This window comes from Miniopterus schreibersii, assembly GCF_964146895.1.
Source record: "Miniopterus schreibersii genome assembly, chromosome: 7".
Taxonomy (NCBI): domain Eukaryota; kingdom Metazoa; phylum Chordata; class Mammalia; order Chiroptera; family Miniopteridae; genus Miniopterus; species Miniopterus schreibersii.
The window spans coordinates 49532077-49820434 of record NC_138108.1 but is presented as its reverse complement, the minus strand read 5'-3'; the positions used below and the strand labels follow the sequence as shown (position 1 = coordinate 49820434).

At 37.2% G+C, this 288358-nt stretch overlaps 3 protein-coding genes and 2 pseudogenes across 10 annotated transcripts; 4 read left to right on the top strand and 1 right to left on the bottom strand.

Annotated features, from left to right (window-relative positions):
- Positions 1-48055: 48055 nt before the first annotated feature.
- LOC308559408 (nascent polypeptide-associated complex subunit alpha pseudogene) lies at positions 48056-48745 on the top strand (annotated as a pseudogene). Its single transcript has one exon. The product of its transcript is annotated as a nascent polypeptide-associated complex subunit alpha pseudogene (transcript).
- An 11136-nt stretch (positions 48746-59881) lies between these two features.
- On the top strand, positions 59882-133293 carry TANK (TRAF family member associated NFKB activator). 6 transcript variants are annotated; one of them, XM_081142264.1, is made up of 8 exons: positions 59882-60118; positions 91239-91386; positions 102845-102953; positions 103902-104020; positions 122649-122725; positions 123364-123479; positions 128790-129370; positions 132778-133293. In XM_081142264.1, exons 2-8 carry the CDS (start codon positions 91288-91290, stop codon positions 132955-132957), a joined length of 1281 nt encoding a protein of 426 aa, XP_080998390.1. In that variant the 5' UTR covers positions 59882-60118; positions 91239-91287; the 3' UTR covers positions 132958-133293. The 6 variants fall into 6 exon arrangements, with proteins under 6 accessions (XP_080998390.1, XP_080998388.1, XP_080998389.1 ...); XM_081142262.1 differs by having other exon boundaries at positions 59946-60118; positions 102842-102953; XM_081142263.1 differs by lacking the exon at positions 59882-60118 and adding an exon at positions 75063-75211.
- On the bottom strand, positions 64951-65686 carry LOC308559407 (thioredoxin domain-containing protein 9 pseudogene; annotated as a pseudogene). The gene is made up of 2 exons: positions 65256-65686; positions 64951-65173 (listed from the first exon to the last, which is right to left on the bottom strand). The product of its transcript is annotated as a thioredoxin domain-containing protein 9 pseudogene (transcript).
- Positions 133294-185047: 51754 nt separating the features above from the next.
- On the top strand, positions 185048-260720 carry PSMD14 (proteasome 26S subunit, non-ATPase 14). Its single transcript, XM_081142443.1, has 12 exons — positions 185048-185373; positions 190724-190852; positions 193379-193430; positions 225846-225917; positions 226144-226263; positions 228968-229038; positions 230024-230174; positions 240819-240926; positions 245958-246032; positions 249012-249137; positions 257420-257482; positions 260305-260720. Exons 3-12 carry the CDS (start codon positions 193383-193385, stop codon positions 260401-260403), a joined length of 933 nt encoding a protein of 310 aa, XP_080998569.1. The 5' UTR covers positions 185048-185373; positions 190724-190852; positions 193379-193382; the 3' UTR covers positions 260404-260720.
- A 4595-nt stretch (positions 260721-265315) lies between these two features.
- On the top strand, positions 265316-274869 carry TBR1 (T-box brain transcription factor 1). Its single transcript, XM_081142479.1, has 6 exons — positions 265316-266216; positions 266766-266920; positions 267282-267403; positions 267999-268157; positions 269204-269265; positions 272303-274869. The coding sequence occupies exons 1-6, from the start codon at positions 265525-265527 to the stop codon at positions 273159-273161; spliced, it is 2049 nt and encodes a 682-aa protein (XP_080998605.1). The 5' UTR covers positions 265316-265524; the 3' UTR covers positions 273162-274869.
- Positions 274870-288358: the final 13489 nt, after the last annotated feature.

Below are 288358 nucleotides of genomic sequence, written 5' to 3'. Positions count from 1 at the left end.
AGAGGAAGGGAGAGAGACAGAAATATAAATGATGACAGAGTCATTGATCAGCTGCCTCCTGCACACCCCTGACTGGGGATCGAGCCCACAACTAGGGCATGTGCCCTGACAGGGAATCAAACCGCGATCTCCTGGATCCTAGGTCAACGCTCAACCACTGAGGCACACCAGCTGGGCAGGGAAACTCAAAACATATGTTGAGTTGTGTTGCAAGAAGGATAGATGGAGGGAGACAACACTATGGCTGATGAGCACACAGTGCAATATACAGATGATGTATTATAGATTTCTGCACTTGAAACTTATATATTTCACTCCCCCAAATTTATTTTTTTTTTAAAGACCAAGACTCAAAGCCTCAGGCATCCTGAGGCTAATGAGCCAGGACCCAATATGACCCTTTCTTTGAGCCTGCAATGACAACTATAAAAACAGGTATAAGCTCCCCTAATTTCATTAACTTTACGAGGAGCACTTTTCACTTTTCAAAAGAGAAGTGTATTTGCCCTGGCCGTGGCTTAGCGGTGGAGCGTCGACCTAGGATCCAGGCGATCCGGATTGATTCCCAGTCAGGACACGTGCCCAGGTTGCGGGCTCGATCAATGACTCTCATCATTGATGTTTCTGTCTCTCTCTCCCTCTCTTTTCCTCTCTCTGAAATCAATAAAGACATATTTTTTTAAAAAAACAAAACAAGAGACAAGTGTACCATTTAAAAAACAGGAGGAGAATTTCAATTCCTGAAAGCCCTTTTTCTTTTTTAAAATGAATAAATATTGGCTCTCTAACCCAAAACAAGTTTCATCCTAACCAGTGTTCTATAAAATAAACATCCAGAAATATAGTAATTGGATTAAAGCTTGAGGGAATCCAATTGATCAGAAACTCCTGTCAAAAATCTGACACATAGTCGGGTCCGTGTGGCTCATACACCAGGAGGTCACCCGTTTGATGCCCCTCAGGACACTTGCCTGGGTTTCAGGCTCGACCCCCAGTTGGGTGGGTGCAGGAGGCAGCCAATTGATGCTGATGCTTCTCCTCTACATTGATGTTTCTATCTCTCTCCCTCTCCCTCTCTCCCTCTCTAAAATCAATAAAAACATATTTCTAAGAAAACTCAGACATACATTCATTGATAACTCATTTCTGCTGTTTTGCTGATCTTATACAGAGGAAGATATTGCCCAGGACATAGATACTTTTTATTTCTATATGCATGTACATATGTGGATATGTGCAAGGAACATCATATTGTTTAGTCTATAAAGCACATAATAGCTTTCTTTTAAAAAAAAAAAAAATCTTCATTGATTTCAGAGAGAGAAAGGGAGAGAGAGAGAGAAACATCAATGATGAGAGAGTCATCATTGATTAGCAGCCTCCTGCATGCCCCCGACTGGGGATCGAGAGCCCGCAACCCGGGCATGTGTTCTGACCGGGAATTGAACCGCAATCTCCTGGATCCTAGGTCGATGCTCAACAGCTAAGCCACCCCGGCTGACCTAATAGCTTTCTTTTATATCTTCTTGTCCTCAACCATCTATTACAGTTATTTATCCTCAAAAAATATAATAATTAAAGTGTTATCCATATATGTAAATATATATTATATGTAACCTAAATTTTTAAAAATTATTGGGGAAAACTTTATTATGCCTTTAAAATCTTTATTATTTTGACACATTTTATTGCTAAATAAAACTGTTTTAATTTAAGCTAAGAAAACTAATTGGTATCAGATACTAAAATTCTTGTAAGTTGTTGAAAGTGTTAGTTCTGGGAATAGCATTTTTATATTTTTCTTATTGATTTGCCTTTGAGACAAACTACAACCAGAAAACAGGTGATAAGCCTTTGTTAATGCCTCCGGGAGAAAATGCTGTAGCTACTACTGTTGATAAACAGATTTTGCATTAATTAGTTCCACATAATTATATGAGTCATCAAATCTCTTAAACCAAATGCAACTGGTTTTATATTGCTTTATATGTAAAGAAGAAAAAAACTTGTTTATAACTTGCCTCTTTTTAAGTACAATTTTAATGTTTTAAAAACAATGATAGAAATTTTTAAATGGCATATGTTCAGGCATATTAAGCATTACTTTTAGATTTATAAAATGAGATAGGAAGGTACTCACTTTTTATACAGTGTTATCATTCGTAGCAGAACTGGGACTCAGAGTGTGTACTGTTCCTGCCTCATACTTAGTGGAAATTATATTTTGTTATCAGAAAATGCCAAAGTGAACATCTTCAGAAAAATTACCTGACAATTAATGGACAGAGCTTTCACTAAGGTGCTTTTAAGAATTTTGCCCACATATCTGCAATAGCAACAAAAAAATTTTTTAAGAAAAGCAGAAGAAAATGCTTAAAAAGTAATGAGCAGAAAAAAAATCTGCAAATATTTCTGACATAAAAGAAGCCTCAATAAATAGAGAGATAATACAAGGAAATAACATAAAGAGATTCAGTAGTGTAGAGATGTTAATTATTATGAAATCAATATATACATTTAATACAATTTAATCAAAAATTTAATTAGAGTTTTTGGAATTTTGGCCAATTTTCAAAGAAATTATCTAGGAGAAAAATATAAGGATAAAAACACTTAAAAGAAGATATGAATGAGGTAACTTGCTCTATTAGAAACTGACATTATCAACTATAATAATTTTTTAAAAGTGATACTGACTAATGTAAGAATAGGCAGAAAAATCAATGAAGCAAATTAGATGGCCCAAAGACAAACTAGTATAAATTAATATTTACCCTAAGGACATAATCCAAGGTTTGTACCTCCCAAAATATGTTTTAACATTTTCTTAAATAACAAAAATCTTAAGAAACCCCTGAAATAACCCACCAAAGAGAGTGATTAAACAATGATAGCACATCTATCTGGGAGATGGAGTATTATATAATCATTTAAAAGCACAGTTTTGACAAATAAATAATTAATTGCATGGGAAAATGTTCATGAAAAAATATTAAATGAAAAACATGATTCAAGGCTATGTGTATACTTATACATTTTGATGTATGAGTATATATAAATAAAAATAAATATATATTCATTTATATTATATATATTTCATTTTTAAATGATTTAAAGGAAATACATCAATGTATTAAAATTAGCTGTGTATAATAAATTATATGTTACTTTTTACTTTCATTTTTTACATTTGTTTGTATTTTTTTTAATTTCCTGCAATTGTTGGCATCTAGGAGACTTATTCTGTCTCTGCCTTAATAAAACAATGAGACACATAAAATATTTTAAAAGCTGTTTTATTATATTTAATTTTATTTTTATACTTAGCTTATCCAACCCAGTTGATGCCAACTTCAGCAACTTAAAATGCAAAGTCTGGTTTCTTTGTTGCCTCAAACACCCCAAAAATCACATGCCATGTTTTTCTTTGGGTACAATATCAACCACCAAACAACCCAACAAGAGCATATAAATAAGATCTACACCAATGTAAGGCAAAAATAACTTGCCATTCCAGATCTGACTGTTATACAATTATATTAAGTTTAATGTTATACTTCTCAGTAGAACAAAGCCTACTCTTTTATACCAGAATAATAATTCTCAGTAGAACAAGGCCTATTTATAATTCATCTTTGAATCATTTCATATGTATTTGGCTGCAAATAACAGAGATTCCTAACAAATTTATTCAAACAATGAGGAAATTTATTATCCCACATAAGAAGTCTGGAGCTTGGGTAGACTCCAGGCTGGTTCCCTTCATGGGAACAAAAGGCTACAGTAGTTTTAGTCATAAAAATGTCAAGAGGAATAAAATGGATCATCCCTTCTTGCATCTCTTTCTTGGAAGCAAGGAAACCTTTCACAGAAGTCCTCATCAGACTACTCCACAAACTCCTTGGCCAGAAGAGGATCCAAGATTGTGGTAGAGTAGGTGGACATTGCACTCACCTCCTTCCATGAACAAACTAGAATTACAACTAAAATACAGAGCAATCAACCTGAATAACCAACTGAAGACTAGCTGAAGGAAAATTTTATAACCACGGATTTACAGAAGAAGTCACATTAAGACTAGTAGAAAGGGTGGAGATGAAAAGAAGGTTATGCACTCTCCCAGAGGCAGCAGCTGAGATTCAGAAGAATTTCTCAGCTGCAGTGGTTCCCCCTGATAAACATGGGGTCTCAACCCCAAGCAGGGCTCCTCATCCCTGAGCACCAGAGCTGGGAAGAGGTGCCTACATAGCATTTGACTGTGAAAATCAGCAGGGATTTTTTGTCTGCCAGGAAGAGACAAAAGTCTGCTAGAGACACAGGCCAACCCTTAAAGGGCCAATGCACAAAATCTCATTCACAACCACTCACCATGAGCTCTAGTGGAGGGAGGGTGGAGTGGACTAGAGTTATGCAAGGAGAGACTGGGGTTTGTGACTCTGGGGAGAGAGCTAAGAAGATAGCCACTGGGATCCCTGTGTTGAGTCACTTTCCCGCACCACATCCAAATTTGGAAGGAGGAAGTAAAACTGTGATTATTTGCAGATGACATGATATTGCGTATAAAGAACCCTAAAGATTCCACTAAAAACCTACTAGAACTGATAAATGAATTCAGTAAAATAGCAGGATACAAAATAACTATACAGGAATCAGTTCCATTTCTATACACCAATAACAAACTATCAGAAAGGGAAACTAAGAAAGCAACCTTATTCACAATTGCTTCAAAAAGCATAAAACACCTAGAAATAAATTTAACCAAGGATGTAAAAGACCTGCACTCAGAAAATTATAAGATGCTGAAGAAAGAAATTGAAGAATATACAAATAAGTGGAAGTATATACTGTGTTCATGGATAGAAGAATTAACATCATTAAAATGTACATATTACCCAAAGCAATCTACAGATTCAATGCAATTCCTATCAAGATACAAATAGTGTATTTCATAGAACTAGAACAAATATTCATAGAACTAGAACAAATATTCCAAAAATTTGTATGGAACCATGAAAGACCCTGAATAACTACAGCAATCTTGAGAAAGAAGAACAAAGTTGGAGGCATCATGCTACCTGATATCAAAATATACTACAAGGCCATAGTAATCAAACAGCTTGGTAATGGCATAAAAACAGACATATAAATCAATGGAGCAGAATAGAGAGCCCAGAAATAAACTCATGTCTTTATGGTGAATTAATATTTGACAGAGGCAGCTAAAACATACAATGGAGTAAGGATAGTCTGTTCAATAAATGGTGCTGGGAAAATTGGACAGACACATGCAAGAAAATGAAACTAGACCACCTTCTTACACCATACACAAGAATAAACTCAAAATAGATTAAGGACTTAAATGCTAAACTCAAAACCATAAAAATCCTAGAAGAAAATATAGGCAGTAAATCTCAGACATTTCTCATAGTAATAAATATATATCTTCAGGCAAGGGAAGCAAAAGAAAAAATAAACAAATGGGACTACATCAAATTAAAAAGCTTTTGCACAGCAAATAAAACCATCAACAAAATGAAAAGGAAGACAACTCACTGAATGGGAGAACATATATTCACCAATGATACATCTGATAAGGGGTTAATATCCAAAATTATAAATAACTTATACACCTCGACACCAAAACAAACAAAAAACAACAACAAATAATCAGATTACAAAATGGGCGAAGGACCTAAATAGACACTTCTCCAAAGAGGACATACAGAGTAGCAATAGACATATGAAAAAATGCTCAATGTCACTAATCATCAGAGAAATGCAAATTTAAACCATGAGATATCACTTTACACCTGTCACAATGGCTATCATCAATAAATCAACAAACAACAGGTGTTGGCGAGGGTGTGGAGAAAAGGGAACCCTCATGTGCTATTGGTGGGAATGCTGATTGGTACAGCCACTGTAGAAAGCAGTATGGAGTTACCTCAGAAAATTAAAAATTGAACTGCTTTATGACCCAGTGATTCCACTTCTGGGAATATATCTAAAAAAACTCGAAACACTAATTCAAAAGAATATATACACCCCTATGTTCACTGCAGCATTATTTGCAATAGCCAACATTGGAAGCAGCCCAAGTGCCCATCAGTAGATGCATGGATAATAAAGCTGTGGTACATTTACACAATGAAATACTACTTGGCCATAAAAAAGAAGGAAATCTTACCTTTTGTGACAGCGCGGATGGACCTGGAGAGTATTGTGCTAAGTGAAATAAACCAGTCAGAGAAAGACAAGCACCATATGATCTCACTTATATGTGAAATCCAATAAACAAAATTAACTAACAAAATAGAAACAGACTCATAGGTACAGTGAACAGACTGACAGCTGTCAGATGGGAGGGAGTTGAGGGGCTGGGTAAAAAAAGGTAAGGTGATTAAGGAAAAAAAAACCCTTATAGACAACTGTATGGTGATTACCAGAGGGAAAGGGGGATGGGAGGAAGTAGAAGTGGGTGAAGGGGGTATAAACGGTGATAGAAGAAGACTTGACTTGGGATGGTGAACACACAATACAATATTCAGGTGATGTATTATAGAATTGTACACCTGAAACATATAATTTTATTAACCAATGTCACCTAAATAAATTCAATAAAATTAATTTAATTTAAAAACCCTTTTTGGCCAGAACTGGGTCATGTGGCCATGTGGCCATTCTTTTTTTTCTTTTTTTTTTTTTAATATATTTTTATTGATTTTTTTTTTAGAGACAGAGGAAGGAAGAGGGATACAGAGAAACACCAACATCGATCGGCTGCCTCCTGCATGTTCCCTGTTGGGAACTGAGCCCACAACCCAGGCACGTGCCCTGACTGGGAATCGGACTAGTGACCTCTTGGTTCATGGGTCAACACTCAACCACTGCACTACACTAGCCAGGGATGCATCCATTCTTAAATGAAGGGCCATGAGAAGAGGATTGACATAATTGTCAAATCAGGCTTGGGATTAGTTTCCCCTGAAATACTTGGAGGATGGATGTGTTAACACAGTCTGGATTGTGCTGTGAAAAAGGAAGGCTGGGTGCGAAGGCAGGGGCAGGGGTGGGGGTAAGGATGGGATGTGGCACGAATGTTTCTGCTCCAATCCTCCATGTTGTTAATGACATGAGAAGAAAGGTTCTTTTTAAATTAAAGATAGTAACAGACACCGTGACTGATGCTGAGAATCTAATAATGAACTAGACCTCACTCTCTCCTTCAGGAGTTTAAAGTTTTAAGAGAAAATACACAAGTAAACTGGCAAATACAACATAGAACGTTACATCATAGTGGCAAGGAAACTCCTTGGGACTTAACCAGCCTTGATAGCTACATGTAAATTAGGTCCTGAAATCAGGGAGTAAGTCCTGTGGTAATTGAGAACATGGCATATCTGAAAACTAGAAAACATTACAGCTAAATATGTAAGCAGACTAGAGATCATATAGAGACTTGAAGGCCATGCTGAGAAGCTTATATTTTATCTTGAAGGCAATGGGATTCCAATAAAGTGTTATAAACAAGAAATAACATAACCTGATTTTTTACAGAATTCACTCTAACTGCAGAGGGGAGAACAAATTGGAAGGGTCAAGCGGAGATCTAGAGAGACCATTTAGATGCTTTTATAGTAATCTAGGCCAAAAATACATAAATTAGAGGATGATTTGAGTTCATGGTTTAGGCAACTAAATGGTTACGGGTACTATATACAGAGATGGGGAACACAGAGGGTAAAACAAGTAAGGGGAAAGATTGAGTTTAGTTTGGGACATAAGTGCTTATGGAACATCTAAATGGTAATGTGCAATAGGTAATACTGTGTGGTTAGGCTTTTTATGATTATAACCAATATTATTAAATTGCTATTAAATATCTCCATGAAAATTTCATCAAATAATATTTAGTAACTGCCAGATTATCCAGGCATTTTTTTCTTTCTAGCTGTGACATGATTTGAGTGATACGATGAGAAAAAGTCATAGCAAATGTTTTACATGCTGACAATTTAAACTAATAGATATTTTTGGATGTTGTGTAAGAAAAGAGCTCTGGGCTAAAAATGATGCTGACATTTAAAGGCTCTCTGTAAACTTCAGAAATGTGTAGCCTTAGACACCAAGGCTAGTAGCTTAGAAATAATGCTTAGCATCTAAACTTAAAGCTTTTCTTACTTCACTTTCTGTCTTAGGCTCAGATGCTCCCTCTTCCCCCACCAGCTCCATGGACTTTTAAGATGTTTACTCTTTCTGGGCCCTAAGGGCCTCACTTATATTGAGTTCAAACCTGTATTTCTGGCATATCTGTCCTTTATAACAAGGTCTTTTGTCCCTCTTTTCAAATCTCTCTGGAGGGCAGAAGGTACCCATGTGAGACAAATGTTTCTCTGTCAAAAGATATATAGATATAAATCTTTTTAAAGGTTCATCTAAACTATAGTTTCAATAATATTTTTGTTTTACGTATTTATGTTATTGTACAGGTTCATGGTAGAAATTTGGAAAATATCAAAAAGTATAAAATAAGTAGAAATTTGGAAAATAATGAAAGTGTAAAGTAAGTAAAATTGAATTATAATGGTACCACCCAGAGATAACAATGGTTAACATTTTATTATCTATCTTTATAATCTTCTTTCTATGTCTATATATAAATATATTGTTTTCTTACAAATTGGGATTATAAACTGCATAATATGTTGTAAACCTGATTTTTACTTACCTTCATTCATCATGACCATCTTTCAATATCTTTAAATAGGCTTCAAGAACATGATTTTTTAAATGGCTGATCATATTATATGATCATATTATATATTTCATCATATTATATGATAGAAACAATATTTTACCAAGCAATCCCCACTTCTGAGGACATTTAGGCAATTTCCAAGTTTTTATAATATAAATACATGTTAGGTGAACATTTATAGCCATAAGTCTTTGTGACTTTCTCTGATTAGGAAAACTCCCCAAAATTGAATTACTGTGAACATTTTTAAAGCTTTTGGTGTATATTGCAAAATGCTTACTTCCAGGAAGCCTGTACAAATCTGTATTCACACCACTAGTTTATAAAACCATTTTTTATTTTTTTTGTTAATGCTCACCTGAGGATATTTTTTCCATTGATTTTTTTTTTTTAAATATATCTTTATTGATTTCAGAGAGAGGAAAGGAGAAGGAGAGAGAGAGACAGAAACATCAATGATGAGAGAGTCATTGATCGAGCCCGCAACCAGGGCATGTGCCCTGACCGGGAATCGAACCCCAATCGCCTGGATCCTAGGTCGACGCTCAACCGCTGAGCCACGCCCGGCCAGGCTCCATTGATTTTTAAGAGAGAATGGAAGGGAGGAAAAGAGGGGGAGAGAGAGAGAGAAAAAAAACATTTATGCTAGAGAGACACATCAATTGGCTGCCTCCTGCACGCACCCCAACCAGAGCCTGAGAATGAACCCACAACCCAGGTATGAGTCCTTCACCAGACCCCTCAGTCCACAGGCCAATGCTCTAACCACAGAGCAACACTGGCCAGAGCTAAAACCATTTAGTTCAGAGTAAATTACTTGTGTGTTTTCCTCTCTAATAAATACCATATGGACAAGTCTTCTTTGATATTTTCATAGGTACCCATCGGCTTTCCTAAACTGTGAGATTGACCAGTGAGGTTCTTCATCTTATTCTGAAACTACAACAACCTGGGAGGAGGAAAGAGCCATGGGTTTGGGACTGGAGAGCCAGGTTCTAGCCTTAGTTCTTTTACAAACTCACGGTGTTGATTCTAGCACCGTAACTGCCTAGGGCCTGGTTTTCTTTGTCCAAATGACAAGACTGAACTAAACATCCCTATGGTCCCTTTCAACTAAGTAGAAAAACAATAACAACAAAATGTTTATAAGTAGAACAACAAGAATTTTGCAAACAGATAAATGGTCTCCGTAAGTAATGTTGTAGAATCTGATCTGTGAACATAGCATAATGGTGTTCACTGAGTACATTCTTCTTGCTTTGACAAGCTAATATCCTTCCTCTACAGCAGAGTCTGAGGCTTAGACAGAGCTGAACTTGGAAGAAATGGGGTGATCAGTTACCTAGGTGATGTGATACAGGTAGCCCCCTAAATCTCCACTGCACTTCAGTTATTCCACCATTACAACTTTACTCCAGTGAGAGAACATAGGATTACAGCAAGGGTTTGGGGCGAAGAGCAGTCCTGGCTACCCAGACTGGACTGCAGAGAGAACCTGCCCCTGGGTTGTTACTAAGTTTCACACATGCACTACGAAACTCTTAAATCTTGGTAGCCATTGAACCTCAAAATGCTAGCACAAAGGTAAATTATGTTTTTCTTTTTACCTTCTTAGAGAAGGTGACAGTCAATGTTTTTACCTAAATGGACCCAGTGAAGGTGAAGTGGTGGTTTTCAACATTGGCTGTCCATTAGAACCACCTGGAGAGCTTTTATAACTCCCAAAGTCTGTGCTGCACTCTTAACCAATTAAATCAGTATTTCAAAGAGTAGGACCCAGGCATCAGTAATTTTTAGGGTTTCCCAGTTGATTCTAATATGTAGCCAAGGCTGAGACCCACTGATATAAGATTTATCCCAAGTAATTATAATTATGTTATGCACTTGAGTTTATTTTGTTTGACTAACATAGAGCCAGAAATTATGGGAATAATTAATGAAGTGACTCCCACCACCCCAGGAAACACAACTACTTTTGGCTCTTACCTTTGTCATGGGGTATCATCAGCTGTGGTGTTTGTCATATCCCAACCTAAATCCTCAATCTCCTGCTTGGGACTCCTGAGGCTATCGCTGACACAACTTATCATAACATCTTTTATCTTTTTCTCAGCCTACTCCCAAACCACTTAGCTTGGAATTCCTGAGAGGGCCAGAGCCATCTCTACTCCTGAGATGCTAGTCGGTTAAGGTGGATGAATGTAATTGAATGTGAAATCTTCTGGGCAAGTTTAGTTCTATGAAGCCTTTGGAAAAGACTAGGACATGGCAGCTTCAAGGAATGATTGGAGGAGAGGGGAGAATTAGAGAGAATCGCTAGACCCTCCTCAATTTTCACCCTCTGTTCTTTGATATGGACAATTTACATTTTCTCTGCATCTTATATATCATTTATAAGGTGCCATAAGAGCACAACTTCAAAGAGCTAGAATGATTCCCATGGCAAAAAGATAAGCACCCACTCGACCTCTCCATTTAGTCACCTGTGTTCTCTCCTTGGTTGTACATAGGTGTCACAGTACCAAAAAAAAAAAAAAAAAAAAAGTATATTTGAATTATCCTATTAGGATTTTTCTCATGACCAATTTATAAATACTCACTATGATTGATTTCTGTAAAATTGGCCTTCCAAACTCAAGGCCAGAATTTTTAAATGTTCTGGGTTATTTTTTAACTTAGAATGACTACATTTACACCTACACATTTAGGAATCAGATAAATGTTGTTTGTGTGCTGCAATCGTGATGAGCATATTAAATACAATGATTGCAAGCAAAATTTCCATGTGCAATTTCAGACAGACCCCAAATTGTGACCATATCTAACCACTCCTTTTCTATTGAGTTATGACAAAGTAGGTAGTTTTTAAAAAATTATGTTTAGTCCCATCTCTTTACTTCAGACAATAAAAATCTTCTTAGCAAAAATCTGTTTTGTTTAACAAATAACTTCCGTTTCCTCAGAGTTGCTAAACCCAAATTTGTAGTTCAAGCACAGCAGTTCTCTAACTGTCTAGCCTTTCATTATTCCTAGCTTTGCTTGCAGGCTGAGGTTGCTGCAGTTAGGTCTCCTCACTTCACCCTTTAGTTCTATACATTGTACACAGTCCGGTTCACCTGATGAAGGGCCGAGTTAGTCCAGTTTCTGACAGTTTACCTATTATGCCTTTGTGTTGAATTTCGTTATCTCTGGGACTGCATTGTGCTTCCATGATTATGACCCAATAAAATTATGGCTCAGTTCAGATTTCAACAATATAGAAATAGGTTTACCGGGTTTGTTTATAGATAAGGAGGCCATATGCTCCTCTAAAAAAATATATGCCAATTACCAAAGAAGAAATGAGATATGAAAACACAGACTTACTGCAGACCTACTAAGTAAACAAGCGAGATACTTCCTGTGCAATGGGAACAAATATGGTGAATCCACCCTCTTGTGTTTTCTTGTTTTGTTGAATATACAGAGAAAAGATTAAAGAGCAAGAAAAAGCCACTTTCTGGTGGTTACGTAGTATATGTGTAGATGGACATGGTTCATATTTTAAGACCAAACTGCCTCACATCCTTGTTTTGGTCCTGCTAAGGTTAAATAGAAGTAAATAATGATTCCAAAAATCTGTGTAAAGAACAACCTGAACTGAGTAATTACAAATGACCAAACAAAAGTATCTTTTTCTCCCCTGCTTTGTGCTACTTGAACTTGCCACTCTTTAAGGTTTTGTCTTCACACTAGAACTGGATGCTGAGGGAAAATGTTAAGTTCAGTTCATCACTGATCTGCAAAATAACTGCTAGTGTTTGAATTCAACTCTTCAGGCTTTTTTTTTCTTTCCTTCATCTGATTTGTGATTATAAGGAAGAGCTTTGTTTAGGGGGGGAAGAAAGAAGATACACAGCTTTTTTACTCAACATATTGGCAGAAAATTCTGGCACAGTGAACTATGCCTTCAAGCAGAGCTTTCATGCCAAGGCACCTTGCTCCATGCTACATGCACCACCCACGTCTCTCTCTTCAAACACAGGCGTCTGCACAGACTTTCTCCAGATGAAAACTCAGACACTGTGTCTAATAACCATTTGTAACTTGGTATCCCCACAGGGTAGGATCTGCACTGGCAATCTGTAACAGGGGCCAGCCCTCAGCAATTATGTAAAGTAGGCAAACAAGCAAGTAGGTTTTGTCCTATTTGCTGACAGAACTAAAATAAGGAAAAATACAGGCAAGCCTTTAGCAAGTGGCCCCTTAATGAGGCAAAAACTTCTGGGGACTAACTCTGCTTCCAGTTGGTTTAGCCTAATATTATAAGAATTCCAAAGGAGCAAACACCTAGCTTTGAACTATGGGTTTTCTCAGGAGGCACGAAGCTCTCCATCTCCTGAGCTCTCAATATGTTATCCACCGTGGGGTCAGGAAGATGCACAGCCTTGGAACCCGACAGACCTGAGTTCAAGTCCTCTAAGTTGAGTAGCACAGATAAATCTCAGCCTCAGTTTCCTCATCTTCAAAATGAAGATGATAATTTTGCAGTAGCAGCATGAGTATTTGTGGGATATTTTCTCACCACTTACTTGCCTCTGTCCAGAGGGTGGATGTGACACCCACCACACTCTCTATCTCCAGCAGGGGAGTGAGAGTTGGATGGAACAAATATTGTTTTCCTGTTTACAGATTCAACAACAGCATATGGGGTCTCCTGCATGGAAAATTTCAGTAGGCTCAGTGACAGAGTGAGAAATAAAACATAAAAGTGGATAACTGTAGTAGAGCAAGACTTGGTTTTATACGGGGATAGAGTGGAGCCTTAAGGGCTATCATGAGGTTTTTCCTCAATGCCATCTTAAACTGGGACAGAGAACCCACAGTTCTGGGTTACTTTGACCTTGTGGCATCTTTACTCTACCCAGACTCCTGAGACCACCAAACCATCTGTTTGTCAGATAATAAAACAAAGCAAAAGTGACCTTAAGCAAATCCAAGTCATCATTCTTGATAATTCTCAAAACTGGCTGGATTTTGCGGTTGGGAGTCACTCTCCATGAAATTCTCTGTCCCAGTAGGCAACAAAGTGGCTTTATAAGTGTCCCTTTTACACAGGAAAATGTGGCAGAAATCGAGAGGTCCAAGGGAGATTTGACACTCACTAGACTGTAAGTTCTTTAAGAACAAGAACCATACGCTATTTACCATTGCATTTCCTATGTATACCACAGTGCCTGGACATAGTAGGTGTTCAATAAATAGTTTTTAAATAATGAATTAATGATTGAATGAACAAACTGTCAAGGCTCTCTCTCTTCTAATCTTGGGAAGGGTGGGTACCAGTAGAGTCTAAGGAAAGGACACTGGACATCCTGGGTTCCACATTTCTTTCTTTTTTTTTTTTGGATACCTAATGCCTCAAAAATTATGGGGAGTTTTTGTAAAATAAAATGTATACCTATCCTATGGCCCAGCAATTTCACTCCTAGGTATTTACCCAAAGTAAATTAAAACATATATCCACAAAAACACTTGTACAAGAATGTTCATAACAGTTTTGTGAAATATGTTTATTTAAAATAGCCAAAAACTGGAAACAAGCCACATGTTCATCAACAGGTGAATAGATACACATAGTGTGGTCTATTTATACAAAGGAATACTACTCAGCAATCTGAAGGAACATACTTCTATTGTATGCAATACGATGTTTTGATCTTCGTATAAATGAAATAATACAGTGTGTACCTTGGCTTCTTTTGCTTAACATAATGATTTTGACATATGTCCAGGGATCACTAGAGTTGGTGTGGAACAGTTCACAACAGCTGACTTTGTACATTTCTTCCCAAATCTACATTCAGGGTTGTCATATTGGTGGTTTGAAATTGCCAATGGTGGGAGTATTTATGTCAAGGAAATTGGCAAATATTATGCAAACCTGGGTTGAGGTTTTGTTTTGGTTTTTGGTTTTCGGGGATTTTTTGGTTCGTTTGGTTGGCTGGTTTTTGGTCTGGTTTGGGAGTTGTTGTTGTTTCGGTTTTTTGTTGTTTTTTTTGAGAACCAGAAAAAACTAACATTTTATTTCAGTCTTTTTAAGTAAAAAAGAAAAATGATTCAGATGTCCTGAAATCTTTCTACTAACTCATCCTCTGATGGTTGCACATTCAAACCATCACTGAAATACAGCACCTCACTTGGGATCCAGTGAGTACTCTTAGGCGCCTTTTGCATAGTGGACTTACAGTCTATATAAACTCAGCTCAGCCAAGGTGCCCATCTGGGATAAGTGCCTGGTCTACAACACCACACTCCTGAAGACACCTAAAAACCTAAAGACACAGATGTTCCAGACACTAGTTTCTAGTTGTATGTGCCAGTCCCCTCTAGAAGCAGCTTTTGTGTTATGCCACTGGGACCAGTAGTGGAAACTTCTTCGTGATAAAGGAAATCATCTTCCTCACTGCTTTGTCTTATCAGCTTTCACTTTGATCTCTTCTTACCTTGGTGCTCAAATCCTTGATTCCATAACTTCAACCTGGACCCAAACTCTGTTCCCAGACTTGATGTTTACCCTACCATCGGCCCTTTGATTCTGGAGACTGGATTTCTCTAGAGAGCTGTGGCTTGGCTCACACCAGGCATCCACCTATGGAGAGAGCTTTCTTTTTCCCTTGAATAATTTATTCAATAAGTCATATAATCAGCCACAGTACAACTTTCTACACTATTGCTCTAAATAATAAGAAAAACTTCCATTTGTGTGATTCGTAAGTCATTGTTTTTATTAATGATTAATAGTTAAATGTCATTTCACAGCATAGAGAATGCTTTAATATTGACATCTTTTAGCCCTCGTAGCAACTCAGAGAAATAAGTATTATTATTACTCTCACTTAACAACTGAGAAAACTGAGGCTGAAAAAGAGAGCCACCATCTCAGAATCATTTAACTAGTAGGAGGTGGACCTATGAGCAAGGCACTCAACATAGTTCCTTCTACTGACCATGTATCTGATCTTCAAGAATGTATGGTAGCTTCAACCTTGTGACTTTAAAGTGTCTCCAAGGCTTAAAGTCATCTGGATATTTAAGATGATCTGATGACAGGTAATACACATTGCTATGACATATTGAAATGGAATTGTGGGGAGGTGATGGATATGTTCCTTGTTCCTTTATTCAACAATTTTTATTATAAAATAATGTATATTTATCATTATAAAATAAGGTTTATAGAACTTCCTACTTCAGTTACCTTTCTGTGTATCCTTCCAGAAAATGTATTTGCAGATTCAAGTGTATATATAAGAAGACTGTCCCTGGCCAGGCCTGCTGAAGTACATGTGCTAGGCTTTTCCTTCCTGACTTTCTGTGTCTTCTGGACATCAAAGGCTTTGCACTACATTTCTAGAAGGGAGGAAACCACAAGAGGCAATCAGATGGGTCTAGACAGAGTACCAGGTCATAGCTAGGGGCACAAATGCTGAACAATTCACAGGCCATGTACAGGCAACTTTCCATGCAAGACCCTCACCGGAAGGATAATACAGAAAGAGTGGATCAAGTCTTCAGCACATGCTCTGGGCTGTGTTCTCTGGATGGTGACAGATGGTCGGCACTGTCTGGCTCCTGTGGGAGTCCCTGCTGTCTGTCACTGACAGTACTCAGCTGTCTGATGATGGTGACTCTGGTACTCTCTCTGATTCACTAAAGTTCAATTGTCTCACCTTGGGTCCCACCAACCTATCTTATAGTCCTTTCCTACCCAGTTTTCTCCCATCTTTCCCATCCCAGGTGACTCTCCACTGTTCATGTTCATTGTCTGCTTTTATACTGGGCATCTTTCTCATATTGATTTGTAAGCATTCTTTGTATATTAAAGGAATTAGTTCCTTATTTGCCACAGGTACTCAAGTTATTTTTTTCCAGTAGTTGTTTCTTAACTTTTTTAACAGTGTGGTTTTTTTCTATTCAAAAGTCTTAAATATTACTCATCAAATGTATGTCTTTTCCTTTATGATTTCTAGATATTGTGTCATGCTTAGAAAGGCCTTCTCTGCTCCAAGATTTTTTAATTGCCCATGCTTTTGTCCAGTGTTATTTATAATTTCAATTTTTACATTCAATATTTGATTTGTCTGCAATTTATTTCAGCTATGAAATAAGTTAATGATACAACCTTATATTTTTCAGATGGCTAGCCAGAGCCCCCAACATTTTTGCTGAATAATGGATATTTGCTCTTCTAATTTGAAAGACCAACATACTAAATTCCTTACATACTTGGGTACACTTCTGGACTATCATTTCTATTTCACTGATCTGTAGAGTTTCAAAGTTTTTTAATTGCTGTAACCTTGCAAAATATTTTTTCATGTGGCTGTTCTCCACTCCTGGCCCCAACCCCCACTATTACTCTTTTGTTTCACAATTTGCCTGGTTCTTTCCCTAACCCAACCTTGAGATGAACTTTAGTATCATTTTGCATGATGTCTGACCTCAGGAATGCAGCAAGAAATGGAAAATGAGAGGCCAGTGCCTGCTGGTGAAGTATCACGTAGACCAGTGGCTTTTAAACTTTTTCATCTCAAGGCACACATACACTGATTACTAAAATTCTGCAGCACACCAAAAAATTTATTATATTTTTCACTCACCTGACAAAAAATAGGTATAATTTTTATTCATTCACACTGGTCAGCTATTGTTTTATTGGCTGCTGTCATTTTTTTATTTGACAATCTGAAGGAAAAGAGGTCAGTGCCCCTGACTAAATACTCAGGTGGTGCATGTTTTAAAAATTCTTGTGAGATACCAATTGAAAATTGCTGGTGTAGGCTGTAGACTTTTACCTCAGATCCTAATTAGTTTCCTTTATTTTTATAGTTTCTGTAGAATAGCATGGCTAGCACTCAAAACTGAACCTGGCCAATTCTTCACTGGCCAGTCCAAGCATGTAATATAATTGCTCTTACAGTTGCTGACAAACAAAGAGGCTATACTGAAATCAGGGCTTAGCTAGACTACAGGCTGCAGGTGAGTCTGAGTAATTTGCTCCCTCCACTGCAATGCTGGTGGGAGGGGATAGGTAATGAAGAATACATTTGCCATTCAAAGACCATAGAATTAAGAGAAACTGTGTTCCTGTTCTTACCTCCAACACAAGGAACCAAAGTTATTGCCTTGCTTCCTACAGCAAAGAACAAATAGATGGGCCATCTTATGGATTCAGAATGGTATAAACCAAGTTGGAGTGGAGGAAGTGGAGAATTTGACTTTCACACCACTGTGCAGGTCTGATGTATATTTTCTAGGACTTGCAACCCTGCTAAAAAGTCTCCTGCTTTCTAGCATCTACAGTCATCAGAGTAATACAGTCTTACTACCAACACTTTTTTAGAAAAAAATTAAAAATATTTTTTAAAAAGCTTTTGTTAAATGTAGTTGGAAAACCACATTGAATTTAATTCTGAAAATTATAATCTAAAATACAAAAACATTAATTAGAGTAGGAGCAAATGGCAATCTGTGTAGTGGAAGCAATAGTATCTTCCCCAGCCTATAGGCTTCATCTGTGAAACTGAAGCCTCCAGGCACTAATGTTGTTTTGAGCTACCAGAACTAGGGCTGCTTCCCTCACACTGAGTTAAGTTTTACTTAGGTTTTCTCATCACAGTGAAACAGAAATTTTAAGCCAAATGCTTCTATTCTCCATTTATTCCCTAACATATACAACACTAAACAATATTCAAACAATACCTCACAACCTGCAGGCCTCTGTGGAAGATAGGATGCGCTGCAGCCTAAGGCCTCCTCTGGACTGCCACTCGCTTTTAGGAATGGCTGCCAGGGAAGCATTTGACCTCAGGTCACAGCCAAGCTCCAAGGTGGCGAGTGGGCAATTGCTTCCAATGGGGGGACAATTATTTCCCCTTTCATCACCTCCACTGGAGATTGCAGGAGTCTTATGTTACCTAAACCAAGATCCAAAGTGATATCAACCTCAAATTTCTTTATTTATTCAATGTACTGAAGGGAAATTGCCATTCTATTCTCTAATGGAAACATTAGAATGTAAACAAGCATCATTTTTTATAATGAGGGGCTTTACGTGACCCTTGTACAAATATTACATGATCCCTTTCCTTGCTGTGTATGTATAATTTATCTTTTGGGAAAAGACACAGATCCATCCCGAGCACCTCACACTTGTGATCACAGCTTCAGAACCCCAAAATATGTCAGGGATCTTTAAACTGCATATACCCTTTGACTATTTTTTCCAAAGTACAAAATTATTAAGTCAAAATAAACAAAAAATTTATATGTATCAAAAATTAATTCTAATAAAATTGAAAACAACTAAAATGCTCAATAAATAACTATTGATCCATATGATAAATTATGATATAACTGTTAAAGAGCATAGAGATATGTACAAAAATTAATATAGAGTATTAAAATGTGTACAGAGAATTTATAAATGTATAAGTATTCATAAAAATATTAATATATAAATCCAAATTTCCCCTAAGTCCCATTAGCTTATTTGTAAGTAAGATCACTAAATCCAAGGGATCATTAGCTCTTAACTTCCAAGTTACAAGCCCTCAAGATTCTTTCTAGCTTCCAAAGGGCACATGGGTTCTCCAAGATGGGTAAGACCCAGGCTGTGGTGGGTACATGTGCCATTTCCCATTACCCTGGAATTCCTGCCCCCTCCTGACAATTAAGACCTGTGAAAGGGATTGAAACAGAGAACCAGGACCCCAGCAATCACCTTACAGAAAATGACTCAAAATTGCACATGTTATTTCTGCTCCTGTCTCATCAGTGAGAACTTTGTCACATGACCATACTCAGCCTCAGGGAACCTGTCAAAGGTGAATTTTAGTTGGATGGCCATGAATCCAGGAAAAAGAGCAGAATGAATTTTGAAGTCAAGCAGTAGACTACCACATCACATCATACACACTAAAAAAAAAAAAAAAACTTAGAAAGAAATATGCCCAAATGTTCACAGTGGCCATCTCTAACTAGTGGAATTTGGTGTGATTTTTCTCTTTGCTCATTCCGAATTGTTTAAGCTTTCTACAATGACTATTCTCTTCATAAGATAATGAGAAACATTATTAATTTACAGAAAAAAGACTAGAGATGAATATTCTAAAATATCAGCAGTTGTCTTTGGAAGATAAAACTACATGTAATTTTTTCTTTTTCTTTTCTTATTTTTTTGTAATTTATTTGACATTTTATAAAATGGTTCACCCCATGTCTTAGTTCCTGCAAGGGCAGGTAGAAATAGTGTTATGGCCTATATTTGGGTTTCAACACATGGTCACAATTACAGCATGTTTCTGTCAGAACCCTCTCTTTTCTTTGTTTTAAAATAGAAAGCAAGCCCTGCTGGGCGTGGCTCAGCGGTTGAGCGTCAGCCTAGGATACAGGCGATCGGGGTTTGATTCCCGATCAGGGCACATGCCCGGGTTGCGGGCTACAGCCGATCAATGACTCTTTCATCATTGATGTTTCTATCTCTCTCTCTCCCTCTCCTGTCTTCTCTCTGAAATCAATACAGATATATTAAAAAAAAAAAAAATAGAAAGCCAGCCTGTTTATATATGACTCTCAGTAACACTGTATTATGAGATGAAATTCTTCAACCTGCCTCCCAAAGCAACCATTTTAAATAACTCTTCTGTCCAATTCTAGAATGGAAGTTACATTCAGCTGCTAACTAGTTCTCTTCATAGCAAGTTACAACTCTCCCTACTTACATGACAACTGCTCACGTCGCTGCTCAGCTACCCTCTTGAAGCACCACTGCCCCTTCTATTCTCACACTTAACCTATATTACATTCAAACAGACTTATCTACTGAACTAAGTCCATCCACACCCACTCACCTTGATTTCCCCTTTGGGGAGGTTAAGGTGTTATCTTCCCCAGGATAATTAAATTTTTTTTGAAGACCTGAAAAAATCAATTCTGAATAGCTAGACCACAGAGACTGAAAAAAATAGGAGACTAAAATATTTGGAAGGATTAGAATTCTCCCAGTAACTCTTAAATCCTGCCATAAGGTAACAACTCACTCAAGGATAGCTCTGTTCAGGAGCATGTACAACAGAGAGAAATCAATCAAAACAAACTTTAAAAAAAGTAGGCGCCAGTACTCTGAAAATGTTACAAAATTATAAAACGTTTTTCCTATCTTTTCCCCTTCTCGCCTGTCTTTCCATCTATCTTTCTACCCCTGGATTACTCAGTATCTGAACATCACACAGAAGGCAAATACTATTGTAAAAAAAGTATTAGAAATACTTATCATTTATCAGTAGTTACAAGCATAAAAACCCACCTTCACTTTTTAAGGGGAAAAGTGATATGGTTCAATAATGTGAAATTTTACCCTGTGACTTACACCAAGTGATTTAGTTGAAACAGGACTATGTATTTATTTGAGCATACGTATCAGCGTCACTCTGAGTAGGGACACTGCCACCCCACATGGCTGCAGGCATCTTCATGAGACACCAGCCCAGGCTGAGGTCTCCCTGGCCTTCAAGGTGCCCACTTGGTGGGGAGGAAGGCAGTGAGGAGAGAATGACAGAAAAGAACGCGGCTCTGTTTCACTTCTCATTCTACATTCAGGTTCCAAAATGTTTTCTTTTTTTCTCACCTACCCACTTTCAAAACCTGCTTTACTCTCAGTAGCTTATTTTCTTGTTCAGTTGTTCTCCTGATACTCCAGTTCTTTAAAACTTCACAGCGTTGTGATTTCTTAGTCGTTCGCCCTGACACGGTCCTTCTTTCCTCCCATTTTCCTCTTTCTCCCGAGACACAAAGATTACAGCGATTCCTTGCAGCCGTTCTGCATCTCTCTTTGCAAAGACTAGTTAGGTCTGATGAATTTGTCAGTCAGATTATCCTGGGATTTTTACTTATAACTACTATTTCATTTATAACATAAAAAAATAAGCTTTTATTTATTTCCCTATTTCCAGCTCCCATTTTCCTGACCTGGACTATCATTTATGAAACACAATAGACAACTAAGACATAGGTAAATTTTTTCACTTATTTTTTTTTAAAGAAACAGATGAGGAAGAGGAGGAGGAGGGGGAACTTACTTGAAACATCAAGCAACTCAGGCCTTTGTAGAATAATCCAAAGATTATTGATGTGTTAGCAGACATAGCTTTTTATAATCCCCAGCCCTTTATACATTACAGGTCTTAGACCTTTTGACTTTCTGAATTAAAAATTATACTGTTTGCATCCATACCAATAAATTCCCTTTAAAATGATGGTCTAGGTAACTGTGCTAGTTAAAGTCATCATTGTCTAGAAAATATTTTTAAAAGAGCCTTTCTTAGTTGCAGTCTATTTTTAACATAAGCTGACATACTAAGTCACCACCCATTTTTGACTGAACTGGGAACTCTTTCTCTATAGCAAATGGATCTTCCAGAAGACAATGGCACATCCAGAATGAAGTGCTTGATGCTAATGAAACATTTTTTGTTTTAATAGAGCCAACTTCCATTGACTCCCCAGAAGGAGAACAGTGCCCACCGATTTCAGGACAGCAGAAGGACAGAGAGCTAAGACATGGAATAAAGCTAAGTCACTTAGTGGTGGGCCCCTTTCTAAAACAGAAAGCATCATTGCTATTTGCTATGCAATGGGGAGGAAGAGCATTCTTGATGTAAATTTTGCAAATCTGTGAACTGATAAGAAATTGTTAATCAGGGCTTAGAGATTTTTTTAGAGACTTTTTTAAAGATAAGTCCTATGAAACCATGAATACAGAACATGTAGAGAAAAGTTAGTTGCTACTGCCCTCTGAAAGGCAAACTAGGTAGGTCAAAGATATCTAAGGGCTGGAGAAACTTAGATGAACCAATAAGATGAAAAGCTGCTCCTTTTGAGGAAGTTGTTGATTGTCTCAACAATCAGCAATTCTAGACTTTTTTATAAGATGCTTTATTAATTATTATTTATAGCAGCATACCATGAAAGAATATAAGTATGCAGGCAGGTCCTGAACAGAGAATTGAAGGGGGGAAATGTCAAATTTTAAAAATAAATCTGAACTGGGAACATGAATGGAATAATCCATTTTGACATCCAAAACTAATTTCATGTTATTAAAATAAAATTCACATTTGCATTCATGTAATAAATGCTGCCCAAATTTGCATGGCCCTAATACAATAAGATTAAGAATATTCTCTCATTGTTTATCCTTTGTGATCAGTTGTTTATCCTGTGTTAAACAAATATTGTGAGAAGAATACATGGGAACAGGCTCCAAAGTATTCCTTGGATGCTCATCAACAGAAACAGAGAGACAGCAGAGCTCAGATCTTGGACAGATAAAATCCAACAGGAAAACCAAAAGAAAACTGACTAGAATTTTAAATCTTTAACACAAACAGAGTCGTGGGATTACCGGTATAAGTGCAAACCTGATGCTGCAGAAAATAACTTTGGATTTTTTATTCCAAAAAATAAATATACCAACTTGCCTTTCCAAGGAGATCCTTAATGATGCATGTGCCAGGGCAATGTATGCTCTCTCTATATATAATGTGTGTATGTTATATATAGTCTTTTTTGAAAAAAGCATGTGAAAAAAAAGCCTGAAGAACATATAACATATGGCATTCCCTATCGCCTCAGCTGGTGTTTGCCATTTCCTGCTTGTAACTTTCTTAATTTTGCATCTTCTCCTCAATTTCAATATACTAGACATTTTAATCAGATTTGCAATTTGGCCTTCCCGGTTTCTCCATTTGCTGCCCCTGCTCCTATTAATCTTTCCAGTTATATGACTAAGCCTATTTGATTTGAAGAAAAACTAATAATTACAATGCCTAGGGTGTCTTCATGAATAATCAATAATGCACTCATTGTGCTGTGGCTGTCTGGGTAAGCTATGCTTAGATGCAAGAGGCAATAAAATAAAAACGTATTCTAATATTCTAATTGAATTTTATGGGATGGACATACGTAATGTTAGAGAGAATAATAATCAGGGAGGGGCATGGAGGCAACCTATGAAACAAGAAAATATAACTTACTTTGTATAGCTCAAGCATCGCCCCTCAAAATTGAGCATCAATTTTATTATCTTCTAGCCCTGCCCAAAGCTAGGCTACATAATAAAGCAGTTCTCTTTGCAAAAGACAGGACAACAAAACTGGCTGCTTACCCTAAGGCAAATGGGTTGAATACTGGCTGCCCCAAAGCAACTAACTAGGACACTGGGCCATTAGGATCCTGTCCATGCCTGGCAAAACCTTCCTCACCAATCCCAAGCTCAAAAGTGAAAGCAAAGCAAAACAGAACAAAAAGTGAAAGCCATTCAGCAGATTCTAAAATAAATGCCCAGTTTTTCTTAACTAGAAATCAGAGTTACTGGGAAATGCTAACAACTCAGGATGATCCCCATTTCCAAACTTCATGCTGAAACTCTAACATTATAGTTCTCAGAGTTCTAGTTTTCTTTAGCAATTACCTCTGTGCCTCTGGACACCCCAAGGTCCATTGCTGACAAATGCAAAGAGTAACCCATCCAAAACACATTCTTTCACATGCTGGCAGCAATTCCTAAGATTAGACAATATCAGTTAAAGGAATTAATGTGACCGGCCAGGGCTCAATGATAACATCTTAGATGCTGAGGTTTTCCTGAGGGATCCTGAGCTAATTTCCTAAAAGTGTACATACATATGCATGGATTCCATCACATTTTCTCGGTTTCACAAATCAAGGTGGTTAATAGAGAGCTGGGACCTCACATTATCCTAAATTTTCCAGCATGTGTGATTGCAAATTCTCCCCAGCACCTTCCTGTGTACCTCCTCACAAGGTTCTCTAATGGTTACCTCTTTACAGGCCCTTCTCCCCATGAGGAAGATCGGGTTTTAAAGAAATTCTTAAAGATACTAGTAGAGGAAACCATAAAATGTGAGAAGTGGGAGATTAGAGAAAAAAAGATACACTCTCTAGGCAACAAGTCCTGATGTGGTGCTGTCAATAGTCACTTCCCATTTATTATCTAACTCTTGATATAAAAAGCTCATAGGCCAAACTGTGAGCCCACAAATACAGAACCAGGACATAAAATAGTATAGACATACTCCCTCAGCTATAGAAAATAAAACTCTTTTTTTGATCATAAGCATCCAATTTAGAATTTTAAAATTTATTTACAAAGATCCTTCATTACCTTGTATCAATGTAAAATTAATTTTTTCTACCAAACAAAATCAACAGACAAATTCAAACTTAAAACATTTCAGAATCTCACATGGGAAAAAAATTCGAAAACTGGCAGCTGTAATTAAGATAGAAGTGTCAGAATGAAATTTTAAGGCAAGAAAAATCTTCAAATCTGTAAGAACTTATGTCTAAATAATGGTAGATATAAGAATTTACATTAGCAAGTGAAACAGGCACAAGAGTAAAAATTATACAGTTAAAGAAAGGCCAAAACTTAACCAGTCCTCACATAAAATGTAACATGTCTATTTCTTACCCTCATGCCTTAGTCTAGCCTACAGAATTCATAGGAGACTAAGGCCTAAGGCAATTAGGTACAACCATCTGCAAATCACCCAGAAAATGATTGAAAGTATAGTATCAAAAGACTGACAAGAAGGAAACTCTTATGATGAGAATTTACAGCATTTGGGGGGGGGGAGGGAGCAGTGAAGCCAGATGTCAAAATATGTATTTAGTAACTCATACAATTTCATTGCCCCAAAGTGAAAACAAAAAGAAAAGAATACCACACTTGGGAACATTTTCATCTGATGCCCCTAAAATACTTCTAACTTTAAAATAGTTCTTTAAACCTTCTTGAAGTGCTTTGCATTCATTGATATTTCTCTTATTTTATTGAGATTTTTCTGACTACAGGATTAGGAGTGGATCCAGCAGCAGAAAATCAAGATAAACCAAAAGTCAAGTCTCCCATACTCTGCTTATGCACATTTAGCTCAAACATGAAGTCTAGTGAGACGGGATAAGCTGGGGGATAAACCGAGGGAAGGAAATGGATCCACTGTAATCATATTCCTCTCTTCCATCCTCATAAAAGGCAGTCTACGAGACATATCTTTCATATTTAATTCTTTAACGTTGTTTAAAAACCTCAAAAAGAGAATAGGACTGAATACTTTACACCGGAGAAACTGAAGAAAATGCCAGGCATGAGAAGCATTTCCCCAAATCCGTCAGCCCCAGAAGACTTTATACTCAGGTAAAATTGCAGACCCAAGGGCCAAATCTGTCCACAGATGTGTTTTGTTACTAGAGTGCCTTTCAAGAGAGCTTCACTCTCCAATTTGCTACAATTCCCACCACTACCTCTTATATTTTACAGAGACACTTCACACACTCACCTTACCAATTAGTCTCTGGGTACATTACAGATTCTGACCCCTGCAAATGAAGATTTATCTTCATACACTCATATAAACTCAATATCTGTAGGGCCTTTAAAGTTCATCTTCTAAGACAATCTTTCATTAGATAATTAAATCCTTCAGTACATTTTTGCCTAGATTTTTGCAAAGCAGAAACAGCAGAAAAACTTATTACAAATCTCCGACCTACTGAATTAAATTTCCAAGGGTGGAAGTGAGGTTGGGGGTGGGAGGATCCTAAGCACCTGTGCAGGCAAATCTGATGAGCAGCTGAGGTTACAAACGATTTCTTTATTGCATCCATTAAGAAGAATTCACTGCCTCCCAACAGTTTTTTTGAGTAAGAATGTAAAAAAGTTCTTTCCTCAGGCAAGTCTTAGTGTTCAAACTAGAGACAAAGAAGCGTTACCTGCCTCTCAGCCCTGGGGTAGTTTGACAGTATATCAGAGAGCCTTGTCAAAACTCTGCAGAGGTTTGTTATAGAAACTAGACTTCACGTCTTCTGCTTCCTGCCATATGTTTCATCCCCTGCTGGCTCCATTCTGAGAAAATTTTCCATCTCTATGTCCATGTGAAAGCTAAAGCTACCTATTCAGGTGTTACAGCTGTCACCAACAATATCCTGGTGATGGATGAAATAGATTTTGCTTCAGGAACTATAAAAAAAGTTGGTGCGCAGAAATGACACGTTATGAAATGATGAAGTACAACAGCTGGCTCAAAACTGAGTCATACAGGTGTCATTAACAAGACAAACAGGAAGCTTCTTTGTTAAATAGCAAAGTTAAATTTCCAGGCTATTTTAGACTTTCTCAACACAGGCCTATTAATCAATTCAGTCAATATAATATTACAGTGGATATGACCAAATGTTTAGCTGAATTAGGTAAAATGGCTGATTATTATAATATAACAAAGAGTCATCCACATAATTGCCTAACTGAAATTTGATAGCTGTAGGTCAAAAAACTACATCATCATAATACCAAGTCAAAACTGTATACACTGATATCTTTCAAAGCACTTGCTCACAAATTATCTCTTTGAAATTTTAAAGAAACCCTTTTGTCAGGTGAGAATGATATCATTGTATTAGTTAGTTATTTATAATAGGAAAGGAGCAAAGGGGAGGCCAGACATTATAGTCACAGTCATTTGGGCAGCTGCACCAGGAAGCTGCAACTTTGCACTCCTCAGGGCACCACCAGCCCATACCCCACAGATCACTGGGCAAAAGGATCCAACAAAGAGGAGATGGCTGCATGTTCAGTGAAGTTGGGGTAACTAGGGAATGTGCTTATCAGTCACACCTGGGGACAGAAGAGATTGGCCAGAATGTGTGGGGCCACTGCAAGCCCTCAAAAATTTGGGAATACATAATCCCCTAAACAAAGAAGTTTGCTCGTAGGGCTCTCTTGTTCCTGCTTCCTTGCATTTTGCCATATTTCCTCCATAGCCATGTGGCCCTGCAGACCCCACATGCATGGACTGATGGACTGCAGCAGGGAGAACAAATTATGCCTGATGCTGGACTGGACTCTGCTACAACATGAAAAGGAAACTCTGGACACTAGCTCTGATTTTAGCTCTGCTGAAGCCCCAACTGCACTTCTATGATTGGACAAAGGGAAATGGGACCTTGGAAACTCAGGGATTTAATTCCACAGAAATAAAGCTTTCTACAATATTTCATTCTCCCATACTAGTCTCAGAAAATTCTGTTTCTAGGGGTATTAAAAGAATTCCACTCCCAGAAGAAACAGGTGGGGATGAGGGCCTCTCCCTACCAGTAACAATAATAAACCCATATAATACGTGAAGAAACAAAGACTTCTGTCAAAGCACTTACCCAATTTACTCAATTAAGATCCGAGCCTGCACAGATCCCAGATTCCCCAAATCTAAGATCATGCTCAAATTCTGAGGACCTTCAGATTTTTAGATTAGAAGAGAAAGCTTAAAAATAAATAACAATAGATGATAGATGATGATAGATAGATGATAGATGATAGATAGATGATGATAGATAGATAGATGATAGATAGATAGATGATAGATGATAGATAGATAGATAGATGATAGATAGATAGATAGATGATAGATAGATAGATAGATAGATAGATAGATAGATAGATGATAGATAGATAGATAGATAGATAGATAGATAGATTAGATAGATAGATAGATAGATGATAGATGATCGATAGATGATAGATAGATAGATAGATAGATAGATAGATAGATAGATAGATAGATGATAGATGATAGATAGATGATAGATGATGATAGATAGATAGATAGATAGATAGATAGATAGATAGATAGATAGATGATGATAGATAGATGATAGATGATAGATAGATAGATAGATAGATAGATAGATAGATAGATAGATAGATGATAGATAGATAGATAGATAGATAGATAGATAGATAGATAGATAGATAGATGATAGATAGATATAGATAGATGATAGATAGATGATAGATGATAGATAGATAGATAGATAGATAGATAGATAGATAGATAGATAGATAGATAGATAGATATAGATAGATGATAGATATAGATAGATAACCAACATAAACCTAACCATAATTCTGGAAAACACATGACCAAACAGGAAGAAATGCAGTAAAAAAAGTGTGAGAAACATCCATCCCTGGCTGCCAAGAGGCATGTCAGTTTTCAAACTGAGCCCTAAGGTACTACTGGTGACAAACATCTGCAACTGATTCCCAGTCACACTGAGAACCAGCTGTGAAAGGCACAGATACAGAACAGAGAACAGAAGAATACCACCACATTATGATTGTGCAAAACTTTACACAGTTATGCAGAGGAGGTGAGACCCATTTTGCTGCCAGGTAAATCCTGGCTGTGGAATACTGGGGCACAGGAACTTTGGGGAGAAGAACACGTGCAGTGCAGCTGAACAGCCTTGTTGAACTTCAGCCATGACACAGTGCTTTCTGATAGTCAACAATGATAAGGGGTGAAACTGAGGTCCAAGGCAGTAAATAAATAACTTTGAAAATATCATTTATTATGTGTTACTTGATTCTGTCATATTTGGTTTAGCACACAAAGTTAAGTCATGGTGAAATGAGGAAGGATGTCTCTTAAATATCAAGAACTTAAAGCCCTAAATGATTAATTCCCTGGATCATTAATCTGAGACAAGAAGTTGAGTGAAAACAGTAGGGTCCTAGGGCCCTCTCTATTAAAATATATGGGGGTGAAATTAAATGTGGAATAATTCCTTGCTATTTAGGGCATTTTGTTAGAACTCTGCTATGAAATTACTAGCAGACTGAAACTATGTGAGATATGAGGATGCAAAGATGAGTAATACAGGACCCTGCCCTCAAGAGGCTTACTATAGGCAAAGCAATTCAATACTAAGAGTGGGGGGGGGAAGGTATCAGGGTATGGTAGAGACACAAACCAGTAATCAAAACTCAGATGCTAAGCAACCTTATATTCTTCTCTAAGGAATCTAGACTTTTTATTGTAGGCAAGGAGAGCCATTAAAAAGTTTTAAACAGTAATTGTCAAAATTGTGTTTTATAAATAGCAACACTCCTGAAGCAGGACACAGGATAGCATGAAAGGATCAAGATCAAAGATAGGATAACTAAATAGAAGATTGTGTGAGAGTTCATGTAAAAAAATTATATGGGCTTCAACTAGAATCATAGCAGGGAAGATGGGGCTAAGTGGAGTTGATGGAGAGCAGGAAATGAGCACCATAAGGCACCCTATTGAATATTCTTTTCCAAGAACCAGAGTGTAGGGGAGATAAAATAATTAACAATGGGAGCTTCCTGACCCTGGAAAGGGGGACCTCTTCCACAAGGTGAGAGGAGATGTCAACAAAAGGAAGAAAAGGAAAATCGGCAAAGACTAGAATAAATAGATATTTCTCCAAAGAAGATATGCAAATGACCAACATGCGTATGAAAAGATGCAAAACAGCACAAATCATCAAAAAAATGCAAATCAAGGCCACAATGAGATATCACCTTACACCCATCAGGATGGCTACTATTGGAAAAAAAAAAAAAAAAAGGCCTGGCCTGTGTTGCTCAGTGGCTGAGTGTCAACCAATGAATCTGGAGGTCACAGTTGGATAAATGCCCAGGTTGCAGCTCAATCTCCGGTGGGGGGCGTGCAGGAGGCAGCCCATCAATGACTCTCTCTCCCTTCTTCTCTCTGAAATCAATAAAAAATATATTAAAAAAAAAGAGAATAAGCATTGGAAAGAATATGGAGAAACTGGAACTCCTGTGCACTGTTGGTGGGACTGTAAAACGGTACAAACTGTTATGAAAAACAATATAGAAGTTCCTCAAAAAATTTACAAATAGAACTACCATATGATCCAGCAACCCTACCTCTGGGTATATATCCAAAAGGATTGAAAGCAACTTCAAAGAGACATTTGTACACCCATGTTCATAGCAGCACTGTTCACAATAGCTAAGATGTGGAATCAACTCAAATGTCCAATGCAGATGAATGGATAAGCAAAATGTGATCTTTCACACAATAGCCAAATATTCAGCCTTAAAAAGGAAGAAAAACTTGTCACATACTATGACATGGATGAGCCTTGAGAACATTATGCTAAGTAAAATAAGCTCAATCCAGAAACATACTTCCATCTGTAGGAGGTAACTGGAGCAGTCAAATTTATAGAGGCAGAAAGTAGAATGACGGTTGCTAGATGGTTGCGGGGCAGAAAAAGGGAGTTGTGATTTATGGGTACATAGTCTCCAGTTTGCAAGATGAAAAAAATCTGTAGATCTATTAACACTACTGACCTGTACATGTCAAAAATAGTTAGATAGTTAAGATAGCGGGGGAGGAGAACAAGAGATCCGGTCCAATGCTCTCACTTCCCCTTTACCTCCTCAGGGTTGAACTTTACATGGGCTGTGTAGTAAAATTACTCAGATTGGTTGAGGAGAGCAGTTCCCCAGAGCAGGAGCATTTCTCCAGGACAGGCTATAAGCCTCTCAGAGAAGCTCTGCAATCGCATAGGGCATTGCCCAACTAGCAGGGCACCTGAGCAATAGAGAAGCAACTGGACAAGGTGCCTGACCAGATGGGCTAGGAGAATACCTTTACCCCAGGGCCTGCAGGTGTCTGGGTGGTCACAGAGGTTGTTCAGGCTGTCAAGCTCATGAGAAGTTCACCAAGACCGTGGGTGAGGGGGCTATAGTGGATTGCAGCCAGATCCCAGAAGGTTTTGCTCACTGAGGCTAAAGGTGAGGGCCAAGTCAGCAAAGAAAGGCATCAGACCATAGTTACTGGGGCCATGTACACTACAGCATCTCGTCCAGCAGGAATGCAGAGTGCAGCACAAGCTCAGGCATTCCTCTCCCATTGCCAGGAGGGTGATCAGCATTTCCTCTCACCTAGATACTATCTTGAGAAGAAGAAAGGAAATGGGAGATGCTTGAGAAGGGAAAGAGAGGGGCAACTTCAGATTTTGCAGTGCCTGAAGCTTATACAATTTAAGGATTGCTTCAGGAAAAAAACAAAATTATAAATAGAAAATTGCTAGGGTTCCTCCCAGAAACTTGTAAGGGTCCCAGGCAAGTGAGGGGCCCTGAAGCATAAGCTTCCCTTAATTCCCCTCTGGGAGGAGACCCTGAAAATCTCAGTAATTGCCCAAAACAGACTGTTCTGAACCTGCAGAAATGAAGATATGTGTTATTGGCATGGCCAGTACGCTCTGCTGTCAGCTGGAAATGGGGTCTCCAGAGTACAGTGAAATCAGTTGTAGAAAATAAAGTGAAAATATGAGTCTTGATGTGTAAATTTCTACCACCTGCCACATTTTCTATGTTCAGAGATTGAAAAGTCACTCTGTAAATTATTCAAAAAGGAATAAGCTGCTGGAAATCAGATTTGAGTTCTATTGCTTTCTGAGTTTAACCTCATGCATGCCCATAACAATGAGGGATGTAACCCCCTTGAAACTAATAAATGTGGGGATGATAAGATCACTGGATATCTATGTACCGTGAATATTTTTCACTTTTCCTGGCATTGTCATATAGACAAACTGAGATAAAAGCTACTCTGTGACAGAGGGCTCTCAGAGGGCACACGAGGTCCTTCCTTTTCCAACTTACAAAGTTGTGTGTGGCTGGATTTTTTCAAATATACACTTCAAGCAAAACAACATTTCACAACAGATTGAATGCAGGAGCAGACATGTGAATCCAGCTGTCTTCTACTCAGCCAAAAAAAGATGGAGATTTGCAAAAATGTAAAACAATGCCACTCTCTTCACTAAATTTTTTGTTTAAAAATAATAAAATTTATACATGAATGTATAATATATAACATAAATTATGTTACCCATGTTAAAAAAAAAAAAGTAAACTCATCACACGTTATTTTTAAATAAATTAATAAATTTATTTTAAAATTAATAAATATGTTCACATTTTTCTAACTACTAATATGGCAAATATTAATATAATCCACATAACCCAAATCTCTTTGGGATCCTCAACAATTGTTAAGAATGTAAAGGGATTCTGAGAACCACTGGTCTATGAGAACCAAGATATGTATTGTGTAGCAAGCTTTATTCCAAAGAAATCAATAATGAAATACTGTTCTACTTTCATAGCACAGGGGAACCAGTAAAAGTTAAGAAACACATAAATAACACGTATTATATTAACAGTGTCTTTAAACCTCAGCTTCAATGTCACTCTCTCAGAAAAGTCTTTTCTGACCACCTTGTCCAAAAGGGCCTCTCCCAGTCTCTCTCTCTCTCAATCGGGGGGGGGGGGGGGGGGCCAGGTATGTGTGTGTGTGTGTGTGGGAGGGTGGATGTGTGTGGGTATGGGTGGGTTGGTGGGTGTGGCCTTTGGGGGGTGTGGATGTGGGTATGTGGGTGGGGGAGTGTGGTTGTGGGGGGGGTGGCAGGGGGGGTGCCCATCCTTATCCTTCTTCCTTCAGGACACTTTTTAAAAATCTCTAATTATCTCATCTCTTTGCTTGGTTTTCTATGTGTTCATTTTCTGTAGTCCCCACTCCTTTCTTATTATCCATCTCTCCTCTGGAATATTAATTTCTTGCAAACCTTGGATGTCTCATTCAATGCTCTGTCCCCTGCACCTACATAAAGATCTGACATATAGTAGGAGTTTAATACTTGTTGACTGAACAAACGAACTACATCTGTTAAATACTTGCTTCCAGAGCTATAAAATGAAAAGAACTGAGAAGTCTAGAAATCATTTTTTAGAGAACATTTTTTTAAAAAAATATATCATTATTGACTTCAGAGAGAGGAAGGGAGAGGCAGAGAGAGAGAAACATCAATGATGAGAGAGTCACTGATCGGCTGCCTCCTGCACGCCCCCCACTGGGATCGAGCCCGCAACCGGGGCATGTGCCCTGACGGGAAATCAAACTGCAATCTCCTGGATCCTAGATCTATGCTCAACCACTGAGCCACGCCCAGCCGGGCAAGAACATTTTTTAAATGTGATCCTAGCTCTTCTTTTCTGAAATAGTAAATGTTTCTTAAATATTAAAGGAGCTGCTCTTCTCCTTATAGTTTTTCTTATGAAGCAAGGTCTTGTCGATAGTCAAGTCTACTTGGACCTCCAACTAGGAATATTTTCCATCAGGGGAAGATAACACCCACATGCAAACCCTGGGGAAACCTGCTAGGGTGCTTCTAGGATTGACAGAATTTTGTTTCATATTTATCTCTGGCCAGATTTACTGCTGCTTTTTGTCTATATTTGTTCTAATAACAGTAGCTCAGATCGAACCAGCATATCAAAAAGTTCCACACCTAAACACACACACACCACACACACACACACACACAGAACTCAACTCAGGCTATGATAAACATATATTTCTATCAAAAGGACAACCTGTCCCAGAGAAAGTCCTTTAAGTGTTTTCACTCAGGCAATGGACATTTATTACATTACAAAAACATACATCACTGTGTGTTTCCTTAACCTGCATTTCCCTCAAGCAGGGACTCTGATCTTTAGCTTACAGACAGTGCTATTCAGACCATCACATTCCATCTAGTCTGGGGCTGCATAGCTCTGAACCGTGTAGCTGCAGTGAAGCCACAGCATAGTTAAAGCATGTCTTTATCTGTCCTGGCTAACAGCGTGACCTTGCTTAAATCACTAAGCCCTGTGCCCTGGTGTAACTATTTGTAAAACGCAGATGATAGTGCCTGTCCCAGGCACTCATCCTGTAAGGCTGTTGTAAAGATAGGTGAGATTAGTGATGGTAAAGCTCTTTGTTTGAAAAGTGTTATTTAAATCGCAAGTACTATTATTAGGGCTCTCTGCAATTTCTCAGCTAATGGACTATGCAACAGATGGGGCCTAGAAGACATTTGATATTATTGATGTGTCCCCTGAATTTTTTTTCCCTCTTTCCACTTGTCTTGTTTATTATTTATTAAAATTCTAACTCTCATCTACATAACAAGAAGAAAAAAAAACAGAAGGCTTCTGTGTTTGGGCTGAGTTTGTGAAGATCACCTTATCCAGACAGTTTAAAATGTATTACTCCTGTCATGTGTAAATGCACGAAGGTCTTACCAGCAGGAACAACTGACACAGTTGGATTAAGCAGTTACGAATGTGTTAGGATTTAATGCAGGCAAGTGGATGGACTGTGAGTTCTTTTTCTTTCTTTTAAAACATTCTTTTTTGGTGTTTGATGTTTGGAAAATAAAAATTGATGGAAAAAAATGTGTTTTTTTACCTATACTAAAGATGTTTGTCTGGAAGGTCTAACATGAACACTTTAGACTAAACTAATAGAGTAGCGTTAACTACCGACGGAGATAACACCAGTTATTTACAATTCCACAAAGGAGGGCGATCAGGAAGACTCAGTGATGGAGGGCACTGGCCACTCAGAGACAGGAGAAGAGGGCAGTGTGGTGGATTAGATCTGGCAGGTGGAGGAGTGACAGTAGGAATAAAAAAGGTTTCAGAAAACAGCCTGATTCATAAACCTAACATAATCACAATCTCAGGCCCAGCAGCCTCCACCACCAACTTCCTTTCTGCTTTAAATCACCTCTGACCAAATCAACTCCATTTTAGTATGTGTTTTTGTCTCCCCTCTAATACAAATTATTCCAACAATTAACTCACTGCCATGACGCAAGTTTAGGTTGAAAAACACACTTAAGATTTGAGAGGGAAATGCCCAGTAGGATACTATATTTGACCCCGATGTGGTTTAACCCACTCACCTAAAGGCTGCTGCTGCTGCTGCTGCTGAAGTCTCCAATGAGCAGACTGCTGCTGGGCAGAATAAGAGAGAAAGGAGCAGGTTGTGCCTGTTTAGTGCTCCTTGGTATTGTTCTCAAGTAAGTGGATGCTAATTGAGAGGGAGGGTGGCTTCAGATTTTATGACACCCAGGGTATATGTTAGGAAGTCTCAGGAGGGCTGCTTTAAATTAAAGCTAATGTTAAACTCTGCTTAATTAGCATCGCTATAACGAACTTCACTTTTCCCTGTTAGAAGAACGTGCTATATTCCAGTTTTCCTGTTGCAAAATACTAAACTATAAACTCTATGGAGGTGAAGAAGTGATTTGGGAACTGAATGACTTGCTGGCAAGGGAACCCAAACAGGATGGCATTTTACTAATTAAGATGAGTGGTGTGCTATTCATATGGGAGGAATACAGAGTGGGACAATGGAAAGAAATTCTCAGAATGCCACTATTATTTTGAAAACTATTATATATCAGATGGGACTGAGGAGGTAGAAGCAATTCCCAGTAACAAATGAGCCAGTCACTCTTGAACAGTCTGTGGTAAAAAGCGTTAAAGATGCTGAAGACTAAAGTCCTGAATTCCATGTAAATCATTCATACCTGATGAGTGTATGATAGAAACAGCAGAGCTAGGAATAGCCTCTAATTTTGCCAAATATCACTGCCCATCAGCACACCAATTGCTCTGTCTTTGACTTTTCTTAATCTTATCTCTGACACTGGTTTTTGCTTGGTTCCCATTCACACACAAGCTGTGCATCCTCTGTGCACTAGTGTAAGCTCCTTCCTTGAGTGCCAGAGCCAGAGTGCCACATGGGCTGCCAGTCCCCCAATCTCTTGATGATTTCATCTGCAGCAGATGTGGAAGTATCAGGTTGGGTGTTTCTGGACTGGCCACCAGACACTAAGCTCTGACCATTGCATAAGGCACAACCAGACCAGAGGAACTTTTACAGATTGATAGAGCAATAAGTTGCCCAGAAAAAGAAATCCAAGCTTGTAGTTAAACAAAAAATGATTTACCAAGTGAACTGTCCTGCTCACAGTCTCAGGAGAAAATGTCTGAGGATGACCACGACTCAGTCCACCAAAGAGGACCATTGTCATCTGAGAATAAAGAGATGATTATTCGGCTCTCTGATGCAAGTCAGAACACATCTCCTGCTCACAAGGAGCCAGCATAAAATGGGTACTGAGCAGGGAGAACAGGTGTGTTTGCACTTGGGGGAAGCAGCTAGGGATATGAAAATGACTTAGCAGCTGGTGAAAAAGAAGATTGAAGTTGTGCCAGGAAAAGGGTGTTTTTTCCCCCTAATTATGCAAAAGCCTTAAATTCATTGATCATGTTGTTCTTGTCTTTCTCCATCTAAATAATATGAAGTCTGTGCAACAATTCATTTGGGAAGTCAAAAACATGGCCAGGGATGCTTATTAAGGGAGTGAGGGTCAAGAAACACTCTTTAGTAGATAACCTTGCTATTTTTGCAGGGTTGATGAACCAGAGGAGCTTAATTAGAAAAAAAATAAAAGATGTAATAAAATGAGATGCAGTCATTAGAGCTGACAGAAATGGCATGGAAAGAGTGACCTCAGAAAACATAACCCAGTAAACCTGAAAGTCTCTTTTTTGTGTGTGCAGCTATTTAATTTTTGGCACTTATTCCTTCACTCTTTTGACAAAAATTTATGAGACATGTATTTTGTGCCAGGCACTGAGCTAAACTTTTAGAATACAAAGATGAAAAATGTGTTTTCTCCTTCTGCAATGGTTCACAATCCAGGGGGTAAAAAATATTTCACCCTAATTCAGTCAAGGTGGCTGTTGAAGCAGCTGCTTAGATAGAACTTTATTCTAATTAAAATTAGTCTAACCTTTCATGTCAGGTGCAAATTCCATTTTTAAAAGTTGAATCTTAGTTGAAGTCTTCAGATGATTTGTGAGAAAATTAGCAAGTGATTTGATTGAGGGCAAGGACCTCCCTCACCCACATATGACAATGAGACTCAGAAGGCCCCGGTCTCCCCCTTGACTTGCCCTGTGATCCTATAAATGATCCTACATGAGCATGTAACCCAGATACAGTCATCTTTTCCAAACCCAAATAAAGTAAGACCAAAACCAACAAAATTTTTTAAAAAAACCAACATTCACACAAAAAGGAACAACAAAAACTGTCGGTGGCGACATCACTGCCCTTTGCCTCCGTTCTCCCTCACTCAGGGAAGCAACGTGTACCAAGCGGCCAAGGAGTTGAGGCAAACTTCTGACTCCACAGCTTGTGGTTGTGAACCAACATTGCACATCTCTCGGCACTGTCAGAAACTGTAGCAGCAGTCCTCAGAGCTGGAAACAGCAGTCACAGAATGAGGTTCCATGTCTCTCTGTTTGACTTATAAAGTGTCAATCATTGTGTGGTCTCAGATACATTGACTTGCTCACTGTTTGGTAACATTGCAATGACAATGTGTTTTAAATATATGCTGGAAGGACAATTTAAACACTTGACAGAAGTGAGAGTCAAGACAGACCATATTTTCCTCTCTGAATCTAGTATGCAAGAGAATCTGCACATACTGCCAGTGTTTTATTGTCATTTACATAGTCTTCAAATGTAGAAGTGTTGGCTAAGCAGGCATTTTGCTGGTTGGTTTTACCTTGAGACCCTGATAGAAGGAGGAAAAGTTACTAGTTAAAGAGAACACAGAGGTCAGGAGCCTAAGGCACCAACCTCCAGGTTTCCTATTCATTCTGTGGCTCTCTGGATGTGGCACCTTTTTCCTTAAGACCACACTTACCCCCAGGCTACCGTCCTGGAATTTACAACCTTAAAATGCAACACTCTAAAAATGGTCATCCACTTTTATTAGGGCAAAGAGTCTAAGGAGAATGTAAGAAAGAAAAGATATAAAACACAGTGTAGCAGGGTAATTCATTGAGATACTAAATCATGCTTTATTCTTAAATTACTTTTTCATCTTCAGCCCCTTTCCAGGAAAAGAGCCATGCCTTTGGACTCCTTTGCTCCAGGTGTCCAAATAAATTCTTCCCGACTTTGTTTCCCAAACATTGTAAGCTCCTTGAAGATATTATGTTATAATGATGATAAGAAAGAAGTTGGCCTGACAGAGAGAGAAGGTTTCACCTCATCTGTAAAGAGAGTGAGGAGCCTGTGACCTTCACCTTCTTCCCCAGGTGGGGCTTCAGCAGAGATGTCCATGGTCAGGTCGTCAGAGAAGAAGCAGGGTCAGCTGCTTCAAGGGGACTTCACTTTCTCAGACAAAGAGCCTATCAGTGGTGACCAGAATGGACCATACTGGCTCTTCCCCCACGTTCTGGGCAAAATTTAATCCTTGGGAAGGAAAGGGAGCACAATAATAGCCAAGTTTGGATTTCCTACCTCTTTACAGAAAATAAAGTAATATGACATTTATTGATCACACAAATTTATGACTCCAAATTCAACAGTTTTAAATACAAGCCAGGTAGACTAACCACATTTGTTAGCAGTTCGTTCTGCTAGGTGTCTTCTTCTCCCAGGGAAAGTGTATCTCCTGTTATTTCTTCTTTGGCTATACTTTGAAGAAAAATGCTGACTTCTCCAAGAGTCATAAATTATGGTCAGAAGCCCCAGAGTCTGTTATTTGGATCTTGATTCTATTCCATAATTTTTAATTGAATGCCATTTTGTGGTTGTCAAGAACTGTTAGTGTTATTGTATTGATTAGGTAACAAGTTAGCCTGCCACAGTTTCATGGATTTTGGCTGATGACTCTTGGGTTAAAAACAAAGGACTTTATTACTCACAGCACAGTAAGCAGCATGAGTAGCATATTTCTGTCTGTTCTCCCTTGTCTTCAAGTCCCACAGAGGCAACATAGATGGGCCCATATGGGTGCCTGCACGTGCAGTGGCTTGCATTTCAGGAATGGAACCTTGAATTTAGAGAACTTGAATCTTTTATACTGGACAGCAAGCATGCCTATCTTTTGCTCTGGAGGGAAATGCTATTTCAAAAACTGTTTGCTATGCTTGTCTCCTTGAAAAGACATTACAGGGCAAAGGACAGTCCATGTCTCTGCTCCCAAGACATGCAGAAATGTGAGAAACACGTGGAAAATTATCTCCCAACAGTGCTAAGCCTTCTGTAGAACTTATAAAAGCTAAAGAAACGTGACCTCAGCCCTCAGAGAATCTAGTGAAAGAGATCAATTAGCAAGTGTGGGACTATAAGCAGAGAAATCCAATTTCCAGTGCTTCTCTTTCTGTGATTATAAAATAGGAATGAAATCTTCCCACTCACTGCTTATTTTGAGAAATAAAGGAAAAAGAACAGTCTGACAAATGCTTTGAGTTTCATGATGGACACTCTAAAATAGAAGACATTATATAAAAAACATACTGGGTTCTAATCACACTTTTATTCTCTGATGTCTTTGGAGGAAGTGTGATAAACATACAGATATTTATTCTGATAAGGAAGAGATACTTATTTTTTAAAGGGTAAATATAAGTTTAAGCCATTAGTTTCATCAAACTGTAAAGCTGACTAGATATATTTAAATACTCTGTTCTTATTAAAATCACTGTTAAGATTTCTTAAGAAATCAAGTAGATTTGCTCTTTTTTGCTTTGTTTTGTTTTTGTCTTTGTTTTTTTTGTTAATCCCCACCCAAGGATATTTTTTCCATTGATTTTTAGAGTGGAAGGGAGGGAGGAAGGGGAAAAATGGGGGGGGGGGAGAGAGGGAGAGAGAGAGAGACATCGATTGGTTGCCTCCCACACTCACCCCAACCGGGGTAGGGATTGAACCTGCAACCCAGGTACGTGCCCTTGACCAGGACTCGAACCCTCAACCTTTCAGGGTGTGAGAGTCAATGCTCTAACCACTGAGCAACACAGGCCAGGGCAGTTTGCTCTCTTTTGATCGCATCACTTTCTAGCTGGAAAAAAGTACCAATGTATGATCCCGGAGTCCTCACAATGTCTTCCCATACCTCTCATGATCTCACACACACAGTTGGCAGGACTGCCTCCCTATCTGTCTCCCAGCTAAGGGGTAGCTAATCTCTTCATTCCCCCAGTCTTAACTCCCTCTCTGCTGCCCAGTGAGTTTTGACATAAAGTCAAAACTACACTATATACTTACAGCTACAACAATCGTTAGACAACCCAGGCTGTATTTCAAAGTTTACCTAGCCCCACCAGTGTGGCTCAGTGACCAAGCGTCAACCCATGGACCAGGAGATCATGGTTTAATTCCCGGTCAGGGCACATGCCTGGGTTGTGGACTCGATCCCCAGTGGGGGATATGCGGTAGGCAGCCAACCAATAACTCTCTCATCACTGATGTTTCTGTCTCTCTCTCTCTCTCCCTTCCTCTCTCTGAAATCAATAAAAGAACTTTTTTTTTTTAAAGTTTACCTAAATTCAAATATAAAACCTCCAGCATTCTATGGTTAATTCTACAGCAATTGTGTTAAAAGACATCCTAGCCCTGGACCAGGTGGTTCAGTAGGTTGGAGCATCGTCCTGTGCACTAAAAAGGTTGTGGGCCTGATTCCCCTTAGGGCACATACTTGGGTTCGGTTTGATCCCCAGTTTGGGGCGCCTATGGGAGGCAACCAATCAATGTTTCTCCTTCACATGGATGTTTCTCATTTCCTCTCTCTCTCTCTCACTCACTCATTCATACGTGGAACTTAATGAACAAACTGAACTACCAAGCAGGCTGACAGCTCTGGTGAGGGGTGGAGTTTGGGCAGGGGAGGAAGACTGAGCAAAAAAGAAATATGAAAGAGCCCATGGGCATGGACAACACTGTGGTGACTGGCGGCAGGGCATAGAGGGGATAAATGGTGATGGGAAAATTTTTTTTAAAAAATCAATAAACATCCTCAGATGAGGGTTAAAAAAAAAAAAGACGTCCTAAATTTCCCTGAAGACATTGCTTATCATGTGTTCTATAACCCTTACAAGAGAATGCCTAGGCCTACACTCCAGATCTGGTTAATCAGAACATCTGAGGAGAGAGCCCAGAAATATGCATTTTAACAGGTACCACAGGTGATTCTCATAGCCACTAAAGTTTGAGAACCTCCTTTAATATAACCACCAATAGAACTGGTGGTTCAATAATTATGTTTATCTTCTAAATTTTCGAATATAAGACAGAAGCAGAGGCCACCCCTTGAAAGGCAAAAAAGGCAAGAGACAAAAGATATTTTTTAATGAAATTAGAAGATTTAAAGACCAAATAATTTTTAAAGACCAGACTTAATTATAGACATAAGTAGCCTGATTTCCTTTATTAAAAGGCAAAGAATCTGAAAGGGTTAAATATCCAAAAATAAGAAAAAAGTTAACTAAATAGTACATCTACTGGGTGAAATATTCTGCAGTTGTTATAAACGATTATTATGAAAATTATTAAGCAATATAAAAATCTGTAAGAAAATAAACAATACAGTAGAGCACAAAATTGCAACTAAATCTATGTATGATTTTGGAAAAAATAAGAGAGAAAAAGTCAGATTATGGGTAAGTCCACTCCCTTCATTTTGGGAGGTTTTTTTTTTTTTTGAGGGGGTGGTTGTTTTTTTCTCAAAAATACACTTAATGTTTTATTTCCCTAAAATTTTAAATAAAATTTAGATTGTGATAGAAGTGGGACTCCAAATGCAGCCTCTAACAATTCTACTAAGTAGATTAGCACTAATTAGGCAAGTATTATGAAACAAGGAAGTAGGTGAAAATGTTTCACTCTAACATATTAAGATCTTTTTATTTCCTATCATCTTCCCACTACATCCAGCCACTTATCATCAAGACTTTTTTACTCACTTCTCAAAGGAGAAATCAAATAACTCTCCTCCTTCCTCCCCTAACAGTTTCATGTGCCTGCATCTGCTCTCTGTCTCAAGGGGGTAGCCCAAAGATCCGCTGTCCAGAAAGTACCTACATTTCCCCTCTCTGGAAATCCATGGGTCAACTGGCCAAACTTAGAATTCACAATAAATTTTGCCCTGCAGTACAAAAGCCACTGACTGACCTGCTAAAATTGGACACATTTGTTTTTATATTGCAGTTGTTTTTCTTAGAGTTTCAATTTAGGAAGAGAGAATTCTTCCCCCTCTACTGACGAATTGAAAATGATATTGAGAATCCAAGATGAAATACTCTTCTTAAAACATCCCCTTAATTTATAAGCAGTAAAATAATACAAATAAAATAAAATCTTGTGTCAGAGACGCCATGAAAGGTTTTGCAGGAGGTGCACTACACAAGGGCTCAGGCAAGAAGCTGAGTGGCAGCCAATAGCCAGCAGAGCTCTGCTCAAGCGGGAAGTGTACATTTCTCTGCTGGGAGAAAAAAATCTGCTATATGTTTGTTTATTTTTAAAGCTTATATTTTTCTTGCTCTTTTAACTATACTGGGACAAAAAGAAGTTGGATCTCACGCTACCAAGACTGCTCCTAATGCTCAATTTCTTCAGGGCACACAGACTTCTGAACAGAGTCTGACTTGTACATATTTCCCTGACATAAGGGAGAAAACCCTCAACTCTAGCATCTGTTCCATCCAAGCACAATTCCAGAGAAGCTCAATAATAATGATGCTGGTGTCCCTGAAAATGGCATAGCTCTTTCAGGATGTGGAATAAAAAATGTAAGCTGACACTATGTACCTACCGTAAGTCCTCCCTATTTATGAGCGTTTAACTTCACAGCTAATGTATACAAGTGCTTAACACAATACCTATGACAGTTGTGTACCTAATGAATCATAATATTATTATCACTATTATTGTTTCTCCCATCTAAGCTCTGAGTGAAGGGGAAATCAGTCAAACATTAAACTGGAGGTGGGGAGATCCCAAACTCATGCACTGGGTAAGTTTCAGATTAGTTATAAAACTGCATTTTCCGCTTAGCTAACCCTTACCAAGATTAGTGAATATTTGTACCACGCTTAGCAGTGAAACCATTCCTTGTGACAGTCATGTGCCCAAACAGCTGTCCTAAACCACCATGAGACTGTTTTTATCACGAAACCCATCTTACAATTGTTATTAATTTTTAGTCACTGGTATTTTTCTTTTTACAGAATTGCTCATTTTTAGCACTTTCCAATCCAACAATTTCCAATCCAACAAAAACTACAGCTTTCAGTTTCATTATTCAATATTTAGTGTCCATTTGTAGAGTTGTCATCAAAAACTTTTCCCTATGAGTTCAGCCTTAAGTGATTCAGACAGTCTTGATTACGTCAAATTATAAAGAGGCAGCCTAAGAATTAACCTTTAATTAATAATTCAGAAATTCCCAGGGTCTCAGAAACCCGTAATGCTAACTACTGAGTGTTACACCTAATTAATCTCTAAATTGGAGTGCTTGAGACTATAAGTCTTTCCCAGTTCTACCTGGCTCTACCTCAAGTCAAGGCTCCAACACCCGGCAGCTCATTGAATTCTCTTGGGTACCTCCAGGCTTGGGCTAAACTGATCCTTCACCTAAACTTGCAGACTGCCAGGCCACAATCAGCAACAACAGAATTTTTAGAGAATCTGGGAGTTAGGCTGACATTTGGCTCTTTGGCTCCACAGAGAGAGAAGGGTCATATCATAGGATAGGAATAGTCAAAGATTCACCGGAAAAATTGAAGGGAGGTGACGAAAAGTGAGGGGAGCCAGATCACAGCTCACTCAGGTGTAAAACAGAGCTGTTCACATCTACCTAATATGTTTCACATGCAAGGCGGTTGTTGATTCTTAAAGAAATAATTTTTAGCCATCTATCATGTGTAGAAAATATATTCATGGATATAGAGAAACATGATCTAACAGGCCCTTCTGGGAAACACAGCATGTGTGCCATACAAAGACCCTAGACCCTGGAGACAAACCTCCCTGAGTTCAAATCCTGATCTGCCATTAACTATCTATACCCAGGTTACTTAGTCTCTCTGAGCCTGCTTAATCCTCCAAAAAATACCTAATTTACAAGGTAGTTGTAAATGAAATGAGAAAACCTAGCTAGCACAGAGCAGGCACCCAATGAGAGTTAGCTCCTTGCTTCTTATTTTCATAAGAATTTGCAAACTTGGTGTTAAGGTAATAAAAATAATCTCCTTGTTTCCAAGATTGGCCTTTTGTGGAGCTGCTCCACTTCAAGACAATCTAATTAACACCCATTCTTCACCTTCACCCACAGTTCATCAGTTTCAAGAACAGTTAATGGCTAGCAGGAGGTCACAGAGCAGATCCTGCCTCCCGATTCTTAATCCTGATTGATACCTCTGAGTATCTGTTTGTGACAAAGAACCTCAATCAAATGAAAACACAATACTTTGGAGTTTAAAAATATATATACAGGGCTTCAAATTCATGCTCCCATCATCCTTCTAGGCTCCAACACAATAACAAGATATTCCTAAGTACATGTTTACTTTAGTTTTTATATTCATTTATAAAGCAGATATTTATGCTGTAAGTATAGCTGCCTTTTTATGGAGTGTAAATACTCTTTTTTTTTTTCTCTGCAGGTCTTTATTTTTAAAGTCTTTAAAGAAATAAAATATGGACTTTGCAATGACATTTGCACATAACCAGGAACATTTTTTTAAATGCTGAGGCTTGGGACAAACCTCAGATTAATTAAATCAGAATCTCTGGGGTGGTACCCAGGCACTGGGGGGGTTTCTGGGGCTCCCCAGATGATTTTAATGAGCAGCCTGAGGGAAGTAGGATGGAGTAAACATGACTACTTCTTTCCCACTTTGTTTATTATACCTCAGAGCCCTATTCCCCACTGATTAATCTCTGAGTGCCAACTCTTGCCAAGACACCAGTTGGGATTTTAGAAGAGGCACATCATCTTTCCCAGGAAGGAGTCCTGTGAGTTTGCAATGACTTTCTGGTCCAGCCTGGAAGCATTTTCTATGATGCAACTGTTCCTTTCAACCCTCCAGATGACTTGGCCTGGTCCTGTGTCACTCCTGCACTTGGCTCTCTCCTAATCTCCTATCTTGTGCTAATAGATTTTGTTCTTTCTGCTAGTTGTCCAGGTCTGGTTTCCTGGACAGAGCAAGAATCACCTGGGGATCTTGTTAAAATGCAGATTCATTAGATTCAGGCTGAGAAATGCAAAGGCAGGGCCCAGACATTCTGCATTTCTCATAATCTAATGGTGCTGATGCTCCTGAGCTGCCAACCACACTTAGGTAGCAAGGACATAGATGGTATCAGAGTGAGGTGGGGATTGAGGAGTGTAAGAGTAAGTCAGGAGGAGAGTGAAGAGGTCCACTATGCCCCCTTTGTGCCCCTTTCCTCACTGCAGGTTCTGAGCCCATCTTAGTTCTAGGGTAGATTATGTTGTTTCAAGGCCTTTTTCCTTCTGTGAGACATTCTTTGTTTGCCATTTCTGGTATATTTAATGTTGAGTCTTTCGGCAAAAATGCATCACTCATCAGGAAAAACACAATCCATGTTATGAAAACCCACTTTCACATTCAGCTCACAGGAAGCACCATGTTCAGGAAAAGGGAGAATTTCCTGTCTAAATAAGTTGATAAATACACCTGGAGCAGTATATACTGACTATCAAATGAAGGCATTGACCTGAAATGGGAAATACACAACAACCACAAGTATGCCCCACTGTCTTCCCTCTGGAGCCCTTGGCAGATATCAATGACTATTCTTAACATTCTTTTTCTTTGAGCTTGTAGGTGGCCTTAGAATCCCTCCCAACACAGAGACCTACCCAATAGCCAACATTGGCATCCCTGATATGGATATGATAAGAGCTCAGAGAAGGAAACAAACAACTCCAAGTAGGAGCACTTCCCTAAGGGAATTAATTTTGATTCAGGCCAGACAATTTTCTTTCTTTGTGATGCCAACCTGCCAGTGATAACAAATTAGAATGTTTAAGTGTTCACACACTTAAAATAACATTAAAATTCATCTTGTTTGCAACTATGTAATTATGTGCGTTTTATCTATCCTTGATTTTCATCTTCTTGATATACTATTAATACTAACAAAACAACAACAATTTCATATGGTACCCAGAAGTAGCATTGATAGAAAATTCATAGGCAACATTTATGATGGGCTTAGCTCCTGCTGCTGACTTGGAGAACTGGTCTGCAATTTGCTACCACTTTTGCTCCACAATCTGTTTATCACTATCCAAAGAACATGCTCCCTTCCTGATTAAGTTATCTGTTTCTTTGCCAATTGGTATATCACTGTATAGTGAGTGGCTTAAATGAGAACTTCGAAAATGTTTGGATTTTATAAACTAGTACTATTTTAAAAAACATTTTGGAGAACAGTGCAAAGTTGTTAATCTTTAATTTGCTAAGCAAAGATATAAAATCAAATAACTACCATCCACTAACACTGTTGTTTTATTTTTAAAAACCACATATTAAAACAAAGCAAAAAAGAGAAAACCGTAATCTCTAAATAAAAAGCAGTTCTTTTTTCCCTTTTTATTGAATTTATTGGGGTGACACTGGTTAACAAAATTACACAGGTTTCAGGTGCACAATTCTACACCACATCATTGGAACACTGTATTGTGTGCTCACAAACCTAAGTCAAGCCTCTGTCCATCACTATTTTAAAAATCAGCTCATTAAAATGAATAAATTTCATTTTAGAGAAAAAAATCACTGCATTATTCTTTTCATTTCCCATGGTCTGATTAAAACTTTATCATAGACAATAATCCATACACTCTTCTTTGGGTACCACAGTCTTAAGTAACTGGAAATTTTGACCGCAGGTAATGTTTCCCTTGTCAACAACAAGGACCAGGGGCTTTGCTCAGAAAATGAATGGGATCTTTTTAAACAAGGTTGAAAAACAGTATCGGCTAAATTTTATCTGCATATATCCTGCATTTTGTGCTCTATGCTGTCCCTGGAAAGCCAGTTTCTATTTCCAGTTGTTCCACCTCAGCTTCCTTCTTCTACCTGCTAATCCATATTGGCCTATCAAGGCCAACCAGTGTTAATCCTCTCTTATCTATTGAAGAAAGTCCAGAATATGAGTTGCTGATTTCACTCGAGTTGCCACATACTGCATTACACCACGCAAGCTGCATTAGTGAACCCATTTATGAGCAGCCCACACAGTGTAATTACCTAGAACAGGAACAAATTTCTGAGTCTCTGTCAGGATTTAATTCTGCCACCATTTTTAAGAAGCTGTGATAGCTTTCAAAAGAAGGCAAAACTATGTTTCTCCCATGTTTTAAAAGTGACTTCAGTAACAGTAAAGATTAAGTCAAAGGAAAGATTTTGTAGTTAGAGATATATTAACTTTTGAAATCTTTATTAGTCATCAAGCAGTGAAAACAGTGATAGAATCCTTCCTTCTGAGTCATAACAATGGGATGAACCATAATGAAATAAATTCAAGGCCACAGACACCAGAACTCAAGCAAGGGAGAAGCAGAAATCCAGTCCAGGTTGTAAATTCAGAATTGGAAATATGATCATTGAAATCGAGAGTAAAGCTTCCAGGCTTCCTTCTATGACAGACATGGGTCATGCTACCTCTGTCTCTTTCTGCCATCATCTTGGTTCTGCGTTCTCCGCACAAAGAACCCAGTGAAAGCACAGAAATCATCCCTGCTACAGAGCAGGAATTGCCACAGCCCCAGGCTGACACAGGGCCTGGAACAGAATCAGACAGCGATGAATCAGTACCAGAGCTCGAGGAACACAATTCCACACAAGCAACCACACAACAAGCCCAGCTGGCAGCAGCTGAAATCCATGAAGAACCAGTCAGTGAAGCAAAGAGAACCGAAGTGAAAAGAAGACACAGAAGGCTATGTCCTAACTGGGTCTTCAGACAGGTTTCAGGGGTTACTAGGGTCACTATCCAGAAATCTAAGAATATCCTCTTTATCATCACAAAACCAGATGTCTACAAGAGCCCAGCTTCAGATACCTACATAGTTTGAGGGGAAGCCAAGATATAGAATTTATCTCAGCAAACACAGCTAGCAGCTGTTGAGAAATTCAAAGTTCAAGGTGAAGCTGTCACAAACATTCAAGAAAACACACAGATGCCAACTCTACAAAAGAAGAGTGAAGAGGAAGAGGTTGATTAAGCAGGTGTGGAAGTTAAGGACATATAATTGGTAGTGTCACAAGCAAATGTGTCGAAAGCAAAGGCAATCCGAGCCCAGAGGAACAACAATGACATTGTAAATGTAACCATCTGCAAATGAGGATTTTTATTTTATTTTTTTTTTTATTTAGTGTTTCAAAAGAGTAACTGAAGCTTGATTTAAAATTTGTACTGTTTCTATCATTAATAAAGTTATGGCTTCTTGTGGACTGAAAAAAAAAAAAGAAAAGAAATCAAGAATAAAGCAGAAATAACCAGGCTGTTAGAGTCTGGTGACCATGCCCAAATTAGGAATACAGCAGATTAGAACTAGGTCATTATATGAGGAGCAGGAACACAAAAGACCAGAGATGGATGAATGTTAAGTGAAGTCTTGATTCAGATTTTCTGGGGAAGAAGACTGACGAGATCTTAAATCTACCTCTCAGAAATCTTTTCCTCTGTCATCTCTAGCCTACAAAATAACTCCCATTTGCTCTGTCTATTCATTTGCCTGTCTGTAGGAACCACCCTGAAAGAATGATGAAAGTCTCTGAGACTAATTCTACACACCAAACTGGTCCAACGGTATCAACTAAAGCAATACCTTGAGAAAACAAGTCTGTAAATTAAGTCATCTAGTTCTGTTTATAAATATTGCCCCTCAGCCCTTGCTTCAACTGTATATGCTATCCAGACTCTTTGTTTGGAAACAAATTGTGCTAATTGTGCTTAAATTGTGTCAATAGTGAAATTATTGATGAGTAGAGCACTATAAGTAGACTTGTTCCTGTTGCCTCTGATTTTCGCCTGAAGCCCCAGAGCAAACAGTGTTAAGAGTTCACATTATCCGTAAACTTGCTTAGGGGTCACACAAAAAGGTGATCCAGAAATTCAACCCAGAGAGAGTAATCAGAGCAGAAGTCATTTTCTCTATGTATCTCATTGGAGGATTGGGGAGAATACTCACAAGCCCACAATGCATCCAGTTAGATGAAAGGGAGAGGGAGCCTGGCTGTGTCCACTAAAGTGGGTTGGGTACAGAGACTCTTACTTGGAAAAGTTTAAAGGCCAGAGGCTGGCCTAGACCTGACTTTGAAGACAGAGCAAGGAGAGAGGGTTGCTGCAGAAGTAGCCCACACTTCTACAGTTGACCAGAGCAATGTCATGGGTTTTCTGGTGGACGCTATGGGAGGGAACCATGTCTAAGTCAAGGTTCCAAAACAAAGAGTCTGGGTAGCATATACTGTTGAAGTAGGGGCTGAAGGTCAATAGTAAAAAGTCAAAGAGCACATTGTTCATGCCAGGGACAAGTGTCTCACAAACAATTGGGCATGTGCCCTACACAGAGGCCTTCCAAGTCAAATTTACACTCCAGCGATACATCTTCTGTTGCATACCTCTCCTCCATTCTCACAACCCTACACCTATATCTGGAAGACACAGAGTTTCTGTCTGCTGGTCCTGAAGGTCCTGGTTTCCTGGACAGAGCAAGAATCACCTGGGGATCTTGTTAAAATGCAGATTCATCAGATTCAGGTTGAGAAATTCAGAAGCAGAGCCATGTCATTCTGCATTTCTAATCATCTAATGGTGCTGCTGCTGATCTGCCAAACACACTTAGGTAGCAAGGACATAGATGGCATCATAGTAAGGTGGAGGCTGAGGAGTGTAAGAGTGAGAAGAGAAGACTGAAGAGGCCTACCACGCCCCCTTTGTGCCCTTTTCCTCACTGCAGGTTCTCAGCCCAAGGCAGGCCAAAGCTGGGGAGAAATCAGTACTTATTTAGATGGAACAATACTTTTTAAAATCATGATACTTGTATCAATTCACATTATGAGACAGTAAATAAAAATATACCAAGGAATAAAGGACAACAACAAAAAACATATAGCCTCACCATGTGCTCTGCATTTTATATGTTTTACATATATTAATTCATTCATTCTATTCTCAAACTACCATAAGATTTAGGCAAGGAGGTATTCAAGGATGGAGTCAGGATTTGGAACCTAGACAATATGGCTCCAACACCTTCTGCTGGACTAACCACTTTCTGCTGGAATGGCTAACCTTCTGCTAGACTGCTTCTCAATAGAGAAGTAATGTTTAAATCTGTTTAATGTCTCTGATGAGCTACAAAAAGTGCCGTGGAGCTTGGTTCTACAGCACCCTCTGCCCAGAGGTGATCAACCTAGAGCAAAATGAATAAATGAAAGACATGGAAAAGAAGTATTCCTAGAGAGTTTGTTTTTTTCCCCACTCAAACAATATTTTAAAATATGAAGCCCAATGAAAAGGGAAGAGATGGGCCTTTCACTAATAGGATAATCAGAAAAAGTTCTCCAGTCACACCCCACTCAGCTTCCAAACCTTAACAGCATCCTCAAATTATAAAGTCAGAGTTGACTGAATACTTTGGAGCCAGGATCTCGAATGCCACTGGAAATCTATCAACACCATCAGTGAGATATTTAATATTGAGAAAAATCTCTCTCCTCAAGTCTCAGTTTCTTCCTCTTTGAAGTGAAAGAATTCAACCAGATAATCTAAAAAATAGTATGTGCACACACACATACAATTATTCCCACTCTTCTAACACTGCCTAAATTTTTCTCCCTCAAACAATAGCTTGTGATTTTACTTAAGATCCACATTTATTGAATCTTTCATTATGGCTCTGACATCCCCCCCAAATATGATCAAATTAAAAGGAAACTTAACTGGTAAACCAAACAATAAATAACAGAAGGAATCTTGAAATCTCTCTGCAAGCTTCAGCTACTCAACCCTCCCAGTCTCCCCCTGGAGTCAAGCTAAACAGTTTTCAAAGGTCAGATCTCTTTGGAAGTCTGACTTTTTTATTAATGTCACTGACAAACTCTGAGTTTACAGATTATCTTTTCTGTCTTTCCCTCTTTTTTCTTCTCTCTAGTTTCTCTCTCACTGTTATGCTATGCATGGGCTCGAATGTTTTTTATCTCCTCATTTATAGAGAATTACGAGTATGAACTATTAATCCCACTAATATTAGAACCTGTATCAGACATAAGTTACTGTACTGTGCGTGCTCACACAGAAAATTATTGATGACCTTACGCACCTCACAGCAACTGCAATTTCATGAATTTGTAAATCCAAAAGAAATATGTTTTAGGTAACGCAAACTTGTTTTCTACCATTTATAAATTCTGGACCTCTGTGAGGGAGCCAAGTAATTTCTATTTTCTTTATTCTTATACGTAAACCACTTTTCTGAGTTTCTCAGTTTAGAAAGAAAATGCCTGTAAGACTCATTCTTTTGGTTGGTGGTTCTCATTAACCTTAGACAGGAGAAATCTCAGTACATAGATCAAAATAAAAGGGTTATTTGGCAATAGACTAAATATATTGCTACCTTGGCCACTGAGAGAGAAAGTAGACTGTGTAATACCTTTCTATGGAGAGGTGCCTTCATTCCCTAATGAATTTCTGTCAACTCATAGAAATTTTTTATGGAGCCTTAGATAGTTCACCTTGTACGCTGAAGAAAGTACCATGGATTTTTTATGAGGCTTACTAAGCTATACATAACAGAAAGGAAAAACTGAAGGATAAGTAATTCTGCAGAAACAAATTGTGCACTGTCATCCTCCTTAACTAATGGCACTGACTCTGCTTCAAGGCTACCTGGTTTCCCTAAATTGGCATTTGAGAAATAGCAGCAAGTCTAGTTCCCTCCACTTCTCAACTAAGGCCCCACTTCTGCACCACCCTCCTTTTCCTTTCCCATCCTCCTGCTGTCTCCAATGATATTATCCTTACATGCCCATCCCAACACCAAACTAGTGGATGCTGAACAGGGATTGGAGGTGGCATACTAGAGGAAGGATCTAGTGGAAGGATCTCAATTCATCAACTTCTTGTCAGGTTGGAGGCTTTCAAAATTGGGCATAAGAAGGAATAAAAAGTGGTAGAGTAAACATTTATTTTTACCTCCTCTGATATTCCATGCTATCAGTGAATAAGGAAACCTATATTTGATAAAGCTCATTATAATGAACATCCCCACTGCACTGTAGTAAAGTTGTTAAGAGAATGGACTTTGGAGACAGATGCCTATCTCCACTTACTAGCTACATGTACTTGATTGAGTTAGTTAACTTCTTTATGCCTCAGTTTTGTATCTATAAAAGAGCACCTCCCTCACAGGGTACTTTCAAGGATTAAACGAAGTGATTCATGTGAAGTACTTAGAATCGTGCCAGGACCAGAGTAAATGCTGTACAGTCATTATTATCTCATGTTAGATGTTAACACCCTTTCAACATTCCCAAGAAGTGGTCACTTATCTTATGCTTGACTTTTCCCAGGAAAAGGGAACTCATTATCTCCCAGGGTGACTTACTATTATTTTTACTATTAGAACGTTGATCTCTCGATAGTGAAACAAAATTTATTTTCAGATGGAACTGCCATTTGACCCAGTGATCCCACTTCTAGGAAGATATCCTAAGAAGCCTGAAATACCAATCAGAAAAAATATATGCACCCCTGTGTTCACAGCAGTGTTATTTACAATAGCTAAGATCTGGAAACAGCCCATCAGTAACTGAGTGGATTAAAAAAACGTGGTACATTTAGGGGGAAACAAGATGGTGGTGTATGTAACAGCTGCACCCGCCGCCTCCCGCAACCACATCAAAATTACAACTAAAACACAGAACCACCATCACTCAGAGCCTCCTGAGATCTGGCTGAACAGAAGCCCCACAACCAGGGAGCTGACGGAGCACCAAGACTGGTAGGAGGGGCGCAGACGCGGGCGGATGGCGACTGAATCGGGGCTGAATCAGAGACACGACCGTGGCCCACACCCGGTGCTGTGGTTGAAACCCTGGAGGGAATCTCGGCGGTGGGGGTTTCCCGGAGGAGTGAGGGGTCCAAGCCCCAGAGCAGGCCCCCAGCCCAGGGCTCCAGGGCCGGGAAGAGACGTCCCCACAGCTTTGGGCTGTGAAACCCGCGGGGACTGTCTCTGAGGGTCGCTGAGGCTGCAGGAGCCCCAGCAGCTCCTCTCAAAGGGCCCCGCACGGACTCACTCGGACGCTCCCTCTGAGCCCAGCGCCGGGCAGCAGCTCGAAAGGACCCGGGACACTCGGGGAGGAACTAACCTGCCTGGAATCCGGGCGAGAGCTGGAGGGGCGGCTTCCTCCTGGACAGAAGGGCTGTGAAGGCCATTGTGACTTAGGCGAGTCCTCCCTGCACAGCCGGCAAGCAGGCGCCATATTTGAATCGCCAGCACCTGACTCACCTTTGGCCCCGCCCCGTGATTCCCGGAGGCCCCGCCCCTCCCCACCTGCAGCTCATCCAGGCCATTTCCAGGGGCTTTTCTGTGCAAGTGGCCTCTCGAGCCTCATGCTTAGGACTTTCCTAAAATCTCTCAAACAAGCAGCAGTGTGCCCCATATGGCTTGATAAGTGGCCCCAGGCCTGGCACTAGCAGCAGCCTGCATTGGCTCATAGCTGGGCCTCTCCTGGACAACGCAAAGCCCAGCACAAGTAGCAGCCAACTATGGTTTGCTGTGTAGCTCATGCTGGGTGGCCCTGGGCAAGGCACTGGCACAGGCTTACTTTGCACCTCCAGGGAGGCCCCAGAGACAGTGCACCAGGTGGTCAGACTCGACCACACTGGATTACAACCCTACTACATCCACGAGTGACACACTCAAGGGGCGCACTTGGTGAACACCAAAGCTCCATTGAAGTAAATCCTGCACCATAGGGGTGTCTCCAGCCCAGCAGCTCTTTGGCTGTAGTTGCAGCTGGTCCTCACAGCTGATTGGCCTGGGGGTCAGTTCCTCCCAGGGACGCCAACAGCAACCAAGGCTCAACTACAACAGGACAGTGCACACAGCCCACACAGGGGAGCACCTAGAAGGCCCAGCTCAGGTGACTGGGGAGGCTGAGCCACTGGACCCTACAGAACACCTACTCCACAAAGCCACTCTACAAATTCCAGGAGACATAGCAGCTCTACCTAATACATAGAAACAAACACCTGGAAGCAGCCAAAATGTGGAGGCAAAGGCACATGTCACAAAGGAAAGAACAGAAGAAGTCTCTAGAAGAGGAACTAAATGAAATAGATAAAAGCAAGCTAACAGATAGAGAGTTCAGAATTTTGTTTAAGAGGATGTTTAAGCAGACTATTGGGGAAATAACTGAGAAAATCGATAGCATAATAAAGTACCAATTTGAAATGAAGGCTACAGGAACTGAAATAAAGAATAATTTACAGGGACTCAACAGTAGAATAGAGAATGCTGAGAATCAAATCAGCAATTTGGAACATGAGGAAACAAAAAACACCCAACCAGAAGAGCAAAAAGATAAAAGAATCCAGAAATATGAAGATAGTATAAGGAGCCTCTGGGACAACTTCAAGAGGCCCAACACTTGTATTATTGGGGTGCCAGAGGGGAAGAAAGAGACCAAGGAATTGAAAACTGATTTCAAAAAATAATTACAGAAAACTTCCCCTACCTGGAGAAAGAAATAGACTTACAAGTCCAGGAAGCACAGAGGTCCCCAAACAATAGGAACCCAAAGAGGCCCACAGCAAGACACATCATAATTAAAATGGCAAAGGTTAAAGACAAAGAGAGAATCTTAAAAGCAGCAAGAGAAAAGCAGTTAGTTACTTACAGGGAGCACCCATATGACTGTCAGCTGATTTCTCAACAGAAACTTTGCAGGCAGAAGGGAGTGGCAAGAAATATTCAAAGTGATGAAAAACATAGAACTACAACTAAGATTGCTCTACCCAGCAAAGCTATCATTTAGAACTGAAGGTGAAATAAAGAGCTTCACAGATAAGAAAAAGCTAAAGGAGTTCATCACCACCAGACCAGCACTACAGGAAAAGTTGAAGGGTCTTCTTTAAGAAGAAGTTAATGAACAAAAGAATCTGACGAACTAAATAAATCCAGAGACATTGACGCATGCAACAGATGATCATATTTCAGAGGAAAGAGGGAAAGGGGGTGGAGGGTAGGAAGGGATTAACCAAAGAAGTTATATGCATAACCCATGGACACAGTTAATAACGGGGTGAAGACCTGGGAAGGGGGTGGGAGCAAAGTGGAGGGGATCAATTGGGAGGGAAAATGGGATACCTGTAATACTCTCAACAATAATAAAAAGAAAAATCATGGTACATTTATACCATGGAATACTACGCAACTGTAAAAAAGAAGGATCTCTTACCCTTTGAGACAGCATGGAGGGCCCTGGAGAGTATTATGCTAAGCAAAATAAGCCAGTCAGAGAAAGGCAAGTATCATATGATCTCACTTTTATGTGGAATCTAATGAATGAAATAAACTGATGAACAAAATAGATCCAGAGACACTGAAGCATTCAACAGACCGATGTATTTCAAAGGGAAGGTGGGGGACAGGGAGGACAGGAAGAAAACAACCAAAGAACTTATATGCATATATGCATAGCCCATGGACAGACAGTAGTGTGGGGAAGGCCTGGGGAGGGGGCGGGAACAGAGTGGAGGGGGTCAGTGAGGAGAAAAAGGGGGATATCTGTAATACTTTCAGTAATAAAGATAATTTTTTTTAAAAATCATTTTCCTTTTAGTTCTTACTTGTCTGAGATCCATCATGGAGAGATATAGAAAAATTTCATTGATATTTGAATTGATATTTTTTTCTCATTTTTCTCTAAGTTAAACATCCGCCATTCCTACAGTCACACACATATAATATGGATAAGTATTTAACTAGTTTGTCCATGGTCTTCTTAAAAAGTGGTACCCAGAAAGAGGGTCTGAAAGAAGTGTTTCCCTCATTTTAGAGGAACTTCTAAGTTCCTGTTCATTTTGGAATTTTTAAAATATCCCCACAACATTACCTCATGTAAAACTCTTAAGTCATTTTTGTATGACTGCAACTAAACTGCATCTCATCATCACCTTTCTGGACTTGTGCAATTTTTTCCTGTCTTTTGTTTGTAGGATGGTGGATGTTTGTGGGATGGTTGTAGGATGGTATAGAATGCATGGTAGTAACTGGACAACTTTATAATTACTCTTGTGAAAGTTCATGCTGGGATCAACCTACAACTTGAGTTTGTCAAGTTATTTTTGGATTTTAGTTCTAGTAACCTTCTTTTCATCATACATCACTAAGTGTCCTCTTTCTTTTGATAACCAAAAACATGTAGCCATCATACAATGAGGATGACAGAGTGCTGAGAAAAGTAAAACCAGCATCTTACTTTTATCCCTAGTCTCCAAAATAATAGGTCTAAGGTACTTCTTAACTGCTCAGGGTACCTGTGTACTTCACAGATTTGTTTAAACCTCTACAATGTAAAAACAAAAAAAAAAAACAACTAAGATTTTTAGAAATTATTTACTTATGAAGTTTTAGAAATGAGCAAAAAGCCACAAGTTTAGCTTAAAGAAATCAAAGTGAATTTCCTGAGAATATGGGAAAATGTAGGAAGATATCCTTTGCCTGTTTGCTTCTTCCTTAAGATCATGAGCTCCTCAAGTGCAAGAAAAAGCATTTTAATAATCCCTACACCCAGCACAGAATGTAATACATATTAGATAATAAATGTTTGTTGGATAAATAATTGAGCAAGCTTGCTAACTGCATGTCCCTATTGATATAAGGCCAGTCATTAACTTAGGTTGCACTTTAAGTAGAAGAATTGTAAGAAGTAAAGCATTTCTCTTTCCCTACCCTGTCTCTACCTCCACTAAATCCCCTTTCCTCATTCACTGTGGCCAGAAATTCTATTAAATAATTCTACAACTCTCTAAGACATAAACTGCAAGTATCCCCGCTGGAGAAGCAATACTTTGGCATAAATCCATGTTAGGTTGCAAATTAGTGATATCAGCTACATCCCCAGTGCAGTTTATAGAGATTGGGTGGTATTACGAAAAGAGTATCCATCATCCCCACAGGTCCCAGCCCTGCTGTGACCATGGGCCAATAAAATCTTGGAACATTAGCCCCCTAGCAAGTAGAGGCTAGAAAATTCTACTGCTCCCACAAAGACCGTGCCTAGAACACAGATTCATTCTGGACCAAGTCTCAAACACCTACCCCATGCAGCCTAACTAGTTTCTTGGCCAGAGTTGTAGGCACCTGGGTTTCCCCTGAAGGAGTAAGCCTATCTCTGAATCCCAGCCAGCAATTTAGAGCCCTGGCTTTCTTGCCCTCCACTGTCCCCAAGGAAGACTTTGCTTTCCAGGTATTCTTAGGGAGGCCTTTCATCCCGACCTGCCCTGAGACCCTGCTGCCTGTGGTGGTGATCTCTTCAACCTTTGATTAGCAACCCCTTAGCTACAACCCTGGACTTGAATGGGAATCTGACTTTTGCCTTCCATCCCCTAATTTGGGCTTGAAGCACCCCCAAGTCCCTTCCTGCTCTAGTCATTGTGCCATAACTCTTGCCAATTCTGGCTTAGTACTGGTTTATTCCTCCCTCCCCTACAGGGATCTGCATTTCTGTTTGCCCTGGTTACATGATTTATGACCCTGAGAGGAAAAAGGAAGGGGAGGGAATAGAAAAAGGAACCACTAGAAACAACAAAGATAAAAAGTTCCATCTGCCTCGCATGTTTTGCCAAGAGCCAAAACTGCTCGGTGGCATAGGTTTTAAATTCCATGCACTCAGACAGCATTTCCTCAAAAAGATCTCTAACTCTGGCTTCTGTGTTTTGGCCTGAGGACCCTCTTGCAAGCAGTGCCCCTCCAGGGTCGAGGCCAAATACCCAGGAATGGCCAGTTCCGCTGGAGCTTGGGCATCAGCCAAGCTCAAATGCCAAAGCAAATAGAAGAGGAAAGGGGCACAGATGGAGAGACCAAAGGGGCATTTCCCCAGTTAGGACATCAGCACTGCTTTTTTTAAAACAGCTTTGTCTTTAAAATCCTGCTCATTCAAAAATGTAACTACTTAAGAAGCATGTTTTCCTTCCACCAGTGGCTACCTCACCTTTTTGTTTTTCTATATTTACAGTATTAGTTAGGTCTTATTTTTCCATCACACACAAGAAAGTATAATGTTTGATATCAGTAAGGTAGTTATAAAGCACAAGGCACAGAAGGAAATTAATTCTTCATTCTATGTCAGATGAGTAAATGGAACATTTTAAATCATAAGCATATTCATCATTTTAGATACTTTCAAAATTATTTCCTTTTTATAGAATAATTTCATCATGAGTAGAAACATCTCAGGCTTATCTAACCTCTAATTTAAGAGAGGGCAGTGTTTTAACATGGACAGGACACTAGACTGAGAATCAGAAGTTCTAAATTCTAATCCTTTTACTGATGGAGGACCTTCGGGTAAGGTCTCCGACTCCTCATCTGAAAAATGGTGGAACTGAACCAGGAGACTCTAAACCTTTTTTTGGTTATAGCTTTTTTCCTGTTTAATAACTTGAGAGGCTGAGAGGATAGTACAGTAAAAAAAGACATGCACTCGGATTAAAAAGATTCCGGTTTTAATCTGAGTTTTGCCTCTGACTTTCTTTGTGACTTTGAGCATTCACCCTCTCCTGTTTCCTCACCTGAATAAAAAGGAAATAGAACAGATGGTGTCTAAGGACATATCCAGCTCTAAAAGTTTATAACAAAGAAAAACATCCGTGGCGCCTGCGCTGCCTTCCATCCAAGGAGCCTAAGGACACAAGCATTTGTAAAGCATCTCCCCACTGTGCTGGCACATACACTCTTCCACAGGAGCAGCGAACCTCAGCTCCCAAGGAGAAAAGCTGTCTTGAGAGCTTCTTTGCTTCACCTCTCTTCTAAGTACCTGAGGTCAGGCTCTGGAATCCAGCAGAAACATTATTATTACTGGGCTTCATTCAAGTAACCCCTGTAGACAACTATACTTAAATCTAGTCTTTGCCTTATGTTTACAAATACACTTTTAGGGTGGAAGGTAACTTCTTAAAAGCTAAAAAATTTAAAAAGCTATTTATCCAATAAACTTACTTTTACATCCTCTTACATGATAATCCCAAAATATTTTTGTGTTTATAATTTCTGGATTTTTGTTAAAATGCCCTAACCGTTCCAGTAAAATGCCTTTGCTTCAAAAGGAAGTCAGAGCTACAGTCCCGGGTGGTTTGCAGCACAATTTGTGGTAGTCTTTGCTTCATTTCAATATGTTGCCACGATTGGCCGTTGAGAGCTACAAATAAGGAAGTTTTCAAGTCAGGGGATTTCTCAGTGGAAGTTCCCAGTTCAACACGAGGGAGAGCCCAGGGAGGTTTGGGCAGCATTCTAGAGCCTGTGCATGAGGCTTCCAGACTCTGTAACTGCCCACATCTTTAAAGGGCACTGGTCTGTGAGGAAGACTTGTAATCTGAAGAAGAGGCGACCAAAGCTGCAGCAGTTCCTCCTGACTCAACCGAGCAAGGTGGCCTGGATGTCTTAAACTGAAGTGTGGCCGGTTTGTTCTTCTCTTGCTTCTGCTAAGTGAGTAATTTATGACATGATTCAAGAAAGTCTTTGTATTCATTGCCATAATTAGAAATTTGATGTTTAAAAATGAGGTCCTTAGCTAAGACTAAAGGAAAATTTAAAATACTGTGGAGTTTTTTTACATTCTTCCCAATGTTTAAGATAAAATTTATGTTTCTATTTGAAATGATTTTTTTAGTTTCTATCTGAAACATACACCTGCTCTGAGTGGTTTTTATAACATAATCTAAGACTTAAAAGATATGTATTTGTCATAAGTTAAGATGTATATAGCTTACTAGTTTGAAAAATACACTAATACTGTATATATTGGTTCATCTTTTGGGTTAAAATTTTAAAGATCAATTCTGGTCTGATCCAGTGTGTTCGTTCAGACATTAACTAAAGTTTATATTTTTCCGTTTTCTAAGAAGTACATGTTAATGAATATATCTTTATAGTAAAGTATTAACCTCATAGAAAACTTTCCATTTCCTATCTTAAAATATTTAAACTTACATAATTAGAGTAATCTAGTCTTATTCTATTACCAATTGGCTTTTATGTTCATAACCAAAAATGAATACTAAAGACAGTATAATATTTTCTTAAATATTTTCTTAACAATAATCCTAGGAAATGTGGATAGTTCAAAAAGATTAAACATCAAGAGTCATTATCACCATTGTTATATTAATAGCTGCCATTTATTGAGTGTCTTCTGGAGGAAAATAATCACAAGATCTTCCAGCTCATGGCAGAGCCAGGGCTTAAACATGATCTCGTATCACTTTTTCCATGGCTCTCTGTTTCCACTGCCCTGCCCTCTTACAACATTAAATAATATTTTGAGATGTCTTATCCAAACTGTAAAATGATGGGAAAGAAAGGAAGGTGACCTAGCCAAGGCCACAGAGCAGCCAGGTCATTCATAGAAGCTTAGAAGTCATTTCTAGGTCTCCCTTCTCTTCACTCGCCCACCACATTCCCTCACGCCCTCCAGAGTGCACTTTTACCTGTGCACAGGAGCACACGTGAGTCTGCCTCCACACAGGGGGACATGGGCTGTGTGTCAGGTCCGACCTGACTGAGGTTCCAGCTTGCAGCTGACTAGCGCCCTAAAGGAATGCCCAGTTACATCTTTTGTGACAGTGAAAGAGATGGCCAACTGGAAGATTTAAAACAAATCTGTTAAATTCCTCCAAAAAGTTCTGGTTGGAACTTCATAAAACTCATGCACTAATTTTTATGTAGAGAACCTGCCTGTTTGCAAACATTCTTTCTCTCCACGTACTTAGGGCCTCGAGAAATATATAAGTTTTTGTTCATAATAAAATATATTCCAACATATTTTGTTTGTGTGGAATAGGGATTTAGGAACGTTTTTTATTTCATAATTTTATCTTGCATCCAGCCATTGTATTAAGCCTTTATTTATTCCAAATTATTTTAGGTAATTTTCATGTGATTCCTAGATAAGAAAAATATAATTTTGTATTCTCTTTTTTTTTCTTCTCACCACATTGTGCAGAACTTCTAGAACAGTGTTTAATAGCAGAGGAGATAGTAGCCAACCTTGTCTCATTCTGATCTCAGTGGGAATTTCCCAAGTGGTTAACATTAAAAATGACGTTGGCTTTTGGTTTGAAGTAAACCAAAAGTTTTGTTATAAAAACCAAATATACTTCTAACCCTAGTTTACTAAAGGTGTATTAAGACTCCAGGTTACGGTTGAGCATCGACCTAGGATCCAGGCGATCAGGGTTCGATTCCCGGTCAGGGCACATGCCCAGGTTGCGGGCTGCAGCTGATCAATGACTCTCTCATCATTGGTGTTTCTATCTCTCTCTCCCTCTCCCTTCCTCTCTCTGAAATCAATAAAGATATATTTAAAAAAAAAAAAAAAAAAAGACTCCAGGTAAAGCTACATTCTATGTCTTTTTGGTATCATTAGAGACAATTGTCTCATTTCTCTACTTTAAACTTTACAGTGCTCTGCTGTTATATAATACAGTAATTTCCTTTTTAAAAAATTCCATGTTATCAAAAATCATGACTTAGTAATAAAGATAGGTTTATAGTTATAAAATATATTTTGTTTTTCCTCAGATTAAAATAATAAATTGATTGATCAAAACCAACCAAACCAAACCTACACGTTTCCTCATTTTCTCTTCAGCCCACATGCTTAGACGCCTCTCCTCTAATGTTTTGGCTTCACAATTTAGTTCACAACTCAAATTAACAGGAAAGAATGAAAACAATGTGACATAGCCAAGGAGCCCTATCCAGGCAGAGCACCCAGATACTCAAATAAAGCAGCTGTTCCTGTGCTTTGTGCAAATAGCTTTCTCCCTATTATGACAGTGTGAGTCGCAGACCACAATTCAGTTACAACAGTGGTATACAAAATGTGTCCAAACTGACTAATCTTATACCAATTTAAATTAAGAAAATGTACGCTGAAAAAGAAATGTCTGTAATTTTCTGAGAATTTTTGCTTTTTACTCTTAAATGAAATTAATCTGTATTTTTAATTTTCTGAAAAAAATAATGAAGTTTTCCATGTTCTAAAAAAGTTTAATGGGTATTATTTGCTCTTTGAAATGTTTAAAGAGCAAACCTAAGACTGCTTGTCCTTGGCACCCACTTCTGGTTGTTTTGTTCCTGTGACTCTTTTAATCAATTTTTTCAAATGTATTAGCATACATGGTATTTTCTTGTACTTTTTAAAAATCATCTCCATAACTATGTGGATAAATAACCCTTTTCCATTACTTATTTTGACCATTTATGTTTTCTCTCTCTCTTTTTTTTTTCCTGATCAGACATGTCAAAGAGTTAATCTCTTGGATGTATCACTTTTATGGTTAACTTTTTTTTAAAAAAAGTTTTTGTTTTTATATTTATTAATATTTATTAATGCTTTATTTTAGAATATTTTACTTTTCCCTTTCTGTTTTTTGAGTTGATTAGTTCATTCATTTTTATTCTTTCTTGTTTTGTAATGGAAGTATTTAAGGCTAGGAAGTTTCTTTGAGTACCATTTTTTTAATTTATTTTTCTTTTTAAATATATCTTTATTGATTTCAGAGACAGGAAGGGAGAGGGAGAGAGAGAGATAGAAACATCAATGATGAGAGAGAGTCATTGATCGGCTGCCTCCTGCACGCCCCCCACTGGGAATCAAGCCTGAAACCTGGGCATGTGCCCTGACCAGGAATCAAACTGCAATCTCCTGGATCATATAGGTCGATGCTCAACCGCTGAGCCACGCCGGCCAGAGTTGAATACCATTTTAACTACATCTCACTTTGATGTGGCACTTTCACATGGCCATTATTTTATGTTTTTTAATTGCAGTTTTATTTCCTCTTTGATCCAAGAGTTATTTAGGACAATAAAGTTTCTTTTAATTAATAGGCTTTTTTTTAAGAATAATTTTAGATTTAGAGAAAAATTGAGTAAACATTACAGTTTCCATATACCCCATCACACACGGTTTCCTCTATTATTAACATCTTACATTAGTATGATACATTTGTTACAGTTAGGGAACAAATATTGATACATTTTTATTAACTCAGTTCATAGTTTATTCAGACTTCCTTAATTTTCCCTTTTTTCCCTTTTTAAAAAAATTGAGGTAAAATTCACATAGCATAAAATTATTTTGAATGCTATTGTAAATGGAATTGTTTCCTTAATTTCATTTTTGGATTGTTCATTGATGATGCATAGAAACACAACTGACTTTTGGGTGTTGATCTTGTATCCTGCAACTTTGGTAAATTAATTTATTAGCTCTAGCAGCATACTTGTGGATTCTTTGGGATTTTTTATATATTGAATAATATCTGCAGAGATATTTTCACTTATTCCTTTCTAATTTGGATGCCTTTAATTTCTTTCTCTTGTTTAAGGACTAGAACTTCAGGACAGTGTTGAACTGCAGTGGTGAAATAATTATCCTTGTCTTGTTCCTGGTCTGAAGGGGAAACCTTTAGTTTTTCACCATTGAGCAAGACGTTAGCTATGGATTTCTCATAAATTCTCTTTATCATATCGAGGAAGTTCCCTTCTATTTCTAGTTGTTTGCATCTTTTTTTTTAATCATGAAAGGGTGTTGGATTTTGTCAAATGTTTTTTCTGCATCAAGGGAGATAATCATGTAGGATTTTTTTCTTTATACGATAATGTGGTGTATTGAATTGAATGATTTTCTTATGTTTAACCACCCTTGCATTCCAGTGATAAATCACACTTGGTCATGATGTAAGGTCTACTTAATATGCTATCAATTTAGTTTGCTAGTATTTTGTGGAGAATTTTTGCATCTTTATCCATAAGGTATATTGGTTGTCTTTTTTTACAGTTCTTTAATAGTTAGGTAAATATATTCCAGAAGTGAAGAGTGTTTATAATTCATTTGCAAGTGCAGTCTGTTACACCAGTAAATGTTACTTGACCTGTTGTATAAAGTAAATAATGCATGAGAATTAATCCTGAAACTGTTCACTGAGTTTCTATTTCCAATCCAGTGGATTAAAAACACAACTGTGAATGGTATAAAGACATAAAAATCATATTGTGATAAAATCAATTGCAAAAATAGAGAATCCAGATTTTGCCCAGATAATTTAAGAACTCAGCAGTTTTCCTCAACTTAAACATGAGCTCCACACAGAAAATATTAAAGATGTCTTTCAATGTGATGCAACTGTATAAAGCTAGAATACGACCATTAGATGACCAATGTATCAAAAGTCAACAAAATCTAGAAAACACATCTAATTCTAAAGTAAGCATAAGTAAAAAGGCAATTTACAAAGAATTAAAACCACTCTCTAATCATCGTCAGAGTCCAAATCATATTTTTCTTTGGATAGTTTTCTTTTCCAGCTTTGTGAAGTTTGTTCCAAATTTCTTTTGTCTCTGAAATGGTGTCTCCATTAAATTCCCATTGTAATTAAGAATATCAGAACCACCAAGCCTCCCTTCTAAAGTTTCTGTGGTGAAGTCATCTATATTTCCTAGGTCAGTAAATCCAAAGACATAATCTTGTGTTTTTCCATTTTCAAAAGTCCTGGAGAATCGGTTTGCTTCAGACCACCAAACTAGTGGAAGAACATTTGGATGCTTCCACTTTTACCAGTGTCAGTGTGAAAATTATTCTGATCCTCAGACTCTCAAAAAAGGAAAGGTGCTTTTCCCACATCCAGCTTCAAAAATTTGGTCCCCAGATGTTTTTTGGACAATATCACCAAATGCCTGTCTAGTATTTTTGCATCTGAATGTGGAGTCTCTGTAGAAATGGCAAACTACTTTTTTACCCTCCTTGACCTCTGTCACTGGGGACTGCTCTGTATTCCCCACGTCCTTTTGAAAGCCTCTTGTTTCCGCTGTTGGGCTTTCCTTAGTGCCTCAAGTCTTGTTTCTGTGAGGTGTTCCAGTTCATTTTCACCCATCTGATCCAATTTCTGAATGTCAGCATCCAAATATTCTTCCACTAGTTTGGTGGTCTGAAGCAAACTGATTCTCCAGGATTTCTGAAAATATGTCAACAGGTGCATTAGCGTCCATTCTTTACAACTCGGCCTTGCTGAGCTCTCGGTGATACCTGAGAAGTGATGGACCAGGGGCCCCAGAAGACCAGGGCACTCTGGCATCAGCCTGGCAGCAGCTGCTGGTGGCTACAAACTGGTTGTCACTTTCCCCTCCAGATTTGCTGAGGCCCTTCTATGCTTTACAGCCTGAGACACCAAGGAAGTGAGGAGGAGAGGATTATTGGGTTTTAGTCTTCTTTTATTGCAGTGTTTTGTCTGGCTTTGGTATCATAGTAATCTTGGCTTCCTAGAATGAGTTAGGAAGTGTTTCCTGCTCCTCTGTAGTTTTAGATTTCGAGAAGGATTGGTGTTAATTCTTCTTTAGAGAGTTGATAGAATTCACCAGTGAAACCAACTGGTCCTGGACCTTTCTTTGTTGGAAAGTTTTTGCTTACTGATTCGATCTCTTTGTTTATTACAAGTATGTTTATATTTTCTATTTCTTCTAGATTCAGTTTGGGTAATTTGTGTGTTTCTGGGAGTTTGTATATTGCATTTAGGTAATCTAATTCATTGGCATATAATTATTCATAGTATTTTCTTATAATCCTTGTTACTTCTGTTTGGTTGGTGGTAATGTCCACACTTTCATTTCTGATTTTGGTTATTTGTTGTTTTCTCCCATTTTCTTATGAGACTAGCTAAAGATTTGTCAGTTTTGTTAAGCTTTTCAAAAACATGATTTCAACTTCATTGATTCTATTGTTTTTCCATTCTCTATTTCATTTATCTCTGCTCTGATCTCTATTGTTTCCATTCGTCTGCTAGCTTTGTGTTTGTTCTCTTTCTAGTTCCTTGACATGTCAACTTAGGTTATTGACTTCAGATTTTTCTCTTTATTTAAAATGTAGATGCTTACAGCTATTAAATTCCCTCTGAGCACTGCTTTCACTGCATCCCATGAGTTTTGGCATGGTGCGATTTATCTCTAAGTAAATCTTAATTTCCCTTGTGATTTCTTTTTTGATCCATTGGTTAGAATGTGTTGTTTAATTTGCCCATATTTGTGAATTTTCCAGTTTTTCGATTGTATTGATTTCCAGCTTCATTTCATTTTGGTTGGAGAAGATACTCTGTATGATTTCAATATTTTAAAATATATCGAGACATTTTGTGGCCTAACATTTAATCTATCCTGGAGAAGTTTTATATTCACTTGAGAAGAATGTGTTATTCTACCGTTGTTGGGTAGAATGTTCTATATATATCTGTCAGGTCTAGCTGTTTATACTATTTTTCAAGTCCTCTATTTCCTTTTTGAACTTCTGTTTTTTCTATCATTTATTAAAAGTGGTATAGAATGTCTCCAACTATTACTGTAGTACTGTTTATTTCTCCCTTCTGTTCTTTCAATATTTGCTTCACGTATGGAGAGGGGGATGTTTGATGCCTATATATGTATAACTGTTATATTTTCTTGATAAATGACTCTTCTATTACTATATAATGCCCTTCTTTGTTCTTTGTTCTTTTAAGTTTTTTACTTAAAAGCTATTTTATCTGATATTAGTAGAGCTACTCCATCTGTCCTTTCATAATTATTTGCATGGAGAATTTTTTCATTCTTTTACTTTTAACTTATTTGTGTCTTTTTATCTAAAGTAAGTCTCTTGTAAACAGCATATAGTTTGATGATGTTGTATTATCCATGCTGCCAAGCTCTGCCTTTTGGTTGGAGAGGTTAATCCATTTATATTTAAAGTAATTATTGATAAGGAAGACTTACTTCTGCTATTTTGCTATTGATTTCTGTATGCCTTATACCATTTTTCTGTTCCTCACTTACTTCCCCCATTACTGCCTTCTTTTGTGTTTAATTAACTCTTTGATGTATATCATTTTATTCCATTCTTATTTGCTTTTAATATTTTCTAAGACATTGTCTTAGTAGTTATCATGAGGACTAAAATTAGCAACTTCAATTTATAACAATCTAATTTGAATTAATTCTAACTAAACTTCAATAATATACAAACACTCTTCTCCTGTACATCTTGGTTCCTTCCCTTATGTTGTTGTAATAACAAATTTCATCTTTATACACTGTGTGCTCATTAATATAGATTTATAATTGTTTTTAAGCATTTGTCTTCAAAATTATGTTGGAAATAAAAATAGGAGTTCAAACCAAAAATGTAGTCATGCTAGATTTTATATTTACCTATGTAGTTGTGTTTGCCAGCTTTAATTTTTTGGTAGAGCTTTAAATTACCATCTAGTAGCCTTTTATTTGAGCCTGAAGGACTCTATCATTTTTCATGGGGTAAGTTTACTAATAACAAACTCCCTTACTTTTTTTTATTTTTGTCTCAGACTATCTCAATTTCCCCTTCATTTTTGAAGAATAGTTTTTCCAGACATAGACTTCTTGGTTGAGACCTATTTTTTTCCAGCAATTTAAATATGTCATTCCACTGCCTTCTTTCCCTCATGATTTCAAAGTGAAATCATTTGTATTCTTACTGAGGATCCCTCATTCATAATGAGTCATTTCTTTCTACTTTCAAGATTCTTTCATATTTGACTCTCAACAGTTTGGTTATTATGTACCTCAGTATGAATCTCTTTGTGCTTATCCTACTGTAGTTTATTGAGCTTCTTGAATGTGCAGATTCAGTCTTTCATCAAATTGGGGAGTTTGGGGCCATTATATTTTCAAATATTTTTTTCTGTTCCTTTTCTCTCACTTCTCCTTCAGAACTTTCATAATGTGTATGTTGGTTCACTGGATGTTGTCTCAGAGGTCTTTTAAGCTCTTTTCTCTTTTCTTTATTCTTTTTTCTTTATGCTCCTCCAACTAGATAATTTCCATTGTCTTATCATCATATTTGCTGCCTCCTCAAATCCACTGCCAAACTCCTCTAGTAAATGTTTTGTTTCACTTATAGTATTGTTCAGCTCCAAATTTTCTATTTTTTTTTCTTTTTATAATTTCTATATCTTTATTAATATTCTCTTTTTTTCATTTATAATTTTTCTGATTTTCTTTGGTTCTTTGCCCATGGTTTCCTTAGCTCTTTCAGCATATTTAAGATAGTTGATTTAGTTTTTTTTTTAGTAAGTCCGATGTCTAGGTTTTCTCAGAGAGAGCTTTTAAAGACATTTTAAATGATAATTACGACTATTTACTTAAATTAAAAATAACTGCATGTAGATCCACATACCTGAATTACAGAAATTATCTATATTAGTTAATATTATTGAGTTCCTTCTGTAGGCCAGTCCCTGTTTATATATTATCTCATTGTACATACACACATACACACACAAACTTTGAGGTAAGTACTAACACAATCTGCATTTGACAGATGAAGAAATTGAGGCACAGAGCTAATAAAGTCATATTGCTAGTAAATGGCAATACCAACATATGAATGAGACCGTTTTAACTCAGAATTCTGTTATTACCAGTATGAGTTAGCCTATCTCAGCTTGGGTTTGGATTTGGGAGGGAGGGAGGGCAATAACCACCTAGGCCTCAGACTGGTGGTTGCGCATATCCTTAATGTCATGTAATAGCCATCCTAACTTCAAAATCATCTAAATGTACATATTGAAATTTTAAGTGCAGTGCATGTCAAAAAGTGGAAAGGACAGAGTGAAATAGAAATCCATAGCTAAGCCCACAGTTCTAACCTGGAAGGGGAGTCAAGTGAGGTCCTGCTTAGAATCAGTCCATTTAGCTAAGTCCTCAACAGACCAAGTAAAACATGAGGGAAACATGTTCTGGGAAGAGAAAACCACATTTAGCAAACACCTGAAAAAGATAGAACCCAGAACATTTGAAGTATTAAAAGAAGCCCCAAATCAGCAAGAGAAAGTGGGAAGATACGAATCTAGAGAAGTAAGAAGCCTCATACCATGCTTAGAGTTTGGATTTTATCCTAAGGATAATATGAAACCAGTGAGTGATTTTAGGTGATACAGGAACATAATAACATTTAGAATTTGACAAGAGTAAAATTAAGGAGAATAGTGAGAAGGCTACTATGGTAAATATGAATTGGTGACTTGAACAGAGGTGGCAATAGAGATACAGTGGCAATGAAGCCAGAGTGTGACAATAGGGGCACAGAGTATACACGTGTAAGAAATGTCACAGGGGAGTACTTACGTGAGTTACCTTACTGGGTGATTGATGAAATGTTGGAAAGTAAGAGTTTTATATCTTTGTTATATAAGCACTGTTTTCTTTCTTCTCCTATTTACATGAAAAAATGAACATATAATTTTTTATTCTACTTGTATTTATTTACCTTCACATTTTTAAAATGTTAACATAATATATGTTCAATTATCACAGTTAGAATGAGATCCTATCTACCATTTACTTATTTCCACATACAAAAGATAAGAAATTAATAAATTAGAAATTTTTACTTCCTGCCACCTCTCTTTCACCACTTGAGTTTTTATTGCTATAATCAGGAGGTTCAGAACACATTATTATTAAATTATTTATTAATATTTATATCTTATGTCTTAAAAATTCCTTTTAATATTCTCATTATATTTGCAACAAGTTTTTACTTAATCCAATATTTAAATTATTTCAAATATTTATAAATATTTCTTTTATATCAGAATTTCACCATTGGTTTTTTAATTTTGATTCCCTTCTCAACCAATCAAAGTGTATCTTCAATTATTTCAGGAAATGAGTGATATATTTCTGAACCTTGAAGTATCTAAGAATGTCTTTGTTTTCCTTTCCTATATGAATAACTTGAGTGGGTATAGACTTTGTAAGTGAAACCTTTCCCAAGCAACTGTAAATGTTATTCTATTCAGCTTTTGAAACTTAATGATGAAGATAAGGTGACTTTTCTTCCTTTGCAAGTAATTTATTTCTTTTCTGATTAAATTCTTGTTGACTATTTTTCCATACTTTAGATACAGGCAGTCTTCCCTCACCCTCCCAACCCTGAGCTAAAGCCTTTCCAATGTGTTTTCAGAGTATCCTACCCTATTGTAATGTTGTAATACCACATTGTGTAGTAATTGCCTGTTTCTTATATGTAGGTCAACCACAATACACTCCAAGTTATTCAAGGTAGGAATGTGCCTTGGTCTTCTTTGTATCCCTAACTTTTAGCACATATCAAGTACTCACAAAAATTTGCTGAATGAATAAATTGATAAATCATTAATATCAATTTTTTTATCAGGATAGGTCAAAATGCTTGGCCTCTTTTCTTTAATATTTTTCAAAATTCATTGAGTCCTTTTCATCTCTACTTTGGACCAAAGTATTACTTCAGATACCTTTTGATATATCTTTGGTTGCTGTTTCTGTTCCATTTACTCTGATCTCTTCTGAAGAAGTTGGAGTACTAGCTTTTCACTACTTCATGTAATGGTTTTCATCTATTTGTCCTTTCCATTCACATTTTAATAGTTTTTCAAGCTTTTACTCTACTCATTTATTTAATATCCTGCAATATTGATTCCATCCTTGATTATGTCTAAATAGTATTTTAATTTTGCCTTTGCATATACTATGGCCATATAGCCTTAACTTATTCAATGTTTTTATTTCTCCCTGTCTCTTAACTAGGTCTCTCCTTATCTTAGTCTAATATCTTATATTTCATCTCCTGTTTCATAAAAACGGCAAAGTGGATTGTTTCCATTTACTTATGCTTCTGGTACCATTTCCAAAGTGTTCACTTTCTCTGTGTTTTGAGAATTCTGTCCTTCCTTTATGCAGCATAATTTTTAAAAAAGGAATACTTTGTCTTGAATTTACTCATTCCAAGCCTTGGGTATCCTTTACTACCCAGATATATAGATTTTCCTTAATTCTCCTCATTATCTGCCTGATTTCTACTAGTTCCTCAGCACAGATTTTTGGGCTCAGAGACTGGTATACATGCACAGTTCACAGCCAAATTTTTGGCCTGAAACTAACATTTATCAGTTTTGTCACCATGGGTATTGGCTTTCAGTGAGATCCCTCACCCTTATTGCCTATTTATTTTACTATGAAGAGACAAATTTCTGGCTAATCAGAAACCATCATCAGTCTTTTCCTTGTTTGGAACCGGTATGAAAAATTAAACTCTGGGTGAGAGTCAAACACACAGCTCTGTCTGCCCAGCCCCTTTTGTTATTGGCTTCATATACCCTTAAATACAGAGCATCGTATCTCTCTACTCCCATGGGATCATATTGGTATAATCCAAACCATAGCTCCGAAATGGATAATAGAGAGAAGTACTCATGGGGAATACTGGGGTAAGGAGGTGTAAAATGCTACTTGTAGGTAACACATAGTAGTGGGGTTACTGTCAATTCATTCGGCAGGTAGGTTTTTATTGTCCTTCAGGCCAGCAGATTTAGTCACCTTCAAACAACAAAGTTCATGTCCATTCCAGCCCCACAATTCTTGCAAATGGTGGAAAATCCTGTCAAATTTTGTCACTAGGATGCTTGTCAGCAGGGTTACAGCTATTCTTTTGATGCCTTTTGTGACTTAGGAAAAAGTACCCCTCTAGGGGTGATTCAAGCCCAAGGGGGTAAGTGAGCACCTATGTCAGCTGGGTACCCTGAACAGAGCACAGACTGCTCAGCCGTACACCTAGTTAGCAATCCTGCCTTTCAATGCTATTATGAGTTCTCATGTTTTTCTGATTTCTCATTTAGTTTAGAGAATTTGAGACACCAACAGCTATTCCAGATGTCATCTTAAATCAGAATTCAACCATATTCTATTAATAGTGATATTTCACATCAAAGATTTGAGTGAGATCATTGATGCTTACCTGACATTCCAAGTTGTAGTATTTATACTGGCAGCTTTCCTTGTCCCTAGATTTATATTCAGAACGCTCAATAAAATATTAAGCAGTTTTGAAAATACCTCCTAAAATACTTTTAATAAGCCTGCAATTCTCATTTTCATCCCACCCTACCACACAGTACTGCTTGCTAACCTAAGATATGAAATAATATGAGTAACAAAAAATTGGAGTAAAATTATGTCATTCATTTTAAAGATTATTTTCCAAAGAAATGTCTCAACTGAATTCCTAACCTTAATAAGATATACTGTATGTCAATTCTAAAAAAGTCATCATCATTATAGAAAAAGGAAAATGTTTTACACTGTTGTAGAACAGAACTCATCCATCTACTCCAGCATTCCTGTTTCACACATTGGAGAAGTATGCAGCCACTTCTCTTCATAAATACAACATCATAGGAGTGGAAAGAGGGAAAAGTATGTATTTCAGAAATGTGTATGTTTAATTTTTCTCCCTTATTCAAAGTTTTTAGCACTTCAATATTTCAAAACGCTTATGCATTCAGTTTTAAATTCTAAGTGTATTATTAAATTCTACTACTTCAATTAGAAATCATCAAACAGCTTCTTTAATTTTCTCCAACCAGTGCTGGATAAGTTAGATTTCATTAAAATTAAATTTTTCTGCCCTGTATAAGACACTGTTAAGGGAATAAAAAGGAAAGCCACAGACTGGGAGAAAATATTTGCAAAAGATACATCTGATTACCCATTGACTTTGAATGATAATGATACGTCAATGTAGGTTTATCTATTGTGGGAGATGTTGATAACGGAAGAGGCTTGTGCATATGTCAATGTAAGGAGTATTGGGAAATCTCTCTACCTTCCTCTCAGTTTTGCTGTAAACGGAAAACTTCTCTAAAAAAATAAATTCTTTTAAAAAAGTTTTGTATTGTCATGTTTAACTCAATAACTTATTACAAGAAAACTGTTCAACTGGTCACAATGTTATACACAAGAAGTTTCTGTTTGTTTAAAAAGAGTTTTTTAAACTATGTTTTGCCTTTGACTTTTAAAAGTAAGCCCAATATTTTAAAATGCATTGCAGCTGGCAAGTTTTTAAATCCTTGGACTTACCTGCTTAAGGGAAGAAGGGCAAGCATGCAGGAGCACAGGGAGAGGCTGAGGCAGCTAGCACCTGATCCTCCAGCTCTAACGGAGAAAAAATTCTATCACAGGAGGAGCAAGATGCTGGACTCCCCTGGGGAGATAGCAGCTTCTAAGTTATGTGGACCCCATGACCAGAAAAAAGGGGGAACTCCAGAACTCCAGAGCTAGGCTTGAAACTCTCAGGATGAAGATAAACGCACGGGCTGAAGACCTGTTGTGGCATGCCTTGGCCAAGATCACCGGGACAGGAGATTTCGCGACTTTCACAATTTTGTCAAGCCTATGGATATAAAGTGATGTTCTAGAGCCTGACAAAAAGACATCGCCTTCATGGTCCTTTTTTCTTGCCTGTCAAGTTGCTACTTCAACGTCCTTAGTACGCTTGTGTTAATTGGTGGGGTCTTTTTCAAACGCCCTTATTAACCCATGCCAAATACATGCAAGAGCAGTGAAAGTTTTAAAAAATGTTTTTAATTAAATAAATACTAGGCCATCACCATGGAAGCTTTCTGAGAGTGCTCCCCGCAGTCCTCCAGATTCAATCACTCTGCTGGCACACACAGAGAATCCAGGCCTTAAAAAAAGAGAGAGAGAAAAAAAGAGAGCGAGCGAGAGCGCCCAGGCCTCAGTGCTCTGGGCACGCCGCACCCGCGCGGTGGCTCCGCCTGCTCGCTCCTCCTGCACCGAGCCCGAGAAACCCCAGGCGACGGCAGGAGCCAGCGCCCTGTGAGGGACCCAGGCCCCGCTTCCACCGGCAGGTTCCGAGCCTCACCGAGCGCTGTGGCTTACCCCATCGGGCGGATCCTGCAACCTTCCTCCCAGGAAAGGAGGTCAGCACTGTCCTCCTTTGTCAGATAAAAAAAAATTAAGGTCCCTGAGGTGAAACATTGCCTTAGCCAGCAGGTGCCAGAGCTAAAACTGGGAGGACACACACTCTTCTCGAGTTCTCTGCCCCGAATTTTTATCTTGGAGAATATTCAAGCATGGCTGAGAAATGGCAAAACTGGCAAGACTTAATTCGTGGGAAACTTTCTAAGAAGTCTATTTGCATTTACCAACCACTCAAAGTTTAGCAAGTGTATTTAATGGAAGGTGTTCCTAGTTGGGGGAAAAACCAAATGTGTGTGCGTGCGTGCGTGTGTAATGATCCTCAGAGTGTGGACCTTAATCACATCCGCATGAAGATCTGTCGAAAATGCAGGTTCCTGGGCTGTGCCCAGCTGCTCTGAATTCTAGGAATCCCTGTGGGTGAGCTGTCAGAACCTACAGCGTTAATCAGCCTTGCAGGTGATGCTGTATGCGAAAAAATCTAGTCAAGACCCCCGGGTGACCTTCTAACTGTGTTTGGCAAAAATCTAGCCAGGACCCTCAGGTGACTTTTAAACTTTTGCCACAGTTGTTTTCTGTGGGGGGCGGGGCGGGGCTCCGCGGGGCGGGGCGGGGCCGGGTGAAGGGCGAGGAGTTAGTGGCTCCGAGCGCAGGCGCCGCCCTCCCAACAGGAACGGAAAGCAACTTCCGGTCGGAGCCACTCGGCCAGGTGCCGCCGACCCGAGGCGTGGAAGATCCACTCGGAATCCCTCAACGGTGAGTAAGAAACGTGGTGAGCGAGTAGGTGTGTCCGAACCCGTCGAGCGCGGCGACGGAGAACTTGTGCGTGTGACTGAGAGGGCGACGCCGGCAGTATGGCCGCCGCGGGGAGAGAAGCGGAGGAGCCGCGGAGACCTCGGGTTCTCAGAACGGGGAGGGACCCGTGCGAGAGAAACCGTCTGGTCTCCGTTCCGGAGCGGACCGGGAGGGGCCTTCCGGGCCCGCGACGTCGGCGCAAGTGCGACGTCGCCCGCCGCTACGTTGCAGGGGAGGGATTGTGTCCGACGCCGACTTCTTCGCTTGGCAACTGGGGAGCGGGGCTTGGGGTGTCGGGGCGAGCGGGGCACCCCGTCGGTCGCGCGGACTTCCTTCGGGACGGGCGCTCTAGCATGGTTACGCTTTCGAAAACTTTTCCGCAGGCTGTTGCACAGCTCCGTCCTCTGCTTTCCCGTGGGGTGTCATCACAGTCTTGTCAATGAGAAGTTGGGTAACTTCCCCGAGGGTCACGGGGGGAATGGGTGGCCGAGGCGGAACGAGCCAAAGCAAACCCTGCGGGTGCCGGGAACCTAGCGTGAGGTAGAGTCCCCGCCCGGTGATGTAAACCCACTAGCCGCGGGTTACAGCCCGAGAAGGGGGAATATGCTCAGGCCAAAGGGCAGTTGTCTCTCTCTTTTTGTTATGGGGTAACAACCAGAAATAGAGCAGCCTTGCTATCTAGTGTCATCATCTCAGATGCTTTTGACACAGTTTTATCGTAAGGGAGAAACGGTAGAAAAGGAAGTGAAGTGACATGAAAATGAAAGGAAATGAATAGGTCTTTCTCCCTACCGCGGTTGGAATATACATTTCAAACGAGATGTAGCAGACAAGCAGGCACTATATTCTGTTGAAAAATTATGTCGTCCCTATCGTTTGGGACAGGAGGAAAACCCTGAAATGATACAAACGTGTATAAAGCAGAAAATGAAACTCCTCCTCAGCCCTGCCCTCCACCATAGGTCCCCAAGGCCGTTTACCTGTCTTATAGGTACATAAACATGTTATTTCACTTTCTCATGAGAATGAGATTTTTATATGCATACTATTCTATTATCTGCTTTCTCAAGATAAAAAATACATGCCATATGTAGGGCTACTTAAGGGCAGCATGGTATTCCTCGGTCTCAGTGTACCATAACCTAACCATCTCTTTAAATGGCCTGTCTATACATTTTATCTTTTATTCTTCAAAAGTATATTTTATTAGGATACAGATATATTAACTCTTTGTGAAAATATGGCAAATATTTTCAAAAACTATCAGTCTTTTGGTTTAAAATACCCAGGTTTTGTATTGCCTAAGGTGGTCCCCACTTAAAAATTATTAAAATATTTTCCTATGTTGTCTGTTAATTTTTTAGTAGTTATGCTTTACTCGTTAAAACATCTGAGTTATTTTTGTACATTGTTTAAGATAGGTATTTATCCATTTTTTCCTGAAATCATGTGTTGAAATCAATTCCTTCCTCCAACTGACTAGAAATAATACTACTTTAAAATAGTAAAAATGTGTACATGGGTCTTTTTCGCCTTAAAAAAGAATTATTTTAGTAGATTTCCAGTTTGTGAACCAAGGTTACACCTGGTTATGGTATAATATTTAAACATATAGGTTCCTTTTGGTAACATGTTTATTGAAAAATCAATAATTGAGTTTTATCTGTAGTCTTCTTTTCCTGTGTTCTTTGCCAAAGTTCAGTATTAAGGTTATGCTGGTTTCCTAAAAAGAACTGTGAAGAGTTCCTTCTTTCTGTGCTCTAAAGTAGTGTAGATAGCATAAGAGCTTCTGTTCTTTGAAAGTCTGAAAGAATTCATTCATGAAATCATCTTGACTTGAAAGTACATTCTTAAAACAGCAACAATATTTAACAAACAGGTCTAGAACTTTAAAAAGCAAACAAAAACTCCTTAAGATAAGTGAAAGGGTCTGAAATTCCCCCCCTTTTTAAAAAAAATTTTTTTAAGTTTCTTTATTGCTGAAAATATTACAGTTGTCCCCTTTTTACTCCCATTGATCCCCTCCACCCTGCATCCACCCCACCCCCAGGCCTTCCCCATACCAATGTGTGTGTCCATGGGTTATGCTTATAAACATATAAGTTCTTTGATTAATCTCTTCCCGTCCACTCTTCCATCCCCTCTTTCCCTTTGAGATCCCTCAGTCTGTTCCATGCTTTTATGTCTCTGGATCCATTTTGTTCATCAGTTTATTTTGTTTATTACATTCCACATATGAGTGAGATCATGTGGTACTTGTCTTTCTCTGACTGGCTCATTTCACTTAGCATAATAATTTCTGGTTCCCTCCATACTTTTCCAAAGGATAAAAGATCCTTCTTCTTTACAGCTGTATAGTATTCCATGGTGTAAATGTACCACAACTTTTTTATCCACTCATCTACTGATGGGCACTTGGGCTGTTTCCAGATCTTAGCTATTGTAAATTGAGCTGCTATGAACATAGGGGTACATAAGTTCTTTGTGCTTGGTGTTTTGGGTTTCTAAGGATATATTCCTAGAAGTGGGATCACTGGGTCAAATGGCAGGTCAATTTTTAACTTTTTGAGGAAACTCTATACTGCTTTCCATAGTGGCTGCACCAGTCTCCATTCCCACCAGCAATGTACTCGGGTGCCCTTTTCTCCACACCCTTGCCAGCACTTGTCGTTCGTTGATTTGTTGATGGAGCCATTCTGACAGATGTGAAGTGATACCTCATTGTGGTTTTAATTTGCATCTCTCTGATGATTAGTGACGTTGAGCATTTTTTTCATATGTCTCTTAGCCATCTGTATGTCTTTTTTGGAGAATTGTCTGTTTAGGTCCTTTGCTCATTTTTTTAACTGGATTGTTTGTCTTCCTTTTGTTAAGTTGTATGAGTTCCTTATATATTTTGAATATTAACCCTTTATCAGATATATCATTGGCAAATATGTTCTCCCATACAGTGGGCTCCCTTTTCGTTTTATTGATGGTTTCTTTTGCTGTGTAGGTTCCCTTTCTTTATGGTCAAGGAAAATGCTATAAGGTAGACTGAAGTTGATAGTAAAATGTATTACTTCTCATCTCTATTCCAGGTATAGTATAAAAGAAAGGATATTGCGTCTACATGGGTAAGTTCTTCTATGCCCTGAAAGAAACCAAGAGTGAAACTCAATTGAAAGAGCATCAGTTTCAGTTTGTTGTCATCAGCTTCCCATTTTTGCTGGGAAATTTATTCCTTTAGACGTAATAACCAAGCTGACATTCTACTGTAGGCAGATCCCATAGGGTGGTTTCACAGTGAGTGGGTGAGAAAATACAGAAGCTCAGCATTCTTGTTCTTATTTAAATATGAAGTGGAAATCATCTCACAGTCCAGGTATGTGTGTGGCATGTGCACATACGGAACAGGGCTGGCTTCTAAGAAATGCAAACCATCTAACCAAAGCCTACCTTTCTACTCCACTGATAGTTTATTGTTAATATGTGGATAATAGTATATTATATAATCTTTGGTAGAGTCATTAACTTTTGTAAATTATTATTTTTAAATACTTTTTGATTACTTTCAAGGATGTTACCTTAGGCAGGTAATGTCATTTGGCAGTGTACATCTGTGAACTGTGGAGAATACCTCAAGACACTCATAAATGTTATTTGCAGATGGATGCAGGCAATATTCAATAGCCATTTTTAAACTGCATACCTCACCCCATCTCCAGATTCTGACATGGCACCTACTCAGAGGAGAGGATACCCTTTACATAGCTGAGCAAGCTACCTGAACAGTGCCATGTTTATGTTTACCTCAGAGGGGTAGAACATAACATGCCCAGTTTCTCTTTTGGTTTTATGTTGTTTAGTTGTGTATTTCAACCCATAGAATTTGATAAACAGTCTGAGAGAAAGTACAACTGGAGAGAAGAAGAAAGTGAGGCAAAGGTGTCGTCTCTGACTGTGAAGTCGTCTTTTAAGAAGATAGCGCAAAAAGTTTCACCAATTTCTAACATCCAGCAAAGTGGAGAACCTGGTCTGGGGAGCTTTTGGTTTGATAAGTGAGGTTGTCTTAACCTTGTTTATCCTGATGCATTTAGCCAAACAGCTTATGGAAAAAATACAGAATCCAGATTCTGACAATGCTAGATCTCTATTTAAGTTTCTGTTATTGCAGCTGTCTGATTGGGACACAGTAACAATATAGTTCAGTGTGCTATGGGTATATCCATAACTGAAGCACAAGTTTACATAACTGAAGTTTACAACCTAAAAAGTGAGACTAGAAATGCAAGCTGTCATTTGAGGAAATTGGCTGCCAGTGCCATGGAGTTCTCTTAAAAGTGGGAAATGATCATAAATAAATGCTACAAGTGACAGTTTTCATCCATTTCCTTTCTTCAAATAAGGAAAACACACATACTTTTGAGTCTCTTTCAAGGGTTACCTTAGCTAACCCTTTTATTAATGTGCATGTACTGCATTATTGACTTACTTTCTGCGTTTTGCTTCTGATGCTTTTTGTGGGTGAGGAGGCCAACGTAAAACTAAGATACAGAAAAGATAGGATGTATCTCTCACTTATTTACCTCTTTGTTTGCTCAGGTGGTAACTTTACTTAAATAGAATGGGAACTCTTATTCATACTCTAAGGGGTTGGGAAAAGCAGATGACTTTCTTTTCTAGGACAGAGTGGAAGAGGTAACAGTTACTTAAGGTGATTTCTTTCCTCCATCCTGAAACTGCTTTAGATTTAAACTGGCCTTTCACCTCAAGTGTGAACACTTAGAATAGTCTCAGCAGTGGGGGAAACCCAGAGGGGCCTTTCCTACCTCCCAAATCACTCATGCTATCTACCACCCCACAGAAAGTAGACCTTATTAAAGAATTATAGATCATTCTGGGGTGAAGGTGGTGGGAATCTACCTTTAAGCCTGTGTTTCTTTTCAGTCTTGAAATTGTGTGTGTGTGTGTGTGTGTGTGTGTAAATAATCAAAGTTGAACTGCTCTGGTTGAACTGGACAATTGGTAGTGGAACATAGTTTTGCTCACACAGTTCCGGCCTCAGTGGAGCTCCACAAGCGCCATTACATACCTTGATTATCACTTTTATTTATTCAGGACTGGTTACCTATTGATTGGCAGCATAATACTGATTGCCAAAGGCAACAGGCTTAAGATATTTTATCTATAAAATAAGAAAAGAAGTTCATTTAAAAAGGAAAAGGAAGGTGGGAGGAATTAGAATACCATGTCACAAGATTCAACATCCATATAGTAGGAGTCCCAGAAAGGGACACAGAAGGAATGAAATTGCTCAAAAAACAATTCAAGAAATTTTCCAAGAACTGAAGGACAAACTTCTAAATGGGTTAAGTACAAAATCAGGAATCAAAATGGCTCTGAATTCCAACAAAAACAAATGGAAGCTAGAAGAGATCATAGCAAAGCTTTCCAAATTCTGAGGAATAATTACTTCCAACCTGGAACACTTAACCTGACAAACTATCAGTTAAATCTGAGGGTGGAGTAAAGATATTTTCAGTTATGCAAGGTCTCAAAAAATTTACTTCACAAACACTCAGGAAGCTACTGGAGAGATAACTCCACCAAATGGACAACTAAACAAGAAGAATGAAGATTTGGGATACTGAAAATGAGGGATTCGACTAGAGAGGGAGATGAACAAAGGGAATCTTCAAATTCAAGGTGAAAGAACGTCTCAAGATGAAGACTTTTCTTTAGGCATAGAGATCAACAAGTCTAGGCTGGAGCAAGTCAGAAAGCTCAAAATGAGCTGCTTTTAAAAAGATGAAATTGATAAAATAAGTGTTTGAGTGGATTGAGGAGTTGTATTAGTAATAATAAGAAATAAAGCAAACAAGAAGTTTTTCAGGGGAAAAGGTTTTTCAGAAAAGGAAAAAGAGCCATAGTATACAGGGTGGGCAAAAGGAGGTTTACAGTTGTAATACAAATAAATAATACAATAATTATAAATAATACTACACTATAAACTCTGTATTTTGCATATTCACGACTCTAAACATACTTTTGCCCACCCCTGTATTATATGGCTCAGCAGTGAGTAGCATTATGTAGTTGTAATAAAATAAAAGCTAAATGCTACTCTAACCAAAAATAGGAGAACAGGGAGGGTATAAAGTGTCTGTGTGTGGCAGGGGAGGCGGGGGAAGGATGTAAAAAAGAGCTTAATCCTTATTTTGCATGGTGGGAAGATAGGTAAAACTGAAAAATTAATAGTGGCAATATAGTATGTTATTTAGAGTACAGAAATACCAGAAAGAACCAAAAGAGCTGAAAACTGTTGCCAGGATGAAACAGGAATGGGGAGAGGAGAGCAAGGAACTATTGTTTTTCTTAAGCCTTGTGAAGCTATTTAATTTATATATATATATATATCTTTGATTTAAAAAAATAAAAACTAAATTAGAGTGAAAAGAACCAGAGATTGGATTTTTACCTCAGAGAGAACTGGATTTATCTGGGTCTTCCATTTTCTAATTCTGTGACCTTAGTTAATGTATTTAAATTTTTGGTGCTCTGTTTCCCTATCTAAAGAGGGAAGATAATATATGCTCCTGCAGAGGAAAGATTAAAATAAGGTAGTTTATGTAAAAGTAATATGGCAAGTAATTTTAACTCAGTAGGTGGTGTTCCCTGCCTCTGTCCCTAATGTTTCCCATGAGAAAATAGGGAACCTCCTCCTTCATTGTTGGGATGCCTGACATTCAAACACAAGACTAAGATTTTCCTTCTGTTCCATGGCTGTGTGCCTCTTTGGGATTGAAGACATGATATTGGTATGTATGTCTTTTCTCAATTATCTGTAGGTAGTTTGAGAATTTCAGTATAATTGAGATGATTAGAGTGTTGGAAAGGGGAGCATCATATTAAAAGGGCCACTGCTGCTTGTTGGGAGAAGAGCTGTGGTCACACTCAAATACATAAACTTCAGTGCAAATGCCATTATTAGAGTCTCTTCCATTCATAGAGAAAATACTTGTATGGACTGATGAGTTGTAGAAATTTTATGGAACTGCCCGGCCGGGCGTGGCTCAGCGGTTGAGTGTCGACCTAGGATCCAGGCAATCAGGGTTCGATTCCCAGTCAGGGCACATGCCCGGGTTATGGGCTCGATCAGTGACTCTCTCATCATTGATGTTTCTCTCTCTCCCTCTCCTTTCCTCTCTCTGAAATCAATAAAGATATATTTAAAAAAAAAAAAAAAATTTATGGAACCAAGATTATTAAAGTGCTATTGTTCTGGGCCATCTGCCAAAGTATCAAAATACCTTAAAAAAAAAAAAAAAAAGAGCATCTTCTATCTTAGCAACTGCTATTTTTGTTTTCAAATTCTATACAACTCTTTCGGAACAGTTTACTGTGGAACAAAGGGACACTGTGAAAGCCTGTTTCCCTGCCTTGGTGCATATTTGTGTAGTGTGTGAGCACAGAGTACAATGCTTTCCCAGTTATAACTAGATGCCCCTATGGCAGTGACCCTAAATCTGTTTCACATCTGCTCCTACCTCCCCCACCCACCCCACAAATATGATCCAAGAAGTCTTGAACACAGTTTGCTGATTTTTTTTTTTTTAACTACTCTTGATGATCCTAATGTACTTGTAGCTTGGAAACTCATATCCTACAGCATTCCCTACCCCTACATACTAAACTGGGGCAGATGAGGGAACAGAGGTTCCACAGAAAGGTTAGATGAGTTGCTCACTCATACCCATCAATAAACATGTCTGGACTCGACATGTATTCTGTACACCAACTCTGACTTTATCTTTGGTTGACTAGGCTTTTTAATTTTGATTCTAATAGAGAAATTAATACATATAACACAAGATGTGGTCTCATTTAAAAATTAAGTTTGTAATCTTTATTTTATAGTATCTTTTTTGTTTTTTCCAGATACAAAGGAAGTGAAATGGCAAATCAAAAATTTTAGTAAACTCCCCTACAGCAAGTGTTAGGATTTACTAGTTCTGAATATTCATATTTGAGAAAAAATTCTCAAATTTGTGGCCCTGAAAAGAGTGGAAACGTGGGTAATTTGGGTACATATACAGGTTTGAAAGGTTGGTTTGTCAGACCACAGGGATTTTTGGGTCCTGTCTCAGGAATATTCAACAGCTGGAGTGATATAGTGTGTTGCATGGTGTAAAAATAGTATATCTGGTTTTAAACTTTTATTATATTAATACATTTAAAATCGCACCCTAAACATCTTGGGAATGACTGGAAGTGGAGATCTGGAAATCTCTGTAACCTTATTTATTTTCTTACTGGGGTTCTCACAATTACTTCTAATAAAACAAGTTGTGACTTGCAAACATTTGCCCAACAGTCTGTAGGTGTCCTCAGGGAAATTAAAAGCAGGGGTATGAAGAGCTATAGAGTCCTGTGCCAGTGATTAAGAGCACAGAGTACAGCTTTATAATTATGTAGGCTTTTGCCTGTTCCCATTTATCATCAGTAATATTCTCAAGGCTAAATGACTGTTCAGCAATTTAAACTGTGATTTAAGAGAAAACGGGCCTTTTTGTGAAAAGGTCCTCTGTCTCCTGAAGTTTAACTCTTTATAAAAGAGTTCTCTCCTTTTATGATGGCTTTGTTCTTACACAGTAAATGACTCAAGAGATGGTGGAGAAGCCCTTAATCTGTTGACTCATGAGATTAACTACTACTTTTTCAAAAACAGCTTTGTCCTTTATGAATCTGGTGCAGACTGTGCCATCCATTGCTTACATTATTGTCTTCTATTTGGGGGACCTTTTTTAGATTACTTGAAGGTATTTAAAAAATAAAAAATAAAAAAAACTTTTCTGAGTAAGACCAGAAGATAGATAGTTTCCTACTCTTGTGAAAAATCACTAGTAATACTATTTTATTGTCATAAATTTGGTAAAGTGGAACAGAAAGACTTAAGAAAAATCACACATTCAAATGCTACAAGTTTTTTTGTATTACTTAGTGATATGTGAGGGTTAACAGAACAGAGCATTAGATAACATTCCTATTTGGCTAATAGTCTCTTTATGTGACAACAGACTTGTACTAAAATACCTTTCCCTTTTATGAATTACCTACTTTTCATTCTGACATTGTACAGATAATAAGTGGGCCTGTTCTCTTTTTTGGTTTATATTTGGGAGAGAGAAGAAAGTGTACATCTGAAGACCTAAAAGTGGTACGATAATGAGTATTGTTTCTTTCTCTCTCCACTATTTTCTTTTCAAAAATTTAGTTATTTCCCTGCAGTGGAAAAAAGATTTTGGTCTAGTTAACTGTCCAAAGAACACTGGACATTCAAAACACAACTTCAAGAATGTAAGCAGAAGGGAAGGCATACTTAGTCTTCATTTCTTCCTCTAGATTTAGTTCTATCATGTAGTAGCTACATTTTTTCTGCCTGTTGTTAATTATATCTCTTCAAGCACTTTTGTCCAAAATTGAATACTTTTCCCTTGAAAATTTTCTTCCTGTTTCTCTGTGTCTAACTATCATCACAGCCTACCTAGTATTTTGTAAATTATGGCTGGTGAGCCATCTTCAGCAGAAGCACTTGGGTTACTGTGCTTATCAAAATGCAGATTCCAAGGGCCCATCCAGGCCAACTGATTCTGAATGACAGGGCCCTGAATGCTGCCTTCATGTCTATTATGCAGATCCAATTGGCCAACTAATCCTGTTGATTTTGCCTTTGAAATATCTCTTGAATCCATCCATCTTTCATTTCCCGTGCTCTATTCAAGCCCTCATCTTCCTTGCAAAATACAGCAAGTTTACTATGGATATCCCCATTTTGTCTCCCTCGGTTTATAGTCCATGCTAGTGTCCAGTTTACCTTTCTAAAACATGTCCATCTCCTGCTTTGTCAGGAGGTTAAAGTCTAAATTTCTTAAAGTCTAAATTATAAGGTCTACTACAGCATGGTCATAACTGAGTCTGCTGCATATAGTTTTTGCAGTCTGGTAATTAATAGAGTTTATTAAGGGAAATTTACAAATGAGGCATGTCTTGGAAGGCTGCAAGATGACATGGATTCCCATGCCACTTGGCAGGCACCAAAGAATTATACAGGGTGGGGAGGTGAGGACAGGGATGTAGGAGGAATAGCAGGAGTATTAGTACACGAATGCTACCAGGTCAAGAACCAGCACATAGCAGGAGAGAAGGGAGGGATGCTGATTTATATCAGAATGAGCATCATTTATGATTAGACAGTCTCTAAGGGGAGTTTGCAGGAAGCAGCCTCCATTCTGGCACAAGTCCAGCCTCCGTGACAGCGATAACATGGAATAGTCTCTTCTTCATGGGCTAGAAAGTTGTAGATCTAGGATCTGAATCCAAAACCTATACTTTTTTTCATTCTACCTAGTAAAATGTCAAGAGGGAATATATAAATGTTGTTAAATAAATATTCATTAATTTCAACAGTGTTATATCACATATTTTCATAGTATCATATTATCTCTTTACTTCCAGGACACCCTATATAACTTTATTGTATGCTTCTCACCATCTTCAAATGAAAGCCATATCAACTGGTTCATAACTAAGGCCTAGTTTATAATACAATTTGAAACAAAATGGCTACTCCTTTTACATCTTTGTGTCATTTATGAGGGAAAATAAATCAACATATTTGCCAAGGAAAAGCTTCTATTCTGTATTTCTTTGGAAATGCTATCTAATAATAAAGTTGAAGGAGATTCTATCACTTAACCTCTTAATTTTAAAATCAAGGAAAATTGAGGTCCAAAGAAGATATAGGATTTGTTTTTTATTTTATTTTCACTCTTATGTTTCTAGGATCATGGGCAAAGCACTAGCCTAATCAATGATTTCTATGATTGACCATTATTGTTATACTTAAGAATTGTCTCAGGTTTGCAGAGTCGTCCAGACAAGGAAAGTCAAGCTAAACAATGCATATAATCCTGGTCTGGTTTAGAGAAGAATGGATATTACCTAACACTGAAAACATCTTTATAGCCATCTGGAACCTGTTTTAGAAAGGAGCTGCTGTTTAGTAATCAGAAAGGAACAGGTGAGGTCATTCCTACCCATAATTAAAAACCCAGTACAAATGCCACTATCTCCAAAGCCTTTTCTAAACCTTAGAAATAGATGCGACCACTTTCCTCTCCAAAGTCTATAGCTTTTGGGTATCTCAGGGTAGTCATGTTTATGTTTTGAGTTGCAGCTAGCAGTGTCTTCATGAGAATAGGTTTCATGTCTGTTTTGTTCTCATTCCATCAGTGGTTCCCAACAAGCCTGCTCATAGTTGGTACTCAGTTAAATGTTGTATTGAATGAACATATCCACCATAATACTCTGGGAGAATACTTTGCAGCAGGCTTTAATAACAATCTTTGAACAAAGAATTTGAACTAAGAATTTTAATTCCTGTGAGACTTACCAGTCAAATGGGAATATGAATAATAGGAAATGATGACTTGGTGAAAACAGTTTGTGAAAGGAACACAGCTCTAAGGTAGTACCACTTCTGAAGCCCCTTGCTGCACCTGACACAGTGTTTTCCATGTAGTAAGCAAACAAATGCTTTGTTTTTTGTTTGTCATTGAATTCAATAGTAATGGGATGTATTTTATTAAAATAAAAAATTGGCCCTAGCAGTTAGCACACCTTTGTTGGGGTTGTACAACTTTACCAAGGGAAGATAAAAGTATCTCCCTTGTGCAGGCTGCCTCACCTACCCTAAGACAGTTTCATTGTTGAGCCAAGGGATCAGTGAAAGAGGAAACAACCTATTGCCCAGGGATTGTCTTAATACTTCCTCCTGGGTGGCACATGCTGGACCTGGGAAGCAGAACAGGAACTTACTGCCTCCCCCCCCCCCCCATATTCCTTCTGGCAGGAACCATCCAGGGGAAAAAAGGAAGTCCTGATGGAGGTGAGTGGGTGGACCCTGGCTTCTGGAGAACTGGGGGAGGGGGGCACTTTACATTCTCTCCACCCATCTACCTTATGAGGCATCAGTGACTTAATTTTTTTAGTGTGTGTTGAAAGGAAACCAGCAAACTAGACTCAGAAATAGAGAAATTACTGTGGAAGTCTTTCCTAAATATATTTAAAAGAGTGAAACCGTAACTAGAAGAGTTTCCAAGACAGAGTTTGCTCTAGCTTGGACTTTCTGGGCTTGGGGAGTAAGAATGGCCATAAAATTTGGGTTTGAGCATGTTTACTATAAATAAAGCCATTTCCCTGGAGCCTAGCAGGTTTTGGAAAAGACATGCCAAAATATAATTGAAATGTGACTGCCTCTTAAATTGTGAAATTAATTTTACACTTAACAAATGCTTTAAAAAATAGAAGAACAAGTGTCTTTAAAGTTCAGGGTGTTAATATTTGAAATCTGTCCAATTTAATTAGCTGGGTCCCAGAGACTATTTCCCTTTTCCCTGGTCAGTGTCACTGATCTAACACCCAGTTCTCTTGGTTGTGAGATAGAAATTAAATGCATCATTTATTTAGTTGTATTGACCTGAATCATATCTCCCCAGCATGCATTCTTATTTCAGTAAATAGGATGCATCCATGTGGAATTTACTCAGTAACTCAGTGACATTTGTGTGATCTAATTCAAGGACCTGAATTGAAGGCTCCACATGATTTACTTACATATGATGCAGCTATTTTTAATTCTACATTTACATTTTAAAAAACAAGAATGCACCTTCTTGATGGAACAGACATGAATTTTAAGACTCACACACTCAAGAACTATAGAACAAAGAAGTTTCTTAGAAATCGATTCTAAACATCTTTTTTATATTGGAGAGAAAAAACTTGGTTACAAAAAGGTTTTGTTGCCCTGAACTAAGGTCAGGGGTCAGATAGTGATAGAACAAAACAAGAAACTAGATGAGTTCCCAATTCAAGGCTTTTGTTTGTCCCAGATTTAAAAATATGGGTGAAACCTTGGCCGGTGTGGCTCAGTTGGTTGAGTGTCATCCAGTGCACCAAAAGATCACCATTCAATTCCTGGTAAGGGCATATACCTAGGTTGTGAGTTTGATCCTGGTCCAGATGCGGTTAGGTACTGGGTATGGGGGGCAACCGACCAATGTTTCTCTCTCTCCCTCTCCCTTCCTCTCTATCTAAAATCAATAAAAAATACAGTAAAAAATATTTTATATACATATATATGTGTGATTTATATTGACAATTTGTAATGATATGTGCAGCTTTTTCAGACAGTGATATATAACTTAAAACCTCTTGTTTCTACATTAGCATATTATAATATATTATCCTCCCTGTAGCTACCTACCCATATATTTCTTTTCCTGCTTATATACTTAGTTTTAATCACCTGTGTAAGCTGCCTTAAGTCCCATTCTGATTGATTTAGTATATAAAGTAGTCAAAGTGATACTTGTATTTATGCTAATTTTACTGATGTTTGCATAGTGTCTATGGCATGTCAGAAATCCTGGCAATATTCATTATTCTAACAGTATTTCATCTTCTTCATCTATCAGAGGTAGCAATAGAAACAAACTTCCTGAATGAAATGTTTAAAAAGATTACCATTTTTTATTTCTTCAGAAAGTAATTACACTGTGATCTCCATAATAAAAGCCTTGAAATTGTATTTATTAAACCTGAAAATTGACTTAGGAATGTATTTAGTATATTAAAATGGAAGACTGGTTGATAGGATTGGAATATTACTACCTAGGTATTTAAAAGAGCATTATGATTAACACTCATCCATTTTTGACAATGGCACCAAGGCCATTCAGTAGAAAAAGAATACTTTTTTAACAAATGGTACCAGGACAGTTGAATGGCCACATATAAAAGAAGGAATGTGAACCCCTACCTCACACCATGTACAAATCAACTCAATATGGATCAAAGATCTAAAGCTAAAATTATAAAATTCTTAAAAGGAAACAGGTGATAGTCTGTGTGACCTTGAATTAGGCAATGGTTTCTTAGATATGATAGGAAAAGCACAAGCAACAAAAGAAAAAAATAAATTGAACGTCATCAAAATTTAAAACTGTGTGTGTCAAAGAATACTATCAAGAAAATGAAAAGATAATCTAAAGAGTGGGAGAAAGTATTTACAAATTATATATATACATATATAACACATACATAATACTATGTCATGCATATATATATATATGAGATACATCTCTAGTTTCCAGAATATATAAAGAACTCTTACAACTCAATATTAGAAAGACAACCCAATTAAAAAGTGGGCAAAGGACTTCACTAGACTTTTCTCTGAAGAAGGTATGCAAACGACCAATAAACAGTGGAAAAATGCTTAACATCTTTAGGGAAATGTGAATCAAAACTATGGTGAGGTACCACTTGACACCCAGCAGGCTGCATATAATTTTTAAATGGACAATTAATGTTGGTGAAGATGTGAAGAAATTGGAAATCTTGTACATTGCTATTAGAAATATAAAATGATACAGCTTCTTTGGAAACAGTTTGGGTGGTTCCTTGAAAAGTTAAACAGAATTACCATCTGACCCAGCAATTCTGCACCTTGGTATATATCCAGGAAAATCGGAAACATGTTCACACAAACGTGTGCACAAATAGTGGCTTTATTCAAAGTAACCAAAAAGTGGAAACAACCGAAATGTTCATTAATTGAAGAACAGATAAATAAAGTGTGTATATCTGCAGTAGAATATTATTCAGGCATAAAAAGCAATGAGGAACTATTACATGCTACAGCATGGATAAACCTTGGAAATTGTATGCTATGTGAAAAAAGCCAAACACAAAAGTCATATATGGTATGATTCCACTTATACAAAATGTCCAAAATAGTCAAATCTACACCATTAGAAAGCGTATCTCAGTTGTTTCCAGGAGGAGAGAGGGGAATTGAAACTAACTGCTAATAGGTACAGGGTTTCTTTATGTGGGGACAAAATGTTCTGGAATCATAATGGTGATGGTTGCACAGCATAGTGAATATACTAAAAAACAAAGAAGCATATACTTTTAAATGGTGAATTTTATGTTATATTAGTTATATCTTAATGTAAAATACTTTAAAAAATTTTAAAGCATTATATACGCAAAGATAAAATGAAAGACCTTATGAAAGATTAGAAACTGGAAGGTTGCCAGTCATAAAAAGCTAAATAATTTGATACTACCAAAACCTCCTCTTGCTTTCAGAAGGTTAAGAGAAAGGTCTTGTGATGTGGTTTTTACAGCTGGACAGGAGGAATTAGTCATCAGGATGGCTCTCTGCTCAGAGCCATGGAATGTAGTTAGAGATGTTATGCAAATTGAGATGATAAAACCAAATTACCTCCACTGAGTAAATCACCTGTAGTTGAGAAACAGCAGGGAGGTTGGAAAACGAGTAGGGAGTGGGGGTAGTACTTGAAGGAACATGATTTTTCTTTTTAAATATACAATCCAACAGCAGCTCTCCCTAGATTTTGTGCTAAAATAAGAGCGTTTTCACACATCTTAATTGCTCTGCGATAACAACAGTGTGAACTCCATCCACAAACATTTATTATGTATTTAATTTTGCTCTAATTTCAGTGTAGCGAGAATTCACCTTGTAAGTGGGAGTAACTGTCCGTTTAGTAAAAAGAATCTCTTCCCACATTGCTAATCCTGATGTGCATTTCTATAAAGCATTAATACCAAAATGGCCTTTTAGTGTTTCTCCATTTTTAGGTTGCACTTTACTATTTTCAAAGTAGCATCTTTATGAACTGGAACCCCACTTGCTCCTTTAACATTAATAAAGAATATTAAAAAATTGTAGAAGTTAATGTTTCACAGTACTTACTAGGATTTTACATGAGACTTTTATGCCTTTATAAACCTTTATAGTACTTGATGCTATAATGTTCATGATAAACCATATAGAACTGTCTTTAAGATGCATTTTAAAAATGAGATTTACATACTTTAATAGCTATAAATTGTTTTGATTGTTTTCCAGACCTGTCACTTACTCCATCCTTTACAGTGATGCTACAGGACAGAGAGGAATGGATAAAAACATTGGTGAACAACTCAATAAAGCTTACGAAGCCTTCCGACAGGCATGCATGGATAGAGATTCTGCAGTAAAAGAGCTGCAGCAAAAGGTATGTGGTTTTGGTTCTTAAAGTTATTTATCCTGGTAAATGGAATTTGAGAGTCTTTTGCTACTGAAAAATATACTGTTAGAAACTGCCTTGAGGAACTATAATTACTGAAACATGGGGATATATGGATGAATATAATCTGAGATTTGTATGTGACCTGTGGGAAGAGTTCATTTTAAGGTGATTGTATTTTTTAAAAATGACAAATATTCTTCATAAAATATTTTTTTTATTTTTTAATAACAGTTGATACTCAGTATTTGATATTAGTTTCATAGTTTTTACGTAAAATGACAAACTGAAAGAAGTATCACTGTCATAGCTAATTTTGTGTTTTGGGTTTTTTTACTTTGTTATTTGGTAGCAGGAAGGCAATACAAATTTTAAAATGTCCTAGAACTAAGTTATTAATTTATAATAGCCTTCATATCTAACTACAGAAAAATAGACTATTTCAGTGAAATCTTTAATGACTTACCAGAATTTTCAGCTTTGTAAAATTACCACTGTACACAGTGTACTATAAGGTAATCCTATAGCTCCAAAAAGAACAATAGCAGTACAGGAAAAGAAGCTGTAAAGGTATATTAGGGCCCTGTCATGATTAATATGACTAAGTAGTTTGTACTGTATTCTTATTCAGTCAAAACTTACTGAAGGATTAATACATGCTTTAGAAAAGTCTTTATATATTTATACAGATGACTGTGGGATAGAAGATAGATAGGATAGAGGACAATGTGGAATTCAGCTCAACAAACATATATCAATGCTAAGCAGTGTTCTAAGAGCCAGGAATTTAAAAGTAAGTGGCAACCATCAAATTGAACTTTATGTACTTTTAAAATAAATTATACATTAATATCTATTAATATGTATATGTTAAATATATATATATTTATATGTTATACTTCTGTTTTTAAAAGAAAACAAATGGCATTCATTTCAAGCAATCAAAATAAGGAGTTAAATTAAGTATTAGGGATGAATGAATTGGGGAAGAGAGCTAAGATTTATTTAGGAGATAGAGTGGAAAGCAGGTGACACCTGAATGCAGCCACTTCTGAGAGTCACAGCATGGATTCTAGAATGATATTCAGTTATCTGGAATAGAAGACTGGGTTAATGGTGGTGCTGATGACTGAAATCAAGAATGGAGAAGAAGGCACAAATTTGGGGAGAGAGAAATAAGATGTGTAATTAGGTTTTAGTTATTAGGTTTAGTTACCTATGGGGCATACAGGTGGAAATGTCCAATGGGTGGTTGCAAATATGGATCTAGAAGCCTGTATGGAGTTCTGAATTGGATACTATAGATACAGATTATAGAACAACTGATTTTATTATAGCCTTGAATGTGGATAACATTTCTGAGTTAGAGTGTACAGGGTGAAAAAATAGTTGAAGGAGAAAAGGGTAAGAGGAAGGAAATAAGGCCAACTCCTTTGGTCAGGAATAGGTTAAGGAATTTACTATGAACAAGAGGAGAAACATCTGTTCCTCTGAGAACCGGAGGGAACAAAAGGAAAACATAGCTGCAAATAAAGATAAGTTTGCAGCCTGGCCAGGCGTGGCTCAGCAGTTGAGCATTGACCTAGGATCCAGGAGATTGAGGTTTGATTCCCAGTCAGGACACATGCCCAGGTTGTGGGCTCGATCCCCAGTGTGGAGCGTGCAGGAGGCAGCCAGTCAATGAGTCTCTCATCATTGATGTTTCTCTCTCTCTCCCTCTCCCTTCCTCTCTCTGAAATCAATAAACATATATTTAAAAAAAAAAAAAAAAAAAGATAAGTTTGCAGATAGGAGGTGGTAGTTACCAGAAGTTGAAGGGTTATTATATATCACTTATATGTAAAATTGAAAAAAGTCAAACTTATAAAAAACAACAACAATTAAATGGTATTAACCAGGGGGTCAGGTTGGGGAAGAATAAGATTTATGGTGTTTAAGGTTACAAACGTAGTAAATAAGAGTACAAACAAGTAGTAAATAAGACATAGAGACCTAGTGAACAGTATAATGAATGTAGACAGTAATATTGTGCTATAATAAGGTAATGTGATAAATAACACTACAGTGGTAATGATATTACAATATATACATGTATCAAAGTAACATGCTATACACCTTAAACTTACACAATGTTACACATCAGATTTATTCAGTAAATTCATCTGAGCCTTCAGTGAGTCATAATTTCACTGATAGTCTTGGCTCAATGTTGATGAAAAGGCAGTATCTATGAAGCACAGAAAAGGGAAGTGCAATAAAACAAGGTATGCCTGTAATATAATGAAATAAGAGTTCTGACATTGGGTTTTATACTTTATTTTTAACTTTTTCTAAAACGTGTGTGAGAATACATTTATACTTCCTTTTGACATATCTTGAGATTTTATTTTATGGAACATTTATTCTTTTCGAACTTACAGAATCAGAAGTACCAAATGTAAATCACTAATTTCTCCTCATGTATCTACTCCCAGAAATGACATTGAACTTTGAAATAAAACAATCTAGTTATTTCTCATTTATAATTTTAGTAATAAGATTATATATACAAGTCTCAAACTTCTAGTATGGAGATAAGAACAAAGGCTCTCAGGTTAGACCTAAGTTTTTAAATACCATTTTAAGTACTTCCAAGATTTTCAGCCTGGATGAATGGAAGATTGATGATGCAGCCACAGAAATAGAGAATGCTGATTTGGTAAAGGAAATTATTATTTGGATATTTTGAGTTCAAATGTCAGAAGATTAGTCAGGGAAAGATAATCAGCAGGCATTTGAAATGTGGATCTTTGGAATAAGGTATCAGTTGCAAATACAGATTTGGAACTTGTCTTTGTAGAGATGATATTTGAAGTGATAGGAAAAGGAGGTATCAAGGAGAAAGAGAATGGAGCAAGAGAAGAAGAGAAGAAACAGGACAACCTTGGAAAAGTTGCATACCAACAAATTAAATAACCTTGATCCAAATGGACAGATTCCTAGAAACACTCAACCTACCAAGACTAAACCATGAAATATAGAAAACCTAAGTGATTGAAACAGTAATCAAAAAGTTCCCCACAAAGAAAGCCCAGGACCCAGAGGCTTCACTGATGAATTCTATCAAACATTCAAATAAGAATGAACACCAATTCTTTTCACATTCTTCCCAAAAAATTGATTAGGATAGAATTCTTTCTAACTCATTCTATGAGGCCAGTGTTATCCCAACACCAAAGCCAGACAAAAACACTATAAGAAAAACTACAGACTCATATCCCTTACAGATAGTGATGTAAAAATCCTTCACAAAATACTAGCAAACCTAATTCAGCAGCATATTACAAGCATTACACACCTTGACCAAATCAGATTTGTCCTGAAATGCAAGGATGAGTAACATACAAAATCAGTCACTGTAATACCACTTTATGATTGGATAAACAAAATTCTATATATACATACAATGTAATATTATTCAGCCTTTAATAGGAAGGAAATCTGACACATGGTACAACACAGATGAACCTTGAAGATACTATGTTAAGTGAAATAAGACTGTCACAAAAAATGATTCTACTTTTATGAGATACCTAGAGTAGTCAGATTCATGGAGACAGAAAGTAGGGTGGTTTCTAGAGGCTGGGGGAGGGGAATGGAGAGTTAATGTTTAACAGGTACAGAATTTCATTTGGGGAAGATAAAAAAATTCTGGGGATGGATGGTGGTGATGGCTGCACAATAACGTGAATTTACTTAATGCTGCAGAACTGTACACTTAAAACTGGCTAAAACAGCAAATTTTATATATTTTATCATAACTTTTTAAAAAATCTGTTACAAAACAAATTATAATTGGTGTAGCCTAGATTTTCTTACTAGCTGTTTTATTGCTGTCCATCTGTCATTCATCAGTTTGAACAAACTCACCAGTCTTTTACCACTTAGCTGTTCATACTCCAAGCCAGCTCTTGTCACAGTGTTTCTTCTAGTTCACTGCAGTTTAAGACTCCGAAGCTCCTCTTTGAGAAGTCAGTGTGCTACATCCATTTAAGAACATTCTGTCAAGCAGATGCATTTGAGTATTTCAAATTAATAAGGGCGACAAAGACAAATAAGGCAGGTAAGTGATTGTAAAATATTATTGGCCAAAATTACAAAAGCAGCATATGCTTATTGAAAAAAATGCAAATAATTCAAGATACACAGAATATAAAGTGATGGTCCTCTTTCTCACTCCCCAGGGGCAACCACTGTTAGTAACTTGATATATATCTTTCCAGAATATGTGCATCATATTTTATCAGAAATGGAATCATGCTAATCTGAAAATGGTTCTAAAATTTTTTAATGTTTTTCTCTTTATTATCCTCACTAAAATTTATTGAGGCCTATGTTTGTCAAAGTGTTTTACAGTCATCTAATTTAATCATTTTACAAATCTGATAAGGAAGTATTATTTTCATTTTTCAGATGAGGAAAATGAAGTGCAGAGAGGTGAAATAACTTGCCCACAAACACATAACTAATAAGTAGTAAAGCTAGTAGAACTGGGATTTGAAAAAATCTGCTTGACCACAGATTTCATTTCTATAACTTTTTCTGTAACTACTTTGCCTAAAATCGATAGTCTTTCAAGTTCATACATATTGAGCTACCTCATTTCATTTCATAACTGACCGTATCTCTTGTACTACCTCTTTCTTTAAATACTGTTTTCTTTAACATTCTAGACACCATGTTTGATTTTTCTCATACCCTCTTGAGCCTCACTTCCTCAGTCTCCTTTGTTAGGTTTCACTACCTCCAAGTCACTAAATATTAGTTTTTCAAGGCCTTCTTTGATTCTTACTTTATAGTCTTGTATGAGCTATCTCATCTTTTCCTGTGGCTTCAGATACCTTTGAGAGTGACTGCTAAATTTATCTCCTTACTCCAGACCTGTCTTCTGAGATCTAGACCCATATATCTAATTTCCACTTGGAAGGCGCATTAAATTGATGTCAGACCTGAACTTATATACCCATTATTTTTTCTGACTTGTACTATTTTAAGGGAGTGATGAGTTTTATAAGCTGCCTTTTATTTATCCTAAATTACCTCACTTAAGTTTCAAAGGATGATCCCTCATACTACTACTGGTGTCATACTATTGATCATCAAGTTTATTTTATGTTCCCTGGCACCCAAGTAGTGTTTTTCTCTTTTCTATACCAAATTTTCTATTGTAATGCCTAGGCACTCCTGCCACTGTGCCTTTAAATTGTTTGTTCTCTTAGAACCTCCTAAGTGTCTAATAAAATGTTACAGACTTTACATTTACATGTGAATCGTCTTAGCCCTATAAAGTCAGCATTGTTAGCCCATTTTCAAATGAAGAAACTAATACTTAATAAAGTTAGTTTTTCAGCCTAAGTAACAGAATCTATACTGAAACTAGGTTTATCTGACTCTAAATTCAATATTCATTATAATAACCTAGCTAAATTGTAGCCCATTTCAGGTTTTCAAACTGTTTTCTTCTCATTGCTATGAATCTAATATAGTCTCCTCTTTTCTTGGATAAATTCTTACTTTGTGATCTATACCTCTTACTAAAAAGGGTAGAATATAAAGTTTGCTGTTAATATTTCATTCATTCTACAAACAATTTCGGATGTATCATAATAAATGCTTGGGATTAAAAAATAAATAAAATATAAAGCATGCACTTAAAGGGTTCACAGTCTAATATTGCTTATTCTGCTTCTTGCTTTGTGTAAGCATTTGTATGTATCCACACTAAGAAGTCTTCTGACTTACAAAATAGAGGGGTGTGTAAATCACAGAATAAGAGAAGATGCTATTACATAGGGCAGTGATAGAGTTGGCTTGGCCTCTGAATAGGTTATTGTATGGGATAAGCTGTTGTTACCAAGAGATCAAGAAATATTATGGCTAAATAAGATAAAAGTTTATTTCTCGCTCATATAACAGTCCAGAGGTGAGTAGCCAGGGCTGGTAAGGCAGCTCAAGAATCCTTAAAATATGGTTCTCATCTCTGGAATCACAGTGGCTGCTCTAGTTGGGGGGGGGAGAGAGTGACAGAGAGAGGCCAAGATGGTCCAGAATTTGTACAGGTCACTTCTGTTCACACGCTGTTAGTCAAAACTTAGTTACATGGTCACACCTCATAGTGGGGAAGACTGGTAAATATATTCCCTAGCTGGATGACCAACCATATGCCCAACTAATAGTTTATATTACTTTAAAAAAAAGAATGAGAATGTATATGGAGGAATAATTAGTAGTTTTTGCCACATCTTATGGCTGACTAAGCTAAAGTTGCCTGGAGCATTTCAAATATCCTCAGATGAGAATTTTAAAAAAGAGTAAGGTACATATACATATACACAGAAGTTCTGAAAGGGCACATACCAAAGGGTCAATAGTAGTTACCTCTGAGGAGGTAAATTAAAGGAAGAGACTGTCACTTTTTACTTTGTACATATCTGGGTTGTTGTGGTGGTGGTTATGGTAGACATTTTGTTGTTTGCATTTTTTTCAACAAACATGCTTCTTTTGTAATTATTAACAGACATTAATTATTCCTTAATGGTTTTTGAGCCCTTTTTTTAGGCTTTAGAAACTTTCTTTGTAAACATTGAACAACCAGAGTTTTTTGTTGTTTTTGCTTGACAGAATGTTTTTGATCCAAAGGAGATATCACTCTGATTTCTCAAAAAGAAACTTCTGAGTCATAGGTTATAGTGAACTAGAAGAAAGACTAAAAAAACTGGCTTAGAGCATGGGGTGGTTGCATGGTAAGTCTGGTGACAAATTGCCTGTGTTCAGTGGTAATAAGAGCTTTAGTTAATCAATGTATGCACTACAGGCTATAGTAATAGGTATTATGTAGATAGCTTGCTCAGTATTAAAGGAAAAGAATTAATGTTTGCAAGGAGCTTATTATGTGTCATATATTTTATACACCCACCCTCCTTCAATCCTTCAGGTAAGTATTATTTCCATTTCAAAGAGACAGAAACCAAGGCTCAAAGAGACTAAGTAAGTTGATCAGGACCAGTACACAAGATTATAAAATAAAAATGGTTTGTCTTAGTTTATCATTTGACATGCTGTGAAATTGGTGGCAACACTGTCACCTAATAGTAGATAATCAGATTAATAATCTGACTTGTCAAATGTAGCTCTAGCCTAAATAAATCTTGGTACTGGGAGGGTGAGGGATAGCAGGACTTCTGCCTACTTGTAAGAGAATAGAGAATGGTTGAGGAATGAGTAAACCAGGATCCTGAGTTGCTAATCCTGTACAATTTCTTTTTTTTTTAACTTAAAATTGAAGTTGATGTTTAGTTTACCAAAGTGTCAAGATAAGACAATTGGTTTGTGTCTAAAGTGCTATGTATTGGGATAATTAATATTTAATTATCTTCCTTCATGAACAGTGGAGCTCCCTATGGAGAGCATTAGTGGTGGCCAAGCAAATCCTTCATTAAAGATTTTGTTCTCTTTGTTAATCTTGGTACAGTTTGAAAGGTTTTTAAATCAAGACTAATTTTTAAATCCACTCAACATTTATTAAATTCCTGTTTTGTTGTACTTGGAGGAAAACAATGGTATTTTTCAGAATACTGAGATAAATTCTTGAGGATGAGGAGATAATGTTTAAGAAGAGATAATGTTTGATCTGTTTAGAGTATTATAGATGCCTTAAGGACACTAGAATTTTTTTTTCATCTAGGAAATATTTTGCTTTGGAAAATATGAGAAATGATAATTTTCAGTGTCAGCAATAGGAAAAAATTTAATTTATAGAACTCTTTTCACATTTGTGAAACTCATGACAACTTGAGCAGCTGTATGTCCAAATTATGGAGAATATGCTCCTATAGTTTTGAAGATAGATTCAGATTTTGCCTGGATAAAGGGACATTTCTAAGATAAGCTTTTAATTGATTTATGGTAGTCGAAAGTATGTATGGACAACCATTTTTAATAAATTTAAGATGTGTACTATATTTGATCACCATTGTTTTAAGTTTTCCTTTTGAACACAAAGACTACAAAGTGCATTATAGCACAACTACCTAAGTACCTGTTTTGCCTCTTTAGAGGCTGGTAGACCACTTGTTTTCCTAGTCTAGAATTGGAAGGAGTGTCAAATACACAGAAGCCAGAGTCATCTCGGCCAGATGGTGTTTGATACAGATGGATGGTTAGTTGTCATGCAGATCTCTTAGTTGGTAACTTGTTGCTGCCATCTGACTCAAAGAATCATTCACACACACTGGCTGTCAAAAGCATCTTCTCTTCTGTCTGTTTTAGCTGTCATGTCTGTGCTCTGTACAGAAGTGTTGACAAGACATTGCTGTTGTACATTTTCAATGCGGTTGTTAGTGATTTTTTTGTTTTATGGGGTCTTTGGTAGTGCCAGAATGCACTTGCTTTGTAATCGTTTTTTTTAAAAGTACTATAACTGCAATAATTATCTGACCGTTTAAAAGGACTTTTCATGTTATAAGTTTATGCAGATCCGTTCAGTGAGCAGAAGCACTTAATTTAAAAAAACACTTTGTTTCCAAACATAGCAAATAAACTGAATTCTACTGGTTATTTCCCAATTTGATGTAATATTCTCTGGACTTTCCCTCTCATAGCCTTGTGACCAGTTTTTTTTACTATTATCTGAATACTATTTATTTTCTCTTCTCAAATTAGTACCTTTTTTTCTGATGGTATAAGCTTCCCCTTTAAAAAAAAAAAAATCTTCAGACATTGCCTGTTGTTTGCATCCATATTCTCAGATTTAACTTCCTTTGTCTTATTCACCTACTGACCTTATCTCCATTTTTCCTGTTTCTGTACAGAAATATAAGCAAAGCCTTTTCTCCATTCCTTCAGGTCACTTCTGAAGGCACATCTATTTCTCTGATACCTCTTTAACTACTTAAGTAGTTTATTTGTTCAAGTAATGTTTACTGAGCATCTCAATGTGTGCCAGGCACTCTACTATACTGTGGAGATACCAGCACTAAATAGTCTTTGCCCTTGAGGAGATAATAATTTAAAGGGAAATTAAACATATAGACAATAGACTAGAATACTATAATTCCTATAAGTGTAAGTTTGTGGAAAGAGCAGTGAGAGAGCTTGAACCGTTGCTATTCTGTTTCCCCTGCTATTCTACATAGTATTAGTTTTTAAATTATTACAGAATTTGCTTGAGTTTATAAAGTACTTTATTAAACTGTTTAAGAAATAGTTTAGCCGTAGCCAGTTTTGCTCAGTGGTTAGAGTGTGGGCCTGTAGACTGAAGGATCCCAGGTTTGATTCCGGTCAAGGGCATGTACCTCGGTTGGAGGCTCGACCCCTGGCCCGGATGCGGGAGGCAGCAGTTAATGTGTCTCTCAGCCATCGATGTCTCGAAAAAATATCCTCTGATGAGGATAAAAAAATAAAAAATAATTTTTTTAAAAAAAGAAATAGTTCAAAACTTTAGTTTGAAGTAGTTATTGATCTGTTGATTTCTCTAAGCTAATGAATACATTTTTAGCGTTATTCATGTATTATAGTATGTTATGTGCAGATGTGCTAAGCTGTGTTTTTAAGCCAGAGACTAGAAGATGAAAATTACCTGACAGAGGCTTTCTGAGTTGGTTCAAAAGGAAAATACAAGTTAATTGGTTTTTCATTAAGATGAAGGGGGGGAAATATACACACACACACACACACACACACAGTAGTCAGAGAATGGACTGAGGCTTAAATAACTTCCACATTTATTTTGGGCCTATCTCTAACTTGCTAAGTTTTTGTGCTGGTTACTTAATGTCTGGATAGTAGAATGTACATACCTATCAAGATATAGTGAAAGTATGGGTAATCATTGGTCAATGTTTGTGATGAGCTTTCAGTTCTTGGAGAAAGCTCTAAATACACAGAAATAGAGAAGACAAGCAGCAATTTGTTCACCAATTCTTCAGCCCTAGTGTCTGTGCATAGCCCAGGTAAATTTAAGGTATTACAGAATTTGCTATAGATGTTTGAATCTTTTAGTCAACCTACCCACTCTTTCTAGGGGCTTGAACATAAATTTATGTAGGAATAAGATGTCATGTCCTGGGAAGCCGTCTTAGACTGGACTTTTATATCTATGGTTCAGTTCAGATACTTGTAGTCCTAGGACATATGGTCCAGATGGACTCACAAGATTTATTCTTCTATTTATAATGAAATTTACTTGAATTTTTTTAACTTGGATTCTTTATTTCCTTAATTTTTTTTCAATAAGCATGTACTAAATACCCCTTATGTGTAAGTTACCTTGCAGAGCTCTATGGGAATATCAAGTTATATAAGACTACACTCAGGCAGCATGCACATCACTTGGGCTATTTATTAGCTCTGTCAGTTACAAACATATAATATATGTTTGAAATATATTATAAAATTTTACCTTTTACTTGGGAAAATGTAGTTTTTTGCTTCATTTTCTTAAACTAGTTCATTTTGGGAATCTAGGAATAGCTGTGTAATTTTTAAAGAACTTTAGGCTTCTTGGTCTCCAAAAACAGTAGAGCTTTACTGATTTTTAACTTTGATGAAGAAATCAATTCAAAATCAAATATTTAGTATCTACTGAAGGGCATTATGAGATTATTAGGACCCCATCTCACATTTCAAGGAATTTACAATTTAGTCATTTACTTATTGCTTCCTTTGGTGAAAGAAATTGGTAAAGAATCCTCTGTTGTTTTTTGGTAATATATTTTTAAGGCTTTGTACTAATTTGGTAATGGTAATGCCACATTTTCAAATTTGCTTGAATGTTTACAGTATCTGCATTCCCTAATGCAAACTGTGTCTTCTTTCATTGCTTATTTCTCAGAGCCATTAAAATTAAATAACAAAATGGATGGATTAAAAATATAAGGGAAATTGTGGTATTTAAGATATCCACTAAAAACTAACCGTGTTCTTTTGACTTCTTAAAACTTTAAGAAAGAAAGTTTATGATCAATTGAATTTTATAATTTGTACATGTCCCTTTAGTTTTCGTAATGTCTTAGTTACACCCACTTACTTTTTATTTTGTCCTCTAAGAATAAATTTAAAAGTGTGATTATTTAAAAGACATACAATCTTACCTTTTTTAAATTAGTGGGTATTTTTATAGAAAACTTTAACATCATTTTATTATTCATGACTTTTTTGTTAACATTAAGTACTTTAAGATGCTTTTTTAAAATTTTACAGTGTTTAAAATGGTTTTTTTAATCACAGATGTTTGTAATGATTATAAATAATTGCTGAAGCCAGTTTTTAGCTCATAAGGAAATGTTCAATACCTGGGAAATAGCAATATAGGCAACTCATATCTATATGTAATATATAATTATTGAGACAGTAAATGTATGTACATATCTGTCAGTAAATATCAGGCTAACTGGTTTTATGTCAGCAGACTGAAAACTATGAGCAGAGAATACGTGAGCAACAGGAACAGCTGTCACTTCAGCAAACTATTATTGACAAGTTAAAATCACAGTTACTTCTTGTGAATTCCAGTCGAGGTATGTTCATTCTAATTTTTTTATGTATTTCTTGAACCACTTCTAGAAAAATGTGGAAGTCAAGTGTTTTTATTTTATTCCTCCATTGTTTCTCTGATTTATATATTATGTTTATTTAAGAATTGTACACTTTCAGTGTATGGGAAAATAGACATTCACATATTCTATATGGTAGAACTCTTAAGTTGATAAATCTTCCTGGAAGACAATTTGCCAATAAGTAGCAAAAGCTTTTTAAAATGTCTATGCCTTTTAAAACAAAATTTTAAGTTCTAAGAATATATCATAAGAAAGTATATGTTCAAGTACACAAAGTTATGTATGCAAGGATGCTCATTATAGCATTTCTAGTAATGAAGAACTAGAAATAAAGAAATGTCCAACAGTTAAATTTCAGTCATCCATATAATGAACAGCTTTGTAGCAAAGAAAAGTGATGATAATAGCTTCATTTATTAACATGACATATATTCATGATATATAGCAAAATGAGCAGAACAGGATATAAAAATAAATATTTTATTTTATTTATGCAAATAAAAGATTCTTATGTGAATTTATATATATATATGAAAAACTAGTAAAATAGAAACCAAAATGTTAATAGGAATAACTCACAGATGATAAAAATTATGGGTAGCTTTTATTTTTATTTTTTGGCATGTCTGCATTTTCTAATTTTCCTATAATAAGCATGGAGTAGTTATGCAAGTAAGTATCTTAAACAAGAAATGCATCCCCGAAAATACAACTTATATAAATTCTACATATTTTATACACCATTAATTTGGGTAGAATAAGGGTTTTGTATTAAGAATTTTTAAAACCCATAGTTTAAAATCTCTACTCTTTAAAATTAGTGGTTTGGGTTTGTATTCTGTTTACATTTTCAGGTAGTACCAAAACCAAGGATTTCCTACTTATGTCGAAGAGGGTTTTGTTTTACAGATAACAGTCTTGGCTGTATCCCCCTGCTTGAAGACAGTGAAGCAAGGAAGAATCATTTGACTCTTGATGAGCCACATGATAAAGTCAAGTCAGGAATACCAGGAGAGAAAGAATCAAAGGTAGGCTGCGCTGCCGCTCATTCCCTAAAAACATAAGAAATGAGAAGTCAGGTTCCACAGCTTTCCTGAATTATTTAGTCAGTATTCTGTCATGCCTCAGGTGGGCAGGAATGGGAGAATATGGACAATATTATTTTCAACCCTAACATAGCTTCTGCAAAAAGCAACATTCAACTGCTGATACATAACATAGCGTCCTCATTTTATTTTCCTGAAGTGGATTCACCACTGGAATTCTAAACAGAAGTTCTGTATATACAAATAAATGATTTACATGTTCCTAAATAGAAGAACCATTTCCAAGTAAAAAAAGGCTTAGATTTCATATTTTCTGGTATTCTCATTTCAGGCATTTAGCAAAGAAAAAGATTTTACAGAGAAATAAAAAATTAAGCTAAGGTAGATAGTAAGACACTGATGATTCTGGATTAGAAAATAGCATTCTAGTTTTTTCATCAATTACCTGTGCTTAAAAAAAAAAAAAAAAAAAGCCCACCTAATCAATTTAAGTGAAAGTCTTTATTGCAGCAATATAGAAAGGAGTATTTCATATCTGCAAGGATACAGGTATAAGTATGTTCATGCTGTGTTGGTCAGAAACAACCTAAACATCTATCAATAGCAGAATGGTACATCTTTACAATAAAACACATTAGAAAGAATAAAATAAACTAATTTATATAGTAATAGTCCTAGATTTCAAAAGAAATGTTGAATAAAAATGGAAATGACAAAATGAGAATAATTTATGTAAATTTTTAAACATATAAAACATATGACATTGTTTATAAAAACATATATATGTAGTAAAAGTATAAAAACATGGATAGGGAAGGTACACATCTTTAGAAAAATGACCACCTCTACAGTTTGTGAGAGAAAAGAGTGTGACTCTGGGAAGACAGTAAAGGGGGAGCTTTAGTTGTAGCTATAACTTTTTTTAAAGAAAAGATCTGAAGCAAAAAAGGTAAAATTTTAGCACTTAAGTCAGGGTAGTGGATCTATAGATGTATATTAGTCTCCATGTTTTCCAAAATCATTGAAATTTTATGTTTAAAAAGGAATTTTTTAAATAAGATGAGTTGGGTATTAGTGGGATGAAACAACTTTTGAATAAAGTAAGATCTCCTAACAAATGAGGTCCCTTAATATTCACAATATCAATTAAGTCAAGAATGCTGTATTTATTTATTTCCTTCTAAAGGATATAGGAGATTTTACCTTTGTGTATCAGGATTATTCTGTGACTGATCCCAGAACTATGACCATCTTAACTTGTTTTTATTTAACATCAGTCTGAGAAATCTGATTTTAACAATTTTCTATAAATAAAAATTTTAGAATGAGAAGTTCTCTATAGTATTTCCCAGTTCATATTTTTAATTCAGAATCATTATTTCTTTATTTGAATTATTCAGCTCTCTTTACCTTCACTTCATTTTCCATTTATCTAAAAATGCTGAAAAAAACACACACAAGAAACCATGGCACTAGCATATATTTAGGTTTTTTTGCAAGAGATAAATTTCAGAAACAGTGATTCTGACTTTTAGAATAAAATTTTATGATTGGGTTTGTTATAGTACATTATACATCAATGAACTGTAAATGCTAACATAAATTTAGTGCTTAAGTAAACAATATTTACAGTCCCTTTTCCTGTTTCAAAGACTTCTAAATTTCATTAACCATTAATTTTTAATCAAATTTCTTATATTTATTCCAGTTATAACATTTCTTTGAAGATAATAAAGTATCTCCAATTTAGAACTTATAGAAGGTATTTTTTAAAAACAGCAATCTTGGTTAGAACAAAAGAGGTGATGGAAAAGACTCAAATATGTTAATAATTTAGTTTATTTTAAATTTGGATAATTTGTCATTATTTATGAAAGTTTTAGATTTTAGTTTTCAGTCAATAAATGTTCAAAGGGAACCTTCTTCAGAATTTTTAAAATTACATTTGTTTTAACTTTGTAGGATGTCTTTATCTATAAAATATATATTTGGATACGTAGGCTGGAATTTCTGTAAATAATAGAAATCATGTCAGAAATAGCTTATTTCCAAAGAATTACTGATGTTACATCAATGGTAACTTTATTTATGGACAGACAATAAGAGGAAAAATCATAGAGCTCCAAGTAAGAAATAAATCTAAATTTAGTGAGTTCTCTTAATTTGTTTACTAATAGGGGATTTATGTGACAGCCACATATTTAATACTTTGAATAGTTTATCAACCCAATCTTGTACTGTAACCATTTAGTAAAAATAAAAATCAACTGTCTTGTATTTTAGCTTTCTCATCTTCCTTTATATATCTAGAGCCAAAGTACTAATGAACACTAGATATATAAGGGATTAAAAGAGAAGAGGAAATATATCTAAAAGAATGGATAAGTTGGATTTATTGAATATTTGAGAGCTGACTGTTTATTCATTGTAAAAATTAGTTCTAATTTAGAAAAATACCAATCAAGCAGTTGAAATTAAAATATTTTTTATTGGCTTATGTTGATTTGTACTTATTGAGTTATAATTAAATTTACTTTTAGTTAATAAAGTGAAATCCTTTTCTAAAGACCTTTGAATAATTTGAATATATTAGGGTTTTTCCAAAATGAAAAAAATTCCATATTGGTTGGTTTCAGTTTGTAAAAGTGTGCATTTTTATTTATTTATTTTTTTTTAATTTACCTTTACTGTTGAAAGTATTACAGATTTCCCCCTTTTTTCCCCCCATTGATCCCCTCTACCCCGCAACCACCCCACCCCCACACTTTCCTCATACTTTTTATACAAGACAAGAACTGGAAGGCAGTATGCAGAAATGGCTAGGATAATGATACAATTCGTTTTTCTATTTTCAGTATACTTTTTTATTATTAGTCTTCTCAAAGATGAATTGATTTCTAGAAATCCCATTCCCAATCATTTGGCCTACCCTCTGTAATGAGTTAGTTAATAGAAATGCTTTGAACTAGTAACAGAAGGAAGCTACTACTAACCACCCACAGTCCTTTCCTCCACCTGTTTGGTGGGTGGTTTGAAGATTTGTTTACTTTAGACTATTTTGTTTAGGATTTGGTTAGAATATTTGAGAGGGGAAAGACCCATGGACATTATGGCAAATGGCAACTATTACCACCTTGGAAAATGAGACAGAGAACAGGAAAGAGGGATATGTTGAGGGGAAAGAGGCCCTTTTAGAAAATTTTATTTTAAAGCACAAAATTTATAGTTCACTTTCTTTTTATGCTAATCCTATACAAACAGCATGCAAGAGTCCTTTGACTCCTAAAAGGGTATAAAGTCAAGACAATAGAACCTATATCATTGGATGCTTGTAGTTTAGAGACATTAGAGAAGTACTCAGTTTAATGAAAAACCTTTCACCTCTTGAACACCTTGGTAGCTTGCACAGTCTTTCGTGATGATATATGATTTTGGAAAAGGGCACATTGTATTAGGTATCATATCATACCATATGTTATAGAAAGTATCCCAGATTTACCTCAAAACTTAACAGCTTAAAACAACAAATGTTTATTATTTTAGTTTCTATGGGTCAGAAATTTGGGAGTGACTTAGCTGGGCAGTTCTGATTCAGGATCTCATGTGATTAAAGTCAGGATGTGGCCAAAGGCTTTAGTTATCTCTGGTCGGAGGATCTACTTCCAAGGTGGCTCACTGTCATGACTGTTGTCAGGAGTCCTCGCCACATGGATTTCTGTTCACTACCTGGCAGCTAACTTCCTCAAAGTAAAAAAGTAAGAGATCCAAAAGAGAGAGAACAGAGAAGAAACCACAGCGTTTTCTATGATCTAGTCTCTAAAATCACATACCTTCCCTTCCACTTTATTCTGTTCATTAGATGTAAGTCATTAAGAGCTCCAGAGGCAAGAAAGTAAGTTCCTCCCCTTGAAAGGAAGAATAGATGTATTTTAAAAGCATCAGAGGGATTGTAAACTGTGGTACAGCAGAGTGTACCAAAGATCAAAGGTGTGTTAGGGACTAGTTGTTTTTTTTTAATCCTCACCTGAGGATATGTTTCTATTGATTTTTTTTTAAAGAGAGAGAGAAACATTGATGTGAGAGAGAATCATCGATTGGTTGCCTCCTGTATGCACTCAGACCAGGGATCAAACCCACAACCTAATTACTTGCCCTGACTGGGAATCGAACCAGCAACCTTTTGGTGTACAGTGTGACGCTCCAACCATCTGAGCCATGCCGGGGGCGGAGTGGGAGGGGGACTAGTATTTAATTCACCATGTGATAAATACTAATGAAAGGTAAAGGAAGTTGGCAGGATTTAATTATGAATTCAACTTCCTGAATCCTATCATTATTAATCTCAGGAAAGGAATATCATAGCTTATCAGCTTAACAATTTCAAAAATTCTAATATGAATATAGACTTTCCAGAGGAGAATAGCTGAGCAGTGCTTTAGAGAACCAAGAAACTGTTGCATGTTATTATTAATTCTTTTTTATAACCAGTTTTAAAAATTAAAAATATTTGTATGTAGAAAATCAGATAACACTAAAATGTACACACTTATTCCTGACAAAGACTATTATGTTTGTAGGATACCATTGTCAGACGTACTAACGTACGTCATAACAGTTATTATTTAAATAATAAATTTTGTATTTTAATGCAAATATAAATTGGCAGTTTAATTTACTTTTTCAAAACTAGGATTGTAACATACTGGGTCATTTGTATGGTCTTAGAAATAAGATATTTTTGTAATACTGTTTCTGGGAATCACTTCATTTGCCAAACTAAATACTAGACAAAACTGTTCGCTTTCATCTTTCTATCCCACTTTTTGTTTTTGTGGCAGTTGTACTAAAGTCTAGAGTGTTTTAATGCAGTAAGATATGTAGAGAGCAATAATATAGAATACATAAAAGAATTTGTTGATATTGGTAAATTTTCTTTATTCATTTATTCAATAACTGAAGTGTTGTGTACCTGACACTGCCAGCCAGTAGAAGGAAAAAGAGATATTGTCCCTGTCCTCTGGCTTAAAAATCTTGATTTAATAACTAAGGCAGAGATTATTGAACATTGTAAAGTTTTTTTCAGATTCTAGGATCCAAGATGGGAAGTAAATATAGTATGAATTTATTTGAACTTATAACTATTAAATATTATTTGTTCATGTGTCCAAAAAGTTGATTTTATGTTTCATTTTTGATATTCTGTATATATTTCTAATTTATTCTTTATACATATCCTTTTTCATCTGAGTTACATGCTTTAATCAAAACTTTAAAAATACAAAGAATGCAATTGTTACTTTAAGTTACCAGTTAGACGGATGGCAAATTTCTAATGTGGCTATCATTGCGATTAGATCAGCAGGTGTGTGATAGCTTTGAGGAGAGGGAAAGATTTTGTAGGTTTAGAACAGCAAACAGTGAAGGTAGCTGTGGAGCTGCTTTCAGTGCTAACCAGCATAAGGAAATGCACTGTGCCTGGGAATTGCAAGGAATATAGATGCTCTAACGTTTGAAGAAAGCTAATGTCTAAAAATTCACCTGCCAGTCACTTAGATAAGAAGTATTTATTGAACTCCTTCTTTTTGCCTACTCTTGTTAATCAATGATAGGAATACAAAAAAGAAGTAAGAGGAGATCCATCCCCTTTAAGGAGCTACAGTCTGGTTAGAGAAACAAAGATTTGGAGACCTAAAGCAGTTAATAAGACAATGTGAAGTCCTAATTATGTGACAAAATGAAATCCTAATTATAACTTTATGGTACAGATAAAACATATAGGACCTTATTTTTAAAATTAAAATTCCCAGTGAGCTGAAGGTAGTCTTGAGCAGGGGCTCAACATTTAGTTCAAGTAGGGAAAAGAAAACAAATCATTACTTTCCTATATCTTGGTAATGTATGCATAGGCATATAAATTTAAATTGTCCACAAGATTTTAATAGAAAAATGATTTCTAGACAAGAACCAAAATTATTCCAGGCCACTTTGGGGAACATTGTATACACTGACAGCTAAAACAGAGTGTTTTGAAAGAACAGTTTCATTTACTGGAACCTTTTTTTGTGACATAATCATGGCTTCAGCGGAGAGAGTCCTGCAGTGAGAGGCATTTATCCCTGATGTGTTACTCCAGTTGTTAATGTATGACAGTTTCAGCAGGCAGTGTATGAACTTGAACCCTGTTCTGCTTTCTGGCCTCTGTGGCTTATGAAATACAAGCGTCACAAGTCTAGGTTTTCAATGGCATTCCTATCCTTGAGCTCATATCTCATATGCTCTGGACTTCAGGTGCAGCTTTCATTCAGTGATCTGAATTTTAGGCCCCCATAGCTTTTCTTAACACTCTAGATACTTTCTCTATTGCAAGTCTCTTAAACTATATTTATACATAGTTTGCTATATATTATCCAGGTACCTGGTTTTATATACATTGTAAAAGTTTTAAAATAGAGGTATATGATAAATATGTTTTTCGTCATTTGAACAAAAGTTAGAAATTAGACCATTAGTCAAGATATGTAATGACCAAGTGATTTCTGTGGGAAAGTTAGATCTGGTCTACGTCCTTTAAACATGGTACATTTTCTAAGAGAAGAACTTGAGATAAATTTGACTGTTTATGTGCATTATTCAACTTTGTAAAAAAATGTCTCTGTATTCCTTTAATGTGTGAGTCTTTCTTTTCATCATCTTTTATACAGTAGAAATGGTGATTGTGCCCACTCTACTGTGGCACATGTTAACCTAGGCTGGGGCTTACAGAAAGTTGGAGAAAACGTGCCTGTGTGTGTGTGTGTGTGTGTGTGTGTGTGTGTGTGTGTGTGTGTGACTTTGTTTTGTTTCTAGAGACTGGATTAAATATACCTTCTAATAGAAGAGTAATTAGAGGGAAAAATAATTGTCTTCAACTGTTCATTCATTAAAGTTCAAAGTTTTTTCCTAAGTTTCATAATAAATATATCACAGTAAGAAAGAAAATACTTATATCCAAAGCATTTTAATATTTACAGTGAAGTGTATTTTGCAGAAATTTTGTTTCTAAATATTAATTATTAATTCATCCTAACCTTTTTCTGTTCTGGGTCTCTGTTTTTTAATTCAGTACATCATTTTAGGGTTTTTGACGGGGGGGGATGAGAAGTATATCACTTTTAAAGTCTCTGCCTGGTTTCTAAGCAAATTTGAGTATCTCTAGTATGGCTTTTCTCCCCTTAATTCCCCCAGTTATCCCCTTTCTCACATTTCCCATTTTTCTTTTTTCTACTGTGTTCCAGAGCCCACAAAACAGAACTTGCGTATTTTATTCAGCCCCAATTTCTCTTGACCAAGGCATGACAGGCTATTCTCTCAACCTCAGTAGGTTAGGACTAGCCCCCAAAACAGTCTAGTTTCTCTTATTTATTAACATGTCATAATCTGTCTTCCTAAAAGTTCTCAAAATTTGAAGATACTTGTTTTTCATTTTTTCGAAATGCTTCTTCTATATGATCTGTTGCAATATTTTGTTGGGGTTTTTTTGGTGTGTTTTTTTGTCATTGTTAAATTATATGAAGAAAATCCAACCTCACACAGATACGTAGTTGGGAAAGGGAAGAGTATTTTAGTAACCTTTTTAGAAATTGTGGATATCCTTCTCCAAAATAAATAGTAGTTTCTTAAGTGTTAGCAGTATAAAAGCCAAAACTAATGAACTTTACTGCTACATTAAAAAACATTGGCTTATCTTTTACTTTTAGTGTATCTTTTACCTATACATGATTTTGTAGCATCATGAATTTAGTCATTTGGAAAATACTGGTTCACTGAACTAGGCAAATCTTCCAGATATTGACTTATTCTATGATATATTTTTAAATCACATTTACCATTATCACTGATCTTATCACAAAAGTTTTTTAAGTATTGGACAATGGCCAAGCTTACTATAACGGGTATAAGTTTTCCATAATTTTAATCTTCACATGAAAACTTAAAGTTTTTCATGGACAACAAATTTTATCAGTTTTTTTTTTTTTAGTCAGAAGCTAATAACTTCATTTGCTTTTCAGAGAATGTCTGCATAACCATAGCTTGCCCATTAGTCATTCTTTCAAGTAAAAATGGCATTCCATTAAAAAAAATGACTAGTTCATCTTGTAACTCAAACGGTTACACTCGGTGCTTTTCCACAAGACAACCTTTATACTTCAGTATGAAACAGGCCCTTTGTGTATATTTCCCATTTTGTTACACACAGTAGTAAAAAGATGTTAACTTGTGAGTAAAATTCAGTAAATCTTTACAGCCTCATCCAGGACATTCTTAGGTGAAACTGGCTTTTTTTTAATGGGAGTATGGTACTGAAGAATACAGTGACTACAGTTAGGTGCCAGGGCCGGTCATACTCAGGCACCAGCAATTTTACTCGTCATCACTTTTGCATCATCAGTGTAAATGCTACCACAGTAAAAAAAATAAAAAGACAAATAACATCTAATAATATTGCGACAGTAGTTAACCCCATGGATTTCAGGGTCTGGATTTTATTTTATCCACTGACAAGCTAATAAGTTAGCCAGTTACTGCTTCGTGAATGCTGGAAGAAGACACAAGAATCCTGGGTCAGAGAAAAAAGTCTTTATTATTCATAGCATAGCAACCTGCAGGAGCATTATATTTGCATTGGTCTCGCCTTCGAGGGTGACATGGTAGACTCAGAAGCTGGGACATTAAAGGAGTGGGACATTGAGCTTGGGAAACTCATCATTTTATAGCAAGCAGTAAAGCAGCCCATTTGTTGTCCAAGAGGGAGACATACCTCATTCTTCAAGTTTTCCCTTTACAAATGTGAACCTGAGAAATGTCCCAGGCCTTGTATTCTTGGCATGCACCACAAAAATGTGCAGGGACACTCAGGGTCCATGCAGATTCTCTCTCCCAACAGTGGGTCTCTTGAAAGGAACCCAGGACCCCTAGACCATATTTTGAGAACCACCAGTTTCCTGTTAGAAAAATCGTGCTGTCCTTTTCTCACTAAATTATTCGCTTATCATCTATTAAAAAATAAAAATTTTAAAAATCATGCTCTAATACCCTAGCATTTCCTCAGGAACTCTTCTTTATGCATGGAGGTCATATTGCTTGCTCATCAGTCCTTTTCACATTTATTGGATAAATAATTGCTTTACATCTCCATACTTTAAATCATGATACCTATAAATTATTCCTGGTTACTTAGCTATACCCACTACATTAAATCTAGAGAAAACTGAATTTTGACTCTAAGCTGGTACCTGATGCATTTCTGGAGGTGTTCCACAAAACCCTGGACTTACGAAATGCTGCATACTATGTACTCTGTGGTCATTTTTAAAGAAACAAGAAAATGTATTATAGGATCTAAAATCAACAGTAAGAAAACCACTTAGCTTCCTTTAATCACAGAATCTCTAGATAGCACTTTTCCCAGTATTGTATTTAACAACTTCTTATTGGATTTATAGTCCCCTCTAAGATATTGCTAGAATTTGGCAGGGAAGTGGAAGGAAGGGCTCACTAAATTTTCATTTGCATCTGATATGTTATGCTCTCTGAACTTCTCTGTTGCTTGCTTAGGTAGTCTTGCTATGTTATGAAAGCTGACTTTTTCCCTGAAAGATTTTTTTCTTTTTTGCCAATATACATCTTTCCATACACTTGATATTTTGCTCTAAGATATACATATAGATATATCCTGCAATTCTAATAAAACTAAACTATTGCAAAGTGTATTCCAGTCATTCTGTACATCTAATGATTTATTCTTCCCTGATAAATCCCTTTTTGAAAACCAAATGATTCCAAGATGGGTATCTTTTGTTTTCTTTCTCCCATTGTTTATCAACAGTGGTACGATTTTTGCATTTCAACTCAGTTTTCATCTAACTAATTCCATAGTGGATGGGTTTGCGCACTCTTATTTTTACTCCTAGTTGCTCTCCATTCTTTACATTAAGGACAGCATGTTTCCCTTTACGTTTCATCCAAATAATGCTGCGGGGGTCACTGACTTGTGCATACTCCCTAAACGTATCGTTTGGAATGTATTCCTGCTGGACGGCCAAATGGCACAGTAAGTCTTGCTTTCCTTCTTGCCTCCACTGCAAACACTGGACATTATCTCCATCTCTCTGCCCACGCTGCAGCCTCAGAGTCCCCATTTCTGTCCCTAGCCCTTGCTTTTCGTTTTGTCCTGAGGATGAAGTGATAGCATTTTTATAAAGCTGAATCTAAAAATCCCTCCTACTCATTTGATAAATATCTAATCCTTTTGGACACAAAGAAAATAGTACATCTTAGTAGTTAGTTGTTTTTACTAACTTCTTTCTTGGCAAAATAAAAAGTTGGTAGCCCCTTGTCACACCCCCAGTCTTGTTTTGGATTTTACTTTTCCAGGAAAGCCTAATCTCAGTTTCTTTAAGGTTTTATCTTGCCTTACTTAAAGTTTTTTTATGCTGAGGAGGATGGCCTTACGTTAAAAGAGGGAAATGAAGATTAGAAGTGTGCACCAGGTTTGAGGGAAAGGTGATCATATTATTTTTAAAACTTGGTAGTCTACAACAGAACAAGTGAAAATGTTTTGGATCAAAAGAGAACTGAGAGTGGCTGTCAACAGAGAGGGTGAGCCTGAAAGTACAGACTTCAGAGATGAATAATCAATGGTCTTGGCGTGAGAATGATGAGAACGGTGTATAATGAGAGAACAGTGTGCCTATGTCTGAACCTTAGAGGATGCCCACAATTATGGCCCAGAAAGAAGGACCAATTCAAATACTAAAACTTAAGAAGAAAACTAATAACAAAAAAAAGTTTCAAGAAGGAACTGCTCAGTAGTGTGAACTATATCAAATGAGCATTAAATAAGAACTTTAGGAAAAGCTATTGGATTGGTGATTAAAGTCATCTCTGGAAAATTATGGTGAAATTTCAAAAGAATAGAGGGATTTTAAAAACCTGAGTTTGGGAGTTCAACTTCTGTTATAAAGGAATGAGTACCAAACAAACCTCTACAAATAATATTAATAACTACCTGAGGACTTCGGAGACTAAACTTTGCACATTTTGGCGGGTTGTCAAAATGTGAAGCAAGTAATGGCTCAGAGTAAATTCCCAGTTTTCTGTGGTTTCGTCCGAAGGGTGGCCACAGCTGCAGTAGCTGAAATTCCAATAGAAAGCCATCATTATTCTGATTGGCAGACCAGGAAGCAGATTGATCCCAGAATAACCATGGTTACCATGGGGTGAGGGCAGGACCCCCAGAGAGAAGAGAGACAGAGGAAAACCCTAAGTTCTCTGTTTAAACTTAGCCCGAGTCTCTGGCTATCCTCTGAACCCATGGATGTGTGGGGCAACCTGAAACCAGTTTGCAGCTAAGACTTAAAGGACTGAACTGAGATATGAGCTCTTCATAGTAGTGGCAGTTTGAAATCTGAGCCTGACCAACTTAATTGAATTCAAAAGCAAAAACATCAACACCCTCTGGCATTGGGTAACATAATGTCTCCACAACATAATATTAACAATGTTCAGGGTACAGTCCAAAATTATTCAACATATAGAGAGTCAAGGTAATGTAACTCACTTTCAAGGAAACAGATACCAACCATGAGATGATCCACATACTGAAATGATCAGACAAGGGTTTTAAATCAACTACTGTAAATACGCCTGCTCTTCTATTAGGAGATAGGGAGGCAAGAAAGGGAGTTAAGGTTTTGAGAGGATAGATTTAACAGTAAGATGTTCCATTGTCTGTTGTCAAATAGTTAACTTCTAAGAACAAGTTTGAGAAATATTTAGACTGGAATTTTGGTTAAGAAATTATTGCCAAATTGCCCCTGTCAACAAGTGAACCGGGTAGACAGAGCTTGATATATCTATCTAGGTTACTTTGGGATGTAAATTTCTACTTGGATGTTCTTGAGCGCGCTCTCTCTCTCTCTCTCTCTCTCTCTCTCTCTCTCTCTCTCCCCCCCTCTCTCCCTCTCTCCCTCTCTCCCTCCCTCCCTCCCACTCCCCCACTCCCTCTCCCGCTCCCTCTCGCTCCCTCTCGCTCCCTCTCGCTCCCTCTCGCTCCCTCCCTCCCTCCCTCCCCCTCTCCCTCTCCCTCTCCCTCTCCCTCTCCCTCTCCCTCTCCCTCTCCCTCTCCCTCTCCCTCTCCCTCTCCCTCTCCCTCTCCCTCTCCCTCTCCCTCTCCCTCTCCCTTCTTGCCTCCCCCTCTCTCTCTCTCTCTCTCTCTCTCTCTCTCTCTCTCTCTCTCTCCCTCTCCCTCTCTCTCTCTCACTCTCACTGTCATTCTCGCTCTTTTTTTTTTTGGTTCAATCCCTCCACCCTGACCCAGCCACCCAATACCATCCTCCCATCCCCTACTACCCCCAGACCCCCCAAGGTCTCTATTTTGCTTGTTAGTTCATTTTAAATCTAGTGTTTGGAGAAGGGGTGAGATAATTATGGTAAACCTTACTTTTTTAAATTGGTCATTTAAGTTACTCATTTGCTATTTTGCATTAAAGGGCCTTCCCACAATTAGATATTTCTTCCCATTGAGAAAATAAGACACATGCAAAAAGCCTAATAACAAAGCAAAAGACTCAAAAGTGTAGAAAAGTACTAATCCCACTCTGCCTCAAATTAACTTCATACAATCGAAATTATAGTAATTGTAGCAGTACTAGCAAAGGATTTTAATGTTTTTTTAAAATAATGTTTTATTATAACATTGAATTGATAGAGCTTTTTTGGGATTTACATTAAAACAGAACCCTTTAAAGAACTGGGAAGTAATTGGGGTAGTTAATCTTATTTTTATGTTGTTTACTTTCTTGCACTTCTCCAGAACTGGGATGGGTCCCATTTTGCCCTGGAATTGTTCCCGAACTGGCAGTGGGTTTGCCTAGCACACTGCATCATGCAGAACAGACAGGGCTCCTAGGATTTGTGCCTTGCTTTGCTAGATTTTCAGTAGTGTTGATGAGGGTGAAAGAGCCATAAATTCCACATAGCCATAAATTCTTGCATTTTTTAAATTTACCTTTTGTCCTCAGACTTTTTTTTTTACTATGCTTCAGCATTTATTATCAAATCTCTTTTTTGGTATTTTTTTGTTTTGTTCCTGTTTTCTACTCTCTTTTTGGTATTTTTTTCTGTTCTTATTTTCTACTTTAGTCCCTTCCCTGTCTCATTCTTTTTCTCACTTTCTCACTAATTCAGCCATATTCAGTGCTTGGCTTTAGCCATAACATCCTTATCTCAGTGTATCTAAACTGGGAAGTATATACAGGGTGGGCAAAAGTAGGTTTACAGGTGTGAGTACTCAAAGCAGAGTTTATTTTTGTATTATTTATTAATTGTATTATTTTCCATACAAATAACTGTAAACCTAGTTTTGCCCCTCCCTGTATTCTACCTCAGTTTCTCCTTTAACATTTCATTCTTAGTTTCAAAAATCTATGTGATCAGTGAATACTTATTCTCAGTTTCTTTTTCCACTGTTCATTTTTCCTTTCTCTGTAGTAATTTTATCAAGCCCGTATTTATAGCTATTCCACAGTTTATATTCCTTTTACTGGTCCATCCCATCTCACCTCAGCTTATTTCTTAGTTTACATTGTTCCAAGTAAGAGCAAATCCTTTTTTATTTTAAACATATAATTCTGTTAAGCCTTGTCCAGAAACAAAATCAATACTGGCTACACTCAGGAAAATAAATATTCCTTTTACATGCAAGGATCTCAACTAAAGTTTAGAAGCAATCTTCTATATGAACACTGGAATAAAAGTGATAGTCATTGCTATATTTCATATATGTATCATTGAAAACTTACCACCTATATTCAGTATTAGCCTTTAAAGTTTAGATTCCTTTCATCGGAGAGAATATACATCATATTAATGAGTTTAGGATAATCTTCAGAAGTTTCATAACTCAATTTAATTTTACTGATTTCAGTTGCTTAGAAAAAACATGATTCTGAATTTAAATTTTTCATTGCATTTCTTTTTTCCTCCAGCTTTATGTAGTTAAAATTAACAAAAATTGTATATATTTACAGTGTACATGATGATTTGATACATATACATTGTGAAATGATCATTACAATCAATCTAATTAATATATTTGTCACTTCATATAGTTATCTTTCTTTTTTATTGCGGTGAAAACATTTAAGATTTACTCTCTTAGCAAATTCAAGTATAGAATAGTAGTATTAACTATAGTCACCATGCTGTACATTAGATCTTCAGGACTTATTTATCCTATATAACTGAAAATCTTTCCTCTTCGACCAGCATGTCCCCATTTCTCCACCACACAAACCCTGGCAACCACCATTCTGTTGTCTACTTCTATGGGTTTGGCTTTTTAAAATTTCACATATGAGTGAGATTATGCAGTATTTCTCTTTCTGTGCCTGGCTTATTTCTTATAGCATAATATTCTTTAGGTTCATCCATTGTTTTCTCAAATGACAGGGTTTCTTTATTTTTAAAGTTGATATATTTACCTTAAAATATTCCTTTATGTGTATGTATATATAATATCCTATTTTATATATATCACATTTTTTTTATTCACTCAACCACCAATAGACAATTAAGTTGAATCCATATCTTGCCCATTATGAATCATTCTGTGTTTTTCAAATTGGTTTATAAAAGGAATAAAATACTTTCACTTTTACTACCAAATACTTTAAAAGGCAGAAATTAGGGAAAATATGCATGTCTTTCTTTGAGATGTTGATTTTTTTTTTTTTTTTAATTTATTGATTTGAGAGAGAGAAGGGAAGGGAGAAGGGGAGAGAGAAAAAGAGAAAGAGAGGGAGGGAGAGAGAGAGAAATAGAGATTTGTTGTCCCATATATTTATGCATTCATTTGTTGAGTTTTGTATGTGCCCTGATGGGCTATTGAACCTGCAACCTTGGTGTATCAGGATGACATTCTAACCAAAGTTCCCAGCCAGGGGAGATGTGTTGATATCTAATAGAACCTGGACTCCAACACAAACATATTTTTCATTACCTTTCCATTAAGAATAAACCTGGCTTTAGCCTAATGAAATATTGACCACTTTGGGTTTGTTTGTTTGTTTGTTTGAAATATTATTGCTTATTCAAATAGCCTTTGAACATAGAATACCCATCTATGAGAAGGGTAAATTGATTTACATATACGAAAACAAAATTCTCCCAATTCACATAAATGGAAATTTAAAGAATTATTTTACAGTATCTTCCAACCACTTCAAATGGGTTTATCTTAATAATTTAGTTGAACAATTTATCCAGCACCGTACTGGAAGTGTAAATGGAAAGTACGATATGTAAAATTCTTATTTCAGTATCATTCCACAAGTTCAGCGTTTCCAAACTTGGAACAGTTTATAATGTTAAGTATTTTAAGTTTTAGTACCTTAAGATAAATTTATTTGTTGAATGATTTAATGTTTAAGATCTCCTGAAACATGTTTGAAGTTCTGTTGCTTTCTTATTTGAAGTTGCAATAACTTCAACTTCCTGCAGTGCAGGGTCCATCTGGATAATATTTGAGAGTAGAGAGAAAAATACAAGTTATGTCTTTTAATGTTGACTTACTCTCCAAGATGCTCAACAAACTGAGAAATCTTCATTAACATAACTTAGCATTGAAAAGAAAGTCAGAGTTTCTGGAAAAGTGTTGGAGTCGCCGTTGACTATACTAATCCTAAATCCTTTGAAAAATTAAATGATTATTTTCAGAAAGTTGTGTCAATGGAAAATACCATTAACCTGGTATATCCATTCTAGATAAACCCTACTTGTTTTTTTGTTTTGTTTTGTTTTTTTTAATTTTATTATTGTTCAAAATATTACAGATGTCCCTTTTTCTCCCCAGTGACCCGTTCCACCCCATTCCTTCCCCCTCCCCAGTCCCTCTCCCCACCATTGTCCATGTCCTTGGGTTGTGTATATATGCACATAAATTCTTTGGTTACTCTTCCCCTCCACCCACCCATCCTCCTCCATCCCTCTGACATTCATCAGTCTCATTTATGCTTCCATGTCATTGAATCTATTCTGTTCATCAGTTTATTAAGTTCTTTAGATTCCACATATAAGCGAGATCATGTGATATTTTTCTTTCACTGCCTGGCTTATTTCACTTAGCATAATATTCTCCAGGTCCATCCATACTGTCCCAAAGGGTACGAGCTTCTTCTTCTTTACAGCTGCATAGTATTCCACGGTGTAAATGTCCCACAGCTTTTTTATCCACTCATCTACTGATGGGCACTTGGGCTGTTTCCAGATCTTAGGTTCCTTTTTAAATTTTTTTTCTTGGGATGCTGGGGACCTAAGAATATTATTTGAAATATATCAACAGATGTATTTGGTGTGAATCATAAAAGCTGCAGTGCATTGCTTAAAACAATCAGTAATACTTTCTTCTATAATAATGACAAAAATAACAGTCAGCAGAGCTGTATTTCGAACCCCAAAAAAGCTGAAGACAAATACTTTGTAGAAATTCCTCAAAGAGTGTGACTAGTGTTTCCTTAACCCCCTGCCAGTATACCCAAAGAATCTTTCCAGATAAATTCACCCACACAGGTAATCAAATCTAAACATCACAGAAATAATTTGACATTAGTTAATTATTTGAGAAGCCAAAGACTTACCATTTTTTTCCAACCTTTTCCTCCATCTCCTCCCCCGCCTTTACTGCCTTAGCTTTTAAAGCCTCTTTAACATCAGAAGTAGTCATTCCTAGTTCATGTCAAAATCATCAGTACTTTGACAATTGGGATATTCTTTATCACTTTCTGTAACTGTCTTCATTTTTAGGCTAAGATTACAGGGTACTTCTTTTTTATTCTTTCTAGCTCGTAATGAAATAATTGTTTTTCATAGTGAGAATTTCTAGTAGTAAATTTTAAAGGGTGATTAATCATTTCATTTGATTTACTTATTATGATTTAACATATTGTCAAATGTTTCTATTATCTTAATATTACTTCTGATTTTGTTGATATAGATTTAATATAATACAGTCTTTTAAAAGTTTATATTCATACGTGTAGCACCCTAAATGGTTGGCCAGCTTTAAAATGTTGCCTTTCTTCCTAGGCCACACTAAAAGCCATTGAGTATTCTAATTGCTCATCACACTAAAGAAAAACTTTGTCTACCGCTTTTAAAAACAAACTGTGAATATGAAAATGTCTTCTGATGTGACTGCTTTAGAGGCTCAATAAAACAATTTAAATCCAGAAGAAAACATGTCCTAAAATGTTTGTCAGACAAAAAGTATGCAGCAGTAAATGATCTTTATTTTTCCTCAATCTGACTACATAATATATAAAATCACAAACTGTTTGGATTGCCAAGATTTTATTTTACTAATTACTAAAAGTAATTTTCTATTTTAGAAATGTTAAACAAACATTGGTATTTAGGAATGTATATTAGAAAAACTGTAAAAGGAATATTATAAAAAGCAGGAAAAGTAGAGCAATACACTGAAATAAGTTGGGGAAGATATTAATTTTAAGAAAAACAAACAGGAATCAAGTCTTTTTCTTAAAGAACTAATAAGACTCCTAAGAAATTGAAAGAACTTTTCAAAAAGCAAGATTAAAGGGAGATATACTCAGATGATAAGAAACAATGAAGTAAAAATGACAAATAAGCTACAATGACCTTAATTGAATAATATCTTAAAAGTCACTAACTATAAATGTCCACTGGTTTGAATCTGAACTCATTTAAGACCTTAACTGTTTTGGCTGAATTTTAATTTATGATTGTATAATATTAGGACTTCTTCAGATATTTGACTTTGTCAATTTATAGCTTTATAGGGTACACAAAGTTTTCTAGTTATGATTGAAATTTTTTTTTTAATCTTAAACCATACAATAGATTATAACATCTCTTTCAATGTTGACTTTTAAATATCAGAATAAGTGTAATTCCACTATAAACCACAGGGTGGGAGTGAAAGGCAAGAACTTGTGTTAAAGTAGCTTAAATACATAATTGCACTATCTTTAAAATACATGTGAAATGCTAAGGAGCTGTTGCTTGGTTTCTTCCTCTAATACAGCTACATTCCTCAGCAAAGAACCTATAACAAAATACAAAGGCATTGATTTAAATGTATAGGCCAATAATGGAAAAGAAATGTATACACACACACACACACACACACATATTTTTCCCCCCTAAACTTTCTGGTTATTTCAGGTGCTACTAGTGATTAGAGTAGCAATTTTGATCAATAGGTGGATCTGAGGAAATTCCTTGAATGATCAGTATTGGAAATAGTAATTGAAGGAGTTACCAGACAGAGATATTTTATGTCTTCATCCTGTTTTTCTACCTTCATTTTCCTTTCTCCCTTATTCTCATTTTCTTAAAAATCTATTCTATATATATAATCTATTATATATAATATATATAATTCATTATAGATATGTGTGTGCGTATGTGTGTGTGAACTATGTAAACTTATTTTTCAATGAGGAATATAAATTTTCATTGCGTTTTTGTTAACCCATTCTCATTTGAGTTTAGAAACAATTTAAATTGGTAATTATTTTGTATCTTTAAGGAAAGAAGACAAGAGGTTTCTTCTCCTAAAAAAGAAACTTCACCAGGGAGTCTTGGCATTCCTTTATCCCATGAAAGGTAGTTCTATATCTTTTTTTGCCAACTCTAAAAATTATAAATATTGAAATATATTCTTATTTACATATTTTTTAATTTTAGCAGTTGTAAGAAAATAGCAGCCTCTTAGAACTAGAAGAGACCAATCCAAGGCTCCTCGATGTGAAAATGACCTAAATAAGTTATACAGTTAATATAACTTATTCTCTAAAGCACTAATATTTTATATTGACTTTCTAGACCAAGTATTATAGCCACATTGTTTTAGATGAATGGCTGTTAATGTGAACTTTATCAAAGTGAGAAATATTTAGTTTTCTTCTACTTAAGATGCTTACAGAGAACAAAAGTCAATACATTGAAATTTCTAATATGAGAATGAGACAGTCAGTACAGTTGTGATACATGAATAAGTAGATATACTAGTCTGCCCTATACTTATGTATTAGAACTTTTAATTTATCACTTACTTTGTTCCTGAGTCTCCAAACACTAGAATTGTTTTTTGGGGACATTTTGTAGGAATTGAAAACATTTTTTAACTTTAATTTTTCCATAATTATTTTGTGGTACATAACAAGGTGCTATGTAAGTTTATTTATAATTAAAGTATATTTGAAGGAATAGCATTACATTTTTAAATATTGATTTGATTTTAGGAGTTATATAGAGAAGACTTTCTGGGATCTGAAAGCAGAATTTCATAGAATATGCATGCTAGCAAAAGCTCAAAAAGACCACTTAAGCAAACTTAATGTCCCAGCCACTGGAACTGGTAAGGTTTGATTTAATGTGACATTAATATTGTTGATAATATTAATTTTATTAGTTGACATTTCTTTTTGATTATGGAAATATTTCTGAGTGCTGTTTAAGTTTTGTAATGTATAACTTTATGTAATTTATTGGCTTTTTCCCTCTTTATTGTGTATGGTACATATAGATTAAATTGAATGGCATAGTTACTAATCATCTTAATGAGAAGTTTCACCTTGGAAAAAGTACAAATAAAGAGAGATTAATCAAAGAACTTATATGTATATATTCATAACCCATGGACACAGATAATAGTGTGGAGAAGGCCTGGGAGGGCAGATGTGGGGTGGAGGGGGGAAGAGGGATATCTGTAATACTTTCAACAATAAAGATAAATTTTTAAGACTATATAAATATATATAGGCTATATCTTTCAAAGTTTTCAGTTACTATTCAGGGGTCTTATAAAACTAATTCATGTGTTAGTAAGCAACCTTAAAGCTGTACTGCCATATATTAGCTGAGTTAAATTGTAACATCAGGTTTGTTTTTAACTTCTGTCTGAAGGTTAGTTGAACACTATAGATAGATGCTTGTAATTTGGTTTGAGAATTAACATTACACATTTTGTGAGGCCAGTTCTGTTGGAGGCACAAAGTACAAATTTAGTATTAAAAAAATGAATTAAAAGGAACATCTGTTTTACACATGTGCTGCAGTGTTTTTTTTAAAAACTTCACCCTTTCCTAAAACCTCAGGCTGGCTTCCTGGTGTTTGCATCAGTAGTTCATATGAATAGCAAAGTACTGGGGACTGAACCAGGCTACCAAGCCCTTCTGTAAACGAAAGGCAGGTAAACTGATCACTTACGACAAATTCTCCTTTCCCCTTGTGATTTAAGATACTCTGCATGCAGTTCCCAAGAGATGTGATTTACAGTTTTCACTCTGAAAGATGTTGCAACAGTGCTGACTGACACCCCTTTAATTAAAGATCACTTTTCATTTCTTAGAGCTCTTATATGGAGGCTATATAAAAGTCATTCTATAGTGTAAATTCACTTTTTGTTTGGTACCGCCATTTTATTTTCAGAAAAGGAACACCATGTTGTGTTGGAAAAACAAAATAATCTTTGTAGATAGGCATAATTTATTGCTTCTCCTCCCTTCCTCCCACCACTCCAAAAAGAACTCTAATTTTTCCATCTTAATTTTTGTCATTTTCCTTAGAGACTGATCTTCTGTGCCAACTAAAAACACTAAGTACTGCTTAAGTGAAAGAATTATTTTTACTTAAAATGTATTAGCTATAGTAGTACCTAGAATTCATAAACATGCTTTTTTGAATATTAACATCTTATCAAAACATTGGAATGGTGATATATTTGTTGGCCTTACCACATTATCAATGGCTTAATACTTTGACCATTTTTAAATTGCACAGGTCTAAATCTAGTATGTATCTGTCAACTAGAACACTGAGTGTTTAACTTCAATTTCTTCCCCACTAATGCTGCTTCCTAACATTATTCTTGCGCTTTATAATAACTGTCACAAATAATAAATGTAATATTATCCTTGAAATGTTTTAGATCTGTTGTGCTACAGATTCCACTGAAGTTTTGCTGGGTCCAAACAGAAACCAAAATATCAAATATTAGGCTGCTGACAGTAGTAGAGCCAAAAGGGAAAGAAATATTTTAGAAAAAGATGCCTAGGCATGTTTTTTAAGGATAAAATGCTAACTTGAAAAAGTATAAAGGAACCATTTCAAATGTGATTTGCATAATACATCTGGAAAAAAACTACATTTAATATTATTTTCCCTGTTTCTTGTTAAAATTTTATTTTTAAATAAACATAATTTATGAAAATTGCTTTTAGCAGATTTGTACATTTCCTTTTTATTACTTTCTTTTTTCTTCCACATATGGCAATAACCTTGAGAAGGGATAAAGATAAAATGTATGTTTAAGCAAATATGGCTTCAAAAAAAAGCACTGTTTGGTATAAAGGAGGGTTCTATTTCAGTGGAGATCAACAGAAAAGAATATAGGATTACAGGGTCACAAATAATCATTAGATCTTTTTTTTGTCAGTATACAAGTTAAACTGTAAAGTAGTCTAAATGAACAGCTTGTACTTAAAATTTAAAGATCTAAAAATATTTCTCATTTTACATTTTTTACATTTTTTCCCTTGTAAAAATAAGTTTTCTTGAAATAAACAAAATAGAAAAGCAATTTGCTCACCTGATCATGTTTCTCAGTATACTGTTAGGATGAGAAGTGCTTTCATGCACCTCATTTGAGTTTTAAGTTTTCTAAGTGTGGATTTCTAAAAGTCTTAAAAATGTTAAGTTAAAATTTTTGTTTGGTAGATAGTATCTTTCATTGTTTGAGCAGATTAATTCCGAAGATTTTTTAATGTAGCCGAGGCATGCCAGCTAACTATATTGAAAGAAAATATCTGCTTTAGTACAGGTGTTGGGTTTTCCATGTTTTGTTCACAGGGAGGATAGGTCAGCTACTGGAAAAGAAATTCACAGCACATTTCTGTCATTTTGTGGATGTTCAACTTGGCATAATGGTCCAGAGCACAGGCTCTAGAGTTAGGCTACCTGGGTCCCAGTGCCAGATCTACCACTCATCCATTAGCCAAGCAGCCTTGGAATTACCCCTCCATGCCTCCTTTCCTCATTGGTAAAGTGGGGATAATATAGTACCTACCACGTGATTATTTTGAGTATTAAATGAATTAGTGTACATACAATGACTATAATAGTGCATAGCACATAGAAGCACTATTAATGTTGCTATTATCAGCAGCAGCAGACTCTTCTTGTGACAATCATTTTGATAAGTGTTTCTTCCTTCTCAGGTGTTACAGTATTTGGGTGCCTCAACAGTTGGTTCTCCTGATTTGTTATTTGCAATTAGCAAGTGTAATCTACAAAGAAAGCACTGTTTCCTAGAATTTCCTGCCACTCTTAAATTTACTACTAGGAAAATGACTACTTGACAGTTAATGGACTTTAAGAACCTCAGCGGACAAAGAAATGTTGCTAAACAGTTGAACTTGGCCTCAATTACTGTACCACTCCCAGTCCCAGATTATCTAGTAAATGTAGATTATTATACCCAGCTCTGTGGGGAAGAGCATACAAACTCTTGCAGAATGCTCTTATTGAGGGTATACTAATTCCAGGCTCTGGGCGAGGAGTAAGTGGAAAACAAAACACAGGGTAGAGCCCTCAGAAGCCTACTTTAAGCATCAAGTAAGAAAGGTATGCCTGCAGATGCAGTGCAGAGTGTTTAGTCTGCAGAGCACCCAAGAGCCATGCCTAAACCATGCCATCCAGATAAATTAATGTTTAAGCCAAGGAATGAAGAACAAATAAGAGTTAGGCAAAAGGTGCTAGGAGAGGACACCAGGCAGTCTGCACGGCATGTGCAAAAACCCAGAAACGAGAGCTCTTTTGGAGCACTCTACTGAAGTCCACCGTAGCTGGGGTAAGAGGTGAAACAGGTATAGTGCAAATAAAATGGAGAGGCGACGGGCTGAGGGCCATGGAGATCCATGAAGAGGTTTTATTAGGAAGGTAGCTAGACCTGATTTGTACTTTAGAAATACGAAGGGGGGGCAGTATGTAGAAAATGGATTAAATAGGAGATAAAATTAGAGGCACGGAAGCAGTGTGAAGGCTATTGTAATAATCCAATAAGAGAAGGTGGTTTGTACTGAAGGCAGAAGGTATATAACACAGGGAACCAAAGAGGTTGGTTGCATTGTGCTACAGTCATGTCTAAACAGAAAATATTGTTTTGGAACGTAATGTAGCACGAGCCTGCAAAGACCCTAGAGGAAGGGAAAGGAACTGACATTTGTTAAGTGCCTACTAACCTGGACAGACACTGTGCAAGGTGCTCTTCTGCTTACACCATCTGCATTGGTCAATTTTCCATTTGTGAATGTACAACTTCGTTGATAATTACCGTGTTAAAATGGTAGTCATTTTTAATTTTTACCATTTGTCCATTTAATGAAAATACACACATTATCAACTTCCAACTTCACTGTCTTCTTGAAGTAACATTGTAGAGCATAATTGAGCTTTTTCTAATGTCTCAGGATCATCAACATGGAGACTGCTTTGATTGTTGTTTTTTGTTTTGGTTTGGGGTTTTTTGGTTTTATTTTGTTTTTTGTTTTTTTCATTGAGAAATGGAGCCCCTGCTGACCCTAAACAAGACTGCACTATTTTCTGAGTTCTTATATCTGTTTTTTTTGTTTTTCCTGTCCCTTCCCCTGACTTCAGTTCTTGTTGATACGTATATCTGCCTTCAACAACTCATATCCATACCTTTTAATTTGCTGCTTCTAACCAGCTATGAGTTAGGGAAACATCATCAAGCTTGTTAGAGTAAATCTTAAATGAGAATAGGAGCAAAATTCGTGTATCTGTGGAGCTTAAGGCTCTGATTCTGACTCCTGAGAAGCTGTTTACTTACTTTTTAGCTTTGCCTATGTCCTAGAGAGCTGAACTTGTTGGACAAGTAACTTCTAGATAAATGAGCTACAGAGCCCTTGTGTCTGTCTACCTGGTGTCTGCCTATTGTCTACAGAGGCCTTTTTTACATCTATGAGATGAGAGAGTTGTGTATTCACATATAATTTGCTGAGCACGCATCCCACAATTTTATCCTTTTGCCCCCGCTCGCTTCTCCCTCCCACCCCCAGCACCACCACCTCTCACAGGTTACTGAGAGCAGACAGCGGCTGTATTGATTGGTGGTATGCTTTGTCACACAGTGATATTAGGGAAAATAAATTACCTAATTCATACAGATTCTTAACCTGTAAGAAATATATATATATATGTTATATATATACATTTATAATGCATACTTATATATATAAAGGATTTTCCCTTTTAACAACTTATTTGTCTAATAAACAAGCTCACAGTTGTAGGTTCTCTTCCTGACAAAATGTTTAAATGTATACACTACAAGCAAATATTTTCCTGGGTGGTTTTTTTTAAGTGTAGAGCAGTAGAACTGTGAACAAGATGCAAAGCTTACAGCAAAAGACCTGGGAAAAGACAAATCAGTTAAACTGCAGCTAATAAGCTATGTTCCGCTCACTCGCTGGAGAATGCTAATATTTCTGGGTAAGATGATAGCAAATGTAAAAAATTCCAGTTGTCTTCAGTTGCTATAAAAACCAATAGAAAAAAATAATACTCATCTGCCCAAAGCTAATTGAACATTCAGATTGTTAAGTACAATTGGAATGTGACTTTTTCTTTCGTGTTCTTTTTCTTGCAGAAACACAGTGCTCAGTGCCTATACAGTGTACGGATAAAGCAGATAAACAAGAAGTGCTGTTTAAGCCTCAGGCTAAAGATGATATAAATAGAAGTGCACCCTGCATCACATCTGTCACACCAAGAGGACTGGGCCGAGATGAGGAGGACACCTCTTTTGAATCACTTTCTAAATTCAATGTCAAGTTTCCACCTGTGGACAGTGACTCTGCTTTCTTACACAGCACTCCAGAAAGACCCAACATCCTCCGTCCTGCCGCATCTGAGGCTGTGTGCCAGGATGAATTCAATATGGAAATCAGAGACGACCCGGGAAACTTTGCTAAAACAGAAGAAACTTTTTTTGGAATTCAGGGAATTGACCCTATAACTTCAGATATACAAAACCTTAAAACAACTGACAATACAAAATCCTCAAATCTTGTAAACACTTGTATCAGGACGACTCTGGATAGAGCTCCGTGTTTGCCACCTGGAGACCATAATGCATTGTATGTAAATACATTCCCACTTCAGAAACTCTCTGATGCACCTTGTCCTTCACTTGATTCCCCGGGAAAAGCTATCCGAGGACCACAGCAGGTAACTGTTTTGCATTAACAAATATATTATGTGTGAACACACATTTTGCCAAACAGATATGCATCTCTTTCAGGTTATCAGACATCCTTTTAAACTAATGACTAGCCATATTTAAGCTCTCAATAAAAAATCGAAGCTCTATAATAAATGACAGGAAAGTATAAGAGGTAAATATGATAAAGCTCTGTTATAAAGTACCCTGAAACTTAAGGCACATGTTAAAATGCATGTAAGCCTTATGCATATCTAGCGTGTGCCACTTTCTTTGTCCCTTTTTCAGAGCTCTTTTGCTCAGCATCAGTGTTATAACAGGATTATCTATTAAATGTCATACTGTGAAACAAATGGCATTTTTCTGTTAGAAAGTTTGTGTAGATCATACTCATCTTTACAAGAATCCATGATGTTTCATAAGTAAATAATTGCATTGTATATTCCTCTTTATGAAAATAAGCAATCTGTCTTTCAGCCAATGCTCCTGTTACATTCTCAGTTACACAGTACGTAGATCTGTAGGGTTTAGTTTTGGTTGGTTTCTAACCTGGCACTGAACATGCAGCCTAATATATTTTAAATAGTCTCTGCATATATATGATTTTAATCAAATACTTTAGTGTTCCTAAAGCTCGCAGACTGCTTAACGCCCCCCAATCCACTCATACCACCTTTTTTATTCAGGTGCTATCACAGGATAATTCTTTCTGTTTAAAAGAAATTTTTTTAATACCTGAAGGCAAATGAAAATATATAATTGTTAAAATAAACAGACACTCATGAAAATAGATTAGTGTAAATGTCTATATAACTTGCAAATATTTGTTTGATTTCTCTTTTCTTAAACAACTTGATGAATACCCTTTGGCTTTATAAGTACTCTCATAGGCTATATAGACTTTTAAATCAGCATACAAAGGACGCAGTAGCCAAGCTGAGGTATATTTTAGTAGTTAGGAAAAGTAGGCATCTCTGACAATAAGCTTTAATTATAAACTCACTTATGTTCTACATTGTACCTTATTTCACATTATAGTCTCAGTGATAGTTACTACTAAATGAAGCAAATTAAACAATTTCATTTATTGCAAGTAGAATTCCTGTGGAGCTGTGAAGTACATCAGTTCTAATGCTTATTACTTTTTTCTCCATTATATCTCTTGCTTGTTCTTTTACTAGTTAGTCTGTACATTCATGTTTCAGTAGATGGCACCCTGCATTGTGCATTTGCTTTCTATGCTAGAGCAGGGAAACAGCTGGTATGTGATTACAACTTGATGGAAAAGTATTCAGCTTAAAAAATGCAGGAGAATTGGTGTTGAGCTGTCACAAGACACAGGGCCTAAGGTTAGATAATTGTTATTTTGGCAGGAAAAGCAAAATTAGTTTGTTTTGAAGGCCATGTTACAGTTTAGGATTGAAAGAATATTTCTTAAAATGGGTTTTTAAAAATATTGTGCTATTTTATTTGTATTAATAAAGCTAGTATGATAAATACAAAATTCTTGAGTTGAAATAACAAAGAGGAGTGAAATTGTGGTTACATATTAATCATTACTACGGAACACTTTTTTTATACATTCTGCTATCATTACAAAGTCTAAAATATATCTGCTTATTTTTGCTTGTGACTTTCTTTTCTTCCTACTTTTGCTGAGTCAGTCATTGGGGCCCCAGGTGAGTTCCATGAAGAGATCAAATCTTAATTAATAGCCCCTACCAGAGAAAGATAAAGACAGACTTTGAAGATAAATTGGCAGAAGATTGGCTCACCAAATTTAGAAGCTAAATTGCTTCTAAGTCTGCTTCATATTATTTTATAGATCTTAATAATAATTATTTTAACATAACTTTTATATTTATATCTAAATCAATTTCCCATTAGGGTGGTACATAATAATTTCACTTTGTCTTTAAACTGCAAGCAGTAAAATTTAAATCTACTTAACTAGATATTTGCTTATATACTCAAAATTACTACTTTTTATTATCAAGAAGATTTTTCCAAACATTATTTTATCTGAAATTTCAAAATGCATATTTTAAATACTACTATTTTATGTGATAAAATTACCACTTTTCACAAAAGGAATTGAGTCAGTGTTGTTATACGCCCTCTCTTCTGATGTCTGAATGTATCCTGGTACTTAGGCTCTGTATATCTGCACCAAGTGTACACAGCTGTCCAGTTAAATGTTTGTAAGAAGACAGTGATGTCACAAAATCCAGATGCTTCAATTAGTGATACATATACTGTTTTTGTAAATGATTGGTTAACTAGAATGAAAGAGATTGGTTAAGGGAATGAAAACTAACACTGTATGAGATTTTGGACTAGGCTGTTACTTTAAAAACATAGTAGTAATAGGAGCATAAAGGTAACTCTTTAAATTGACTTTTTGAGGTGATTTTCCTCAAACTATCAGAATTTAGCTATGTCACAGTAATTTATCTATGCAAAGTAAGAAAGCATGTATAAAAAATAATGTGGCTTGCAGCACTTTAGGAAAATAAGATATTCCAGTCAACAAGTATTTATTGAGCACCTACTTTGGAACTAAATGCTTTTCCTTGCCTTTCTAGGTTATTGTTTGTTTGTTTTTTAAAGAATAAATTCAGTTATTTAAGGGTATTTATATGCTGCTTATAAATGGAGGTAGTTTTGTTGAATTATGATTTTCTATAATTCTTTAATTAGGTAACCATTAACAGGTTTCACTTCATTCAGCCACAAAAAGGAATAAAGAAGGCCAGACTATGCACTATGTAACAGGAGCAAAATAAGAAATCAAAAAAATGAATCCAATATTAGATTTTGTTAAATGATTAATTTAAATATTTGTGGTTTTAAAAAAACATGATCAGTGGAATTTGTTTGGTACTTACAAAGAAAAAATCTTTTCGAAAGTTGAAAAAACATTTGTGTATGATTTGTTCATTGTGTATTTGCTTATAAATAGTGCAATTTGAATTGCTCTTCGTCACAGTGCAAGTATATACCTCTCACATCTAGTGTTCTATGTCTTAATAAAGGCCCTATACCTTAAGGTTTCTGTTGTAAAATAGGAAAGACAGAATTTAATTTTTAAATTCTCAATTATTCACTGTTGTTCCAAAACTGCCTTTGTGATACGAGTATTAAAATATGCTGGTGTTTAAAGTTTGAAGATTTTTAAATATGTGAAGATAAAGTGCATGTATGTGTACTTTAAGTGATTCTTAATCAAAGGTTAGTTATACCCCTTATGAAGAAGAGAATTGAGTCATGTCTCACACTAACTCTATTGAAAGGTAACTTATTAGGGAATCTCATATGTATGCACGTAACCCATTCAAAAAATTTGAATTTGAAATTCAATGAAAATTTATTTTAACTACAAATAACAGGAGATGTTTTTCTTTGTATCCTGCAGCCCATTTGGAAGCCCTCTCCTAATCAAGGCAGTGATTTATCATCGGTACTAAGTCGCAAAGGCTCAGAACTGAATATATCTCAAGTATGTGAATTCTGTCAAACAGTTTTCCCACCATCAGGTACTTCCAGGGGAGATTTCCTCCGGCATCTTAATTCACACTTTAATGAGAAGACTTAAGACGGATTTGAAAACAGACATATCAAGTTCTATGTGATGATTTGGGCTTTCTAATACTATAAATACTTGATTGCAAACTTAGTTCAAGATCATCTATTGAAAAATCACAGCTATTTGAATTTTTCTAAACTTATATTGTTACTTTCCTTTATTATCTTTTAAAAGATTAAACTGCAGTTGATTGTATTCATGTTTACAGTGTGTATGACCATAATTTATGTTTGCTTCAACTGTCTAAGCTTATTGCTTGGAATTCTAGTTAGAGCTGTTGAATTTGGTGATTTCAAATATTTGTAGGGTTTTTTCATTTGTTTTCATTAAAACTTTTAAATTATTTGTGCTCTATGTGATGTTCTTTTTTAATAAACCTATAATACAGAATAGCAGACAGCATAAACATTTAAGTTAATACAAAACCTAAGACATTTGTTGCCTAGTGAAAAACAGTGGTAGAACTATTTAAACACTTTAGGTTTTTAAAAATAATATACAGGGTTTTAATTTTTACTGTGTAGCTACATGATGAAATGAATTAAGTATTTAAAGACTTACTTATATTGTGATCATTAATGTGTTCTTTGTTCCTGAGTAAAAAAATATAAAGGAAATAAAACACAGCACATTTTTTGGAAGTTTATAAAATGCATGTTTTATTTCCAGTAACTTGATAGAAGGGTGATACCAGACCTGGTCATATTTTATTACAACTAATAGATCACTTTGAATTTTTAAATTATTTTTCAAACTAAACTTACTGAAGAAACATTTGTGTTTAATGGGAGCAAATCTAAAACCCTATAAGAATGATATCCATATTTATTAATTTATATTGGTAATATTCACATTCTTGTTGAGAAATTTGTTATTTGTTGTTAGCAGCCTGATTGACATTTAAGAGGATACCAGTTCAGAAGGCTGCAGAATTTTGTTTAAAATGACACTTCCCCTTCATTTTCTTCCCTGTGATTCTTGTCTTTTAGGTTTCTCTTCCTCCCCCACCCCAATTTTTAAAAATGTTTGAGGCATGACTTCAGTTTTATGAAGTAAACATTGATTTGCAACTCTCAAAACAGAAATTTCAGCCTTCTTTGGAGCATGTGTTTTGAAAAGCTGTAGGGTTTAGGATGAGGGAATTGGAGCAGGCCCGTGTGCCACAGTGAAGAGCCTTAACTTGAGGAAGAATGAGAGCAGTGCCTCAACCTCCCAGGGTGCCAAACACATCTCACTGACGTCTTCCTCACCAAGGTGACACAGGGATTGTTAGGTTTCCCGTGAAGGGTTCTTTCTTTCCCGTTGCCACTGGGGCTGAATGAAAACGCCTAGACAATTCTCCAAGTCTCTTCCCTTCCCCACCCCCACCTTCTACCCACCCAGCCCTCCTCACTTCTTCCCCCACATACACAACATTAAAAATAAAAACTTCCCAGCGTGTACCAGCCAGAATATACCACTGTACCTATCCTGAAAGGGGGTTCTTTTTCTCTCTCCTCCTCTGGAAGAGGAAAAGCCCCTCACACAGTTGACATCCGCTAGACTACTGACAACCAAGAGAAATTACAGCCCAGAAAGTGACTCAAATTCAAGTGTATCTCCGACCCCTCTTCTCCAGTCAACTCTTTTCCCACCTCCACCACTTGTAGTAAGAGCAGGGAATTCTTGTTTTCTTTTGGTTCTAGTGCTGCCAACTTCCGAGGGACAAAGGCCCTCTTGGGCCACAGAGGAGGCAGCCTGGCGAGCAGGCTGCAGTCCCGCACTGCAGAGGTGGTGCTGGCTGCAGCTTGCGAGGTGGGGTGGCCACCCTCTGGCTCTTTATTACTGAGTCGTGCAGGGCTGCATCTTGGCATCTGGTAAGCGTGGCCGGGTAAGAACAGCTCCCAGGTAAAAAAGCTGCACACACGAAACGCTGGGTTTGAAAAAACCACCCCCGCCGAGGCGAGGCAGTTGTGAGCGGGACGCCTGAGAAGTGGGAGGTGAATGTCCCCGGGAGGGCCCCCCGGTGCAGCTTTCCCCGGAGGCTGAGGCTGCTGCCAGCGGGGACATCTGCTTTCTTACACTCGCGCCTGGCTCACCCCGCCCCCTCAGCCCGGGTTGCGTGGTTATTTTACCAACACGGGGGGAGGGAGAGCTCGAGGAGGCAGAAAGGGGGTGGATGGGAGCTCAGGAGATGTCTTCCCACTCCCCCACGTCCCCTCCTTTTTCTTTCACATCTTTTAACCTTCAAGGTAAAGACTTTATAAATATGAACGGTGAGCTTGGCTTGTCCGCGGCTCCGAGGCCCGCCTTCTGCTCGCGCGGCTCGCGGGCGCCGGCCCGCCCTCCCCTCCAGCCGCCCTGGGGTCGGGCGGGTTCCGCGGGTTCCGCGGGGCCGGCGGGTGCGCCCAGGCTGCCGCGCCGCCTCTCCCCGGCTGCTGCCTCGACAGCTGCTTGTAGCTACAGTAATTAGACTGTCAGTGCTTGTTAGGGGAGAGCGGGGAGAACGCGCTTCTGACAGCAGATTCCGAGGCTCCCCAGTTTGTTAATTTCTAAGAGATCTTTAAAGCATTAATTGAGGTCTCCCCAGCTCTCCCCTCCCGTCCCTCTGCCCAGCTCCTCCCTTCCCAAAAATATCTCCAGGAGAGCAGAATTCTCTCGGCGTGGAAGCAGTGTTTCCCGCAAAACCGCAAGCCCGCCCCCGACTCACGCACGTGCACCCTATTTTATGTCTACATATAGATGCCCACGTGTATACGCGTAAGGTTAACTCGGCGAAGGCCTCGTCCAAATAGGAACCAGGATCGCATTTAAAATAATAATAATAATTAATAAATAAATACACTAAGAAGGAAAGGGGGGGAGGGACGCAGAAGTCGGGAAGAAAAGAGAAAAGCAGCAGGCTGATTACGAGGTGTCAAAACTGCCAGGAGCAAGAAGGTGATAGCAATCAGGGGTGAGAAGAGTGCGGCATTCGTGCGGGGCAACTAATTATCCGTCTCATTTGAGAAGAGCAGCATTTGAGGCAGCAGCGTTCGCCTGCTGAACGGTGACAGATTGGCGCGGAGGAGAGGGGAGGTGTTAAAACAATGGAGCCGGGCGCGCGAGCGCTGCTGCATGCTAATCAGCCCTCCCTCCGCCCGCCCGCCGCGCGCCCTCCTTCCCCGGCCTCCCTCCTCCGCGCTCCTCCGCCCGCCCGCCGCGCTCCCTCCTTTTCGGCGGGCGCCGCCGCCGCCGCCCGCTTCTTGCTCCTTCCATTTCCCGCGCGTCCTGCCCGCCGCTGGCAGGCGGGCCCCAGCCCCAGCCGCAGCGCCCCGCGCGGTCCAGGCCCCGCGCCCCCCCGCGGGCCCCGTGCGCTGGCGCGCCGCCCAGCGCCACCCGTGCCGGTGCGCCTGGGGCCCGGCCTCCGCGAGGGTCGCGCTCTCCGTTCCCAGCCTTGGAGACGAGGACGGCAAGCTGCCGTGTCGCGCGCACTCGCTTTCTGCTGGTGGACTGCACCCGTGGAGCAGCGAGCGGGAGCCCGAGAGAATTCGGGGAGGGCCCGGGGGGAAAGAGTTGGGGCCAGAGCGACCAGGAAGCCCCCTGGCCGGACGGCAGATTCCCCGGCCCGGCCCTAGAGCGTTGCTTCCTCAGGCCTCCCGCCGCCCCCGGCCCGCCCGGGAGCAGCCTCCAGCACAGTCTCCCTGGATCCTTGATCCCCACAATCCCCAACACCCTCCCCCTACCCCCACCCAGGGCAGAACTCGACTGCTGCACGGTCCAGTAAGCCCAGGAGGAAGGCAACTAAGGGCCTCAGCATTGGCTGGGCTTCCAAGGCTGAGCCTCCTGGCCCAAGACTAGACGAAGGGGCTTCTGGACCCCTCAGAGCAACGCCGTTAAGCTGCCCCGGGTGAGCTAAAGCCTCTAAGAAACCCTCTACCTCGGAGCCTGGGAGGCCTGAGAGGGTCGGGGCCGCTGGCGCAGAGCTCTGCCTGAGAGGAGCTGGTCACAGCCTCAGGGCAGTGGGCGCCCCGGACGGAGAATCCATCAGGGCCCAGACTGCTGGAAAGGCCTCCTGCTGCAGGCTGGGCTGGCCCGGGGCCTGAGGTTTGGGATATAATTTCCTCTTACTTCTTTAGTTTAAAAGCTGATTGTTGAGCTTAAAACTTTTGCTTAAAACACACTTTTATTCCTACATTTTTACTATTACAGACTTAACATTAACTACCCTCAGAGGTTCAAAAACATTGAAACATTAACGTTCTTATGGTTTAAGTAGGTGAAAGAAAACAGCTACAGAGAACTGGTAGGATTTCGACTCAATGAGAAAGCAATTCCTTCTAATGGGTTCCCTATTACTTAGCTAACCAAGTGTCTAAATTAACATAAAACTTCCTTCCCCAAGCCATAGATGGAAGAGGAAAGCAGCTGCAAAACAATCCATGCTGTATATATTTTTTCGGTTGACCTTTACCATTGCACAACTTTACACACAAAATTGTTCCTCCAAATCAATTCAAAATGTGAAGATTTGATAAAGCTGTCTTATATACATGGAGCTTTCATTGATATTCTCTCTACCCTTCAGTTTGTAATGTTTCACAATAAAAGTACAACACAAAAAAATAAAATAAAAATCACTTGAGTAGATTTGGGTATTTTATATCATCGTGATTGATCTAGTTATATGAAAACTACACAAGCACACAGCAATCATTTTTTCTTTTAGAATGTTCCCCAGCACACCAATACAATAGTTGAATGTAAAATTATTAGGATCAACTAAATAATACAGAATGTTTAAGTTTTTAAATTGAGTATTCTTAAAAGACTTAATAAAGAATTGTGGGTAAATAAGTTAATTCTTTTTGGTTTCTACTCTGCAACACCACTACGCAGGCCTCTCTGCCCTTAGTGCTCCACAGACTTCTCAGTACTGGAGTAGGATCTGGCATTTGGAAAACTCCCTGGCATCTGAATCTGCTAAAATAGCAACCTATCTAATAGAGAAATAATTTAATTTTATATATTTATTAATATAAACTTGGAGACTCAGATGCTCCATCAGCATCAAAATTAAGCATTTTATTAACTATTCTAATCAGCCTTTCTTTCATTAACCAATTCTATAGAAGCAAGGTATCTCTCTGAAGCAGTGAACCTAGTTCCAATAAATTTAGTGCAATTCCATGTTATATATTTCTAATAGCTAATCAAATTCATTACCTTCCAATAATTTGGCTGTTACGGATTTAGTGTAATTTCTTCTCCATCTTTAGACTTCACAAATTTGCAAGATTGCTTTAATGGTGTATTTACAGAGAAGTTTTTATTTGCACATAAGGACAAAAAGGTGAAGTGAAATTTGGTCCCAATGGAAACCTGTTAGGTTCCCTGAACATATGGCTCATTGGGCTGTTACTTCCTTTTTGAGATCATTTTCCAAGATTTTTTAATATATACATCAATTTGACACCAGTTATAAAGAAAATATATTGGCTTTGAAGATGCCTCCACCTGGGGCATCTCTCTCAACAACAAACCATCTAGTCAGGTGTACCTCTGAATGTACAGGTTTCCAGTCTCCAAGAACACGGGATAATTTGAAACCAGTCAGAACTGACAGTTGATTTACACTGTCTTTGAAATTAGGTGGTTCTTTGGATTCTTAAACTGCCACAATGATTTGATTAATACAGTTTAGAGGTAATTGCTTAAATTTTTTTGAAAGCTATGCATTTGGAATCCACAGTATTACAATTTCTCTCAGTAGATACAAGTGATGTAAGTCTCATTTATTGAATGTGTGTGGTGCCAGCTTAAGACTTAAGGGGAAAATCACAGCACGTTGAAAAAGATGTAAATGTTCAATTGGTAAAAAAGGGGGGAAACCGTGATAAAACATGTGCCTATTTCCATTAAGCTTAATTTACTATTCAAAACAAGTTTTTCCTAATAAGCTCTATTGTTTCTTTCTGTTTTGTAAAATTTAATACGTGTGAGACAAAAACCAGACTCAGAATGTGAATGAAGTCTGTTTAGCGAAAGCTTGTTGGAGCTTACAGTTCAAGGAGGGCCTCAGATTAAAAGACACCTCACCTTATAACACTGGTAGGATATAAGGAAGCAGTTTTCTTAGGTCAGTTCTAGAACCTGTTCCAACTAGATTAACAACTTCCTCCAGCCTCAGAGCTCCAAATGGATGAATTTCTACACTTAACGTGCAAAAAACCACTAGAATATTCAAAATGATGCTGCATGTACATTTACTAAATAGCTTTAGCTTTCTCTTTATTGCAGTCCTTCCTGAGGTCTCAGTCCCTAAATAGGACTGAAATACAAGTTCTCAAGCATGTTGCTCCCTTGTCCTGTCTGGACAGGGTTGTTTGTCTTTAGTTCACTTTTCCAGAGTATTTGCACTTGATTGTTAAACCCCTTGATGTTGAACTGGTCTCCTGCATGTGACTGTCCCCTTGGAACCTGGAATACCTGGATAACTAGAGTGTGCCCATGCTTCCTTTGCTGTTGAGGGCTGTATCATGAATAATTGTTTAAAATACCTTGCTTATATCCTTTGGAAGCAGTGCAGAAAATGTGAGTTATTGCTTATTAATTAATTCAAGAAATAATTGCCTTAGAAATAACAAAATCTTCAAGACTGCATGATCCAACTTGTGTGTGTGTGTGTGTGTGTGTGTACAAAACAAACAAAACAAAACTGTCTAAAGAGAATGAATGGGTCCTTCAAACCCACTCAAATAGCTAGAACCCAATTCAAACTCTCCAGCCTTTCAATCCACTATTTTTTCCATAATAATCCCTTGCCTCAAAAAAAGATACACTTTTTCACTGACTTTGTACTTGGCTTCATAGGAAGCTTAAATCATTGTGTCAGATGTCTTTTGTACACAAAGAGACTAGCCATTATGTTAAACCACGGAGACGGTAGGGAGCGTGACACTACCTGACCAGTGGGTAGGGTGTCCTTTTAGAGATTATCAATTTATCACCACCCTAACAAGGGCCCAGAATATTTCTGCTGGGAGTAAGAAGCACTTTTTAGCACGCTGAGTGTAGAGCATTTCTCATGTCTGCCCCAATGAAGGAACAGCAAGTGTTGGAATGTATTTTTGAAGCTTGAGATTCAAACTAAGGTAGAAAAGAAGGTGAAAAAGATTTATACCTCTAAAGCATGGAGTTAAGCCTCTCCACAACACCCAAACCACAATGTTCACTTTTTAATAGTCCAAATTCTAAACCAAAGGTTATATGGGAAAGAAAAAAAAGTAAACCAGTATGAACTGGAAGTAAGCCTATGTATTTTCCAAACTATTAAACTGGAACTAAAACATTTTTCTAAACCAAACAAATATTTCATTTGGGTCAAGAGTTGGCCTTCACCTGCCTGGAGATAGCCCTGAGGCTCATGAGGAGGTCTCAGCACTATATTATCTTTTCAACTGTTGGTGAATCACTCTGGAAACAGCTCTCATTAGATAAATAATTTCTCCCTTTTTAAAGTTGTTAAATAGCATTGATTGCCAGTGAGAAAGGGGCATTATGCAACTACAAGCAATTGACTTAAAAGGAAGGCAAGCTCACTGGGAATCCAAAGGATCAGTAAGGGTGATAAAGCTTCCTTGAAAAAGCTCCTCTAACCCAGACTGAGGAAGAAAAGCAAGCAGCAGGCTTCCTCTATTAAGCAGCTTTCTCACTCACACACACACACACACACACACACACACACACACGCACGCACACACACACACACACAAATGCGGCACTCCAATATGCAAAGGCCCGCTGTTTTGTACGGTTTTCCCTGAGGTTTTTACCATTGGCATTGTGAAAGTCTTTTCTTTCAGCATCTACAAGGCCTGGGCGAGAGCTATTTGTAGATTAGAGCACTTGATGAATTTCAAAGTAGATTTTGCTCTACCCTTCTGCCTGTAAAGTTTTCAAGTCCCAACTTCGGTTTTTGTTTTTTTGTATTTTGTTTTTCAAAATAGGTACCAGTGAGTAATGTGGTTCTATAGTAAGAGGTTAGAAAAGATGTATAATCCCGACGAGAGAGTGCCATAGTCACTCCCACTCTCCTGCCAGACTTGCTGTGGTACCCTCTGCTGGCCTGGAAGGGCGCCAGCCTCAGGGAGGGACGCTGGTCCACTTTCCAGTCAACAATGACCCTGCCACTTCCCCCCAAATATAAGGACATGTCCAAGAGTTTCAGTCATTCTTCCTCCAGCCTACAAGGTGCTTGGGAAAATATGCTGCGGGGATGACTCATTTCCTGTCAAGGCCAAGTCCCAATAAAAATGCCCCAGCCTCCGGATTGATGCACATCAGAGAATGAGCCTGTCTTCTTGCATGATTTCTCCAATAACGTATTTTTAACTTTCTTTTTAGTTATGGCAGCCACATTTAGCAAATAAAAATACAGAATGCCCAGATACATTTGCATTTGAAATAAACATCAAATAACTTCTTATCATACGTGTGGCCTATGCAATATTTGGCGACCCTATTTTTTAATATGTCATTGACTAGAAAAAGGTGTGAAATCAAGTCTTCATAGATGCGCCCCCCCAGTTTATTTCTTTTGCTTTTTGTGCCTGGAATTTTCTTTCATTCCGCAGGGAGTCTCGGGGCCTCTTAAATGTCTCTCGGCTTGGGCTGTAAGAACGACTCCCCTCGCTCTTCTTTACACATTGTATCGGGCCGAGTTTAAACGTGTGTTTACAGAGGTCTCCAAGACAGTGTGAGCCCTTCCTCCCTCCCAGCGTCTTCCTCGCGCTCCTGCGCGCCCGCCTCCAGGAGGCCCCTCTGGCCAGGCGCGCGGGGAAACTGAGGCTCGGGGACCGCGCCCTGGGGAGCCCCGAGGGGGAGGGAGAGCGCAAGGGGGGCTCTTAGCCCTGCCCAGCGGGGGTTCAGGCCTCCTCCCCGCGCCGGCCTGTGGGGCCTGCTGTCCCGCTGGGACCCCGGAGCCGGGAGGGCCTGCGCCTGGGCCCGGGCCCCTCTGCGGGGCGGGCGGCGCGGGACACCGGCTGCTGCGGGCGCGGGGGGCCGGCGGGGCCGGGAAACCTCGGCTCCGGGGAGGGAGGCGCCCGGGCCCCCCTGGACCCGCCTCGCTGCAGCCGGCGATTCTTCCCCTCATTTGTTGCATTGTTTGCATTAATATGAATATCTTGTTCTGTTTGTTTTGTCTCCTGGGAGCCAATAAAGCTGTGATTTTTTTTTTTTTCCTTTACACCAAATGCAGCTCTAGGGGCGATCAATCAATGGGTAGTCTTCGGATAATCTGTGAGAGTGAGAAATCTGATAAAGCTGGCGACGCAAAGGGGAAAGCAAGTCTACTTTCCTCTTAGGTAGACTACGTCAGGATGGGCGCGGAGCGCGCTCCACTTCTGCCTGAGGTGGGTTCAACTCCTGCTCTTTTCTTCTCTTTTTAACAAATGCATCCAAATGTCAAGATGGGAGGGAAGAGTGAAGGGAAAGAAGAGGGCTGCTGGGGGGCCTCCTACATTTTCTGGTGATTGGCGGGTTCTTGCAAGAAGGGGAGAGAAGGTACTTTCTGACGTCCCAGGAAATGAGAGGGAGGGAGGGAGGATTCTGATAAGATGCACTTTGGAGAAAAGGTCCTTGGTTTTCCAAGCAGATAGGAAATGTACCTTAATAAGGAAGTTAACTCAGTAATGAAACAAATCATTATTAGTGTCCCTTGCCCCAATCAGCTTCCTGCTAGATGCTAAACTCCCAAAATGCGTTTTGGGGAGGCCCCTCGCCCTCCCGAGCGAAGCCAGAGAGGTAAGAACTGCCTGGGCTGCCGCAGCTCTCACAGCACAGTGCAACCCCGATCGTTTAGACGCATCAGAGTAACAATCTGAATTATCTAACATTCGCAGCTGAACCGAAGAGCCCAAGATTATGTGATGAATTGTTAAATCGCAGTAGCATTGTTTTGGATTGCTAATTTAAAAAAAATAAGCAAACCCCACGACTCTAGATATGACAACTGAAAATACCCACAAATTATTTAATAAATGAAGCGTCTAACAGCTTTAACACTTCCCGGTCGCCTTGTAAATAAATGTAATTTGAGGTAGATTTTTAAAATCTTCCATCTAAACAGTGAATTCATTACACGCCATTCAGATCTCTGGATGCCTATGGACTTCTTGGAATTAGGTGTTAAATAGACAAAAGTGAACCAAACCGCCTTTAAAAGCACAGCATGACCATGTAATTCTTTTTCCAGTTTGTGGTAAAAAATGATGAAACTTCTTTCCAAGTAGCTATCACCCAGATTTAGTGTGAAAAGTAGTGTAATTGTAATTCACGCCATCAGGGTCTATCGCTGATAGACGATCAGCTGTTCTGTAGTGGGGAGAGGCTTTCTTTTCAAATAGGAAAGCTGCCAAGTGCTCTGCGATACCTCCAGCAAGCTTATCGGATTGAGTTCAGAGCCAAAACAGCAGCTGCACACATATGCAAATTGGCAATTAATAGTATAACATTCTGGAAAAATGTTAAAAAAAAATTTTTTTTAAGAAAATAGAAAGAAGCTACCTGAACATTTTAACCTTAACTGTAACTGGGACTTCTAGGATGAATGACTAAGGACTAATTACCCTCTGGAGAGGACTTGCTCTTCATTACTTACTGTCCCTCCTGCAGATCAAGTCTTTGTTGTCTTGCTGAGTTTTGTTTGTTTCCTAGAACACAACAATGGACTCGACTGGGAGAAGTTTAAAAATAACTCACAAGCCCTGATATTTTGATTCCAGAAAAGAGGGAAATTGAGTCATTTTCTGTACCCAGGGATCACAAAGCCAAAGCCTCAGCATCCCCGTGGAAAGACATTTTGCTCTGGATGTCACCGTCTCCTTCCACCACAGCGTCAGCAGGAGCAAGCTTCACGTCCTGGGGGTGCTGCCTGTCTGTCCCCATTTCCGTCTGCCTCCTCCTCCCATCGACAGGAACGCTGCTTGCGTGCTTCACGAAGCAGTTTGCAGAGATCCAGCAAGATTTATGGTTCCTGTTGCCCAGCATGTATAAACACGACACTCTCAAATGTTTAAAGAGGAAAAAAAAAATCATATGACTTGGTTAAATTTCTTAACATTCTGGCCCCCCCACCCCAATCCCACACTGTTTCCCTGGTACAGTCATACAGTGGTGGTGGCTGGGATGAGGCCGACAACCTAAACCCCCAAAAGGGCCTGACATTTTCACAGCGGGCCCTCCCCAAGGCTTTGAGTCTTCCTCTCCTTCTAGCAAGGGGGTGGGGTGATCAGCAAATGTTTCAGATGATCTGTGAATCCTTAATAGTCATATTTCCATGGTTGGAAGATCTGCCTATTTCTAGGATGTGGCAGGTTTCAGAAACGTTGGTGTTGGGGGTTTTACAGAGTTTGAAATTTAGGTCAGGATCTTGTTTCTCTTCAACGTGTAAGGGTGAAGGAGATTTATTTTGCTTTATTTTTCTGGATGTTTTGGGATGAAATTGGATCAATTCTGGCTGTAACATGTACCATAAATGCAAGATTGCGACCATTTTTTTTTCTGCCTTTTTCTCCTTTTATCACCTACACTTCTGGCGTTACTTTCAGTTTTATTGCAAATCAAGTGTCCCTTTAGTTTAAAAACATTATTTTTCTTATACCCTAGGGACACTTACAATCCAAGACAAGTTTTGGATTATTAGCATTCCAGTTGAAAGGATACCGTACACTTTCCTTGCCAATATAGGTTTTGAAGCTTGAATGCCAAATTTTTACTAGGAAATTCACCCATGTGGAATTTAAATACATTTATTTCTATTTCTTGGGAAAGAGAGATTTTGGATAACTGTCAATTAAGCATCCAGTCTCATTAGAAGTACAGAAAAATTTGAGTTCCTACTTAGGAGTACAAAAATTCCTTCCTCTAAGTAACCAACTCTGGGTCAGAAGATTGAACTTTTCTAAATATTTATTATTAACAGAACGCTTATTACCTGATTCCAACAGAAGTATCCCATGTTCTGAAGTTCATAAGGTATGGGAGAAAATTTGTTAAGCTTAAATTTTATTCATAAGTAAGGTATTATTTTTCTGGACTTGTGATTGAAAACATTGTTATACTTTTCTTTTTTTCTTGTGACTAAATAAAAAATGGTTTAAAATGATGTACCAAGTAAATTGAAAAGTTGCTTTTGAATAAAACAGAACAATGGGAATGCCAACTTTCTTTCCTTCTCTATGACTTCATTAGCATGGTCGTATAGACATTTGCATGTAAAATGCAGTTAACAAAGATTACACAGAAGTAAATTTAGTCCTTTAGTGCCTACCTCTATGGTAAAATCAGACCATTTGGCAGAGTTTGAAGTCTTCCAAGAAGCCTGGTTTCCACCTGGAAAATAAATTACTAAATTTGAATGTGTTACTTATACTATGGTGAGTTGTCTATCTGTTACATTTTATTTTAGTGCATATACTAGAAATTGTATTTAGAGTTTTCTAAAATTGTCATCTGTCAAGGTAGAGAATTATAATAATATAATTATACCCAGAAAAAAGTGTTCTGAGTTTAGACTATTTTGGTACTGTTACAAATACGATGCATTTTCAAAACTTCAGAATGTTTGTCACAAATTCCTGTTTCATTGTCCAATTTTGAGATTAATTTAGAGCAGCTATAACTGTTATAACCAAAGTTTATTTTCTTTGCACTTCTCGATGCGTAGATAGTGTTATGCACGAGCTTCAGTGCGACACATCTACACCATTGCACTCTCTAGCTGGATGTAATTTTGCTCCATCCTCAGTGGAACCTCATCTCAAAATAGTCAAAGAGTTTGATGAATACAGGATACTTATCAAGTCATTGTGGTAGTCTCAATTCAACATATCCCACTGTTTTAAATGATAAACAGTTCGCTTTACAAGGACCATTTTGATTAACCCAAGGTTCTATGTGGTATGCCGCAAAGTATCGTGATGCGGTGATCGGTGAGATGCCGCGGACAGTGAAGACAACAGTCAATTAACTTATCCGGAGAGAACCACGTTTCCTAAGCTGCAGGCGCCCACAGCCGGAGGTGACGGTGTGGGACCATGGCTCAAAGTGTCCTACCGCAGCCAGTGAAAAGGGGAAACTGTGTGTCTCGTTAAAACGTATTATTTGTAGCTTTTTCTTCATCTGAAAGGAGAGGGCATAATCTCCTAAAGGAAGCGATATTTCTTTCTGAAGTGCACATTTTCTAAGAAAAGGTATGGTGTTGGAACTCTGTACTCTCAAGCCCAGAAACTTTATAGTTCACTACAATATATGAAAATATGTCTAATTCCTATACTACCTTCATTATCATTATAATTTTTATATTCGTCATTTTTTTTATTCTAAAGTGCTTTGTGAATCCAGATGAATATATAATAGATACCACCTTCTGTGGGAGTGAAAAGAAGAAAAAAATTGGTTCACATTTAAAGGTGCTATATTTGAGCAATTCGATGTTAAAATATTTTATCTTAGCACGGGGCATTTGTTTTGAAGAATTTATCTGGAGAACTCAGGACATTTTCTCAATAGTAAACTGAATGGGGAGGCTTTACTTAAGATAACAAAGGGTAATATTTTTCAAAAATCAAGCTTCTAGGAAATTTATTTGGCCATTAGATCAATAGTCTAAGAAGTGATGGTGACAGAATAATAATTTCTTGGTCAAGTTCTTTCTCTGTGCTAAACACTTCACACATAAGACCTCATTCATTTGTAATAAGCACCTTATGAGGCCAGCATTATTGTCTTTATTTACTGAAGGGGAGAATGCGGCCAAGTTTAAGTCACATAGCTGGTAATGGATGAGCCCCTGTGGCTGTGGCAATCTAAAGTCGGAGCTCTTTCCACTGGAGGCACTTCCACTCTGGTATCTGAAGGATAGAGGCACGGAGCAGGATAGAAAGCCAGCCCTCCCCTCTTAGAACTCCATTTTTCCTTTACTAAATCAAAAGAGTCAATGAAGTAGTCCAAGACTTCAGCAGCGTAGTTGAGATCCCTCTGATTAGGAAGTCTTCATATGACTGGCAACAGGATTGCTTTGGCACATGATAAAGACTCAGGCGATCTCCACATCCATCCTCAATTTTAGCAATTCGAAGCAGTTAGCTACCCGGACAGTTTTGTATGCATTGCTAAATGCAGACACAAAAACTGCATTTGCAAAAAGAGGAAACCCAGTTAAACTAGGTTGCAAATTTGGCCCTAATTTAGCGTAGCATTTGTGATACATATAGGTTAGAGTGACATTTATATAATGGTGTGAAATATGAGAAAGTTCCAATGCTAGACACAAAGACTTTTTGAAATTGCTTTTGCCTACTTTGGTTAGTTTAAGAAACAGGAGGAAGAATTTGGTTTTTCAAGTGATGGGAAGCCTTTAAGGATGTTGGAACACTGTTCGGTCCCCTGGGGTTCTGCCTGCTGTACAATTTTAAATGTCTTTTAACTAAAAAATTGGCCAACAAGGGAAACATAGAGATGAAATCTCTTCCTCCATATCTGGGAAGCGAGAAGCTATAGGTAGCTAGCATAATCCAATTACGATAGTCAAACGGTCAGCTTTTGGGGTCAGAAAGTCATGAGCATTCCTCTTAGCTAATAATTCAATTTAACTGAAGGAACTACCTATATATTAGAGTTTACTTTGGAGGTTTTGTCCTTATGCTCGGTTGTAGACGTAGGTTTCAGTTTAAGAAATACAACCAGAAATGAGACTGGAGACGTACACGATGTTTTCTATAAATGCCGCAGTCATGGTACCTGAAACTGTTTCCATTTTTCCAGTGGAGACCACAGGAGGGCAGTGTTTTCTCCTTCGGGAGCAGCACCTGGTTTTAGATGGAGGCTGCATGGGTGTGTTACAAAGAGGCCCAGGTTATGGAAAACCCATCGCACTTCTCAGTCAGGCTGTGCTTGGAATCTACCCCCTCCTGTTTACATGCCATTCGGATGTCGCTTATCACACTGCCAGCCAAGTCAGTTATTCCTAAAGAAGATCCTCGAAGAAGAGCATGTACAATTATTTTTATTTGGAGTCTTTTATATATTAATTAACCACTTGAGGATTGTGCAAAGTTTGTTTTACTAATATAAATAGCAAGTGAAAGGATACTGTGCACAAGAAGGGTAGTTTTAACTAGCTGCGTTGCATTTCAAAATTTCAGTATTTCATCAAGCTTAATTTTATTTTCAATATAATATGTGTACCTATGTTTGCCAGCAAACCAACAAGTTAGCATTTTCTAGAAAGAACAAGACTTTTTCTAGAAGCTATTTGCTATATTTTATGGTAGGACTTGTTCCCTTGGGGTAGTGTATGGGAAAAATATTTAGAAAGTTTCTATTAAAAAATGATCTCTTGCTGAGTATTAAATGATAAAATTATACTTTTTGGTGTTCTCATTAATTAAAAAGTGAAACTGGATTATATAATATAATTTGCCGACAGGAGGGGGCATTTAATCTTTACTTAAATGCATAAATGCTAACTGGATTTTTAAATTATAATATTTTTTTCATTTTAAAAAACAAAAATATATTTAGTTCTGTGATTTGTATAGCAAAAGAGTGTTATTTTTTAACAAAATCAACGTATAATTTTATTCTAATGATTTATTTTTAATAAAATGCCTAGAAGCTGACGTGGAATTATGTGTAAACAAAGGAACCCAAAGCAACCAGCCACTTTATGAAAAACATAAATTTCAGTGTCTGCATTATAAACATTTGTTTAAGGAATTTTATTTTTCTAAGATTATTTCTGATTATAAAGCTAATGTGTTTGTTGTGGAAATTATGGAAATAATAAAATAAAAATCACCCACAATCCAGCCAGTTAGAGATAACCATTGTTAATATTTTAGAGTATATCTTTATAGCATATTTTACTATGCAATAATATATATTAAAATAATTAGCATACATGACATCTCTCATTGTGAGCTACACTTTTCTTTATTTTTTAAAATATGTCTTTTTTGATTTCAAAGAGAGGAAGGGAGAGGGAGAGAGCGATAGAAACATCAATGATGAGAGAGAGTCATTGATCGGCTGCCTCCTGCAGGCCCCTGCTGGGGATCGAGCCTGCAACCTGGGCATGTGCCCTGACCGGGAATCAAACCACAACCTGCTGGATCCTAGGTCAATGCTCAACTGCTGAGCCATGCTGGCTGGGCTACATTTTTCATTTAAAATAAATCACAAATGTGTCCCATTTCATTAAGTATTTATCAACATAATTATTTTGAATGACTATATAGTGCACCTTAGTTTATCTAACAAGTTCTCTAACACTGTATATTTGGTGGCTTCTAATTTTCCTACATTATAAACAACGCTATGATGAACATCTCTGTAGGCAATGTTTTCATACATCCAAAATTATTTCCTCCCCACAAATTTCTAAAAGAGGAATTTCAGGGCCAAAAAGTTTTGAAGTATGTTTTGTTTTGTTTTGTTTTTTCGAATTTAGTCCTTTAGTGCCTACCTCTATGGTAAAATCAGATCATTTGGCAGAGTTTGAAGTCTTCCAAGAAACCTGGTTTCCACCTGGAAAATAAATTACTAAGTTTGAATGTGTCACTTATACTATGGTGAGTTCTCTGTTACATTTTATTTTAGTGCCTTCTTAAGTGTCTTCCAAAATGAAAGTGTATGAGTGTGTACATTTTTCCATATCTTCAACAACACTAAATGTTTTTAATCTTTTCTAATTTGATATTTGAAAAATATTTTGTTCTTCTGGTTTTTGTTACTTCGGTTACTTGAGAAATTTAATGTATATTCTATGTTTATTTGCTATTTGTATTGTTTCATTATGGCTTGCTTTTTTTCTATACATCATTTTTTTTTCTCTTGAGATGTTTGGTTTCAAAAATTAATTTATGAGAGTTCTTTATGTAGTAAGAATAGTAACACTGTACCATACATTTTACAAGTATTTTTCCAGGCTAATATCATATTTGTTATTGACTTTTCCACTTTATTTTCTTAAAATATCTCTTTATTGATTTCAGAGAGAGGAATGGAGAGGGGGAGAGAGAAACATGAATGATGAGAGAGTTGTCATTGATCAGCTGCCTCCTGCGCACCCCCAACTGGGGATCGAGCCCGCAACCCGGGCATGTGCCCTGACTGGGAATCGAATCGCAATCTCCTGGTTCCTAGGTTGGTGCTCAACCGCTGAGCCACACCCGGCCAGGCAAGTTTTCCACTTTTAAATTATCAATTTCTGAAATGCTTTCTTTAAAATGTCTACCCTTGCATGTACATTTAGAAAATATTTCTCATAAAGATTAAATATTCCCTTATATTTTTCTGACATATTTGATGACTTTTTTTTTTCATTTCATGCACTTGATGCTTTAATTAATCTGCAATTTAATTTATCATGTGAGGTGAGGATTTGAGCATTTCCATTGTTAAGAAGTTGTTCCTGAATATTTATTGAATAATATACTTTTTCTTACGAAATCAGTAAGAAAAAGACTTTGAATCACGGTGAAAGCTTTTATATTCCAGGGTTCACTCCTGAGATTAATTTCTGCTCCACTGATTTCTCTATTCTTCCACTTTTATCACATCTTAATTATACATTCTTACATCTGATATTGCAAGTGCCTCCAGTATTTTCCCAAAGTTTTCTTTGCCATTTTTTTTCTATTTATTCTTTGTATGCTTCAGAATTACTTTATTAAGTTAAAAATTCACTTGGGAACATATGTTTTGCTATGGAAAAATGCCAAAGATATATTAAGTGAAAAAAGCCATAGAACAGGAGGTATGATATTATCTCTCCTATAATTATAAAAAGTCAGGAAAAGTAAAGAAGTGTAACTGCATGCCCATGAGTATGTGAGTATGTCCCTTATAGAGCATACAAAATTTCTGGAATAGACAAAAAAAAATTGTTAACAGTGGTTACCATTGGGGAGTGGGAAGGAACATTGTGGGGAAAAGGAAATTTTGCTTTTTCTATAAGGGAGGCTTTATAGGTAGTTTGGACTTTGAAATTCACCTGAAACTCAAAACAGAATTATATTAAATTTATAAATGAATTGGGACATTTTTATAATATTATCTTTATCCCATATGGGAATACTTTTTTAAAATTTTTATGCCTCTTCAGATGGGTCCTACACAAGCTCTGTAGATTATTAGTTTATACCTGGATTTATATATCTATACATATATGTAAATGATGTATCTATATCAATAAACTTAAATACAGAAATATAGATATATAATGGTATAAATTTATATTGCATAATTGCTGTTGTTTGTAAAGTTAATTTGTCTTCTTGAAGACTATTTTTTAATTTTCTTGACTTTAAAAATAACCCTGAAGGAATTGGTCAGTTCAAGTTGGTCAGTTCAAGTTTGGGCTAAAATTATTGGCTTATGTAGAAATCCTCCAATTCTACTCAATGTAATTGTTTTTATTTATGATTTTTTTGAATCATGTAAACGTGGCTTAAGAAAATAGCAGCCCAGCCGGGTGTGGCTAAGCAACTGATCTTCGACCCAGGATCCAGGAGATAGCGGTTCGATTCCCGGTCAGGGCACATGCCCCAGTTACGGGTTCGGTCCCCAGTCGGGGGCGTGCAGGAGGTGGCCGATCAATGACTCTCTCATCATTGATGTTTCTATCTCTCCCTCTCCCTCTCCCTTCCTCTCTCTGAAATCAGTAAAGATATATTAAAAAAGAAAAGAAAATAGCAATTATGAGGAATATTGTAAAATACACATGACTGTCACTTTCTGAAAAGAAATGCAAAGAAATAATGAACAAAAATAATTATTAGTATAGGTAGGACTTCCATGGATTTATGAGATCCTAGACAAGGAGGAAAAAATAGATACGACCTATTTTGAGTCTTACAGACTTTTCCCCATATTTGTAGTAGAAGATACTGCTATTTTTTAATATTTTTTTCCCTTTCAAAAGGAAAGTGTTTTATTGCTATTATTCTTGGCTATAAATATATAATATTCTCATTGTGAAAAACATTCAAATAATATAGAAAAAAGTACTTTCTTATATGGTCAACCACATTCCCTTCATCTAGAAAAAAACGGGTTAATAGTATTTTGCCTATTCCTTAAAAATTAATTTCATACATTCATAAAGTGAGACTGCACTATGCATACATGCTACCCTTTAATCCTTTCTTCTTCTAAAGTATAACCACTGCTGTCTCTTAATGTCCATAAATGCAGATCATCACAATTCCTAATGGCTACCATTAAAACGCATATTTTATTTCATGGTATTCCACAATTTATTTGATTAATTCTCCATAGATTAACACTTAGGTAATTTCCAATGTTTTATAATTAATATTCTAACACATTTTTTTTTTGCATTTGACACATTTCCTTTAGAAATAAAAATGCGCCCAGCCAGCGTGGCCCAGCGGTTGAGCATCGACCTAGGATCCAGAAGACTGCAGTTTGATATCCGGTCAGGACACACGCCGGGGTTTCGGGCTCGATCCCCAGTAGGGGGCATGTAGGAGGCAGCCGATCAATGACTTCTCATCATTGATGTTTATACATCTCTCTCCCTCTCCCTTCCTCTCTTTTAAACCAATAAAGATATATTTTTTTAAAAAAAGAAATAAAAATGCTAATTCAATGAATCTGCATAATTTTAAGACTTTTGATAATACTGCCAAACTGTCCTCCAAAAAAGTCATAGTGATTTTGTGTTCAAGCCTTTCCAATATTGAGTGTTGATATTTTTTAAATCTTCAATAATCTGATAGGTGGGAAATGGTATTTCACTGACTTTTTAATTTCAAAAATTTGATTACTAATGAGGTTTATTGTTATTTCTTTATTTGTGAATGAACTATTTTAGTCTAGTCCTGCTCTTTTCTTTTCTTTTCTTTTCTTTTTTCTTTTTTTTTTAATTTTTATTTTTGTTTAAAGTATTACAGATAGTCCTGCTTTTCTTTTGGAGTATATAGTTTATTGTTTTTCACTTTTAAATGGATCCTTAAAGATTAAAAATATTATTTTGTTTGTGATATGTATTTCTTCCAGTATGTCTTTAATCTTTTTGCCTTGTTGGTGTCATTTTTGCTCCACAAAGTTTTTACATAATCATATTTAGATGTTGTCACTGAATTCAATGTATTTGGTATCATTCTTAGAAAGACATTCTTTATGATAAGATTAATAAGAAAAAAAATTTCCTATGGTTAATTCTAACTATATTTGTTTTCAAGTTTTGCATTTATATCTTTAACCAATATAGACTTTCTTTTTTAATACATAAGTAGAGATCTAACTATATTTTTTTCCAAATTATTAGTTAATGCATCCACACCATTTTTGAATGACCCACATTTTCTCCACTAAGTTTTTGTAATCTAGCTTCACATTTTATCTGGATTAACTATTTCATTTATCTATATTAATGTGATCTGTTTTAGTGCAATTCTGAGAATATTATTCTGGTTTTGCTGCAGTAGTGCTGTGTAACAAATATCCCCCAAATTTCAATGACATACAACAGCAAACATTTATTTCTCTCTCATGGTTATCTGGGTCAACTGTAACATTGCAGTGTTCTGCTGGACACAATGGACTTTGCTCCTGGCTCCAGGTCATGTTTATCACTGTTCCACTTGCCTCTTTTTTTCAGGCTGAAGTAACAACAGCTCCCTAGAACATATTTTTTTCTCATCATGAGTTGCTAGAGTTCAACAGGGCTGGTGAAAACTTGGCCACACTTCTTAAATCTCAATTTAGCACATTCTCTTTTCCATCCACACTCCCATTGGTCTGAGAAAATCACATGACCAAGCCCTAAGTGAATGACAAAGGAAAGTATATTCCCTTCACAGGACTTGGAGAAAATGAAGATTTGTAAACAAAGAATTCTACCACACTGAGCTAGTTATCGTTTTTAAGTCTCAGGCTCCTCACTGTTAAAATACGGTTATTTGTTAAGATTCAACGACACAGATAATAAATGTCAAACACATCAGCACCTGGCACCTAGTAATTAAATAAATGTGTATCTGCTTGCTCACAGTATAGTGCAGCTTTGCAAGATACTTTATTATGTGGAAGAGCAGATTAGCTCTTCACCATCACTAATTTTTTGTTCTTTTTTACATTCTTTTTCTTTCATCTCTTTTTTTTTTACAGAATTTTTCTAAGTATTCTCTACCATTTTTTCCCAGATGAATATACAGACTTTTGATTTCATCACATATGTTCATCTCATTAATAACTGAAGAAAGCACCTTCTCAATTACACTACTTTTAGAAGGATAAGCAAATTATTTCAAGGTCTTACCAAGGGGAGGTTAAGGGATTACTCTTTTTAAAAAGTTTTAAAATTTTTATTGGGGTGACATTGGCTAATAAAATTATATAGGTTGATGTGTACAACTCTATAATACATCATCTGTATATTGTACTGTGTGTTCACCACCCCAAGTCAAGTCTCCTTCCATCTCCATTTAACACCCCCCCCATACCCTCTCCTACCTCCTCCCACCCCTCTTCCGTTCTGGTAATCAACTTGATTACTGTGGAAAGCAGTATGGAGCTACCTCAAAAAATTAAAAATGGAACTTCCTTATGACCCAGTGAATCCACTTTTGGGAATATATCCGAAGTGAACCATAACACTAATTCAAAAGATTGTATGCACTCCTATGTTTATTGTAGCATTATTTACAATAGCCGAGATTTGGGAGCACCCCATGTGCCCATCAGTAGACAAGTGGATAAAAAAGCTAAAGCACATTCTTGAATATAAATGACTTCAGCGAAGAGCAGAGAGGTCTAAAATCAGCTGCAAACAGGACTAAGTTCCTTCTCAACAACAAAGGATCTACTTGTGAAAACAATGCTGAAATTGCATTGTTAGAAATGGGGCTCAGACTCTGCACTTACAAATGATATAGTCAAGCAAGGGTTGTTAAGAATCTGCAAGTTCTAAACCAACAATATCTAAAACAGGAAAATCCATACATTGTACCCAAAGTGGCTTGGTGACTCCTTTCAAAAGCCAATCTGGAGGTAAGTCAACTTTCACAGAGAGAAAGAATTCCTTAACTATAGACACTGCGTACATTTCTAAACTAAACTAAACTAAGTGAGGTGTGACAGTCAACTTTCCATGAAAGAGCAAGACCCAGAAAGACCACGTTCTTCTTTCTCCTTTCAGCTACCTCTTCTCTCATTCAGTGTGTCCCCACTGGTATTTATTCTTATAACTTTGTCTTCCTTCCCTGACTCATACAATAAAAATTAAATATGAAAAAAGTTGTGGTACAGTTACACAGTGGAATACTACTCGGCCGTAAAAAAGAAGGAAATCTTACCCTTTGTGACAGCATGAATACACCCGGAAAACATTACACTAAGTGAAATGTCAGAGAAAGACAAGTACGGTATGATTTCACTTACATGTGGACTCTAATGGACAAAATAAGGGATTACTCTTGGAACCCTTAATAATCAACATATTTTCTGTTTATTCAAAAAAATCAAAACTCGGAGAGCAATTTCCCTTTCCACTGAAGCCTGAACCTCTTTGGCTGAGCTGAAGCACCGAAGGTGTCTGGCCAGAGCAGAGTGAGCAGACCTTCGAGGAGCAGAGCAGAGCTGTCTAGCCAGAGGGGGCCTGGTCCCAGGGCTACCTCACAGTTGCGCTGTGCTGTTTTCACAGTTGACCTGTTTTGCACTGAATAAAGTTTCCTTCTTCACCACACCCCAAATTGGGGATTCCTGAAGGCATTGAACTGGCACCAACACCACTGGCTGACAGGTTTCCTCTCATTCACTGGTAACAAAAGGGTCTCCAAGAATATTTGCAGGATACTTAGGGTGACCTTATCATTCATTGTCCAAGCTGGCACACTTTTGGAAGTGAAGGAAGCATTATCAATAATTATAGTAGGGCTACAGGCATGAATGCAGTCATCTGGTATGAGATCAAGTGATTTTCATGCCATAAACTACCTCTCAACATGGGCAAGGATGGCTGCCTTTCTCCTACCTGTTCCTTTCTGGGCACACCGTCACCATACTCATAGTTGTTCTGTGTGATCCCTGACATCCTTCTCAATTATTTTATTCAAAAAAATTTTTTTGATAGTGTTTAATTTTTTTTTTACTTTTGTTCCCTAAGAATTGTTCAAACATTTCTTTAGTGCTGCATTTGGAAGGAGAAAAGGGGACTAAAATTAGGCATACATTCAAGTAATGTCTAGGGAAGGCTGTGTCGGGACAGAGGCGGGTTGGGTCTAGTTAGATCAGCAGAACTTCAGAGTGTCCTGGTGGCAGCAGGGACTTTGGGCCCCTCAGTAATTCAGAACATTTAGAGGCAAGTGGAGAGCACAGTAAGGGAAGAAGAGGGCCCAGCGAATTTCAAAACCATACTGAGCAAATTTTTAAATGATGTTAAATTAACTGAGGTAGCTAGTATCCCCAAAAAATAAAGTTTATTTTAGGATGATAGTGATATAAAAATAAGGCTAAAAAGAAGCAAATGAAAGGTAAGCTCATAAATATTCAGTGCGATATTGTACAAGACTGGGCAAAAGGACTAAAGAAAAAGACTGAGGTTTTTCTGCAAAGTACAGTCAACAATGTGGGAGAAAACAAACGTAACTTTTATGATTTCCTAAATAACCTTAAATAAGCAAGGTACAGTTTCTCCTCTGCATCGTGTATTAATTACACTTTTGTTGAAAAATTACTTCCTGTTGGATCGCACTTTTAAGAGATTTGGAGATATTGATGAAAATTCAAGGAACAAAAAAATAGCCAAAGAGATCTAATTTCGTTTTCTGAGGAAAGCTAAAGGAATTGGCATTAATCTTAAAGTCTAAGGTGTGACTTGGTTAGTATTTAATTGTAAGATTTATTTTAAGAGAAAAGATGTTGAACAGGGGAGGGGTTCTCTGTCTAAATAAGAACAAAAATTTATTAGACAGTTTTACATGACTTTCATAAGGATGCATTGATTGTTAGAAGGAAACACTAGAGGTAAATATCAAGAAAGATTTTTAAATTTCTATTTCTGGAAAGGGAAATATTCTATTTTATAAGTAAGAGAATAGACAATTATCAGTCTGGTTAAAACTACCATTTGAAGGTCAATGAGAGACAAGATGAGGCCATCTAATACTGTGAGCCTATAAATTTATCTCAAGATAAGTTGCCCAATATTTTCATTTGTATTACTCATTAATAAATTAACTCAAATATTTGCTATGTGGTTTCATCATATCAATATATTGACATATTATGTACATTTTGAACATGAAAAAGTAGTACAGTACTGTAATTACTCTTATTTCTTCTTAATAAATAGCAGTAGATATATTAGAAATACATTTGGTCAGTTATGCCGTGTGGATCATTTGGGGCTATTGTTCACAAGCATCCAATAAAATGCTGCCAAAACTATACTCATTCATTCTTAATTACAATATAGAAATTCTGGGTTTAAATGTATTTTTAAGCATTACTTTGAGGTTTAATTTTAGAGCAATATATTTTAAGCTATTCTCCAAAGATGCAAGTTTTGGAACTAAAATACCCTTTTAAATGTTACTTGTTAGTTCTGAAAATCTGATTTTTGAAAGGGACATCTTCAATGCATTTTAAAATGGGTCTTTAATACAAAAATACCCAAGAAATTCTCAGTATAAAGGCAACTGGGGGAAAAAAGGCAATTGGGAGGAGCTGAGACATCCTTTGCTTTCAGTGTTATGAGGCACTGGCTATTTCTTGTATGTGTGTATATATATATGTGAGATGAGATGTTTTAAGAAAAAATTAATGTCATTTTTCAAAAATATAACACAAACCTGTCCATTGATTTAGATCCAATCATAAGAAATGTGTTTTGGACAGTTGTTAAATTCTATACATGTCCATTCTATAATGGATATGTGTATCAAATCATCACATTGTAACACTTTCAATACATACAATTGTATTTGTCAAGTATTCCTCAATAAAGTTAAAACAAAGGCGTGTTTCTGTAAAAAGGAAGAATGAAGTAACATGGTTTTGTTTTTATTTAATCATCTGCCAGTGGTCCGGAGAAATGTGTGCATATATGTAGAAGGCACATTAGTTTATTCCCAACTCTTGGCTCAGTGGTATAACCTTGCTACAAGAAAGCAGTGCATTTGCATATTATAAATGGGTCAATTAATCCTGCCTAACTTTTTTAAGAATATTTTTCCAAAACTACTGATATTATCAGCACTGATTTCATTTTGGCCCAAGTGAAGACCTGTTCTCACTTTTCTTCGCTTTACTCCTTAACCTGATTAAATGGCCTTTATTGCTTGAAAGCCTTCCAATGGGTTCCACATTTTTGTTTTTTAAATTGATTTATTCCAACTATTGCTAATTTCATATTTGCATGACTAATAGCCTGTCAAAGTGTATTGATGTCCGTGTTAGTTTTGAATTAGTTAATTCGGATATCCCTTAAAGTTTTCTTTGCATTGGAGCCAGAGAGATCAATCTATTTGGTAGAGAGTGTGATCAAAAGTGATAGCCTTGCTTTCTTGGTCATAGAATCGCCAATCATGCACATAGGTGCACAACTAAGAAACAATGTAAGCTGTCTACTTCAATTTTAAAAATCAATTTCGTTTTACATTATTTTTCATTTTATTCAATCATTCATTCCTTTTTTTTTTTTTTTTTGTAAAACAAAGGAGAAATTGCATCCTGGGATTCTGCTGTCAGAACTACAGTCTTACGAGTAAAATGAGTGTTTATCCTGCCTTGTAACTAACTTGCTGTCCCATCACTAAACAGCACGTGAGGCACGGCAGCACTCAATACTTATTTGTTGGATGAACTGACAACTTAATAGAGTCAAAACTGGCCCTTTGGTTCTTTGAACTTCTATATGCCGTTTTTAAAGCAAACATTTTCATTCATCGTAGTTGGCAATTTGGCAGTGCTCATCAAAATTTAATACACATGTGTTTGACTTAGCGATTCCAGTTCTTTGACCATATCCTATAAAAGACTCAAACACACCCACAAAGATACGTATACAAGGCTACTCATTGCATCACTGTTTTCAATAGACACTACTTGAAAGAAACTAAATGTTCATCACTGGCAGATAGTTAAATAAATTGAGGTATATCTGTACTTGCACCACTATGCAGAAGTCTTAAAAGAAAGAGATTAGAGAGAGAGAGAAAGAGCTCCAAGGTGGATTGTTGAGAGTTAAAAACAAACAAAACTCTCCAATGTATGTGATGTAAAAACATAAGAATATGTTCTGAAACGACAGACATCATACTTTTAATTTTGTTTACCTCTGGGATAGGAAGGTAAGTTGATGATAAAATTAAGTGTTTCAAGGTGCTGATAAGGGCACCTTGAAACTTTTTACTTTAATGTATCGGTGTATTGTTTTAATTTTTAACAAGCATGCATTTATATATTAAATAATTAAGTAAGCCTGTTACTTAAAAAAACCCACAATACTTATTTACATGGAGAAAAATTTCCCTGGTAAACAATTATTAAAATATAATGTGAAATATTCATAATTATTCTCTTCAGTTCTGTCTTTCTGCCATTCCTCTCTTCACACATCCCACCCATTACAAAGCTACAATAAGCAAACTAAGAAAAGTTCCTTTAAAAACAGATAAAGGGAAATAGGGATTTGCCTAGAAAATGCCTAGTTCAGATTATGTCCCTTTCTCTGTTTAATGGGAAATAGTAAATTTCTATTTAACCCAAAGGTAAATTTCTATTCATACACATGGTTCTGAGACCACCAGAGAACCTGGAATGTTGGTCCCTCTTAGTAAATGTCTAGGGAGATGCAGCTGATCATTTCTACCAAAGGTTAAAAGTAGAAGAGTTCTTCAGTGCTTTTGAATGAGTAGATGCATCCCATGTTAGCATTTTATGTTGACTGTGTTAAAGTGAATAATATCCAGCTGGGTTAATATTTTTCTTTAAGTACATCTTACATTGCCTTAATTTAACTAGGTATTAACATTTATTAATGTATATTCTGTTGTAATATATTATTTTTATTTATTTGCCTACCTTATCCATGACACTACTTATTGCTGAGACCAAATCTTGTCCATGCCTTTGTAATTCAAATATAAGAACTACAAAAGCATTACTTACCTCTTGTCATTTCTTACTCTCTACTTTTACATATACTTGCATACAATCTAATACTTAATTATAAAATTGTTTCTTGTTTCTATGTTATCACATGAGAGATACTTTAAATATTAAATAAGAAAGAGAAATACTGATGTATAATGAGAAATTGCCATCCAAAGAAAGTAAATTTTTTAAATGTTACAAATGCTTAAACTTACTTCCTCTTTGTAAACGCTCACTTACATTTCAGCTACAGGTTTTGATCTCCACTTTTCAAAACTTTGAATATCTAAGTCAAGCCTTTCGTTATTTTCTCTGATGCCTAATTTAATCTGAGCAGATTTCTTTCTTGAAAAGATAAAAATTTATGACTGAGGCCCAAGGCTGCCTCATTCACTGCCAAGAAAAAATCGGCATCACCTGTCCCATTAGACTCCACAGAATCTGATCTGGTCAGTAGAATTACAAGCCAAATAATCATGTCATAAAACTTACCACTATTCTAAGTGAAAAGGCATTATGCTAACAAGATGAAATAATAATTTATGATAGTTACCCCTTTCTGCTTTAACTATTCAAATTCAGAAATAGCCATCCATTTTTCCTAAGGGGAATTTTTTTAGTAAATAAGTAGAAAATAAAATTTCTTTCATATATTTTTCTAAAGCATTCGAAGGAAGAAAGAGGCAGGGAAAACCTTAACGCAGGAAAATACAGCAAAAAGTGATGTGGCTTTTTGTTTGTCTTTAATCATTCATATTATTTCCTTTATTCGTTAAATCTACTTCCTTTTTCTTTCTAAGAGAGTTGTACTTCTAAAGTCAATGGCAAATGAAGGCACTGTTGTAGACCAAATAATAAAAGATACGTTAATGTTGTGTAAAAATGTGGAAAATGCCAAGGAGGTCTTAACAGTCATTCAGGGCATTGCCCCTCCTTACATTCTATTTTCTCACGTCCCACGACCTCCATGGTTAATCAGCACTGCCATCACCGCTGAGATGAGCAGGACAAACGACGCTGAGAGAGCTTCAACTTTCATTTAAATCTAGTTCAAGTTTTTAAATAGTTGATGTTCTAATAGGAGAGACAAAATAAACCCCAAATGAATTCACTTATAGTAAGTTAACAGGGATTATTCTAGCTATTCCAGTTATTTATTTGTAGGTTTGCTTATTTTATAGATATTTACATGCATCCATTATATATGATTACTTATGAACACATGGAAATGAAAGGGAGAAAGTGGTCAATTACTCTGCATTAATCAGAGATGGCTTCTAAGAGAAGACTCCAAATATCTCAACATATGGATGGCTGATAATTCCATGCTTACAGAGAGCTTTAAGATTATCATAGACCAAAAGACTACCTGAACGTCTTACTTCTAGAAATTGCAGTGTTGTCACAGGAATGGTTACTCTCTCTGAGACAACAATCCATGTAATTATTATTATATAAAATTATTATTGGCCTGTTTGCTTAAGATGAAAAACTTCATTTCTTTGAACGTTGTTTCAAATTAAATTCTGATGAACAGGAAAGAACTTCATACATGAAAAAGAAATGTCTATTTTTTTTTATTTCTGTACACAGAACAACAAAGACAACAAACAAAAATCGTTTGAGAACTGAATTCTACTCTAGGACTATTTTTCACACAAATCTAAAGAATACACATTGGAAGAAATGTCTGCGTTGTCATCAGGAATGAAAATGTTAAATTAGTTTACTAGAAATATAAGCAGAGAAATATAACCTTCACTCAAAAAACCCAAGCGCAAGGTAAGTGCATCCCAATTCTGAAACCACCGTTCCCTCTCTAACGTTGACGATCTTGGTAAGATTATACTTTTTAAGTTAACAAACTAAAAAGGATTATATTTACCTGTCTCTGTATGAAGGACTGTATGAGACTAGAAGGCTGATTTTTATCTGTTTATTCGCTAGCGTATGTTTTTATAGGAATCAAGCTCCAGCGAACCTGCTTCTCCTGGCCTTTGTCTTGGCCCTGTTGGGGTGCGCTGGGCCTCCCCGCTGGGGTGCGCTGGGCCGCCCCGCTGGGGTGCGCTGGGCCTCCCCGCTGGGGTGCGCTGGGCCTCCCCGCTGGGGTGCGCTGGGCCGCCCCGCTGGTCCTTCTGTGCTGAGGCTACTCCCACAGCACATGCAAACCCAGGTCGTCTTGAAGATCCCGTCTAGCACAACCTGGGTTCAAGATACCTACCTGTAATTAAAGAGCAAAAATAAACTTTTGTTCACGCACAAAGTGGAAAAAGTGTCCTGAGGTAATGTCTCAAACTCGGGGCACTTCTCTTTAGGGTGCACTGCGCCATGAAACACTTTTCTTCCCCAATTTTCTTGGGTAAATGGGCTCGCAATGGTGGAACAGGCCGGGCCGCCTCCACGCTCCTCCTCGCAGAGGAAAAGTTGGGTCGCCCGGCCCGCCGGCCCCGCCCCGACCGCACGCGGCGCCCCGAGCCGGCCGCGGGGGCCCAGCTGCCCGGGTGCGGGGCGCGCGCCGCCCGGCGGGGTCCCCCGGCCGCCTCCCCGCGAGGCCTTCGCGTCCCGACGGCAGCCCGGCGGCTCCCGTTCGAAACGCCGCTGCCGCGCAAGCAGCCTGCCTCCCGCTGACGAAAGCGAGGCAATCCCGGATCCCTGCCTCACCTCCCCGCGACCCCGCAACCCGCCGCCGCCGCGGGCTCGCGCCCAAATACCAGCTTGTGTTTACAGCCCCCGCGTCCCGCCGGCGGCCGGGCGCCGGAGCGCGGGCACCCGCGCCGCGCGCGCCGGGCGGGATCGCGACCCGGAGAGCTGGCGGCGTAAACACAAGCTGGTATTGTGGTGCGGCTGGCGGTGGGTGGCTCTTTGTTTGGATACTCGAAAAATGGGCACCCTGGCAAGAACGACAGAGGCAGAGAGCGGAGCTGCTCTGGCGGGACCGCTGTCCCCGCCGCCCCGCGCAGGTAGGCCCGGGAGCCTGCCGCCCGCCGGGCCGCCCCGTCGGCTGCGCCCGGTTGGCTGCGCGTCAACGCGACAGTTCTGTTTTCCGGTGCGGCCGCTCCTACTTGGCCGTGGGTCATCTTAAAATAGTCGCCTGAGTATTTGCAAGCACCGGACTTGTCTAGTTGAGCCTTCCACGTGGCAGGTTCATCGCAGTGTTGGGTGTGTTGGAGCAAGAACCGAAATGCCTTATGCGGACGTGTTTCAATGTTTGCAAATTAGCAGTGGCTTCTTTTACCCCAGTGAGGACTGGCATCAACGTAACCCTGTTAGACAACACATCTACCTGCTGTTCTTGCTCATGCTGTTTTAATCGTTGATTCTGAAGTTCAGGAGTTGACCTCAAGAGAAATACAAAGCGTAAAAACCCTAAAATTGCAAGTTTTATTTTAGCGTAACATCTACTGGCCTAGGTGGCCCTTTAGCTTTCTCTGCAGTCTTTCTCATTTCTCCATCTTAACCCTAAATAAGTTCAGTCATTGGCTCTCCACTGTGAACTTTGATTCTGAAATAGATTTGCTTGTGGAATGAAGAGATGATCATATATTTCAGGGGGAAAAATAAGACATATATAGGAGAAAGGTTGAAAAAAAATTTATTGCTTGCAAAATGTCAATGTAGCTCATGACATGCTTGACTCAGTGATAAAGTACATCATCTTGCTTTTTTTAAAAAAGGAATTTTCTCTTTGGAATTAGGTATGCCATCACTACCAAAAATCAGTAACTAAAGGAACAGTGGGTAGTTTGGCAGATCTCTTTTCTTAAATAAAAATTACAAATTGATTTTGCACCTATTGAGGCAGCCATTCACCACTGTAAGCTTATTTCTGACAAACTGTTTCTTTTAGAATCCAATAAGTAATAGAAAAACAAAAGTGATTTTTCTCAATACAGTCGAAAAGCAGTTGACGTAAAGACATAACACAACTCATGGTTGTAGACAGGTTTGATGCAGACTCCCTTACTTAATAAAGAAATAACAGGGGGTTAAGCTTGGGGTTTTTAATGACATGCCACTCAAATGGAAGCAAGTGCATTCGGAAGTGTTGTCAGTCACTTTAGACTGAAAAGAAATAACTTTTAAGATATCAAATAATATGCACTAAAATGATGTAGGCCAACAATTTGCCTTGTTTATTTAAAACCTATTGTACTTGATCACTTCACGAATCCGCACAACTTGACTGACCTTTGCCATCTGGATCTTTATTACCTCTCTCCATGTGAAATGCCTCCCCAAGACGACTCACAAGCAGTTCACAAATTATAATAAAGGAACCACCTACATATACATCAGTACTAACAAATCTAGACCATCTTATTTTCACCTGATATATGTTTGGGCTCAATTGAAAACTAAATTATGGAATGAATAGATTTACTGGAAGAGTGAGCATGGCCTTATCTTACACACACATTTTGAGAACAACTGTATAAAGCTATTTTGGAGATTCAATATCTATGGTAATATGTTCAGATATACAAATAATTATTGTACAAAGAATTGATATTTTCACAAGTTTTATCCCCAGTACCATATAAATTCGCATCTTGTGTGTTATAGTTCATATTCTGAAGAAAAAATTCCATGCTACAGGATTTCATAGCTTTTAACTTTAGTTTTCAGTTTTAGAGGTTTTTAAAAAATTCTTTACTTCAAATATGTGTTTGTAATTTTACAGAAAGTTGAATACATCTTTGAGTCCATAGACCTCCTTATCACTCATAATTTGCTTTGGCCCATCCAGTTTCTAATGTAATCACTTTTCTTAGTTACCTCATGGTGTTAGTGTCTGTCATGGGTAGATAAACAAATGTGGTCTTTTAGGTTAGAAGACCTCTGGCAAAATTGTCTTGTGGAAGCCAGCCTGAAAGGTAAGTGGGGGTCAGAAAAGCTGCAGCAACGGCCCAATTCTACATCTCTAACAATAAGGGTTTTTAAAAAAGATGGGTGGAGATGGATGGTGGTGGTGATTGTACAACAATGTGAGTGTACTTAATGACACTGAACTGTGCACTTAAAAGTGACTAAAATGGTAATTTATATTATGTATGTTTCAAACAATTTAAAAAATAGAAATTAACTTGAATGAGAAATTAAGGACAGACTCTAAGAACCTACATGCCCCACAAAAAAAGCAATTATACCACAGCAAGGATGCAAACATATCTGAGAAATTAAGCAGGAAAAAAACCCACACACTCTCTTCCTAGTTTATTGAAGCAACATTTAAGAATTCTTTGTTGTTGGAGTTCACTCAAGCACAAATATCATGTAAAGTAGTCAAAAGATAATATTAAAGTAGGACGCTTATTAAATATTCTTTAGCTCCTCCTCTATATTTTTTCTAACTCGTCTTTCCCCCCCCCCAATTTGTCATTTTTTTTGAAGTTCATGCACATGAGCATATAACTTGTCTGCATAACTGTGTATATACATAAAAAGATTAAAGTAAAAAGAAGGGAAAAATAGCACTGCCTTAAATACTGATGAACTTTAGTTGAATTTTTGAAAGTAAACTCTAAGTCATACTGTAGGGCCTACTTTCCCACTTTTTAATAGCTTTCTAAAAAAACTCAAACCTTGAAGTGCATGCAATTAGAAACATGCAACAGTGAGGCTAGGCTTAGTCACAGTACTATTTCAATGCAGGCTGCTTCTATTTTTGGTGTTCTACAGAGAAATAGAATGTTCTAACCTCTGCTCATTTTGTAGGTGAGAGCATAAAGCTTACTGCTAAAAAAAATTGGGGCAGAGGGCATCTTTTCTAGCCAATTCTTTCTTATGTATTATGTATTAGATAATTATTTTTACTATGATGTGGATAATTAAGAACAAACAATTAATTTTGCATGCATAATCAGCTCCAAACTTTCTTGGACAGGTTGCCGCGAATGTATCCTATCTGTGGGCATCAGAACATGGTTTCTGCGTCGTATTCATAGTATCCTAATGGTTTCATGCCCTAGCTGTATGGTTTTTAAGGCTTCTCCACCATCTAAAATAGAGCAGTGTTACATAAATTTATAGAATCTTAGGGTAGGATGAATTTTAAATTCATCCAGTTCAAGCACCCACTTGATGCTCGAGTCTCTTCAAGTACTCACATGGCCTTAGGTAGTGCTTACTTCTGCTGGAGCATATATAACTGACAACAGGAAAATGAATAAGCCAGGAGAAAATTATTATTTCTTCATCTGCAAAAGATTTATAAGATTGAGAATTAAATGAAATAACCTACATAATCATGCCTAACACAGTGCTAGAAATATAATACATATTAAAAATAGTTATATTTAAACCCATTTATAGCACACACTCTACTCCTTATGTTTCAAGTGTTTAATGCTAGTTAATGTCACATAGATTTTGGGGTAGTTGGTTGTCCATGATTATGTTAAAGTTAGGGTTACTGAAGTGTCATTAGTCTAATATGATGTAGAACCAGTTTACAATTTTTTAACATGAAAATAAAGACTCTTGTATTATATATTAGATTCTTGTGGTGTTAGGGTTAGAGCTATCCCATGATCTATCTACACAAATATTTACCTGTTCATTACATTCACCTTCCCATTCACTCACTAATGCTAACATCTCAGTTACAAACTATAAAAATCACCACGTATTTTGGAATCTTATGATGGCCTCAATAAGTGCGCATCTTCACAAGTGCAAAATTGCTCTTCTGCTTCATTTGTGCTCTTTATGGACTAGTTACCGAGGAGTACAAAAACCTAACTTCTTCATCTAAAGTAGTCCACATGTCTATTTTTTAATTTCATATTCAGATATTAAAAACCCCACAAAACTTCCTTCTGGTAAAATCCCATTTGACTATGTATTATAGTCGTTGGGTATGTTTTTAAATGTTCTTAAAGATTTCTAGTTCTATGGCTATGATTATTATTAAAGCAATTTGAATATAAGTAATTTTGTTGAAGATAAGCTCATTCGAATTATGAGTGTGTGACCTAAAACTTTGTAAAGCAATTAGCAGCTCTGGTTTACCTGAAAGATGCAGATATCAGGAGCGTGTAGTTTAATATCAGCACATCTCTAATATCGATGTTATTTAAAGCCATACATTAAGAGTCATAAGCATCTGTAGTGACAGAAGCATGCAGCAAAGCACTGGAAAACTGGAATAGAATTAATTGGTTTTGGTCTACCCACTTCAAATGAGAAAATAGCAACAGAAAAAAATTAAGCACTAAATGTATTCGTTAGGCAGGATCAGCAATCATGCTGCCCACACATGATCTGCAATTAATTCGTAAATAAGAAGACTCATCACCTGGAAGATAATAAACTCTAGTTTTATGACCCAAAAGACTAGACAAGTTAAAAAAAAACACTAATGAGTGTACTGTATAAACACAGGGGCAAGAATGTACATTGGTTGAGTAAGTGAGGATAACAAGGAGTCTCTGTTTTGTTATGAAAGTAGACCAAAAGATACATGACACGTATCTGGAGATTTTCCCAAAGTGTTAATACTTCTCAAAACAGGGTCACTTAAAAGGCATGGAAAAGTGTCACTACCAGGTAAGGTGGACAAAAGTTGGTTTTTAGAAAGAGCATTTTAAAAATAAATAAGGATCGGTGTAAAAAAACAATAACACTGAGATAGTTACCTTAATTTTAATTAAATTTTCACAATTGCATATCAGAAAGTCCTACTAATAAATAGTAATCTGATGTGACTTTAGTTGACCATCTTCGGATATTACTTGAACTATGAAAAGATGTCCCCCAACATTATTTATTGAGAAAATAAGTATTAAATGGAATTATCAGCATTGTCTTAATTTGGAAAAGGGTTTGATGTGAAAATTAATTTCCTTCCTGTAAGTTACAGTTGTATAACACACCTTAATTTTGAATCCAAAATAAAACACTCAAATTTACACTATTCAAATGAGAATTCCTTGTTTAGTGTCAGCTAAGAATTCTGAGAAACACAGAGAGGTAAAAGACTCAATTAAGGTGTTTATTTAAAATACAGAGTCCTGGTCTCTACCTCATAGGAACTGAAACACAATCTTTGGAAGCGGGGGAGGAATCTGTATCCATTTGTAACAAAATCTCTATTTGATTCTGATAATACTAAAGTTTAAAAGAATGATTTTATTGGTTAGTAGCCATGTTTTCACAAATTTCTACAAATACTTCCTTTTTATAAACAAAATTATTGTTTCAATAGACATACGATAATACATTTGCAAAGTGTAAAAAAATAGACCTGAAATTACTTACATGAAATAAGTTCTCAGACCTGGAGTCACCTTAATGGGATGAATAACATTATTGATGCTGAAATGAAAAGGAGAAAAAGTCAAAGGGAAGTCTTTATATAGTAAATAACATTCAAATTGTTGTATGCTCTGCATATCAATTATAAATTATAATCAATATACTCAAATATATCACCTATTAAGCAACTTCATCTATCAAAGCACCTGTACTCAAAACAGATCACAGAGCACTCAAAGCAGATGCCATAAAACATACTCAAGTGTATGTAGTTCATCAAGAGGGCTTATATTTGACCCAATTTTAATAACTTCTTTTGTCTGGTTTATTTGATCAAAATACATGAGAAGTAGCAATATTTCATAACAAAGTTTGGGCAAAGGGGACATTTGCCTCTAGAAGTTACTTTTTAAAAGTAATAACTGATTAGAAAAAAAGAGGAAAAAATGCTTATTGAAAACCAGCCCCAAAATACTAGACTAGACTAAAATAATGTAAAAGGTGAGCTTAAAAAGCATAGTTATCTGGGGCTGTTTAATGAAGGCTCAAACAGAATAACCTTGTGTAGTACTGTAATTGATGTTTATAATGATCACTGGAAATCATCGGGAAACAGATTTATTATGCTCTAGTTTAAGAGAGAGAAATGTAGGATGTGCTCTCGAAGAGCACACCCATGCCTTGTGTCTCTGCTGTTTTATTCCTAAGCTCTAAGGGATCCCATCAGACTTGCAACCAGGGGAGCAGTGGGCAGCGGGAGCTCACCCTGGGCTCACTGCCTGGACCTGTTTCCATCACTCCCTTTTCTCTGACTTTTCCTTTCTTGTTGCTTTTCCTATCTTAAGTCCTCCCTTTGTTTCACTGTCCCCAGCTTTAATAAAATACTCTCAAAAGCCAAAAATAAATAAATAAATAAATAAATAAATAAATAAATAAATAAATAAATAATAAATGAAAGAAATGTATTACTCAATTTAGAAAGATTTTAATCCAAATTGTCTAAAATTAACAATTTAAATCTTAAAGAGATAAATTTTACCTATTATTGAAATTCACCAGCAGGATTTACCTCAAAGGAAGACAAGGTTATTTCCAAATAGTTTAACTTAAAGAATAGAGATTGTGTTATTAGACATCGGCGCCACCTAGTGGCAAAAAGTGACAGTTTCAGGGCAATTGTTTTGTCATTGGATTAGGACAATATGGAACTGGCTACATCCAGAGGTTTTGTTTAAGGTTTAAAATAATTGTCAATTTTAAATTGTACAGATTAAACTGAAAATTATTTATTTAATTACAAAAGAATTGAGAGTATGAATATCACAAAGTGACAAAGTTGAAGATGGTGAAGGTAAGTCAACATAAATAAAAATATAGGAGGTATAAAATGAAAAATAAAAACAAATAGAGTTTAAGAAAAAAACTTTATTGAATATTGATTATGGGTACCATGTGGGTAAGCCTAACATTGAATTGAAAAAATAAATGTAATTATTACGAGATTTTTGAAAGCAAGGTGGAACTGGACAATAATAATATGGAAGATGAAAGAAGTTTATTGGAGTTCAAGAATCTTAAGACCCTCGGTTTGGGAGAAATGAGAGACATACTGACTAAATTTATACATTGGTAAGTTAAACAGCCATACTAAGGTATAAGAGTAGCAGCTAAAAAAAGGTTAAATGTATAATGTACCAGCTAAATCAATTGATTTCTAGATTATATGCAATAATTATAATAATAACTAAGTGCTTTACAAATATAAAGACATTTAATCTTCACAATTCCTTCAACTTTTCACGAGTTGAAAAGTAGCATAACTGTCCCCATTCTGGCTCCATTCATGCTCTTAAGCACTATGCTAATGTTTTTTGTATATGCCTTATTTGGTTACCATTGCAACATATGTCGATATTTTTTACACAGTTGACAATAAAGAATAGAAAGTGTGTCATGAAAAGATATAGAAAATGCTAACAATCAGTATACAGAACTGAAAGTCTTTGTAATTTAAAAAAAATAAGGACTATAATATTTCTTCTTGGCAGTAGGTAAAGGATGGGGAGAGACAGAAACATCCCTAAAAGTAAAGTACCAGAAACTAGAATTAGATTTGGTGACGTGAGAATTTATTATAGGAGAAGGGTGACATTTCAAATCAATAGGATGAGAGGAAGTAATAAATGGAAGGACAATTAGGTTGTAATCTTGGAAAATGTGAATTTGGAAACCTAAGTTACTCCTTATGTGAAAGTAAAATCCAGATAGATCAAGTTTTAAATGTAAAAGTCTTTGAAGAAGATATGGTAGCTTAAGCATTTTTATGCTGTAAAATCCTTTCCTGAGTATATACGACCCAGAAACAAAAGCAGCAGCATCTGACTTTTTTTTGAAATTTTTATGCAGTGAAAAACAGTGTAAACAAATATGCAAAGGGCTCCAGGTTTTACCACCTCAGCAGAGCCCTTGTGCATTTATCTGCTTTGCATATTGGTGGCCCATGTCAGACACCATTTGACAAAATGTCCTAATGCTAGAATAAGAAAAAGAAGGGAGAGAGGAAGAAAGTCACTCTCCAGTTGTGCACCCAGAGCAGTTAAACTACTTAAAGTCACAAAGTTAGCAGCGTAATGTGGTCCAGACTTGTGCTGGGGTTTTTTGTCTTTTTACTACCCCTTTTTTAACATTAAATGAAACACTGCGCTAGCCATTGAACTAAATTCTCTTTCGCAGTAATTAAATAGCCTATTGACCTTTTCAGTTTAGTTCTTAGTAGTTTTGAATGGTTTTAAATCTTTTGCATGTGTCCCATTATTGATTATTTAATTACTAAATATAGCACAAGGAGTCTAGAAGTGTGAGGGTTAGAAAAAATTGAGTATACTATTCAAAGAAATATGCAATGTATGAGTTGCTTTTAGTGTTATTTTTAAATTCTTTCAAACAATTAAAAATTCATCAGAAACATTTTACAGTGAATTTGGCATAATACCAAATTTCCAAAGTATTTTATTTTGAGAAGATGTCACCTTCGAGGCAATTCTGTACCACAGATACCATGGTTAGTACTACAACTCTAGCAAGGCTTTTTGCATGCTAATCTCATAAAGTTATATATATAATATACATCTATAAAAAATGTAATGTTATATGTGAATATTTTTTAATGTTTTTAGTCAGAACGATTAATAGTTTAATTGTTCTGCTAAGCATTAATGTCCCAATTTTGTTTTGAAACATAAAATAAAAAATTACCTCTCAGTGAAGAAAAATCTTCTGTCTTTTATTTAACTCATAATCTAGTTATTTGTTGTCTTGAAATTACCACTTTCGAACCTTTCACTGGCCGAGATTTATTTAAAATGTTACCACCTATCTGTAAAGAACTTTTGTGACTCTGTCAATGAATATTAAATCTTCTCCATGAATGAGCTAATTTTCACTCAAATTGATAGGAAATTCATCTATTACACTAACATTTTAAAGCATTAAGGTTATTGTTTAATTTATGAAATACACAGCTATAGAAAAAAATCACAAAATGCTAAGAAAATTAATATAAAGATTAAAAACGTTTATAGTGAACTAATCTACAAATCAAGTAAGTTCACTAAAAAATAGTTATACTCTAATAATAGGATTCTTTACAGACCCAATTAATATCATCCAACAGCCAGGCTGGATGTAGCTCAGCGGTTGAGCGTCGACCTGGGATCCAGGTGATCGGGGTTTGATTCCTGGTCAGGGCACATGCCTGGGTTGTGGGCTCGATCAATGACTCTCTCATCATTGATGTTTCTATCTGTCTCTCTCCCTCTCCTTTCCTTTCTCTGAAATCAATAAAGATATTTAAAAAAAAAAAATTATCCAACAAAGATGATCTTGTTTAAGCTACCTCATCAGGGGCCAAATAGCTTTTGAAGCAACATTTTCTGATACTTAACACATTTTGATTTAATTTTCATATTTATAAGTGGATCAAGTTATAAAAGGTTCAGGGCTTTATGTAAGTTGGAACCAATGAGTCACTTAAAGTAGGAGCTAATTGTCAGTTCGATAATATCTAAAGTTTTTAAACTAGATAGTTAACTGGTTTCTTGTTAACTCTTTGCTTGAGACAGTTGAACCTCTGCCTCCTTCTAAGGCCTCAGGATACAATGATAGGCAGTTAAGGCAGGTGCTATGGAGCCTGAGGTTGAGTGGATCATAAAAGCTGACACTTTTTCTAGGCCCAGTACTGTGCTGAATGCATTATATACTATCTCATTTAGTCGCATAATCCTACAAGGTCATTAATATTGTTATTTTGATTTTACAGATAAGAAAACAAGTTTATAGAGGTCAGGTAACTTGCCCAAGGTAAGTTAGAAATGGAACTGGGATTTGATTTTGCAGCTGTCAGGTACCACAGTCTGGATTATTGTAGCTGTATATGTCTTGAAGTGAGCTAGTGTAAGTCTTTAATTTTGCTCTTTTCCAGAGTTGTTTTTATTATTGTAAGTCCTTTGCATTTCCATTTGAATTTTAGAATCAGCTTGGGGAGAATCTTAATATTGAATCTGGTTCAGCTGCTTAGAAACATTGATCCTTTGGAGTCTTGCTATAATTTTTTAAAGCAGGACCGGAGTTGCATTTAGTCTAGGGACAATTATTCCTCACTGCTGAAGCATACCCTACTTGGTGCTCTAATGATACTGCTTCCCCCCCAGATCTATTGCTGTTGGAAACAAGTTATTATTTCTGGCCCTAAAAGCCGGAAATTCCCTCTTATCTGTCCACATGGTTTTCTCCAGCCACACACGTTGCACTGATCACCCCTGAACTCAAGGGATCTCTCTGAAGATCTCTGGCATTCTCCCTCTGCATCACTCTCCTCTCCGGTTCTCTGCCCTGTGAATTCTAGCAGCCTGGCTTCCCCAGACTCCCACCCCTGTCTCCTCAATTCAGATAGACCCCTGGGCTCCCCCTTCCTGTGCTGAGGCTTGGAAACTTTGTCTAAGGCAGTAAGCTAGGACAACTGGGGGACTAGAGGACTCTCCTGATTTGGTTTCCATCTCTCAGGATTCATTTTCCTTTGCTGTTTGATATCTAACGTCTTCAGTTCCATTGTTTTCTTCTTTCCTGTTACAAATGACAGGATCTTTTGCAGTTAACCATTAGACTGTAAATAAAAGTGATGTGTGTAAGTTCTAGTTCATGCTCTTAATAGAAAGCTGCTTGCCCATACTCCCTTCCTCCCCTTCTGGTGTGCTGTTGTGTGAGACGATGGTGGAGGAGCTAGGTGGGCAGACCAGGCTCCTGGGCAGCTTTATGGAGCAGTGCCACCCCGACCCCTCACCATCTTGAATGTTCATGTGAGAGAGAGAGAATGTTACAACTTGTTGAAGCCACTGCTATTTTGGTCTTTGCTTAAGCAACTAATATACTAAGCAGTTCAGCCAAGGGAGGTAAATAACTTGCATAGAGGCAATTTGTAAACCCAGATTTAACGATGCTCAAACTCGTAGTCCAGTGTTTCCCAAATTTGGGTCATTTCTGCATTATTTTCACAATTTTTCCCACCCACATACTATTCGTGTTATTGTTTACTTTATATACTTTTTAATAGATACTTTAAAAAATTGAGTGTAGTTTTAAGAAATAATAGCCATTAAATCACAGGCCTGATATGTTCTTTATATATTTTTCTAGTACACATTAAAATAAATATATATCTATTAATGCAAAAAATGCCCATTGACGTTTTGTACCACCTGGTACTCACGATAAACAATGAGAAATACAGTGTATGTTGATTTTGCCTCTTAATCCCTTTACGAAATGACTACATAGATCACAATAAGTAGAAAGATCAGACTCATCTGGGGATCTTCATTTCATTGCATGCTTTTCCCACTTCATCCCTGTCAATTAGAGCTTCCAAGATAGTTGTTAACAAATTTTCTCTGTTATTTGCAAATATAATGAACAGACCTATGACTTCCCAAGGCTCACTGTGAGGTGTTGTCTCCTTGCAGCAGCATTCCAGTCTCACTGGACAGCTGAACCCATATATCTGCCTGACTCAGAAAGGAGGTGATCATATGCAACCCAAAGTGTCATAGGAATATATTATACTTGTTTCTACTTTAGAAAAATAAAATTGTAACATAGAAAGAAATAACATTAGAGGGGCGTAAGTTGCTTTTCCACCAAAAAGAAAAAAATCACTGGTTACTACAAGTTTTGACTTTGCTACTAACTCACTCCGTGACTTATCCTATGTTATGAATCCTCTTTAGGTTTCATTTTACTGAAATACAAAATGAAGAGTTTGAAAGTATGCAAAAAAGGACAAATAACTTCACAGTAAAGAATGTGCCAAAGTCATGAATTGGCATTTCAGAAAAGAAAAAGTATAAATGACCAAGAAACAGATGAAAGATGTCCAACCTCATTAGTAATAAGAAACATGCAAATTAAAGCAAAATGATGTCATTTTATTCCCATTAGATTGGCAAAAATTAAGAATTCTAACAAAATTTAATGTTAGTGATGATGCAGAGCAATGAGAAAGTATGAACCATTTATTGGACTACTAGTTGGTATTATCTAGTAAAATTGACAACATGCATGCCTTAGAACCCAGCAATTTGACTTCTAGGTGTACACCCTAGAGAATCTCTTAGTAAGATAGACCAGGGAACACAGAGAATATTTATAGAAGCGTTCATAACAGCAAAAAAACTGGAAACAATCCAAATGTCCATCAACTGGAGAATGAATAGTGATGTAGTCAAACTGCAGTGAAAAACCTGGATAATAGACGGGCACAGACAATAGAAATTTGTTAGTCTTCAGGATGTACATGGTACAGACTTTGAGTCTGAATGAAATCATACATAGAGCTCTGTAGAGTGAAAAGAGAAACCAGTTAAAAATGCAGAGGATAAGGGATCATCAAACTCCCTTTTCAAAAAGACTGGGGTAACAAAGGCATATATAGTATTCCCCTCTTATCCATGGGGAATACATTAAAGACACCCCCCCCTGCCCCAGTGGATGCCTGAAATGGCAGATAGGACCTAAACACTATATATACTTTGTTTTTTTCTAAACATACATAGCTATGATAGTGTAACTTATAAATTAGGTACAGTAAGAGATTATCAACAATAACTCATAATAAAATAGAACGATTATAACAATGTACTGTAATTTTGTGAATGTGATCTCTCTTTCCCTCTCTCAAAATATCTTACTGTTCTGCACTTGCCTTTCTTGTTCCTGTGATGACATGAAATGATGCAATGCTTACGTGATGAGATGAAGTGAGGTGAATTGATACAACCCACTAGGCAGGCAGCGTTTACAGCATGGGTATGGCCAGGCAAAGGGATGATGCACATCCTGAGCAGGACAGAGCAGGGTGACAAGAGATTTTGTCATGCTACTGAGAATGGCATGCAATTGAAAACTTATGAATTGTTTACTAATGGGATTTTTCATTTGATATTTTGCACTGCGGCCAACCTTGGGTAACTGAGACAGTAGAAAGCAAAACCGCAGATAAGGGGGGAACTACTGTAAAACCTTTGTTTCAATAATCATCTAATATGAATTTCCTTTTTTTACCCATTTTTGATGGAATGATATTTTCTGTGTTTTCCATAAGGTCTCTTAAGTTAGAAATCCTTTTTTAATATAGTCATCCACTTTTTAAATCTTAATAATGTACTGATTTCTGAACTGGAGGCACATCGATTAGGAATCATGAGTTACTCTGTATATTTTATTTACTTTGCTAGAATACAGTAAGTTACAGTTTAGAGGCTTCTTGAAAACAGAGGTTATGCTTTTTACCTAGTAGCAAATGGAATGTAAGCGATGGACTCTGATTTATCCTCTTGATGGTACTCCTTCTTTGTAGATGCTAAGAAAATTCTTTGTTGAATTATTTGCTCAAACAGTTATAGAGGAATAAGAAAATCGAGGCCAAGCTGGGTGTGGCTCAGCAGTTGAGCATCGACCTAGGATCCAGGAAATCTTGGTTCGATTCCCTGTCAGGGCACATGCCCGGTTGCAGGCTCCATTCCCGGTCAGGAGCATGCAGGAGGCAGCCGATCAGTGACTCTCTCATCATTGATCTTTCTATCTCTCTCCCTCTCCCTTCCTCTCTCTGAAGTCAATAAAGATATATTTAAAAAAATAATAAAATAAAATAATTTTTAAAAATAAAGAAAATTATTTAGATTAAATTTTATTGATACCCAGGATACTCAGGCCACATCACCAAAAATTTTATGGCAATATCAGTAGTGCCTTTTAAATTAAATGACAAATTGGAAGAATTTAACAACATATGGCCGCTTTTTCTTGACATATATGATTAAGAATATATTTTTTTTATCAAAATGTAAAATACCATCTGGCAGAAGTAACAATTATTCTATTGGTCTTATACATTAAATTAATTCACTGTACTTTAAAAAGTAAATATTTTCCTATTTTTCCTTTTCTTGTGTTAGATCTATATTTATTTATAATACTCAGAAACTGCATAATTCAAAAACTATAATTAGGTATAACAATTAAAACTGATTTTGAATTTTGAGCAGAAAACAATGTTTCTTAAATTCTTTCCAAACATTTCTTAAAAATTCAAATGGCAACAGCCCTCTTCTGAGATTCAAAATTGTAAAGCTGGGCTATCTGAAAATTTACTGTTATAATATCTTATTAGACACATAGTCAGACTTTGTATATGAAAGAAATTATATGTATATGCACATAATGCCCTTTAAAAATGGGAGGAAATTTTTGTAATAAGGTTGATGCAATTTGAGCGGGTACGTTAGTAATACTATTAGCTAGAGACAGTCATTCATTTAACACACCTGTCAGGTTCAGAAGATACCAAATGAACAGAAAAGTTTCTCTGACACAATGTATATATTACACATTTAATAATGTGAACTTTTTGGCAATTTATGATTTTAGGGTACTTATCAAACATTTCATAATTCCGTACAAAGCTACATTGGGACTTACCCAAACAATGAATGCTTTAAGCATTAGTATGTAATATTCATATCAGATATGTGGCCATTCAGATTCCATAAATTTGGTTCTTTGGTTTTTTATTTTATTTTATTTATTTATTTTTTAATATATCTTTATTGATTTCAGAGAGAGGAAAGGAGAGGGAGAGAGAGAGATAGAAACATCAATGATGAGAGAGTCACTGATCAAGCCTGCAACCGGGCATGTGCCCTGACCGAGAATCGAACCCAGATCATCTGGATCCCAGTTCGAAGCTCAACCACTGAGCCACGCCCGGCAGGGCGGTTCTTTGGTTTTTTAAAAAGAATTGATTATTCCAAGATGGGCTGTATCTGGATTTAAGATGTTTTTGATCCTTTTGAGTATTCTTAGTAAGTAACATGCTTGGACAAGTATTGCTTCAATCTTTAGTACCTACTCTGCCCAGGCCATGTTCTCTGTTCTCAGGCTGAAAGTTCAGATGGGAAGGCAGACAGGACGACGGAGTTTATTGCAGGGCAGCATGCATGGCTGGTACTGACTGACCACACTCCAAAAGGTGGGGCCGAATGTGCGGCTAGCAGGTGGGAGAGGGACACTTCAGATGGAAGAAACAATAGGTGTGACGATTCCGGGGCATAAAACAACATGATTTAGCCACAGATACTTTGGTGTGGCTAAGAAAAGGGATAAACTAACAAATCTGAGGATTTTTTTTCTTCTTTTAAATAAACTTGATTGTAGTATAAATTATATGCAATAAAATGTACCCATTTTACGTGCACAGTTTGATGAGTTTTGACAAACCACCATCACAATATATAGAACATTTCCAACAACCCTAAAAGCTTTTTCACACCCCAAGCTGTCAATTCCCCCACCTAATTTCACTTCAAGTTCCCAAGATAACCACTGATCTGCTTTCTGTCACTACACATTTGATTTCATTTGTTTAGACTGTAAGGGTGGGGAACGTCCGGCATTTGGGCCATATACAGCCCGCAAAACCATTTGGTCTGGCCCTGCCAAAGTCTCACCAAAGAGAAGCAATTCTAGCCATCACTTTACGAGCAAATTAATTAAATGTTTGACCAAATATAGCCAGGCTAATTTTTAAATTGATAATTTTGTATGGCCCGTGAAAAATGTTATAAATATCCAAATGGCCCTTGGCAGAAAAAAGGTTCCCCACACCTGGTTTAGAGTTTCATTAAAGTGGTATTATACAGTATGTATTCTTTTGTCTCACTTTTCCTCAGTATGATGTTTTTGTAAGTCATCCATGTTGTATATATCAGTAGTTTTCTTTTTATTGCTGAGTAATATTGCATTGTAAGGATATACCACACTTTATCCATTTACCAGTTGGAAAACATTTATATTATTTCCAGTTTAGGGCTATTATTAATAAAACTGTTATGAACTATCACATTCAAGTCTTGGTGTGAACATATGTTTGTTTTTAATATATTTTTTATTGATTTCAGAGACAGGAAGGGAGAGGGGGAGAGAGAGATAGAAACACCAATGATGAGAGAGAGTCATTGATCAGCTGCCTCCTGCATGGCCCCTACTGGGGATCGAGCCAGCAACCCTGGCATGTGCCCTGACCGGTAATCGAACGGCAATCTTCTGGATCATAGATCGATGCTCAACCACTGAGCCACGTCAGCAGGGCAAGCATATGTTTTTATTTATTTTTGGTAAATCTATAAAGCGGAGCTGTTAGTTGAAATGGTAATTGTGTTTTTAACCTTATAAAAAATGCCAGAACAATTTTGAAAGTTGTTATACTATTATATGGGGTGTCCCAAAAAATGTATACACACTTTAACAGCTGATATCTCCATTTGGAAAAATGAAATGTATTTTAATAAACACTATCTTTATAAATATTCAAAGTGTGTGTATACTTTTTTGGGACACCCTATAGCTACAGTTTGTATGGTATATATTTTTTTTCATCTTCTTAAACATATTTGCGTCATTGAATCTAAATTGTGTTTCTTGTGGACTGCATATAGTTCAATCGTTGTTGGTTTTTACCCATTCTACCAATTACTGCCTTTTAATTTGAATGTTTAATCTTTACATTTAATGTAATGTAATTACTGATAAAGTAGTATTCATATCTGCCATTTTGCTATTTGTTTTCTAAACATTGTACATCTTTTTTTCTTCTATTCTTCCATTACTGCTGCCTTTTGTGTTAAATACATATTTTGTAGTGTTACCTGTCATTTATTTTATTACATATTTTTTGAGTGTTTTCTTAGTGGTTGCTCTGGAGATTAAAATTACCAAGTTATAACAATATAGTTCAGACTAATATCAACTTAACTTCAATAGTACACAAAAACTTTGGTACTGTATAGCTTCATTCCCTTCCCCCTCCTTTATGCTGTTATTGTAATACAAATTACATCTTTATACATTAAATGCCCATCAACACAGATTTATAAATATTGCTTTATGCAGTTGTCTTTTAAGTCTTATAGGAGAAAAAATGAATTACAAAATATATTTGTACTGTCTTTTATATTTACTTATGTAGTTCCCTATACAAGTGTCCTTTATTCCTTTGTGTGGATTTGAGTTACTATCTAGTATCCTTTCATTTCAGCCCGAAGGATTCCCTTTAGTATTTCTAGTAGGATAAATTTCCTAGTGACAGATTCTAATTTTGTTTATACATACATTTTGGGAATGTGTTAATTTCTCCTTCATTTTTGAAGGATAGTGTGTTTGGATATAGAATTCTTCATTGAAAGTCTTTTTCCTTCATCACTTGAATGTCATCCCACTGCTTTCTGCTTCCATAGCTTTGGCTATAAATCTTACTGAGAATTATTTGATAAGTGGCTTCTTTCTTGACACTTTTAAGATTCTCTCCTTGCCTTGGCTTTCAACAGGTTGATTATAATGTGTCTAGGTGTGGATTTCTTTGACTTTATCCCACTTGGAGCTTTACACTTCTTGGATGTGTAAATTGTTTTTCACTAAATGTGGGAAGTTTTTGACCATTATTTTTCAAATATTATTTCTGCTTTACCTCTTTCTCCTCTCCTTCTAGGACTCCCATTATACATATGTTGGTATACTTGATTGTGTCCCATAGGCTTCTGAGGCTCTGTTTATATTTCTTTATTCTCTTTTCTACAGGCATACCTTGGAGTTTTGTGGGTTCAGTTCCAGATGAGCACAATACAGTGAATATCATAATAAGTGAGTCACATGAATTCTTTGGTTTATCAGCACATATTAAAGTTATGTTTACACTGTTCTATAGTCTATTAAGTGTGCAATAGTATTATGCCTGAAAAAATAATTTATATACCTTACTTAAAAAATACTTCATTGCTAAAAAAAAAAAACCTAACCATTATCTCAGCCTTCAGTGAGTCATGTTTTCGCTGGTGGAGGGTCTTGCCTTGATGTTGATGGCTGCTGACTGATCAGGATGGTGGTTGCTGAAGATTGAGGTGGCTGTAGCGATTTTTTTTTTTTTTAAATATATCTTTATTGATTTCAGAGAGAGGAAAGGAGAGGGAGAGACAGAAACATCAATGATGAGAGGGTAATTGATTGGCTACCTCCTGCATGCCCCTGACTGGTGATCGAGCCCGCAACCTGGGCATGTGCCCTGACTGGGAATCGAACCCTAATCGCCTGGATCGTAGGTTGATGCTCAACAGCTGAGCCATGCCCAGCCGGGCTGTGGCAACTTCTTATAATAAGACAACAGTGAACTTTGCCATATCACTTGACTCTTGCTTTCAGGAACGATTTCTCTATAGCATGTGATACTGTTTGATAGTATTTTTTCCACAGTGGAGCTTCTTTCAAGATTAGAGTCAATCCTCCAAACCCTGCAGTTTTTATCACCTGGTATATGCAATATTCTAAATCTTTTGTTGTCATTTTAACAGTCTTCACAGTATCTTCACCAGGAGTAGATTCCATCCTAAAAAAACACTTTCTTTGCTCATCCATAAGATGCAACTCCTCATCCATTGAAGTTTCATCATGAAATTTCAGTAGTTCAGTCACATCTTATAGCTCCACTTCTAATTCTAGTTCTCTTGTTTTGTTCACCATCTCTGCAGTTACTTCTTCCACTGAAGTCTTGAACCCCTCAAAGTCATCTCTGAGAGTTGGAATTAATCTCTAAACTCCTGTTAATGTTGATATGTTAATGGTGCCCCAAAACAATTACAACAGTAACATTGAAGATCACTGATTATAGATCACCACAACAAATATAATAATGAAAAAGTTTAAAATATTGTGAGAATTACCAAAAGGTGACAGAGACATTAAATGAGCAAATGCTATTGGAAAAAACAAACAAATCTGAAACACCAATCAAAAAGAACTTATGCACCTCTATGTTCGTAGCAGTACAATTTACAATGGCTAAGATCTAGAAACAGCCCAAGTGCCCATCAGTAGATGAGTAGATAAAAAAGCTGTGGTACATTTACACCATGGAATCCTATGCAGCTGTAAAAAAGAAGGCTCTCTTATCCTTTGGGACAGCATGGAGGGAACTGGAGAGTATTATACTAAGTGAAGTAAGCCGTTCAGAGAAAGACAAGTACCATGTGATCTCACTCATATGTGGAATGTAATAAACAAAATAAACTGATGAACAAAATAGATCCAGAGACATAGAAGCATGGTACAGACTGAGGGATCTCAGAGGGAAGATGGGGATGGGGGAGCGGGTGGGGAGAGATTAATCAAAGAACTTATATATTTATAAGCATAATCCATGGACACAGACATTGGTATGGGGAAGGCCTGGGGGTGGGGTGGATGTGGGGTGGAGGGGGGTCAATGGGGGAAAAAAGGGGACATCTGTAAATACTTTCAACAAAAAAGATTTAAAAAAAAAGATACTGATAGCCCAGCCAGTGTGGCTCAGTTGTTTGAGCATTGCCCCATATACCAGGAGGTTGAGGTTTGATTCCTGGTCAGGGTGCATGCCTGAGTTTTGGGCTCAATCCCCAGTAGGGGGTGTGCAGGAGGCAGCCAATTGATGTTTCTATCTCTCTTCCCCTCTCTCTCAAATCAATAAAAAACATTAAAAAAAAAAATGATAGACTTACTCAATGTATGATTGCTACAAACATTCAGTTTGAAAAAAAGATCTTCAAAGTGCAATAAAGTAAAGCACAATAAAACTGACCTGAATCCAAATTTGCAAATTCTTTTGTCCACCTGATGAAATTTCTGTTGAGCCCCTCTAATGGGTTTTTTACTTATTATACTTTTCAACTCCAGAACTTTTATTTATATTTTTAAAAATAAATCTCTTTATTGATATTATCTGTTTGGTGAAACACGCTTCTCATATTTTCCTCTAGTTTTTTATACATGGTTTCCTTTAGCATTGTGAACATATTTAAACTATCTTACTTAAAGTCTTTATCTAGTAAGTCCAATGTATGAGCTTCCTCAAGGATACTGTCTACTGATTGCTTTTACTCCTATGTATAGGCATTATATTCTTGTTTCTTTGTAAGTATTATACTTTTAACGGTTTTTATTTTGAAAATTGGACATTGCAAATAATAAAATTTGGCAACTCAGGAAATCAAATTCTACCCTCTCCCCAGGACTTTTATTGTTTCTGTTTGTTCTAGTAGTTGGTTTAGTGACTTTTCTGAATGCATTCCTTCAAGTCCGTGTTCTTTGTTGTGTGTGAACCCTGAAGTCTTTGCTTAGTTACCTAGGTGGTCATCTGATGACTGGACAGAGATCTCCTTAAATGTCTTCAACTAATGTCTCCCAGTCTTAGCTGAGGATCTTAGTATGTGTGTTGGGGACTGCCTTCCATACTCAGCCAAGGAATTTATAATTCTACCTTAGTCTTTACCCCTTACTTGTATGGAGCCTCAAGGTCAGCAGAAGTGAAGGCTTAAGGCCTTCTTAGGTCTTCCCTGAGCAATCAAATGGCCCTAGGCATGCACACAACCCTAAGCATGCATATTTTCTTCTAGATTCCCAGGAATATGTCAGAGTTTTAAGAAGTCCCTATGGACATCTTATTCCCCAGATAAATACTTTAGTATGGGTGAAGTAATGGTGCTCCAAAAAAAGTTGAAAGATTTGTAATCTTTTATTGGATGTTATAGGGAGCCACTGGTGAATTTTTAGCAAAGAAGGAGCATGGCTCTTTGTATAGCAGATAAAAATCTTTGTCAATCAGGTAGAGAATGGACTGAAGGGGGACAGACTGGACACAGGGAGATCAAGGAGATTATTGCAGCATTCTAGGAAAAGAGTGATGAAGGCCTGAGTTAAGAGTGAAGTAGAGAGAATGGAAAAAGGGAATGGTGGATTGGGAAAGCTATTTTACAGATTAGACACTTCATGATATCCAAGGTGATTAATTGGGAGGCCAGTGGGAACAGGTAAATAAGAGGGAAGTATCTACTCTCAGGTAGGATTAGGAAAACTGGTTGAACAATCGGTTCATTCACCAAAAATGTAAATAAGGAGGTACTTGTTTGGGGGAAAACATCAAGATGAGGATCCAAATATAATTAACATTACCTATGTTTAAATAATCTATGTATTTTTTTAGATGGAGATGGAGTATCTTTGAGAAGGAAATTCTGTATAATTGTGCCACTCAAATAGCTTTGGATTCAGATGCTATAATCTCACCTTCCCCTCCACCCAGTAAATTCATCATCATTCTTGGTTTAGGAATGTTTTAAAGATGCTTATTATTTGCACTACATTTGACAAAGGGAGTGGGACTTGGTAAAATGCTGCCTTAAACAGAGCCTGTACCTAAGTGTGATAGTCATTTCTTGGGCATTTTGCTCTCTGAAAACCTAGCACAGAACAGATAATGGATATAACGTTGTTGTTAATGCAAATTACATGGAGAAACTTGAGTAAATTATTCCTTAAGCCCTGTCAATTAAATTGAGCTTCACATAGGTGGTTTTAATATTTGGTAAACGTTAGTTTTCCTTGAAATCCAGTCCTTGCAAAGCGGTAAAGACAAGAAGGTGGGTATATCGCACTATGGAAAAAAGCATCTGACCCATTCCTCTTCGTTTCACACCCTTCCTTTTTCTCTTTTGCTTCTCAGATGACCAAGTAAACCTTGTAGTTTTCGAGTAGGACCGGGGTGATAACCAAAGTGAAAAGGGTTCTGATTTCCATCATCCTGAAATTCTATTTCCCAGCCGGTCACCTCCGGGGCTGGGTAGGCCCGTGTCCCAAGTCTGGGCCGCTAGGAGCTGGGGGGAGAAAAGAGAGGGTTTTGGAGCAGCGGGGCCGGGCCCCAGACTATTCCGCCCCTCCCTGCCTCCCCCCTCTCCCTCCCTGCCTCCCTCCCTGCCTCCCCCCTCTCCCTCCCTGCCTCCCTCCCTGCCTCCCCCCTCTCCCTCCCTGCCTCCCTCCCTGCCTCCCTCCCTGCCTCCCCCCTCTCCCTCCCTGCCTCCCTCCCTGCCTCCCCCTTCTCCCTCCCTGCCTCCCTCCCTGCCTCCCTCCCTGCCTCCCCCTTCTCCCTCCCTGCCTCTTCTCCCTCCCTCCCTGCCTCCCCCTTCTCCCTCCCTGCCTCCCTCCCTGCCTCCCCCCTCTCCCTCCCTGCCTCCCTCCCTGCCTCCCTCCCTGCCTCCCCCTTCTCCCTCCCTGCCTCTTCTCCCTCCCTCCCTGCCTCCGTCCCAGCCCAGACTGTAGCCGCCGGGCTGTGGGCTCCCTCCTTCCCGGGCGCTCTTCCTGGGACGCCCGCCCCACTCCCGACTCGTTTCCAATTGGCCGTCGGGGGAACGGAAGCCGAAGCAGAGCAGTGAACCCGGAAGTGCTTCGCCGCGGAGGCCCGGGCGACTCTTTTGAATGGAATCGGGCTGATTCATCGCCGGTTCGCGGAGCCAGATCCCGGCCGAGTCTGACCCCCTGCTGCCGCCACCGCCGCCTCGGCAGCGTCACCGCAGCTGGAAGACCAGGGTCCAGACCGCGGACCCCGCCCGCCTTCAGGTAAGACGGAGAAGTCAGGCCCGGGAGGTCCGCGGAGACAGCCGCGCTAGGCCGCGGCCAGCCCCGTGCTTTCCTGAGTCACGTTGCCCAGCCGAGTGGCCACTGGAGGCCCGCGCCCTGGCGGACGGGCCCTGGCTCCTTCGTCTGCGTCGCGGGCGGCCCGGGTCCCTGGCAGAGTTAGGTCTGGGTGTGAGCTCCATCCTCCTGGCGTTTCAGCTCCTCTGAATAGACATCTTGGGAACCTCTCCTTCCTAGGCTGGGAGAACCCGTGTTCAGGCCCTCCGTCTGTGCTCTATTGATAGTTACTCCTGCTGTGAGAAACTTCAGACAGTGGGAACAAGGGAGAGGGAATAAAATTAACTTTCTGATTGAGTGCATGTTTGCTTGATCACTTGCCTTTCCCATAGGCCTTGACTTTTCTCTTAGTGTTAGGTTTTTCAGTTCCCTTAAACAAACAAACAAACAAAAACCCCCAGAGATTCACTGTTTTTTTTTTATCTTGGAGATCTGCAAAACAAAGTGTGGTTATTCCTGCTATGCCTTTTAACCTAAGTAGTTGTTGGTGAATTGATTACATTTCCTGTTTTCAGTAAAGTAGAAATAGGCTACTGTGTGTTACCCCTTAATTTTGGGGGGGACGTTACTTAGTTTCAGTCAAAAGAAGAAAAATGTAAACTTTAGGAAAGAGTCCGAATATAAATCTGGCCGATGAAAAACTCTTGAAATTTAAATGGTATCAAAAGTTGAAAAAAGGTTTCATGGGAGAGGGAGAAAAGCAGCTTTAAAAATTAGCGTAGAGATGGAGTTCTAGTGTGAAGATAATTTTTTTCGCTGCTCACAAAGTATGTTTTTAGTGCTGCTGACAATGTTTATGAGTAAAGCAACAAGACAGTCGATGATGTTGAAATAACAAAAAAGAACTGACTACAATTTTAGTGGAGAAGATAAATGTAACGTTGACCTTCTTGTTCTGTCATGTAGGCCTACCGACCTTCAAAGTTTAAATTATATGCTTCAAACAAATTGTATGGGTTTTTGTGCATTTAAAGAGATTAAGACATATAGTGGTTCAGAATTAACTAGTTATGGTGTGTATAGTGAAATGCTTTTTAATGAAAAGCCTGAATATTGTCTTAAATTTGTCCCAGAACAAAATTACGTCAAGCCAACAGAAGAAAGTTTTGAAGTCATGATCTTTCAGTGAAGCCTCACCTGTTGAATTTAGGAGACTTTCTCGCTCTGGGTGCTTAGAAAATACTATATTGCTGTTCTAATGGAAAAGCTGCATCTTAAATACCTCTATTTTTATACTTGTCATGTAAACTGTGTTTAGTATCTAAGTTCAGAACCCATGTTTGCCAATCAGTAACAAAAAGCAATGGTGCTTTTATTTTTTTCAATTTCAATAAAAAAGCAATGTTTGTTTCGTAAATCAGTGTCCACCGGTGAAAGCCTTACTTGGATACTCATGTGATTTCTTACTTGTGAATTTGTCAAATACCCTGTTTCTTGCACTTATTTGACACTCATATTCTGTTTTGTGATATTTTTATGTCCCCATCTGTAAAATGAGAATTGGATTCAATAATCTCTTCCAGCTCTAAGATAATAATAATAGTAACAACAGTTATTGAGTACCTATGAATGTTCCAGGTACTATATTAGGTGCATTGTATTTATTTCAGCAGACTTGAAAGGTGGGTATTGGTCCTATTTGATTTAGAGTCTAGAAGAAGATACCTTGCTCCAGATCCTGTATCTTATAGATTTTGAAACCCAGGATTCAAATCTAGGCCTGATTGGCTCCAGAGCCTTTCAAGCTCTCCTCTACTATCCTTTCATTTTATGTATTTTTTTCATGGGTTTATATCATGTGTCTCCAGGTAGATTGTGAATTCTTTCAGTGCAAGCCACTAAGCTTCATAGTGGCTCTATTTTTGTATTACTTTATACACCCGATAGTACTTAATAATTGTTTAGATACCTATTATAATACTGTTCTGAGCTGGGGAAAATCTTGCTTTCAAAATCCTGTTTATATAATTAAGCTTAATGTTGACTCTTTGTATTTCTTCCACTGAAGAAAGCCCTTAAGAATGTGAAAGAAGTTCCTAATTACTTCCCACAAATCAGAGAGTAGAGGCATTAGAAATACAGTGAGATCACAAATGTGGAGTAGTTTTCAAAGGATTTAGCATCAGTCTGAGAAATAATAGTATTTAATTGCAGCATGGGTTGGGGAGTAAAAAAGGAAAATAAGAATCATAATGGTAAACCCAAAGAGCTAAGGGCTTCATGACTTTGTTTGAATTTTATGAATTATTGGCGTCCCAGTGTCTCTTGTGAAAAGGTTGAAAAGTTAAAAAAAAAAAATTATTTCCTTAATCCAGATTAAGATAATTTTGAAGGATCTGTTTTTGAAGGTTATTCATGGTTCCATAAATTTCCTATAAATATTTGAGAATCAGTATTTTAATTACATCATGCACATGTTCTAACTGTATCAGGTTCTAATCAGATATTAACTCAGGAGATGAAAAAATACAAAATCATTAACCTTTTGAAAGTAATGATATTTTGTACTGGTTTTACCAATTAGAATGCATTACTGTATGTTTGTCATACTACATGTAGTTAAACACTTTATTCATGTTATGTGATCATGTTTTAAGTAGTTAATCACATCATGAATGAGCTCTTGAGTCCTCCACTCTTTGATAGGTATAAAAATTTGGTTTAGATTCATAGACCTTTTTTGTGTTGCTTTTATTTCTAAGAATTGGAAGTATTTTTTTATAGTGTAACACTTTAACTTTATTTTTTATTTATTTATTTATTTTTAATATATTTTTATTGATTTCAGAGAGAGGAAAGGAGAGGGAGAGAGAGACAGATAGAAACATCAATGATGAGAGAGTCATTGGAGACCTAACCCACAATCTGGGCATGTGCCCCAACTGGGAATCGAACCTCGATCTCCTGGATCCTAGGTCGATGCTCAACCGCTGAGCCATGCCCGGCCGGGCATAACTTTATTTTTTTAACACTTTAATTTTATGAATCCCTTTGCTAAATTCTTCAAAATGCAAGTCCCTTTTCTCCATCGTGATTCATTTAGGACTGTGAAATACACCCAGTGTTTTGAAGCTCTCTATGTGGGTAGAAGAAAGTGTTGGAAGAACTGTAGCTGTGCCCATAGGATAGTAGTGCTGATGACAGCAGTTAGCATTCATTGTGTGCTTATTATGCACAAACATTGTGTTACATGTTGTTTATGTCCATCATCTTCTTTAATCTTTAAAACAACTCTATGAGATGGATACTATCATTATCCCCATTTTGTGGATGAGGAAACTGAGCTTGAGAGAGGGGACTGACCCGAGGACACAGATCTAATAAGTGTTAGAGCCAGGATTTGAGTCCTGGCACTCGGACTACAGAGTCATAGCTCTTAACTCTCATGTACCAATAAAAATAGTCATCACCATTTACCATCTGTGTGCAGTGGGCCTTTTAAAATTTCTTACACCTTTAAATCATGAATAATGTACAGAAGTAAAAATAAAGAGAGTAAAAAACAACCATGTTAAAAATGATAGTAAGTTTAAACATAGAAAATACAAATTTTTATTCTCTGTTTTCCTGGTTTTGAAGGTATATGTATCTGAAAAAGACAACATCCTTTGAATGTAATTAACTGCTCATTATTCATCATGCATGAACCTGGTCCATATCCATCTTGTAAAGATGAGCTCCACATTTTAAATGTATTTTTTTTTTTTTTAATATATCTTTATTGATTTCAGAGAGAGGAAAGGAGAGGGAGAGAGGGAGATGGAAACATCAATGATTTGAGAGTCATTGATCGGCTGCAGCCCACAACCCAGGCATGTGCCCTGACCGGGAATCGAACCCCGATCGCCTGGATACTAGGTCGACGCTCAACCGCTGAGCCACGCCCGGCCGGGCGAGCTCCACATTTTAAATACCTCTCTAAATAGGCCCTACCTTATTATTTCTTCTGGTTCTTGCATTTGCAATACTTTGTATGTGTGTTAAGCACAACCTAGCCCTGGCTAGTGTGGCTCAGTTGGTTGCTCATTGTCCCATGCACCAAGACGTCACATGTTCTATCCCTGGTCAGGGCATGTGCCGGGCTTTGGGGCTTGATCCCCAGTGGGGCGCATGCAGGAGGCAGCCAATTAATGATGTTTCTCATCAGTGTTACTTACTGGTTCTTAAGTTTGAGAAAATGAATCTAAGATATTGTCATCTAAAGATGCATAATCTGAGATTTTGTTCATACTAGTGGTTCTTGACTGGGAGTGATTTTGCCCTTCCAAAGGACATTTGGCAATATCTGGAGACATTTTTGATTTATCACCACTGGGTAGTGCTATGGGCATCTATTGGGTAGATAGGGATACTGCTAAACATCCTATAATATACAAGACAGCCCCCTCTAACAAAAAATTTTTTGGTTCTGAATGTCGGTAGTGCCCCCCAGAACCCTGGCTTATACCATCAATTTTACTGTCATTATTAGAGAATAGAGTACTGTTACTTCTTTGTTTACATTCATCTTGTGATTCTCTAATAATTGTGAAACTTTTATCCTTCGTCAATTCTCTTTTTACCATTATGGGTGAGATGGAAAATTCTGAATTCTCAACTGTGTTCAAAAAAGCTAAAAAAGACTACAAAGAAAATTTCTCTAGTCTCTCTCTTTTTGAAAGATGAAGCAATGCTTTGGACAGCACAATAAAAACTAAAGGATGATGCAGTAACTAATGTATTTCATGATCGCTTCATATTGAACGGTGGTTATCATTTTTCCATTTTCTTGTTATTTTAGTCTTTTTGGCATAATTGGAAATAATGGATTAAGAAATGATGAACTAATTTCTAGGATAATGAAGTAGCAAATTTCAAGATATAGGACAAATGACTCCATAATGTATCATAGATTTGTAATATGTAATGTTGCAATGGACTTATATGGTAATTGCACAATCAAATGAATTTTGTTCTATTTGAAAATATAAGTAAATTTTCTCTTTGTTAAAACACCTCTTTCTAAAAGTTATGAAATGTCAGTTTTTACATATAATTAGAACTGCTCAAAAAGAAAACCTTAGAAACAAAATTTTGATACAGGATTAATCACTATGTTCTAGAGCTCCCCAGGATGGTATTTCATTTTATACCCTTGGAAATGGTTTTTAAAAAATCAAATTTGATTTCTATTTTGTTTTTAAGAATTTTGCTTCTTGTAAAGCTCTTGTTATATTTTCTTTTTTAGTTCTCAACATAATTATATCTTATTTTATTCATTTTTTTTTTTTTTTAGGAGAGAGAAAAAAAAAAACTTGGAAAAAAATCATACCTGCCAGTATTAGCAAGAGCTTGACTTAAGAAGAAACTTGTCAAAGTCAACAGATTGAAGCTTAACACCACAGGAGTTGTAGTTACTGACCAGGTAAGAATTAAGAATGTATTTTGTTCTTACATATTCTTTCAGGAAGTGATATATGGATGTGATGAAACACATCATTTTTAACACATATGAAATTATAAATCAGATAACCAGATGTAAGGGCTCATGAAAGTCGTTTAGATAACTGGCATTTTTGTGTTTGTTTGCTTTCTATAAACTTAAAGTGATATGATTTAGAACATTTATCAATATATTTCATTTCCAAATGTTAGTATTTTTATTAGATCTGATTATCTTTTCTTAAATGCTTTAGTTTGTTAAATATTTTTTCCTGTTTGCTGAGACATCTAATTTTGCTAAAAACACAAATTTGACCTGCCAGATTTTCTTTCCCTCTGCTCCCCACATTGCTCATGTATATTCACAGCATCTGGAGTCTGTGTAAAGTCATCAGAAACAACACAGGGAATAGATAAACTGAACACAGCTGGGAATCGACTTTGGCCTGGAATATGTATAATGTCTAAAGTTGTTAGGTTTTTTGTTTTTTTTTTAATCCTCACCCGAGGATATATTTTCATTGGTTCTTTTTTAGAGAGAAAGGAAAGGAAACAGAGACGGAGAGAAACAGCAACGTGAGAGAAACATCCATCAGTTGCCTCCCTTACTGCTCTAACCGAGGATCCAACCCACAACCTAGGCATGTGTCCTGACCAGGAATCAAACCACAACCTTCTAATGTACAGGACAGTGCTCCAACCAACTGAGCCAACAGGCCAGGGCATGTTGCTAGGGTTTTTTCCCCATTTGTTTTTAAGTTTGTAAGCTTGAAATGGTCCAAAAGAAATTTTTTTCCTTTGGTAATATATTCTAGAGAAATTTCTTTAATATTTTAAAATATACAGGTTGGGTGGTTGTTGTTTTTTTCTATAGCCTTTAAAAAGTACTATATATTGAATGCCATATTTGAGTTGAAGAATTTTAATGAGAATTTGATGGAGATTTTATTTGTAAATGTTCCTATGAGGAGTATGAGTTAAGGTTGTAAAGCAGAAATTTGGACTATCAGGTTTTCATTTTTTAAAAGGAGTTTATTTGTTGTTAATCTCACAAACTTGTAGAGTGAAAGCCAGATACTAAAGTATATGATTACATTTATATAGAATTCAAAAATAGCAGAACTGATCTATGCTGTTAGAAGTTGGAATTCTACTTTTGTGGGGTGGTAGAGACTAGGAAGGGGGCATAGGAGGTGTTCTTAGGTGCTGATGTTCTGTTCCTTCATTTAGGTCTAGGTGGTGGTTATGGGGGTGAGTTCACTTTATGAAAATTCCCTGGTTGACTCATTATGTACTCTTTTGTATGTGGACTTGAATAAAGTTTGCAATGTTAGCATTGTTAAATATTCTCAGGATTAAATTGTTAGCAGAATTCAACAAACATGATTAGGCAGTAAAGTAGTGGTCATCAGTATATTATTGAGTTTCAGTTTGTATAGCAGTTTTAACTAGTAAAACAATATGGACAAATGACTAATCTGTTAGCATTTAACTTAGAATATATTTGTGGTAATACCATTTTCTAAAGCATACACTTAGGAAGAAGAGGAATTTTAAGGCATAGTAGCAAGTAGGAAAAAAGCTTTGTTTAAGTGTTTAGTTGTACTGGGTATTAGTTAATTTTTATAACTTGATTGCTTCTTTTTGTGTATTTGAGGCCATGTTAGTACCCTTGCTATATTTTTCCTTTGAGTTTTTTGTGAATTTTTCAGGTTTTTCAGAATGTCTTCTGTAGTTATTCCAGACATAAAAAACAAATCAGATTGATATTTCAAAGTTAATCCCCTCTGTATTGATTAACTCTTAAGATTATAATTGAGAACAGCAGCTGCATTTCCTCAGTGAAAATGGTACCTATCTCCACAATATCTGAAATAACACAAAACGTCTGTGTGGGTTCTAAAACACTATCTTAATGCATGTAATATTTACTTTTAGTATTCCTTTTAGTATAATGAGTTCATTTTTAAAAAGCCTTTGATGCAAGTTCAGAGATCCATAATCTGCTCGCAATGTCTTTCACATGTAGTTTTGATGATAACTGACAAGCTTGTAAGTTAATTAGCACAGAACTTACTAATGAGGATGTTAAAATTTAATTTAAAAGTGAGGATTTTTATTTGTACACTCTGGAAAAATTGAAGGAAATTCAATCATACAGATGATAAGCATTTCAGGCAGTTTTTCCTCATTCAGGTACTTTTATTAGATAACAATAAGAAAATATAATTAACTTAATGATAGCAAAGTTTTGAAATTATGCTAAGATTGCTTGTCTTTAAAACTGGGGATAACCCAAAACCAAAGCAGTAAGATAAGGTCTGTTAATTAGCATGGAAGACAGCTTCTTGAATTAATATGTGGTGTTAATTAACAGGAAGTCTGATGTTGTGTTGTAATTACCACCAATATTTTTGACATACTGAGTGACTGAAGGTGAATTATATAGATAGCAATTGAGTAAACACTTTTGTGCTTAGAAACGTTTTCCTTTGTTTCTGTTTTCTAGAAATATGGACAGACTTCTTAGACTTGGAGGAGGTATGCCTGGACTGGGCCAGGTTAGTATACAGACTCTCAGTATTTCTTTGTATAAACTGCAAGCCTTTTTCTAGTTATCCAAAGAGAAAGAAATCATTCCCAAGAAAATCACCTCATAGATAACCTTATGGTAAGAAGTTTACCTTATTGCTGGTTGCTGTATTTCAACACTAAACATGTGGAGAACATTTTTTATTATCTTAATTTAATTTTCACCTAGGAATAAGAATTTTCTCTGTTTGCTTTCATTTAAAATTTTGGGATATGTGAGATTAACAAACTTGCCTTTTAGTAAAAAGGGGACTCAGAATATCTTATTTGGGGGTTTACAATGTAGACTTTAGAAGTAACACATGAAAAGGTAAACATGACATACTCTTGATAAGATCTAGAAAACTGACCCATAGAATGTTTGTATGTATAATCTTAAAACTGATAAATTCCTGTTAGTAATTATGATACATGGATGAATTAATAAGTAATATCTCTTTTTTCTCTAATTTTGGTGCAGATTTTTTTTACAGTCTTACTAAAATTAAGTGAATTTTCAGTTGTCTTAATATTATCATTTATCTTGTTCCATGCTATTGGACAAATGACCCCCTAATAGATTTCTATCTCAGGGTATTATATCTACTTTCATCTAAAGAAGAAATTTCTGCATCTTGAGTTCTGCACTAATTATCTGTTCACTCCTCTATTAACAAGAGAGATGACTATGTGTTGTTCCTTCCTTTTATGTAATGGATTGTTTTATTACCAAGTTTGTGACTATTTTTATAACCCACCTTTAGAACCCCTTTAGTTACCAACTTTACCTCATTTCCATATCACTATTGATGACTTTGTCTTCTTTCATTCAGAGTAGTCTATATTTTGTGTAAAAAACAGTTTTGTCTTAAATTTCATGAAATTTTATGTTTTAGAGGCATTTTTTCCCCAATAAATCTTTGATTAAATCTATCATGGTTTATGACTAATAAATCTTTTAGAAAGTTGAAATCATTTTGTGATTCTGTATTGCATCCTTGCATAGGCTTCAGTTATTTTTTTGCTTGCTTTTGTTAGATTTAAGTATTCTCATGTTTCTCTACTATCAGCCTGCTTCTTTGGATTCTTCAGTTTTGTAAGATGTAATCCATTTTCTTAACAGGTCTAAGCATCTCTGAACTTGACCCTCCCAAAGCTGCTTCTGTACTTTTATAAACATTCTATATAGCTTATAAAATTTCTCTAACTTATTCTGAAATTAACAATAACTTTGTTAAGACATATAAAAGTGTCAGAAGTGAACTGAGGTGGTATGTAGGCACTGCAAATTTGCAGATTCACCTGCAAATTACAGGTAAGGATGTTGCCCTAGTAGAATTCTTAAGGGAAGTTGCATCAAATTTAAATACCAAAATAACATTCCTTGAGCATTGGATGCAATGAATCATATATGTCCATACTAGAATCCATGCTGGGAAATTGCTGGACGTGAAATAGTGGTTTTACTGACCACAAATTGAGCTACATTATATCTCAGTGACCACTGCAAAGCTTTGCATTAAGTGGAAAACTAAGTTTTGGTTCAGTAACCTCTCTTTGGTTTGTGATAATTTAATCAGCTGTTGGGTCCTCAGTTTTTTCTCATTTCAACTTAAAAAATACATTACTTAAGAATTTGTCATTTCATGTGTGTGTTTCATCTGCCCAGTTAGATGACACACTCTCAAAGGAATAATTTGTGGGGGTTCTAGTTCTGTGATATTTCCTTTATCAGATACGAGGATTTTTTAATTTCAAGGGTTAAAATTTTTTTCTAAGACTTTATGTTACTCTTGTTCTAAACTAATTTGTCATATACTTATGACGTTACTTCTGCAACATGAAATGTTCAGTGCATTGTTTTTAATAAACAGGAGTAAAACACTATTTTTACTAAGGAATCAAAAGTCTTTGGATGGATCATAGCTACTCTCACCACAGGCTAGCGCACAGCGGCCAGTTAGAAGGAGCAGAGGAGACCTGAGTGCTTTGTCTTCCGGGCATCCGTACAGAAGGTCCTGTCTGACCGTGTAATGGAAAAGGCAGAATTTCTCCTCCTAACAGTTTTCCACAAAACCTGCTGGTAGGTTCGCAGGTAGCCCTTTGACAACATGGGTATAAGAGCAGAATAGGGTCCTTCATCTTTCTAAGGGCTCCTACCTTTCTCTGAGTAGAAGTAACCTTTCTCTTTCCCATGGCTGACCCTTCAGCTTGTTCTCTGATCCCAACCTTCTTGAAACCTTGCTCCATTGATCACCCCCTTCTCTGCCTATGAAGATACTTAAGTCTCCTGTATCCTAAAAACAAAACTTCCCTCACCCTTTTCTTCCATTTATTTTTAGAATTTCTGAAATAATAGCTTATACTCATATACTTCCTTACCTCCATTGAGTCTCCTGAGATTATATTCTGGCCTCCTCCATTACTGTACTGGAATTGCTTAAATTGCCAAGTCTGTTTGCCTACTTTTAGCTCTCTTTTAACTATACTTCAATATTACACAGTGTTCACAATGCCTTCCTTAAAATTTTCTCTTCCATTAGCTTTATCATGGTAGTTTTTTCCTAGTTCTTCATTATGGTGTCCATACCAACAAAACAACTTAATTTAAAGTTTAATTATTTTTAATATTACATTTTTAAATGTAATAGGCTAAAATGAATCTCTCCACAATCTCCTGCTTCAATATAACTTAGTTTGAAACAAAAACAAGTATTTTATTAGAACTACTAGAATTTGTAAATGAATTCCTTTCAATTTCAAATGTTTTTTTAATTTACTTTGCTAAAGTGCTTGCGAACTTGAAATTTCTAAAAGATGTGAGATGATCGTGTTAAAAGCATTTACTGCTGTAATTTTGCTACCTGGTTGTCTTTATAACTATCCCAGCTTAGGTCTTGGCAACTAAACTATTTCCAAAAGCAGTGAAGACAAAATCCAAGAGATGTGAATAGCCAAAGCATAGTCTTCAGTCTCTGAAAGCGTTAGTTTAAGTCTGGGTCCATTTTAGCTTTAGAAACAGTCAAAGGAAGCCTAAAACTAATAGAAACTTAAGTAAAATGTAGTGGCATTTATTGTCTTGTATATGGATTTGTTAGGCCAATATTTTGAGATCTGTGTGTTGGGTGTTATGTTCTAGGGAATTACCAGGGTAAATAAGAACATCATTACTTAATCTAGGCACCTTACATTCTAGTAGATACATGATAATTATGTTTTAAGTGCCTGGCACATAATAACTACTTTTGAGGGAGAGAATACTAGTGTTCCTTATAAATAGTGATTTGTTAGTATAGTGGATGTAGGGTTTAATTTTTTCCACAAAAAGGGAAAAATGCGCCTGAGGTGATGTTTGAGCTAAATTTTGGAGTATATGCTAAGACATTCAGAAAGGCTGGAGAATAGGTTATGTGAGGGGAAATAATGGGAAAAGAAGGTAGTAAAAAAGACTTTGGAGAAGATTATGAAAGATGTTGAATGCCACTCTTAGTGAATATTACTTTTTATCCCATAAGCATCGCAGTTTTATGATTTTTAAAGCAGTGTTGTGAGATAACTCGGTCTGTGCTTCTAGTGGTAGTTTGGAGAATAGGTAGAAGGGAAGAGACTGAAAGCAAAGTCATCAATTATAGGAAATCTTTCTGACTTTTTACCTTCCAGGCACATTGTAGGATTATACTTGTCCATCACTTTTGAAGTTAGCCTGACCATGATTTTACTTTGATGAATGCAATATGAGTTGGAAATTAACAGGTCATCTTTAGGTGGACCCTTCAAGAATCAGTGTGAGACTTGCCTCCACTGGTAATCAAGGAAGAATGGAGATGGAACCACTCAGAGCTGTGTCCCTGAGAGAGAATGACATTTAACCTGCAAGCCAGAAGTCCTGTGATTTTTGTGAAATACCCTAATTTTTTTGGTCTCCACTTTTCATTTTAAGCAACCTGGTGTAGGTCAAACTAAGCACAGATGCATGCACATGTTGACTACAAGTGATTGCTTTGCAGCTTTCTGATATAGACTTTGGTAATTTCCAGATGCAAAAATAAGGGAAAATACTGTAGATGAGTGATCACAGAAGGCTTTCTGAAAGTGGCAAGGTATAAGCTACATTTTGAAGGATTATTTCAGGCAGCTAGATTTTAAAAAATAACTTCATGAATTGGATAGGATTTAGTTTATTTGCTATAACTCACAAATCCATACAGTATATGGATTTTGTATATATAACTAATAACTTTTTTTGTTTTCCATTACGGGTCTTGGATGAAAAATATTCTTTCAATTTTTATTTTTTAGGATTTGGTCTAATGTTTTATAGAAAGGATTAATTTAATATAGCAATGGGAAAATGACTGGAATAAATGAAGAAATAATATCGTTTTTATGGATAAGGAGTCTTAATATCACATTCCAATTTTCTCTGATTAATCATAAATTCAATGTAGTTCCAATAAAAATGCCAACCGGAACTTTCTTGGAATTATAAAACTGATTCTAAAATTCATATAGAAGAAAACAATCCAAGAATAGCAAAGAAATTCTTAGAAAGGAAAATGAAAGTTGCTTTAACAAATATCAAAAGATATGTTAATGCTGTATGACTCAAAGAGTGTTATGTTGGTATAATGATAGCCGGGTAGATCAGTGTAATCAAATAGAAAGCCGAGAAATAGATTTATGCATATATGGGAAATTAATTTGTGATAGAGGTGGTATTAAAAATTAGTGGGGAAGTAGAGACCTGTTCATTAAATGATGCTGAAGCAGGGGGCTTTCTATGTGGGGGGAAATTAATATTAGATTCCTGTCTTACCCTGTATACAAAAATATATATTAAATGAAAACCTAACTGAAAATCAAACTATAATTTTGGAATATATACCCATTAGGATGGCTATTTCCACAAATAAACCAAAAACAACTGTTGATAAGGATGGAACCCTTGTGCATTCCTGGTAGGACTGTAAAATTGTATGACCTCTGAAGAAAACAGAATTACCATATGATCCAGCAATTCCATTAGTGGGTCTATACCCCACGGAATTGAGAGCAGGGACTCAAATAGATATGTGTACACCGGTGTTCATAGTAGCGTTGTTCACAGTAGCCAAGAGGTGGAAGCAGCTCGCTTCTATTGATGGCTGAATGAACAAAACAAAATGTGATGTGAACGTTCTGTGAAATATTCAGCCTTTAAAGGGAAGGGAATTCTGACATATGGTACAACGCGGATAAACCTTGCAGACGTTATGCTAAGTGGAATAAGCCTGTCACAAAAAGACAAGATATTGTGTAATTCCACTTATATGAGGTGCTAGAGTAGGCATATTTGTAGAGACAAAAAGTAGAATGGTGATTGCTGGGGGATGGGGCTCATAGTGGAGTGAGGAGTTAGTGTGTAATGGGTACAGAGTTTCAACTTGGGAAATGAAAAGTTTCTGTACAGTGGTTATGGTTGCATGACAGTGTGAATGTACTTAATGCCACTGAACTATACACTTAAAAATGGACAGAATGGTAAATCTTATGTATATTCTACCACAGTTAAAATAAAATTACGGTATCTTTAAAAAGAGATTAATATCTACCTTAGATTGTTCGTATAAGGATAACATAAACTCAGAGTGAACATCTCAATCACCACAGTAGATAGCCCCCAAAAATATTATGTGGAAGAAAATTTTATGTCCTTGTGACCTCAAAATAGGAAAGCATAACTCAAAAGAGAAGATTGGGAATTTGACTGCCTCAATACATTACTAACTCTTGTCCCAACAAAGACAATAGGAACAAACTTTAAAGACAAGCAGTAGAGGGAGAGAAGTTATTTGCAACACATTTATCCACAACACATTTATCTGAAACACATTTAGCAGAAACCATAATTCAGGAAGAAAATAAAGAAAACCTCATAGAAAAAAGATCATGAAGTGGTAATTTGTAGAGCAAGAATTTCCAACAAGCATATGAAAAAATACTCAGCCTCACTCTATAGCAGGAAAATGAAAATTGAAACAAGTATTAGATTTTTTTTTTTTTTTTACTCAAAAGTCTGTTGTATTAAGTATTAATGAAGACTTGGGAAAGCAAAAATTCTTATGTAAGCTTTTTTCCTGAAGGTGGGTGGGTGTGGGATGTGGGAGTTCATTGGAAATTGTATCTTAGTGCTTATAACATTACCTGGCAAATAGAAGGTCATAAATATATGTCGAGTGAACACACTATATGTGGAGTATAAATGATTAAAGTTACTTTGGAAAGCAATTTGACAGTATATAGTAAAAGTTGAAAATGCCCTAACTTCTGTCACTCAGCAATTCGATTTATTCACTTTAGAGAAACTTTTACACGTGTAGAGACATGTTTAAGGATATTCTTTATGACATTGTTTGTGTTATTGAAAAGTTGCAAAATACTAAACATCTATCTACAGCACAGTGTGTTATGATAGAATATTATGCAGCAGTTAAAATGAACTAGACTATATCAATGTGTATAATAGATCTTATAAACATATTAAGAGAAAAATTCAGGTTGTAGAGCTATATATACAATGTGAAAGCAGTAACATTAATTTAAAAAACATAAAATAACACTTTTTAAGTGTATATAACTCTTGAGTGAAAGGATCACAAAGTCTATACCGGCACTGTGCAGTAGAACTTTCTACATAATGGACATGTTCTATATCTACACTGTTTGATACAGTAGGCACTAGCCACATGTGCCTATTAAGCCCCTGAAAATGTGACTGGAGCAATGGAAGAACTAAGTTTTAATTAATTTAAATTAATTTAAGTTTAATAGCCACATGTAGCTATTGAATTCATGTGATGTGCTTAGTGTGACCAAAGAACTGAATTTTTATTTTTATTTTTATGTAGTCACATGTAACCTTGGCTACCATATTGTACAGCACAGGCCTACATAAACCACACCAAATTCATGAGAAGGGAGGGAGGCTAAAGGAACTTGCATTTTATATGTAATGTTCTCTCTTTTTAATAAACAAACCAAAGCAAAAGAGCATTACATTATGAGTAACATTAGATGATGTGAAATAACATTTTCCTTTAGTACTTTCTAAAAAAGCCACCAAGTAAAACAAAATCAGAAATAACTTTTTATTGTTTATTACTTTTTCTCATACCTTGTGTAGGCATTCCATATTCTCCCTCAATCTTGGAGTTGAAGAGGGTAACACAAGATAGGTTGCCAGATACTAGATCATGCAGGGCCTTGTAGAAGGTTCTCTTCTGAGTGAGTTGAGAGTCTAATTAGAGATTTTTGGGCAAAGGAGTGATGCTTATTAGACTTGCATTTTTAAAGAACTGGATACTCCTGAGATGAGATGTAAGAGGCAAGAATAGAAGCATCGACAAGAAGCTACTACAATGCTGTTTTAAAATTACAGATTGTGATGTTTATTTTTATTGTATATTTATTTGATAGAGAACTTCTGGTGTGGCTTAATGTAACAATTCGTCTTTACACCTGTTACATTTGAAATAAAACTATTTACTACTGGCACAGTAGCATGAAAATGAGCAGGTTTTTACAAAGGCTTTTTATGAGTTCTCTTTATGTTCCTTGAGCTCTTTAGCCTGTCTGTATAGACAATTAAAAAGTATAGTTCCTAATCATTCTATTCATGTAATTGAATTGATGTTTCTACTCAGAAAATTAAGAAAGAGGTCAGGTCAAAAGCAAGCTAATTAGAGCATTCTCTTTCTAGTTGTCTCTGCAGCTTTATTCTTTTCAGTAGATACTGAGAGGTCTCAAATCAACTCTTGGGAGTTCTCAAATAAGTAAAGGGGAAACAAATTCATGGTGGGTGCAGTCTAGTTAATCTGTGTAATTTCGTTTGAACATTGTAGTTGTGACTGTCTTTCAGAGAGAAACATCTTTGACATTGTGAATGTTAAATTTCTATTTTGATATGAAATTACCCTAAATTATTTTCTTTGAGTTCTTTAGCAAATAAGGGGAGCAGTGATGTATTTTCAATTACAGTGAAATTGTCTTCCGACATTAATCACATTCTAGTGAAATAGAAAATCAAAATTATGAGGAAAAATGAAATGTTAAGATTTTAAATTTGAAAAATGTAAAAAGAAAAAATAAAAAATATTTTAAACTTGAAATCAAGGATATGATGGATCTATGACACCTGATAGCATTTTTTGATAGAAAAGGGTATATGGGATGAGAAACGAGAAGATACCTCTAATATAGGAAACTAAAATATTGCAGTATAATCTCGGTATTCCAAATGTATGGGGATGTTATGATCATAAAAATTCAATCTATATCTTTTCCTTCCCTACCCTCAACATTGTTGTGCATGTTTGATTTACTGATTACATTGCTCATTTGGTATATTGATCTTTGGTCTCATCTTAAACTTGTATAATATAACTTTCAGTTTTTCAGTTCATATTGTCATTTGGACAGTTCTCTAGATATCAGTGAACTGGGCAGACATGGCCAGCATTTTCTCCTGCAACACACATTCAAAGTGATTGTTTGTGGGTTGAGCGCCCTGGAAGTATGCCGCCAGAGCAGGGCAATGGTGTCCACTGGACAGACTCCCAGTGCTGCTTTTCAAACTACTCCCAGTGATTTCACAGGCTCTTCCCTCCAGGAGACTGAATGCCACATGTATTGGGCACAGTGGGAAGGCTTAGGAACAATAAAGAGTAAATTAATAATTATGACAGTTATACTTTACTCTCAGTCACTGTATATATATTTCCCCTGTTTTTGCTCTATTACATTCTTACCTGACTGTGGTAGCTCTGTTAATTAGCTCTTTATTTTCTAGGAAACTCCTTATTTCATGACCTAGTAGAATACATTTTTGTTACCGTTATCTAGCTTTGTCAGTGGGGGAGATCATTTTGATTTTACTTTAGTTTGCACCTGGTTGCACAGTTTTTGGCTACTATTTCCTTCCCATTTGCAGGTTCTGGTTACCATATACATTTCCTAATTTCTGTTTTATATACTAAATGAGATCTTCAGATATTTTAGGCTCTTCCTTGGTGGTTTCCTTGGGGGATATGAGAATTGTAGCTGTTTAGGGAGATAACCAGATACTCTGAATAAGGAATGTAATTGTTAGTGGGGTCTGGAGCAAATGTATGGATCTGTAAAGAGAACCCACATACTTTGACAGTTGTATCGGGATTCCGTTCTAGAAATTGTAGAAGTGGGGTGGGGAAGGGGATGGACTAATATTGAGTGCCTCCCATGTTTTGATGTAAGATGTTCTATGTATTTAATCTTCTCATTTAGTCCTCACTGCAATCCTATGTGGGTAGGGAGAATTATTTCCATATTATACGGTCAAGTCATAGAACTAACAAGAAGTGGAGCTTGAGTTGGAACACAAGTCTTTTGGATGCCAAAGTCTATTCTACATCAACAGCATTTCCTCAGGTGGATAATATCTATAGTGTTGTCACTGGCTACTTGCTTCATAAAGTAAAAAACCTAAAGTAGTCTAGAAATTTTTATTGCATGTAGGTAAAGAGTAAGATGCTTGCTTTTTAAATTTTAAGAAACCTAAAATCTTTGAGAGAGTTTTTCTTTATTTTGACATGTAATACTTGGCCTGTGTTGTAAGAATATTTAAGAAATGAGTGGATATTTCATTTTATTACCTATGATAATGTATATCTTGTGACATATTGATAACAGAAGATACAGATAGTACAACTATTTAATGAAGGTTTATATTTCTTACTCCTTTTCATTCATAAAACATTTTCTTTACTATTCAGAAGCTGATTAGTGCTCTAAACTAATTGCCAAAATGTGTATGTTTTTGTTTTTTCATTAAAAAAATTATTTTGAGAAAGAGGCTTCTGTTATTAAGTGAATTTGAATGACCAGTCTTGTACCTTGACTTGTAATAATGAAAGAAGAGGTACAGAGAGCTAGTTTATTTGAATAATAGACTTGCCAATTAGCCATCAAGTGCTTCCATCTGTGAAATTGTTGATCAGATGGGTTAGCTGGGATGTTTCCAGACTAGGGCATCATAAATGGCACTTGAAAACTGTCACTTTGATGGTGAGGTTTCAAGTATTACACTGCTTGATGCTGTGGGACCTTTATTTCCTTTTGCAGTACCATGTTTTTTTAGAACATACTGATCCCACTTATGAATTCTGTGGCATCAAGAGAACTTGGGAGACCTGCCACTGATGTAAAATTCTGCTTAGTCTGCTCCTCTGGCCTGTGCTGAGATCAAACCAGAGTGTTAACAGCTTCTTTCATGGCCTTCACGGTAATGTTGTTTGGTGATCTGACTGGCATAGACAGGTGATGCTCATTGCTTGTGGGCCAGGGAGCTGGCACACACTGGCAAGTTTCTTTGCACTTTCCTATTAATATAAACTCATTTTCAAATGTCTCACTGCTTTAAATAAACGTAGTCTAAGACCACATAAGTGTTGAGATTTCTACATGTAGCATTTGTGTGAAATGAATTTAACATCTGCCCTATAAATTTTTAAGGGTTTAAGTTACTTATTGGTAAATACTACATTTTAAAATTTGTTTAATAATAACTTGAAAGTATAAATTTCTGAAAATATTGTCATATGTTCTTTCTCACTTTGCCATATCTTCCTTGTTTGGGCTTATGTTTTCTTTAGTGAGTTGGCTTCTTTGAGTGATTGTGGATATGATTAGATATTGGAGTTCCTGAATGACGTTCCTGTCTGATAGGACTATACCATGCTTTTGTTTTCCCACAAACCCAGATTCCTGAAATTTGGGCAGGCTTCCTGGCCACCAGTCTGCATGGGGATAAATTCATGCCCTTGTCACTTTGCGGACACCAGCTTGGCCTTCTGTCTGCCCTGGCACAGATCTCTGACCTGCCCGAACTCACTGTGAAAGGCAGTATGTATTGGGAAACAATGAAAGGCAATGCTCTGGAGCTAGACTAGATTCAAACAGTAGCTAGGCTGAGATCCATGGTGCAAGAAGAGTGAATGAGAATGCCGTGTTAATGCACAGGAAAGAGGATGGTACGGCATCCTGTTCCTCTTCATTTTTCTTCCAGGGTAGATTTTCATATATTGGCATCATCCCAGGCTCTTTAACCTCCCTGAGCTGACCATCTTCCAATGAGAGAAAAGTATCTATTCAAATGTTTTGTTTATTATTTTGTAGTACCTGACCACTGTGCCTTTTTTGTTCTCGAGGGTTGCGCTATTCCCTCTCCTGAGGCAAAAATGCTCAGTAGTTAGTAAATACTATTGGTTAAGCAACAGGTTTCTGTTTTATAGGTGAGGAAATTGAGGCATATAGCAATTAAGTAACTTGTTCAGTGTATTATGACATTTAAAAATACGACATTTTTTTAAAAGGTGACTTCAGAGCAGAACTGGAAGACTGTTGCTTTTAAGTGCTCTTCTGTAGATCATTAAGTGGAAGTATAAGAAGAGAAATAGATGTATGGCCTGTGCCTTCCTTCCAAAAAGAAAAGAACTTTCCCCTGTGCCTTTTGACCACAATACTCTTTCAATGCTTTGTAAACATTTTTCTCCTGATATTTTTTTCTGTCCCTATCCCCTTAATTGCTCAGAAAGAGCAACTCTGTAATATTTTACATGGTCTCCCAAGTTGTATTGTGAATAGATGAATGCTTAATAAAGGTAGGGTGGTGGTCAGGGGCATTTCTAGGAAATTGTGAAGAGATGATGCCTTCCCTTTGTCCTCTGTCTGCTGTGCCTCAGAACTTCCAAGTTTTCTTTGCTTCTAATCAGTATAAATCAAGGAGTTTTTTAAGAACTAAACAAGATATTTTAAAATAGGTAGTTATTTATTTTGTACTGAAATCTTTTTTTATTTTAAGTTTCTTTATCTTTATTGTTGAAAATATTATAGATGTCCCCTTTTTATCCCCATTGATCCCCTCCACCCCGCATGCATCCCACCCCCAGGCTTTCCCCATACCAATGTCTGTGTCCATGGGTTATGCTTATAAACATATAAGTTCTTTGATTAATTTCTCTCCACCCACTCTCCCATCTCCACCTTCCTTCTGAGATCCCTCAGTTTGTTCAATGCTTCTATGTCTCTAGATCCATTTTGCTCATCAGTTTGTTTTGTTTATTATATTCCACATATCAGTGAGATCATGGGGTATTTGTCTTTCTCTGACTGCCTTATTTCACTTAGCATAATACTCTCCAGTTCCCTCCATGCTGTGCCAAAGGATAAAAGATCCTTCTTTTTTACAGCTGCATAGTATTCTAGGTAGTTATTTTTAAATGAGCAGTATATGACATGTTACAGAGTTCAGAAATTATAACTGTGTATATGTTGAGTAAGTGCCCTGGCTGTTTCTGTCCCCTTCCCTAGAAACACCAGGATAGGGGTGTTAACATTTGTGGAGCACTCACATGTACCAGGCACTGTTCTAAGTACTTTAAGTATATTAATGCGTAGTCTTTGCAACAACTGTATGAATTTGGGCTGTATGATCCTCATTTTTCAGACTCTCCTGCAGAATGGAGAAGTGTAAAAAAACAAAAATGGTGAGCCACAGATGGGGAAAGACATATCTAATATAATAGACAAAGCATTATATATATGTATATATATATCTTCTACACATCAATAAGAAAAAACACATCGTTTTTAAAGGGGCAAAAGATAAGAACGTTAGAAGAAACACAAATGGTCTAAACATGTAAGTTAATGGTAGTGTACAACCATTTTTGAAAACATTTTGCTAACATCTAGAAACGATAAAGATTTGCCTACCCTACAACCTAACAGATTTTTTCCTAATTATGTTCCCAATTATGTATCCCACCTGGATACAAGGACATTCATAATAGCATTGTTTATAACAAGGGTTGGTATTCTTTTCTTAAAGGGCCAGATAGTAAATATAGGCTTGTGGACCAAATGGTCTCTGTAGCAACTACTCAATTCCACTCTGCCATTGTCATGTTAAAGCAGCCACACCTAATACAAAAGTGAATGGGCTGTGTTTCAGTAAAACTTTATTTGCAAAAAAAATCAGCTGGCTTACCCACAGGTTATAGTTTGGTGATCTCTAGATACAACATCAAAAATTGAAAACAACCTAATTGTCCATTAGTGGGAAAATGTGTACATAATTACACTTATCAATGGAATTTTGTAAACTAGGTGAGCTTTATGTATCAACATGATTAATCCATACTAATGTAATGAAGGAAAAAAAGCAAGTGAAAGAATAATACATTCTATATGAAGTTTTTATATACAATTTAAAAACATGCAATTACTTTATATTACCTACGTATATTTATTTAGTGAAGATATAAAGAAATGCATAATAATCACCAAAATTAGACCAGAGGCTACAACTAGAGGTAGGGAAACGTGCAGTCAATCAAGGATGATGACACAGGAGCTTCAGCCCAACTGTTTCATTGATGTTTTATTTCATAAGCCAGGTGGTATGTTTATTATTTATTAGATCTTTTTGTATCTCTTAAATATTTTATAAGTTTTAAAAGACACAAACAGTGGTTAGTTAGAAAAAACATTAGTTGTTCACTCAGTGGATAGTTGTCACTTGGCTCTCTCTTTCAGCCCCCTACTTACATTCCTGCCTCATTGGCCTCTGTCCTCCCAGCAAGGCAACTTTTTACTCTTAGGCCTGACAGATAAGCTCTTTAAATGAAATACCCCTGTACCCCATCTGGTGCCATACTATCTCAGTCTCTTGTTCCTTTCTAAGTATATTTCAAGTATGTTAGTTTCCTTTTCTCTAGCCTATCATTTATTCTGCCTTTTGAATATACTTATCCTTCTGGGAGAAGGGATCTAAAGTTCTTAATGAAGACCACACAAGCAAAGGATTGCCTTTGGCATTTTCATGTACACTTGGCTCACAGAGGCATCAGAATGCCTGCTTGGCATGTTTTAGTGTGAGATAGTGATAAAAAAGAAAAGCTAAAACTGCATTTATTTATAAAGAGATGGAAAAGTTATTTATTTAGCATCTTGTGTGTGTTAGATAATCTTTCTCTAGTGTGGAATTCTTTTTATTAGGTCACTAGCCTCCTGTTAATTTTCTGACTTTTAAGATATTCTGTCAGGGAATGATAATAGGTAGTACGCAGAGCACTGATCCAGATGCTATGTGAAGTTACAAATAAGTGAATGCTGAGCCCTTACAGAGTGTTTTACTTAATGGGGACTTTAATGACCTGATGAGGAGAAAAGTGCATAGCAGAGAAAATCCAGTGCATCTGAAGAGTGCTATCAGGGCATGCATGGTGAGTCCACTATTAGTTATACTAGGGGCAGATGTTGTAGAGACCAGCAGGGGCAGACGTTGTAGAGACCAGCAGGGTCTTACACACAGTATGCCCTGAACTGTGAATGTTGTCCTGAATAAAGTAAATGACATTTGTTGGTTAATGAATGATTAGATAAGCATTTGGGAAGAGAAGCTATTTCAAAGTAGATTCTGATTTCCAGTGAAAATAAAAATATGATGTGTATATATCAAGATGTAACTTCTGCCTGGCCGGGTGTGGCTCAGCAGTTGAGCATCAACCTACGACCTAGGATCCAGGCGATCAGGGTTCGATTCCCTGTCAGGGCACATGCCTGGGTTGCGGGCTCGATTCCCAGTCAGGGGTGTGCAGGAGGCAGCTGATCAATGACTCTCTCATCATTGATGTTTCTGTCTTTCTCTCTCCCTTCCTCTCTCTGAAATCAATAAAGATATATTTAAAAAAAAAAAAAAAAAAAAGATGTAACTTTCATTTGTGCTCTTTTTATAAGAGGGAATTGAGTGACCATTTGGCAAGGATGCTTAACTCTTAAAAATAATAACAGAATAATAACAAAGAATCACTTGAGGTGCTAAAAAATAAAGATTTTGGGGCCTTACTCCAGAGTAGTTTAAATCAGCATCTCTGAGGGTGGGCCCAGGCATCAGAATTGTTTAAATTCTCCAGGTAATTCTGAGGAATAAACAGGATTAAGAACCACTGGTTTACGTGTTCATTATTTATTTGCTTTCTGGGAAGGCTCTAAAAAATAAGACCTTGTTTTTATTATGTTCTAAAGGCTTATTTATTCTTTTATTATTTTGGTACCAAACCCAAGTTGCAATTATGTATTCTTTTTTTTTTTTTTTTTTTTAAATATATCTTTATTGATTTCAGAGAGAGGAAGGGAGAGGGAGAGAGAGATAGAAACATCAATGATGACAGAGTCATTGATTGAGCCCACAACCCGGGCATGTGCCCTGACCAGGAATTGAACCCCTATCGCCTGGATCCTAGGTTGACGCTCAACCATTGAGCCACGCCCGGCTGGGCTATGTATTCATTTTTATATTTACTTGTATTTTCTGTCTTCTACATACATTTTAAGGACTAGCATCACATCTAATTAATTCAATATATACCTGATGCATGTCCTTGTGTGTGGCACACAGAGCTTTCCCAAGTTTTTTCTTTTTTTTTCTTTTCTTTTTTTTCTCCTAGCCATGCTCATGTTCACCCATTTTTTGGGTTCCTTCTCTTTTGTGTAGTGCTCTGTTTCTTATATATTGTTCCTTGGTCGTCTTTTATTAGATTTTCTAAATCACATATTTGAAAAATATAAAGCAAGATAGAAATATAATGTATTTGAAAAAAATATAAAGCAAAGTACACCCAAACAGGCAAGGTTATTAGTATTCTTTGTTAAAGCCTCTAGGGCCTGGCTTTATGGCTGTTTAGTGGATCTAACAGCTGATCACAGTAGCATCCACTTAACCTTCAGCTCCTTTGATCGGTGATCCAGCTAATCCCAGCCTTGAACTGTCTTCTCTTCCATTGATACCCATTACTTGGATGTAAGATAATCAGGTGTTTATAATATTATTTTTTGAAAGAATATTTTGTTCTGAGAATGTTAAAGAGAAATAGCCTCAGGCCTCAAGACTATGAGTCAAATGTAATACTTGTACACATTCTGTAAACGGAAGAGACATTACATATTACTGTAAGACAACATTTTGTATGGAAAAACACATCTCCTTTATTTGTCTTGTAACTATTTCTTTTAAGCAGGTCAGAGAACTTCAAACTGTTTGATTTATATTCTGAAGTGCTGAATATTTTTCATAAAGGCAAAAGTGGATAAGAAAGGGCACTTTACTTTTAAAGGTGACCTTTTTTTTTAAAAAAAGTCATATCTTCAGAAAAACACCCATTGAAAGTGAAGCAGTATTCATGTTTGACTTTTTAAGAATTCATGCTTTAGTCAGCCCATTTTATTGTTTAAAAAACTTTGAATGGTTATGTGTAGGATGATTGCTCTTTCATGTCTCTGTGCCTTTAAGTGTGTAATTTTCTTTTCTGTCAATGGCTTTGCCCATTACTCCCCTCTCCCAATTTTTGCTTGGAAAAGCTCTACAGTGTTCAGTCCTTAGCATAAGGGAAGATTTTATCAAATAAATAGTTCTGATTTCTGTGCCCTGTATACATGCCTCTTTTTTTTGCACTTAATCTACTTTGTTACAGTTAAGGTTTTTCTCTTTCTTCACTGCCTCTAGTTTGTGAACCTTTTAAGAGCAGAAGCCTATCTGCTTTTATATAGCCAGTTCATGACAAGTGGGTTCACAGGTCTGTGGCTGTTGAGTGAATAAATAAAAACATTCATTTTATGTATGTGTGTGTAACTTTCCATACATGGCTTTGAATAGTATAATTTAGAAGATTGACTAATAGATTATGAATGCTTCCCAAAATAACCAGTTCATTTGTAGCTGACTATATTTTACATGTTTTGTAATTTAAATGCATAAATAAATAAATAGTACTGTAGTTGAACAGTGTAAAAGAAGAAGGGGCCGCTTATGACATAAACACTTTAAGGCCAAAGCCAGGTATAGGGCCTTTTATGAAACAGTTCTGATACCTTAATGTTCTTTTGTAGGGCATTCAAGGCTCTGCTTCATTCTGGGACCCTATTTCCAGTTGTAAAAGATAATGTATTATAGCCATTCCTAAAAATTTGTAGTTATCTTATGGTTTCTGAATTCTGACCAATCCCGTGAATGATTATGCTTTATAGCAAAGGTAGCCAAACATTGTACTTGCTCCTTCCTCATTACTGTGGAGCAGAATGAAAGCCACCCAGTGTGGGAGATAGTCCCTGTTCTGGTGAGACCAATTGGTGCTTATGGCATATTTCACTCACACATTTTCAGGTAGGTGAAAATTGTTTCAAAGTGAGTATCAAGGGTGGTCTTAAAGAAATTTCACAGTTGGTCATTGGGCACTAGGCCATTAGCCCTTATGTTACTTTGATCAGGTGTCTTTATAATCAGGTAATGGTACCATCTTCCCCTTTCCCTTCCTATTACTATTACATTGCCTCACCCCACTGCCTGTTCCCCACTGAAATTTTTATATTCTTGAAATATTGGCTTCTGTATTGAAGGAGCTCAGTAGGTCTAGGGAAAGAAAGTTTTCAGAGAAGCAAAAACTGTCATATAATTGGAAGACTTGAGAGAAGGAGATGGGTGAGGTAGGGAAAGGAATATAGAATATGATGTAGGAATATAGTATAATTCTTATTTTTTGACATCCTTGAACCATTTTATTGCCATTATTATCTAAGCCCTTGCTGATCAAATTTCTAATAAGTATATTATTGGTTATATTTACTCGAGAGCCCAGCCACATTACAACAGTGTGTGGTATTATGTCTCCATTGTCATGTTGGTAATTTTTAATTGATTTATCACAAGCTACATAGTGTTAGGTATTACAGGTATTTTTAGTGTTTGGTTCTTAGTCTGACATTTTTATTAAAGAATACTTTCAAGATTACTCAGAAATCAAAGATGCAGCATATATATGTTAATTTTAAAATCATACTATTATTTATGTAATGTAATTGAGTTTTATTTTAAATGCTTATAATGTTTAAAGTATATGGGAATATTAGCATTTATAAATACAGCATTTCAAAGCAATACATCATTATTTTGACATTTCCATTATTTTTCTTTTTGTCCCTTTTTTTTTTTTTTTTTAAGAATTAATGTGCCATCTGGAAACCTGAGATCATGCCATAAAAGGAATTTTGGCTTTCTTTTTGGCTACCAGTCATCAGGATATGCTGTGACTATGCACCTTACCAGAATAAGGAAACATAATTAGAAAAGTGTTTAACATATATGTTTCAAAACATTTTTATATTGGGTATTTTTGTACCAACATTATGGGAATAAAAAAATTAGTACTGCTCTACCCCAAGGTTAAGGTGATTAAGTTATCATCATGGGATAGTTGTTGGATCCTTAAACAGAAATGTAGATCAAAACTCTCTGTGACTAAATGGTTCTGAGCTATTTCTATACACTATATCTTGTATCTTCTTTTCAGTGTTAAAATAAGCAAATACAATTAGTTTATATGTTTTTCAAAGGGGAGAGTTGCAATAATACACTGCAATTAAATTGTTCTGTTCTTCTCCTCTGAATAATGTAGTCATTGGAACTGTCAGCCAAAGGACTTTTTTTTTTTTTGAACATTTTTTTTTTTAACTCTAAAAAGTAACAAGTTTTTAAAAGTAATTGAGAGGAAACAGCTGAAATCATACATTGAAAGGGTTAAGTCGACATGAAAGAATTCATTTCCACTTTAATGACCTAGCCTTGCTGGGTTAGGACGATGGGGAACATGCTTCTGACTTGTACTCCTATTGCCAATTAACACCTCCTATAACAGGTTGCCTCAGCTAGTCATTGAAGCTCAGGCAGTAGAAATAGTTTACATGCAGCTTTTTTTTCACACTAGTTGTTTAATACTCACAAAATTAAAGTATTAAAAGGTTGTTTCTTACCTTTCTGGGTAAGAGATAAACAGTACAGCGGTAGTTATTTATATATGTTTGAATTTGTCTTGTGTGTGCTTTTTTTTCTTTTTTTTTAATTGAGGAAACAAAGTGCTAATTTCATCAAAATTTAAAATTTTTGACAGAATTTATTGAGGGTTATATTGGATACCATGAATTAAGAATTCTTTTCTGCACAGACAACAGTGAGGTGATGGCCAGAGGGAAGGGGGTCAGGGGCTGGGGTGGAGGTGAATAAAGAGGGGAAGGGGACATCTGTGATAGTGTCAAGAATAAAAATAAAGTTTAAAAAAAAGAATTATTTTCTGTTAACTATTTAATATATGTTTAGGTTTTATTTTGTTTTTGAAGTAGTCACCTTTGTTTGTTTATACAGTTTATTTTCTCTTTGTTGAAAAATACGTATTTTACTAGACCTTTCAACATAATTCTATAATGCAGGACCAAATATATACCTTTAAATATAGCCAGTATAAAAATAAGTCCTATGTAATATTTACTCCTACAACTCTTTTTACAAATTTTCAAATGTCATTTCCCAAAATAACTATATAATTTCAGTTATTTTTGGAGTGTTGAAGTTCAGTGATACTCTTTATTTTACATTTCATTCAGCTGACACTTTGGTTCATGTTTAATCAGCAGGTACTTTAATAACATAATAAAATTGGCTAAGTAATTGATACCAGTTCACACTAAGAGAAAGGTGGAGTAATATAACTAATAGTGTTAACAAATTTGTTAAAAGGCCTGAGTAGGTAACACTTTGAGTCGTTAGTTTTTATCCTGTTATAATGGCAAATGCCTTTTTTTTTAACACTTAGTCAACAAGGGCTACCCAAGTAAAAGTCACACCTTTTTATGCTGGATCAAATTTTAGCCTATCTAAATGGAAAAAATAAAACAAAAAACTTAACCCATGTCTCATTTAATTTAACCACACTTAAAATTTGTGGGCCTGGATAATGATTTCTGTTTTGCTAGGTGTGGCAGATGAAAACTCATTGTGCAGAGGTAGGTTTGATGCCTCTGTGGAGCCCATCATAGGTATTATGTCTCATTGGTTGGGTAGATTTTCATGTATGTATAAAGGTTGATCTCACTCCTTGTGCCTGTGGCTCATTTATTTACCCCACAGTTGCAATAGGTGGCTGATTTACAATCTTAGTCAGTTTACAGGAATGGGGTTTCCCCCCATTTTAAAACAAACTTATTTTGCCCGGCCGGGCGTGGCTCAGGGGTTGAGCGTCGACCTAGGATCCAGGCGATCGGGGTTCGATTTCCGGTCAGGGCACATGCCCGGTTGCGGGCTCAATCAATGACTCTCTCATCATTGATGTTTCTAGCTCTCTTTCTCCCTCTCCATTCCTCTCTGAAATCAATAAAGATTATTTAAAAACAAAAAATTTAAAACAAACTTATTTTAAAGAGACTTAAGTGATTTCAAAGTTGCCTATAGGAATTAAATATTAAGAGATATATAGCAAAGGTAATTATTTCAATTTCTTGTTTATATGAGGGGGGTATGTGCATTTAGTTTCATGTTTTTTACAGCAGTATATAACTAAATCATATTCCAATTTTCAAATTGTAACATTCATTTAAGGTTCTGTAGCAGTAACCTATGAAGCACAACATTCAGATGTTTCGTATTTTATCTGTTTGTTGTCAGTGATGTGTTTCTGTTTTATAGTGGCATTGTGTGAAATAGACCAATTTTCTTTAGTTTTTTTCTTTTGCTTAATACCGCTTTAGTTATACCAGTGCCTTCAGTTATTCTAACAGTTGTTATTAAAGGACCTTGAAGTTTTAAGTTACATCATGTTCAGTCTCCAAAAAAATGACTTTCTGTACTTGTTTATTGTGGTGGTAAAATAGTTGTTATAAGGTCAGCAGAGTTAACTTGAATAGTTCACACGCTATATAAGCTGATAATTTTAGAGCTATGCTGTTGATTAAGCATCAGGAAAAAAACATTTTCTCTATTATTTATTTTTTATAATAGTAATAGCCTAAGCTAATTTTTAAAGTTCAAAAATATTTGGGCCCAGGTTTTCATTTGATTTATATCGTACAGTTTTCACTTTAGCTTACCCAGCATTTAGCTTTGTTTCTTAAGCATGAATTCTCAGTGAATGAAAGATGATTGAATGGAGGTAGAAGAGGGTATGGGGGGATAAATGGTGATGGGAAAAAATAAAATGAAAAATAATAAAAGAATGATGATTGAAGTAATTCAAATTTTGTTCAGTTATTCAGATTTTTTTTCATCCTATGCATAGAACATGTAGAATTTGTCATTACATATGATTTTAAAAAGCAGCCCCACATGTTTTTGTGACTTAAATTTCCTACAGTGTATTTTAATAAAAAGGCATATTTTTGTTTTTGTAGTAGGGTATGCACTATTTAGTAAGTAAATCCAGTAGTGTGTTTTACTCTGCAAAACTCAATGTAGCCATCTACATTTCAGAAAATATATGGAGGCTCTTCAAGTGTTCTCTGTTCCCTGTGGGCATACTAACTGCTTTTGTGTAGGATCAGTATCCCAAGTCTTATTTCCATTTTCTTTAATAGGAAATGGCTCTAGGTGGCAGAGGATTCTAAAATTGTAAACAAAGGAAAGGAACTAAGCTTCCAGAATAAAAGTACATTTGGGCATCTGAAAATGAAATGGTATACTGAAGTGGAAAGAACACTCTGCTAGAGGTCAGAAATTGCATTTAGTCCTGGTAATCTGTGCCAATGTGTGTTTTCTCTGCTTTTCTAACTACATCATAAGCTTCTTGAAGCCTTCATCTAACCATGTAGCTAAAGTGCTAAGCACATATATTATTTGGAGCCTGGAATTGATCTCTGCCTTTACATTTGAAAAATAATAAATTTTTCAGGGCCTGAGAAAGAACTCCAGATTTTCTCTGAGAGTACCATGTGGCCCATGGAATGATTCGGAAAACTTTAGGTTAAACAAAGATAAACAGATTTTTTTCCACTCCAGGATTTTTCTTACAGTCTTTAATATTCTAACATACAATATAACTTTGGGAGGTAGGGTACATAGGCAGTGTATTCAGACTTCCTTGACTAGGAGTAAACTCTTTGGATGGTATTTTCTTGAATCTCTTTTTTTCAAAAATGAATATTTTTTGAAATCTCTGTCACTGCAGAATAAAAAAGATTTGATAAAACTTGGTGGTATATTCAATATAAAGACCAAAGGAGAGTCAACAAAATTTTGTGTAGGTTTCTAGTTTGAGACTCAAGATAATTAGAATTATAAGTTGGGAAAGTTAGTTTGTAAAGAAACATGGTAAGTTTGATTTTTGAAGATGTTGGATTTGAGATGTCCCTTGGGAGACAATATGATGATTGTTAAGTTGAAAGGGAACCTAAAAAATCATCTGACTTAAGTAGTTATCAAATGTTGAGGCCCTTCTATAACATTTTCATAAACTTGAACTTATGTTTTGATAACTCCAGTTACAAGGAACTCATTAACTTCAACTCCTCTTTAGATAGCTTGGACCAATACAAGATTTTTCTTACATTGATTCCAAATTCATCCCATTAACCATAGTTCTACAGACTATGTAGTCTAAAAATCAGTAGTTCTCATAGTTTAGCGAGCATTAGAATCACCTAGAGGGCTTTTTCAAAATCCAGATTTCTGGGCTTTGCCCCCAGAATTTCTGATTCAGTAAGAAGGTACATTTCTAACAAATTCGTAGATGATGCTGATGCCGTTTCTCATTCAACGACTGCAGTTTAAGAACTATTAGTATGAACTTTGTCTGACAACTTCTCATATATTTGAACATCTCTGTTTTGTACCTGTAATCTTTTCCAAGCCACATCCAGTTCATTTGAACCTCTACTATATATCATGATTTTAAGCCATTTCCCCCACAATGATAGCTCAGATTTTGAGAATGAAGAAATTTCTGAAGTGGAATCTTTTATATACAGTCAGTCAAGAACTGGCCAAAAAGGCTGCATCCTTAAATGCTATAAAATACTTTGCTCTGGCAAACATTGAAGCCTATGTGGTTTTCTTATAGGTTAATTCATAATTTACCTCTCTTGCTATCATAGACTCCAAGAAGGGGGAGAAATCTGCTTCCATGTGAATTTATTTAGCAACCATGCTCCATTGTCTTAGTTTTCTTTTTTTTCCTTCTATTTTATTTTATTTTTGTTTAAAATATTACAGATGTCCCTTTTCTGCCCAATGACCCATTCCACCCCGTCCAGTCCCCCTCCCCAGTCCCTCTCCCCTCCATTGTCCATGTCCTTGGGTTGTGCATACATGCATATAAATTCTTTGGTTACTCTCTTCCCCTCCATCCACCCACCCCTCTGACATTCGTCAGTCTGATCTATGCTTCCATGTCATTGAATCTATTCTGTTCATCAGTTTATTAAGTTCTTTAGATTCCACATATAAGTGAGATCATGTGATGTTTGTTTTTCTCTTCCTGGCTTATTTCACTTAGCATAATTTTCTCCAGGTCCATCCATACTGTCCCAAAGGGTACGAGATCCTTCTTTATAGCTGCGTAGTATTCCATGGTGTATATGTCCCACAGCTTTTTTTTCCACTCAGCTACTGATGGGCACTTGGGCTGTTTCCAGATCTTAGCTATTGTAAACTGTGCTGCTATGAACATAGGGGTGCATATATTCTTTCTGATTAGTGTTTCAGGCTTCTTAGGATATATTCCTAGAAGTGGGATCACTGTATCAAGAGGCAGCTCCAGTTTTAATTTTTTGAGGAACCTCCATACTGTTTTCCATAGTGGTTTCACCAGTCTGCATTCCCACCCGCACTGTACTAGGGTTAGTTTTCTTTTTAAATTAGGAGAGAATTCCTTCAAGATTGTAAGTTTAAAATATTCAGTATAGCAGCAGGCTGGCATACTTTTAACTTAAGGTAATATTGCTGATTATTAAGATGGCTACAGACAGCAGAGATCTCCAAGAAAGGAGTTTCAACAATATTCTTAAATTACTGGTGTTTTTTTCATTCCTAGGTTTATTTGCATTATTTTTTTTAATGTTTTACAGTGTCATGCACTTATTTTAAATATATCTTTATTGATTTCAGAGAGAGGAAAAAGGGGAGGGGAGAGAGAGAGAGAGAGAAAGAGAGAGAGAGAGAAATATCAATGATGAGAGTCATTGATCAGCTGCCTCCTGCACACTCCCTACCAGTGATTGAGCCTGCAACCTGGGCATGTGCCCTGACCGGGAATCGAACCTCCATCTCCTGGATCATAGGTCGATGCTCAACCTCTGAGCCATGCTGGCTGGGTTATTTGCATTATTTTAAAAATAACTATCATGAATGTTCTGGTTCATGCACATATTTCTGCTTATTTACTTAAATAATTTCTAGGAGTGCAAAAGTAGGTCAAAAAGTGTGTGCAGTTTTAAGGCTCTCACTATACATTGCTTAGTTGCTTTTCTGATAGATTATACCAATTCATATTCCCACCAACAGTGCTGAGAGTATCTCTTTTATTATACCCTGTCCAAAACTGAGCATTGTAAAGCTTGTTTGATAGAAAATCAAAAACAACAATGTCTTTTAATGTGTTAATTGGCATATCTTAATTAAAGAAGATCAGCTGCCCAGCTGGGCGTGGCTCAGCGGTTGAGCGTCGACCTAGTATCCAGGCGATCGAGGTTCGATTCCCTGTCAGGGCACATGCCCCGGCTGCAGGCTCGATTCCCAGTCCGGGGCATGCAGGAGGCAGCCGATCAATGACTCTCTCTCATCATTGATGTTTCTATCTCTCTCTCTCCCTCTCCTTTCCTCTCTCTGAAATCAATAAACTCATATTTTAAAAAATAAATAAAATAAGATCAACTAGTGAGGTTGGACATTTTTCATATTTATTTCATCATATGTTTGTTATGTAATGAATTGCTTTATATTCTTTGCCCATGTTTCCATTAAGGTTTTAGTATTTTGTTAACTTGTATATTGACTTTTTGTCATAGACGGGTCAACTATTTTTTAGGGGTTTTTTTTCTTTTAGTTTTTTAGTATTTAGTAATTTTAGATCATGTTATCAGCTTTATATTGTTTTATTTGTTCAGTTGGGTTTGTACCTAGAATGTGTTTTCTTACCCAGATCAGATTTTTTATATATATATATATATATATATATATATATATATACACACATATATATATATATAAAATCACTCAAACTTATCGTAAACCGTAATTCTCCACACCCCCCTAACACCACCTCCTAACACCACACCCCCCTAACACCACACCCCCCTAACACCACCTCCTGGCAACTATCATTATACGTTCTGCCTTTATGATTTTCACTGCTTTAAGTAACTCATCATATAAGTGAAAACCTACAGTATTTGTATTTGTACAATATTTGTCTTTTTTTGACTGGCTTATTTCACTTGAGCCATAATGTCCTCAAGGTTCATCCATGTTGTAGCATACTGCAGATTTTACTTTCTTTTTAAAGCTGAATAATATTCTTTTGTATGTATATACCACATTTTGCTTATCCGTTCATCTGTCAATGGATTCTTGGATTGCTTCCATGTTTTAACTGTTGTGAATATTGTTGCTCTGAACATTGTATACAAATATCTCTTTGAGACCCTGCTTTGGATTATTTTGGGTAAAAATCCAGAAGTGGAATTGCTGGATCCTATGTATTGTATTTTTAATTTTTTGAGGAGCTGCCATGTTGTTTTCCACAGTGGCTGTACCATTTTATATTCCCACCAGTGGTACACAGGAGTTCCAGTTCCTTCACATCCTTGTTTTCTTCACATCCTACTATCCTTGATAGTAGCCATCATAGTGGATATAATCTCATTGTAGTTTTGATTGGCATTTCCCTAATGATTAGTGATGAGCATCTTTTCGTGTCCTTGTTGGCCATTTGTGTATCTTCTTTGGAGAAATGTCAATTCAAGTTCTTTGCCCATTTTTGAATTAAGTTGAGTTTCAAGAGTTCTCTAGTATATTCTGGATAGTAATCCTTTGTCAGATATATAATTTGCAGTTATTTACTCCCATTCTATGGGTTGCCTTTTTACTCTGTTGATAGTGTCTTTTTAAAATTGATATTTAGAGAGAGAGGAAGGGAGAGGAAAAAGAGAGAAAAACATCGATGTGAGAGCAAACAATCTATCAGTTGCCTCCTGCACGCCCTGTATCAGGGATGGAGCCTATAACCTGGGCATGTGCCCTGACTGGGAATCCAACCAGCAACCTTTCAGTGCATGAGACATTGCCCAAATAACTGAGCCACACTGGCCAAGGCTGTTGATAGTGTCTTGAATGCATATATATTTTTTAATCCTCACCTGAGGCTGTGTTTCTCATTGATTCTAGAGAGAGGAAGGGGAGAGGAGAGAGGGAGAAACATCGATGTATGAGAGAAACATCTATTGGCTGTCTCTCATACTCACAGTGAACAGGGATCAAAATCACAACCTGGGTATGTGCCCTGACCGGGATTCGAACCTGTGACCCTTCAGTGTATAGGACAATGCTCTAATCAACTGAGCCACAGTGGCCAGTGCGATCAACAAAATTTTTAAATTTTAATGAAATCCACTGTGTATTTTTTTCTTTTGTTACCTGTGCCTTTGATGTCATATTCAAGAAATCATTGCCAAATCAATGTTATGAAGTTTTTGTCCTTTGTTTTCTTCTATTATTGTTTTAGGTGTTACACTTATGTGCTTGATCCACTCTGAGCTAATTTTTGTATGGTGTTAGGTAAGGTTCTAGCTTCGTTCTTTTGCATGTGGATATCCAGTTTTTCCAGCACCATTTATTGAAAAGGCTGTCCTTTCCCTATTGAATGGTATTGGCACCCTTGCTAAAAATCATTTGATTGTATATGTGAGGATTTATTTCTGTTTCTCAATTCTATTCCATTGGTCTGTATGTCTATCTTTATGCCAGTATCACACTGTTTTGATTACTGTAGCTTTGTATTACATTTTGAAATCAGGAAATGAGTCCTAGTTTTGTTCGCCTTTTTCAGAATTGTTTTGGCTATTCAGGATCACTTGAGAGTCCATATGAGTTTTCAGATGAGTTTTTCTATTTCTGCAAAAAAATCATTGGGATTTTGATAGGGATTGCATTGAAACTATAGATCACTTTGGATAATACTGACATTTTAATAGTATTAAGCCCTTGAATTCATGAACATGAGATGTGTTTTCATTTATTTGTGTCTTTTTTAGTTTTTTGCAGAAATGTTTTGTAGTTTTCATTGTACAGATCTTTTACCTCCTTGATTAAATTAATGTCTAAGTACTTTATTGTTTTTTAAGTTGTTGTAAATGGAATTGTTTTTGTAATTTCCTTTTCACATTGTTGTTCATGTATAGTAAGGCAACTGATTTTTGTGTGTTGATTTTGTAGCCTGCTGAATTCATATATTCTAACAGGTTTTTTTTGTTGTGGAATATTTAGGGTTTTCTATATATAAGATCATCATCTGCAAACAGGTAATTTTACTTCTTTTCAGTTTGGATGCTTTTATTTCTTTTTCTTGCCTAATTGCTCAGGATAGAACTTTCAGTACTGTTTTAATAGAAGTGGTAAGAAAGGGGATTCTTGCTTTGTTTCTGATCTTAGAGGAAACACTTTTGGTCTTCACTATGGGATATTGTGTTTTTCATCTATGGCTTTTACTCTGTTGAGCTAATTTCATTCTGTTTCTAGTTTGTTGAGGTGGGTTTTTTTTTTTGTTTTTTTTTCATGAAAGACTATTGAATTTTGTCAAATACTTTTTCTGCATCAATTGAGATGATCCTGTGTGTGTTTTTTCCTTCATTCTGTTAATGTGGTGTATTACATTGGTTAGTTTTTGTATGTTGAACCATCCTTGCATTGCAGCCATAAATTCCACTTGGTCATGTCTATAATTCTTTTAATATGCTGCTGAGTTCTGTTCGCTAGTATTTTGTTGAGAATTTTTGCACCAATGTTCATAAGAGATATTGGTCTGTAGTTTTCTTGTTCTGTCTTTGTCTGACTTTGGTATCAGGATAATGTTGGCTCATAGAATGAATTGGGAAATGTTCCCTTCAATATTTTTAGCATAGTTTTTGTTGTGATCTCATTTTTTAAAAAATGTAAATAATTTTTCTGGGTGGTATTATAATGTGATGTGGGAAAACATTTAGTTTTACATATTTTTGGTATTAAAAATTAAAATAGAATATATTCAATTATATGGTGATAAATTTGAGATCTAAATGAAGTGAATCCTCTGAAACAATATAATAGTCCATGTAGTCTCAAGACATAGGTAACCTGAATTAATACCACCGAAAAAGTTATAAGAATTAGCTCCAAAGTCAGCTTCGTAAAGATAAATGTTTTACTAATGAACTCTTCCAAATTTTTTAAAGATATGGATAATTTAGTGTATATAAATATTATTAGAACATAGAAAATGAGAAATTATGAAACATTTCATTTTGTAAATCTAGCATAATAATATCAAAACCTGAGAAATTTTACAGAAAAAAGAAAGTGCCAGACCAATCTCACTTATGAATAGGGAAACAAAAACCCGAAGTGAAATAAAGAAAGTTCTCCCAGAAGTACAAAAGTCATTTAAAACTGGGAAGTCTATTAATGTAATAATGTAACACTGAAGAAAGGCAGGGTGAGTAAAATGTAGTGGTCATGTGGCTTCGCTGACTGACAGATCTCACCAGTCTTTTTGTTTTTTCCTTTGTAAGCAGCATATCTATCTTAAACCCATTGTGAGAGACTTTTAATAAGGGGCTTTAATTATTTATGTTGTTTCATTACCAGAATAATTGACCTTAACTTAATGTTGTTTGCTGTTTTTCTTTGCTCCCTTTCTGGTTCTATACTGTTTCTTTTTATGTTCGTACTGTGTTTGCTTTTTTTCTTCATTGATTTGCTAAGGTTTACATTCAATTTTAATGTTTATTGTGGTTATTTTTAAATTGTGCATGAAAATTTTTGTAATCCATATTTCTATAATAGATGTCTTTTTCCCCTTCCTATATGTAAAATAAAGAATTTTGTATACTACTTTTATTCCATTGCTTTTTGTATAGTTAGTTGGATAATATCTGTGGTTTTGGACGCTGGTTATTTATATTATTTAGATCTGTCTCTATTTAACTGTTTTTAGTGGTTTTCACAGATCTTTTATATGATGCCTTTTCCATTTTTAAGGTTCTAATTTTGATTTGTGGGAGTTCAGCTAGATTATTAAGTTCTCTGAGGGAGGTTACATAGAATCTTATTTTCTAGCCCTCATAGTAATATATTTGCAGGCCTTCAGACATTTTTAAAAAATTGAGTATAAGATTTTTCATTCAGGGTTTCTCTCTTAAAACTGAACATTTAATCTTGCGAAGAAATCCAAAGTTGCATTTTTGCCTTTAGGTTATTTAGTGTGCCTCGTATGGTTTTAGAAATTGTGTTTTATCCATGTAATTAAGATTTGCCAAAGACTTTTCAAGATATAATACTGACTTCATTGATTATTGCTGGACATGTAGTTGACTTTTCATTAAGAAAGTTTTCTTCAGCTTTGTCTTGACCTATTGATTCTTTCCATTTCTTGTTTTATCCTTAGGAACAGCTGTATTTCTCTGTCCTATAGTATCATTTTGGTCTGACCTCTATCTACTTCAACGATAAGACACCTTCATGTATTCTACTGATACTAAATAGTTTTCTGAAATTTTATGAGTCCTATTTTTAGATGACTTTCTTCTCTGAATCATCAGAATGCTATTCCCAAGGAATGTTGGCCAAAAGACAATGTGTGTAAATTGTCCATGGTCTCACATTTTTCTCAACTCAGTCATCTTTAATTTACAGCTGTAAAGGTTCTTACATATCATTCTTAGCTCAGTTTCCAGGGTCTTTAATGGGGTTTTCTTCTTCATTACCTGGTTGTGTGCTATTTTGAACAGGTGAGCATCTAGAAGAACAATAGCCTCAGATTTTGATGCTCACTTCTAATTTGAGGTCCTTACCATCTGACCCATAGACACTGTTTTACATGGGTTACCCTTTTTCTTTCTCCCCTTCCCTCCCTTCTCCTCCCCTCTCCTCCCTCCCCCCTCCACCCCTCCCTTCCTCCCTCCTTCCTTCCCTTCCTTGATGCAGTTCTCTGCTACTTCTTGCCAAGTTATCTTCTGGGAATTTAGTCTAACTAGATTAGGAAACAAAGTAGTCATGAAGTGAAAGGGGCAACAGAAAATACTACTGACTGCTGTCTCTAAAAACAGCACCCATACAGTAGAAACACAACTGCATGGTTTTCTGGTAGTACATTTCTGAGCCAGAAGAAAATAGTGAAAAGAGGGGCTAAGGATCTTCATATTTACTTGCATATGGCTTGTTCTCTCTCACAGGGTAACTGGTGGGTACTTTTTATTTCTGTCCCATTGGCTTGCAGTAGCTCAATTTTTTTCAAACAATACTTATTGAGTTCTCTTATTACATGCCAGGTACTTTGCCTAGGTACTGTTTACATATAATGTTGAACAGAACAGTGTTTATTCTTTCATTGATGGCAGAAATAGTTTCTGGACTTTGTCAGTAATACATTTTGGTGATGTTTTATTCCTCTGTTCTTTTTTTTTTTCCTTTTAATTTTTATTTGTTGATGAGAGAAAGAGAAACATTGATTCTATGTCCACCCATTATGCATTCAGTGGTTGATTCTTGTAAGTGCCCCTCCTGGGGAATGAGCCCACAACCTTGGCACATTGGGAAATGCTTTAACCAACTGACCTACTCGGCCAGGGCTGTTCTTTTTTTTTCCTTAAATATTTTCTGACAAGTTGATCAGCCTCTATTAATAAGTAGTATAGACACCACTTTAAATTCTTTCTCCATATGCATTTTTTAAGTTGCTCTGGATCCAGGAAATAATTTTTATGAATACAGTGTTCACTATCCTGACCTTAAAGTATTACTTTTCTAAAGCCTCTTATCACAATTTGCTATTATCCTTACCTTCCTAAATTTTCTTAACTGCCTTAGATGAATAAAATTATCATATCAACAGAATTGTCATGTTTTATATGAAGATAACCTCAGCAAGTGTTTTGGCATGACAGCTTTTTAGCTTACCTTAGAGTTTTCATTCTGAGATTCATGTCTGTTTGAAATGCAAGTTATAAAGCTGCATTAGGTGAGAATACATGAAGAGCTTGGTCAGTTTTTAAGTTATTATCTGGCACTTATTATTAAAAATAAAATTTAAGGGATTTGATTTTTCTTACCACTTTGTACTTACGGAAACAGGTACTGTTTGTATGATTCTTGTACTTAGAGAAAACTTATTATAGAATTATTTATACTTAATGCTTCCAGTAAATGTTAATGAGCATTTAAACAAAACCCCCCCCCAAAAAAAACCCACAAAGAATTTAGCATATAGACAAAAAGCACAAAGTACAACTAAACCTATAAGTGGGAAATGTAATGAGTAAGGAAATTGTTTAATTTTAGTGAGTAAACCTATAAGAGCAATATGGAATTTTGAGATAATTTGGAAAGCCAACATGTTATATAATTTCTAACAGAGTTAAATGTCAAGGAAAGGGAACTTTAAGCAAAACTGGACCAGCAGTTATATCACATCTCATTTTTTTAATTTCCTAGACTGCCCTGTATTAAGAAAAAAAAAAAGTTTGCTATTTGCAGAATTACATTTATAAGATTCTAGTCACCTTGAGGGTAAGGACTATATGTAAATTACTTTGTGCCACAGAATATTATAGTAAAAGAGGTTTGTTGCTTTTGATGAAGATAGAATCCATAGGGAGAAACAGAGTATCTTCCTTAGCCTATAATAAGATTAATAATAATATTTGTTTTAAAGGTAGTGGTCAGGATTTGGAAGTATTTTCATCTTAGCTATACCAGTGTAAACCAGTTTGTTCACACCCGGGGTTTACTGTGTTAAATTTCTCTGTTGTATAGGGGGAGGGGAACAACTTCATCAGGTGAAGCATAGAGTATGTTGTTCACAGCTCTTTCACCTAGGGATTAGAAGTCTTCTGTCCCCTCCCCCACTGTACCTACTATCCCAGAGAGATCCCATAGCTCTAATGTTCATGCTGTCTTTAGCTGAAAATCAAGCTCAGAGAATTTGCTGTTCGTGTTCATCCTTCAGTTAATCATGCTAGTCTGACAGCATTTTACATTCACATTGTGGTAAGAAACATGGCTAATTGGTGCATTACAGGAGTGGAGGTAGATTACCATTGCTGAAAGATGTAAGCCGTATGTTCATTGGACACTTGCCTTAGTACCAAGTTTGATCTTTTTCTACAGGTTTTGAGAATCCAAACTTGTTTTGATTATTGGTATTGTACCTGAATAAAAGATACTTGACATATTTTCCCAAAATTCTTAAAGCCAATCACGTTGTAACTTTAATTTTAAACTCATAAACTCTGTGTATTTATAAAATAATTGATATGCTTGTTTCTAGGGGCCACCTACAGATGCTCCTGCAGTGGACACAGCAGAACAAGTCTATATCTCTTCCCTGGCACTGTTAAAAGTAAGTATTGAATGAAGTAATTTGCTTTAAGAGAGCTCTGTTGCTCTCACTGCATCTTTTACTTTGACATATTTGTCACCTTAACCATCTCAGGCATAAGCTATTGTTTTAGCTACATCAGTAAAGTAGAGTGTTTTATTTCCACTGAAACAAAATTAGGTTCTTAGTTTTTTAAAAAAACGACAAAGACCTCAAAGCTTTGTGTCCACATACCTTATTCCTACAGATGTTAAAACATGGTCGTGCTGGAGTTCCAATGGAAGTTATGGGTCTGATGCTTGGAGAATTTGTTGACGATTACACCGTCAGAGTGATTGATGTGTTTGCTATGCCACAGTCTGGAACAGTGAGTACTTTCATGGTTGCCTGCTGCAAGTAAATGTGTTTCTTTTCTCGTTACTTTTCCTATGCAAAATAACATTCGTCATATTACATTTTCTCGTCCTGATAGAGAAAATTCATCATAAGAGTAATGATGGAAATATCTAGATTGTATTGAATTAAATTATTTATGTTTTAAGTGCATCATTCCCTGTAGGTTCACAAACTGAATGATGCTAACATTAAATCCCTTTACTCATACCTTCAGCTTAAACTAGCATAGCATACTGGGTGTATAAATTAGTTAACCCTAAAATAGTAGGATATTAGTTTGATTACTTTGAATAGTTGGTTCAAAAGATTTCAGACTCTTAATTAGATTTTAATTTACATATAATTTAGTCCGCATGTTTTGTTCCCATTGTTTTGAAATATGACCCTTTTTAAAAATGTTCCATATATGGTGATAAATGACTCTTAAGATTCTCCTTTTTAAAATGTGAAATTAAAACAACAACAACAAAAAACAACTATGGCAAACTTTAGTGTTTTTGCCCAGGCATGGTAATTTATTTATAGAAGATACATACTTCATGCAGATTTTGAAAGTTAGCTACTCCCCCTGTTCTGAATTATTGTTCTTTCTGGAACTATGCTTTGTTTTTTCTGTTTTGTTTAATGCCCTGGACTTCTGTAGATAGGTGTCTATTTCAGTTGAAAGAAAATGGCCAAAAAATAATAACCATCCTACCTACCTTCCAAAAAACAACATACATACCCTTCTCATCTGTTTACCTAGAAAAATATAATATATATATTTTTACGATGGATGTTTTTTCTCTAATGTTCAGTCTTTTCTTATTGAGCCTTATGAAATATCTGGGTTAAAGAAATTGTTTTCATTAAACTGTTCTGTTTGAGGCTCTTTACCACAAGTATGTTTTGATAAAGTAGATGCTAGAGAAAACAATTTTTAAAAAACAAACACATGTTTTTATTGAATTTAGAGAGAAAGGAAGGGAGAGGGATAGAGAGAGAGAAATATCAATGAAAGAGAAACGCTGATCGGCTGCCTCCTGTGTGCCCCCTACTGGGGATCGAGCCCAAAATCTGGGCATGTGCCCTTACCTGGAATCTACCCGGTGACCTCTTGGTTCATGGATTGATGCTCAACCAACTGAGCAACACTGGCCTGGCACAAATTTTGTTTTTAAATGTTGCAATATATATGTGTATGTGTATAATAAGCATTTTAAATGGAGTAATTGCTACAGAATGCAGTTTATTTGTAAATAATGCAAAATAATAGGAAAATATGCAATGAAATAATTTAGATCTGCTGATTTTGTCCTTATGATCCATTATGTTTATTTTGTACATTGGACATAGAGAAATGTACTACATATTAACTAAAGATTTAGATTTGAATATTAGGCAATTATTTGTATCTATCTTTTCATGTCAGAATATATAAAACACATAAAGTTAACTTTTTTCTGTTACATGCGATTCTTATATGCTTATTCATTATAATAAAGGGATCATAAGCTTTAATATTCTGTATAAATGCTTGTTTGACAATATAAAGTAGAAGGTTTTGGTCCCCATGTTTACTCTATGCTGAATTTAAAAGTTTTTCTTCTGGCCCAAGAGTTAGCAGAGACTTTTTTGTAAAGACATGTGTCTCAGTCTCATATTTTTGTGGGGGTTTTTTTTTGTTTTGTTATTTTTTTAACAATCCTTTAAAAAATGTAAAAAAGCCTTTCTTAGCCTGTGGGCAGCAGATTGCATATCCCTGTTCTTGAGTATGCACTGTCTGTTAGAATTCAAAATACTATTTGTTTTGTTGGGAAGGAAGCACTTAAGTTAACTGGTTTGTTTAAGTAGATTAGACTTATATTCCTGATGTTAGAAGAAAGCCTTTTGGGAGCTATAATGGCAATGATCTATCGCTGAAGAGATGATATGAATGCCTGTGATAGTTCCATGTTGTAAAATCTTTTGGTTGAACTAGCAGAATAATGGAACGTTTAAAAGACTTGGTTATAGGTTGTCTCTAGTGGTGAATTTCTGTGTGAATGCTTTTATATTTGAAGTAATATTCAAAAGTATATATTTCCCCCATCCATCTAATCTACTAAGTTGTCCTAACTGAAGCACTCAACTTCCTCTTCTTCCAACCCACCCACCCACTCACTGCAAAAACAACTGGGAAACTAATAAATTACTTTCATTACTTTCTTTCTTCAAAGTATTTACATTACTAGAATAAAAGTTGAAACTGTTGATTATTATAATAGCCAGATAGTTGTAGAACTTTGGGTGAGGTGCTTATAAGTTACCAAAGGATGGCATTAGTAAGTATGCTTCCTAGATAGGTCTAACCAAAAAATTGTTAATTTGATTATTTGGTATTTCGGATACACACATACATATATACATATACATATATACATACATAGCCATGGCCATAAACTCTTAAAGGATCTTGAAAATTGTCTTAACTCATTAGCTGACAGCAGTTTGGTAGTTGGCAATTCTAGAAGATTTATTGATACATGGTTTATAATTGAATGACAAGAGTGGGTATCAAAACCTATAAAATTATTTTGGTATCTCAAAATAATATACCTAGGTTTTCTTGGGTAGCTGTTTGTTCATTTACATTGTAATATAAGGTTTTTTTCATAGTTATAAAATCTAATTATTTTTCTTTCTTTTTAAACCAGGGTGTCAGTGTGGAGGCAGTTGACCCAGTATTCCAAGCCAAAATGTTGGATATGCTGAAGCAGACTGGAAGGTAAGTATTTTAAATGATCACATAAAAGGATAATGGAAAATATTTTCAAAAATGTATCTCAAAATTTTGGATATTTGTGAATATTATTCCTAGCAAAAAAAGCCATGTAGTTAATGCAAAAGTATCATTGTCAGTACTAGGCACTGTCTATCTAGTCTCTCTTCCATCTAGAATCAAAGAAATTTCCCAATCAGAAAACTGCTTCATGTTAAAATTCCCAATCGTCACATAGTATAGTTTGCGCTATAGCTTCCCTCTGTTTAGCATATGGAGTTACTCTCTAATCACTTATAATTGAAAGATATTTTATGTTCCATGTATTTTAGAGTTTCAATTGAGTAAGATTCCAAATATTTCATTGTATTTGTAGGCATATGAGTTTTAAAGACAGGGCAAATAGAATCCAAGTATTATTTGAGCCCCCCTAGATTAAACCTCTCAATAGTTGTCATTCTCTTGCTCAAATTCTTCTACTGTGGAGAAAACTTCAAAATTAATGTTAGCAAAAGGCTCAGCAGCTGAGCAGAACAGTGCAAATTGGTTTTTGACTGAGTTCCTAGTTCTACTGCTGGTTTAATTGATATTTAATCCTTTCACAACAGTGGATCCTGGTGTCCATTGTTAAAAATATACTCTGCCTGGAAAATCCAACTCCCAGAGCTAAGGAGTTAAAGAGTAGATATTTACTTGAATGCTGAAAGGGTAAAAACTGGCTCTGAGAAAGTGTGGTAACAAGGTGAAAAACTGAAAGCCTTATCTACCACTGCTAATGTGCATCTCTTAATGATAGCACTCCTTTATCACACTTATTCATTTCCATGTTTTCTGGATAATATGGTGTATGATTTCAGTGTTTCTAATGGTGCTTTTTCACACCTGTGTGTTTATCATCTCTTCTTAATTTATACCCTGTTAGTGTGCTGTTTCTTTTCATAAATGTATTACTTGTTCTGTTCTGAACAGCTGAATGCCCTCTTTGTTTCAGGCCGGAGATGGTTGTTGGTTGGTATCACAGTCACCCTGGCTTTGGTTGTTGGCTTTCTGGTGTGGATATCAACACTCAGCAGAGCTTTGAAGCCTTGTCGGAGAGAGCTGTGGCAGTGGTTGTGGATCCCATTCAGAGTGTAAAAGGAAAGGTAGAGTAGATTCTGTCTTTATTAGCATCTACTGCCACATTCTGTTTGCAGCTACATTAAATAAAAATCTATTTTCTTTAAAGCAGAATTCTTAATTACATAAAACCTCCGGACTGTTTGCTTAAAAAAAACACACACATGACTGTACACATTGATAAATGTGTCTTGGTGTTAGTTAGAGATATGTTTCTACTTAAATCAGCTATTGTTTAATCATAAATGTTTATCTTTAAATTTTTTCTTATTTCATAGATTCAAGAATGTTAAAACATACTAAAAGCCTGCTGTACACATTTCATTAATATTTTAATAAACATTACCCTACCTTTCTTTATTTTAAAATGGAGAATTTGGGATTGGCACATTTTAAAAATCTAGTTAAAGAGCTCTGTTTTGCAGATGTAGTGCAGGACATATTCTGGAGTCGTATGTTCCAAATATTTTAGACAATGAAAACTTGCCCCAAAGATTTGTTATCAGTCATTCGCATTTTTGGAGTGAGGACACAGATGAATGATTAAATATGCTAAGTGATTCTGAAAAGAGATTAACTTGCAAAGCATATTGGGTTATAGTTGTTCTTTGTTGAAATCTTTTGTTCTTGTTTAGTTCTTTTTTTTTCTTTTTTGTTCGTTTGTTCGTTCTTTCTTTTCTTTTTTTTTATTTCTTTCTTTCTAGCCCCATATGCCATTTTCCTATTTCCTGCCTCATGACAGCAGGGAGCAGCTCTATTATCACCTTCACAGAGCTGTCTGCAAATGTGAGAGGCAATTCGATTTTGCTCAACCACAGGGAGAGTGGATTAGAAAAACTACAGAACATACAGAAATTGGCTAGGTGGTTACTGCTTTAAAATACTGCTGAGGTGTCTTGTTTGAGCATGTACTTCCATTGTAGTGTAGAATAATTGTTAAAATAAAATCACAATACATTTATGGAGTCCTTTTTTTGCAGCTTTTACATATTATTTTTAGAGCACTTAAAAGTAAATATTAGTTTGCTATCTATCAGACCTGGAGTTTGATAGTACGCAGATTACATTAACATCTGCTCACCAGCTCAAATAAACTAAATCTGGCTGTTAAAACTTGGAGTTTTTATCTGTCATGAATTTGAAGTTAAACACTTACTGACATCATATTATTATGATGAATAAAAATTGAGGTCTTCTCTAAATCATGATCCTATTAGATGTGATTTAGTTTTTCAGAAGCAAAAACTAGCCACAAAAACAATAATAGCTGATATACTAGGCAATTCAGAATAGATAACTTCTGATGCTTGCTATATACCTGTATTTGAATTTATTTATTTATTTATTTTTACTAACTGTATTGTTACTTAAGTTATATAGATAAAAATTGAAAATCCTTGATTTTTGTTTTTAGTTTTCTGAATTAAAATACAGTATAATACTACTTAAGTTTAATTCTCTGATAAGTAATGTACCTTTTTAGTAACTCATATAAGTAATGATTCTTATTTTAGAAATATAACAGAATTATCCAATTAAGTTCCCCTTCCACAATATTTACAAATAATAATTAAAGCTTAATTTTAAATGTAATTAGAGTTTTACCTTGGATTAGTGTGACAGATTTTTTTTTTATGATACTTGGTTCATGTGATGGTAGCCACTTGGAAAAGGAAAATACAAGAATTACAATAAAAGAAAGCATTCTCAAAATAGAATATAAATAAATGAATATGTATTTAATTTTTTGTTATCTTGTGTATAGTTTTTTTAAATGGCAGTTTTAGTTTCCAAATCTAGGTTTAAGTATTATACAATATTGGAATTTGCATTGTTTGTTTATAATTAGTCATAGTCCATATTAAAAGAATGGGTTGCATTTAAAAATTCACTTGTATCACATGAATGCTTTCATGTGGTAAAATACAGTATTTTAAAACTATATATACCTAAAATTATGAAATCACAAGTATTACTGTCTAATTTTATGTCATAAAATATTTTTGAAAAATTTTAGTATTAATATAAATATGTTTCATTGATCATTCACATACCTAACATATAAATTTTTACAATTATATTACCCAAAATAAGGATCTAGTTCTTTGTTAATTATGTAACTTCATCTATGAGGTTCTGAGTATTGTTATATTTTATGATTCTCAGTGTCAAGACCTCTCAAAACTATGAACCAAATTAAATGCTAGTACATTCATCGCCAGTGTTCCTAGTAAAAGCTTTAAGCTTAAGAATATAAACTTGTAAAAATTGAATAGCATAGGACTCTGCCTTCCTCTTCCTTGCACTTGCTTTCTCAAACTGTCAAAATATTTAGTAAAGCAATGAGTAAATCAAGAGTTAAAAATGGCAATCTATATGTAAATGAGTTAAATTGGGTCTCTGTTCACTAAATACCTCTTTCCTGTATATTTTTATATTTTCATTTTTATAAATCCCATTATTATCTCTCTGTTTTTGAGTGATAATCGTGGATTCTTTTTTTGTAATCACAATAATCTGTTATTTCTTTTTATGTGACTTGACTGTGTCTTTGGAATTACTGCTGTGTGCTAAGTATTGTGCTAGTTATTTTAACTTGTCTAACTTATTCTTTCCAGTAATTCTATAGTTAGGCATTATTATTATTCTATTTTATCAATGAGAGGGCAAAACAATTAGAGTCAAAGAGAGTACTTTGCCCAAAGCACACCATTATTAAGAAGCAGAACAAGGGTGCAAATCTAAATTTATAAAATTTCAGAGCTCAAGCTGTTTTACTGACTCTTTAAAATTAGGCAATTATGAATGATAAACTAGAGTAACTCAGGTCATCACAGTAGCAGAGGACCAGAAGTCATCTTGGGGTCTTAACTTATATGGATAGGACTTACTTATATGGAGAGGTATCACTTCAGCATAAGTCAGGGGGGGAAACTACACATTTTCTCATAAGTTTTCAGTAGTTCTGTATACTACTTATAGTAGGTATTATGTATTAATTTTTTTCTCCTGTAGTATTTGTTCTATTAATGTTTAAAAACAATTTAGACTCATCCCTGTCAGCTTTTGTGACATACTGAGGACAGACATTGAGACCAACATAAATAATAAAATATACAATATGATAAAGAATCTATGTCACTCATATATTATGTAATCCTGTAAATGTTTTAAAATGATGTAGGTGCAAATCAATGATAATAACATTCATAATTTAAAAGGAGAGTTCGCTCACAGAAATTATCAGTGAGCTCTACTCTAAACTTACCAGTGATGTAGTTTTTATGATTCTGTTTTAGTTTATTTGTAAAACACACATATTCAAATATTTTAAACCTCAGTTCTGAAGTGGGACAGTGGCACCCTTTTGCTTAATGTTTTGTTATCTTGTATATTCAGCCCACAACTTGGACTTGATTCAGCAGTAAATTTAGAAGTTAATTCCACTTAAAATAGGACTAGTTCTTCCACAGGGCAAAAAAAAAGATCACTCTGTGTATCATAAAACTAGCATACAACTATTTACAACTTTTGAGAACTCATTTTCTTGTCAAGATTCCTGTCAGTAAAATGTTCAGATGTTAGCTGCTAACTCCTAACAAACTCTGTTTTCTATTTTGAAAACATAAAAAAAAACCCCACAAAAACCACTAATAACCTTTTAGTCCAAATCTTGATTTTTCTTGAAAATGTTTTATTTAATTCAATCAGGAATACTCTTCTTTTTTTAAGGGGAAATAAACATGAATAGTAAAACTATATATAAAATAATATCCAAACACGCTTTCTTGGAGCATTTCACACTTCAGTAGATATTTATTCTGCACCATATTATGTGTGCCAGGTACTCTGCTGGGAAATGGATATTCAATGGTGATTAAGACTCAAACCTTGCTGTCAAGTAACTGAATCTAATAGTAGTTTTTTCTTGCTTTTGTGTTAGGATAACTGTTACATCAAATAGCTTGGTGATGAAGAGTACTGCCTTTGGCATGCTGTGTATGTAACAAATCATAGTAGTATCATTTACTGGTTGTGTCATCGCATTTAATGTATTCAGGTCCTGTGATTTTTCAGTTTCCTCATCCATAAATTGAGAATATTCATACCTCATAGTTGTTGAGAGGGTTAGACAAGGTAATTTTTATACCGTCATTTAATTAATAAGCCCAATAAAAATATGTAAAAGTGATACATAAAAAAGTAATTGACCTTTACATATTTTTCCTTGATAATGACCTTGCCTTTTGAGAGATGGCTGTTTGAGGGATATATTTGCATTTTTCTTTGCAGGTAATGTTAAAGCACAACAAATGTATGTAAGTCCTTTATTCCTCTCATTCACCCTCCCTACCACTTTGCTGACATAGTCAGGCCCCAGCCTTTAGTCTCTAGAGCCTTTTATTCCTTTACTTATGTGGAACTGTCAATAAGCATACCAGTTGTCTTGCTTTAGTTTGTCTACTAGAAAGGAATGTGGGCTCTCTACATTTTATATAGCCACCAGATAGAATTGATGCTCTGTTTATCAGACCAGTGACCCAGAGATGATAGTCTCTTGTAGCTCATTAATAGTTCCTTGAGGAGATCAGCTTTTAAGTTCACTGTGTATTTGTCACATACCTGTCTTGCAGGAGCATCAAAATTCTAGGCATATTGTCATTTTTAAAAAGAGATAATATTCAATATAACTGTATGCGATTTTTATTTTAATTAGGAATTTTCCTAAAGAAATATATGCCCTTAAATGTCTCTCCCTAATTTCCTTTTGCCAAGTGTTTGTGGATGTCAAATTTATAATTCTGATTTGGTTTTGGGGGTAGCTTTTTTTTCTAACTTTAACACTGTATTAATAGCAGTCCTTTGCTTTGTTTACTGTGTCACTTTGGGTGCTCCAAGAAGCAGATGTCAAAATAGGATTAGATATGCAAGAGATGACTGAGGGCATTGCCTGTGATGGATAAAGGGAGACCCTTCAGACAGCAGTGCAGGTTTAATCCTGTGGAAGAGAAAGGAAAGGTAGGACTGGGTAGGAAGGGCATCAGACTGCAGCATATTTCTAAGAAAGTTTCAGCCAGGCTGATGGGGAGTCCTTGAGGCAAAGTTCCCCTTTAGGGGAATCCCTTATTTGGCAGGAATGGCTAGGTTCTAGTACTGTCGTTACTTAGTCATTGGCTGGGAGCAGCCCAGGAGAAGCATGACCTGCGGTGAACCACCAGAGGACCTAAAGGTGCAGCATATGGAGGTTGTAAGTCAGCTGTGTTCTCCACAGCAGGTTCTGTTGAAAGGAAATCTGAAGTGGGCAACCCCATGACTGTCACAGTTACACTAGAAGCTATGGGGCAGGTACACATGTATTATTTAATCATATCACCAACTCTGTGAGGTGTCATTCATGCACAAATGGAGACATTCAGAGCTTAATAACTTATAGTAGATCACTTAGCCAGCAAGTGATAGAGCCAGAATTCTAACTTAGGCAGGATTCTGACACCAGAGTGTCTCAAGCATTTAAACGCCTATACCATACTGACTGCATGCATACACTAAAAAATCATGTCAAACTTTAGAACTTAATTATGTTTCTTAACAAAGTTTCATGAATCTAAAAATGTATAATTACCTATTGCCATACTCATGTCTCAAGATGAGTTTGTTTTCATTAAGGTGTATATGTTCAAAACTTATGGCTTTTCTGTTTGAATTTTGGTGCATGTCTTCACTTGTCAAAAAAAGTACATTATGCTAGTACTTTTCCCCCAATATATTGAAGTTGTACTACAGATCTCTAGCTACAGTAAGCAATTCTCCAAGGATGAAGAAAGAAAATGTACATACACATAGGAATTTCTTTTCCAGAGCTAAAATTGACATTTTATAAATAATTTGCGTGTTGCAAACTTGAGACTAAGAAATCACAGCAGTTCACTGATATGCATTTGGCATGAGTCAGTTTTAGTTCTTAGTGCTTCCCATTGGAAATGGCATAAAAAGTAAGATTTCTTTGAATTTTTTATGCTGTGGGCTTACAAGAGGCATAAGATGTTTTTCTCTTATGGCTGTCTGGCAGTGCATGGCAGCAGAAGTAACGAAATGGTCACAAACTCCAGCAGTACTTCCCAGGTCACATGCACCTTTAATTTTTAAAGAATCTGGAAACAGCCTAAGCAGTTGATAACAGGACATTTCTAGGTGATAAAGGATATTTGACATGGGGTGTTGCTTTTCTTTCCACACCTAGCCTTTTTATAGTCATTCAGAGACTTTATATGGTGGTGGGTTTATATGATTTTAAATATGTAACTTAACTGGTAACTGAATTGTAACTCTTTTTCCTTTTCCTGATGTTTGACATTGATTTTGAGGTCTTAAAACATTTTTTCAAGCTTTAAAAAAAAATCTAGTTCATTTTCTTATAAAAACTTTTCCCATGTCATTGACTTCTATGTAAGTACAATTGGAAGTGCCAAAGGCAGCAGGTACTGTTAAAAAAGAGAGGAAGGTATTGTGAACTATATAATTACTGCCAGAAGTGCTTATGTATTTTTCTTTCAAACACCTTTGTATTAAACAAATTTTAAGAGCTTTACTTAAAAAATAAACTCCTTTGAATGTAAAAATTGGGACCTTTATACATTGGTGCTTTAGAAATTTAGTTTCGTCTTTCAGTGACCTAGCAGTTGACATGAAAACAAAATTTAAAAATAAATAGCATATTGGATAAACTGTACTATACTCATGAGAGAAGCCAAAAAATATGGATTAAACTGAATTCAAAAATAATTAGTTTTTTGTCCTAAACCATATTCGTTGTTAAATTGAAATGATAGGTCCTTGACCCTTGGGTGTGCTTAGAATAAATATGGAACACAGTATTGTTTTTAAAACTATTTTGCTTTTATAAGCTAAGACAGATGTACAAAAAAGATGTAGTTTTTATTTTGTATTGGCAGCTTCCAAATATTTAGTATCTATTTCCAAGAGTTGCAATTAGTAAAGCAACCATGGTACTGAAATCTGCACATCCCACAAGCTAATTATATTTGCAAGGTCAGAGTGAATACATATTTTCAGAAAAATAAGGGTTATATAAATATGTGTCTTCTACTTGGCTGTTATATCAGTTTGTTGATCTGGAATATAATGTGTACAATTCACAAATTTGTCTGATAACAGAAAGTGGTGTGTGATTGTGTTTATTTTACTAACCAGTATATTCACAGCAATCACTTCCAAATATCTCTCCAGTAAAGATGTGTTAATTACAAAACAGACAAGGTCTTCTATTATATTAAAGCTACTAACAAGAAGACAGCAGGAATCACACATGTAAATAGCATCATCAACCCCTATTTTAGTCCTCTGTTTTGATCTGTGAGTTGCGCATAGACCAAAGGTGCTATTAAAGACTGAGTGTATGAAATAGGCAGCATTATATGAACAAAATTTATTCAACAAGAAAACAGACCTTTAACATGAATTTAACAAGCCTGAGAAATTATAAACTATCATATGCTGCAGATTCATGCAGTGATAATAAACAAAAAAGGAAAGTAAGAGGTTTCCCTAAGCTAGCCAAACTGCTAATGGTTTTGTTATAAGCTGTCTACTGTTGCAGTGACCTCTGAAAAGTCTCAAGGCACTTGTACCAGAAAAAATTAAATGATCAGGCTGGTGAATGGAGATTCAGTGTAGTGTGGAGGACTTCAGCATGGAAGGGAATTATAAAAGTGTAGCAGCATATTCCTGAAAATATTCTTCATACTTTAGCTTGCAAGTTTTTATTACATTTAATTAAGGAGATAGTTTTTGTGTCCAGTTTTTTGGCTAAATTACTTCTTAGATTTATAAGACATAAACTGAATTGGTTTAATGTATATATACTTTAAAACAAACTCTTTAGAAAATTCATATAGCTCCAAAAAATGGATTATTTCCCCTGTCCCCCTACCATCACCTTAATTAATCCTTGGGGGTTCTTTGTTCAGTATATTCCATCTAAGCTTTCCATTCTTAACCATGGAGTGACCACTTTGCTGTCATTCTGTTGCATCATGCTGTAAATACATAAACATGGAGAAGGCTTTCAGCTTGTACACACCTCCAAGTGCTCACTAGGGCTTTTTCTTGAATCTTACTGTGGCATAATTAACACCTTCTTTACCCATTGCTCATTAGTGTACTGGACATTAATGAGTCTATTTTGATAGGTTGCTCTAAAGGAGAAACCCACTTTTTCTCACAGTGCAAAAAGCAATTATAAAATTGTACAGAAATTAAAATGTAGACTATATTGCCATATTTATATTTTTATTGTGTACTAAGTCTAATTTTGGTCTGCAGGTTATTGAACATGTTAGTTTCCTTAAGACAGTTGCTGTAGTGATGGCAGCAGATTCCTTTAATCTTAGTGCAAAGCATTTTCTATTGGCTATCATATTGCTACTCAGGAATTGGCCATCTAAGCATGTCATTTCACATAGGCCATCATTTATTAGTTGAACAGTATATTAAATTGTTGAAATTTTTTCTTAATTTTTAAATTAACGTATCTACTTAATCATGATATCTTCTTAGTTCGTATTTTCCTTTTTATGAAGTTTCATATCTGCTTATAATATTCCAGATAAATATTACAGAGATTTTTGCATGTAAAGTAGCTGTCTTCTGTGCTAGTTTGAGTGTTCAATATAAAAAAGTGCGTAGGCATTTTATTGTGATATATAATTGCATTTTCATGGTTTTGTAGTGTGTTTTTCCTACAAGTGATTTTACTAAAACCTTAAATGGAATCAAAGTATTCTAAAAACAACTGGACCAAAATGATGCTTTGCTCTTAAGTATTTACCACTAATAGTAAGAGTGGCAATTCTTAATTCTGTTTTTATTTAAGTTTCACATCTATCAAAATGGTCACTTTTCTTTTGCCTACATTTTAATTTTACCTTATTTTATGTGCTTTTTAGTAGAAAATGTTAGAAAATTTTAAACAACTGTTTTAAAGTATTTATTATAATGTCTGATATTAGTACCTGTTTTTATTATTGCTTCATGGAAAAACATGATAAGGAACAATTTTAAGTATAAGGAAGAGGTATAAACCTATGCCATATTTATTTATATATAAATGTGAAAGTCAAATCTGGATTGTAGTTATTGTATAAAAAGAAAAAAGAGTTTTTACAAACTATTAAATCATGCATATTCTGGGGATACTTGGTTTTACTTTGAGGCAAGAGGAATCTTTGGGGAAATTCAAACTGTTAGAAATAAAAGCAAAATTCAAAGCTGATTTGGGGGGTGAGGGGATTTGCCTACCAGAGTGGACAGAGGCCTTACACTGACTCACTTCTCATATGCTTTGGTTTAAGTTTGTACTCTTTGATACTGTTGACCCTTTGTGGCTGCCTTTTAAAGGGTGATTTTTGTTTTCCCTCCCTTCCTTCCGTCCTTCCTTGTTTCTTTCAATCTTGTTCTTCACCATACAGCATGTAGAAATACTTACTATACACATTTTTCAGACATGATTAGATTTCAGTTGGCTTAACTTGAATATAAATTTTATTTTGATCTCTCGGTATCCTCAAGTAATAATACAGATGAGAACAAGTCTAGTTAGCAGTAGTTTTTAAAATGTTGATAAATTCCAGTTGTTTAACACTATGTTAGACAAATTTAGAAATACTATATTATCCTACTTTAAGATTTTTTTAAATGTGATAAATGTATTGAGTTTATTCTCTTAGTAATTGATTTCAATTCCCTGAAAGAGGCAAAGTCCCAGTGCTTTATTTAAAACTTCACAACATTTAAAAGCTCTAATGAGTTCTTTCAGATCCATGGTAATGAACAGAGAAAAGCTGTAAGATAGTGTGTGATTCTTGTTAAATCTCTTCATATATAAGAGCTAACAGATGACATTGTATCATGTAAGAATTTGAAGTCTTTCTATACAGAAATATTGAATACACTTAGCACAAAGAGGATATCTATTGTTATTTCTTTACTGTGAACTTTGTGCCATGTCATGCTATACCATGTTCCTGGCGTAAAGCACGGATGACCTTGATTTTCTTGTGTTGTGCCTCCTATTCTTGACAGTGGCTTGGGCACTTAAGGCCATTGGACAAGGTATATAGTCTTTTATAGTCACAAGAAGTAAAAGGTATCTGACTAGAAGAGAATACGTGGAGCAAGTTCCTTGCTGGTTGTAATTTTGTTGTCATTTCAAGTACTGTGGTGGTATAATTGATGTGACAGGGCTGGGCTTTAGATGTGGTCCCTTAGCTTGTGCTCACTTTCAGTTTTAGTTTCTCTTTGTCATTCATTTTGATTAGGTAAAATTTAGGTGACAAACATATGCACACCAATGAAGGCTGTTTGGTGTAAGTTTAGTAATGACGTATTTCAGTAATGAAGATGCAAAGTTAATATTTTTCTTTACTGCTTCATGAAAATTGCAATAATTGGTGTCACCTTACATTACAAGATTGAGGGTGGTGTGCTGATGGCACAGTCAGCAGGAGGTTCTTTTTTATTAATATTATAATTAAATGATTTTCTGGAAATAGGCCAGAAACAGATGCAAGTTGATCATGCCTTGTCCACTGTTGCTTGGCATCATCACTTGCTTTTTAAAAAAGAATTGACCTGACACCTTGTTTTTACAGGTTGTTATTGATGCCTTCAGATTGATCAATGCTAATATGATGGTTCTAGGACATGAACCAAGACAAACAACCTCAAATCTGGGTCACTTAAACAAGCCATCTATCCAGGTAATGTCCATATTTGATAATGTGTTAAAAACTGTGTTTTACATTATAAAAGCTGTTATAAATGGCCATTCTAAGATCAAATACTTAGCATTTTAATTTGTTTACAGTTAATTTTTCTTGTGCTTTAAAAGATTATGGAAATATTGTTGGAAAAGTTAGGTTTGCTTATATGTGAGTCAGTTTTTACTGTCATCTTTAAACTTTCCTAATATGTACCCTTTTTGGGAGCGTAGTAGAACCTTTAGCTTGAGATAACCTTACGGCTTTACAGGGTTAACATTGGTAGTAAAGGACCAATAGGAGTTTCAGGTGGTGTGCATTAGCTCTCATTCATAATTGGTTAGTAGACATTTCTCATAGCAGCAAATAATGGGAAAATTGATGTAAACTTTAAGAGGTCCCCCAGAAACAGTTCCCAAGTAGTACTTAACATTTTCTATTTTCTCCTTTTTCTGTTTAATCTTCATCTCTAAAACAAATCCTATCTAATGCATGTATATATTACCTTTGATTATAGAGTTTATATCTTGTTTGAAGTGATGTCAACCACCTTTATTACAGTTATTTAGACACTTAATATCCTCCTGAGTGATTAATGTTTTCTTTGTATCATTCACATGCCTCATTGTTTTTACACAAATCTTTATAGTCTGCAAAAATTATTTTAAATGTGTTTTTAAGTGCACCACAACCTGTGTCTATATAGTTAATTGCTTCTCTGAAGATTAATTAAAAGGACAGAAATACCATGTTTGGTTAAATAGAGCACATAGGACAAAGACTTTATAGTAGCTATTGCTGTTCCCCCTCTGAAACCTTGTGCTGTCATACCATTGTCTTTGGGGAGTTGTGGCTTTAATAGTTAGCCATGGTTAAGCCTTCGTTATACTTTAATAACTGTACTTTTAGATATTAACTTTTGCAGCAGTCTCTCATCTGAAATCTTCATCAGAGTGAAATGTTTTGTTTCAAAGGATTTGAGGTGTGTTGCTTTTGAAACAAAATTTTTTATAAGTCAGGGAAAACTGCAAAGTGTAATGAGTATGAAATAAGCTACCAGTGTTTTCGATTGGATACAGACAAGCCCATGCTTGCATGTTCCAAGAGAATATATTATTGGACCTGTTTAGCCTGTGATAATGACCTTTCTTATAAACCCCAATAGCATCATACTACTTCATTATTTTTTTGCCAAAGGGTGAGTAGCATCTCACAATCCAAGATCATTGTGATTACTTCATGGTATTTCTGCCAGAAGTTTTCACTAATTGCAAGTCAGCAGCCACCTGTTGCAGATTTCATCTTTTAAATTTAAACACTGCTTTTTAACTTTAAAAATTTAGTATAGTCAGTATTAAAAACCTGCTTCTTTCTATTCTGCACCATCCACTTTGTGTTTTTTTGTCCTAACTTATAGTCTGTAACTTAAGATGGACCTTATAAAGCAGTTCCAAACCCAAGTTTTTCTAATTTTAGTTTGTTTTACCTTCCCTTTAAAATCTGTAAGTATATTTATTTCACAGTTTATGTAGTGCCTATCTGAATACATATATCTGGGTGCTTTACAGTATTAAGACAATTTCAATACTAAAACACTCAAATGGGATCAAGCCAAATAGTGGCAGAACAAAGCTACACCTTAAAACAATTTCTTAGTTTTCTAAGACAGGCTACAAAGAAGGTAACTCAGAAGAATGTGAATGGTAATATCCATAATAGAATTTTAATATATGTTAGCAGAATTTTTAACTCGGAGATCAGAAACTCTTCAGAAAGGCCATGCTTTTTATTTTTAAGGAAAACGAGTTCTTATTGAGATGGGTCTTGCTCCCAAACCAACTGTCAAGTAGTGGGGATAGAAACCTGACAGCCACCATCAGCACTCATGCTGGTAGTCACTGTGCTTTTCTATTGCTGACTTTTTTACTATTATTCTTATAGTAGTGCTGAAAAATTATGATTTTATTGGACAGTAGTATTTAATAATTTGAGTTAAGTTCCGTATATGTTTAAGAAAAGATTATGAAATAAGATATACAAGTTGAAAATATATATTTTATAAACTGTGCCTATATATTTACACCAAAAATGTTATTTTTAAATCATAACAGTGTTGAAGTATCTACCAGAAGATAAAGCTAATAGGCAAAGCTTATATTAACTTTCATGTTTTAAATAAGAGAAGCCATTAATAATCCTGGTAGAGAGGGGAAGGTATAATGCCTATACCTATAGCCTTTTTTGTTAATATATGAGACTTAGTATTATTTTGTGAATACAGAAATATAAATAATTTAGATGGTGATTGATTTTGAAGTTTATTTCACTGTGATGATTATTTGTGTGCTTGTTTTAAGTTTGTCATACCAACAAAATTATAAAGCCCTACTCTAAAGATTAACTAGGGAAGCATAGAAATAACTTGAAAGTTAATCAGCAGGAAGGATCCCAAAACTCCCCTTTGTCTCATTCCTCCTCTAAAGCATTCTTTGTCTAGATAGCATCTTAGACTGGTACTGAGTACCAACCTAGGCAGAACTTTCTTCTTGAAAGGGTGGCAGGCTTTGAGTAAAGAAAACAAGGGTCAGGATATCCAAGAACCAAGTAAGCTAAGAGCTGTCAATAAATCCAGAATATATTGTCCTACAAGTAGTGCAATAGCAACTGGCTAGTATCTCAGATCAATCCACAGTATATATTATAGAATAGAACTATGCTTTAGAGCACTGCTTCTCTGAGAAACTCTTGCAGATTTCAAATGGCCAATTAATGAATGAGCTTCTGGACTATATCCTGTTTCAATGAAGAATTGCCTAAATTTCCTAAGTCCATCATATTTTTGTTAAGTGTAACTTAGAAACTTAAGAATTGATGTTTAAGAAATTTTCTGGCTATATAACTTTCTCCTTTTTCTGCCTGATATACTGTGGCATTTGCTAGCATATTTTTGACCCTTTCAGAAGGTTAGTCTCTTCCTTGATTAAACTAATCATATATTTTGGCATTTGCTGCCACAACTTGTAATTCATTGTCAACCAGATTGGTTAATTTGAGAGAATTTATTATCTATTGAGCTAAAAAATAGGCTGCACTTTGGGGGCTCATGTGGAAGGAGGACTGCACATGGCTAATTTACTTATGATTTGGGATAAATGCACTGGGGTACACAGCAGGTGAGGAAGTGAAATTGGAAGACTGCTTGAGGATATCATTTTATTTAACTCATACTTGTTTTGTTATTATACCTGCTAACCTTTCACACTGTCTGTTAATTTTCCTACTTTTATCTAAATAATGTAATTGAAAATCAAGTAGGTAGTGCCTTCAAATACCGAACTATATATTTCAGCAATACAGTTAATCTCCAAAATGTGGACCTGCCTGTGGGCACATTGGCTGACTTCTATAATTATTGACCATAGCGGTTACTAACTATAAGATAGAAATGTGTAGTTAGGGTGTTGCACAAAGGTACCTGGATGAGGGTACAGTTGTACCTGAAATCTAGTCTGAGCTCCTCCCTCCAGCCAGGCTGTCTGCCTGGAGGACTGGGCACGTTTTTCTACTTCTTTCAACCAGCGGATACATTTCCTAATTTGCGTAAAGGTGAATGCTTTAGAAAGGCCCTAATTAGTTCCAGGTTTTTCCTCTACCTTACAGCATTACTCTACAGTGAAATTTACTTCACTGCCCCTGATGATGATTAGAACGGGTAAGGATTTAACAGCACTTTTAGCGCTTTAATTGTGCATATCAACCATTTTATTATACCGATGTTAGGAACATGGGTGGACTATAACAGTATGTATTGAAATGTCTTAGTACTCTATCGATAAGAGTATTTTTTTCTAGCAAAGTAAGCTGTGTTTTGTTTTTATCCTGACCCTTAAAATTCAAAGACTTAATCCAGGAATTTCCTCAGACACTTTATACCATAGTATGGTAGAAAAAGCATGGGCTTTGGAATCAGAAAGACTTGGATTCAAATCCCAGCTTTATCTTTTGCTAGTTATAAACTGGGACAAATTAGGATTTCTGTCTTATTTTCCTCATCTGTGAAAATACAAATGAAACTAGCCCGCTTACTGGGTGGTTGTGAAGATTAGAAGACAACGTATAAAGCAGATGCTAGGTGCTCATTAAATGGCTCCTTTCCACCCCTTCTACCTCAACACCATGATACCTACATTGTAAAAACCTAATAACTAGAAAGTGTGGCAGTTGTTTTGGTTAGCATTATCTTTAGTTTCCTAAGGGTTAACCCCAAAGCTCTCTTTGTTTTTATGCTGGTCGAAAATATTTCCATGGTATATTTCTGAACCTCATTTGAACTTTTTTGGCCAGTGTTAGAAATTTGAGCAATTGTTAATGGATTCCAGCACATTCAGGGTTATTGTTTCTTAATAAAGCCCATGCCATTAACTTAAATTTTTTATTATGATTTGCCTGTTTGTCTTGGAGATCAAATGCGGGGGGTGGGGTGGATCTGGTTAGTGAGAGCTTGAGCTAAATAGACCCAGTAAGAACAAACTCTGCTTGTTAATTGGGAGACATGTGCAGGCACAATTATTTAAATCTATTAGAACTGAATTTATAAGGGAAATCCCAGATTAATGTTGTGAGTGAAAAAATAAGAGTCTTATTTTGACTTTTGAGGCTTTAATTTGAAATAACAAAGAGCCCCCTAGATATCATAATATCAGGCTTAATAAATTGTGTTATTTATAAATTATGAATAATTTGTATTATGATGAAGTCAACCCTATCTCTGAGTGAGCGAGGCTGCTGAAACTGTTGAGTTTTTGCAGCTCTATATCATGCTTTGAAGAATGTGCTACCCCACCTGTAAACCTCATTCTAAACTTGTAGCTGAGAGAAAAAAATTAATTCAATATGTATTTAGGATAAAAAGCCTTTTTTAGAAGTTAATAAAGGTAATGTCTATATATGTTAACAGTTTCAGGCAGTTGTATTTATTTTAATGAATGAAAAATGTTAATTTGTTCTTTTTCAAATCATTTGTCTATGTAGGCATTAATTCATGGACTAAACAGACATTATTACTCTATTACTATTAACTATCGGAAAAATGAACTGGAACAGAAGGTAAGTTTAAATTTTTATGTTAGAGGAAAAAGGTATCTTTTTTATACCATTTAAACTAGGACCTGGAATATTTGAATTTGAATTGTTGACCTAGTTCATGGATGTGTTCCAAATGTTTTTTATCCTGATGAATTGCAGCATTAAAAAACAGAATATTTTATTGGATATGTCGAAGACATGTTACCTTATTGGTCGGCAGTAAAGTCAGAGAGAAAGTAGGAAATAAACATTCCAGTTTGGTTTTATGATAAAGTATAAAAATCTTTCCCCTAGTTCTGTTATTTTCCTGATTAATTTATCTTGTCCAATAAAATGACATTTTGTAACTAAATTACTAAATTGTTTCCCACATTAGAAAGGAATAAATTAGATTGTAATTGTGTACTAATTTTTAAAAAGTACCATGTTTACCTAAACTAAATGTGAGTCAAAAGGGAAATGCAGTTTGGGGTTTTCAGATATTTAGAGCTAGATTCTTTATTTTTAATTGATTTTTAGAGAGATGAGGGAGGAGGGAGAGAGAGAAAGAGACATCGATGTATGAGAGAATCATCGATCCAGTATGTGCCCTACTGGGAATTGAAGCAGCAACCTTTCGGTGTATAGTATGATGTTCCAACCAACTGAGCTACATTGGCCAGGGCTACTGTGGTATATTTAGTTGATAGCTTGAAGTACATTCTCATCACTTATTTATTACTTATTTTATTTTATTATTTATTTATTTATTACATTTGAAAACTTTATCATTCTTTAGAAAATAGAGAAATACAAAACACTTGCATTTTTTAAAAGTTAAAGATTCTAAAATTGGCTACATTTAACATTTTCCTTCATATATTTCTCTAAGATTTAACAGACTTAAATCAGACTTTATATTAAACTTGATCAATATTGCACACACAAAGGATTAATTCCACGAGAAAACAGTTGAACAGGTCATATATTCACTGCTCCCAACATACACCCCAATATGACAAGCCTTGGAGTCAGCTGCAATCATAGGTTCATTACTTATTTTTAATTTTACATAGAATAGGCAAAAAGGGGCATTACTTAGACACAAACTGAAAAATTCATTCAGCTATATAAGTATTTTATCAATCTGATATCTTACATCTAATTGTTTGGAAATATTCAGCTACTTTCATCATTTTTCTTTCTTTTTTTTCTTGCTACCACATAAAGCTGGCCACCATCCTTGGCTTAAAAAAACACACAAATACACAAATTAATTAATGTTATAGTTATGTTCCCAGTAGCTCAGTTCAGATGCTTTCTCATTACCAAAAGCTTTGCCTTTACTCTTATCCTATTAACCTGTATACTTAACTCCAAGCCTTACCTAAGGGTCCCAATGAAATCCATATCCAGGCATGGTAGGGATATCCTCCTGTTCTGTGGGAACTTTGCTTTTGAAGTGGTAGGAACATCCAGTTCTCAACTCTTAATTACAAGTCGCTTTATAGCACATGTAGTTGCAGCAGCACTGAAATTTCCCAAGGATACATTTTCTAGAACACTATCAGTGGCAAAAATGGGAAGCAATCAAAGAAACTAGAGATACTTTCTAGGCTCCCCCCCCCCCCCAAACTACTACTCTTGTCCTCATGGGCTCTAGGAGGTGCGTGGGAGAATCTGGAGATTGTTTCTTAAAAGTGTCATAGATTATTTTGATTTGCAGCTTCTTCTTCAGCATAAGAACTTTGTACTGTGTATAGTTGCAAACCTCTAAATGGGTAGAGTAATTTTTTTAAGCTAAACTCAAACATTTCCAACTATGTCTTCAAATCTTTGTGGCTCAGGGATCTCACTTAAAGTATGCTGGTTCATTCTGTAGTAACCATTTTTCCCCCACATTGGATAATTGCATTAATCATTAATACAATTTTTATTCAATGATAGTCTGCAACTGAAGAACATCTTTAGAGTAAGACTTTAAGAAAAATTATCTTAAGACTCTAAACTTGAAAACTTACGAACTTCCGAGAATATATACTCAACTAGAAGTCAGATTTACAGAACAACAAACTATGGTGATTAGTTCCATGATCACTCAGTCTATTCCCAATTTGCTAATGTGATTGCATACTGGATGAATTTGTTGTTTTCTTCCCAGTTTCATGACTTCATTCTGACAATAAAGGAGTTTTAATTTTTTAAATTATAAATGGAATGTTAGAATTTGAATGAAATTTAGAGATTATCTAATACAAACTCTCAATTAATAGATTATATAAACTGAAGCTTAGAAAATTTGACACAAAGTCACTCAGTAAATGGGACATTTACCTTCTTGGCATTTGAAAGCTGAGCTGTGTGAACGTTGAAGATATAGTGTGTAACATAGTTTCATTCATTCATTCATTCAACCAGTATTGACTGAGTGTCTGCTGTGTTCTAGAATCTAGACCCTGGTGATCTTGAAATAAACAAGGCAAAGTCCTTATCTTGTTGATTTCTCTTTAGTGAGAAGGAAATGCATTAAACAAGAAGAAAATTTTATGGTGAACACACAATACAGTATACAGATGATGTGTTATAGAATTGTACTTGAAACCTATATAATTAACCAATGTAACCCCAATAAATTCAACAAAAATAAATGAAGGAAAAAATTCAGATGTTGATGGAATTATAGAAATAATAAAGCAGGTTAAGGGAAGAAAGATGTTTAAGATTGTGTGGGGTGGCTTTTTTATATAGCATAGTGAATGAAGGCATCTATCTCTAAGAAAGTGAGGAGGGTAGACCATGCAAAGATAAGGAAAACAGCCTTTGAGGCAGAAGAACAGCAAATACAAAGGCAATGGGGTTGGAGTACTCCTTAGGTTATATAAATTTAGGAGAATTTTTATTAGAGTTTAAGTTAATAAAATTAAATTCATTAATTCCAAAAGTTTTTGTGAATTTCTCAAGACAAGTGAAGGAAATATTCTCCATATAGGAAAATAACTACTTTTTCTTTATATTTTTTAGATGTTGCTAAACTTGCATAAGAAGAGTTGGATGGAAGGTTTGACACTTCAGGACTACAGTGAACACTGTAAACACAATGAATCAGTGGTAAAAGAGATGTTGGAATTAGCCAAAAATTACAATAAGGTAAAAGTTACTTCCAATATGTATTTCTTACAATCATTGGAATATGTATGGTTAGATGTCAAGCATTGTATAGATATAATTAGTTAAAATAGAGTGGCCTACTTTGTAGATCAGATAGTAAATATTTTAGGCTTTGTAGCCATCCAGTCGGTCACAACTACTCAGCTTCATGAAGGAATGAGTGGGGCTATGTTCTAGTAAAACTTTACACACCAAACCAGGCAGCTGGCTAGATTTCGCCCATGGGCAATAGTTTGCCAACCCCTTCTGCGGATCTGTTAAAATACTTTTACATTTGATGTATCTTCATTATTCAGAGGACTTTTTTGTTGAAAGGGGAACAAGGAGATATTAAATTTTAGTACTTGCTACATTAAATTTATTTTATGAACTTGTCTGGTTTTATATTTAATGAGTATTTATTGAAAACCTTTTATGTCAGGCATTGGGGATATGGTAAGACGCAAGGCCTGTCCTCACAGAACTTATTTTCTGGAAGGGAAAAAAGAAAGTAAACAAGTAAATGCAGCATAACTTGTGATTAGTGCTGCGAAGAAAATAAACAGGTTGATGTAAAGAAGAGTAACTAGGGGAGACCACTTTATATGAATACGTTAAAAAAGTTATATTTTGCAGAATCTCCTGAAAATGTTTATTGTATGCTAAATGTATGCAGCCATGATAATGTTTTCGTTCATAGTTTTATGTTGTTTTACAATTTTGAAATTAAGAAAATGCTTGAGATATGACTAAAATGTATCTTCTACGTTGTGTTAGTTTCCTAGTGCTGTCATAATAAACTACCATCAACTGGGTGTCTTAAAACAATGAATTTATTCCCTCACAATTCTGGAGGCTAGAAGTCCAAAGTCAAGGTCTTGGCAGGGCCGTGCTCCCTCTGAAGCCTCTAGGGGAGGATCCTTGCTCTCTTTTTCAGCTTCTGTTAGTCCCAGTCTTTGGCTTGGGATAGCATAACTCCAATCTCTAGAGTTAGGATTTCAGCATATCTTTTTTTGGGGAGTGATTCAATCTGTAACATGTATTTTCAACTTTTTGACCAAAGCCACATAAAAGAATAGGTTTTAAATTTTGATCCAGTACAATGCAAATGTGTGTGTGTGTGTGTATACATATATATATATCCATATATAATTGCAACAAAAGTTTTATGAAACTATTTATCCTTATGTGATATATTCTATTTTCTTTTTCATTTGACTCAATTTCATTGTTTCGATTATATGTATAAGTATTATACACAAATACACATAGCTTACAACCCATTAAAATGTGCTGAAAATCTAGAATTTATAAAACATATATATTTATATACATTATGCCATGCTGTATTTACAAATATTTATTGAATATTTCTGTGCAAGTTGCAATGGAAAGCAGGGTTTCTTCCTTCATTTATAGGAACACAGAGGCAGTAAGACAAGGTGTAACCAGAGTACTACAGAGTACTAGGTCAAAATTGGTGTATTCCATAATACCTTAGTATTCAAATTGTTCACAGGCCAGCTGCATCAGTATCACCTGGGCTCTTCTTAGAAATGCAGACTGTCATACCTACTGAATCACAATCTACATTTTAACAAGATTTCTAGAAGATTTGTAGACTCATTCAAGCTATAAGTTAGAGAACACTGCCATAGAGGAGTTCATGTGAAATACTGTAGAAGTTCAGAGGCTTGTGTGTTCAGTTGTGGAAGACCCAAGAGACTGTCTTAGAGAATAACAACATTTGAACTAGATGTTAAAGCATAAATAAAACTTAAACATACAGAAATATGTTACCCTAGGCAAAAATGAACATCACCAGCAAAGACTGGGAGAGACAGAAAAGACAAGGATGTGTTTTAGAAACTGTTTGACTAGAGTACATAATGCATGAGGAGTGACAGTGGGGAGTAAAGTTTTTTTAAAGTTATTGAAGTCAAGTTATAGGGTTTAGAATATCAGGATAGAGTTATTTTTCTGGTGCATGCTATACCCAGACCTGACTTTAGAAACATAGGAACCAGACTTTAGAAGCATAATTTGACAGTGGTTTAGAAGGAGTGCTGTAATGGAGAGTCTGTTTAGGAGGAGCTTGCTATTACCCAGACAGAAGGGAGTGAGTGTCTGGATTATCATAGTGGCAGTGGGAACAGAGGCATCACTAGACGAATAAAACTGGCACCTGTTGGGTAGATGAAGTAAAAGAAGGAGGAGGAACCAAAGATGAATTCAAGGTTTCCTGCCTGGATGACTAGACATAAGGTGGTACTATTAATATTTTCAGTTTAGGTAAAAGTGAAAGGATTGAAGAAGGAGATAAAGAGTTCCATTTTAAACAAGCAATTAGAAATATGGGACTACAAATTAATGATGAGGGGTAGAGCTTATGAGCTTGGAGACAGTTAAAGTTGATATCGGGCCTTGACCGGTGTGGCTCAGTTGGTTGAACATCATTCCCTGCACCCATAGGCGCCTGGTTCTTTTCCAGGTCAGGAAACATGCCCAGGTTGTGGGCTAGTAGGGGGTGTGCAGGAGGTAGCTGATGCATGTTTCTTTAAGCCCCTCCTCCTTTCTCCCCCTTTCTCCTCACTTCTCCCTTCCTCGCTCTCTAAAAATCAATAAAAACATATTTTTAAAACAACTGATACTGATTATCACACCAAAATAATATTTCTTCTTTTTTAAACATGTCTTACCAAAATAAATATTAACCAAGACACAGTGTATAAAATTGGCCAAGTATAGCAATGTCTTTTGAGAGAATGGAGCTTTGAAAAAAGTTGCTGGGCCCATACAAACTAAATTTCAGCAGAATTAGGTTGGCTTTTGAAGAGCATGCCCTGATTTATGTGTAGTGTTCAAGCTGGAAATCTCCTTTGATTCTAGATTGTAAGGAAAATATTTTTTATCTTCCTAGTATATGTTTTAATGCTGTGAACAATAAAGAGAAAGAGTAGTTTATCATACTTGAAACAGTTAACCTTTTATAAATTAAAAAGTTATGACAAATTGTTATTCAGCAGACTGTAGGAATGTTTTTTATTTCTTTGCAACATTACAAGTAAATTCATATTGGTACCACTGCCAGGAAATAACCTATTTATGGTTACTGCTGCCCATCCACAGAAGTTTTTGCTATTTTACAGTTTTAAAAAATCTCTGTAGTACTTAAAAACTTGTAAGGTTTGGTTATAAAATGAAAACAATGTGTAAGCTGTGATATGAAGGAGTCCAAATTTGGAAATGTAATTCCCTCTGTGATTGAAAGAATGTGGTGGAGTTTTTAGTAACACTTAAAATATAAAAAGAAAGGCCCATGCTACCCATTTTTCTTAGTATTCTTTTTAATTGGTTGGTATCTTAAATTAAGGTAATTATTGTTGGGTGCCCGTTAGCTCCTAAAGTAAAAGATGGTTAGAAAATAATTAAATTTCTTTGTTCTACCTTTTCAATTTTAAGTCTGAATTCCACACAAAGATTCTGCTTAATTATTAGTCATGGATTTCTCTAATTACTGAACTTCAACACCCACCACTGTTATTCCAAATTTACTAATTTATTCATGCCAGGTGCATCAATTTTTAATTGATATTTGATTGGATATTTATAAATGAATGTGCAAGTGAAAAAATGAATGATATAAGAGCATTTTTAAGAATAGCATAGACATAAAAATTTGCAATGTTTTTAAACACGTAGCCCTATAAATTCTGAGTTCTGGCAGTTTACTTTTCAGGTAGAAATATTGCCTACTTCGAACCTGAAAGGAACTTTGGGTATATCTTTAATGTAATTATATATAAAATATGTAATTATATGATTATATTTGATTTATTATAGTAGCTATATTAAATATGAAAAAAATTTATGCTGTAAGATTAGAAAAACAAAATAAGATATAAGTATTGGGAAAATCAGGTCAGTTATCATTATTTAAGTTTGATAGGATATGTTTTCAGTCAAACAGAAATCCAAGAGACTAAACTAGAAAACTGTTAGAATTATTATAATCGAGAATTATATAGCTGGTAACCATGCAAATGATGGTATCAAAAAATTGCATATCTAAAGAATTCTTGTAAAATAATTTTAAAAAACAGTAATAAATTGGGCAAAAGAGCTAGGAAACTCTCTGAAGACAAGTGGCATGTAAACATGAAAAAAAAAGTTCAACCTTATTAAGTAGTCAAAGAAAAACATTACAATTATAGAAAATTTAAAATAAAAAAAAAAAAATGTTTGGAAAAATGCACCACTGGTAGGAAAGTAAAAGTGATATAACCTTTTTGGAGGCCATCTTCCAGTTTTGTCTTTCAATTTTAAATACATATAACTCTTTAAACCAACATGTTCTCTTTTGGTTCTCTTTTAAGGGTTTATTATGAAGAATAAAAAACTACAAATACCAACTGAGAGAAATATTTGCAACCTGCTGTTATGAGTAAAAAATTAAATTGTATAACAATATTGAAAGTCCCTATTATGTTACCTTCCCTTCCTATTTTTAACATATTATGTTGTTAACAGTGTCACCTCTCAGGTGCAAAGTAGGGGAATTATATATACTTTATGTAAATCCTGAATTATTTTCAGTTTTTTGCACTAAGCAAGTGTTACTTATACCTAAGATTGTGTTACCCCAAAGTCACAGTGGCTTAAACAAAGTAGAAATCTATGTCTTTTGCAATTCAAGGCCAGTATCAAAGTTTGAAGTCATCACAGACCCAGAATTCTTTTGCTCCACTTTCCTTATATTGGGTTCCATCCTTTAGATCTCATGATTTCAGAGTGATTGCTATGGCTTTAGCCATCCCATCTGAGTTCTAGGCAGTAGGAAAAAAAGAAAGGGCAAAGAGGGATATCTCCCAGCTAAGTCAGCTCCCTTTCAGAATCTTTTCCATAAGTCCCACCCAACACACACACACACGTGTGCATACTCACATACACATAGGATCTTTATTTTATATCCCTATTTCATGTAATTACATTTTAAAATTGGATTGCCTATATGATTTTTAGAAAGAATTTATGTTGATCAAGGCCACTTAATAAATCATAGATTTGGCTTTATTATTATTCAGGATGTGTCTTTTAAAAGTAGTAATTTCATGAATTACTGTGAATGTTGCTTTAGTCTCTGAAGACTGATAGGACCGTGTTTAAGTCACAATTTCATCACTTATTTGCTCTATGGCTATATGTGTCCCCATCATTCTTTGTGCACACTCCTTTTCTATATATTTCACATTGCATTCATTATAATTTGAGATTCACCAGGCAAGTGAAGCCCAAATGTGAGCTCCTTGGAGAGTATGAACTATCTTACTTAGAGTACTTAATAGTGATTCTTGAATGTGTAAAATGATAAAAATTCCACTGTTGAGGACATGCATAGTGTATACTGGAGTGTTACAGCTTTTCCAAAAAGAGAGTTGGAAAAAAAATGTTATAGTATAACTACTACTGGAATTAACATAAGATTCTTCCAATAAGATAGTGCCTAATATCTTTGTATATAAAATGTAAATTAACTACTTCACTGGGGTGTTTTAAGGATTCAGTAAGTTATTATTTATAAAGCATATGTATGCTAATATTTAATTCCTTATGGTTGTGGGAAAACCAGTTTTATTGTTTTGCGTACTCATACCTCTTACACTTTCTTGGATAGTTTTTTGATTATTTTATGATTGTTAATTTTATTTTCCCAAGTATGTTTTATAAAAACCATTTTTGAAACTTATTCTCTACTCCCAAACCCTCACTGTGATTTTCAGTTAATAGCCAGTATATTGACTTGATATAAAAATCAAGAAAGAAGTAAAATACATTATTGTGAAGTCCACTAGCAATTATGCAGAGATGGTTTAATACTGAAAAATACTATATAGGTGATTTTAGAAAGTGTGTACTTTAAGTGGAATTTCGGCATGTTAGAGAATAAACAGACTTAACATGTCAAGGGGAAAAAAGAAGCCCAAGGAATAGTTGGAGAAATATGAATTGGAATAAGAAACATACATGGTGTAATAAAAGCAGAGGTTAAAGAAAGGAGAAGAGAAAACATGTATTGGACTCTGAGATGTTCAGAAAATTGAAAACTGAGTCCACTGGAACGCACCTGGTAGACATTCTTAAAAGACCGTTAATGAAGTACCAAGGATATGAATCCATGTTTGTTAAAGGGTAAATAAATGGTAGAATTTGAGATACAGGTTTTCCACTTGAGAAGTGTGACCATTACCAGAAAAAAAAGAGAATGAGATTAATTAGTTTAGTAAAAGCCTCTTTGAGATCGGGGGTATGTCTGAGGGGATTGTGATAACATAACAGACCAAATTCCAGGAATTTCTTAGAACTGTGCAGACCGTGCATGATGGGATAGCCATCTGGGGGTCTTTGTTGATAAACTGTTAAAAACGTTTCTAGTGTGAATAGCCACAAACATTTTCAGTGCTTTTTTGTTGGTTGAGTAAACCGAAGAGCACGAATGCAAAAGCAAAATTTGATGCCAAATCACAGAAGTTGCCATAAACACAGAAGTTCCCCTAGTGAGGACACTGCCTGTGCCTGAATTTCATTTGTTTCTGCTGCTACCATTTCTCAATTTTTCCTGGTGACTCGCCAGATTAGAGTTATGAATGAAGACAAACTGGTCTTGCCCAGATGGTAGGTGAGATTTAGGTAACTTAGGTAGGTGGAGAGAATATTTTAGGGGGTTGATGTGGTGATCTGGTCTATCTTAAAATGTAAGAGATGTGCTTACTCTTTTGTCATGGGGGTTTGCAACCTTAGTATATGCCTAAATCTACAGCTGCTCCTCATTTTCCAGATGGCATCTATGGCTGGGAGTACTTTTTACCATCTGCACTTCTCAAAGAGTTTGTGAACTCTCTATTTTAATTATTGGAAATGGAAAAACTAATTGGTAAAGTTGTTATATGATGTAAAAGATTTTTAAAATTGAGTTTTTACATTCTACTTAAGCTTTCATAAAAGGCCAGTGCTTTAAATGACTTTTGACTTTCATCTTTGCATAACTGCCATCTTTGATATTTGCAATACTCCATAATAACTATTTTGTGCATGAATTGGTATTTTGAGCCAAATTCCAAAACTCTTACCTCCTTCCAATATTGTAAAGTACTGTTGTTGGCATGTGCATAGAACAGCTAACACTGAATGGATATAGAGTACAAACTTAAGTGGATTGTTCCATTCATCTAATATGTTTTCAGGTCAGTAAGCTATAGTGTCATAATGTGTAAAAGTAATTGAGAAGGACAAACTATGTAAAACATTGAGATAGTGAGAGAAGCAATTTCCCAGTTAGGAAATACTTTTTTAACTAGCTGAGAATAATATGAGTGACATCTGACTCTTAAAATGAACATATTCTCTGTCTAGGGAATTCTGGATTTGGAGTGTTATTAACTTTATTTTTCCTTTTTGCAGTTTTATGAGTCATAAGTCTGTTTCCTAATGATGTGTTGTAAATAAGTATACTGTAATCAGTAGATACAATACTTATTCACCATCTCTTCTTTTAGGCAGGTTCTACTAGGGAAATTCTCTAGATAGTTTGTCCATTTATAAAATTAGACACTTGCCATCTTTGCTCATTTTCAAGTTCTCTGTTTACAAAACTATTAAGAAGGTGTGAAATGCAGCCAAACTTCCCAGTTTATGGGAAATGTCTGATGATTGCATTTCCTACATGTTCATTGTTCACACATGAAGAAATTTGGCAGCTGCAAGATTATTAAGTTAGAGTATCCAAATCTAACCCTCACTGGGACTTTTGGTTTCCTGCTTTCTGCTGCTACCATCTCATCCTCTTTTGTAACCATGTTTGAGGTAAGTGCTGTGGTATTCTTTCTTAAGGCCAGTGATCTTGAATGTTCTTTGTTCCCCATTTATTGGATGCTATGAATAAATCATAGACCTGGAGTTCCCCTGATGCACTTCTTACCCTCCAGTGTAGCAATCCTTCAAAGAATTCCAGAACAGTTTCCAAATGGTTAACTGGTGGTGCAGTTTGGTATTTTCAGTGCCATTTACCTATTTCTTGAAGTCTGTTTTCAACATGATGGTGGTAATAATTTTCATTAGCCTGAAGGATATTCTGAAGATTAGTAAAATTGCTTTTTTGTTCAATAAATTTCTTTAATGAAAGATTCTGTGAATGAAAATTATGGTAGCCATTACCTTTGGTGACTGTTCTGCAGTGAGAAAAGTAAAGTTAGGGTTTGAAACTGTCCTTTGTGTTTCGTTCGCAGGCTGTAGAAGAGGAAGATAAGATGACGCCTGAACAGCTGGCAATAAAGAACGTTGGCAAGCAGGTGAGGGGTGCTGAATGGGCTGTGCAGTCGCGTAACAAGAAGCTCTTACAGAGTGAACACTATTTTAGGGCCTGCATGACTTCCCCCTACCTGTTCATTCTACATTTCTCTTCTGTCGTGTAAATGTGACACTAGTTTTAAAGGTCACTGAGTTATTTGATGTCCTATTCTCTGCCATCTAAAGAGAAGTAAATCACAAATATACCTGTGAGATCTTTAGTGAAAATAACTTACTAGAAATAAATTAGGAACTTGTGTCCTGAGTTAATTTTTTAAGTATTATTTTTACTTGAAATAGTATTAACAGGGAAGATAATAGAATGGTAGATTTATTTCATATGTAAGTTTTTTAATGATATATTTAGCAATATGTAGGTAATGTTCCTGAGGAAGCGTAGAGCCCTGTTGGGTTATACTGAGTGAAGAGAAAGGGTTTTAAGTACTTGCTCTTTCACTTTTCCAAGATGAAATATATATTTTAGTTCCTGTTTTCTGAGGGTGGGGGGAGCACACCAACCAATTAAAAGAATCTACAGATTAATTAGACTGTTTTTTAAAGAATGTTGATTACATTTTTTCATTTCATGGAACATGGTTATCATATTGCTGATGTTGGCAGAATCTTGATATTTCAGATGCAAGACACTAAGCTGTCTTTGCTTTCAGCCATCCTACCATATGCTCTGATCCCATCACATCTCACAAGCTATGTAGGTTTGGGCCAGGACCATTCTTGGATGGGAAATCTCTAAGAATCACCCAGCTGCCACAAGAAGTAATGTAGATAACTGAGGGAAGTGTGTTACCAATTCACTACAAAACCAGTTACTCCAATAGAGCAGTAGGGGCAAAGGTCTGACAAAAATATCACAATTGGTAAAATCAAATCTCACTTCATTCTACATAATATAATTTAAAAACAACAAGAACCTTCCCAAACCAAAATGAAATATAGTTCATCTTATTTTCTCATACTGTGGGATATAGTTACCCCTGTTGTCTTTTGTCACTACTTATTTTCATCTAATATGTAATATTAGATCACTAACTTGGAGCCTTGTACTGTATAAAATTCAGTAACTATTTTTTTAATAAATGACTCTGAAGCTATAGTTTCTTTTTTTAAAAATGTATCTTTATGGATTTCAGAGAGAGGGAGAGAGAGAGATAGAAACATCAATGATGAGAGAGTCGACATTGATCGGCTGCCTCCTACACTCCCCGACCAGGGATCGAGCCTACAACCTGGGCACACATCCCGACCAGGAATCAAACGGCAATCTCCTGGATCCTAGGTCAATGCTCAACCACTGAGCCACTCCCGGCTGGGCTGAAGCTATAGTTTCTTGATGTGTAGGTTTTATATAACAATTAACAATAAATAAAAGGACTGAATTAAAATAAAAATGAAACTGAAAAATGTATAATTGGCAAAGTGTAATGATCATTAGAATCATTTTTTAAATGTAGTACTTCACTGGTTTGGCTTATTGCACAGCAAAAGCAGAACTGTCTATATTGGAATTAGACCAATAATTGTCTTCTCCTGCCAGTCTTTCTCAGTCTCTTTCACCTAAAATGCCCTAGGTCTTATTTCTGAAATAAAGAAAATTTAATATTGTGGTCTAGTTACTTGAAATTATTTGTAGCATGTTGTATGTATCTCTGGGTTGTTTAAAGAAATCAAGTACACTGAAATTGTAGTTTAGAAGAGAACAGCCAAGAAATAATTCCAGTGATGAACATTTGTTTAAAGTTAGAAATCTTGGGTATTTTAGCAATACTCACAAGAAAATAATGATTTAATTGGAAGTTTTTGATTGTGTGCAGTATATATCCTTTATCTCAAAGCTTTCAAATTTAGCTGAAGTACTTCATTCAGCTCAGCATTAAACATAAATATAAATTAAGATTTTAATTTAACTTCTTTTACTAAAATACAGTTTTTCAGGCTTTTATACATATATATTTTATTGGTTTTTAGAGAGAGGGAGGGAGAGAGAGAGAGAGAAACATTGATTGGCTGCCTCCTGCACACCCCTGAATGGGGATCAAGCCTGCAACCCAGGCATGCGCCCTGACTGGGACTCGAATGGCAACCCCTCAGTGCCCAAGAATGCCTGGCCAATTTTAAGCCCTTTTAAACTCAGACATTTCAAATATAGATTTGATGATGTTAAACTTAAAGGATCGTACCTATATACTTTTCTCTGATACATTTTTTTTTAAATAGCTGCATGAAAGATTTATTCTTAACATTTTAGAATTGACCCAAATTGTATTTAAAATTTTAAAATTCTAACAGTGGCTTTTGACCCAAGAATATTTCCTGAATCATTGAAAGCACTGTTCCTGAAATATTAAAATTATAAATTAAAATTTTAAAGGAAGTGATGAGAATTTGCATTGAACTCTTACCTATTTGACATGTCTGCTTTGAGTAAAGTACCTCTCCGACATTCAATATATGTGAATGGCAGAAAATATACAAACATACTCGGGCTTAATACACACCTATAAATGCTTATAGCTTTTTAATAGATGATTGCAGGTTGTATAGAATTTTGTTACTCTTTATATAAATTTTGGTAGAGTCATGGCATTAATTCAGTCTTTCATTGTGTAGTCTATTATTTTATCAGTTAAATTTTTGACAGATATAGAAATCCTAAAAATGTAACAGTATATAGGGAAAATTAATATATATAAATTTAGGTTTGGCTTTGTTGACTGATTTCATCAGCTACTGGAAAAAAAAAACACCACACTAATTTGTCTACCAGTAATATGGTTCTTTCTCTTTCCTTATTTTTTTCTTTTAGGACCCCAAACGTCATTTGGAGGAACATGTGGATGTACTTATGACTTCAAATATTGTCCAGTGTTTAGCAGCTATGTTGGATACTGTCGTATTTAAATAAAGCAATGCAGAAAGCTTTTAGTGATACTTTCAGTGTATATTACTCTATTGTTCCTAATGCTCCAAATCAAGGGACCTCTGAAGGTGTATTTGGTTAAATGTAAGACATCTGGCATCATTTGCAGCACTGTAACACCTTCAGTCTCAGTTGTGCAATTACTTCTGTTTCTTTAGTCAGGGTCGTTGCAGATTCCAAAGTTGTATAAGAATACATCAAAGTGGACAAATTTTGTTAAGATCCCATTTAATATTTGAAGAAATCAGTAACACAAATATATTTTGATTGTTGCTTACAAAATAAAGTACATTTACAATCTATGTCTCCTGAGGTCTTTTTGGCACTGGGTGGAATTGACAGAGTAACATTTGACAGTTCTTTAGAAATCTCACACTAAGATATGTTTCCCTGTACATTTTAAGATTTTATAACACATAAAACATCAATGTGATAATAAAACTTCACAAATGTAAAATGATTGCCATTAATGAGTGGCCACCTCATTAGTGGGTAATGCAGAAAAATGCTGACATATTTCATTTAAGGCATTTGTCACAGGTTAATATTATGTACACAATGTATCTTGTTAACATACCTTCAGGATTTCAGAAGAGTGCATTGAAGAAGGCGGCAGTTTTGATGTAGACTTTATCAGAAGAGTACACTCCACCAATAGCGTTAAGATTGTGTGGGAATTGCCTGCTTCAAACTCCACTAGGCTTTCAGCTAAGACAGCCACAGAAGGTATACTGTATATCTTCAAAAGTGAGAAAAGTAGCCATAATGTGAGTTTAATATAATGAACACATAGCAATGATTTTGTTATTGTTTTCTCTCATCTTTCTCAAATTAACTTAGTTTTCTGATAAAGACAAAAATTTGACTAATGGCAGTTTTTGTAGATGATCTCATCCCACAACCTGATGTACATAAGTTTAGTCCCCATTAATGCTTACTCATAATACAGCATTGTGCTGGGTACACCAAAGGGTATTGGCAGAACATGGAGACAAACATTTAATTCTTATCTGTATCCTTTGTGAAAATACAGCAAAAATGTTTCTAAGGCTTCATTAAAGGAGGGTTTTACTTGGACACTTAGAATTTAGACTTAGCCCCTAGTAGAGGTGGTATGAATGAAGTGGTAGATGGAATTCCTTTCCTGTTTAAACAATTCCAGGCTCATTGCTTGCCTAATGAGAAGTTAGCAGAAACTAAAAGTAGAAATGTCTTAAATTTCCACTATATTTCAGTCTCTTTTTGGTGGAATAAGATATTCTGAGCATTTCTTGTTTTTCCTGTGGTTTCTTCTTTTAAATATGGTGACAGTATATTTTATGTAGGACATGTAATATGTATTAATTGTGGGATTACAACAACTAATCATTTACAATTAAAATATAAGTGGAAGTTAGTTTTCCTTTTGCCTAATTTAAATGTGTGTGGGCTATTTTTTTTGGATACGTGACTTTTCCCTTTACATAAATAAGGTTCTATGACTTACTTCACAGATATTGTTCATTAGAGCCAGTCAGATTTTTCCGTACAACATGCCCTCAGAAGAAGGCCTCAATAATGCAAGGGTTATTCTCAACATCCTGTTTGGAAGTACCTTTTTTTTCTACTTTAGCTCCCTGAAACTATCTCCTGAGTGAGTACAGTGACTGAGAAGGCTTACACAATTCTTGTCTTTTTTCCCCCTCTTAGTGGTCACCTCATCTTCCTGGGCTCCCCACAGCCACACACCACTTTCTCTCACTTGGTTCATGTTGGAGACATTCCCTATTTCAAAACCACATCAGAACCCTTCCTCCTACCCAAGATGTACATTTTCTTTGTAGATTTGGAGTCTGTCAAAATTAGGGTTCCCGAAGAAGCAGCTCATTGCATACACCTTCGTCTCAGAATCTATTGCAATTTTAGCAGCAGCCTGATGGGCCAGGCTGTCAGTCATTGAAAGGACCTACTGAATCCCAAGTTCCATGGGCCACTGCAGGTGTGCGTGTCTGTGTGAGCGTCTGTACTAAACAACTAAAGCAGCGCAAAACCAAGAGTTGCTTACCTCTGGTACAGAGATGTGCCTGCGTTACTCTTGGACTTTTGGATGGGGAGCATCCAAAGTTCCTCCCTCACTATTCAGTGTGATCTGCCCGGGGCTGGAACCCCTGGGTCTTCTGGGAGCTTGCTTACATATACAGAATTCAGGCCCCACTCCAGACCTAAATTAGAATCAAGACTCCTGGCTGTGGTTCACTTGCGCTCTAAGGTGCAGGTGTGCTCACCCTGGGACGCCTTGGTTTTCCTCGAGTGAGTACAAATGCTAGGCTGAGCCTGGGCGGAGGAGTCACTGCGTTTAGTGCTAATAAAGGGAGTGCCCGTTTATCTCCTAATCCGGTTCCTTAAAAACGGCAGTGCCCTCTAACCGCTTTCTCTTCTTTAGCACCTCGGTTCATCATTCTTCACTTAAAAAAAAAAAAAAAAAAAAGTCGATTCAAGGTGCTAGGAAAGACAGCCTCAAAAAAGCGCCCAGGCGGAGCCTTACTCTCGCTACACAGTCGAGGCCCTGCGCCCCGCTGAGGAAGGAGGGTAACTTGGGGAGCAGTGGAGAGGGGAGACACTGGGGGACAAAGACCTTAATGAGAGAAGGGAGGGAAAAACAAGAGTAGCCAAAACCGAGCAAAAGCCTCTCGTGAAAAATGGCGGTGGAAGGTAAAGGGCTGTAAAGCAAGTGTCAAATAGTGTCACAACCACTGTCCCCAACCCCGCGCCCCAGCGCCTCCACAGCCAAGGCCCTGCTTGTTTATCGAGCTTCCAGGCAAGGAGCGGAGATGCGCTTCCGAATGGAAGCCGCGTCCGGCTGTGTGTCTCCCGGAAAAGCGTCTCGCTCGAGCCTGAGACATCTGGTCATCAGCCCCCGGCCCCGGGCCGCGCGCGCCGGCCTCGCCCGCGGCGCCGGCTGGAGCCGCAGCTGGTGCGCTCGGAGGCGACGGCGACGGCGACGGGCCGCCTCGGGCGCAGCCTGAGCCCAGCCGGCCGCGGGGACCACCGGAGCCCGGATCTAAAAATGCGCGCGCCGGGGTTCAAGCCTGGCTAACCCCGCTCAGTCCCTGCCCCGGACCCGCCCCGCGTCCCCAGCGCCGCTCTCCCTCGGGGTGCTGCGGGAGCCCGCGGACGACAGACGCGCTTCTTGGAAGGCACAGGCCCCGCGGGGCGGAGGTGCCCGGCGGCGCCTCGGGCACGGGAAGAGCGTGCGCCCCGCAGCCCGCGCCAGACGACGCTCCCAGGCGGCGGCTCCCTCTCAGGACCGCCAGGGCCCTGGGGGCCTCACTCGCGCCACTCGGGGACCTTAGACAAAGAGCCAGAGCCGGGCTGGTCCGGGTCCGAGCGCCGGGCGCGGGCGTGAGGGCGGCGCCCCCGCCGCCAGCCCCAGCAGGGCCCCGCGCGGAGCCGCCCGCCTGCGGGCTCTCGGGGCGGAGCGGGCTCGGCGGCGGTGCCCCTCACCCCGCGCGGCCCCGCGGCCCCCGGAAAGCCGCGGGAGGGCCGGCCGGCCGGCGCCTCGCGGGGGACGCCGCCCGGGCGGGTCGAGCCTCTCCTCCTCCGCGCCCTCGGGCCCAGGCCGGGCTGGCCGCCCTGCAGAGCGAGAGCTAGGTGTCTCCCTACACCTGGGGTCGCTTTGGGCCTCGCGCTAGGTATTTGTGCCAACACCCTTTTAAATTGCTGCTTTTCTCTGTATCTCCGCAGATTCTTCCGCATTTTAAAATCACTGGCATGGATTCTTTCCCTCTCCCCCGATTATATAAACACTACACGCGCACGCGCGCGCACTCACACTCTCTCTCACACACACACACACACACACACACGCACACGGGTCCCCAGGAACGCTCGCTGCGTTGACACCGCTCCCACTCTGTCTCCCCAGATGGGCGCTCTCGCGGACCCACGTGCCCGAGGACTCGGCCCTCTCTTTTTCCAGCGAGGCTTTTGGACCTGTGGCGGGGCCAGTGCCGGGCGGGACTGCAGGGCGGCGAGACGGGCGGGGCGCGGGGCGCGCGCCCCGGGGCAGAGGCTCCCCGGATCCTAGGCATCCGAGCCCGCTGATAAAACATTTAGCTGAGACCTCGCAAACATCACTGCCGATACACTGAGACGCTTCAGCCCGACGGCTTAGGAGCCTTTCAAAACTTACAAAGATCATAGATTGTCACTGTTTCTGTGCTCGCCCAAGAAACCCGACCCTTCCCGAGGTGGGTGGGTGGGTGGGTGGGGGAGTCGCCGCCTCTCGCCCCCGCTTCCCCCTCTTCCCGCCCACTTTTCCTCGCTGCGGCTCGCGGCAGCCGTGATTTAATTTATTTGTGTGTTTAAAAGGTGCGTGTCGGGGTGCGGGTCGCCGAGGACACGCAGGACCCGCTCGGGAGCGATTGGCGCAGGTGTTGCGTGCTTGTGTATTAACTGGAAAAGACAGGCTCTGGAACTTTTACAGGGCGAGAAGAGGCCACCGGCTCGCGCTTTGTATACTTTGCACTTGAAATCGTTACATTCAACTGAATATTTGGCTCATTCAGATTCGGCATCTCCTCGCATCCTCGAGTTCCCTCCTCCGCCCCTCGGCTCCAAAGGAGGGAGGGGAGGGAGGAAAATGTTTAGTAAATTGCACATCTTTGAATCTTCCTAAAGCAGTGGTCACAAAGCTTAAAGGTGACACAACAGCGCTCACGTAAAAGCAACACACGTCCCCCACCCCCCACCCCCCAAGCCAACAATAAAATCATCCCCTTCAATTTGCCGTGATCGGCGGGACCAGGAGCCAGGTGATTATCCTAATTAATGTCTATCTAATTAAATTACTGTCAGCAGCTAACCAATGGCAGGAGCCGTTTCATCGGCTGCACAAGCAGCAAGATCAAAAGTGAGCGAGCCTTTTCTGATTGCTGCATAGTGTCAATTGGCCAATCTCTTCTCCCAGGGAAGGGGAAAAAAAAAAAAAAGTAAATCAAACCTTTGAGAAGCATTTGCTGGATGAAGTGCTTTCTGTCTAGTGAGGGGGTCTGTGGATTTCTAGTTTATGATAAATAGGACTTGAAAGACCGGGAGCAGGAGGGCGAGCGCGCAGGTTCTAGAGCGATGCAGCTGGAGCACTGCCTCTCTCCTTCTATCATGCTCTCCAAGAAATTTCTCAATGTGAGCAGCAGCTACCCGCATTCAGGCGGATCCGAGCTTGTCCTGCACGATCATCCCATTATCTCGACGACTGACAACCTGGAGAGAAGTTCACCTTTGAAAAAAATTACCAGGGGGATGACGAATCAGTCAGATACAGACAATTTTCCTGACTCCAAGGACTCACCAGGGGACGTCCAGAGAAGTAAACTCTCTCCTGTCTTGGAGGGGGTCTCTGAGCTTCGTCACAGTTTCGATGGCTCTGCTGCAGATCGCTACCTCCTCTCTCAGTCTAGCCAGCCACAGTCTGCGGCCGCTGCTCCCAGTGCCATGTTCCCGTACCCCGGCCAGCACGGACCCGCGCACCCCGCCTTCTCCATCGGCAGCCCCAGCCGCTACATGGCCCACCACCCGGTCATCACCAACGGAGCCTACAACAGCCTCCTGTCCAACTCCTCGCCGCAGGGCTACCCGGCGGCCGGCTACCCCTACCCCCAGCAGTACGGCCACTCCTACCAGGGAGCTCCGTTCTACCAGTTCTCGTCCACGCAGCCCGGGCTCGTGCCGGGCAAAGCGCAGGTGTACCTGTGCAACAGGCCCCTGTGGCTGAAATTTCACCGGCACCAAACGGAGATGATCATCACCAAACAGGGAAGGTAATGCTCCAATCCGGCCGCCGCCGCTCCGGGCGCCGCCCGGGGGCAGGGGACCGCCGCGGCCGCGAGGGTTTGGGGTCGGGAGCCGAGCGGAAGGCGCTCTGGTGCGCCCTAGAGCTTGGAAAGGGGGGGAAGGTAGGACCACTGCGGTGAGGTTGGGGGTGGGGGGATCCCTCTCTGGAAAGGTGGTAGGAGAAACAGGCAGTGGCCGGAGAAAGGCGAGAGGGAGAGGGAGAGACCCGGCCGGCGGCCGCGGGTGCGCAGGGACGCGCGGGTGCCCGGCAGGTGGAAACGCGGGGCGCCAGCCTTGCTCTCCACCTGGGCAGGGACACCTGCCGACTCCCCCGCTCCAGAACACAAACCGAACCCCCGGCTTCGGCCGCACGTCTCCCCCCCCCACACACACCCCTCTTCTAACCCGGGAGACGTTCGCTCCCGACGCTCTGAGAACAAGTTTTGCATTGCTATCTGGCGCCGTGCTTTCCTGCTTTTAATCCTTAACATTTATGTTTCCCCCTTGTTTTCTCCCTCCCCTCTTAATTTAAATAGGCGCATGTTTCCTTTTTTAAGTTTTAACATTTCTGGTCTCGATCCCACGGCTCATTACAATATTTTTGTGGATGTGATTTTGGCGGATCCCAATCACTGGAGGTTTCAAGGAGGCAAATGGGTTCCTTGCGGCAAAGCGGACACCAATGTGCAAGGCAAGTCCTTCCAATTAACACGTTTTCCTGACACTTATTTAGGTGAGAATGATTAATTAAAGCCTTTGTGGACTGGCTCGAGCGACTTTTAAAACGATCGGCCAGTGACTCCTAAAAGGGAACCAGGGAGATAGGAAGACAGACAGACTGGGCGGTGGGAAGGGCGAGGATTGTGCAAAAGCTACTTTAATCTTTCCCAGTTAATGGGAAGAAAGCGCGGCCTAAAAAGCCCCGGCTAATGGGCCTCACAGTGGAATAAGGTGTGTGTGTGTGTGTGTGTGTGTGTGTGTGCCCTACGCAGTGAGGAGTTGGGACTGGGCAGTGCCCGGGGCACGTGTAAACAGCATATTTCTTTCTCTAGGAAACCGGGTCTATATGCATCCGGATTCCCCCAACACGGGGGCTCACTGGATGCGCCAAGAAATCTCTTTTGGAAAATTAAAACTTACAAACAACAAAGGAGCTTCAAACAACAATGGGCAGGTCAGTGGCTCAAGCGCGCTCTCCCTCCCTCTCTCCCTTTCTGCCACACACACACACACACACACACACACACACACACGTGTCCGCCCCCCCTCCCCCAAACATTCAGTTCATTAGTTTAAATCAGCATGAAAAACTGGATACATGTTTCTCTGCTTCATTAAAAAGCCTCTTAAAAATGTCCACCCTCCAACATTACATTAGATGCTGTGTAGAGCTGGTCGCCTCGCCCCCGCCCCGTGGCGGGCCCGCCACCTAGCCCAGCACAAACACTTGGTTGGTTTCGAGAAGGAAACCCACGGGATCGCAGGCTGTGCAATCTTTGTTCCCCGCTCCAGGGCCGCAGTGACGGGCCCTGAGGCTCGGCGGCCGGGCGGGCTCCCCGCGGTGCGCGGGCGGCCCCTGCTCCGGGGAGCGGGCGGGCAGCCGCTGCGGGCGGGCCGCGGGCCGGGCGGGCGCCGAGGCCGCCTCGCGGGGGGCGGGCCCCCCGGGCTCCCGCCGGCCTCCGCCGGGCCCGCGGCGCGCAGCCCCGAGCTCGCCCGCCCGCCCGCCGCGGTGACGCGCCGCCGGCCTTCCCTCTCTCCCCGCGGGACAGATGGTGGTCTTGCAGTCCCTGCACAAGTACCAGCCGCGCCTGCACGTGGTGGAAGTGAACGAGGACGGCACGGAGGACACCAGCCAGCCCGGCCGCGTGCAGACCTTCACCTTCCCCGAAACGCAGTTCATCGCGGTCACCGCCTACCAGAACACCGATGTAAGGGGGCCCGGCGGGGCTGCGCGCGCGGGGCCCCGCGTCTACCCGCGTCTCCCCGCGTCTCCCCGCGTCTCCCCGCGCCCGCGGGCGCGCCCCGTCAGCCGGCTCGGGCACCGGCGGGCTCTGCGGAGCCCTTTAGGCCGAGGGGTAGGGGCCTCGGCGCCCGACCCAATTGCCTCGCCGCTGGGAAAGCGCTTCCGAGTCGTCTCCGTGGCGAGTCACCCGGGCCCCCTTTGGGGTGCCCAGGATTTTAGGGCCCCTTCTCTTTAGAATATTTAATTTAGTTCTCAAACTGGAACAGATTTAAATCTGTGTTTTTTTTTTTAAAGCCCTCTTTCCTTTAGAAAACAAGCAGATTTCCCACTGCATTTTATTCTTGGCAATCTGTGGCATTACCTAATATATATAAATACACTTTTTTTTTTTTAAAGTCTCGGAACTGATGGCTGAAATAAACATCACTTTCGGGTGATCAAAAGAACACACTAATTCTTATATGTGAAAGGGACAATAAATTAAATTACCATGGGCTATGGAATGAGTTTTCTAGCTCTTGAATCTCTTCAGCATTTGCAAGCTGGCGAACACCAAAACTGATTTTAAGATGCAACTTGTGTGTTCTTCAGGTTGTGACTTCAGAAGCAATCAACTTTAAAAAATATGGCGAAACATTTAAAACAGGCTATTTTGGTGATTAATTCAAGTACCCCTTAGAGACTTTTATCTGAGTAAGTGCATTATATGTAACAAGCATTTTTAACCTGTGCCTTTGAACCAATTTAGAACACATGTGAGAGCTCACTGAAAGCAGTGTTATAGTTTTAGGCATCATTAATTTAAAGACGTTCCTCATAACTTTCATGATAACTTTCTTTTTTCCCCCTTTCCATCCATTCCCTCAACTTTTTCAGTTAAGGAAGCCTTGTTATTTGATGGAATCCTAGGCCTTCAGACCCTATAAAAAAATGGCAAATGATATATCCTCAAACACCCAGTCCTCCCGTAGGGAAGGTGAGAGCATAGTCATCTCTTTTTCTCTTTCCCAGATTACACAACTGAAAATAGATCACAACCCCTTTGCAAAAGGATTTCGGGATAATTATGACACGTAAGTAATTGTGCACCTTTTTTCTCATATAGTTGTGGATGTGGGCTTTAGGTCAAAGGTGGATTGCTATGTATAAGGTTTTCGGAAGCTGGAATGTGTGAAGACAAGGTTGTTTTCTTCCAGGGTTTCTCTCTCCTTTTTGTCGGCTCCCATTCTCTCTGGTGACCTTCTGGCTTAGCACTTCAGTAGTTTTGGTCAAAGGTTTCCTCCACCTATTTTTAGCTTTCTTATAAATTACCAAGTTGTCGGTGGGCCTCTGAGGCTGGCTGGCTGGCTGGCAGGGGAAGCTGCCCTGGTTCCCGGGTGCAGCAGTTGTATGTGGTGCTGCAGATGCTCAGCTCAGATTGTCTGTGTCTGAAACCTCCCGATTCTGCCTGAAAGTGCATGTGGCTCTGGCAGTTGTTACAGTCTCCTTGGCATATGTGACTTTTATTTACCCATTTCTAAGTTGTGTGTAATAGCTTTTCCTGTGCAAGTTTACTATGGACTGAATAAAAATGTGCCCCCACCACGATGAGCGGAGCCACTATGACAGTCATCTCAGGCTTTGGGAAGGATCTAGGTGCTGTTGCTGTGTATTATTTATAAGCTTTAAGAGAAAAATATTTCCTCTTACATATGTTTTCATTAAAAGTGTTGGTTCCTTTTTCTCCAGGTCTCCCTTACCTATCTCCATTTCTTTTCTGTCAACATGCTGTCCTCTGGGGGCAACAGCTGGTGTAAACAGTGCTTTCTGTGCTTGTTCTAGCATTCTTGCTCTGAGTCCTGGTATAGTGCCTACGAGTTCAGATAGTGTTATATAGCAAAACCTAAATCTAGATTGTGGGGATCCCCACACTGTTTTCTGACCATAAAAGGGAAGAGGTACATAAACTTTAATTTCTCGGCTTGCATTAAGTGCCTGGGATAGAGCTACAAAATTGAAGATGAAATAGATTAAATTTATAGAGAAAGAGACAAGTGGCCGCTTCTATTCCATCTCCAGGTAGATACCAACATTCCCTTCTGATATTTTTATAACAAATTGACAAGAGAGTCATTGATATTGCTCCCTGTAACCATCTTGTGCACCCTTCAAAAGTAGTTCAAAGGAAGCAAGCCTCACCAGTGATTCCCCAGAATAAAAACTTGGCTACTCTAGACCTCACAATCTAAAAAGGTGGACCCGGCACAGTGGAAAGTGTGTGGCCCAGGAGACCAGAGCTATTGGTCTCTGTACTAGGGGGTCTTGTAGATTTTGAGCTTTTAATTCTGTTGTGAACATCTGTTCCAAAGCATTTTATTTTGCACAAATCAATTTGGTAATCCCAAGTGGGTTGGGACCTGGATGGGCATCTAAACTATATCTTTTGCAGACTGCTTTTTTTTCTTTTAAAATATTGTGGTGGTAAACAAAAAAGATATTTGCACCTTGCTAGTTATGCTCCTTTTGTGCCTCCCTCTACTTCTCTTATTTGAAACTGGAATTAAATTTCAGGAGGGAAATTCTGTGCAGTAAACAAAATGGACTTTAGCAGTGGCAGTGTAATCCTCACCTGCCCCTCCTCTGGCTGACTTCTGTTGGAAAAGCCAGTTTGCTCTGATTCTTAAACCACTATATATTTTTCATAAAAAGCTTCTTTACCTATATGAATGGGTACTTGAGCTTTTGGGGGGGGGGGGCGGTTTAGGGAAGAGTAGAATGGTTTGTGACACTCTCCTTTTCCACTCTTCTGTTGGTTATTTGGACATGGCTCACTTCTGGAGAGCCTGGGAGAGCAATAAGAGTTCAGGGGGACTAGAGGGTTGCTTGGCCACTCACCAGGGAATCTCCTCCCCAGAGGCTTAAGGTCTGACAAGAATGAGGCTCTCTTTCAAAACAGTCTGTTGATTAAAGATTAAAACATTTAAGTGTGAGCTAAATAAAAAGAGGCATGTGTATATGTGTATGAGAAAACACTTCTACCAATCTTGATCCAATCTCTGGTTCCCTTTCAATTCTAATGGGATTTCCTAGGCTCTGGGCCTAGAGTTAATTTTTGATTATTTTATCTAAGGTAATTCCCAGTAACACAATTACTGTCTGGGCAATTACTGGTAGTGCAAGGTATTTAACTTCCCTTTGCCTCAGTTTTTTCATCTGGAAAGTGGGGTCATGATGGTACCTAACTCCAAGGATTGTTGTGATAGTTAAATAAGCCACTATCTGTATAGTCCTAGACAACTGTGCCTGGCATGTGGTCAAGTTGTCTGAGGGTTAGCTGTTATTAGTGGGAGATTGCTTGGAGGGAGTTGATAACTGTACTGTAAGAGTTTGCCCCAAAGTGTGTGTGTGTTTGTCTGTTTGTTTTTTACCAATAAGAGAATCAAAAGCTGCACAGAGAAGGTCTTTGTAAAATAATTTTATTGATTGTTGACTTTGTTTCCAAGTAGTCATTCTTGTTTGTATTGGTAGAGGTGAGGGTTAAAAGATCACACATGGGAAACAGGACAGTCAGTATTGCAGAGCCTTCCAGCAGCCGCCCTGGGGTCTCAGGAGGCTGAGGAAGGCGGGTTTTTAATGATTACTACCTGGGCGGCCCCGCATGTGTGTCGAAAGGAAGAAAGCCGTCTTAAAAGGGTGGAGCAGTGGGTACCTCGTTTGGAAATGTGGCTCAGAAACTTTCCGCAGAGGAAAGCCCCCCCTGGGCAAATAAATAACACCTTGGTTAACCTGCCATCCTGTGTGCGCGTGGCGGGGACGTGGCATGGGGTCCGCGGCCGCGCTCCTCTCGGCCCCGCGTCCCCTTGGCCAGTGAGAGCAGGGGCCGAGCGAGGGGCGCCTTCCTCTTGATCTGTATCAGTTTTGGGTCCTTGAATAAACAAGTTGCTCCCTTTTTCATTTCACGATTTGATTTGGGGCGGATGCAGGTCTGTGACCTTCTGTCTGTCTCCTTCCTGGATGGCAAGTGACAGCTGGAGAGCGCGGGGATGGGCGAAGAGCGGTGTCCTTTCCTTTTGTTCCCCCGAAGGGACCTCCGCGCCACCCCTCGGTTCTCTCTCTCTCCTTCCCTCGCAGGATCTACACCGGCTGCGACATGGACCGCCTGACCCCCTCGCCCAACGACTCCCCGCGCTCGCAGATCGTGCCCGGCGCGCGCTACGCCATGGCCGGCTCTTTCCTGCAGGACCAGTTCGTAAGCAACTACGCCAAGGCCCGCTTCCACCCGGGCGCGGGCGCGGGCCCCGGGCCGGGCACGGACCGCAGCGTGCCGCACACCAACGGGCTGCTGTCCCCGCAGCAGGCCGAGGACCCCGGCGCGCCGTCGCCGCAGCGCTGGTTCGTGACGCCCGCCAACAACCGGCTGGACTTCGCCGCCTCGGCCTACGACACCGCCACGGACTTCGCGGGCAACGCGGCCACGCTGCTGTCCTACGCGGCCGCGGGCGTGAAGGCGCTGCCCCTGCAGGCGGCCAGCTGCCCGGGCCGCCCGCTCGGCTACTACGCCGACCCGTCGGGCTGGGGCGCGCGCAGCCCCCCGCAGTACTGCGGCGCCAAGTCGGGCTCGGTGCTGCCCTGCTGGCCCAACAGCGCCGCGGCCGCCGCGCGCATGGCCGGCGCCAACCCCTACCTGGGCGAGGAGGCCGAGGGCCTGGCCGCCGAGCGCTCGCCGCTGCCGCCCGGCGCCGCCGAGGACGCCAAGCCCAAGGACCTGTCCGACTCCAGCTGGATCGAGACGCCCTCCTCCATCAAGTCCATCGACTCCAGCGACTCGGGGATTTACGAGCAGGCCAAGCGGAGGCGGATCTCCCCCGCAGACACGCCGGCGTCCGAGAGCTCGTCGCCGCTCAAGAGCGAGGTGCTGGCCCAGCGGGACTGCGAGAAGAACTGCGCCAAGGACCTGGGCAGCTACTACGGCTTCTACTCGCACAGCTAGGCCGGCGCCGCGCGCCCAAGCCCGCCCGCGCCGCTCGTCCCGGCGCCCCCAGACCCCACCTCGCGCACCCCCTCGTGTCATGTCACCCTCGATTACCGTCTGCAGCGAACGAGCACAGGTCTCCAGAGTGTGACTTGAACCCCTCTTTGCACAGCAGTTTCTGCAGGTAGCGCACCGACCTTCAACTTGGCTGTGAACCGTTTGGTTTCTCCTGCTTCCTCACCTTCCGCGAAGTTAGACTCCTCACGCTCCTCCTCCCCCCAAGCCTTTCCCTCGCCCCCTCCTTCTGGTTCTAGTCCCCAAACCCTTCCCCTTCGGGAGACCTGGGGCGGTCCCGTCGGGCGGCGGCGATTCGGGCCCGTCAGCCTCGGCCTCCCCGTTGCCCGCAGGGTGTTGACTCTCGAGCCTGGACCCACCCCGCGCGTCCTTTCTGACCCCCGAGTGGAAGGATGGATGGATGGATGGATGGATGGATGGATGGATGGATGGATGGATGGATGGATGGATGGTAGGGATGTTAATACTTTCAGTGGAACAAAGCCTGTGAAATGATTGTATATAGTGTTAATTTACTGTAACGAATGGCTAGTTTTTATTTTCATCGTCAAGGCACAAAACCAGTTCATGCTTAACCTTTCCGTTCCTTTATCTTTCTTTGCTCCTTTCTCTACCCACCGCTCCCCTTAAAAAAAATTTTTTTTTCCCTTGTGAGATAATTAACAATATTCTAAGAGGCTCTGGAAACCTGAAATACTTGATAGATATGATGATGAGTTTCTCACTTCTCCTCAATCCGCTGCATGACCTGATTGCTCTGGGCCCTTCTCGCACACACATAGCCAAGGAGAATGCGGCCGGACACCTGCCGAGGACGGGCGTCTGCTCCTAGGCGAGTCTCCATTAAGTGGCATGATGCCTGCAAAGCAAAGTTAACTGGAGTTGTATGTTTTCCCCTCCTTCCTTCTAAATAAAATAGCTCAACATAGCAATATTATTTTGCCTTATTTGTTTTTCCCCAAAGTGCCAAATTCATTACTGGTCTGTGCAGGTGCCAAATATGCTGACAAACTGTTTCTGAATATCTTTGCAGTCCCCCCCCCCCCACCTTTCTATGCTGTAAATCTTTGTAATGAATATTCCACTAATGATATAGATGACTGAATTGTTGGTAACTATAGTGTAGTCTAGTGAAGATGAATTGTGTGAGTTGTATATTTTACTGCATTTTAGTTTTGAAAATGATTTCCCGCCACCTAGAAACAGCTTAAATTTGACTTCCTTGGGAAAACACTAGCATTAATGCAAGTAAGACTGATTTCCACCCCCCCTCTAAGTCTTGTTATATTTGATAAGAAGCATTTATCCCCCTGGAAATAGATTAGTAGGATTTCTAATGTTGTGTAGCAAACCTATACTTTTTTTTTGTATCTTAAAATTAATGTGAAATATGCATCATACACAATATTCAATCTAGATTCCAGTCCATGGGGGGATTTTTCCTAATAGGAATTCAGGGTCTAAACGTGTGTATATTTTGGCTCTTCTGTAAATCTAATGTTGTGATTTTTATATTTGTTTCGTTGTGTCTGTGAACTGAATAATTTATACAAGTACACACTCCATTGAGAAACGTTTTGTTTTTTGCTCGTTTGTATCGTCTGTGTATAACAAGTAAAATAAATCTGGTAAAACACTATGGTGTTTGAACACAGTTTACAGTTTGAGAATACTTTAATTATTATAGGCGGTAACTTTTAAGGGTTAAGGAAGAATGACCTCTCCTGACTCCAGTATGGGGCAGTCTGTTTAATGGGAACCACCTCCCATATCCCCCTTAAATTTGTTTTGCAGCACTGCCAGTAATTCTCCTTTCCTTCTTACTTACAGTAACTTAGTTCCCTATGAGTCCTTGCACTTTGTTGCATTCATCCCCCCCCCCCCCCAGGAAGATGTATGCACTTCATCATGTGCTTATCTCTGAAGGTGGAAATAATTCGAGCAGGAAAAAGGAGGGTCTATCAGGCTAATCAGGAGTTGAGAATTTCTTTAAATGTTACAAAGTAAGGCGTGAGGCTTTGAGTAAGAAAGAGTAGGGTGTAATTGAAGTGCATGTGAAATTCGGCTGTTGACCGTAGCTTTCGGCAGAAGTCGAAAATTCTGGTCTTTAAATACGAGGCCTGGGAGGCCAGTGGCGAATCTGTAAACACAGAATGGCCTACATTTCTTCAGTGGATGGTTTGGGGGTCTGGGGGCTGTTGGGCGGGGGTGGAGAAGGGTGACCCAACTTGTGAAAGGTCAGTTTTTTTTTTAACCACTGAACTTAAAACTTGATTTGGGACGTATTTGGGGCACCGCTCCATCCTTTCTACAGTGGAATCCATGTGCCAGTGCTGCCCAAGCTGGAACCCTATCCCTGGAGTAAAATGCAGAAATGTGGATACTCCAGCTGGGGGAGGGGTCGCTGTGTCTTAGTCGAGGAGCCCGCAGAGCTCTGCCTTTACCTCGTGGAGGAGCGGTTTTTGTGCTTTGTCTGCAGAGGAAGGAGATCCAGGAAAGAGGTGGAAAACAGTTCAACATTGTTGCTTAGTCTGGGCCGGTCTCAGGTTACGGGACTAAATTTACCATCACCTAGAGATTGTCCTGTCTCACCTTTGCTATTTGGCAGATGCAAAGAGGCTTCAAAGTTCCAACAGAAGTGAAAATTAGAGGGGGGAACGAGACCGGTTTGCCGTCCCCGGACAGTTCCGCCACTAGACGGCGTTCCGCGGAGTCTCGCCTATCTGGAAAAGCGACGACGGCTTCTCCTTTGTGCTCTTCTCCCTTCCCCGCACCTAAGAACTAAACAAGAGGGCCCAAAGTACGAAACGTGGTGTCCGGGTAGTGAGTGAATGCGAGCGGTGGATGCCTGTGATCCCCCACTGGGGATGCGCTCCTGCGACCTCGCGGCCCAGGGCAGCGGCGGGGCGGCTGCGGGGCGCAGAGGCCGCAGCGCCCGGGGCGCGGGGATCCGCGGCCCGACGCGCCGGGCCGCAGGCACCACGGGCGGAGGAGCCGGTGTCGTGTGCGCGAGTGAAGCTCTTAGGAGCCGAGGATAGATTTCACAGGAACGTAGTGACTTGTACGGAAAGACGCACTTCAGCTGCCATTAGGAAGTACTTAAAACACCCGGGAGGTCGTTTCCCTTGCAGCTCCGCCGCCATCTGCTCTGTGGACTGAGTCAGCCCGAGGTAACTGCGGCTCCGCGCTCCTCTCGGAGGCAGCGTGCTTCCTGGTCCCTTCCAAGCACGGTCATTTCTCTTCGCTTCCGAGAAGCCTTGGGCGTCCAGTGACGCGACACTGTCCGCGTGCCTGAGAACCCGCCGCGGTTCCCAGGCGGCCAGGGTGTGGACTGGGGAGGGCCGGTGGGGATCCGAGGACGCGCCCGGGGTCAGATGTCGAGCTGCCTTTTTAGCTCTGGGAGGGCAGGGGTCAGGGTAAGGACAGAGACGGACGGCGATTCCTCCCCGTTAACCGCAGAGTTCCAAAGTTTCCAAAACCGCCTTTTCAAAAAGAGGAAGGAAAAAGAAAGGGAGCGTGCGGCCAGCACTCTGTTCTGGCTGCCGCCTTCCCGCTCCTCACAGCCGCGCCATCTTAACTCGCTCCCCGTCACCCGCTTGAGGCCGAGCGCGCGGCGGGCGGGCGCCGCTGCAGCCGAGGGGCGCCGCCCTCGCCCCTGTTGTTGACCTTCGGGCGGACGCCGCCGGTCGGTGTACACGAGGGGCGGGAGCCGAGCGCGCCGCGGTCCGGGGCCGCGGCCCGGGCGGCAGGGCGGCCCTGCGCCGGCGGGCGAGGCTGCGGCGCGGCCCGGGCCTAGCGCCGTCCGGGCGCCCGGGAGCCCAGGCCAGGGGCCCAGGGCGCCTGCAGGCGCTCGGCCGGCGGTGCGGTCGTTGGGAAGCCGGGCCCCGGCCGCTGCGCGTGGGCCGAGGCGTTTCGGCTTCGCGTTGGCGGGCGGGCGGCCGCGTGTGGATCCAGGCCGGGAGGCCCGGGGAGGGGTCCACTCAGGGAGTCCCGGCTGGGCCCCAGGCGGCGGGTCAGGGCCGGCGTGCAGGCCCCGGCCCGGCCGTGCCGGACGCGGCGGAGTCCAGCCGAGCGGCCCGCGGCCGGGGCTCGGGCCCGAGGGCGCGGCCTTCTCGCCGGTTGGCGCGCCGGGCCCACCGACCAGGATTTAGGGCGTGAAAGCCTCTGGGGCCGAGCAGACTCCTACCCAACGGTTTGTTTAAAAAGTCTGGTGGTTTCCGTCTCTTTAGCACTGACTTACATCACCCGAGCTCTTGCAATGCAGTAACTGGGGGTCTTCAGAGAACTTTCTGAACGTTGTTACCTCCTGCAGTTACATTTCTTATAAATCCTCCGGCTAACACTCTTCGTGATCCACCTTTTTGTGTGATGTTAAGTATTTCTCTCTTTAGCATTGAAGCCTTGGAGGATGTTCTGCTTTCTGTTCAGGGTGCAAGCTTGGAACAAAGGCCTCGTGGAACACAGGCCATTTATATTAGCAAGAGAACTAAAAACTGGAGCAGTATTTGGGCGACGTGTTTGTGGTCGTCGGTGATTTAGGAAATGCTCAGCCTGTCCTCAGGGCCAGCCTCTTTTTCTTGTGTATATTATTTTATCATGTAGATATTTTAGCCATGGGGATAGGGAAAGAAACACACACACATAGACTTTATGATCCTCTGTGACAACAAACCACGCTAGATTCCCCCAGAGGAAACAGCAACAATTATTATTTTTAGACAAACTTACTTATGAAGAAGTTAGCAACTTTAAATACCAGTGATACACATTCAGTTTTTAAAATATTTAATTTACTCTGATATTACGTGGGCAATTGCTTTATGAATTTTAATGTTCGAAAGAGTAAATTTTTGGCCTAGCATCAGTAAAATCAGTCTTTCAAAAGGTAGCGGAGATTTTTTTAAGCATGTTAATATATGATTTGTTGAAGTTACAATCTGAGGGAAAGATTTACTTTTGGACAGTCGGGTCTTCTTTCGCCAGAACAACAAGGTAAAATAAGTTATCAGGGAAGACAGGAACGAACTAGGCAAGATGTAAGGCATTATACTGGGTTTAATTCAGTTGCTTTGAGATTTGTGTGTCTTACTGGTTCCCCTCTCCAGCTTGTAAATTAGGCTGCAACATATTTAAAAATATATTCACTTGAAAGAAAACCCCACTGCTTTCACAATAATGTAAACTTGATGGTGTACAAGTCGCTGGTCTCATCTGAGCTGATTATATCCGCCTTGCATGTATTTTACACCCACAGTATGGTTTGCAGCAGTGTTCAAGGCATGGCGTGAAAATTTTGATTTGAATAGTTCCATTAAAGCAATGAAAAAATAAAACCATGGCTTAATAGACCTTCTAGTGATAGCTCCCCCTCTTACTATGCTAACTCTGAAATAAATATGTAATCTAGCATTAGGAACATGGCATTTGGAAGACCCTTGCTGGTAATATTTAATTTAATAAACATACTAACTGTGACATTATTAATGCAATGAAGTGTGTACCACAAGCTGATTCTTTCAGGTTGTTTGACCTATTACTTATCACCAGATTCCTTATAAACATATCCTGTGATTTGTAACTTGAATTTTACATTAAAATTATTTTGGCTTCCAACTCTTTAAAAATATCTGCATGACATGGCACTCCCTTTATATACAAAGCATTTATACTTAGGTGTCTTGGCTCACCTTCTATGAAGAGGAAGAGGGAGTTTAGGAGGAGAGAGCATCTTGGGGGATATGCCTGTGGTCATTTCAGCCAGTATAGTTATTTTGTTCCAATACTAGTAGGAAGAAGGGAGAATAGAACTGATAGAACTGAACTTTTAAGTTTTGGGGCAAGGGTTATACTACTTAGTATATATATGTTTATGTATATATAAAATGTTATACATATGTTTGTATATAAAATATGTTATATATATATGGTTTATATATGGTTGTACTAAGTTTTAAGGGATGGCAAGTTAATTGAACTTTCTAATTGAAAAATATAACAAAATAAATACTGCTTATAATAGGTTTCATGCTCATAGTAGGTTTATTTAGGATTTGGTTTAATACATATCTTCATGTTAGCAGAAATGTCCTATGTTAGCAAAAAGCCTTTTCATTATAATCTTATTTCAGGTTCCTAGAAATAGAAAGAAGTCACCAATGTTCTCAAACCACAGGATCGTCCTAGCTCACATTTCAACTTTTTCAAGATGTATTTGTCTTTTATTTTGCCATTCCTTGTGTGGAAGGGAAGGCATTTTTCAATCTTAGGATAATTCAGAAGCAATTTTTTGGTTCTCAGTTAATTCAGTTTCATCTTAAAAGTTCAAATTTAGCAAAGCACATGTTCCCTTGTTCATGCCAAGTGTGATAAAAACTAGTCGAAAAATAAAACCATTGCAAACAAGTAGAGCACTGCACTTCACTGCATGTATACTGGCCACAGCATTTCTAAGTCTGATGTCACTGCCGGCTAGACTGCCTCTGTGGGCACAAGTAAGGCTGCCTTTGAAAGTTGATAGAAGGCACTACTGTTTCAGATCTGTGTTTGAATTGAGTACATGTTTTAAATAACCTCTTTGAATGTTCATGTGCACACCCATGAACATCCAAACATTTGCTGTCTCCTGTCAAGAAAAGGTTATTCTCTTTAGGCTCCAGGATATGGGTATGTTCTCCCTCTGCATTAGGATATATTTTCTTTGTATCTAAAAACGTGAATTAGCAAAATCATCTCTTCCCCTTTGTCAAATTATAGGCTACTTAGTGGAATTGTAACTTCCTTAGTAGTTTAATCTTTGTATTAACAATATTAAGCCATCATATATAAAGTTTATCTTGAACTTCAATGAATAAAACATACATACATGTTGTATAGATTCAATTTAGGCCATCTGCAATCAACAGTGACATTTTATGATAACTTTTTAGATTTCTATTATTTTGAATGGCTTTTCTCAATTGGGAATTTACTAAAGGCCAAACCATTATTTCTAATTAAAAGTATTTCAAAGGTGGTTAGTACTTTTATAACCTGATGTGTTTTTAAATTAAACATAATTTTGGATATAATTTTACCAAATAATAGCGGTGTTTACTACTCAACACCTACCTTTGAGAAAACAGAAGCTACAATGAGGACTTATCCTTTCACAGTTTACTTACCACTGAATGCTTCATATTTTGTTTTCCCTACCTGTCTTAAATTGCTTTGTATTTTTAAAAATTGACTGTGTTCTGAATAATCATTAGAGCTCACTCACCTTTGGGATTCACCCTCTTAATTTATTCTCACATTCTGCTTTGTTCCTGCGGAGAAAGTCAAAGAAACATACTGACTTCCCCCTCAACAAATTTGTTCTTGCCTCCTCCAGCTCTGCTGTCTCCCTGACACTCATTTTGCCCTTGTTGACTCTCTTGCCAACAACCTCTTTTAACTTAATCTTTTTTCTCATGCTACCTCCCTGAACCTAAATCTTTATTAAATCTATGCCTGATTCATCAGTTTTGTTTATAGTAGGTCAAATTTTAATGCTTTCCTCAAAAGCAACTGTAAAGTTTTCAGGACAAACTTCAGATACAGTATGTTTTATTTAACCTCTCCCGCATTGCTTTTTTTAATTATGTGCCTTTTCCTGTGTACTTCTATACTCACTTCATCTCAGCATTTGCTTTATTAAATATTTTGCCTCTTACTGGTATTTCTGTTTTCTTCTGTACCCATAGCATTCGTAGCTGTGCGAGGCGCTCCCCTTACCCCGCTCCTTTGTGCCTGGGCCCATCTATCAATGCTTTCTTTGATCCTTTTGAATTCAGCGTCCTCATTTGCACAGACATCAGCATCTCTCTTACGACATTTACCAGTGCGCTCTTAACCAACTGTAATGGCCTATTACAGACTAATCTTTATTCTCTTAGGTATTCAAAATCATAATTAGCCCTTTGCATGATTTAGAATCATGGATTCTGCAACTCCTTCACTTTTCCTTCCTTCTTCTAGCTTTTCTTTCATGGGTTTCTCTGCTTGCTTATTTATTTATGAAGTTTATAGCTTTCTATAGGATTGCTTTTCACAGGGCGTGTTCTCATATACCTTTCCTAAGAAAACTTGCTAGACATGTGTTATGGAGGAATGGGGTGGGAGAAATATCCGGTACTAGTTTTCTTAATACGTATGTTCCTTTCACTCCTCGCCTAACAGCCTTCCCCTACTGGATGGCTTCTTGTTTCTTATAACCTGATACATTTTAACTGACATGCTGGGTTTTCCTGTTTATCCCTCTTGAACCATCTCACACCAGCTCATGTTCTCCTTGCCCTTAACTTAAGTTTAACATAATGAAGTTTAAAATGAAGTTTAAAAATTTTTTTTTTTTTAGTTAATATTAATTTAATGCCATAAGGAGATTGCAATATGAAGTATACATGCCAACACCATTAAGAAGGAAGGTGTTTTTTATGGCTATATAAATGTGTGTACTCTCTCTTATTAATGATATCACTATAAGCGCTTTTTCTATATAGCTACAAAAAATAAAGTACTAAACCTAAGAGATTCGGGCCCTCACATACCATGAGAAACAGTTCTACTTGTATCACCACTTCTTTGGGAAACTCTTTGTTCCTGAGTTTTAAAGTTACACAGATATATATTTGTTTTTTTAGATATTTTCTTTCTTTTTTTTTTTTTAACTTTAAGTTACACAGATTTTAAATTTCATTTTCAATTCTTTTTGCTCTACAGTAATCTTTCAAACTATAAATATGTATGTGTGTGTGTATAACACCATGATGAGATGGAGAACACCAGCATAAAGTCAGTAAAAGTGAACGGGGAATTTTGACACTCCTTGAATTCTGCTGCCCTAGGTACTGTCCTGGTTGTGTGCTTTTTGAGGACCTCCTATTGGAGCTTGAAGTAGCCTTTTAACAGTCTCTTACCTACGAAAACAATTCTCTACTTTCAAGCACTAGAATAAAGAGTCTTTAAACTAATCACTTAATTTGCACATAGTATAAATTAAAAATTTTTTTTTTATTGTTGACAGTATTACAGATGTCCCCCCTCCCCCGCCCCGGCACCACCCCAGGCCTTCACCACACTGTAATTTCTATTTGAGTAAGAAGTTGGTGAAAATCCCACCATGTCAAAGAAAGGTTCATGCAATATAACTGAAAATTTGTAGTTGGTACAATGGCTATTTAGTATGTAGCATACCTGCCTTAAAGTTGTTTTGAAAATACAGGCCTCAAAGGAACCTGACTCCTAAGCTATAGGAGAAAACACCGACACAAACAAGACACTTTACATTTATGATTTTCAATATCCTCAATCGTAAAATGAAATGAAATGATAATCAAATCTTTCAAGTATCTTTCAGCTTTAAAGAGCTTTGTTTTTAGTGGACCGCTGCCTTTCTATGCAGTTTGAATTCAAATGCTCTGAGCCAGGGCAGAACCACCTCTAGAGCAGTGGCTTTCAAAGTTTCTAACTGATACAGTAATAAATAGATACACATTCACACACAGAAGCTTCACAAAATTTTACCCCACTCAATGCACTCTGATAGTTTTTCTCTTACATTCAGTTTCATTGAAAAGAAAATTCTGGTTATGATCTAGTAAGTTTATTTCATGATTCTCTGATGGACATGACTCAGAGTTTGAAAAACATTGCCACAGTGATACTATTAATTTCACTGGCCTAAAATGTCCTTCATTTCCTCTCATATCTTTACATTTTAATATTTCTCTTCTAGAATGGCAGAATATGCAGTGAATCGCTTATTTAGGACCCGACTTAAATGTATGGCATAAATGATGTTTGGGTATAAAGACTGAGAGACTGTCCTTTGCAGTGTTCTTTGTGTTACGATCTGCAATTAAAAAAAAAATCTTTAAGTTCTCTTTCTTCGAGATTGCTCTATTTTATTTAAGAGTTAATCTTATTTTTTCCCAGATGTTCTAGACATTTCTCTCTCTGTTATGCACATACACATACTTTAAGCGTATTGATTTATTGAAATCAGGTCACTTCTAGTCTTGGGCATAAACAGGCCCATACTTGCTGGTGTGGTACTTTGCACGAACTGCCTGTTTCCCTCTTTTGACACTAAGGCACAGCTGGATGGAGGGAAGAGGGCAGCAGCAACTTCTCAGATCCTTTAGATCAGCGGCTTCCCATCAGAGTCACCAACGGAGCTTTTAAAAATTCTGTTGTCAAGATTCACACCCCATCCTCAACAAATCAGAGTGGGAATGCTCGGTGGTGAGAGCCCGGCGTCAGTGCTTTCTAAAGATTCCTAGGTGACTCCAATGTGCAACAACATGTGGGAGCCACTCCTCTAGGTTTTTTGTTTGATTTTTTTTGTTTTTGTAATGAAAGAAAAGATAAGAATTTTTTATTTTTTATTTTTATTTTTAAAGTTTAACCACTATTGACCATGATGGGAAACTTACTCTGGTAATAGCAACTTTCTTAAAAGTAAATACATAGATTTAAAAATAACTATTTTTAAGTGACTTTGTGTTTTTCTTTTTTTAACACTGTGACAGTATGGTCATATTTTAGAACAGAGAGTTTATCCCTTTGACTCTAAGAAAAAAGCAACCTGAAGGACACTGTCTTCTCACTGTCTGTGCGTAAGAAGCATTTGTACTTCTCCTCCAGCTTATCATGATTAAAACATGATAATTAGTGCTGTTTCTGGAAACTGTACAGTCATCCATAAGGTAGCCTTTATCTGGATAGACTGAAATTGGAAGTTCCTTGGAAGTATTGCATGTTTGACATCTGATGTCATTCTCAAAAGAATAAATGCCAGAGTATCCAGAATAGTCCTAATCCTTGGACAGAATTCTAGGGTGGGAAGTCAGAATAGCAATGCCAGCCATGTATCACATTTCAATTTGGTTATGAAGGGATTACCTCCAAAATGTGTCAGATGGAAAAATTTCTACCCTTAGTACAGGCCAGATACAAGCAGCTTACTCAGATAGCTTCATAGTCCATGGCAACCTCCCAAGTCATTCATTTTTAAGTGGTTGCATCCATTTGAGTCATGATGTGAACACCCAGCAAACTGAGTCACAAGTTAATTTACATATTTGAGAAGTTGTACTCAGTATATTGCAATAGAAGTATCATAGAAACCCTCCAATTTTGTTTCGTTCAGATTCGGATTCCTCTTGAGTGTGAAGTTATTATTTATTATTGTTATCCCTAGAAATAAGTTAGTATGAATTAATCTGCTTCTCTTTTGCATAGTATTTATATGTTGAAGCATTATGTAATAAGTAGAAGATAAGATGAAATGAGATCTGTGTATTTGCTGAGAAATATCATTTAGAATATGAAAATTCACCAGTTCTAGGACTCAACACAGTTAAAACTCAAAAGATTAAAAGTAGCCCTGGCTGGTATCGCTCATTTGGGTTGAGCCTTGTCCTGTGCACCGAAAGTTCGCTATTTCAATTCCCCAGTCAGGGCATATGCCCAGATTTTGGGCTTAATGGGGACGTGCAGGAGGTAGCTGATAGATGTTTCTCTCTCTTCCCCTCTCCTTTCCTCTCTCTCTAAAATCAATAAAAACATATTTTAAAAAAAATTAAAAGGGAAAAAATTGCTTAAATATATTTTGGGATTTGCTAAGTTTAAACTACTAGAAAAGTCCTAGAGTTTTTGTTATGTATAAACAATTCAGTTTGTCTAATCTTTAGAAATCTGCAGGTACTGGGATTTAAAAAGAAAAGAACCCACAAGAAGAAAAGTTGAAGTTATTGAGTCTACTTGTTTTTTACACTGCCTACTACCTAACTCTATAAGTGCAATATTTCATCTGTGTGGGAATTAAGTATTTACATTAGTTCAAGAAACTAGGCAGTCACCTGACCATATCTTATTATAGCTCACTCCTAAATTTAGAAGTGTTCCCAGACTGAAAAATGGTAAAGGGAGTAGGGAACAAATGCACAGGTTTTAGTTTACTCCTTGTTTTAGATTTCATTGTTTTAATCATACCGAATTGACCCTTTTAAGAGAGTTAAGTAAGATTGTGTTAGAATTTTTTGAGACCTCTAGTTCATTTGTATAAAATTCATACTTTTCTCCCCCAATTAACATACTTTCTAGAAATGATATATAGTCAATGAGAAAAAAAAATCAGGCATTTCCTTTTTCTGAATTATCTGTGTACATTGCATCTCACTTGCTTCCATCTGCCAATCTTGGGATTACTTTTACTAGATAACAAAAAAGGGAAGTTTACGGTAGAAATGAAATCTGTTTATCAGTGAATACAATTTGGCAAGAAGGAGGACACAAATATTTCTAAAATGAAATCTTCAGACTAATGGATTTCATTTATCCTTGCTCTTTTTTCAGTCTTAAGCGACAAGAAATGAAAGGTTTTAGTGTATTTTTATTGCAAACTGAAAGCAACATTTTAATAGTCATTTCACAGAAATCCAAGTGAGTATGTACCTACCAGGTGAACTTTATAGGCTAGCAGTACCCGAAGCCAAGCTCAGGATTTCTCTGCTGCTGTGTGGAAAGCCTCCCTGACAGATCTCCACACAGGGCGTCTGACCACTGCCCTTTTCTACTGTGCATTTCCAGTTGAGAGAAGAGTACAGGTGGACAGTGGTTCATCCCCACTTCATGTCTCTGTTTAGGGTTCATGGAGTTTAAATGAACTTCCTTTCTCTCCTTTTAACCATTGTTGGCACTCACAGCTTAAGAAGTGAAAAGTAGCTCCTTTTGCCCTGGCTGGCGTGGCTCAGTAGGTTGGAGTGTAGTCCTGTGTGTGTTGCAGGTTCGATTCCTGGTCAGCGCACATGCCCAGGTTCTGTGTTCGATCCCCAGTCAGAGTGCCTGTGGGAGGCAGCCGATTGGTCACACTGATCTCTCTCTCTCTCTCTCTCTCTGCCCCCCCCCCCCCCCCCCCCCGTCCTCTCCCTTCCTCTTTCTAAAATCAATTCCCTCAGCTACATGTGATTATACCTAGCTGAGGGAATCATGGAATGCTTTATGGATGTGGTACTCACTGAGCCTGGACTTGCAGAAGGCCAGGGGTTGTGAAGGCATTCTGGACAGGGGAAAAAAAGTCGTAAGCAAAGTCTAGGAGGTAGAGAAGCAGAGGGAAATAGGTAATCGTTTTGATGCTTAGGAAATAGAGTGGGTAGAGAAGGTAGTAGGAAGGTGGGTGAAAAATTTAGATAGGATAGGTGAAATATAACCGAACACTTTGAGTGTTAAGACAAATTGGGCCACTGATTAAACGGAAATAACTCAACCTGATTAAATTTAACTGACTTTTACTATGAATTCTATTAGAAGAAACCATGTGTACTGTTGTGCAACATATATTTTTCATTTGACAGTAATTCTAGGCTGTATTTCTAACTGTACATATTGATCTCATTCTCTTTAAACATCTTTACTATTAACATATGGATAAACTATACCAAACTTAATTTGTTCTTACTGATGTACATGCAGTTGTTTTTAGGTTTGTGCCATTGTAAAAATGCTACCGTGTATGTATATCTTTATATACTTAAGTTAGATAGCTATTGGATAAGTTCCAAAAAGTAGAATTTCTGGGCTAAAGGCTGTATCAATTTACAGTTACTCCATAAGTATATGAGAATTTGTTTCCTCACCCTCTCACCAGTTCCAGCTATGTCAGTCTTGACATAATTAAAAATTTGATCATATTGATGAAATTAAAATTGGCATCTAAAATAGGAAGGTATTCATTAACTAGAAAACATATAACATTGGAGGATGTGTAATCCTGGGGTAAGAAATGGTGTAACAGTGTAATAGAAAACTTACGGGAATAACATTACATTCCTTTCTAGATTGTTAGTTTTACTTGAAGATGTGGGAGGAATACAGGTTATTTTCATTTTAAAACAGGCTGAAAAAATTTGAAGACAGAATGTAGAATATATATCATTTATTTTTTATTAATAAAAACAAATATTCTATTTCATTTTTAAATAATGTATATGATAGCACTTTGCATATTGGGAAGTGCTATACAAATTTTATTACTGTGCAAACCAACCACCTATTATAAAGACATAGGATCTGTCTTCATTGCTCAAACAAGCCATCAATATATGAGAAAAAAGAATGGCAAAATGTTCATTTATTCAAATGTTCTGATAGAATTGTTACTTACACATATCAAAAAGCATCATAGGGTAGAATTTAGTTAACACCTACTTCTCTTCCTTTTTCAGTTTCAGGTGGTAAGCAAACTATTACATTGCCTTAAATAAATTTAATTTGCTTTTTTATACATATTGCCTTTAATTTAAAAAGCATCATTTCAGTTTTTCAATTTTTCAATTACAGTTGACATACAATTATTATATTAGTTTCAGGTGTCCAACATAGTGATTAAACATTTATATAACTCACGAAATCATTACATTAATAGTCTAGTACCCACCTATCCGAAACCATACATAGTTATTACAGTGTTATTGACTATATTCCCTATGCTGTACTTTATATCCACGTGACTGTTTTTTAACTGGCAATTTGTACATCCCTTCACCAAAAGGTCACTTTTTAAACTTGCTGTGTATTTCAAATAATTTTTTTATAGTTACCACATAATCTATACTGCAGTCTTGATGGTATATTTATAGTCACCACATAATAGACGCTAATCTTTTCACTGGGTAGATGAAGTGAAGGGAGCAGAGGCTAATTCATTTTTAAGACAACACATTCAATAGAAAGAAGCATTAGCAAGAGATCATGACTTTCGGGTCTCTCCAAAGTTCGCAACGTGATGGTGTCTTCATACTTTAAAATTCTTTAACAAGCCCTGGCTGGTTTGGCTCAGTGGTTGGAGTGTCGACCTGTGGACAGAAGGGTCCTGGGTTCGATTCTGGCCAAGGGCACATACCTTGTTTGCAGGCCCATTCTTGGCCCCAGTTGGGGCTCATGTGAGAAACAATCATGTCGATGTTTCTCTCTCTCCCCCTTCCACTCTCTGAAAAGCAATGGAAAAAATATCCTTGGGGAAGATATATTTAAAAAAAAAATTATTTAACAACACAGTTCTTTTTTTAAAAATGCAATGATATGCAGAATATAAAACGTGAATGTGTAGGTGCTCTGTT

Bases quoted from the DNA above. Each gene is read 5' to 3' on its own strand.
- TANK (XM_081142262.1), top strand. From the start codon at position 91,288: ATGGATAAAAACATTGGTGAACAACTCAATAAAGCTTACGAAGCCTTC. The intron at 102,954-103,901 runs GTATGTTCATTC...TTTGTTTTACAG, and splicing joins TCTTGTGAATTCCAGTCGAG to ATAACAGTCTTGGCTGTATC. The intron at 122,726-123,363 runs GTAGTTCTATAT...ATTTGATTTTAG, and splicing joins ATTCCTTTATCCCATGAAAG to GAGTTATATAGAGAAGACTT.
- PSMD14 (XM_081142443.1), top strand. From the start codon at position 193,383: ATGGACAGACTTCTTAGACTTGGAGGAGGTATGCCTGGACTGGGCCAG. The intron at 225,918-226,143 runs GTAAGTATTGAA...TTATTCCTACAG, and splicing joins CTTCCCTGGCACTGTTAAAA to ATGTTAAAACATGGTCGTGC. The intron at 230,175-240,818 runs GTAGAGTAGATT...TTGTTTTTACAG, and splicing joins TTCAGAGTGTAAAAGGAAAG to GTTGTTATTGATGCCTTCAG.
- TBR1 (XM_081142479.1), top strand. From the start codon at position 265,525: ATGCAGCTGGAGCACTGCCTCTCTCCTTCTATCATGCTCTCCAAGAAA. The intron at 266,217-266,765 runs GTAATGCTCCAA...TAATTTAAATAG, and splicing joins ATCATCACCAAACAGGGAAG to GCGCATGTTTCCTTTTTTAA. The intron at 269,266-272,302 runs GTAAGTAATTGT...CTTCCCTCGCAG, and splicing joins TTTCGGGATAATTATGACAC to GATCTACACCGGCTGCGACA.